This window comes from Dendropsophus ebraccatus, chromosome 3 (genome assembly GCF_027789765.1).
Source record: "Dendropsophus ebraccatus isolate aDenEbr1 chromosome 3, aDenEbr1.pat, whole genome shotgun sequence".
In the NCBI taxonomy this organism is placed as follows: Eukaryota; Metazoa; Chordata; class Amphibia; order Anura; family Hylidae; genus Dendropsophus; species Dendropsophus ebraccatus.
In genome coordinates this window covers 45698676-45951042 of record NC_091456.1, presented here as the reverse complement: position 1 = coordinate 45951042, position 252367 = coordinate 45698676, and the positions used below count along the sequence as shown (strand labels likewise).

Here is a 252367-nt window from a genome sequence, read left to right as displayed (position 1 = left end):
GATCAGCGTTTAGGCGAATAAATCATTAGGAAATTCGTAAGAGAAATCGTTATTGAGACTGTTTTTAAGATCGCTTAAGCCCATCTTTTACATAGGGTAAATCGATTAAAGAGGACCTGTCACCCCCCAATGCCAGGGTGAAAGGCTCCCGACCCCCCGTTAGAGACCCCTATACTTACCTAATCGTGCCGGGTCCCGCTTCCTGAGCCAGTCGATGACTGAGATTTCAGCGCCTGAAGCCCGGCGCGCGCGCTTACAGGAGAGTCCGATGCCCATAGAGAGTGACGGAGCATCAGACTCCACATTCATTCTCTATGAGCATCTGACTCTCCTGTGAGCGCGCGCGCCGGGCTTCAGGCGCTGAAATCTCAGTCATCGACCGGCTCAGGAAGCAGGACCTGGCGCGATGAGGTATATGTAGGGGGCTCTAACGGGGGTCCGGAGCCTGTCACCCCAGCACGGGGGGTGACAGGTTTCCCTTAAAGACTGTTTACACTAAGCGATCTGCGAATTTTCACGAACGACGATTTAAGAACAAAGAAGATCAAAATGAGCGATTTCTCGCTCGTCGTTTGATCGTTTGCTGTGTTTACACGGTATGATTATCGCTCAAATGCGATCGTTTATGCAAAAATTTGAACGATAATCGTTCCGTGTAAACGCAGCATTACACGGGACAATTATCGTGCGAAAAATTGAGGGCACCATGTCACTGATAAAAGCCACAGGGAGATGGAAGAAGAGCTTGCGGTGTCCTCTCCAGGCACTGCCTGGTATTGCATTGCTTCCAGGTTCAGTGCACTTTAAAAAAAAAAAAAAAAAGCCACATCACCCCATGAAGGGATAACTACACATTAACAATGGCAAGTCCTTGGCCTGACTCTAATGTGATTGCTCCACTGCATTGGCAGAAATCCCGTAGACCACTGTTGCAATCACCTGGCACTCGTTCATTGGTTGCACGTGTTACGCTCCTGCCTTGAGAGAGGTGCTCAAGTGATGTCACATGGCGGTCGTACATTGTGCTACAGCCGGCTGTAGTGTCGCTAAGCTCCTGCCCCGCCGCGCTCCCTCCCCTTACAAATTACCTGACCTGGACCGCGGCACGTTGGTGAGTATTGTAACCCCAGGGGGTAGTGTGTGTAGGGATGGGGGTCAGGTGGCATAGTGTGTGTGGGGATGTCGTAGGGGGGATGGGGGTAAGGTGGGGTAGTGTGTGTGTGGGGATGTAGTAATGTGGATGGGGGTCAGGTGGGGTTGTGTGTGTGTGTAGGGATGGGGGTTAGGTGGCATAGGGATGTCGTAGGGGGAATGGGGGTCAGGTGGGGTTGTGTGTGTGTTTAGGGATGGGGGTCAGGTGGCATAGGGATGTCTTAGGGGGGATGGGGGTCAGGTGGGGTTGTGTGTGTGTGTAGGGATGGGGGTCAGGTGGCATAGGTATGTCGTAGGGGGGATGGGGGTCAGGTGGGGTAGTGTGTGTGTTTGTGTGTGGATGTAGTAGGGGGGATGGGGGTCAGGTTGGGTAGTGTGTGTGGGGATGTGGTGGGGGGGATCGTTGTCAGGTGGTGTAGTGTGTGTGTGTGGGGATGTAGTAATGTGGATGGGGGTCAGGTGGGGTTGTGTGTGTGGGGGGGGGGATGGGGGTCAGGTGGGGTTGTGTGTGTGGGGGGGGATGGGGGTCAGGTGGGGTAGTGTGTTTGGGGGGATGGGGGTGTGGTAGTGTTCTGCACGTAGGTAAGTATTGTAGCTGGGGGGGGGGGGAGTTGCGGAGGCACATGGCCAGGATGTTTTAGGAACCTAGCAATGCCTGTGCTCTTTATGAGCCATGGCCCCATGTGTGAATAGACACATAGAAACCATTGGGATATAAATTTGTCTGTAATTGCAAATTTTACAGACGTGTGAATGAGGCTTAAGTGTGTGGGATTCCATCTGCTCGATTCTTTTTGGGCCAGATTCACACGTCCGTGATATATGGTCCTCCCCACTCCCACAGAGCTATCCTGAACACTGAAATGTATAGGGCCGGACCATAACTGTTGGCAAAACGATTGTTTGGCCGACATATATTGAAGGTGGATAGAGCAGGAGGCAGAAGTATAAGTCCTTCCCTTATATTTTCCATTCCTTTGCAATCTACTGCTGGCTTTGGCGCGAACACTGCAGTAGCAATTTTCTATTAAAAAAACAACTGCTGTGTGCAATGCCAGCCTAAAGACTGCTCTTACATATAGCAGTTAAAGGGGTTGTACAGTGTAGCAGTGTAAATAGCTATTTTATCATGATGTTTTTTCTCTGGAGTACATCATGGCTATGGCATAGCAGTGATCAGTGTATGCAATCTAAAGATTGCATGTAAAAGTCTTAAAAGGAGTTTAAAAAAAGTAAAAAAAAATTCCCAAAGCCCTCCCCCAATAAAAATTTAAATCGTGTGTTATTTTGTGAATAATTGTTTATCGCTGCACTACCCCTTTAAGGTCAAAAATGCTTTTTATAATTGATGGACAGTGTCATCTGGCTGGAGCTTTACAGCCATTGTGCCCCTCTCTTTCTGCCTATGTTGCCACCATAGTTCCTGCCCCCTCTGTGATGTCATTGGAATGGGCTGGGTTCTTCTGTGGCACAGACACGGATAGGGATATGGCAAAGTCACTGCCCGACCACGCCTGTGCCACAGAAGATGAATCCAGGCTTCCACTGCCCGTTCCAAGGACACCATGAAGGGGACGGGGACTGTTGTGGCATCATAGGCAGAAAGATGGGGGCACAACAACTGTGAGGCCCCGCCCAGATGACACTGTCAACCAATGGTAATAAGCATTTTTGATGAGAAGGACAACAAAGACTTTTAAGTGCTGAGAACTGCACATATCAATAGGGGGGTGACAATATCACTTTAATTGTAAACCCCACCTGACCTGGAGGCAAGACTCATGTTGTCTTTTAAAGAAAATAGCCATGTTTTTTTAATGCTGGATAACCCCTTTAATGCTGGTTGCGGAAAAACTACAATGTTGTTGTCAATACATGATTGTACAGCCATTTATGGTAAAGCACCTTGCAGGTGGCCTCACACATGCTTTTTGTGTGCCATTTTTCAGGCCTCCGAAAAAACTGCCAATGCATTTTTTTCTATGCATGTCATTTTTTTCTGCCATTTTTTTCTGGCGTTTTTGATTTAAGTGTAAATGATCTTTTTTGTAGTTTTGGTGTTTTTGTGTGCTGAACTATTTTTCCTGTGCCATCACATGACCTAGTAGCTGGACCACCAAAGGAGCAAAAAATGCCAGAAAAAAAACACACACACACAGCAATGCTGTGTTCTAGAAGACTGCCAGGAAGCCTAAAAATCGTCAGAGAGGAGAGAGAAACGCCAATTATGTGAGGCAGATCCTAAACTTCCACTGACTTCCAGCTAACATCTGGCCGTGATGTTTTTAATGCCATTTTTCCAAGATTTTAAGGCATTGTGAAGCCAGCCTGCAGCAAGTTCTTCTGTGCCTCATGCCTCACTTTATGAGACACCATTTGGCCACGCATAATTTTATATGAATAAAGAATGGCCTTGCATTGCAGTTGCATGACCTTGATGGATTTTTGGTTGCATATCACGAGATGCACGCAACTTTGCTAACTTTAACCTCCATGCAAGTCGTGTGTGACTGCAATTTGGCTATTTTGGTCATTAGGCTAGATGCCATGTTGCCATAGCCTTATGGTGCGTTTACACAGACAGATTTCTCTGACAGATTTTTTAAGCCAAAACCAGGAACAGACTATAAAGAGGGAACAGGTCATAAAGGAAATAATGAGATTTCTCTTCTTTTCTAATCCATTCCTGGCTTTGGCTTCAAAAATCTGTCAGATAAATCTGTGTAAATGCACCATAATACTCTAAAGTTAGGTTCACACTTCTTTTTTTTTTTTAAAGTCCGTTTAACGTATCTGTTTAATGGAAAGAACGGATGCAAAAACTGATAAATTTGTATTCCATTAGAAAAAAAAAAAATCGCAATCCTTTTTTTAAAATTATTTTTAGTACACAGAAAAACGTGGTTGACCACATTTTTGGGTATGTTAAAAGTAACCACGGATCCATTACCACGGTATGCTAAAAGTAAAAACTGATCCATTAAGCGAATAGCAAAAACGCAGTGTGAACACAGCCTAACTACTAACAATAAAATCTGCATGTATACCAGTACACCGGTTTCCTCCCAAACTGCAAAACATACAGAAAGGTGAATTTATAATTTAGATTTTGAGCCCCAATGGGGACAGGACCTGATGTGAGCAATGATGACAAGCTATGTAAAGTGTTGTGGAATAGTTTGGTGCTACATATAGGAATTATTACTATTACCAGCAGTCTGGTGTATATAATCTGCTTTACATCCAGTATACCAGCTTTACGGCCTATGAGTGCCTATGAGAATGTCTTCAGAACATTGACAAAGCTGGCAAGATCTACAAAGCATAGCTGCACAGTTAGCATTTCTTTCTTTCCTTTCCCTAGATATTTATGGACTGTGCGAAAAGACACTGGGGGGAGAGGCAGTAAAACTAGTGCAAAGGAAAAGTAAGACATCCAATCCTGAAGCTGCACGCCCTTTAATGTTGTTCAGTGACAAAAGGTCTGGCTCTGTCCCACCCCCTCTTCTTTGCACACAGCTGTTGCATTTCCATTGAATTTCATCAATGAAGGAAGAGGCTGAGGGGGAATAAAGACTCCACAGCTACTAGGAAGTGTGACATGTGTGAAGGTTTCTCTTTTCACTGTTTAAAAGTTTGCACCACTGTAGCGACACAGCCGCATGGCACGGCAGAATTTGTAGATCCTCAAAAAAATGGGAGGGTGATAGTTAAAGGGGTTATCTAGCGCTACAAAAACATGGCCACTCTTCCCACTCTCTTGTCTCCAGTTCAGGTGTGGTTTGCAGTTAAGCTCCATTTACTTCAATGGAACTCTGTTTGAAACCCCACCCAATCTGGAGACGAGAGGGGGAAAAGTGGCCATCTTTTTATAGCATTGGAGAACCCCTTTAAACTTTCATTTTGCAAAACTTGTGACATGTCATAGAGACATCTAAAGTTTTGATCAGTCCGGGTCTGAGTGTTAAGACTAGGGATGGTCCGAACCTGTTTTGGTTCGGGTTCGTATGAACCCGAACTCTCTGCAATGATTCCCGCTACCTGGCAGCTCCGTGGAGAGGGTGGATACAGCGGGAGGACCGCCTGGAAAACGGGGATATAGCCATAGGCTGTATCCCAGTTTTTCAGGCAGTCCTCCCTGCTGTATCCACCTGCTGCACGGAGCGGCCAGACAGCGAAAAAATTTGGGCTAAAAGGCCCCATTCTTAAAGCCATAATGGCCCTATATACAGTGCCTACTGCACAGATATACTCTGCTGGTACCTTATCTTGCGCATTTGAAATATCAAATGGGACTAGACAGGGTTGCCCCCTGTCCCCTCTAATTTTTACTATGGCAACTGAGCCATTAGCTCAGAAAATTAGAACGCATCAAGGTATCTCCGGTATAAATATAAAAGATGTAGAACATCGTATAGGCCTTTTCGCGGATGACATCATTTTGGCAATATCCGACCCTGAAACTTCTTTAGCTCACACGGTACAAGTTTTAACAGCATTCGGAGAAGCTAGTTATTATAAAGTAAATTCTAACAAGTCTTTAAGTACTCGCTTTATTTGGGCAGGACAGATGGCACGAGTAGCTAGTAAAGTTCTTTGCTTACCTGTTAAGCAAGGGGGTCTGTGTAGCCCAAACATAATTATGTACTACTCAGCTACGATAATGGACCAACTAAAACAGTGGTGGCATAAGGACAGCGAGAAAATATGGGTCAATATGGAAAAAGCATCTATACCCAATAACAATCTCCTTGGCATTGCTGTGGCAACACCGCTTAGCTCCAATATCAGTTAAACTGTTATTACCTACGATAGCTGCGGCATTAAAAGTATTTAATAAAGTGAGGTCATACAATACTTAGTACCTACACGCTTAGGTGTCATCCCCCTCGCAACACTGCATGGTCTTATCTTGGACTCAGATTATAGTGATTGGATATCCAAAGGCATAACTACAGTTCAGGATTTGTATTATGATAATCAACTGAAATCCTTCTCGGAGTTAGTGGCCATATATAATATCCACAATAAGGATTTCTATAAATACTTACAAATGCGGCATTGTCTCGCTAAGCTTAAATTACAGAAGGTTGGGGACACCACTAAATTTGAAACTTTCTTGAGGAGCAGAAATAGTGGCGTAAGAGGTATAGCTTTAGCATATAGCTTAATAGCTTCGCAACAGGTAGAAATGGGATTTATGTTCAAGTGGGAAAGGGATTTAGGACGTATATTCTCACAAGAACAATGGTATACTGTCTTCGGACTAGCAACTAGAGTGTCTCATTGTATAGGTCATTTGGAATCCTCAAGAAAATTAATGTACAGGTGGTATATGACACCGTACAGAATGGCTAAAATGTTTCCCGATGCTTCAACAGTGTGTTGGAGATGTGGTGCCTTGGTTGGGAATCTATTGCATATTTGATGGGAATGCCCGCCATTAGTATCACTTTGGTCAGGTATCAGGGCATACTTGGAAGCACTGCTTGGATACCCATTATTATTTTGGGGCCCAAGCTTAGCGTTGTTGTCACATGATACTGATGGAATTCCAAAAGAGGATATTGCCGTAGTTTTGCATGTTCTTATGGCAACCAGGAATTGCATAGCTAAAAAATGGAAATCCATAGAGGTTCCAACAGTAACGGAGGTCACCGCTGCAGTGCGATATAATTTCAATATGGAGTTCACGATTGCCATTAGAACTAGTAAGGTTTTACGATTTAATAAATGTTGGGATAAAAGGAAAGATTTTTACAAATAGGGTTGCTCTGTATTTGTATCATGGCTAGATTAGGTGGTGTCCAAGATATGAATCTTATAACTTTATTGGTTAGATAACTAGCTGTGTTACAGTATTAAAATGTTATGAGCCTACATTTCTCTGTACTTGCAGATCCGGATAGATCCGGAACTTGTGAATATGGCCTAAATCCAAATACCGCTACCAGATAGTGGGGAGTACTAAGAATGGCCTGTACATATTACACATGCAATATCCAGTAAGCATAATGTAAAGCCGTACAGTTCAAACACAAGCTCAATAAACTGTAAATGTCTCAACGTGTCTCTCTCTACTGTATAGGAAACAAAAATAATGGAAAGAGAGTACAATCTAGATACGTGACCAACGTCAGATCAAAAACAGTGCCATGATAAGGAGATATATAACAGTCAGGTCAGTTAGAGCCGCTTACTGCAACCCTGGGCCGAGATTTCAAAGGAGGGCTCTTGATTAATAATTCTTAATAGGGTTCTCTAAGATGGGATACAAAACCTTTATAGCATGGACAAAAATTAATAAAAGCCTTGCGTCAGTGGAGCTAGTGTATGTGTGGCCTCTCAGCCACTTCTAATATGATTCATCACTCAGCCTATTACTTTGTGAGATCTACAGAAGTGGCTATTAATGAGATCCTTCCCTTAGGGATTTATTATTTGCTATATGCCCATTTGTTGTGCTGCTGAGAGACATAAGGGAAGTCTGGATGTTAATGGAAATCTGTTGTCATCGGCTGATCATGGTCCTTATAAGGGTCCATTTACACAGAAGGATTATCTGCTAAAGATTTGGAGCCAAAGCCAGGATTGAACTTGAAAAGAGGAGAAATCTCAGGCTTTCCTTTATGACCTGATCTCTGTTTATAGTCTGTTTCTGGCTTTGGCTTCAAATCTTTGGCAGATAATCTGTCAGATAATCTCTCTGTGTAATGGACCCTCTCACAGAGCGATGGTCAGATCTGCCGATTCAACAGATTATCGCTCCATGTAATAGGGCCCTTTCAGTGGGGTGGGGAGCCCAAGCTTGGTGAACAGCCTAGGGCCTATTCCTCCCCTGGCCCCAGTGGGTTATCCCTAGTATATACAGTAGGTGCCCCTATAGGTATTCCTCTTCCACTACATATAAGCACCCCAGTACGTACTTTCCCTAAATATATTTACCCCAGTTGGTAGTTTTCCTTGTATACACTTTCCCCAATATAAAGACACCCTTCAGACAGTTTCCCCCTCTGCCCTATCGCCAAGATAAAAAAAATTTAAAACATACTCCAGCTTCTGGCTCCCCTGCAGTTACTGCCGTTTTCATTTTTCTTTTTCTGGGATGCAGAACTTGCATTTTGAAATCTGCTGCGTTGTGGTAAGACTAAAACTGGCCTGATGGCTACCTTGGTTTTGGCCCCTACAACCCATGGCAACAATTATGGAATCACAATTATGGAAGTCAGGGCTCGTTTTAGACTAAATGTGACCCTGGGCAAAATTACAAGTGGGGCCCCAAATGTTGAAATATTGTAGCGACAACTTAAGGGCCCCATAAAATTTATACTTATGCAAGAAATGTTGCTAGTGTCGTAAAAAATTGACACACAAAAAAACTATAAATATATGTATATATGTAAAATATTGTCATATAAAGGACCAAATATTACCTCCACACAAGGCTAAATGACTAAAAAAAAAAAACACTACAGACCGATACAGAACAATATTACCACCAACCAGGTCATCCAGTCACTGACTAACGGAGATGGGACAGCACCACAGCCTGTGATTGGCTGAGTTGGCTGCCAGTCTGAAGACAAGTGTGACAACCCGTGTGGCCAATCACTGGCTGGAGGTGGCTGGAGACATCGGAGATCGGAAGGACACAGGAGGAGCGTGGAAAGGTGAGCATACCCTTTTTTTGTTTTCTATGTGAGATAAATTGTGCGGCTGCCATCTTAATGAATAAAGTGCAAAAAGCAACAAAGTAAGACATTAATTACAATCATTTCTTTTATTTGAGGTATTGTTCATGAAGTCAGAGAGGGGGGATTTATTATTGCTGCGGCCGGGGGTACGCCAGGGAGAAGGTGCAGACTCGCTCGTTCTCCCTGGCTTACACCTGTCGATGGGGGGCAAGGTGGGGAGGAGGCCTGGCTTCCATGCTCTCAGGTGTAAATCATGGTGGACATCTACAAATGCTCAGGAGCAGGTGTAGATTTCTGCGCTGGCCGTAAGGCTGGATTCACTAAGAGGTGTGCGCCTCTTAGTGAATCTGGCGGGGCAATTGGGGTCAGGGCCTAATTTAAGACCGGCATACGAGTATAAATCCCCCCCAGAATGTTCAGCTATTAAGTAACAGATATGACATACAACTATGTTGGTTTGTGTATGTGTTGTAAAGTTAAAAAACTGAGAGATCATCCTTCAAGTGTAGGGATTGCATAATTATTGCTAGAAGCTGTATCAAAGTATTATGGAGATTTTTATGTGTCTGACACAATGGATTGACGCCATGAGGCATCTGTCTGGCCCTGCTCAAGGTCACCCAAGGCCAGGATACACACAGGCTAATTAAAGTGAACCTTTCACTAAGATCCTATGCCCTGATCGGCATGCAGTCATCTGATGCTTGAAGATGGAATTGCCATGGATACATCCTACAGTAGCGAGTTCCACGCAGAAGCTCTATTCTAACGAATATGGTTTGTGCATCAAAGTTTACCGGCGTGGGACATATCCCCAGCAACCCATTTCTTCCTGTGGCAGCTGCACAGTGATCAGGATCATAGTGAAAAGTACCTTTTAACATTGCTGTACTTATGCCATCCCTATGGATCTTGGCAGAAGAAGGAAAATAGTCACCATGGAAAAGCTTTCTCTCTCTCTCTCTCTCTACGGAATTGAATTCTATTGTGGACAAAAATACAGACAGACCAAGGGCAGCAGTAACAATAGCACTATACTGTGGATATCTATTTTATTTGTTATTTTATGCAACATTACTGCAGTTGTTGTTCTTTTAATTATTTAATCATTGTTGAGAAGAAGCAAGTGAGTCACATGTTTCTTTGTTTACATAATCAGAACCTACGGTAAACAGATCACTGATCTCAGGGAGACCAGCTAAAGAAGACACTGTTGGCTGCCAGTTAAAGCTATCAATACAGTAAAATCCTAGGTGCATTACTCCCTGGGAAATACAAATATGCACAAATATGCCAAAACGAGTCTGTGGAGCCTCATTTAAGAGTCTCAAAACACAGGAATAGCCAGATATCCATCCCAGAAGGGTCCAGAAAGGGGTGGCTCCTGTAAGTAAACCACCAAAACCACCATATTAAGTAGCCCAATAAGTCAGTTTAATGACAGGGAAAAACCAAGGCCAGGTATCCATCCACAGACAGCTGTTTTGGGGTGTTGCCCCTCATCAGTGTGGAGCAGGATTCTGGCTAGTAGAGCCACATGGGAAATAGATCACTGATCTCAGGGAGACCAGCTAAAGAAAAAACTGTCGGCTGCTGGTTAAAGGGCTCAATACAGTGAAATCCTAGGTGCATTGTTCCCTGGGAAATAAGAATATGCAAAAACAAGTCCATGGAGCCTCATTTAAGAGTCTCAAAACACAGGACTAGTAAGAACCTAAATTATCTGTGGAAAGAGCCTCAAAGTCCACATTGCTACATTCACACATTCCGTTCTTTTGTCCGTAATTGCTCATCCGCAAATTTAGGGCCCATTGATTTCAGTTGGGCTGTTCACAGATCTGTACTCCGTAAAAGTTGCTTCTGCAAAAAATACTGACAAGTTTTAGTACGGACCAAAATTGGCACAGAGTGTCCAATAGAAGTTTGTAATTTTTCAAATCCATACTTTTTATGGAAGAAACGTTCGGTAAGGCTGGGTTCACACTACGTCTTTGCAATCTGTTTTTTGCAAAAAACGGATGCGTGTGTGCATCAATTTTGATTCGTTTTTATTCATTGAATTCCAATCTTGAAAAAAAAAAAACTGATCCGTTTTTTTTAACGGACACAAAAATGAGGTCGACTACGTTTTTGTGTACGTTAACAAAAATATCCATTTTGATCCATTTTTCTTATAATGGAATCCAGTGGAAAAACGGATGCACACACATGCATCCGTTTATTCCATCTGTTTTTCATCCGCTTTTTGCAAAAAACGGATTTCAAAAACGTAGTGTGAACCCAGCCTAACATTCGCAAATCCATAAAAAATATGGATGAGTAATTATTGTAAACCATTCCCACTTATTTAACTGCCACCTTCCCCATCTTTGCTGATCCGCAACAAAATATTGATTACGAGTGCAATGCAGATGCGGACAAAGATATTGGACATCATATTTTGTCCTGAAAAACTAGCCCAAGGTTGGGTTTACACTGTGTTATATCACTGTTTTTGTGGTCAACCACCTTTTTTTTTTTTATGTCAATGAAAATAGATTCTTGAAGTATGTTATACAGCAGAACCCATTTTTGCATCCGTTTTTTCTCCTTTTATTGCATATGTTGAATGGACGGCAAAAATCCAGTGTGAAGCTAGCCTTAAAATATGATAAAATAGCCAATAAACTCCAGTAAGTAATATTCAATTATACAAGCTGGTTGGATGACATAAAGAATATTGGTGGTTCTTTTATATATGTGTCTCATCCTAATATAATTTGTACCACATGTAAGAAAAGTCAGTCAGTCAGTTGTGTTGTGCTGAGGATAACAGCAATGAGCTCTTTAAAGGTCAGTGAGCAACGATAAAGGATGCACATGCCTATTTTTACTGGGCAGGGCAGATGTTTTTCAGGCTGTCTCCATTATAAAAATTCCAACCAATTACCAACTAGGTGGATAGTTGGAAATCTCCAAAGCATACCGCACTTCAATGCTGGCGACTTTGAGTATAAAAATACTAATTAAATGTTTGTCTAAGGAGTCATGCACACAGAATAGCCTTGAGCACTGGCCCAGGCCCTCTGAGCCACTATAGGGTTGTATTACAGACTCAGTTATTCTGTGCTCTTGATCATATAGTGTCCCTGTGAGGCATCGTATTCCCCACCTCTGCAGGAAATGGAGTGTCACGCATGTTTTTCTTGCAGATTTTTAAGTCTGTGAAGGGAAAAGACCTCCATGTAAAATTAAAACTAAGGTAAAATATGGGCTCATAGCAGGCTAGGGCAACTTTATTATGGATCACTACAACCAAGCCTCTACTCTCCACATCACACCTCACCACCTGCGCACTTGACCCAGTCCCATCCCACCTTATCCCCAACCACTCCTCAGCACTTGTCCCAGCACTAACCCATCTCTTCAATCTATCACTAACTTCTGGGGTCTTTCCATCTCCATACAAACATGCAACCATCACACCCATTCTTAAAAAGCCATCCCTTGACCCTACCTACTTATCCACCTACCGCCCCATCTCACTTCTCCCCTTTGCCTCAAAACTCATGGAACAACATGTCTACCATGAACTATCCTCCCACTTTTCATCCAACTCGCTTTTTGACTCCTTGCAATCTGGCTTCCGCCCCCACCACTCCGCAGAAACTGCCCTCACCAAAGTGGCTACTGACCTGCTGACTGCCAAAACCTCACGCCAATACTCTGTGCGCCTTCTCCTTCACCTATCTTCTGCCTTTGACACAGTTGACCATTCTCTCCTCCTACAAATTCTCTCATCCCTTGTTGTCACTAGCCTAGCCCTCTCCTGGATCTCCTCTTACCACTCCAACCGCACTTTTAGTGTCTCCCATTATCACACCACCTCCTCTCTGCATCCCCTTACTGTTGGTGTTCCCCAAGGCTCTGTACTCGGGCCCCTTCTCTTCTCCATCTACACTTCTGGCCTGGGATATATCATAGAATCCCATGGCTTCAGGTACCATCTCTACGCCGATGACACTCAGATCTACCTCTCTGGTCTGGATGTCACCTCTTTGCTATTTAGGATTCCAGAGTGTCAGCCATATCTGCCTTCTTCTCTTCCCGCTTTCTAAAACTTAACATGGACAAAACCGAACTTATCATCTTTCCCCCATCTCCTTCCACCCCACCTTCTAATCTGTCAATCACTATCAATGGCTGCACTCTGTCCACAGTCCGCTGCCTTGGGGTCACTTTTGACTCTGCCCTGTCCTTTAAACCACATATTCAGGCCCTGACCACTTCCTGCCGCCTTCACCTCAAAAACATTTCCAGAATCCGATCTTTTCTCACCCCTGACTCCACAAAACTGCTGGTACATGCTCTCATTATTTCCCGCTTGCACTACTGTAACATCCTCCTCTCTGACCTTCCATCTAACTCCAGTCTATCCTTAACTCTGCTGCCCGACTAATCAACCTTTCCCCTCGCTTTGCCTCTGCCTCTCCCCTCTGCCAATCCCTTCACTGGCTCCCCATTGCCCAAAATATTCACTTTAAGTTGTTGACCATGACGTACAAGGCCATTCACAACCTGTCCCCGCCGTACATTTCTGACTTGATATCCCGCTACCGTCCCTCACGCGACCTTCGATACTCCAGTGACCTCCTTCTGCACTCTCTCCTTGTTCGTACCTTGCACAACCGCCTCCAAGACTTTGCCCAAGCCTCCCCCATACTCTGGAACTCACTACCCAACACATCCGTCTCTCACCCACCACCAAGTCCTTCAAAAGTAACCTGAAAACCCAACTCTTCAAACTAGGCTACAACCTATAATTCTGCATCACACTTGACTTGCTGCACTTTACCTCTTGTCTCTCTCCCCGTACCTTATAGATTGTAAGCTCTCGTAGGCAGGGTCGTCTTCCCCCATGTACCAGCCTGTCTTTTGCCTTCATGTAATGTGTTGATCTTGTATTGTTCCAGCTTGTTACCTCTATCTATTGTATAGCGCTCTAGAATTAAGGGCGCTTTATAAATAAATAATAGTAAACCAAGCCATGTGGAGGTCATAGAAAAATGCAGCGGTAAATCTTTCTACATAACATAATTTATTGTCAGTCGCATAATCCTATCGTGATTGTATAGTCCATGGTCATGGCCTCTGCACATGCGTTTATGCAAGACATGGAAAGATATTCTGCATTTAGAAATGGAGGCAAAATTGAATCTATAACACTAAATGGCAGAATTTGTAATTTTCTCTAAATATAAAACCTCTTTATAAAGATGGCCAACACCTCTAAAAGGATAATGAAAAAGATTGATGATCCAACGAAGTTTCTTGCTTTTAGGCCACTATAAAATAACAGAAGACATAAAAAAGATACAATGGGCATAAGCAGGATGCGAAAGCCGTGGTGGGGGAAGGCTCGCCGCTGTCTGGATCTATTGTAGCAGATGGTGATGGGGTGAAGAAAAGAGACATTCTGAAAATGAACACTTAAACAGACTATAATTTAGTTTACTCTCTATTTATCTCCCATCATTACATGTTCTCCCCATTTGTGTGGGTTTCTTCTGGAAATCTTAGTTTCCTCTAACATTCCAAAAAAAAAACAACATACTGTTTAAGATAGAGGACTAAGAGACTGATGTACGTTATAAGACTATATGTACAGTGGAATATGTTGGAGAAAACTATTTACTAGGGAAGCTTGAAAAGCACAGCTGCCTCCCAGTGTTCACATGCTGCTGATGCCAGTAGACATATACATGGATATCTGGCGTCAGATGCAGATTTCCCCATACAGTAAATGAGTAGTTAAAGTATGTGTGTGAAATAGAGAGCACATGCCTACAGGATGTCCTATAATCTACATGGATTTAAAAAATTATCTCATTCATTGGTCATGGGAATTGCTTCTGGAGCAGAACGTTTCTGCACTGATAGTATAGACCCATTCCATAGAGGATAAATGGGTGTATAACAGCCATGGAGATTTGTTGACTTTTGGAATAAAATGGTGTAGACTGTTATGGTTCAGAGTAACAAAATTATGACTGCAGCTGCTGAATATTTCTGGAACAGATACTTTACTGCAAGTAGAGGAATATGATAAGGAAAGGGAGAACAAAGCAAGCACAGGCTGGGCCTAGCTGTCGTAAATAAATGTGGCACACCACAAAAACAATAATCTAGTTCACGATAAAAAAAAATACGATTTTGGAAGCAAATTTACAGTTACCGGAGGTGTTGCAATTTCCTGACCCAAAAATACATAATATTTCCTAATATATAGCCTATCAAAAATGTACAAAGCTGCAAGAGTAATGCTTTTTGAGAAAACCACTCACAATTGTATTAAAAAATGGCTTGCTAGAAGGGTTGTCCTTCAAAAAAAAAAAAAACAAAGATAGTGACTTTAAAAAGGTCTCAAATGCCATCAAGTTGGCATTGAGAGATGACCCTAGAGTTGAATCAAAAGGCATATATTTCACCTGTGAGGGGACACAAAATGAGAGCTTTTTGTAAATTACCGACTGCTCATGGAAGTCAGTGGTAGCTGGAGTATCCTGTGATCAGAGTGCCTGGGTATCAGAAGATTTCTGTGAGCTTCTTTGTGTTAATTGTTTTCTTTCTTTTGTCTTCCCTTTCCGGCCTCTCACTAGAGACCGTCGTTCATAATTACTACAATACAGTTAAGCCTGGAGCTGCAGCCGTCCTTCTGTTCCCCATACAACCATTGTGGTGCCAAACCTACTGTTGCTCACCCAATTACTCAGATAGTGACACCTTGTGGCCTTTGAGCCATCCGGCGTAGACTCTCAGCAATTAATGCTCTATTGCTACTCTTTACTATACTCATTCATACCATCTCAAAATGCTGGGCATTACATTGTGGGCTACTTTTTTTTAATTTGTTTGTTAAATGAAAACCCCAGTAAAAGGCAAAATGGAAAACTGTTCTATGGTCAGATGAATCTTTACATTTCTATGGATGAAATGTCCTGCAGAGATAGGGGAGGGACAATTTATCTTGTTACCATATCAATACACAATTCTAAGGCCTACATATCTCTGATGCTATGCCTTGCATAGTTCAACAAGACAATGCTAAACCACATGAATCACAACAGCATGGCTAAACAGAAGAAGATGATCCAGGACTGTTGAGCAGCTAGAATCCTACATGAAACAAATAAAATAACATTCTTCTCTGAAAACTCCAGCAATTGGTCTCCTGACTTTCCAGATGTTTACAGAGTGTAGTTATAGGAAGAGGGAATGCTACACAATTGCAGACATGGCTCTGTCCCAACTTTTTTTTTAGATGCGTTGCTGCCATCAAGCTCTACATGAATTAACTTTTTTTTTTTTTATGACACAGCAAAATGTCTTGCTTTCAACTTCAGATATGTGTTCAGTTGCAAATAAAATGTAGGACAACAAGATTTGCAAATTACTGCATTGGCTGATGATTAGAGAAGAGTGAATCGATCCGAACCCGAACTTTCGGCATCTGATTAGCGGTGGCTGCTGAAGTTGGATAAAGCCCTAAGGCTATGTGGAAAACAGGCATATAGTCATTGGCTGTATCCATGTTTTCCAGACAACCTTAGAGCTTTATCCAACTTCAGCAGCCCCAGCTAATCAAATACCGAACGTTCGGGTTCGGATCGACTCGAACCCGAACCCGGTTCGCTCATCTCTACTGATGATCTGATATGTATGTTGCTAACCTGACAGCCCCCCCCCCCCCCCCCCAGTGTTTTCTTAAGGGTGAAAGAAGATGAGTTCGCTATTAAAATAAACATGCATGATTTTATGATGGCTTTTTTTTTTTTTTGTGGAATGTATCCCATGTCAACATTTATTTTGTAAAATCGGAACAAAGGGTAACAAATTGCCACTAGTGCGCATTTAGCTTAACACTTGGCTTTTTTTGCAGATGTTTTTCTTACTGTTAAAAGTGTTATTCAGATTTAGAAAACGGAACCAATCTTTAGGATAAGTCATCAATATTACATGAGGTTATATTCGGTATAACCCATGGGACCCCCTCCATTAGCTGTTTCAAGAGGACGTGTTGCCCATGCGAGAACTGCAGCCTCTTCAGTGTTTACTATGCTGAAGCTTACTGCTGCTTGTCCTTGAATAACTTAACTATTAACCCCTAGGCTTCTAATAGGCCTTGGATGCTGCCGAGGATCAGCGATTGCTACAGGATTCCTTCAGCAGCCTGCAGCAATCAAGTGCAGAATCATGGATCAATGCAGTACATATAGGCTCAGATTTATTAAAGGGTGTAAAATATACACTGGTGTAAACTGCCCACAGCAACCAATCACAGCTCAGCTTTCATTTGACCAGAGCTGAAAGCTGAGCTGTGATTGGCTATACCAGTCTATATTTTACACCCTTTGATAAATATCCTCCATATACTGCATTGATCCCTAAAAGCAGTCAGGGGGACTACTAAAAAATGAAATACAATGTTTGTTTTTAATATATAAATAAATCCATCCCATAGTAAGTATAAATCCCCTCCCCCTTTACCTATTTTAAGTGTGTAGTGTGAAAGGTGAAAAGGTTGAGCAGTCAGAATTGAGCAATTGTAAGCACATAGCCTATCATTAAGGGGTTAAATGGTGGCAGTGCAGGGTAATGCACATTGGCATTTCCACCAAGAAAGCTACCAGGGCATATATCAAATGTATCCATAGGATCCTAGTTGTCAGAAAACTGGTTTGCTCTGTTATTCCATATGACATATGTCTTTCTGGTAGCCTATGGATGAGGTAGGCCACTGTAGGCCTATACAGACATCCATTGGAGGTATACAGGGTTAGCTAACACTTCAGATAATACGCTTGCCAATTATTAAATATAAATTTCAGTACAAGAACCTGCAGATAGGTGGCGCTGTAGCATTAAAAGTTTTTTTATTTGCATAAATAGAGGTTTTCACAGATGAATGGGTGTTCAGCAGTTTCTTCACAACAAACCTCATTATTCATCCAATCTCACCCAGTGTAATATCTAGTTATGGGGTTTCTTGAAAGACCAGGTCTATTATGATAGACCTGTATTAGTGTTAGTTATGAAGGACAGCACTTGTTGGTATGATATAGCAATTAAAGCTGCCTCACTGCGCTGGAAAGCATGGTTTTACAAATAGAGGGCATTGTTGAAAAACAAAGGGGACAAGTGTTTGTTGACGATTTGGAGCAGCAGAACACCCCCCAAAGCCCCCTGAGTTAAAGAAGTTTGATTTCGCGAACACTGTACTTTGGAAAATCCTTGAAACATATACCTCTTACACATGCCGCAAATGCAGTGTGATAGACCCTTACAGGTTGTAAATTAATATATTTTACAGGTACGTTCACAAATGCTATATCACAGCAGATTTCACTCTGCGATTTTCACACATATTCAATGCAATACTGTTTACCTTTAAAGTCTATGGTACTCCATTCTGACAGCAGATTTTTTTCCACAGCAAGAATGGAGTGCCATAGCATTGTAAAACGCAAAACACTGTGCTGCTGGTATATTAAAATTCAATAAAGCAGCCATTCTTACCTGTCCATGCTCCCCCGATGCCCTCTGGTCAGTCACTATGGGGGGTGGGGGGCCGCAGACACTGCAGCAAGGCACCGGGGGAGCGTGGACAGGTAAGAATGGCTGCTTTATTGTTTTTTACTATGCAAGCAGCTCAGTATGTTAGGTTTTACAATGCTATGGCCAGGGCCGGACTGGGACTTAAAATCAGCCCTGGCAATCAAACCCCAGCAGCCCACATACCATATCATGGTATATCAATTCTGCTTCATTTAGCCATGTCCCCCACTACTCCCTTAAAGGGAAACAATCAACCGATCAGTTCCCTGGAGCATTGTATAAAGCACCTGGAGCGGCCGCGACAAGTACCGACCACGGCCGCAGCAGGTGCTTTATAACGGAGAAAATGACTTTTATTCCCCGGCTTGTGACTAGATACAAGCGGGGAAGTAGTCATGGTGGTCGGCTCCCCGCTTGTATCTAGTCACTGCGCTCTGCCTGTCAGCGCGCTCGGCGGGATGATTGACAGGCAGAGAGGCCAGTAACGGACCTCTCTGCCTGTCAATCATCCCCTCTGAGCGCGCTGACAGGCAGAGCGCAGTGACTAGATACGAGCGGGGAGCCGACCACCATGACTACTTCCCCGCTTGTATCTAGTCACGAGCCGGGGAATAAAAGTCATATCAGCTCAAACGGGCTTATTAGTTCCCTTTAAACATGTGAAACCCACCATCAGCACCTAACAATAATGCTATAACATAATCTGCTGCGGATTTGATGCAGCATATTTATGCATTCATTTCAACTGATTAAATCAGAAGCATCAAATCTGCATTGGATTAGGTATGAACGTGCCCTTAAAGGGAACCTGTGGGGTCTATACCAGGTACACAGCTGTAGATCCCAGCGTACAGGTCAGGGACCTGACCTTTAGTCCAGTGTAAACCTCTATAATCATTCTTTCCATTACCAGCTGAAGTGTCACAGAGGTGGAGCAACAGCAGCACCTTCTGCCCCACCCCTTCCTGCTCTGACTGATGGACGTATAGGGTGCTGCTGCTGCGGCTGCTGTTGTGAAACTTTAGTTGGTAATGAAAAGGACAATTTTACACTGGATTAAAGGTCCTGTCAGTGATATCTCCCTCACACCTGTCTGCTGAGATCTACAGCCCTAGACCTGGTACGGACCTCACAGATTCCCTTTAAAGGAGAAAAACATGGCCACTTTCTTCCAGAAACAGTGCCATACCTCAGTTTGAGTGAGGTATTGCAGCTCAGTTCCATTGAAGTGAATGGAGCCAAGTTGTAATACCTCACATAACCTGAAGACAGGGGTGGTGCTGTTTTTGGACAAAAGTTACTATATTTTTTTTAATCCTTTTATCCTGACTATGTCTCCATATAATGGCGGTATAAGTAGTAAGGTTTTAATTATTAAAATGTGTCTGCTGGTTGTGATCTCATGTGTAATCAAAGCTACATAATAAGCTGGTAGATAGATATTTCCTACTGGATATCTATCTATCTCCTATTTCCTATCTATCTATCTATCTATCTATCTCCTATCTATCTATCTATCTATCTATCTATCTATCTATCTATCTATCTCCTATCTATCTCCTATCTATCTATCTATCTATCTATCTATCTCCCTCCCTATCTATCCATCTCCCTCCCTATCTCCTATCTATCTATCTATCTATCTATCTATCTATCTATCTATCGCCCATCTATCTATCTATCTATCTATCTATCTATCTATCTATCGCCTATCTATCTATCTATCTATCTATCTCCTATCTATCTATCTATCTATCTAGAACTTTCTGTGCATGATACTCTCATAGTTAATAACACCAGTGAGCAAATATTATCACATTACTGTACACGTTACTGCCATACTGTCACTAAGCAAACCCACCAATATTTCCTATACTACCAGTATATAAGTAACAAATAATATCACCACACCATAAGCACGGCCATTATCACCACATAGTGACTAATACCACTACACTGTGACTGAATACAATCCACTATATAAAACACTAATATTACCAATAATACCAGAATACACAGGACGAGTAATACCATCACACCATGCCCACTACCCTCAGCATACGGTGACTGGATAATACCACTATACCATCACACCATGCCCACTACTCTCAGCATACGGTGACTGGATAATACCACTATACCATCACACCATGCCCACTACCGCCTCAGCATACGGGGACTGGATACCACTATCCACCAAATAACAGCCGCTATATAAAGACCAATATTCTCCCAAAGCAGTGACCAGAGAACACAGGTGTCACACTCCGGCCCTCCAGCTGTTACAAAACTACAGATCCCATCATGACTGGACAGCTAAAGCATGATGGGAATTGTAGTTTTGCAACACCTGGAGGGCCTGAATTTGACACCCTGATACAGATGTAGATCCCAGCTGTGTAAAGGTTCTGCAGACCTTATAGGTGATTATAGTGCAGTTACATCCTGTCACTCACAGTAGGCGTCTTCTCTGCATGAAGAGACGTCCACTTTTCCTTTTCTTCTCCATCTGGCTCCGGCCATCATGAAGGCTTCTCTGGCCATGACTCCTCTCCACGGGATCTGCCAGACAGACATTTTAGGCTTCATGCTCCAGCAACATCTTCCTCTATACATCCTCATCTATACATCCCTCCATATATAATAGCCTCCCCTCCCCCACTGCACATCTCTCCATATAGAATAGCCCCCCTGCTGTACATCCCCCCATATAGAATAGCCCCCCCGTGTATCCCCCAATATAGAATAGCCCCCCTGCATCCCCCAATATAGATTAGCCCCCCTGAACATCCCCCCATATAGAATAGCCCCCTGAGCATCCCCCCATATAGAATAGCCCCCCTGTGCATCCTCCCATATAGAATAGCCCCCCCTGCATCCCCCCATATAGAATAGCCCCCCGTGCATCCCCCATATAGAATAGCCCCCCGTGCATCCCCCATATAGAATAGCCCCCCCCGTGCATCCCCCAATATAGAGTAGCCCCCCTGTGCATCCCCCAATATAGAATAGCCTCCCCTGTGCATCCCCCCAATATAGAATATCCTCCCCCGCATCCCCCCCAATATAGAATAGCCTCCCCTGTGCATCCCCAATATAGAATAGCCCCCCCCGTGCATCCCCCCAATATAGAATAGCCCCCCCCCTGCATCCCCCCAATATAGAATAGCCTCCCCTGTGCATCCTCCCATATAGAATACCCCCCCCCCCGTGCATCCCCCCAATATAGAATAGCCTCCCCTGTGCATCCTCCCATATAGAATAGCCCCCCCCCGTGCATCCCCCCAATATAGAATAGCCTCCCCTGTGCATCCTCCCATATAGAATAGCCTCCCCCCGTGCATCCCCCCAATATAGAATAGCCTCCCCTGTGCATCCTCCCATATAGAATAGCCCCCCCCCCGTGCATCCCCCCAATATAGAATAGCCTCCCCCTGTGCCTCCCCCCAATATAGAATAGTCCCCCCTGTGCCTCCCCCCAATATAGAATAGCCCCCCCCCCGTGCATCCCCCCCAATATAGAATAGCCCCCCCGTGTATCCCCCAATATAGAAAAGCCCACCCTGTGCATCCCCCCCAATATAGAATAGCCTCCCTCTGTGCCTCCCCCAATATAGAAAAGCCCACCCTGTGCATCCCCCCAATATAGAATAGCCTCCCTCTGTGCCTCCCCCAATATAGAATAGCCCCCCCCTGTGCCTCTCCCCCAATATAGAAAAGCCCACCCTGTGCATCCCCCCCAATATAGAATAGCCTCCCTCTGTGCCTCCCCCAATATAGAAAAGCCCACCCTGTGCATCCCCCCAATATAGAATAGCCTCCCTCTGTGCCTCCCCCAATATAGAATAGCCTCCCCCTGTGCCTCCCCCCAATATAGAATAGCCTCCCCCTGTGCCTCCCCCCAATATAGAATAGCCTCCCCCTGTGCCTCCCCCCCCAATATAGAATAGCCCCCCCTGTGCATCCCCCCCAATATTGAATAGCCCCCCCCTGTGCATCCCCCCCAATATTGAATAGCCCCCCCCTGTGCCTCCCCCCAATATAGAATACCCCCCCCCCCACCATGGCCACATGTTAAGGGGTTAAAAAAAAAAAAACACACATTCTCACCTGTCACCTCGCTCCCGGCAGCTTCTTCCTTCCGGTCCCGGATCTTTAGTCTGCAGCCTCTTCTCCCTGCTGCAGCGCGTCGGCGGCGTCTCTTCTCACAGGTCCTCAGCGGCGCGTCAGGGAAGTGACGTCAGCCGCTGGGGTCCTGTTAGAGGTGCCTGCAGACATGCCTGCGCGCGGCACGTCTGCGGCCCTGGGCCGGCCCTGACACCTTCCAGCTAGGAAGACTGGCCGGCCACAGGAGTGACTGGCAGGGCCGGGGGCCAATGGCTCCCTGGCTCTGTCAGTCAGAGGCAGAGTGCGGCCGCTGCAAGCTGTGAGCGTTCATCTTGAACGCTCACAGTTAAAGGGCCAGGGCGCCGGCTCTCTGCAGAGGCTGAATGAATAGCGCAGCGGCTGGCTGCGCTATTCTTGCAGCCACTGCTGAGGGCCGGCGCACATGGGGGCCAGGACCGGCGGCCCCCGGACTGGTAATCCTGGCAGCCCAGCGGGCATGTGCCCGCTTTGCCAGATTACCAATCCGGGCCTGGCTATGGCACTCCATTCTCTCAGTGGAATAAAAATCCACTGTGAGAATGGCGTGCCATAGACTTTAATGATAATTAGCATTGCAGCGAAATTCACTGTGAGAAATTTGCAGTGCGAAATCCACTGCGATACGTTATGTGTGAATGTACCCTACTAGTCTATTTTTTGGTAAAAAAAGGTTATTGCTTTTTTTTTGTACATTATTATGGTGGCTGCCATCTTGCTTGAGCTTTTTTAAAAGGGTACTCCAGACAAACTTTGAAAATAAAAAGGAAAGAAAGGAGGACAGGGGGTGGTAAGAACCTAATAATTAAATTATATTTGATTACCCACTGGTCTCCTGTATCCCCTGGTCCTGTGATGGCATGGCCTACTCAGCCAAGTAGTGACTAAGGGTACTATCACACGGAACGAGAATAGGCCCGATTTGGCCGATTATCGCTCCATGTAATAAATACAACGATCAGCCGATGACAACGATCCCTGTCCCGGCCTGTGATTGGCTGAGCGGCCTGTCAGCTGACAGGCCACGCTGAATTTAGAGCGCGCAGGACTCGGGGAGAAGAAGACCGCAGCAGCAGCCCTGGAACGTGGATAGGTAATGTATATACACTCACCGGCCACTTTATTAGGTACACCATGCTAGTAACGGGTGGTCTTCTGCTGCTGTAGCCCATCTGCCTCAAAGTTCGACATACTGTTCGTTCAGAGATGCTCTTCTGCCTACCTTGGTTGTAACACTTGGCTATTTGAGTCACTGTTGCCTTTCTATCAGCTCGAACCAGTCTGCCCATTCTCCTCTGACCTCTGGCATCAACAAGGCATTTCCGCCCACAGAACTGCCGCTCACTGGATGTTTTTTCTTTTTCGGACCATTCTCTGTAAACCCTAGAGATTGTTGTGCGTGAAAATCCCAGTAGATCAGCAGTTTCTGAAATACTCAGACCAGCCCTTCTGGCACCAACAACCATGCCACGTTCAAAGGCACTCAAATCACCTTTCTTCCCCATACTGATGCTCGGTTTGAACTGCAGGAGATTGTCTTGACCATGTCTACATGCCTAAATGCACTGAGTTGCCGCCATGTGATTGGCTGATTAGAAATTAAGTGGTAACGTGCAGTTGGACAGGTGTACCTAATAAAGTGGCCGGTGAGTGTAGTTAAGCAAGGGCTGCAAGGACATCGGTAACGATGTCCCTGCAGCCCTTGTTTAACGATTATTGGTCTGTGTAATAGGTCCAGTAAACGAGCTACGATCTAGCAGATCGCTGCTCGTTTACAGGTATTATTGGGCCCCCATCGGCCCGTGTAATACCACCCTATGGCTGGACACCTATGTAGTCCTGTGAGGTCATGGCGACACAGGAAGCGGGAGAAACCAGAGACCAGCAGGTGAGTGTCTCTCCCTTTTTTATGTTTGCCAGGACTACCCCTTTAATAGCATTATGAGATATGCTTTACAGCAAGTCTGATGGACCATATGCACAATAGACGGGATCTGGCCCACTCAGCCAATCAGTCACTGAGGCGAACAACTCTGTAGTCAATGACTGATGGAATGGGTAGGTGCTGTGGGGTCGTGCCAACACAGGAAGCAGGCAGGAGATACAGTAGACCAGTAGATGAGTGAGAGTGCTGCAGCTGCAGAGGCACGGGTGAGTATAACTTGAGTGTTATGTTTCCACCACCCCCTGCCCTTCTTGTTTTTTTAAGTTTGCCCAGAGTATCCCTTTAACAGCATTATAAGATTGAAAGCAAACCCCATGGACCATATGCACAATAGACAGGACCTGTCCTAGTCAGATGAATGAGAATGGTGTCTGGATGGGGTCAGTGACCTTTTAGACTATTTACAGCTCTGAGCAACAGCTTTTATTTTACTCTATATACTGATTTTGCCTTTCCTGTCGGTGTTAATAAGAAGGGGTGCTGATTAAAAATGATCTGTATAGAACAGGAAGTCTCAGCTTAGTTTAAGGCCCAGTGGTGAGAATGCAGACTGCACAATTTCAGGATTAAAATATAAAAAAAAAAAATTCTACAAAAAAAAAAAAAAAAAAACATAAAAACTTCAAAGCATAAAGTATGAGTGAGGGGGGTCCCTCCTCCAAAACGTCACTTGGTGGAGGGGACAGACGCCTACTCTGTTAAAAGCCCTATCAGTCATCATGATATATTGAACATATCATATAATAAAAGAAAAGAGATGACAGAAAAACGTGAGTCAAGCTCTGATTTTTGCATGATCTAATAGACTGTTATTGTGCTCCAGACTGAGTTGATTGAGGGCAAATGAGAGTAGTCTGGATATCTACTGGGAACCATATTACTAAACTACATTAAAAAATTAAATTTAGTTTTGTGTAACAAGATACTTTATTATACTATAAAATATATTACAGAAAAAAAATATATATTACTGATAAAATTGTTACATCTTGCTGACTTACAATGTTTTCTCTATTTCATCTTGCTGGTCTTTACAGACCTGCTAAACTAGGTAGAGATAAACCTTCCAGAAATAGTCCCTATAACTTTTAATGTGAGCGTTCCTATAGACTAAGCAGAAAGAACTTGTGTGCTAAAGAAGCTTTTATGGTTTTTGGTTTGATGCCGAGTGCATTAAACCTGATCTGAAATAACTTGTTGACAAATTGTACATTTCAAAGCTCACCTCTGAAATAGTCTTTGTCTGTTTATTTGAGCCTTTTTCAGTGCTACTTTGGATCTGCTTCCCCAGCAACCAGTACTCCTTTAGGATGACACTGCTGGCACAGTGGTTCCTTGCTTCCATATCCATAGCAATCCGGCCCCACACATTGACAGCAGCCATTGTGAAACCAGCGGTATCTGGAGGCTCCCGTAAATTCACAGGCTTCATGACAGCGTTTCATAGACATGCAGGGTTTGAAATACATCACAGTGCAGATGCTGGATGTATTGACTGTAGATGGAGCAGGTACAGCTGAAGTGGAGAAAAGAGAATTAATTTAGTATATTATATAAATGACACATACAAAATAGTGCCAAGAATATGCAATGATAACATGGATGCTAGGTTGTGTCTATTACAAGTGAAGTCAAGTTCTGTTTATATGTACCAGCAATATGAAAAGGTATTTGTCAGATGTCACACTATTTCATATCTGCGAAACTAAGGGGGAGATATATCAAGACCAGCGTATCCGTACTTAAGCCCTGTCTCGTGCTGGCTGAGGCGCACACTGACAATGTTCACGCAGCCCTGGCCACGTGATTATCGAGCTGTGTAATAGGCTTGGTAAGCAAACGCCAATTCAACAGATTGGTGCTCGCTTACAGCATGGGTCAGGCCTTCTAATATGGCCTTTATACAAGTACTCTCAGACTCCTTCCTGACACTCTGCACCATATCACAATATACTAGCAATTGCATAGGTAATTGACCACCAAAGAGAAAGTGTATATCATAAGAACTGTAAACGGCACACTACTTGAAAACTATTTTTATTAATTAACTCCATAAGGGCTGTACTGGTATGACAAGCCTACAGACTGACAACTGTTGTATAATTTATATCGTCACTACATAATATCTAAGATGTAATATTGAAATAGTGAAAACACACACACACATATATATGTATAGGGTAAAGGCAAAAGTATGACCAATGTTTGTAGTTAGTCATGTCCGTGCAGTCCTTGCCTTTAGTTTAAAATAATAAAGTATTCACTTTATTTATCATGTTCCCCCGTGTCCTCGGGCCTACCTTGGTCTATGCAGCTGCAGCTCTGCCTTCTATTCTGGTCTCTGCACTTACAGGCCACTCAGCCAATCACTGTCCGAGACAAGCTGTAGAGACCGGAAAGGAAGGCAGCGACCAAGCAAGGCCTGAGGACAGCAGGTAACGTGGTAAGGTAAGTTCATTCTTAATTATTTTACACTAAAGGCAAGGGCTGCACAGACATCGTTAATGATGTCCGTGCAGCCCTTGCTGCCCAATAGTCGGCCCGTGTAATTGCTCAGTAAATGAGTGTCCATCTAGCAGATTGGCGCTCGTTTACAGTTTATGATCAGGCTGTGTAATAGGACCCTAAGGGACGACACTGGACCCTAGACCGCCACCAACATTTGTGTCTGCAGAGCTATTGTCGTTAAACATCATTTAAACTGCACAGACAAACCATAAGAAGAGATAAATACATTTTTTACACTACATTATACTGTATGTATCCAAATCAGGTACATATGCAGAAAAAAAAGATATGGCCCCCAAATAGCTGCATTACAGAAGGGGTTACAGGGTTACAGAAGTTGTGTGAGACGCCAGTACACAGCCTGTTCTATTTTTGATGCTCAATCAGGATTGAATTACTTTTATTTATTTATATGCATTCCTGGCTTTGGCAAAGAAGATGCAACAAAGACTGCACGGTAGGAGGCCATGGGCCATTTTGAAGTAGAAAATGGGATTTCATGGTTTAACAAAAGAGGCCAAACACATCTGTATTTTGTACTACTGAGTTCTACTGACCTCGATAATAGAAAAGGGTGCCTCCCTATTTATATTCCAATACTCACAACCGAGTGGGACTTAGGGCCCTATTCCACCAGGCGATTATCGTTCAGATTATCGATAAATCGTTCGAATCTAAATGATAATCGTTCGGTTGAAATGCAGTTAACGATTAACGACCGAACAAGAAATCGTTGATCGCTTTATAAGACCTGGACCTATTTTTATCGTTGCTCGTTCGCAAAACGTTCGCAAATCATTCGAATTGAATAAGACGTCGTTCGGTTGTTCGCAGTAGATACGAACGCAATAGCGAAGGAATAGCAAAGGGAAAACTATCGCAATTACGATCATAAGTAACGATTATCGTTCCATGGAAATGAGTGAACGTTTTCAGGTCTTTCTCAATAGCGGTCGTTTGAGATTGTTAATCGCTAACGATTATGCAAACGATAATCGTCCGGTGGAATAGGGGCCCTTAAGGGGCTAAGTATTAGGGTGGTTTGGTGATCTCCCCATCGGGAGACACCCCTTGGCAACAGGTTTACTTCCCTGGAGGGATCTGGCTATTCCCACGTTTTGAGACTCGCAACTGAGGCTCCATGAACCATGTTTTTGCATATTTAAATTTATAGGGGCAATGTATCAATGGAAACTCCCTGAGCTCAGTGATTGTTGTGTTTCGTTTTTCAAAAAAACAAGTGTGTTAACAAATCCTCTATCTATTCCAATGGTGATGTTGTTAAAGGATAAGATCCCATTCATTCTACACACCGCACATATATTTCTATCCTGCAGCACTCTTTTTGTAAAGAGCAGTCTCTTAATAATAAAATGAGATGTTGAATCCTGAAATGTTGGCACTGGCCTCCAATGCTATTTTCTGCATTATTAAACAGTAGTTCTCAGCAGTTGTTATGAAGAAAAGTGCAATCTTGGCAGTCAGTTCATTCTAGTTGCATTTTAGCAGACTACAGTCCATTTATAAAACATCTAAAATTGCCAGTTCTGGTCTAATGTCTATGCAGGAGTTCACAGGATTTTTATTGGCCTTTGGCACCACTCAGGAGCAGTACCCACGTGGTCATGATAGGTTAGGGTGTGTTCATACTGAGGAATTCTTGCGGATAATATCCTCAGAATTCCGCTGTCTGTCCGCGCGCCTTTCCGCCGGCTCCATAGACACCATTCTATGGGCCAGCGTATTCCGCATTCCGCTGAAAGAAGTGACAAGGTGTAGAATTTAGTGCACGCCGCCAGTTTCTGCAGAACACCACCTAATGAATATACACAACAGCCCCCCCTCAGTGCACCCCGCCAGCTCCTGCAGAACACCTCCTTATGAATATACACAACAGCCCCCCCCCTCAGTGCACCCCGCCAGCTCCTGCAGAACACCTCCTTATGAATATACACAACAGCCCCCCCTCAGTGCACCCCGCCAGCTCCTGCAGAACACCTCCTTATGAATGTACACAACAGCCCCCCCTCAGTGCACCCCGCCAGCTCCTGCAGAACACCACCTAATGAATATACACAACAGCCCCCCCTCAGTGCACCCCACCAGCTCCTGCAGAATACCTCCTTATGAATATACACAACAGCCCCCCCTCAGTGCACCCCGCCAGCTCCTGCAGAACACTTCCTTATGAATATACACAACAGCCCCCCCCCTCAGTGCACCCTGCCAGTTTCTGCAGAACACCTCCTTATGAATATACACAACAGCCCCCCCTCAGTGCACCCCGCCAGCTCCTGCAGAACACCTCCTTATGAATATACACAACAGCCCCCCCCTCAGTGCACCCCGCCAGCTCCTGCAGAACACCTCCTTATGAATATACACAACAGCCCCCCCTTAGTGCACCCCGCCAGCTCCTGCAGAACACCTCCTTATGAATATACACAACAGCCCCCCTCAGTGCACCCCGCCAGCTCCTGCAGAACACCTCCTTATGAATATACACAACAGCCCCCCCCCCTCGGTGCACCCCGCCAGCTCCTGCAGAACACCTCCTTATGAATATACATAACAGCCCCCCCTCAGTGCACCCCACCAGCTCCTGCAGAACACCTCCTTATGAATATACACAACAGCTCCCCCTCTCAGTGCACCCCGCCAGCTCCTGCAGAACACCTCCTTATGAATATACACAACAGCTCCCCCTCTCAGTGCACCCTGCCAGCTCCTGCAGAACACCTCCTTATGAATATACACAACAGCCCCCCCTCAGTGCACCCCACCAGCTCCTGCAGAACACCTCCTTATGAATATACACAACAGCCCCCCCTCAGTGCACCCTGCCAGCTCCTGCAGAACACCTCCTTATGAATATACACAACAGCCCCCCCTCAGTGCACCCTGCCAGCTCCTGCAGAACACCTCCTTATGAATATACACAACAGCCCCCCCCTCAGTGCACCCTGCCAGCTCCTGCAGAACACCTCCTTATGAATATACACAACAGCCCCCCCCTCAGTGCACCCTGCCAGCTCCTGCAGAACACCTCCTTATGAATATACACAACAGCCCCCCCTCAGTGCACCCCGCCAGCTCCTGCAGAACACTTCCTTATGAATATACACAACAGCTCCCCCCCTCAGTGCACCCTGCCATCTCCTGCAGAACACCTCCTTATGAGTATACACAACAGCCCCCCCTCAGTGCACCCTGCCAGCTCCTGCAGAACACCTCCTTATGAGTATACACAACAGCCCCCCCTCAGTGCACCCTGCCAGCTCCTGCAGAACACCTCCTTATGAATATACACAACAGCCCCCCCCCCCCTCAGTGCACCCTGCCAGCTCCTGCAGAACACCTCCTTATAAATATACTTTTCACCACTTTAAGATCTACTATTGGCATCATTTAACAAAAACCCAACTGTCCCGTGTGGGTCTGGCCTAAAGGGATATAAAATGGCCACGGGTTCAGTTTCAATGGAAGAACGCTCTTTAGAATTTTATTGTCTGCCACATGCAGTACCTGTGTGTGCACCCAGCAGGATGTGGTCCAGATTAGATTGCTGACTGAGCTCTTTAGTAATAGGCAGTGTGTGAACGGTCCAGTCCATTGCTGCATCTCCTTGCAGTTCACTCAAGGATTGGAAGAGAGAAGGTAGTGGGACTGGCAGCACCTCCAGGGAACTTCTCCGGGCTGCATGCTTATGACTTCCTTTATTTTCACTACACAGACCTGAAGTATGGAAAGAGAGTGAGTTGATGTACTCTGGAATCAAGAGTATCCTGTGTATGTAGAATGTGCCACTCACACAGTATAAGTCTTACATAACTGTGATGGTGTCATGCAGGCCGCTTACCCACACAGCTGCAGCACTGGTCCCAGAGCCTCCCAAGACACAGCATGCATTCCTGGCAGCAGGGACAATCGTCTTCTTTTATGTTGCACTGACACAGCTCCTGAAGAGGTACAGTTAGGATATACACTATTCACAAAAAGTTAGGGTTATTTGGCTTGCAGGTGAAATTTATGGAAAATGGTAAAAGTTCACGCTACAGTGATATTATATGAAAAGTAGGGCAGTTAAAGGGAATGTGTCACCTAAATTTTCTTTTACTAAGTAGAAGTAGATACTAAAACTTGCTCTTATATTCCAATCTGTTCCTAATTTCTCACTGTAATTTTTTATTTAGCTTTTTGTACATTGTTATGGGGGGTGCCATCTTGCCTGAGCTGTTTTAACAGCATTTAGTGATATGCTTTACAGCCGGCTCTGTCCCCTTGAGATGAATATAAAAGATTTCTGAGTGTGCCCTGTGACCTTTGAAGAGGTTATTTCACATAAAGTTGCTATTGTCTTCTCTATCTACTGGTGCCACATGTCGCTGCAATGCTGTACAGATCACTTTACAGCTACCTTCACCTATGACTGCAGACACAACAGGAAGTCACAGCTTAGTTTTAGCCCCAGTGGCGACAATGAAAACTGAAAGATTTCAGGAGTATTTTATAATATGGATAGAAAAATGGGGGGGGGGGGGGAAATCACCAAAAATTCTTAAAAATATGTTTAAAGTGTCACTGTCTGTTAATTTTTTATTTTTTTTTTGCAGAAATCAGGCAATTCTAAGAAACTTTGTAATGGGTTTATTAGCCGAAAATATGTATTTTTATCATGAAAAAGCAGTTTGAAACTCTCCCCCCTGTCTTCATGGTTATGGAGAGGGGAGGAGTGGAGGGAGATGAGGCACCAAAACAGGACAACAAAGAGTTAATTTACAGCTACATCACCGGACTATCTCCTCTGAAGTCAGCACTGACCTCTGAATACCTTCTTTTACACAGGTCCCACTGTGTAATCATTTGTTCTCTGCTCTCTGCTGGCGACTAATCTCCCTTCTCCCTCCTGCCCTCTTCATAGGTTACATAGGGCTCGACTGATGTAAAAGATTAGAGATTTCCTGATAATGAGCAGTGAATGAGAGAGAAGGGGGGACCTGGGGAATGCAGATAATGGCATATTTGCCTAATAAACCCAATTACAAAGTTTCCTAAAATCGCCTGGACTATTGATTTCTGCAAAAAAAAAAAAAAAAAAACTAAGAAGAAAAAAAACACAGTGAAACTTTAACATAAAAGCATAATTTGAACAATAAGTCATTTTCTGATCACACATTCCCTTTAAGTAGAAGCATGCAGTTGTGATTTCCTCAGCTCAAACTATTTACTGAAACAAAAGCCAACACCAGTGGTGGGTATATATACCCCAACAAGTAATGTCAATGTCTCAGTAACTTGTTATGTGTCCTTGAGCATCAACTACAGTTTGACAACGATATTTCATGCTGTTCACAAGTTGACATTAAGGTCATGGCGTCAAACTCTTCTTGGAAGGTGGCCCTGAGGTCATTGAGGTGGTGGGGTACAGAGGTACAAGCCATTACATGACGCCTCAGCTGATCCTATAGGTTTTCTATAGGAGTCAGGTCTAGAGAAATATTGTAGGCCACTCCATTTGAGGTCCCCCAGTCTCCAGCAGCCGTTCTCTTATGATGGGACCTCGATGAGCTGGAGCATTGTCATCCATGAAGATGATATTAGGCCTGTGTTGTTCATACAGAGGCAGAATGACAATATTAATGATGTTCTTCAAGGAGTATGGGCTTGTCACTGTACACTTCACAAAGTGCAGGGCAGTTCTGTATTGACTAGACACACCTGCCCACATTGTAACATAGCGATTGGCAACCTTCGGCCCTCCAGTTGTTACAAAACTACAATTCCCATCATGCCTGGACAACCAAAGCTAAAGCTTTGGCTGTCCAGGCATGATGGGAATTGTAGTTTTGCAACAGCTGGAAGACCGAAGGATCCCCACCCCTGCTGTAACACCACCCCCATCAAAGGCAAATGTGGCTGATGCATAGCGCTCTCCTTCTACACTGGACAAGGGACCACTGGGCCTCAGTGCTGTTCACTGATGAAAGACCATTCACACAATGGGCCCCAACAATGTTGGAGACGTCAAGAAGAGTGCTACGCACATGACAAGTTATAGAAACACTGACAGTTTTAGTTGGGGTATGGTATAGTTTACTCCAGTATTAAATGCAAAATCCCACCAGAAGATCACTGCCCCAGTATCTTACCTGCAAGAGACATTTGCTGACATCACTTGCACACAGCGCTTTGTTGCAACCAGCTACAGGACATACTAGCGTACAGTACGTTGTGGCCAACATGAGCCCAGCCACATGCCATGTTTTTATCTGTCCAAAATAAAACACATCATATGTGACACTGGCTTTACTCTGACAAAGCATGCCTGTACCTTTATAGTCAGGATACCCATACTTTTTATACATATAATGCAAACTTTCTACATCCTGATGTTAATGGGATCCACAGCACTGATTATTAAAAGGGAACTAAAAGCAGGTTAGATTAATCTGACCTGCTGCTCGCCCTAGTGTACATAGGGCACTGAGGATGAAGATATGTCTCTTACCTTCATCCTCAGCGCCATTCCCGTGCACTTTGTACTGTAATCTTGTGTCTGGTAAGTTGTTGTTTTTTTTTTAAGCACTGGGGGCGGGGCTACCTCCCCCTAAGCACCGATCCTCCCCCGGCTAGCCCGCCCCTTCTAATGAATCAGTGGAGCTGGAGAGCCAGATCAGTGCTGAGGGAGCAGTAGCCCCATCCTTAGTGCTCCAAACTTAAGGGGCTTATTACACAGGACGATTATCGTTCAACAAAATTGTTACATTGTTCAGATTTGAATGATAATCGTTATGTGTATTAGCAGGCAGCGACCAACGAGAAATCGTTAATCATTTGATAGAATCTGGACCTATTTTTATCATGAATTGTTCATGTTAGAACATTGTTTGATGTAACAATTTTGATGTAGCCAGGAAAGGACGAGCGCAAGAACGACCGTAAGTAACGATCATCGTCCTGTGTCCTAGGGTGAACGATATAGATCATTCATCATAGCGGTCATTTGAGATCGTTTATCGTTAATCTCAGAGAAATCTTCCTGGGTAATACCACCCTATCAGACACAGGATTACACTACAAACTGCAAAGGAACGGTGCAGAGGATGAAGGTAAGAGACATACCTTCATCCTCAGCCCGCCGTGCACAGTAGGGAGCTATCAGCAGGCTAGAATCATTTAAACTGCTGTTAGTTCCCCTTTAACAAACAGCTTGATGCAATGAAAAGTATACAAATGGAAATTTGATGCACAAGTTATGTTATTTGGTCTTATATTGTGAATATGCAATTAATACAAATCAATGTATTTGAAGTACTGTAGATATAGGCTATTAAAACTAAAAGCTTAAATGTCAATTCAACTGGTGCAAGAAAGTGCCTGATTTGTAATTTACGTCTATTTAAAAATCTCAAGTCTTTCATTACTTATCAGCTGCTGTATGTACTGCAGGAAGAAGTGTATTCTTTCTAGTCTGACACAGTGCTCTCTGCTGCCACCTCTGTCCATGTCGGGAACTGTCCAGAGCAGTAGCAAATCCACATAGAAAGCCTCTCCTGCTCTGGAAAGTTCCTGACATGGACAGAGGTGGCAGCAAAAAGCACTATGGCATAGTGGAAAGAATACTCCATTTCCTGTAGGACATAAAGCAGATGATAAGTACTGGAAGACTGGAGATTTTTAAATAGAATTTAATTACAAATCTCTGGCACTTCCTCACACCAGTTCATTTGGAAAAAAAATAAATAATATTTTGCTGGAGTATCTCTTTAATAGTAGTTTGATGCATACAACATACAATTGAAAGGTGATAGTGATGACAATTTAAGTTGTCAGCAGTGGGCATACTTCTATTTGGTGTCTTCTTTGGTCAAGGTATTTTTTATTCTTTGTAGATTAGGGGCACATGTGTATTTTGTTATCTTGTGTGTCCTACAACATAACTATTTTGCATTACATTTGTCATAGCTACTTAGAAATCTAAGTAGTAATAAAACATTGGGTGTAGAAAAGACACTGGTGGTAGTGGGGGGGAACAAATAATTGATCTTTTGAGAAGAAAGCTCAGATGTAATAAGCCTATGTAAAAGAACAGCTGTCATAAGACATTAGTAAAATACAACTAAAATAGGTAACCACATTGTGACCTGACCATATTGTAACTTATTTCATCCCTGTAACTTACCTTCAAATCCATATTCCTCCACAATCCACGGTTTCCTCTTTGCTTCTTCTTTTGTGGAGTGCAGTATGAAAGGACTGTGTGTGGCAGAGGAGACTGGTGTGTAAGAAAAGGGGGAAGTCTGAGGAGTTTAAGGGAAAGAGAGGGGGCCTGAGAGTAAAGAAGAGTAGGGAGGGTGGTAAGGAGGAGAGGGGAGGTTGTTACGGAGAGCCCAAGTTTCTAAGGGAGTAAAAACATGTGGAAAAGATTATAATTTGGATTGGAGCCAAAGTAAAATGTAGCACTGAAGGTAGAGAGGAAACAGCTAGGGGGAGGGTAAATCAATGGGGGAAGAGTGAAGCACTCAGGGAGGGATGGGGCAGGGAAAATGTGGCATTTTTTATGTTCATGATCAGAGAGCTTCTCATCATTCACATACGATATCCATAGACACAAAGTCTGCCTTGCCTTTCATCTAGACCTGTGTAACATAGGGTTACTTGCAGGCTGGACCTCTGTGGTGGAAAATCTACGGTATCCAAGTGCAGACGGATAACTTGTGGCCACAGTGTAGGTCATTACTGGGATGACTAGGCTATCAGCAAACAGATGAGCTCAGGGTAGAACATCTGCAGGAGGCTCGCAAACACGTCATCTAGGTCAACTATCGTCACATCTTACTCATGTACTTTGGAAGACTCGCTTATAAAGCAGCTTTACCTAAACCCACATTTACCACAGTGTTTGTGAACAAGTATACTGTGCTGGCTATATCGCTATAGCCATGATATATCCCTGTAAAAATAACACTTACTAAGACTCCAATAATTTTTATTAATTAAATGATGGAGATGATGAAAATAAAGAAGATTAAATTTAAAAAACTGTATTTCTATGTGAAATAAACGGTTATACATCCGGCCACTAGGTGTCTCCCTTCTTTATAGACTGGCATCGACTGCCAGTCACTAAGCTATGTTTGTCCCTGACATTGGTCATGTTAAGACAATTTAAAAGAAGTGCAGGTGGGGCAGGGTGAGCAGCTGACTTTTACTCAGAGCACGCCACAGTATAAGTGCACATTGCGGCCAGCTTGAGATTAGCGATTGGCATTAGCCATGTACCTGCAGTGGCTGAGCTGTTCTGCAAAGTGAGAGTGGAAGTAGTAGCATGGAATCTAAGGGAAAGCATCATGCTAAATGGAACCATTCCACAGAACAGCAAGAGACTGGGCAGCACAACAAAGGTGCTTAGAAGGTTAAAATAGAAAATACATTATTTAAAATCACGGACATGATCTCAGGGAGGAGTGATCAACAAAGAGGTTTCCCGTCAGCCATGACTAATTAGCAGGCTGAGGACTGCCCTGATGCCTACATAGGTATGAGTTACATATAGCATGGGACATTTAAGGAACACTGATAGTAATTACTATTTGGATTACAGTGCAGGGGGCTATATTGCACTGTATTTTTAGCGCATGTTTCTAACGACTGGTTCCCTATAAATCAGCAAATAAATGATTTTTTGCTTCTTTATCGGCTGATTGCTTGTTCTTGCTCATTAGGGTACAAACACACACAGCAGATATGATACTGTGCTCAGTTATTTAGATCTAATCTGCTGCGTATCTGCTGCGTATCGCAGCAGTAAATACGCAGCGTATAAGCCGTGTGTGTTTGTACCCTTATTAATAAGTGGTCTGTGTAAAAGCACCCTAAGGGTCTTCTTACATACACAGATGTCTGACAGATTTTTTAAGCCAAAGCCAGGAACAGACTATAAACAGAGAACAGGTCATAAAGGAAAAATTGAGATTTCTCCTCTTTGAGAAATCCTATACAGTATTAATGCCTCTATACTGTAATAATGCCCCCATGTGCCCTCAAACTGTAATCATGTTGCAATAGTGAATGGGGGTGGTTGCCCAATTACCAGTACTAGTAATGTCTGTTTCTGGAACTCCAGTGCCCTGTGGGCTGTAGATGGCAGCCTCAGTGGTTACATGTGGCTTGTGTGAAGGGGGTTTCCATAGGGAATACATTACCAGCTGAATATAGTGAGAACCAACCTTTATTTTCATTTGTATCCATCAATACTGTTTAATGTAACCCTCAGGGCACCTGTTCAGATCGGTGCCATGGAGTAGTCCTATTTTTACAGTACTATTTTTGCCAAATTTATGGTTGTTCCATTATGTAAAGTGACGTACAATGTAGCATGACCACATCAAATGTGATTGACATATTTTTTATATATACTGTATAAACCAGTCTCAGCCAAGAAATCCTGCAATTTATTACTTGTTTGCTTGCACATGATCTGAACACAATGATAACAAACAACAACAAGACTTATGATCAGGTAACTTGAAGGCCTCTGAGGTGGAAAAACAGTATGTACATGCTTCTTAATAACCCAATAATACTTGCAACCTGGAGATTGAAAATAAATCTTTCCGTGACTGTAGATTATAGCCTGCTCCTTACACCTGTACCCAGCACTAAATCACTAGCAGATATATCAGGTGCTATTCCTTCGGGAATTCTGAATCATACTGATACTATTAACTATTAGCATGCCGTCTCCAGCTGCAGAACAGGATGGAGTTACTGGGAGCCTGACTGTTCTCACAATGGCTGAACATTAATAAACGTACAGTGAAAAAAGCAGCATTTACCATAAAGAAATATAGTTATACGGTGTATGCCGACATTCATTATTGATTGTCCCCAATGTCAGAATACACAGAGCTCCTCTTGGTTATAAGCTTGCAGTCTTATGAGATTGTGGATTATTATCTGATGTTTCTGATACATGGGACGAATGGATTATGATGGTGATAAACCGCCACATGCTCTGATCACTGCATTCAAATATTACAGCCTTGCATCTATATTAAACACATACATAAAACTCTGTTCAATCCTAGCAGATAAATACTTATTTAAATAAGTCTTTGCATTTGTATGAGCCAGTACTATAATATATCTCTCATTATAACAAATATTGCTTACTGCATGAGCAACAGGCTAGTTACATCTTGCATAGTGTGTGTATACAGTATATATGCATACACACACACACTAGACTTAAAAGGACAACTCCGTCCAAAATCTATTTTTTTAATTTGTTATTTCATAAGCAGTTAGAAAAATTCCTAATAGCACTATATGTGCCTTTCCCATAATTAGTGTATATTTCCCTTAATTTAGATCAGACAGGCTTCAATTTCTCTTAAAAAAACGTTACATCACGACTCGATTTACCTAAAGTGTCCAGCAGGGGGTGCAGTATAGAAGTCTATGTAGTGGAATCAGTGCATTCTCCTTCCCTCCCCTCCGGTGCTTTGCAATATCCCTCTCTCCCATCCTGTGCTGCCCAGTGCTGTGCGATCCCCTCTCTCCCGTTCCGTGCTGCCCGATGCTTTTTGATCTCTCCCCTCCCTCCCCCATGCTGTGCAATCTCCCTCCCGTCCTGCGCTGCCCAGTGCCGTGCAGCAGGCTGAATAGCAAATAAGGAGCGCTCACCCCGCTGCATGGCAGCATGGGACGGGAGGGAGGGGAAAGATCACAAGGCACCGGGCAGCACGGGCCAGGAGGGAGATCGCAAAGCATCGGGAGTAAGGGAAGGAGAATGCACTGATTCCACTACATAGACTTCAACATATACTGCACCCCCTGCTGGACACTTCTGGTACATACACCCGAGTCGTGTCGTCCCTTTTTTTTTCTTTTGAGAAATTAAAGCCTGTCTGATCTACTAAATTGAGGGAAATAGCACTATATGTGCATTTCCCATAATTTGTGTATATTGGGAATCTGTCTAACTTTCCTTATGTATTAACATATTAAAACACACATTTTGCCTGGAGTTCTCCTTTAACCTTCCTCTATATTTTACACTCCAGTTATCTAGTACAAATCACGGGACAATACACCATGCACACACCTATAAAACTTATACACTGCTAAGAAATCTATATAGAAGCACACAGGCCAACAAAAGCCATCGGATTCCCTGAGAATCTCTGATGTATTAATACTATTTGTGCTCCATTGGATAATCTATAGGTTTTTACACATTATTAACATACAATATTTCTTTACACTCCTTTGTGCATACATATGGCTGGAAAGAGACACGTCCATCAAATTCAACCAAGGCATGGAAGACAAAGATGAAAGAATTAGTAACACATATATATTTTAAAATTATACTTTAACAGCATTTTTCTATGTACCAATCTTACATAGTTACATGTAATGTCTTCACATCCCTTCTAATAATTTAATGTTTCAAACTCAAACTGCCTATGGAACTAGTCTCATCAATATTTCTATGTACAGAACACCTCAAGTCCTATACTAACTGACCTATCCCCAATACAGTATAAGGCCATGTTCACACGACATAAGTTCTGTACTAATCATGGCAGTTATTGCAACGGCCATGATTGGTACGGAAATTACATTGTGCTGTAGGCCAAGGGAATCCCGGCCGGAGTGTATACACTCCGGCCGGGATCCCTAGCGGTGCCGTAGAAAACTGACAGGTCAGTTTTCTGCGACCACTATTCATTGAACCCTGCGGCGCTAAAGATCATCCGGCCAGTACTGCAGTAGCGGCTGGGATGATCTTCTCTGAGGTTGGCCGGTCTCATACTAAAGGCCCTATTCCACCAACAGATCTGACGACAGATTATCTGCCAAAGACTTGAAGCCAAACCCAGGAGTGGATTTGAAAAGAGGAGAAATCCAGTCTTTCCTTTATGACCTGTTCTCTGTTTATAGTCTGTTCCTGGGTTTGGCTTCAAATCTTTGGCAGATAATCTGTCGTCAGATCTGTTGGTGGAATAGGGCCTTAAGTGTGCACTTAGCCTTAAAGCTGAATGGAGTGGCAGTGTTCTTACTGGTCATACTATGGACCCAAGTATCACATTATACTGATCTCTAACATATAAAATAAAAGAAAGCAGGAATAAAAGACAGGTCAGAAATCACAATGCAATCTCATGTACATTCACCAGCAGGAAAGATCTGTGTGAAGTGTGGAGCCATCGGACTGCATTCTATTGACAGGACTTGTGAATTCCTGATGGCCATTGTATTGAACCCTGAGCTTTTAAGGCTGCAGCTCCTGGGAAACTTAGTAAACAGTTATACACAGTCTATTTTTTGTATTAGATCCTTAAGGTATCGCATATTGTTAGAGACAAAGGTGAACAGGAGGCACTTTACAAGGGGTCCAAAAGTTTGTTTTCATCTTTCACTAAGTATAAAGAATACTTAACAATTTAATATTGAGTAGAGGTGATCTCAGTTTACAAATCCTCCTCAAGCTTGCTTATTGGTCTATTTCTGTACTCCCCACTGACTACAGACAGGCCCATGTGTAGCCAGCTCTTTGCTGAGATCACGGGACCAGATGCCCCCATTTTCACGAATGGTGGTGGTCCCAGCATTCTCTTAACAGGAAGAAAAAACTGTTTCTGGGAAAACAATTGCAACCACAAGTTGAGCTTTGACAGGATTTTATACAAATGCTCCAATATAAATGGATCCAGTACTGGTGGAAAGGTACTGCTATGTTGGTTAGTCTTCTGGATGGAAAAGCCATTCTATTCAGCGTAAAATCCTGCCATATAGCACTTATCTCTGTTTATACAACAACTATTATATGGATACAGATAAGGCTTGGGTTCGTCATGCACATCCACAAAACCGTTAATGTTAATGTATACAAATGACACATAATTCTGGACAAAAACAGCACAATGACGACACTTAACATCTGCATCACAAATAGTACATCCTAACTATTATTTTCTTTTTCGTCCTCTCAGATTTGATCATCTTTTGTCATGAAATATCTATGGTCATGGTGACATTCTGTAAAGACTGAGGTAATATGGTTGGATCTGAGGTGCACACATAGTCCACTTATTATTCCATTACTGCCTTTATATTATTAGATGGTGTCAATACTGTATGACGATTTACCCCATTTGTGCAGCGTGTTCTTTTTTTCTCTAGACATATCTTGGAATGTAGCACATTGTAAGTAGAAGCTAATAATTCTGTTGTCTCAGGCATTACCGTAAACTCAGTCTAGGCCAGACGCTTTGAAGTAAAGACTCCTCTTTTAGTATCTAGAGACCTTTGAAACTGAGCCAACTACCCAGAATGCCGATCTTTTGTAGCAATTTCCATATTTCAATGGAGAACAACATGGCTGCAATGCTTAATTTTGGGTCTGCCTTGTATATTATCAGTACAGCCCAGCGTACAGAAACTAGTCACAGATCGCTATGGATTAGGTCTAAGGCAGGTTAAACTAAACAATGTGAATGTGACATCAGTTTCTATGTGTTTAAGCCCTTTATAAGTCTTGATAATGCTCTTGGTCAAGCAATACTTATAATCTAGTCTGGTCTGTGATTCTTACACAGTAGTGGCTTTTACTTTTTCTAGCAGTTGTATATTTTTTGGTGTTACTTTAAGACAAAGGGCAATTTCTCCGTAATGCTGAGGACGGACATATTCTCCTCTCTCCTAAACAAAATGAATCCATCCATTTTCAGATTCCTGAGTTCGAGAAGACCCAGTTTCAGGTCGGACAATGCTGTAATTTCTGCCTTTGTTGTTGTCCCAGAACTCTTCGTCCCCTACTTGATAGCGAATGGCAAACTCTAGAGATGAAGCCTGCGGTTGGTCCGTTTGTGGAAGAGGAAGACGAAAGGTGAAAAGATCTGTGCCTGGGTGCCCAGTACCACCATGACACAGACGAGCAGCGTACAGAGCATGCGTATCCTGGTGGGAAAGCCACTTGTCAAGAGAATAGCGCACGGTCACTCTCTTTTCATAAGCCAGATCGAGAACCCTCACAGAACCCCACAAAAAGCAGCTCTCACAGCGCATGCTCTGTAGGCACACGCGCCGATCCCATGTCTCCTGATCCCACGCACTCCGCTCCCAAGTCTGTTTCTCCGATGTTCCACGCTCTACTACCCAGGATGGGGATAAGGCATGGCGAGCCTCACACCAACTCTGAAAAACAGCAACATCTCCGTTACACATTGAAATCATATAGCAAAACTTATCAAAATCACATAAAAAGGCATTCTATACCAGAATGTAAAAAAAAAAACAGCTGGTAATATGTACATGTATACAAGCGTAGCAAAAAATGGTCATTTATTGAAGGCCTGAAGGTGCTTGTCTACACTGAACTCGCATAATGTCATTTGGGTAAGAGATAAAGAAGATATCTGTTCTACTTATTGAGGGACACACTGTTGGTTAACTAACATCCATTGTAACAGTCCATTGTTTCTAAGCTGGTATTTATAAAGCAAAACATACGGTAAATAATTAAACCATATGGATTGGGTTAATGCGTGATCACATCAGCAACTATCCGGAGGGCTAAAAAGTTGTTTGCATGGAAATTTTCCATGCTCAGTAATAAAAAAAAGTGCATGCTGCTAAGCCCACGTCACTGGTGTACTATTCTTGGGCTTGTCTGAGAGCCATCTCACTTTGATGTGAAATAACTACAGCTAGTAACAGAACACATACTGTGTGCTTATGGGAAGAGGCTTGTATGTACGGTAACTAAGAAGAGTCTTTTCCTGTCCTTCAATGTATATAAAAAATGTTTTAGTTACTTGAACCATAGATGAAAAAAAAAACATTCTAAAAAATAGCATTTGTTATAACAAGCCAATGAGGAATAAAAGTCAGGTTAATAAAAGTTTTCCAGCTGGAACCATCAAGCTCCATGGCATGGCAGTAAACAACACCAGCCAATCCAGATATGACTGTATGGCACCAACACACAATGGCATGTTACAATATGTTGTCCTCTGGAAACACAGCTCTGCGACATGGTGTTTGATGGTGCATCCACCTTTTTTGTAAGAACCACTCAAAATCCTACAGAAAAAAAAACCTCTTTATATCCCATTTAAAAGGTACAGATTGCTACTAGAGATGAGCGAACCTCGAGCATGCTCGAGTCCATCCGAACCCGAACGTTTGGCATTTGATTAGCTGGGGCTGCTGAACTTGGATAAAGCTCTAAGGTTGTCTGGAAAACATGGATACAGCCAATGACTATATCCATGATTTCCGCATAGCCTTAGGGCTTTATCCAACTTCAGCAGCCACCGCTAATCAAATGCCGAATGATCGGGTTTGGGTGGACTCGAGCATGCTCCAGGTTGGCTCATCTCTAATTGCTACAGGTGCCATACTGTATCCCTGTACAAATTTGAAGGCTGTACAGAGCCATAATACAGTGTGGTCCAAAAGTAGGTGGACAGCATGTGTAATAGGGTTATGAAGGGGGAGATTTATCAACCATGGTGTATAGTGGCTCAGTTGCCCCTAGCAACCAATGAATCCACTAATAATTCCTCACAGATTTTTTGGAAATTGAAAGGTGGAATCTGATTGGTTGCTAGGGGCAACTGAGCCACTATACATCATGTATGATTAATCTACCCCTTCATAACCCTATTACACATACTGTCCACCTACTTTTGGACCACCAGTATATCAAGTGTACTGTATACATTTCTAAATGTGATATATTTAAGTAAATACACTATATGGACAAAATTACTTGGGCACCTACAAATAATCACCTACAAGAGCTCTTAGGATGTCTCACTCTAAGGTTACAAACCCACTTGCCGGATCTGCAGCGAGTCTCCTTGCTGCGTTTTTGCAGCGAGACTCGCTGCAGATCCTGGCCCTATACTTTCAATAGCAGAGAAACTCGCAGCAGGGATGTACATCCCTGCTGCGATTTTGTCTGCAGTCCGCCCCATTAACCCCCCGGCCGCCGGACATTATACATTACCGGGCCCCCGTTCCTGCTTGCTTCGGGGCTCCCGATGTCTTCACGGCCCGCCCGGCCAATCAGTGCGCTGCGGCGGGGCAGCGCACTGATTGGCCAGGCGGAACGTGCCGGGAGCCGCTGAAGCAAGCAGGAGCCGGGATCAGGTAATGTATATCCTGCAGCCCCGATCGCCCCCAGCCCCCGGCCGCACGATCGCCCCCAGCCCCGCAGCCCCCGGCTGCACGATCGCCCCCAGCCCCCGGCCGCACGATCGCCCGCAGCCCCCGACCTCACGATCGCCACCAGCCCCGCAGCCCCCGACCGCACGATTGCCCCCAGCCCCCGGCCGCACGATCGCCCGCAGCCCCGCAGCCCCCGACCACACGATCGCCCCCAGCCGCACGATCGCCCCCAGCATCGCAGCCCCCGGCCGCACGATTGCCCCCAGCGGGCGATCGTGCAGCCGGGGGCTGCGGGCGATCATGCGGCCGGGGGCTGCGGGCGATCGTGCGGCCGGGGGCTGCGATGCTGGGGGCGATCGTGAGGTCAGGGGCTGCGGGGCTGGTGGCGATCGTGCGGCTGGGGGCTGCGGGCGATCATGCGGCCGGGGGCTGGGGGGCTGGTGGCGATCGTGCGGCCGGGGGCTGCGGGGCTGGGGGCGATCGTGCGGCCGGGGGCTGCGGGGCTGGGGGCGATCATGCGGCCGGGGGCTGGGGGCGATCGGGGCTGCAGGATATACATTACCTGATTCCGGCTCCTGCTTGCTTCGGCGGCTCCCGGCACGTTCCGCCCGGCCAATCAGTGCGCTGCCCCGCCGCAGCACACTGATTGGCCAGGCGGGCCGTGAAGACACCGGGAGCCCCGAAGCAAGCAGGAACGGGGACCCGGTAATGTATAATGTCCGGCGGCCGGGGGGTTAATGGGGCGGGCTGCAGACAAAATCATCCCTGCTGCGAGTTTCTCTGCTATTGAAAGTATAGGGCCAGGATCTGCAGCGAGTCTCGCTGCAAAAACGCAGCAAGGAGACTCGCTGCAGATCCGGCAAGTGGGTTTGTAACCTAAGGCAACATACGTCCATGATATATGGCCCGCAAGCTGACTGTATACCACACACTGAACTCTTGACCTCTTATGGAACTCTCAACATGATGATTAAGATGCCGGGAGCTCCGAAACAGCTAAAGCTCTTGTGTTCCTATATTGACATAGCCATGTTAATTCAGCAGCATATAACTTAAGCAGTATCTGAGCTCTTGGTATAATAATAAGTCATGAGGCTGAGATTTCCATAAGAAGTAAAGAGTTCAGTCTGTGGTATACAGTCAGCTTACGAATCGTATAGCACGGACATGGGCAAGCCGCCTAAATCTATTGCCATTATTATGGCATTGGTTCCCCCTTTGCATGTATGACAGCTTCTATACTTCTGGAATAACTTTCTTCAAGAGTTTGAGACGTTTCTGTGGAAATTTTTTGCCCTTTAATATAGAATAGTGATGGGGAATCTAGTTCATTTTGGGAATTAGTTCCCTATGATCTAGTTCATTTAAAAGAGTAGTTCAGAAGATCAGCTCATATAGTTCATTATATATCTGCTCTGGGCTACTGATAAGACGTCACTAGAAGCAGATGCTCTCTATTACACTCAGGACCTTCTGTGACAACTGCTTGGATGTTATTATTTTGGTAAAATCATAACATTTCATTAGTTATTATTTTTGTGAATGTGAGCACTTACAGTATATAACAAGCTTATAGTGTCAGACTGAACTCTGCAAATTCATTTTATGCACATTTATGTCATATACTTTTAAAACATTATTGCATTTTTGCAATAAATCGGCTTAGAGTCAATGGAGTAATATAAAATATCATACCCATCATACCCATATTCCTATCCATTATACCCACATTCATACCCCTCATAACCACATGGTATTTTTATTTTTGCCATGTTTTAGCACAGTAATAGTTTTTCTGAATAATTCCCTGCTCTGGCTATGACATTTTTTTAAGCTGCAAAATGCCAGAAAAGAAACATTGCTAAAAGATTGTAATAAGATCAAGACACCTGGTGGAGTAAAGAGAAGTGCAGTTAATGCTCCATTATGGCTGCAGCTTACAGCTCTGGATCACAAGGAGCCTCATAGGTGATGGATTGTGTGACCTATGTAGACATGAGCGAATCACAGATCTGCTTATCAAGCCGCTCCCTGCCACTCCTTCCAGGATGCTGGGGAAAAAAACTGGATCCAATCCTGGGAAACTTCTCCCAGTTTCCCAGGATTGGATCCAGCTTTTCCCCGACACCTGGGGTGGAGAGGCAGGGAACGGAGCAGCGCTTACATTGGCTGTGTATAGGCAGTGTAGTTTCATGGTTTCTATTTTCTTTATTTCATTAGTATATTCTTGGATGTGCTGTGTTGTATTACTTTCATTTTCCAGCATAGGGAACAGAGAAGTAAATGGCAGTGGGACAGGGATAGAGCTGGAGCTGCTGTGCTGGACTCTGTCGCCTCCCGGCTGTATTTTATTTTGAACTAATATTTGCCAGGAAAGTGAACTAAATCATTTAGGTCACTTTAAAGATTAGTTTATTTTGAACTTTCACAAACTACCCATCACTAATCCAGAAGAGCATGTGTGAGGTCTGTCACTGATGTTGGATGAGGGCTGGGCTCACAGTCTTTCTGGATTCAGGGCTTTGTGTCGGCTACTCAAGCATTTCCACACAAAATTCATCCAACCATGCCTCAACCCCTGAAAAACAACTTTATAGTTGGCAGAATAAAGTGGGGCAGGTAATGTTCTCCTGGCAGTCATTAAGCTCAGAATCACCTATCAGACTGCCAGTGTGATTCATCACTCCACAGAACACAGTGGAAGCGTTCTTTATACCCTCTATCTGACGTCTGAGTGTGCTTAATTGCTTTTTTTAACTATGGAAACTCATACAATCAAGCTTCCAGCCATGCACAGTTTTTGTGCTAATTTTAAAGGGGTTTTCCAAACTTTTTCCCAGAAACAGCAGCACTGTTATTCTCAGTTTGGGTGTGGGTTTTACAGCGGAGTTCAATTGTAAATTGTAATATCACACACAACCTGAGGACAGGGGTGGTGCTGTTTCTGCAATAAAGTACCTGTGTTTTCTTCTCTTAGTCTTCATTCACAAGTCCCGTGTTCCGCATGGAACACGGACATGAAATGCCTGTAACGGAGTCCTTCTCCCACCCGGGCAGCATCTGTGATAAGATGCTCGGAGCAGGGGAACTGTATGAATATGTCATTACAGCGCGGCGCATACTCATACAGTTCCCCCATTCCCAGCATCTTTTCACAGATGCTGCCTGGTGGGGGAGGACTCCGTTACAGGCCTTCCATGTCATGGAAAGCGTAACGAGTGAATGCAGCCTAATCCTGAAGAACCTCTTTAATATCACATCAGGTTTGGAACTCTGCAGTTACAGAGGCAGCACAGTGTTGCTGACTTTTATGCACCTCAGCACTTGACATGTCAATTCTTCCGCGTGGGGAGAGGAGGCGTGAGCCCTCCCATAGACAGCCTGTATGACACAGAAAACTGGCCCTTACAGTTGATAGTGAATAATTTAAGAGGGAAGAAAATTAATGAATTGTTGCATTGGTGCCCCATTACATTACCATGCTGGAATACAGCGAGCTCTTTAAAACAACCCATTCTTTCACAAATGTTTGTTGAGGCAGACTGCATTGATAGGTACTGGATTTTAAACACCTGTGGCAATGGGGCTCAATGAAACACATAATTTAGTGGTAGATCCAATACTTTTTTCCCTCCAGAGTATTCCCATCTCAACTAACATGGCTAAACTTTTAGGACTTGTAAAGTTAAGGGGGTACTCCGAGCAAAGTTTAAAAAAAACAGGTAGGTAATAGGAAGATGAGAACATAATAATGAAGTAATACTTACCTGTCCCGGTGCCCCTGCAGCCGCAGCACCACCATCTCACTGTTACCCGCCGGTCTCCTGAGTCGCCCGGGTTCCTGTATCGTCACACCACCACAAGAGCTACCAGTCAGTGACTGCAGAGGTATCCAGCCTCTGACTGAGCAGGCATTTCTGAGTGGGGCTGTGACATCACAGGACCGGGAGATACATGACACCAGCAAGTATCAGTGAGCGGTGCAGCTGCACTGTGGAGTCACCGGGACAGGTAAGCATCACTTCATTAACATGCTCCCACTACCTCTGCCCTCCCTAGTTTTTTACCTTTGCCAGGAGTTCTCGATTAATTTAGCAAAATTGTCTCCTTAGCAGCGGGTTACATGAAAATTCCACTGCAAGTATGTAAACTCATGCAAACTGACCATGCCGAGAATGGCAGCAGATCTTGCTGTGATTCCGGTACGTGTGAACTCACCCTTAAAGGGGTTGTCTGGGGAGCAGAAGATGGCTAAAGCCTTCTGCTCCCCCCCCCCCCAAGCCCGAAATATGGAGAGGCAGATCTAAGTCCTGATCATTGGAGACACTGTGCAGCTACTGGACATTGCATACAGGCGTGGTTTTGCCCACATGGAATGATTTGGAATTCGACCCGCCCTTCCACATCTCAGAAGGGATACTTCTGAGATGTGGAATGAGAGATGGTAACGGACAAGGGGCAGAAGGCTTTAGCCATCTTCTGCTCCTCGGACCAGGGCTGTGGAGTCAGAGTCGTAGAGTCGGAGCTAGTTTTGGCTGGAGTCGGAAAAAAAATTACCGACTCCAGCTTTAAAAAAATCTTTAAAAGAGGTAGAATTGAATTTTGATATGAATTTTACAATTTTTGCTCATTAATATATATTATAAGCAACATTCTAATAGGACACTGGCCCTATTACATAAGGGGGGGTCATAGAAAAGTTGTCGGTCACTCTTTGGCAGTTTGTTTCTGAGCTGGAAGAGTCCATTGTGTGGGGGAGATCTGTGCTGTTCTCTTGGATGCTGGATTACTGTATATGAGCAGCAGTGTAATATGAAGATATCCTGTGTAATATAGAGGAGGAGGAGAAGACATAAGTAGTCTAGCAGTAACCTCTGTCCTCTGTGTGGTGTTTTCTCTCTGGGAGAAGATTGTGTGTTTTTCTTCAGTGTTCTATGGCTGCAGCTGTGTGTGTGTGTGTGTGTGTGTGTGCGTGCTATGGCTGCAGTAGGCTGTGTGTGTGCTATGACTGCAGCAGGCTGCGTGAGTATGCTATAGCTGCAGCAGGCTGTGTGTATGTGTGCTACGGCCGCAGCAAGCCGAGTGTGTGTGTGTTGTGTGTGCTATGGCCGCAGCAAGCTGTGTGTGTGCTATGGCTGCAGCAGGCTGTGTGTGTGCTATAGCTGCAGCAGGCTGTGCGTGTGTGTGTGTGTGTGCTATGGCTGCAGCAGGCTGTGTGTGTGCTATGGCTGCAGCAGGCTGTATGTGTGCTGTGAGGGTAGTTCTATGTTTTTATACTTTTATATTGAGAAATTATATTTTCCTTTAAACGGACGAGCAATGCTTATGCAATTTAAGATGGTGCCTGTAACTTGCCAAGTATGCCTGAGAGCTGATACAATAGTAACAAGATGTGAGGCATAACAAAGGAGCTACTGTGATCACGAAGAGAACATTTCAGAATACAGCAAGGGACAACATAGTCGGATACAAGATAGATATGCTTACTATCTGCTTTAAACACGCCCTTTCTTTGTACTGTGTGTAAACTATTACTTTCTCTATAATAAACCTCAGTGCCGTGTGATGATCCCAAGGGCAAACACTGCAGGGACTGAGATTGAAGCTGAATTTTGCGTCAGAGTCTTTCTTAGTGTGCGCGCACCTGCCTGAATGATTTGGAGCAAGTGACTGACCACTATTAAAGTGACCCCTGTCCTTGGCGGGAGTCACGACCCCGTCAGTGCTATGGCTGCAGCAGGCTGTGCGTGTGTGTGTGCTATGGCTGCAGCAGGCTGTGTGTGTGTGCTATGGCTGCAGCAGGCTGTGTGTGTGTGCTATGGCTGCAGCAGGCTGTGTGGGGTGTGTGTGTGTGTGTGTTATTGCGTGCCCCCACAGTGACCTTCTATATCACTGTGTGACCCCTCTCTATATCACTATGTGTGACCCCCCCGTATATCACTATGGCTGACCTTTATATTACAGGTATCTGGCATTGTTAGCAGTGTTTCTTTAAGTATGGTAAACATTTAGTTAGAAACATAGAAGACTGTCAGCAGGAAAAGACTACCATCTAGTTTAGTTGTGAGAAGTTCAGGACATGGAGGCTGGAGACTGGCTGCATCCACTGCACACACAGGAGAAGCTGCTTTATATACAGTATTCCTTTATTCACTCAGAAGTTGCCCCAGGATCATGTAGGACATTAGTGAGAAGCTGCTGAGCCAGTGTGATAAATAACTCCCCTGGTATATGACCGGCCATTTATGAAGGAGTCGGGAGTCGGAGTCGGTCGTGCTAAAATTCAGGAGTTGGAGTTGGAGCTGCGGCTTAATGACTCCACAGCCCTGCCTCGGACAACCCTTTTTTATATACTATTGTGCAGAACTATGCAAAAAGAAATAAAGAGAACAACATACAAAATTGTACAAAACCGTTATTAAAAAAAAATTTAAAAAGGGAGAAAAAAATGTGTCCAATACTAAAAAGGGCTTGGTTATGTTTACGTCCAATAGAAAGGCCAAGGGGCATACTGCTTGATTTATAGGTAAAACTGGGGCATGTTTATACTCTAAGTATAAGCCCACTACCAGTATGTCAAGCTTCTGGCTATTACACCATTATGGCTAATAGAGGAACCACTAAAAACATATACTAGAAATAAGGGAATATAGAAGAGGACGACTGCAGTGGAGACCAGGTGATCGGGAAACTGGCAGCAGCTGGGCAACAGACCTGATAGGTACATAGCCTTTATATCTTCAATGCAGCTACAGCAACACAGTAGAAAACACCCAATGCCCAGGCAACCCCTATAATATGAATGGATCCACACTGCAGTTCTAGGCACAGCTAGATAGCCCGGGGTCTTCTGTTCAGGGGAAAATCAATTAAAAGGGTACTCCAGTGAAAATCTTTTTCTTTCAAATCAACTGGTTTTAGAAATTTATATAGATTTGTAATTTACTTCTATTTAAAAATCTCAAGACTTATCATACTTATCAGCTGCTGTATGTCCTGCAGGAAATGTTTTCTTTCCAGTCTGACACAGTGCTCTCTTCTGTTACCTTTGTCTGAGACAGGAACTGTCTAGAGCAGTATCAAATCCCCATAGAAAACCTCTCCTGCTCTGTACAGTTCCTGGCTCAAAGGTGGGAGAAGAGAGCACTGTGTCAGACTGGAAAGAAAAGATTTCCTGCAGAACATACAGCAGCAGATAAGTATGGAGAGACTGGGGATTTTTAAAGAGGATGTACCACCAGGTACATCCTCTTTAACCTGAAGGGCCAGCCTACCTCCAGTGCTTGAGCACCCGCCGATTCCGGTGCATAGAACAGCGCCGTGCACAGGAACAAGGCCTCGGTCCGGAAAACAGACCGCGGCACCGGCTTCCCCGTGTCGGCGCCATTCGATCCGTGGCTTCAGGCTAAAGAGGATGTACCGGGTGGTACATCCTCTTTAAATAGAAGTGAAACAAATATAACTTTCTGAAACTAGTTGATTTGAAAGAGAAAGATTTTTGCTGGATAACCCCTTTAAGGGTGGTCACAGTGCCACACTAGTGCTGCGTACGGGCATGCTGGGAGTTGTGGTTTTTACAACATCTGGAGAGCCACAGATTAAAGACCACGGATCTAGGCGTAAAATTCCTTATCAGCATGAAAATGTTATAAAATTGAAGAAGATGGCACCAACGATAGAGAAAGATCTCTGCAGGTGTGTGCTTTCCAACCATGCATTGTATTACTGTTCTTAACAGTGCTGACAATATAGGCATAGACTATAGGCTAGAATACAAAGCTACCTACCACATCGTGCCGGGCAGTGCAGGAGCCCCCCAGCTGCTCCAATAGCTCTTTCTGCAGCCGATGGGTGACATGCTGAGGGATACGGGGCATGTCTTCACGTCTGAAGTGGCGGACAGACTCCAGCTCCAATCCTAGTGCATCAGCAAAGCGCACCCTCTTCCTGGTCTCTGGGCTTCGGTGTCGCTCCACCCGGGAGACGCGCAGGGCAGGTGCGGAGCGTGATCTCCACCTCCGAGGAGCAGCCTGAGATTTCACTGTGCAGGAGAGGCCAGGAGGAGACACCTCCTCGTCTGCCTCATCATGCTCCTCTAGGCTGGGCCTGGCCGTGCGGTAATAGGCTCGCTCATACAATCCTGCAATATAACTCAGGTTCCTGGGGATGTCCCCTGAGGGGGGCCGAGAGGGGCGAGACATACTTCTGTGCTAACAGGCACCCTGCCTAGCTATCCTGTCTGTGCCATGTAAGAATCTAGGTGCACTACTGTACTTACACAGCTCTGCTATCCCCACCTAGTACTCACACAGCTCTGCTATACCCACCTAGTACTCACACAGCTCTGCTATCCCCACCTAGTCCTCACACAGCTCTGCTATACCCACCTAGTACTCACACAGCCCTGCTATACCCACCTAGTACTCACACAGCTCTGCTATACCCACCTAGTACTCACACAGCTCTGCTATCCCCACCTAGTACTCACACAGCTCTGCTATACCCACCTAGTACTCACACAGCTCTGCTATACCCACCTAGTACTCACACAGCCCTGCTATACCCACCTAGTACTCACACAGCTCTGCTATCCCCACCTAGTACTCACACAGCTCTGCTATACCCACCTAGTACTCACACAGCTCTGCTATACCCACCTAGTACTCACACAGCCCTGCTATACCCACCTAGTACTCACACAGCTCTACTATAACACTACCCCAATGACCACCATGTAGTCAGACTGCAATACCTGTACCCTGACGTCCCCCCTCAGCTCTGCTGTATATCCCCTGACGTCCCCCCTCAGCTCTGCTGTGTATCCCCTGACGTCCCCCCTCAGCTGTGCTGTATACCCCCTGACGTCCACCCTCCTGGTTCCCCCCTCAGCTCTGCTGTATATCCCCTGACGTCCACCCTCCTGGTTCCCCCCTCAGCTCTGCTGTATATCCCCTGATGTTCCCCTCAGCTCTGCTGTATACCCCCTGACGTCCACCCTCCTGGTCCCCCCTCAGCTCTGCTGTATACCCCCTGACGTCCACCCTCCTGGTCCCCCCTCAGCTCTGCTGTATATCCCCTGACGTCCACCCTCCTGGTCCCCCCTCAGCTCTGCTGTATATCCCCTGATGTCCCCCTCAGCTCTGCTGTATACCCCCTGACGTCCACCCTCCTGGTTCCCCCTCAGCTCTGCTGTATACCCCCTGACGTCCACCCTCCTGGTCCCCCCTCAGCTCTGCTGTATATCCCCTGATGTCCCCCTCAGCTCTGCTGTATACCCCCTGACGTCCACCCTCCTGGTCCCCCCTCAGCTCTGCTGTATATCCCCTGATGTCCCCCTCAGCTCTGCTGTATACCCCCTGACGTCCACCCTCCTGGTTCCCCCTCAGCTCTGCTGTGTATCCCCTGACGTCCACCCTCCTGGTCACCCCGTGTCCTCTGCACCAGCAGCGCTCTCTTCCATCCTCAGCATCCTGCAGACGCCTGGACCACTACCGTAATACTCCGTGTAGAGGCGCCGCAGACGCTCTGCACAGTCCGTGCCTCCCCCTCTTCCCGTCCGCTCAGCAGATTGGAGGGAAGCTGCAGGGTGGAGCCGGCGCAAGGTGATCTGTGCGGGAGCAGACGCGAGGGAATGAGGAAGAGTGGCGGCATGCCGGCCCCGGGAGCCTGTGCTATCAGCACATGTGAGGAGAACTGCTGCGCTGACCGAGACGTAAACGCGGCACTTAGGAGGCGCCGTGCAGTCCGGCTGGAGAACACTTGCGGCGCCGCATGGCCGGGGCTTAGTGCGGTATGGCGCTCGGCTGCTCCATTAGCGAACACCCGGGGCCCGGCTGCAGCAGAGGGATTCATGGTGACACGAAGCGGCTGCACATGGACACCGCTCCGCTCCAGACACCTGTGAGGAGGCGGCTGACCGTACAGAATGGGTAAGGGGCATGGCGCCCTTCTAATCTGTGTATTACGGTATGGCGGCATTTTCTTCTCCCGTGGGCCAGTCTGCTCTGACCAATCAGGAGGCTTCTGGTCAGGATGTGCTCACGTCATCGGGCGTCGCCATGACAGAACCGGAAGTGGATTAGGCTGGAGCCGAAAAGGGGAGAGGAACGGAGCTCGGTGGTGGAGAGCAGCATGAGAGTGGCGGCAGGAGGCTACGGGGGGTCCCCCAGCAGCACATGACTGGTGAGAGGCACAGTGACTGGGCTGCAGGGGGTGGGGGGACTGTGCACCTGACACCACCTCTCCAGTACTCACACATCTGCTGCTCCTCAGCATCAGCAGCCTGGAGAGGGGCAGTGTGTGTCTCCAGCACAGTCCCCCACCCAGGAGGTGCACCCCTATCCTCACAGGGGATCTAACAGCCTATCCTTAGAGCAGGGCTGCATCACTCAGGCTCCTGTGTGGTATAACCAGCAGCCACACTCAGTACTCTTCAGTACTCAGTGACAATGTATACATGGCCTATCCTTAAAGTGTCCCTGTCCTTATAACTTTCACAATCTGAATCCACAGTAGATGTGATATAAAGCAAGTTTGCAATTTTTATTCATTATTTGTTATCATGCTGTAAAATAGAGCTGTACTTACCAGACATCCAGGTCCAGTCTCCTGAAGGCAGATTTTTAGTCTTGTGCTGGTAGAAAAAAAAAATTTGTCTCTAAAAAAAGACACATGAAGTCCCGACCAGTACAGAGAGTCACGGCTCAGTGTAACCATCAATCACATGGCTGCTTTCTCTGTGAGTGCAGATGACTTGGGAAACACGGGACTTTCTGTGTTTAGACTCTTTCAAAAAAAAAATCAGAAAACAGGAAGTGCTGTGTTTCCTGTGATAACTACTAAAAATAATGAATGTAAATTGCAAACTTTATTTTACATCTACTGTTGATTTAGGTTCTAAAAGTTATACCGAGAGGTACACTTAAAGGGTGCCTTCACACATAACTGCTTCGCAGCGGATTTCACACTGCGGGTTTGCAGCAAAATCCACTGCAGATCCTCGTAGTGTAAAGGTCTATGAGGTTACATATCTGCTGCGCATATGTAACCCAGACCCTTTAACCCCCTTAGCCCCGGCCTGAAGCATACATCACCTGCTCCAGGCTCCTGCTTGCTTCAGGGCCTCCCAGCATCTCCCGGCCCACCGCAGCGCACTGATTGGCTGACCGCCGGAAGGCTCCGAAGCAAACAGGTGCCTGAAGCAGGTGATGTATGCTCCAGGGCTGACCCCGGCACGGAGCATACATTACCTGCTTGGCACCGCGGCTGTGTGAAGCTCCCGTTGCTCCTCATCAGCCAATCAGTGCTGCCGTGCACTGATTGGCTGATGAGGAGCAAGGGGAGCCTCACACAGCTGCAGCGCCGAGCAGGTAGTGTATGCTCTGGGCCAGGGCAGCGGGCAGCTGGGGGTTAAAGGGGCCGGGTCCCCATATCTGCAGCGGAATGAGAATTCCGCTGCGGGTATGGGACCCCATAGAACTTTACTATACCAGGATGCGCAGCGGATTTTGCTGCAAATCGCAGCGTGAAATCCACAGCGGATCCGGTACGTGTGAAGCTACTCTTAAAAAATAAAAAGCACCAGCTGGATTTGCTGTGATCCCGTGCTACTGTCATTCTAGTGGTGCCCAGTCTTGCTTTAATAAATTTTATTTATATAGTGCCAACAGATTCCGCAGCACTTTACAATTCTGGGGGTACATACATAGACAAAAAATAGACATTACAGAGATACACATATAATTATCCATACATGAGGAGTGAGGTCCCTGCTCGCATGTATCAGCTTACAGACTATCAGGAGGGGGTGCGAGACAAAATGGCAGAGGGGCAAAGTGCTTCATTGTTCTTATGGTCCGGCCATCATTATAAATAGGGCAGTGCAGGTAAGGGGGGGTGAACCTGCCACCAGCCAATGCCTGCATGCACAAGTCTAAGTGCTTAAATGCTTGGTGTGTGTGTGTGTATGTGGTGGAGGTGTGTGCGTGGTGGAGGTGTGTGTGTGTGTGGGGGGGGGGGGGGGGGGGTTGGGTTGGGTTTGAGAGTAGCAGTGAAAATTAGGGAACCTGGTAAGCCTGCTTAAACAGATGAGTTTTGAGGGCACGTTTGAAGCTTTGGGTATTGGAGGTGAGCCTGACAGTCTGGGTAATGTATTCCATAGAATTGGTGCAGCTCGGGTGAAGTCCTGGAGACGGAAGTGAGAGGTGCGGATCAAGGTGGATGTTACTCGTAAGTCGTTAGAGGAGCGTAAGGCACGGGTAGGACAGTAGACAGAGATGAGGGAGGAGATGTATGGAGGTGCAGCACTGTGGAGAGCCTTGTGGGTGAGCAGGAGGACTTTGTATTGTATCCTGTGTTTAATCCCTATTAAATGTAATGCCAATGTGATGACTGGCACAGGGGGGAGGCATCGGTATAGCTGCTGGACATGGAGATGAGCCTGGCCGCTGTATTGAGAATGGACTGGAGAGAGGAGAGTTTAGAGGAAGGAAGGCCGATTAGTAAGGAATTGCAGTAGTCAAGACGGGCACTTCCTGCTCTCCTCTTGACACAAGTGTTTATTCAGCCAGTCACTGGATGAGATGACCGTGGACGCTGATTTGCTGAGTGAACGCTTGTGTCGAGAGGAGAGTAGAAAGTTCTGCACAGAGACTGGGTGCCATAAGAATGGCGATGCCAGGGGGGTCGCAGCTGGTGAGTATTTTATTTTTGTTAGCCCTGTCTGAACACACTTTCATATTTCCAAAGGTAACTGGACAACCCCCAGTAAACGTGGCCACTTTCTTTCAGAGACCGCACCATTCTCCAGTTTGCGTGAGGTTTTGCAGCTCCGTTCCTTTGAATTGAATGGAGCTTATTTGAAAACCATGTCTGAAGTGGAGACGAGTTGTGCTGTCTCTTGAAGAAAGTGGCCATGTTTTTCTAATGCTGGATAACCCCTTGAATGTAAAGAATTGAGGTCTTGCAGAGGTCTGATCAGTGCAGACTGACCAGTCATAAGTTATTTCTCACTGCACCTTCTTGTAGCCAGGATGATCCCTTACAATCCACACTGCAGTGCTGCTACTAGGGTTGTAGTATGATCTCTCGTATGATGTGAAAGTCCAGTGCTTTCCCCTGGCTGCATATCAAAGTCTCCCTAGTAAATCATTACAGTGAGAAACTTCTTTCATTTCCCTTTTCATCCTTGCGATCTATACTACAATAAAACTTGTTTGCTATGTTGCGGGTAACTTCTTTATTTCTTTTGTCTTACTGGATGTGAATGTGTTCTGTCTTTTAGAAAGCCTGGATGGCGCAGTCTGACCCAAGAACCCGCCCCCTGGTGGAAGACTTTGTAAGGTATAAATTGTGCCAGCGAAGTTTAGTCCCAGAACCAAACCAACCTGCATCCTGTCCTCTGCATTCAGCCATGCGGGCCGCTGGGGACGAATTTGAGGAACGTTTCCGGCAGGCTTTCAGTGAAATCTCCTCACAGATACATGTGACCCCTGGCACAGCATATACACATTTTGCAGAGGTGGCTAGTGGCCTGTTCCAAGGTGGCGTGAATTGGGGTCGAGTGGTAGCATTTTTTGTATTTGGTGCTGCGCTTTGTGCGGAGAGCGTCAACAAGGAGATGGCCCCTCTTCTGCCACGGATCCAAGACTGGATGGTGACCTACATTGAGACCAACTTGAGGGATTGGATGCAGAGCAATGGCGGATGGGTGAGGCTTGCTCTTATATTATGAGAGTTTATTATTGTATAGGCCTATAGTATATGTCACTATACAGCTTTTCTTCACATATACTATACAACTTGTACTAGTATTAATGGCTATCTTTGTTTTTATCTCTATTAGAATGGGTTCCTGACTCTCTATGGAGATGGAGCTATAGAAGAAGCACGAAGGCAACGTGAAGGAAACTGGGCTTCATTGAAAACTGTACTGACTGGAGCAGTGGCTCTTGGAGCCCTTATGACAGTGGGAGCTCTGTTTGCCAGCAAGTGACATCCAAAGCAACAGACATTAAATGTCCATTGCAAACAGTCTGCTTATCCATGCGCAACCAGCTGTGTGTCTGGAGCTGAATGGCATTGTACATGAGGTTGTGTTTCTCTGTATATGTACATTAGGGTTGTGAGAGAATGTTTACTGCTGTGCATATAGGCTGAGTATGGTTCCTTGAGTCTGCAGCCATCTGTTTTTCAGTGCATGTGAAGTCAATTTGTTTTGTGTGGAAGCCATGCTTGTATGTGTCTGTGGTGCTTGTGACGCTTTGTGTATGGAAGAGCACCCTGTATTGCGCTGTATGCATTTGTGTCTGTGAGCAGTGCAGGTATTTATTGCTTTTTTCTTGCTGCTGGTCATATACTTTAATGGAACTTGTGGGAGTTTCTTCCTCTGCAGCAAATTTTCTGCCATTATTTGGGGTATTAATGTGAGTGTTTCAACTCTGCCCTTAGCACTATATCAAAAACTGGAAAAAAAATGTTTCATTGATTTCCAAACACTTACACATGTTAGAAAATTGGTGTCACGCAGGTTTTTTTTTTTTTTTTTTCAGTTGTGATTATCCATTATTTTAATCTGAGTTCATGCTCCTGTATGCAGATGTAAGCGGTCACTCCTTAAAATGATCCCTCTCTCTCACTTCTAAATATTTGGTTATATTATCATCAGCACCTGTACAGAAAGACAGCTGAGAGGCGGAACCTCCCACCTAGGTCATTTTCACATGAGGGAACAGTGGCTTCCCTCTCTGCAGAACACTATTACAAAGAGAATTGGAGCTAATGTTATCCATGCATTAAAGATTCCTTAGCCACAACTGTTTGCTCATTGCTTGGTTACTGAATTGCTTTCTCCTTTATGGTCTGTAAGAATATAGACCTCCATGTAAAAGTGAGGGCTGTTTCTCAGCTCCACTGCTCAGGTGTCTCCAGCAGGTCATTATTGGTAGATGGCAATAGCATGTAGTAGTTCCTTATGGGCTGGTAATAAAAAAAGTGACTTGTGCAATGCCACGCTTTAAATGTCACTGTCTATTAAAATTTTTTTTTTTTTTTTGCAGAAATCAATAGTACAGGCGATTTTTAAGGAACTGTAATTGGGTTTATTAGCCGAAAATGCATTATTATCATGAAAAAGCAGTTTGAAGCTCTCCCCCCTGTCTTCATGGTTCTCTTATGGAAAAGGGAGCAGTTGAGGGAGATGAGGCACCAAAACAGGACAACAAAGGGTTAACTTACTGCTACATCACTGGGCTATCTCCTCTGAAGTCAGCACTGACCTCTCTGACTTCTGAATACCGGCTTTCACACAGGTCCCGCTGTGTAATCCTTTGTTATCTGCTGGCAACTAATCTCCCTCCTCCCTTCCCTCTATAGCACAGACCGGGTCCGACTGTTGTAAAAGAGTCGAGATTTCCTGATAATGAGCAGTGAATTAGAGAGAGGAGGGGGGGGGAGAATCTGGGGAAAGTCTTTTTGAATGCAGATAATTGCATATTTGCCTAATAAACCCAATTGCAAAGTTTCTTAAAATTGTCTGGATTATTAACTTTTGCAAAAAAAATTTTTACACACACACACACAACAGTGACATTTTAAAGCGACTCTACCCACAATCTGACCCCCCCCCCAAACCACTTGTACCTTCAGATAGCTGCTTTTAATCCAAGATCTGTCCTGCGGTCCGTTCGGCAGGTGATGCAGTTATTGTGCTAAAAATAATTTAAACTGGCAGCCCCGTGTCCTACGGGAGTGGCCTAGATTGTGTATGCATTAGGCTGGTACAACCTCTCTGTCCCTCCTCCCCACCCTCCTCATCATTAGGAATGCTCCATGCAGATTGCCTCCTATTTGTCAGCTGTGTCAGCCCAGCACATGGGCTGGATCGTTAAGACACCTGTGCAAATGTTCAGCATGGAGAAAATGTTCCAGTGGCATTCCTAAAGAAGAAGAGGGTGGGGGGAGGTGCAAAGTTAGGGCACAGATACTTGGGACACGGGGCTGCCAGTTTAAAAGTTGTTTTTTAGCATAATAACTGCATCACCTGCCAAACAGACCGCAGGACAGATCTTGGATTAAAAGCAACTATCCGAAGGTACAAGCGGTTTGGGGGAGTCAGATTGTGGGTACAGAGTCGCTTTAAAGCCTAAACCTAAAAACATGTCTTGCAGGGGCTAATTGAACATTTGCAGATATGTTAGTCTACTGCACTGGTATAGCTATATATAGCTGTGGTGATTTCATGCATAAAAAGAGACTATGATTTTGCAATAATCACAGTAGTTAAAGGGATTGTCTGGGAAAAAAAAGACAGATAAAGCCTTCTACTTGCCATTGCTGAAATATTTTCATCCACCACCACCACCACCATTCTGAGATATGTAGCGGCGGGTCTGATCTGATCATCACAATGTCCCATAGCTTTACTATGTAACACTGCAGCTATTCGACATTGCATGGGCACAAAACTATGTAGGGGACTTAGAAGTATATTATGCTTTTGAGGTGTGGACTGTCTCAAGGCGAGTGCCAGGGAGAAGGTTTCAGAAGTTGTCTTCTTCCAGACAGCCCCCTTTAACCACAAATACTGGACCATCTGCATGTACTTTAAGGTATGTAAGCAGGGTTCTAAACCTCTGGGCATCTTCCATTACAGATGAGAAGTTATGTACAAGGGCTCAGGCTGGTTGAAAAGGGTATTATCTAAACATTCATGACATTTTAACAGGATATTATCGATGTGGGTTCCACATCTGGGACGCTCAGCAGGGTGACCTGCTGCTGGAAGCTGGAGGTGGTCAGATCTTAAAACAGCTGAGCATGCTGTGTTACACATTTTATATAATTCTCATTGACTTTCAAAGGAGCCACATAATTGGTGTAAGACTGCAAGAAAGCTGGCATGGGGGGGGGGGGGGGGGGGGGGGCTCGATCTTGGAATAGACATTTAGTCTGGGACTACACAACAAATTCTGATCACATGACCATGAATCGCTTTGTACTGCCTGTGAAGGGACCCCTTCACTCATATAAGTGAATAGGGTCATGCTGTGACTAATAGGTGACCACAGCCATGCAGTCACAGAAAATGCATCCAGTAGTGATTCCTTGTTGCACCACTCCTTTTCCATAAATATTGAATGTGAATGAATATGAATATACATATATACACTCAGGAAAAAAGGTTGGGTTGAACGGCACTGTGCTGACTTAAAAGCAATGGCCAAGGCTTGAAAAAGACTCAGTTTTGAGTCGAAACGTCGCTGTATGTATACAGGTGAATAAACCTGCACCTATTCACTTTATTGGAGTGCCGTCTACCTACTTTGTTTTACATATATACACTCAGGTGGGCAGTCACCCATTTCTGCAGTTTCTTCCTGTATCAACATGAGTAAACACCTGCTGAGACTGATTGATGCTGCAGTCAGTGGTTTACTGTAAAGTTAGTTCCTGTATAAATAAATAGAGACTAGAAGCTTTGATCAGCTGTAACCATGGTGAGTATGACTTTTGTTTAGTTTTTTTTTTTTTTTAAATGAATACTAGTCGTGGACAGCCCATTTTTATTTTAATTTTTTCAAAAGTGCCAGGGAGGATGAAAAAACAACATGCACTTACCTCCCCGGCTCCAGCACTGGTGCCTGCATACCGCCTCTCTGGTCCCTGGCTGCTTCCTGATTTGAGAGGGGACCTGGGACATGATGTTCCAGGCCGGCTCAGCCAATCAGCGGCAGAAGCGGGACCCCTGCCTGGACTTCTTCTTTAAAGGAGTATTCCTAAGCCCTACAGTTCCCAATTCCCCCGCTCTGATCAAGCGCTGCTGCGCAGTGCTGTCTGTTCAGGGCTGGGTCACGGTCTCCCCCCGTATGATATATTACTATATACACTGCCAATTAAAGCGTTATTGATTTTTCAAAGATAACAAAAGCACTACCAATATGGTAGCATTGCAAAAAAACAAAACAAAATATAATATTGGTTCTAATTCCTTAGTCTTCACAGTTAGCATTCTCCTTTTCTCTAGTAACTGTTCTATTTCTGCCTGCTGTTTCAGTTTTATAGCATAGCCCGAGCTCTCCATCTAGCCAGTCTTCACCTTCTATTTTGTAGCTGCACCCCACCTCCAGTCTAAACTCTCCTCCAACATCTTAGCCGTTTAGGTGCAGCCCCTGCCGGCCATAGAGCCTGTAACCAACAGAGAAGTCAGCCCCCCTTCTCTACACCAGTCCTTTAGCCACTTCTTTACCTCCATTATCGTAGTACAGGCAGTATTTCAGAAAAAATACTACCTTGGAGGGCCTTGCCTTTATGTATTCTTAAAAGGGTATTCCAACATTTAAAAAAAAATGAGATTAGTCGTTCTCTGCTGCTTCCATTACCCTATTGAAGTGACTAGAGAGAACCTCTTGAACATGGTTCTCTCTATTCTCTGCATGGATGTGGAGGTTCCAGTGCTTGGGTCCCAACAAGAAAGAACTGATCAGTGTTGACCGTGCTCGGTTCTTTCCTTTTTGAGACTAGAGTGATGAAGACCACCCAGTCCTGGGGTTTATCGGCATATCAGGCACCAGAATTGTTATCAATAGTTGTAGAATGGGCAGATTTCCAGCGCAGTGGCGGCTATAAGTGGATGACCTTAGAATATTTTTAGAAGACATCAGATCCTTTTTTTAAAAAATTTGAATAGTAGGAAGCTTAGACATGGTTATAGATGATGATTACTCTAACAGAAGAAGAATTGGTTTTGAAATATTCATACAATAAAATATTAATGGTAGTTCTAAACAGAAGCTTTTCATTGCATAGGGCTTAGATTACTTTTGAGTTCTATTATTGTGCAAGAACTAGATGTGAATAGGAAGAAATAGCTGCTACGTGTTAGATTATCTCAGTGTAATAACCCCTGAAATCACAGCACTAACATTATATAGCTGTTTATATGTAATCCGCAAAAAGGAGTGGCAGTTCCGGAGCTTAATGATTAGTCCAGGAAGATGTCTTAAAGGAGTTGTGCCGGAGTACTAAATCTACACCTGCTGGAAGCAGGTGTAAATCATGATAAATTAGGTGCAGGAGGAGGCCATATTAAAATATTAGGGAGGAATTTTGCCTAAGAAACTTTGCTTGTGTGTATATGATGGGCAGCTGCCCACCAGAGTCCTATAAGTCTATATTACATGGTAAAAGAATGGCTGGAAAACAAGTTACTAAGTATCAAAATCACATGTCAATATTTAGATGAGGGGAAACAAGAAAGGACAACATGGAAAACTATAGGTAGAAAGGGGGGCGGGGGGTGATTTAGTTGCCTCTCATTAAGTTGAAAGCTTGGTGTGTGGGGTTTGATATACCCCCAAAAAAGTTTGTGTTTATGCCGTTCACCCTATGGTGAAACTGACATGTTATCTATGTTCCTCAAGTCAGTACGATTACAACAATATGTAACTTGCATAACTTTTATATTATTTGATGGCTTTTAAAAAATTCAAACCTTTAAAAAAACCAATGTGTTTTAAAATTGCTTTATTACCATGCTTATAACGCTTTTATTGTTCGGTCTATGGGGCTGCGTGAAATGTCGTTTTTTGTGCGACGATCTGTTATTTCTGTCTATACCTTGTTTGCGTATATGCAACTTTTTGATTACTTTTTATTAATTTTTTCTGGATTAGATGTTAAAGAGGACCTGTCACCCCCCCCCCCCCCCCCCCCCCCCCCCGTGACGGGGTGACAGGCTCCCGACCCCCCATTAGAGCGCCCTATACTTACCTAATCACGCCGGGTCTTGGTGACCCGACCGCATCAGGAAGCGGGACTCGGCGTGATTAGGTAAGTATAGGGCGCTCTAACGGGGGTCGGGAGCCTGTCAACCCGGCACGGGGGGTGACAGGTATCCTTTAACAAAAATGTGTAATTTTGCAGTTTGGCGGGATTGAGCTTACACCGTTTACCATACGAGATCAGGAATGTGATAATTTAATATTTCGGGCGATTATGCACATGGCAATACCAAATATATTTATTTATTTATTTTTTTATTTATATTTATAAAATGGAAAAAGGAGGATGACAAACTTTTATTAGGGGAGGGGCTCTTTTTTTTTATTAATAAAAACACTTAATTTTTTTTTTTCACATTAATTAGAGGCCCCCTGAAGGACTTCTATATACACAGCACTGATCTCCCATTGAGAACTATGCAGTGTATATAATAGACCACCGATCCATCAGATCATTGCTCTATTATACTGGTCTACAGCAGACCAGATGCACTGATTGCCGAACCAGGATCAGCGTCATTCCGATGCTGAGCCCCAGCCAGCTCAGTACAACGGATTTCCCATACGTGATCGCATCGCGGGGGGATCCCCCCCACTAGACACCAAGGAGAGGGGCACAGCTACTATTTAAATGCAGCTGTCAGCTTTGACAGCAGCATTTAAATAAGCTCCAGTGAGTGGGACACAGCTGAAGTCGCTGACTGGATGAGCGGGCAGTTTCTGTGAGGATGTGATGATTCAGGAGAATGGAGGCTGACAGAGCTGATAAATCTGGGCCTATGGCTGACCCCTCTATATCATTATGGCTGACCTCTATATCAGGCATCTGGCATTGTTAGTTTTTCTTTGTGTATCATGAATATTCAGTTAGAAACATAGAAGATTGTCAGCAAAAAAAAGAAAAAATTGTTCCATCTAGTGTTGAGTTGTTCAGGACATGGTGGCTGGAGACTGGCTGCATCCACTGCGCACACAGACAGAGGAGAATCTGCTTTATATCTTTGCCTTATTCACTAAGAAGTCGCCCCAGATCATGTAGGACATTAGGAAGAAGTTGCTGAGCCAGTTGTCTTTTACATCAGTGTGATAAATAACTCCCGTGGTGTCTGCCATTTATGAAGGCCAAAAGTATTTTTTAATATGTTATTACTCATGGAAAGTTAGACAAATTTCTAATGTACATTAATTATGGAAAATGCACATATACTGTTTTTTTCTTTAATTTAGTAGATCATTGAGTGTTAGAATTCTGTCCAAAACCGTGACATCACGAATCACTTGTAATTCTTATGAAGTGTGCAGTAGGGGGCGAACTATATATAGAAGTCAATGAGTACCATTGACTTCTATATATAGTGCGCCCCCTGCTGGACACTCTATGGATTCAATTGATGTGTATGTAAAAATGTACGTATAGTACGTTTTTGATTGAATACATCTATGGAATACTTTGGAGAGCAAGTGTCCTTGCTCCCCAAAGTATTCCATAAATGTATTCAATGAATACATTTGGAGGGCACTGAGCAGGGAGAGAGAGAGGTGCCTATGCATCTAATTACCTCACCCCTCCCTACCTGCTCGGTGCTGGGCGGGTTCACACTACAGAATTCTCGCGGACAATGTCCGCGGAATTCCGTCAGCTGTCCGCCCGCACGGGCACGCGCTTTTCCGCCGGCTCCATAGACACCATTCTATGGGCCGGCGTATTCCGCGATCCGCTAAAAGAAGTGACATGACACTTCTTTCAGCGTATAGCGGAATACGCCGGCCCATAGAATGGTGTCTATGGGGCCGGCGGAAAGGCGCCCAGATGTGCGGGCGGACAGCTGACGGAATTCCGCGGACATTGTCCGCGAGAATTCCGTAGTGTGAACCCGCCCTACTACTCCTCCCATCATCTGCTCATAGTATGAGCAGATGATGGGAGGAGTAGTGCCAGGGCCATCACTAAACAGTACACCCACCCCCTCCCCGCCGCCATATATGCACTGTACTACTACTCCAATCATCTGCTCATAGTATGAGCAAATGATGGGGGAGTAGTACCTGTGCTATCCCCATGACATATCTGCCGCTGGCCGCGCCGCTCCTCACACAAGGGCTTCATCATGCCCCCTCTGCTCCCCCTTCTCTTCCCAGCTTCAAACGATCCCGCCGCTGACTCCCCGCCCGGCTGCCGCTTTCTGCTCACACGCATGCCGGCCGGGAAGCATCAGGAGCGCCGTGCTCCCTGCTGGGTGTGGGAGGGCTGACGCGGCCGGCATGCATGTGAGCAGAGGGCGGCGGCCGGGTGGGGAGTCAGCGGTGGGATAGTTTGAAGCTGGGAGGAGGGGGGGCATGATGAAGACCTTGTGTGAGGAGCGGCCGGCGGCAGATATGTCATGGGGATAGCACAGGTACTACTTCCCCATCATCTGCTTATACTATGAGCAGATGATGGGAGTAGTATTACAGTGCATATATGGCGGAGGGAAGGAGGGTGGTCGGACTGTTTAGTGATGGCCCTGGTACTATACTATGAGCAGATGATGGGAGGAGTAATAATGTGTATATGTGTCCAGCACCGAGCAGATTAGATGTATAGGCACCTCTTTCTCTCCCTGCTCGGTGCCCTCCAAATGTATTCATTGAATACATTTATGGAATACTTTGAGGAGCAAGGACACTTTTTCCCCAAAGTATTCCATAAATGTAGTCAATCAAAAATGTACTGTACATTACATTTTTACATACACATCGATTGAATCCATAGAGTGTCCAACAGGGGGCGCACTATATATAGAAGTCAATGGTACTCATTGACTTCTAAATATAGTGCGCCCCCTGCTGGACACTCCATAGGAATTACAAGTGATTTGTGACGTCATGGTTTTGGACAGAATTCTAACACTCCATGTAAATTAAGGGAAATAGCAGTATATGAGCATTTCCCATAATTAATGTACATTAGAAATTTGTCTAACTTTCCATAAGTAATAACATATTAAAAAATACTTTTGGCCGGAGTTGTCCTTTAAGATTAATAGGTAGTTATTTTAATCAAGTTTGAATAATGCAAACCCTTCTTTTGTTCGATTGGTGACAACTTTTCAACAAAAATTTTTTTGTTGTTAATCCCTGACCAATTCGTTGAACCTTTTTATTAGAACAATTCCTCTTTCTGCGTTATCATTGACCACCTGAACAGTATTCACATGGCTTCTTGGAGAATTAATGCAGTATTTTGTCACGTCGTGGATTCTAAACAATTCAAAAAACGTCTTTGTTTTATTAGTAACGAACTGGCTCAGGTATTTTTCTTCAAAAACTCGTTTTTTACGTCTAATCGGGCTATCTCCTTTCGTCTTTGCTGGTTTGATTCTAAATTATTAATCATATTTTCCTTAACAGACTGAGTAACACGTTCGTCAAAAAAGACAATGCTATGTTTCTTTCTGACAGATACCAAAGGTGTTTCTTAGAAACTGTGAGAGCACTTTTTTGACATCTACACTTGGGTAAGTGCTTAGAAGCTGTGGCATTTTCTAACTATTGTTTGGAGCCCATCGACTTACATTTGCCTCGTGCCAAATGCAAACATATGAGACTGACAAAATGTGTGTTTCATTCCATGCAATTCTCGTTTAGGAGTATTCAACTGTTTAGTGAAGAGGACAATTTTAATTGCATATATTGCCTTTGCCATCCACTTTGTTTGATGCAGAACCCCTGGGATCCTAAAACTAAAGTCTTTTTCAGACCTACCTCCTAAGTACAGGATTGATAGTTGTAAAAACTCTTTCTAGTTTACCCCTTGATGACTTCCATCTTTTAGTACATTTTAGATGTAGTTAAAGGGGAACTCCAGGTAGAGGTAAAAAAATGAACCTTCTGCAAAAGCAAATTGCAGTACTTACCTGTCTATCCCAGTTTTGAAACTACCAAAAATCCATTTGTTTGTTTTTTTTTTGTTCTGTATTGTGTGGCTGTACTTCCTGGTTGAGCAGTTGTACACAGTACTACAGGTTCCAGAATGCAATGCTTTCCCACAGCTATTCATCCCAGTCCTCCACCCTGCACATTCCCCGCCCAAACCAGTTTCTTTGTGTTACTGAATTATTTGCAGTACTTTATAATTTCATTGTAGTGTCCCCCCCCACACATAGCACTGTATCTTCTACCAGTAACACGGATGTTGGAATAAAGTAGAAAACTTTTTTAATTCAACTTTAAAAAATGTTTCCTTTTCATCTCCACGCACATATTATGATCAAGCATCTTTTATCTTTGAGGTTGAGCTCCACAATAAGTAGTTTATCCAATATTATATTACATGGGATATACTGTTTATGCCTCGTTTTTTCTCCAGGTGGGATTGGCAGTGTCGGCTCTGATCCTCTGTGCTGTTTACCATCATTTAATTGTGTTACTGCATCATTTTTGTGAAAACGCTGCAGTACTGCAATGAACATCCAATGTGTGAACACAGCCATAATTTCACTGCAAACTTCTGCACAATCAGTAAAGTTGCAGCACCTGCTTCTGGCTGGTCAGAGATGGTGAATCACTTAGGGGATTAGAGGATCCAGCCAAGCCTCCTGTGCCATCACGCCCTGCCTCCTGTCTGCATCATAAGCCTGTGCTCAGCAAACACACACAATGTGAGACAGAGGCATGGAATATTTTGTCTCCTAAGGTGGGAGAGCAGTGGGAGCAGGAGACAATGTGGATTGGCACAGAGGCTGTTTTTCTTCACTTCCTGGATTTCAATTAGCTACCAGTGTGGGAGAACCGTATAGATATTACATTATATAGACACATATATATATAACTTTATGTACTTTTAATAGAAAACAAGTTTTTCTTATGTGGAGTTCCCCTTTAATCATTTTCACTTCTTCTAGAAAGCCTTAAAGGAGAAGTCCGGCTAAAAGTATTTTTAATGTTATTGCTTTAGTAAAGTTAGACAAATTCCTAATGTATATTAATTATGGGAAATGCACATATACTCCTATTTCCCTTAATTTAGTAGATCAGGCAGTCCAGCAGGGAGCGCAGTAAATGTAGAAGTCTATGGAACTGTATTGTCAATGGAAGTGTATGTAATTTACTTCTAGGGGTGGCTACAGGACACTATTATACACTATTACTATACACTTTACTATAAGCAGAAGATGGGGGAGTAGTACCAGGGCCGATCCCCATCACCAACAATCCCCCCCCCCCCCCGTGCTGCCCTCCCCTATTAACAGATGATTGGGACGATCCTCATCACCACTGCCCCATCCCCGACGCTGCACAGCCGTTCACATCCCCTGACGATTGAAGAGCTCACTGAGGGGGTGACATCAGGGACAGAGTCGGCAGGACGCGGAGCAGCAGTGAGCCTGTCAGTCGCTGGGACGGCAGGGGATGTGAGCGGCAACGGCAATGGGGGGACTGGGGGTCGGTGGTGATGGGGATCAGCCCCATCACCTGCTAACAGATCAGGGCGGCACAGGGGGGGTGGTTGCTGGTGATAAGGATCGGCCCTGGTTTCACTCCATCATCTGCTCATACTATGAGCACATGATGGGAGGAGTAGTACAGTGTGCATGGGGGGGGGGGGGCGAGTTGTTGGTGATGGGGATCGGCCCTGGTACTACTCCCCAATCATCCAATCATCTGTGCATAATATGAGCACGTGATGGGAGGAGTAGTACAGTGTGTATGTGTCCTACAGCACAGAGCAGGGAGGGAGGTAGTAAGATGCACAGGCACCTCTCCCCCTCCCTGCTCGATGCCGTTCATTTGGGGAGCAGTTTGGATGGTATCATTGTAGAATTATGATAGTTAATGTCTGTTGAAAATAGTTTTTTGGTATGCACTGAACCTAGAAGTACTGCAATACCAGGTGCAACACCAATGCCTGAAAAGGACAGGGCAGGCTCTTTTTTCCATTTCCGCTCTAAAAATCTATTTAAACCCTTCGTGCAGCAGGTAGTTTGGGCCTTAATTTTTCAAAATCTGACCTGTCCCACTTTATGGGCACACAGCAGGCCTTAGTAGGGAAGGAGTGTCATATTGCATCTTTAGGCCATGTTCGCACAATACATGAACATCGGCCGGTTTGATCCAGCCATGTTGTTTTAAAATAATGGCCGTTGTCTGGTGGTCTGTTATAACGTCAACAGTGATCATAGGTTTGAGGACTGGACAGAAAGATGCCCACTCTCTGCTCCAATCCTTCAACTACCTCCAGTAGCTGCGAGCCTTGCCAATGCCACTATAGCATTCTGCTGTAAATAGCTAATGGCATCAGAAAAAGGCCCATTCGTGACTTCCATAAAAAGCTGATGCAGCGGTCACTAAGGGGTTAATATATGATTCACCCAGACAGCATTTTTGGTAGGATGTGCATTTTATGCACCGCCATCTTACTAAACAAAGACAAGGAGATGTTATGCTATTAACAAAGATTTCCCTCTATGTGTGTTAGCAAAGGTATAAAAATTAAGGTTTGTCAAAATTATTACCTCTACTTGATCGTGAGCCTGACATTTTAGGAGGATATTGTGCACCTGTATCCAGGAAGGAGGGTGTTCTGAAGTTCCAAATTGGACAGTGTTTGAAAAACATGGCCACGTTCTTCCAGCTCCATTCACTTCAATAGAACTGATTTGCAAAACCCCATAACGTATAGGAATAATTTCTTATAAACAGTCCTGCAATGGGAGGGTTGGAACAATGATCTGTCGCAAGAACATAAAGAAGCGGTGAGAGACACCACTCTCATTCTGTTGTAGATAGGAAAGGCGATGGCTGACGATAGGTATCCATGGCAGCCAGGGGCCTTCTAAAGGACCCCAGGTATGCTGTGTATATACCTCTATATAGATAGCCTGTCAGTATAAGGGCTTATTCCAACGTGCCATAAGAGTCAAAAACTTTCCTTACTTCCAGCATCATATTGATACATGATGCAGAGCATAGCAAGAGTCCGTGTCCCTGTCCGTATGTTCGATTTTTTACAGAAGGTGGGAATAAGCCCTTGTGCTTACACACAATTTAGAATGCTGGCACAATCCATTGAATTACATAAGCAGTACATTCTATTGGTGACTAAAAGATCGCTGGTGAAAGTGCACTAGGACCCATTTGTTTAAATGGCCCCATTCACCTCTATACGTGTTATAGGGCTGTGATCCAAGCTGCAAAAAAAAAACAAACATCCATCTATGAATAGGTCTGTGCATAGTTCTCTGGTGTATATTGTAATAGGTGTGGCTGGGTTTAGGCCCTGCCCTAATCAGCAAACAATGCCCACTTATTTAGACTTGCTGTGTGAGCCAGTCCATTTACACAAAAATGTGTGACTTTCACACCAGACTACAGACGTGGGGGCTGATAAATTCCCCAATTATGGGCCTGATTGCCCCAGGCTGTGAGAACTGCACAGAAAATGAAAATTATTTTTGGATTGATATCGATATCCAGCAGCCAAAAAAGATTTATTATAAAGGTGATGCTCCTGATCATACTGATCACACCGCAGGGTCCTGACGCAGCTTAGCTTCTGTTCGTGTAAGCAATGAAACGCAACAGATCTCTAATGGTGGTTTTACACGGAGCGATAATTCGCACAATTAACGATTTTGAATGAACAATGTTTTTTTTATAACGATCAGCGTTTAGACGGAACGATGCATCGTACGGAAAAATCGTTATGCGATCGCTTAAGCCTATCTCACACACAGGTGAAATCGTTGAAAGACTGTTTACACGGAACGAAGAATGTTTACACGTACGATTATCGTTCGAATTCGATCGTTATCGTGCACATTCGAATGATAAATCGTTCCGTGTAAAACCACCATAAGTCCTTTGTGTACTTGTGCACCAGTCCCATCACTAATCTAAAACCTGACCAGTCAGCTTAAGGCCCTATTACACTAAATGATTATCAGCCGAATTGTCTTGTGTAATAGAAGGCAACGATCAGGCCTTCTAATATGAAAATATTTGGGTGGATAAGATAGCATCACATTGTTAATACTAACCCCCCTGATGGCCTCCCTCCTGGGGGCACGGTCTGCAGCACAGCCATGCCCACCCCTGTTACCTGCACCACCTAACAGCAGCACTATAAGAGAAGTTTCCCCTCCAGCAGTATCTGGGCGTGGCCCCTCTCCTGACTGACAGGCGGTTACACCATTCCCGTGATACCGGATGGGCGGGACTTCCCCCTGGCGCGCAACAAAACAAAAAAAACCCCAACCCCTAGCCAATGGCTGCCCTCGCCTCTGTGATTGACAGCACAGTCCACCATTCGCACGTGTAGCTCATTTATAAGGGCTGCCTTTACGGCCAAGTGCTCAATCTCTCTTTAAGATGGCGGCGGTGTCCTCGGCAGCGGCACTGCGTGGTGCTGACTATGAGAACGGGCTCCGTGGCGGCGCCGGGTCGGCTGGAAGCGGTCAGGATGACGAGCCCATGGGTCGCGGAGGGCTGGATCTCGACCTGGAGCTACTGGGACCGGGCAGGAGAATCCGACGGATAGGGGGAAGAATATCGACAGGGAGGAGATCCGGCGGCCGGGGGAGCACGGAGAGCGGGGGTGCCGGCGCCCTGGAGGAGCTAGAGGAAGAGGAGCTGGAGGAAGAAGAGCCGGGGGAGCTCGGGGGGGACCCGGCCATTGAGGACCCGGTGAGAGCTGAGGGGCTGCCCACATCCGGGCCTGTGAGGGGGAGGGGCGGCACAGGTAATGGAGGCATGGCGGCCACCGAGCTCCATTATATAACGTGCTGTGACGTCACGGGGGATTGGTGTGGAGGCTGATGGGATGACGTCATTACTATAGGATTAGTCTGGTTATGGTATTATGATGTCATAGGCCATGCTATGGGTGGGCCCCGTGTATATGGGCTATCTGGGCCTCTGACTATTCTCCCTTTGTGTCTCACTCAGGAGCTGGAGGCCATCAAAGCGCGGGTTAGAGAAATGGAGGAGGAGGCCGTCAAGTTAAAGGAGCTGCAGAATGAGGTGGAGAAACAGATGAACATGAGCCCGCCGCCAGGCAATGGTAACCCCGACCACCATCACCCGGTTACTGGGCAGAATGGGGTTATAATGGCCGGCAGTCTCCTATAATATAGGAGGAATATTCAATGCTCTGGGTATTGGGGGACAGGAGCTTGGGGTGCAGGAATGATTGGCTGCTCAGCGGGAGGGTAACAGGGTGGCCCTCAGACCCAGGAGTCTGCCGCCCCCCCAGCATCTCTTGTCTTACGATCGATTGTGCTGATATGGTTCCCTGCAGCAGTGTATAGAGCTACTGTGCAGCCCGTGGCGTGTACCTGCGGCTGCTGTACCAGTAGCTTTGCCGAGGAGAAAAGATGTTTAATCCAGCCGCAAGAGGGGCGGAAACTAGTCACCTGGGCGGGGAGCTGCAGCAATCATCTCCGCACTGCATGCTGACCGGGAGAGAGCACTGACTAGTCCAGGGCTGTTCTAGTTGACTAATTGCCGCCCCTCTCCCTGCCTCACACGGCTTGATTAAAGGGGTACTCCAGCTGGGGGGGCGGCGGCTATTTTGTGATCTGGTCGGTGAGGAGGTGGCTGAGAGAAAAGACGTCCACTCAGCTCCCTGGATCCAGCGGCGGGTCCCGTATCGCGGCACTCCGCTTCCTGGTGTCTGACGGGGGCTCGAGACGTGACATCAGGTCCGCTCAGCCAGTCAGTGACACAGGTGGGATCAGTTTCAAGCCCGCTCAGATCCCACCTGTGTCACTGACTGGCTGAGCGGACTTGAGACATCACGTCTCGAGCCCACGTCAAACACCAGGAAGCGGCCGGGGACCGGAGCGCCGCAATACGGGACCCGCCAATGGATCCGGGGAGGTGAGTGGACGTCTTTTCTATCAGCCACCTCCTCACCGGCCAGATCACAAAATAGCCCCTCCCCCCACCTCAGCTGGAGTTACCTTTTAAGCATCTGTCTTCTCGGCAAAGCTACTGGTACAGCGGCTGCAGGTACACGCCACGAGCTGCACAGTAGCTCTAGACACTGCTACAGGAAACCATATTGACACAGTCATGCTGATTGGTCTCTCTAAGGTTTAACATCTGAGCATCCTCAGATGTTTGGGGAACGATTAAACCAGCGGGGGGTTTGGGGAACAATTTAACCACAGTTTGTTCAATAGCCCTTGTGCCTGCGCAGCTCCCAAACCCCGCCAGGTGTCGCTTTCTCCCGGCTTCAGGTGTACGTCACAACCCAGCTGAAATATCACTAAAGGGTGGGATTTAGCCCAGTCAGCCAATCAGTGAGTGCAGCTGTGTATCATCCCAGTTACTGACTGGCTGAGCGGGGCATTCATCAGCCGGGTCGTAATGTAGCAGCAGGGCAGATATGCAGACTAAACAACAATGTGAACAGGATCCTATACTTCACCTGGGTCTCCATGTGTGCAGACTGCCGGGGGGAATCCAGGAGCGGTTTGTGATGCTGCATGGCCACCAGGATGGGTAAAATTACTTTTTTTTTTTTTTTTTTTTTTTTTTTTTTTTACAATTCAGCTTTCTTCCAAAATGCAATCATAAAATGACTAGTTACAGCTGTTATCGGAAAAAAAAAATTATATGCTTTATATGTTCACACCCCACCTGACATGAATATTTTTCTCTGTGCTGGACTTCTCCTTAGAGGGGTTATCTCGTCAGGTAAAATACATACTTAATCACTTCCCCCTCTTGGAGACTAGCAATTTATTCCATATTTATCTTTTCAGTCTTCCCTCAGTTCTGAGCTGCTGCTCTCTGCTTAAGACACAAATCTCTGCGAGCTGTTTTCTCAATCTCCCCCTCCCTTATGAGACGGCTCATGTAAACATGGAAAGTTGTTTCTGCACTCTGTAATGCTGAGTGTAATCTGAGGTCAGGTTGCTGGTGACCTCGGTGATTATCCTTCCCGGCATTACAAAGTGCAGAGACAGATGGCCTGGGACTTGTTTACATGAGCCCCCGCGGAAGGGAGGGTCGGGGAGGGAAAACAGCTCACGCAGGGTTCAGTTAGTTTTCTCTCCAGCAGAAAGAAGCAGCTCAAAACTGGGGGAAGGGGACTGAAAAGGTAATAAGTGCGGAAGGAATTGTTAGTCTGCAGGAAGAGGACATATTTACCTGATCGGATATCCCCTCCTAAGGGAACCTGTCACCAAAACAATACAATCTAATCTATCAGTATGTTCTAGATTAGGAGGATTGATATATATCTTTGTGGGAAAAGATTAGGTGTAACTTGTTGCAATCCCTGCTCGTTTTGTGTTAAGGATCCCAGTGTACAGTGTCTTTCAATGACGGGATCACTCACTGGACTCCTTAACATGGGAAGATCAGAGATTTTAATCAGTTATTTACACATTATACTGAATCTTTTCCTATAAAGATGGATATCGATCTGCTCAGCAATTCCTGCTCTATAACATGATGCCGATGGCTTAAGGAGCACTTTAATGGTGATGAGTTCCCTTTAAGTTTAGCTACACCTGCCTTAATCTTTTGTTCTTTTATGACTTCTTTACTTTAAACTACCTTTTCAAGACTTCTTTACTTTAAACTACCTGACTGTGTGGCCCACAGTTGAGTTTACAGGAGGGATTAGCACATATAGAAAGCAGTGCATAATTCTCATGTCCTATAGTCAACAAGTTAGAGGGCCATGGTGATCAGTTTGTCATGGGCTCGGCTAATGGCAACCTGGCAAATGGCAGAATTTACAGGGCGAGTTGTAGCCAGGCGTATCCCCTGCGGAGGCAATCACAGGAAGTGGCGGTAATCCAGATGAATATGTATCCATGCAGTAAAAGGATACATTGACTGTACCAAAACGAGAGCTGTTTGTAAGGGAATTGAGGAGGGTTGCTTTAAGACCAGTCCTTAAAGGGGCATCCCCCTCGTCTACAGGATTTTAATGGTGATGCCCATTTGCCACTCTGGAGATTCCATATACCCTCACTACCATAAGAAGCTGAGGTCCCGATAGTCACCCTGTTAGAATGGAGCAGCAGACAGGCATGCATGCTACAGGACTGTAACAGCACTAGAGGACCTAGAAAAATAAGAGTGGTGGCTCTCGGATTGTGAGGGAACAAGTTTACTTTAATCTTGCATGTAAAATGATATCCCACCTTTAGGCCACATAAAACCCTTTAGGGTATTGTAGTTCCAGCAATTTCCTATAAAGGTTATAATTGCTGTGGAGGTCACAAGTAACAAGCAGTTGTGTTGGACTCCCATCAGTAGGATACAAACATTGAGGTACTTTTCGGTATGATGTAAGCAGAAAGGCCGGCAGTGACAATGTGCACAGTCCTCACTATGGTGTTTCAGTTTCTAATGTGGCTTTATAAGTAACTGGCAAAAGAACTGAGATGTTCATGTAGTGTATTTTTAAAGGGGTAATCCAGGATTAGAAAAAATGTTGCTTTCTTCTACTTCAGCTGGTCCAGTCATCATGTCCATAGAAGAGAAGATGGAAGCTGACGCTCGATCAATATACGTAGGGAATGTAAGTGCTTTACCTTTGAGAACGCTAACAGTACTTAACCTTCTGCTTTAGAGCTCACACTGGCGGCTTGTGGCTTTTTTCCGTACTAACCAGTGTTCACATGTCTTTTGACATTTTAGCGAATGCTCTGAATTCTACCTGTCTGAAGCCATTGTGATACATGACAGTATATTCTGTTCTCTCAGTATTTCTCAGTATATTTTATTTTGGTCATTTCCCCACATCTGCAGGTTGATTATGGGGCGACAGCTGAGGAACTTGAAGCACACTTCCATGGTTGTGGCTCTGTAAACAGGGTGACCATTCTGTGTGACAAATTCACTGGTCACCCTAAAGGGTGAGTGTTCTGGGCTTTGTGTCATACTATGTGTGTTAGGGTGTCTGTATATGGGTACCAGTATTTCACACTCATATACTTGCAGCTAAGGTCCTAATCACATTACACTAGGCCATCAGCAGTGGACTGGCATACCTCTGGTATAGAATTGATGTATACCTCTGGTATAGAATAGACCTATACCTCTAGTATAGAATATCCTACTGCATAGGCGTTCAGTGGGATACATCACCTGTACAGACACCTCCATAGCAACACTGCCATGTGCAAACTGTCTACTTAGTGCTGTAATACTGGAGTATGGGTGCTGTGCTGCATTCCATAAAAAAACAATACACAGAAAACATACAGGTGTACTCCCAAACGTGACTACCATGCTATAATGTCCCTCTCACAACGTGGATTAGATTTGTTGCTGCTGGTTGGGAGTGACTCCTGTATGACACTTAACTCTTCTGTTTCTGCAGGTTTGCCTACATTGAATTCTCAGATAAAGAATCTGTCCGGACATCCATGGCATTAGATGAGTCTTTGTTCAGAGGGCGACAGATAAAAGTAAGTGAGCTGCATGGCTTCGTACAATGAGATTCATTTGTCTTTGTTTCTTAGAGGTCTCTTGGGAGATCATGTGATGCAGTAGGCTTTCCTCAGGACAAATAGATCCCTTTTAACCCCTTAATTCACAGCCAATTTTCCTCCTTGCCTTCTAAATACCATAACCATTTAATTTTTCATCTACAGTCATATGAGGGTTTTTGTTTTGCAGAACCAGTTGTACTTGGTAATGACACTTGAAATTGAGGAGAAGGGGGTTCATTTTTACAGAGCCAGATACTGAAATGTTTTTTTTTTTTTTTATTCTTTTTCATATACTGTACATTGTTATGGGGGCAGCAATGTCTCTTGAGGAGTTTTTAACAGCATATAGTGAGTTTCTTTACAGCAAGAATCATGTTCATAGATGACAATACACTGTCCCCTTGAGACAAGTGTGAAACGGTCATAGATGACAATACACTGTCCCCTTGAGACAAGTGTGAAACATTACTGAACGTATTGTGACCTTTTGTTGAGGTCATTCCACACGGAACTGCTAACGTTTTGATGCTATCTATTTACTGGTGTCACATGTTGCTGTAATTCTGTGAAGATCACTTTACAGCAGCCACCTACTCCACAGATAGAGCAGGAAGCTTATTTTAATCCCTGCAAGATTTTAGGATTATTTTGTTATATAGATATTAAAATTGAAGAAAAATCACCAAAAATTCTTAAAGCAAATGTACCATCAGGTACAACACTTTAAAGCATGGGTCTCCAAACTCCGGCCCTCCAGCTGCTGCAAAACCACAATTCCTGTCATGCCTGGACAGCTAAAGTTTTGGATTTGGCTGTCCAGGCATGATGGGAAATGTAGTATTTCAACAGCTGGAGGGCCGCAGTTTGGAGACCCATTCTTTAAAGTGACACTGTCACCCCCTTTGTGCATTCTGACATCTCTACACAGGTGTAAAGGGTAAATGTAGTGTTTTTCATACCTTATTTTATATTATACATCATGGTGCTTGTTCAAGTAAAAAGTCAAATTTTATCAACTGCAGATTGTGCTAAGTGGGCGGGGCCTTGCGGCATTAGCTCCACTTAGCCCCGACCAACGGCCCGTTGTGGGCGGGGCTAAGTGGTGCTAATGCTGCGAGGCCCCGCCCACTTAATACAATCTGCAGTTGATAAAAGATCACTTTTTACTTGAACAAGCACCATGACGTATGACATAAAATAAGGTATGAAAACCGCTAAATTTACCCTTTACACCTGTGTAGAGATGTCAGAATGCACAAAGGGGGTGACAGTGTCACTTTAAGTTTTTTACATAAATAAACCGGCGCAGGAATGCAGATCTCGCAGTTCGTTCTTTGAACGGTTCCCGTGCACGGCGCTGGTGTATTCCTGGGCCACTGTCACGCGGCTCCATATGGATACATGGTTTAAATGTTCTGTTTCTACAGGTGGTTCCCAAGAGGACTAACAGACCTGGCATAAGTACAACAGACAGAGGCTATCCACGGGCAAGATACAGAGCTAGAGCATCTTCCTATAGTTCCCGCTCCAGGTTCTACAGCGGCTACACAGCAAGACCCAGAGGACGCGTGTACAGGTCTGGGGAAGGGTAGAAGTGATGGTGCCTCTACTGTCAGTTGGTTGTGGGGTGTATCTTTATTCTGATGTTTCTTGCTTACACTAGGCTTATCTCTTTCAGGGGACGGGCTCGAGTGACGTCATGGTATTCTCCTTACTAAAAATATATCTTTAGGAAGACCTGAAAGGCAAAAACACAAAAAAAAATGAAAAAAAGAAGACTGGAATGAATTTTAAGAGAATAACATGAGGTCCCCTGTGGGCCATTCTTTTCTTATTTGCTCCCTTGCCCCATGTATAGGCTTCAAACACTGTCTGGAGATGGGTTTGGTAGGCCAGGTTCCTGAAGCTTAATGTATCTTGGGGAATATATGGGATTAGTCCTTCTCAGTGTGTTGAGTGTGTGACTTGTCCCTGGGTTACACGGAGGTCTGATTGTTCCATGTTGGGGGAGGTAAAGGGGTTATACCAAATGTACACTCTGAATGGTTCCCAGTGTAATGTTAGATATGGGGAGGGAGGGTGATGTCTGCTAAACATCCTGCTGTTTTCTTTTTCTTTTTTTTTGCGTGTTTTTATCTTTGCAGGTTTCTTTCTATGGGAGAAGCTTGTTTCCCGGAGAGACTCAGCTGCCCTCTCACAACAGCCTTTTCTTTTAGTTTTATTCTAGCTCAGATTCCTGCAAACTGTTGAAGAAACAAGCTGGGCATCTTTTGTGTTTTAGAATGATTGGTTTTGCTTTGTTTTTTTGTTTTTGTTTTTTTTTTCCTTTTTGAGATTTTTTTTTATATATATAGTGGCAGGCAGGGAAAAGGAGAGAAAAATAAAAAAAGATGGTAAAATGGACATTGTGTTGTCTAATCTGTGAAAGCGGAATAAATATTTAAATATGCACCTTGTATGGTACAGGTTAAAGGGGAATTCTGGGAAAAATAACTTTACTCCTATCCACAGGATAGGAAAAAAAGTAGGAAATTGTGGGGGGGATGACCCCTAAACCCCTCCCCTTGCATTCTCCGGGTCGGTACTTAACACGAAGCTCTATTCATGGCTATGGAGCGATTAACATAGGAATGAATAGAGCCGCAAGTTGCATTTTGACTCTGGGCTCTATTCGTAACAGAACCAGCGGGGTCCAATATGGAGATCGCTGGGGGATTCAGGGGTCAGACCCTCCGCAATCTCCTACTTTCCCCTATCCTGTGTATAGAAAAGTAAATTTTTCCCCAGAATACCCAGAGTTTAACCATGTTTAGTGCCACAACTGTACAGTGCTGACAGTAACTAGCATGGGCCAAGAAGCTGAGCCCATGCAATCGGTGGCAGGAGCTGTCCGTCAATCACAGCCTGGCTCCTGCCGTGACTGGTGCTGGGGCCAGTCTCGGCAGTTTCTTATAGATGCAGCAGTCCTTCTGCAGTTATAAGGATTCTAGATGGGGGGGGTCCATCTATCCTCCAAAACAGAATAAAAATTGAAAAATTTGCCTGTGCCGTGAGAAGACTTGTACCACTAAAAACTACAGCACATCCTGGAAAAAAAGCACGTAAACTACTCGGTTGGCAAAATAAATAGAACTCGTGGTGATGCAAACCTTTTTTTTTTTTTGTATTATATTTTGCAACGGTCATAAAAGAAAAAGCTATATAAATTGGGTATTGTTGTATTCCTTCTGACCTGTACAATAAAGGTATCTTGCCAAAGAATAAAGATAAAAAAATTGAATTACTCTTCTCACCGCACCATAAAATAACTTATCAAAATTCCATATGTACTTCCAAATAGTACCAATAAGAGTACAATAACACTGAAGAAGACAGGTGGAAATTCTGAGAGGAATCCCTGATCTGTACTCCGTTCGAAATCCCCCGTCTCACTTTCTTAAAGTGACTCTGTACCCATAATCTGACTCCCCCAAACCACTTGTACCTTGAGATAGCTGCTTTTAATCAAAGATCTGTCCTTGGGTCCGTTCAGCAGGTGATGCAGTTATTGTGCTATAAAACAACTTTTAAACTTGCAGCCTTGTGCCTTATGGCCGTGGCTTAGCTTGTGTATGCATTAGGCTGGCACAACCTCTCTGTCCCTCCTCCCCGCCCCCTTCATCATTAGGAATCATCCTGGCAGTTTGTGTGGTAAAATAAGCCCACTAACACACCTCTGTCACCTGAAAATAAAATTTACTTGCAGAGTATTGTGATGCAAAAACATAGGAATGTTTAGTGTTATCCCAAGATTACAATTTAACATATTAAAGGGGTCGCTTTTACAGGGCTTCTCCAAATTTTCTTTAAAATCAACTGGTGGCACGAAGTGTCAGAGATGTGTAATTTACTTCTATAAAAAAAAAAAAAAACAGTTTTTCAGTATATCAGCTGCTGTATGTCCTGGAGGAAGTGGTATAAGTCATGGATTTGCTACTGCTCTGGACAGTTCTTGACATGGACAGTGGTGGCAGCAGAGAGCATTGTCCCACTAGAGAGCATACATCACTTCCTTCAGGACATACAACAGCTGTACTGGAAGACTGGAGATTTTTTTTTTCTTTAGTAGAAGTAAATCACAAATTTGGCACCAGTGGATTTGAAAGGTGTTTTTTTTTTTTTGTTTTTGCTGCAGTACTACTTTAGAGGTTAGCCACTGTATAGTAAAATTGTTCTCTGTACTCATTGCACTTACTGACAGTAGCTTCCTGTGTACTTCATAGAGCTAAAATCAGACTCTCTTTCTCCAGGCTGTCCTGCTCTGTGGTAATCCTTTCCATAAGATGGCTGACATGGAGGAGTGTGTGACCATGCCCCTATTCCCCAGTCTCCACCATAGCCATATACAGGCTCTGAGGTGGACACTGGGGGGAGGGGCATGGTCACATGCTTCCCCATATCGGCCATCTTATGGACAGACTTACCACACAGCAGGACAGCACAGCCGGGATGAGAGGCGTCAGATTTTAGCTTAAAGGGGTTACCCAGTGCTACAAAAACATGGCCACTTTTCACCCTACTCTTGTCTCGAGTTCAGGTACGGTTTGCAATTAAGCGCCATTTACTTTAATGGAACTGAGTTTCAAAACCCCACCCAAGCTAAAGAAAAGAGAGGGGGAAAAGTGGCCATGTTTTTGTAGCGCTGGATAACCCCTTTAAAGGGGTTGGCCAACAATAAAATTAAAGAAAAGAAAGCTATGTGAGTTCTACTGCTTGATCTAACGAGGTAAACCTAAAGAATTCCTATACCCCAAGGAATGAAATATACAAAAATGCAAAAAGAAAGTTATAGGTCCTCTAGTTAGATATAGGGTTAAAGGACAACTCCCGCGGGACCCCCAAAAAAAAAAAAACACAGACACCATACTCACCATCTCTCCGGTGACGATCGCCACTCGATTCGCCTGTCGTCCGCCTCTCCGTCGCCGCCTTCCGCCATCCAGCGATGTCTCCAACTTCTGGGTCCAGGGGATGGAAAAGGCTGCCAGTGCGCTTGCGCACCGGCAGCCTTTTCATTGGCTGGAGCGCATCACATGGCTTCCAGCAAGCTCAGCCAATCAGGGCTGAGCAAGCTGGAAGCCATGTGATGCGCTCCAGCCAATGAAAAGGCTGCTGGTGCGCATGTGCACCAGCAGCCTTTTCATCCCCATTCACTTTGCATGAAGACGCCGAGGAGGAAGAAGACCCGGACCGCCCCTCGGCTCTGACGTCGTCACCAGATGCCGCCCCGGAGAAGAGGACAAGAGGACCGTGACGATCGTAATAGGTAATGTATACATTCCTTAACTTCCGGGGTGGGGGGTCGGGGGTCCGAAAGTGGGGGAAGGGGGCCAGGCCGGGTATTTAACCACATTACAAAGTTATATAACTTTGTAATGTGTGTTAAATGAGCAAAAAAAATTTTTTGTGGGAGTTGTCCTTTAATGTAGCATAATTTTAAAGGACAACTCTGGCCAAAATGTATTTTTAATATGTTATTACTTATGGAAAGTTAGACAAATTCCTAATGTACATTAATTATAAGAAATGCACATATACTGCTATTTCCCTTAATTTAGTAGATCATGGAATTTTCAAAAACCGTGACGTCACGAATCTGTGCCATCCCAATCACCAAACAGCCCCCCCGCCGCCACATATACACTGTACTAGTCCTCCCATCATCTGCTGAAAGTATGAGCAGATGATGGGGGAGTAGTACCAGACATATCCCCATCACATGCACATACCTGCCGCCGCTGATGCACTCATATGCCCTGCCGGGGACTGACTGTAGAGCTCACCGCCGCTCCTGCCGACTCTCCCTGATGTCAGGCCCCGACAGCTCAGGTGACATCAGGGAACGAGTTGGCAGGAGGTTGTGGCGGCGGTGAGCTCTGCAGTCAGTCCCCAGCAGGGCATGTGAGTGCATCAGCGGCGGTAATGTAGGCGGCAGGGATGTGCATGTGATGGGGATAGCCGTGCTACTACTCCCCATCATATGCTCATACTTTGAACAGATGATGGGAGGAGTAGTACAGTGTATATGTGTGCATACATAGACATGTGTTACATAGACATCTATTGAATCAATAGTGTCCAGCAGGGGGCGCACTATATATAGAAGTCAATGGTACTCATAGACATCACGGTTTTTGAGAGATTTTGAAGAATTTGAGAATTTGATTTACTAAATTAAGGGAAATAGCAGTATATGTGCATTTCCCATAATTAATATACATTAGGAATTTGTCTAACTTTCCATAAGTAATAACATATTAAAAAATACTTTTGGCCGAATTTAAACAGTATAGTAAAGAGATGTAGAACTTATACTTAAAGGGGTTATCCAGCGTTACAAAAACATGGCCACTGTCTTCCAGAGACAGCACCTCTCTTGTCTCCAGCTTGGGCGGGGTTTTGCTGCTCAGTTCCATTGAAGTGAAAGGAGCTTAATTGCAAACCGCACCTGAGCTGCAGACAAGAGTCGTGTTGTCTCTGAAAGAAAGTGGCCATGTTTGTGTAGCACTGGATAACCCCTTTAAGTAAAGTGCATTGGATCTAATGTATATCACAGGTAAAAACAATTGGGACCATAAAATGACACCTAGGTGTCACAAGAGTCAAATTGCATAAAAAAAAAAAACACAAATTGGATTGTACAGGTTATGATAGATAAGGTTAATAACGAACCAAAAAATAGTTATGTTAGAATATAAAAAAATAGCAATAAAAGTAAAGTCTTTGTATGAAGTCTTAATGTAAAGGTAGCACTACATAGATCAGCGATCTTGTGCTGATCGTATCCGACTTGTATCAGTCTTGTTACAATGTTAGTATTAGTTAATTGATGTAGCAATCTTGATACAGTGCTGGTCTAGGGCACCATAAATGATAATCGTTAATAAGAAATGATGGTGTGAATACACCGCTTACCGTGGCCACTTTGTAGTGATCTTAGGCAGTTCATCTGGTGTTGGTTCTACACGCTGTTGTGGTTCTCAAATCAGTCATTTAGTAATCCGGTGTTTATAGGACAAGTGCTGGCAAGTAGATCCTAAATGTATTGTTCCAGCCGGATGCGTTTCGTAACCTTCTTGGTTCCTTTCCCAACAACAAAAAGGTTTAGGACTAAACTCTTGCTTTTTTTACTCTCTTTTGGTCCGTGATTTACCTTATCTATCATAACATGCACAACCGAGTTTGTGGGTTTTTTTATGCAACTGTTTATGCTCTTGTGACAGCTAGTTGTCATTTTATAGTCTAATTTGTTTCTGTATTGCCCCCAAAAGTTATACAAATCACCAATATACACTTATTACAGGAAATGCTTATAAAGAGCTTTTTTCCCCTGCACTTACTACTGCATTAAGGCTTCACTTCCTGGATAACATGGTGATGTCACGACCCGACTCCCAGAGCTGTGCGGGCTGTAGCTGCTGGAGAGGATGATGGCAGGGGGACACTGAGGGACACAGGGCACTGGAGGGACACTGAGCATCCCTCTGCCATCATCCTCTCCAGCAGCCATAGCCACACTAACCCTATATCTAACCAGAGGACCTATAACTTTCTTTTCAACAATTAAAATTATAATTGTGTACAGTATTAGTAACTACTCATAGTACTTACTCCCTGTGTATGAGCCGCTATCAGTAAGTACTATGAGTAGTTACTAATGCTGTACGCTGAACAATCTTAATTGTTGGCCAGTCCCTTTAAGCAGTTGGTGGTCTGACTGTGTATATAAATGGGAATAAAATTTTTTCCTAATGGGTCCTAGTGTTAAAAACTAAATTAAATCATGAGTGCCTCTAAGGGCAAACTAATCTAATTAATTTGATTATTTGCCTGACCCTATGATCCCATATGGGGTATTGCTATAAAATTGAAGAAATTTTATGAATTTTAGCGACAATACCAAAGCTTTGGCTGTCCAGGCATGATGGGAATTGTAGTTCTGCAACAGACTGAGACTTAGGTGATTTTGAGCATGTTTGTAAATCACTTCATGTACCAAGAATTATTCCTTCCATCAAAATAGCTGTTTTACACTGTTGACCACTAGGTGTCACCCTTCCCTGCAATGTTTTGTTCATTGTACACAGGGGTACTCAGTCTCTGGCAGCAGAGAGACCGAAATGGAACATAGGAAGTGGGGTTGGGGCTCAGATAGCACTATTTGCAAGAGAGAGCCTAGGCTAAGTGCATGGACCCTGAGCCAGTGTTCTTCAGAGGGCCCAAATTGTTGCTGAAAGGTAAATTAAGGCTTCCTTCATCTCTGACTACCCATTAAGTCCTGGACTGCTATCCCTTGTGTAAATACTTTTGTTCCTACTATTTACACAAGCTGCCTCCTGAATGCAGTCTACCGTTTCCTCCTTTTTAGCTTAGCAGCAGCAGTTCATATGAAGGAACAGGTCATTTTTTTTAATTAAAGAAACAAGGGGAACAGAGCAAAAATCCCAATGAGAAGGGTATAATTGAAAAATTATACGCACACACACACATATATATATATATATATATATATATATATATATACACACAGTCAACAGTATATTGAGCAACAAAAGAAAAATCATGTATACTTGTAAAGAAGTCCATAGAAAGTAAGCCATACAACAGGAAGGATGGAGAGGAGACCAATTGCATTTGGTGGCCTGCTTTCTGTGAAGCTCAGCTCTGTACTCTTTCGGTGAATGTAGAGTAGTTAGAGATGAGCGAACCAGGTTCGGGTTCGAGTCGATCCGAACCCGAACGTTCGGCATTTGATTAGCTGGGGCTGCTGAATTTGGATAAAGCTCTAAAGTTGTCTGGAAAACATGGATACAGCCAATGACTATATCCATGATTTCCACATAGCCTTAGGGCTTTATCCAACTTCAGCAGCCACCGCTAATCAAATGCCAAAAGTTCGGGTTCGGATCGACTCGAGCATGCTCCAGGTTCGCTCATCTCTAAGAGTAGTACCTTGAGCTATTCAGAGATTTTCACTTCCTCTATATAACCCTATGAGCGGCTATAAGGAGAAAATGCAGGAGGCTTTTTTGTGGTGTTTGATGGTGCCCCGGAGCATCAATAATAATATAGACACTGATCTTGTAATCTAGAGCCAGTGGTTATTTGGACTAATTCAATCACCAATCTCCAGAAGTGTCCGATGGCTGTACATTCGCACCAAACATGCGTCATGGTACTCCTAACCTGCCCACATCTCCAGCAAACCTGTTGCACAGATGGGAAATTTGTATGCAATAAAGCGGAGACTATACCATCTAGATATAATTGGTCTCCTGAGCTTTACACGAGAGAGATGATTTATGGCATAGACCAAACGATTTGTCCCAGTTACTGGCTGAAATCTCCTTGTTGAGTTCCCTTTCCTAGGCTCTTTTAAAAGGAGGTTTATTGGTTTATTGGCTTTGGTTGTGTCTATAAGCATATTATAAATTACCTAAAACGCATGTACGGGGTGATCCTATGATAGAGTCTCAAATGGGGTAAGTAATCGATGAAGATTTTTATTAACAGTTTTAGATGATTCTCTCATACCCTTTCCCTAGGCAAGTACTATGTTTCAGATAGTACCCCTAGTTAGATGTCAGGGAATATCAGGGTTTATTAGGTTAAAGGGGAACTCCAGGTAGAGGTTAAAAATATAAACCTGCTGCAGATGCATATAGCATTGCTTACCTGTCTTGAAACTACCAAAAATCCATTTGCTTTGGGGGGTTTTGTTCTGTATTGTGTTTCTGTACTTTCTAGTTGAGCAGTACTACAGGTTCCAAAATGCAATGCTTTACCTCAGCTGTTCATCACAGTCCCCCACCCTGCCCATTCCCGTCCTATAGGCTGTGTTTACACATAGCAGTTTTATTGTGTTGCTGAATTAATTGCATTACTTTATTATTTCATTGTGGTTCTACCCACACAGCACACTGTATTCTCTACCTGTAACACCACACAGCACGCTGTATTCTCTACCTGTAACACCACACAGCACACTGTATTCTCTACCTGTAACATCACACAGCACGCTGTACTCTCTACCTGTAACACCACACAGCACACTGTATTCTCTACCTGTAACACCACACAGCACGCTGTACTCTCTACCTGTAACACCACACAGCACACTGTATTCTCTACCTGTAACACCACACAGCACACTATATTCTCTACCTGTAACACCACACAGCACACTGTATTCTCTACCTGTAACACCACACAGCACGCTGTATTCTCTACCTGTAACACCACACTGTATACTCTACCTGTAACACCACACAGCACACTGTATTCTCTACCTGTAACACCACACAGCACACTGTATTCTCTACCTGTAACACCACACAGCGCTGTATTCTCTACCTGTAACACCACACAGCACACTGTATTCTCTACCTGTAACACCACACAGCACACTATATTCTCTATCTGTAACACCACACAGCACACTGTATTCTCTCCCTGTAACACCACACAGCACGCTGTATTCTCTACCTGTAACACCACACAGCACGCTGTATTCTCTACCTGTAACACCACACTGTATACTCTACCTGTAACACCACACAGCACGCTGTATTCTCTACCTGTAACACCACACTGTATACTCTACCTGTAACACCACACAGCACGCTGTATTCTCTACCTGTAACACCACACTGTATACTCTACCTGTAACACCACACAGCACCCTGTATTCTCTACCTGTAACACCACACAGCACACTGTATTCTCTACCTGTAACACCACACAGCACGCTGGATTCTCTACCTGTAACACCACACAGTGCTGTATTCGTTACCTGTAACACCACACAGCACACTGTATTCTCTACCTGTAACACCACACAGCGCTGTATTCTCTACCTGTAACACCACACAGCACGCTGTATTCTCTACCTGTAACACCACACAGCACACTGTATTCTCTACCTGTAACACCACACAGCATGCTGTATTCTCTACCTGTAACACCACACAGCACACTGTATTCTCTCCCTGTAACACCACACAGCACACTGTATTTTCTACCTGTAACACCACACAGCACGCTGTATTCTCTACCTGTAACACCACACAGCACACTGTATTCTCTACCTGTAACACCACACAGCATGCTGTATTCTCTACCTGTAACACCACACAGCACGCTGTATTCTCTACCTGTAACACCACACAGCACACTGTATTCTCTCCCTGTAACACCACACAGCACACTGTATTTTCTACCTGTAACACCACACAGCACGCTGTATTCTCTACCTGTAACACCACACAGCACACTGTATTTTCTACCTGTAACACCACACAGCACGCTGTATTCTCTACCTGTAACACCACACAGCACACTGTATTTTCTACCTGTAACACCACACAGCACGCTGTATTCTCTACCTGTAACACCACACAGCACACTGTATTCTCTACCTGTAACACCACACAGCATGCTGTATTCTCTACCTGTAACACCACACAGCATGCTGTATTCTCTACCTGTAACACCACACAGCACACTGTATTCTCTACCTGTAACGCCACACAGCACACTGTATTCTCTACCCGTAACACCACACAGCACACTATATTCTCTACCTGTAACACAGATATTGAAATAAAGTAAAAAACTTTTTCAATTTAATTTTTTTTTTCTCCACGCACGTATTATAATCAGGCATCTATTGTATTTGACCTTTAGCCCCACAATAAGGACTTTATCCGATATTAAAATGGGATATACTGTTTGTGCCTTGCTTTTTGCCCAGGTGGGATTTGCAGTTCAGGCTTTGTGCCGTTTAGCATCATTTATTGTGTTACTGCATAATTTTTGGGAAGGCGCAGCAGTACTGCAATGAAACATAGCCCTAATTTCACTTTTGCACAATCAGTGAAGCTGCAGCAGCTGCTTCTGTCATTCATTCTTTGCCTGCTCAGGTGTAGGCTAGAGTTGCTGGTCAAAGATGGCGAATCACTCAGGTGATTGAGGGGTCCAGCCAAGCCTCCTGTGACATCACTCCCTGCCCCCTGTCTGCATCATCAGCCTGTGCTCAGCAAACACACACAATGTGAGACAGAGGCATGTAATCTTTGTCTCCTAAGGGGGGAGAACAATGGGAGCAGGAGACAATGTGGATTGGCACAGAGGCAGTTTTCTTCACTTCCTGGATGTCAATCAACTACCAGTGTGGAAGAACCGCACAGATATGGTAATACATTATACATAAATATCTATATAACTTTTAATATTCTTTTAATAAAAAAAAAGTTTTCCTTATCTGGAGCTCCCCTTTAAGATCTTTTTCAGGACATGTGCTCCACATAGGAATAAGGGTGCATAAATTGACAGTTTTTACAGTTATGTGCCTAGTAATATCAGTAATATCCCACCTCTGCCACTGACTGGCTGAGCGAACTTGAAACGTCACGTCTCAAGCCCACGTCAGTGATCAGGAAGAGGCCGGGCAGCGCGGACCGGATCAGCACAATCCGGGACACGGCTCTGGAACCGGGGAGGTAGGGGGACGTCATTGCCCTCATCCACCTCCCCGGCCATAGGCAAAAAAGCCCCCCAGCCCGGAGTACCCCTTTAAATATCGGTGCTAAGGCAAACATACAGGACCGCCACTCTAGCGCAGAAGGCTCCTGAAGAGAGCCTGGAGTTTTTTATTCGTCCCTTCCATTACTAGATTGGCACTGAGGACCACCCACATGCCTAGTTAAGGTTCATTTACTAGGTTTATTTGGGAAAGTTTTTTGGGGCAGATGTGGAAAGCTGATTACAATGACTTATTTGTGGAATTTTACAGTGTGGTTATGTCCATTCTGGCCATGATTAGTTCCCTTCAAAAAATATTTTTAATGTCAATTACTTTGGCCCACAGAATGGGGGAATTACAGGCTCTGTCATTTATACAGCCTTATCTTTTTGTTACGGATGATGCTGGGACTTAATCTGGCCTTTTTCCTAAAGGTTGTCACAGACTTCCATAGATTTCACGACATTTAATCCATTCAAGAGAATGATGGTTGACCTCAGGGAGATCAACTAAAACACTGCGGAGACACCATCACGTGTTTCTCAACATCAGTAAATCTAGGAACATTGCCCCCTGGGAAATCAAATATGCAAAAGTACTGCGGAGACACCATCACGTGTTTCTCAACGTCAGTGAGCTAGCCAGACCTTCCTCCGGGAAGGAACAACCAATCCAAAGGCGTTCTCCAATCAAGGAAACCACCTCAGCAAGGTATCCATCCACAGACAGCTGTTTCAGGGTATTTGCCCCTCATCAGTGTGGAGTAGGAATCTGGCTAGTGGGAGCAAAGCCTAGTAAGTGAATTCAAGAGAATGATGGTTGACCTCAGGGAGATCAACCAAACTACAGCGGAGACACAATCTTGTGTTTCTCAATGTTGATGAATCTAGGAACATTGCCCCCTGGGAAATCAAATATGCAAAAGTACTGCGGAGACACCATCACGTGTTTCTCAATGTAAGTGAGCTAGCCAGACCTTCCTCTGGGAAGGAACAACCAAGCCAAAGGCGTTCTCCAGTCAAGGAAACCACCTCAGCAAGGTATCCATCCACAGACAGCTGTTTTAGGGTATTTGCCCCTCATCAGTGTGGAGTAGGAGTCTGGCTAGTGGGAGCAAAGCCTAGTAAGTGCATTCAAGAGAATAAGGGTTGACCTCGGGGAGATCAACCAAAACACATTGTCACATTGCGACATTTAATCCATGACAGCATAGTGTGTTACTAATGGTAATCTATGAGAATGTAGGCCCAGCTCTCTTTAGGTAATTTACCAGGTCCTCCCATGTGGTTCTGGGCTGATTCTGGGCTTGTTTTCAACAAGATGCTTGCCTATTGTCCTGTAGCCCATGCCAGCCTTGTGCAGGTATAGAATTTTGTCCCTGGTGTCCTTAGACAGGTCTTACATCTTGGCCATGGTGGAGAGGTTGAAATGTGATTGATTGTGTGGCCTGGTGTTTTTTTTTTTCATATGAGTTTAAACAGGTGCAATTAATACTGGTAATGACAGGTCTATGGGAGCCAGGATTTTTGCTGGTTTGTAGGTAATGAAATACTTATTTCATGCAATAAAATAATTAATAATAAGAAAAAAAAATTGCCTGTTTTTTTTGCCTTATCCAGGTGAAAATGTTGATCATTTTTGTGCATGGGGGGTCCTTGCACAAAAATTTTAGCTTTTTTTTTTTTTCAAGTTTGTGCTCTTAGTTGAAGTTTACCTACAATTCAAAACTTGCAAAATGAGCAGTGTATCAATTACTTATTTTCCCTATTGTATGTTTATCCCAGGCATGTTTAAATTCAGTTAGGGTCCTATTACATGGAATGATATTTAACGATTAACGATCGCAAACGAGATTGTTTATCGTTAACCTGAAATCGTTCACCATATTACACAGAACGATAATAATTAGATACGATCGTTACTACGATCGTTACTATGATCGTTTATTCCTTCTTTTTTTTTTCCAAACAAATTTTTTATTGTGATCAAGAAAAAATAAAGAACATCTTCCAGAAAAATAATAATTAAAATTAGGACACGCAGGTCCTAGCACCAAGTACATAGTTAATACGATGTCCTTTGCATTGATCGAGATCACTTGTTTTATATAGTTTTGTGCAGATGTAAACTCAGCAAAGAGAATAGGGCAAACATCAAAAATAAAAAATAACAGAGATCATAAATATCGGGTGGGCAGAAGGGGAGTAGGAGTCTGTATGTCAGAAATTATATTAACCCCTTAAGGACAGAGCCTGAAATGGCCTTAATGACAGAGACAAATTTTATGAATATGACCTGTGTCACTTTAGTCATTAATAACTTCGGGATGCTTTTACCTATCCGGCTGATTCCGAGATTGTTTTCTCGTGACATATTGTACTTTACATTTCTGGTAAATTGGAGTCGATACTCATAACAAATCTTTATGAAAAAATCCCAAATAATGTGAAAAAATGTGAAAAAATGCATTTTTCCAGCTTTGAAACTTTTTTGCGTATACAGAAAGTGGTTATACCACATAAATTATATATTAAATAGCATTAGCAACATGTCTACTTTATGTTGGCGGCATTTATTAAACTATCTTTCATTTTTTTTAGACAATAGGGAGCTTAAAACATTAGCAGCAAATTTCCAAATTTTCAGTAAAATTTCAAAATCAGATATTTTTAGGGACCTGTTCAGGTTTAAAGTGTATTTGAGGGGCCTGTATGTTAGAAAGCCCCACAAAGCACCCCATTTCAGAAACTGCACCCCCCAAACTCTGCAAAAGCATATCCAGAAAGTGTTTTAACCCTTTAGGAGAGTCACAGAAATAAAAGCTAAGTGTGTAAGGAATTTGAAAATTTTAATTTTCTGTGCAGAGATTTTATTGTAATCCAATATTTTTCATAATTATAAACCTATTACCAGAGAAATGCACCCCAATAATTATTGTCCCGTTTCTGCAGTTTATAGAAATACCCCATATGTGACCCTATTGCGCTATTTGACGCAAGCACAAGCCTCAGATATAAGGGAGCGCCTAGTGATTTTCAACGCCTCCGTTATATTTGGTCATTTTTGACTGTACCACGTCAGGTTGGCAGAGGCTCTGGGGTGCCAAAACCTAAAAAACACCCCTAAAGGGACACCATTTAGAAAACTACACCCCTCAAGGAATGTAACAAGGGGTGCGGTGAGCATCTGGACCCCATAGGTGCTTCACAGATTTTCCGAACAATATGGCGTGAAAAAAGAAAAATTTATTTTTTACACTAAAACGTTGTTCTAGCCTTCAATTTTTCATTTTCTTAAAGGGATAAGAGGCAAAAAAAGACACAAAATGTGTAGCGCAGTTTCTCCCGAGTACGGAAATACCCCACATGTGGCGATAAAGTGCCAAGGGGGCGCAGGACGAGCCTCCAAAGGGAAGGAGCGCCAATTGGCTTTTGGAAGCTGAATTTCACTGAAAAGGATTTCAAGCGCCATGTCGCATTTACAGAGCCCTCGTGCTGCCAAGACACTGGAAACCCCCCACAAGTGACCCCATTCTGGAAACTGCACCCCTCAAGGAATCTAACAAGGGGTGCAGTGAGCATATGGACCCCACTGGTGACGGGCACAAATGTGGAACAATGTGACGTAAAAGTAAAAAATTTCATTTTTTCACTTTCATGGCACAAATGTGCCCTTCATCAAGGGGTCCATATCCTCACTGTACCCCTTGTTAGATTCCTTGAGGGGTGCAGTTTCCAGAATGGGGTCACTTGTGGGGGGTTTCCAGTGTTTTGGCAGCACGAGGGCTCTGTAAATGCGACATGGCTTTCATCATCCATTCTAGCCAAATCCAACCTCCAAAATCCAAATGGCACTCCTTCCCTTGGGAGGCTTGCCCTGCGCCCACATGGCGCTTTATGTCCACATGTGGGGTATTTACGGATTTGGGGGAAATTGCTCTACACATTTTGTTTCTTTTTCCTCTTTTAACCCCTTGTGAAAATGATAAATTTAAGGCTAAACCAACATTATAGTGTAAAAAATGTAATATTTCATTTTCACGCCACATTGTTCCACATTTGTGCCCGTCACCAGTGGGGTCCATATGCTCACTACACCCCTTGATACATTACCTGAGGGGTGCAGTTTCCATAATGGGGTCACTTGTGGGGGGTTTCAACTGTCTTGGCAACACAGGGGCCTTTTGAATGCAACATGGCCCCTCGAAATCCATTCCATCCAAATCCAGCCTTCAAAAACCAAATGGCGCTCCGTCCCTTCGGAGGCTTACCCTGCACACGAATGGCGCTTTATGTACACATGTGGGGTATTTCCGTACTCAGGGGAAATTGCGCTACACATTAAATGTTTTTTTTTATCTTTTAACCCCTTGTGAAAATGAAAAAATCATGACAAGATTAATGATTTAGAGTAAAAATTTTACAAAAATTACACTAAATGTTGGTCTAGCCTTGAGTTTTTTCCATTTCCACAAGGGGTTAAAAAAGAAAATGAACACAAAACGTGTAGGGTAGTTTCCCCTGAGTACGAAAATACCCCACATGTGGGCATAATGTGCCATATGGGCACAGGGCAAGTCACCAAAGGGACAGAGCGCCATTTAGAGGCTGGAATGGAGGATGGAGGCCATGTCGCAATTACAAAGCTCCTGTGCTGCCATGACAGTAGAAACCCCCGACAAGTGACTCCATTCTGGGAACTACACCCCATAAGGAATCTAACAAGGGGTGCAGTGAGGATATGGACCCCACTGGTGATGGGCACTTACGTAGAACATGTGCCGAGAAAATAAAAAATACAATTTTTTTCATTTTCACGTCCCAAATATGGCCGTCACCAGGGGGCCATATCCCCGCTGCCCCCCTTGTTAGATTCCTTATCGGGTGTAGTTTCCAGAATGGGGTCACTTGTGGGGGGTTTCTACTGTCCTGGCCGCACAGAGGCTTTGTAATTGCATCATGGCATCCTCTAATGGGAATGGCGGCCATACCTACTTAGCTGGGGAAAAGGGACAATTCTAATTTATTTGGGGGTATTAGGGCAATTATTAGTTTATAAGGTTGGAAATGACAGGTGTCCATCAAATTCAACCTGTGTTGATCCAGAGGAAGGCAAAAAACCCTCGTGAGGCAGACGACAGTAGCCTCATCACAGGGGAAAATTCCTTCCCGACTCCATAATGGCGATCAGAATAATCCCTGGATCAACGTGACCCCTGAAATAGGAATAAGGGACAGAATTTAGATAATGTAGAACCCCAATGACGTGTGGTGCGCCTTGGAGCGATCCAGTATGCAGAGGCCGGGGTGATCAGGACAGGTGTCACACTGGAAAATGGTGTCCTTCCTGATCCCCCTGTTACGCCACACTCTGCACTTCTTCTGGGGTCTCCCTTTCTCCAGTGTGGGGGACGTCACCTGGAAAATGTTGTCCTGGTGCGATACGGGGTCCTTCATATCCAGAAGCGCTGGGTCCGCTCCATGGCTGCTAAATATTAGGGCACTATTACGGCTTCTGATATGTTCGGATCGTGCCGCAAGCTACAGGGCAGCGAGGGACCAGAAGAGGGGGTGCTGGTATAAAAGTTATCCCCGTACAGGTGGTGGTGACCTTTATCCAGCAGTGGGAAGATCAGTTCCCGGACGATCTTCCCACTTGTTCCGAGGATGGGGGGGGAGGGGGCATCTGGGGCTGGATTCGGGTGTCCCTTCCTACATACACTCTAAGGGTACGTGCACACTGCGGAATCGCGACAGATAATCCTTCGTGCATTCCGCAGCTGGCACCCGCCGGCAGACTGATGCGGGCGCGCGTCTCCGTCCGTGTCATAGACTCCATTCTATGCACGGGCGGATTCCGCTCTCCGTCCAACGTGTTCATTCTTTGGACGGACGATGGAATCCGCCCATGCATCACATGGAGTCTATGACACGGGTGGAGACATGCGCCCGCATCAGTCCGCTGGCGGGTGCCAGCTGCGGAATGCACAAAGAGTTATCCTTTGCCATTCCGCAGTGTGCACGTACCCTGGATCTGTAAGTGTACCCTGAGGTACTCTCACACAGTTTGTAGAATTTCACACCATACCGTCATCTCTTATTGGCACGGTACTGGCGGAAAAGATGTGTCTGGGGGGCAGCGTACGCTACGCTACCCCCAGACACGTCACTGGATGATGAGGATGATGAGGATGAATGGAGGAAAGAAGGATCCCCCCATTCATCCTCACTGGCTGTTTCGGTGTCGGAGGCAATAACGTATGCGTCCGACACCGAAAACACCCTAGGGGCCATCTTTATACGGGGATTGGTATATGGGGTATGTAGTGGTGTAGTGTCAAACTTTATTCAATGTAGTGTGGTGTAATGTAGTGTTTTGTTACGTGTTTTTTTACAGTAAGTATAAAAAAAAAAACCTACGCCAACAAAGGAGTTGCTGATAAATGCCGCACTTATGTGCGGCACTTATCAGCAGACCGTGGCAGTAGAATATAGAAAAAAAACACCCTACGCCAAAAAGGAGGAGTTGCTGATTAGCAGCGCACTTTCGTGCGATGCTGATCAACACTCAGCGGCGATAGGGTGCGGAAAATAGAAAAAAAAAAATTTGAAAAAAAAAACAACTTTTTCTACATTCTGAACATCCCTGTAGCTGCTGATAAGTGTATTACACATATCAGCTGCTAGAGGGCAGCAGAGCGCAAAATATGGAAAAAGCCGACGCTGGAGCCGAAAATAGCCGAGAGAAGCCGAACGTGACTTCACGGAGGAAGCCGAAGACCCGAACGAAGACGAGGACGCCGCGAACCCGGAAGACGCCGATCAGGAGCCCGGGACAGGTGAGTAATGTACAAATACCTGCTACCGGCTACCTAGCTGAGGGGTCCAGGGCAGGTATTTACTATATTGTGGGACTCTGATCGCCGTGCCACCGGCCCGATCGCCGTGAACGTCCATTTTTACAGTAATGGTGGTCGGTGCCGTCCTCGGACAGCACCGACCGCCATTTTTTTCCGGGTCATCGGGTCACCGATGACCCGGAAAGGTTCCGATCGCCGCTATTGGCTGATCTGAATTGATCAGCCTATAGCGGCGATCGTAAGCACGGGGGGTGTTAACCACCCCCCGTGCCGTGAAGCTAAGATGGCCTGCTATGATTTATAGCAGGCCATCTTCCCCGACCGCTGTGTGTGAACACACAGCGATCGGGGAAACATCGGGCGTACCTATACGCCCGTTTGCGTTAAAGCCCACCCTGCGGGGGGGCGTATGGGTACGCCCGATGTCGTTAAGGGGTTAAAGTAAGTGTAAAAGATGCAATAGTGGGCGATGACTGTGATGATGTGGAAGCATTGTGGATAGAACTACAGAAGGAGGTAAAGAGTGAAAACATTATTCTTGGAGTAATCTATAGACCCCCCAACATTACTGAGGAGGTAGATGGCCAGTTGAATAGACAAATAGAGCGGGCTGCCCGGGAGGGGACAGTAGTGGTAATGGGGGACCTCAACTACCCAGATATAGATTGGGGTCACGGTTCAGCTAAAACCACAAAGGGGAATTTCTTAACCTCCTGCAGGATAATTTTCTGGGCCAGTTTGTGGAGGAGCCAACTAGAAGTGATGGCTGCCGGCAGGGCCGCCATCAGGAATTTCAGGGCCCCATACAACCAAAGTGTCTGGGCCCCCCACATTAATAAAAAAAAAATTGTGTGTTCGACCCAGGCCTTGCTGGGAGGTATAATTTGGTTCAGATCAATTCTAGAGAACTGGCTCATTTACACCATTTTCCCCAGTGGCTTAAAATGTAACCTCTGTTATACAGTTATAAAATTGTAGAAACTAAATGTGAACAAGGTGCAATTTAAATGTCACCATACAGACACTTACTTGTATAGCTGCCTCTTGTGCTCTGTATGCAGTGCATTATATTCACCCTTGCAACGTACAATTTATAGCGTGTCTACAAGCCCAGCGGGGCTCATTATGATGGAGACTACAACTTATACAAGTATTCCTGCATGGGGTAGGGGTTCCCCTGTATTCAGAATGCTGTTGAGTACTAGGCAATGCCCCGTTTGGGGTTATTGAATTTCGAGGGTCTGGGGGGCTGTTTTGTATATGTTCACCAATATCCCCTCCCCCCCCCCCCCCCGGGTATGCTCACTAACATAGAATATGTTGATAAGGCTAATATAATGAGGCTGTTCCATGTTAGTGAGCATATACAAATCACCCCCCCCCCCCGGCAGACTAGTTTAGCTCACCCAAGCCAGTGATAGCGAATACATGGCGGTGAGAACGCTTTCTAGGAGATCCTGTTTGTGCAGCAGAGGTGTCTTTAACCTGGTCTGCATAAACCCTAGAAATTCAATAACCCCAGACGAGGCATTGCCTAGCACTCAACAGCATTCTGAATACAGGGGAACCCCTACCCCATGCAGGAATACTTGTATAAGTTTTAGTCTCCATCATAATGAGCCCCGCTGGGCTTGTAGACATTTAAATTTACGCCCAAGTGCGGCATTTATCAGCAGCTTCTTTTTTGGCGTAGGTATATTTTTTCTTACTGTCAAAAAAAACGTAAAAAAACACTACATTACACCACACTACACAAAATAAAGTTTTACACTACACCAGAACACATTTACATACCCCATATACCAATCCCCGTATAAAGTTTGCCCCCAGGGTGTTTTCGGCGTCAGAGGCATACACTGAAACAGCCAGTGAGGATGAATGGGGGGATCCTTCGTTCCTCCATTCATCCTCATCCTCCTCATCATCCAGTGACGTGTCTGGGGGGTAGTATAGCGTACGCTGCCCCCCAGACACGTCTTTTCCGCCAGTACCGTCCCAATAAGAGATGACGGTATGGCGTGAAATTCTACACACTCTGAGAGTACCTCAGGGTACACTTTTAGGGTACAGATTTAGGGTACGTGCACACTGCGGAATGGCGAAGGATAACCTTTTGTGCATTCCGCAGCTGGCACCCACCGGCAGACCGATGCAGGCGTGTGTCTCCACCCATGTCATAGACTGCATTCTATGCATGGGCGGATTCCATCGTCCATCCAAAGAATGAACACATTGGTCGGAGAGCGGAATCCGCCCGTGCATAGAATGAAGTCCATGACACGGACGGAGACGCACGCCTGCATCAGTCTGCCGGTGGGTGCCAGCTGCGGAATGCGTGATGGGATATCGGTCGCGATTCCGCAGTGTGCACGTACCCTTAGAGTCAATGTAGGAAGGGACACCCGAATCCTGCATTCCCCCCCCCCCACATCCTCGGAGTTAGTGGGAAGATCGTTTGGGAACTGATCTTCCCACAGCTGGATAAAGGTTACCACCTGTACGGGGATAACTTTTATACCAGCACCCCCCTCTTCTGGTCCCTCGCTGCCCGAGCTACTGTAGCTTGCGGTACAATTAGAGCCCTAATATTTAGCAGCCATGGAGCGGACCCAGCGCTTCTGGATATGAAGGACCCCGTATCGCACCAGGAAAACATTTTCCAGGTGACGTCCCCCACACTGGAAAAGAGGAGACCCCAGAAGAAGTGCAGAGTGTGGCGTAACAGGGGGATCAGGAAGGACGCCATTTTCCAGTGTGACACCTGTCCTGATCCCCCTGGCCTCTGCATACTGGATCGCTTCAAGGCGCACCACACGTCATTGGAGTTCTACATTATCTAAATTCTGTCCCTTATTCCTATTTCAGGGGTCACGTTAATCCAGGGATTATTCTGATCGCCATTATGGAGTCGGGAAGGAATTTTTTCCCAGTGATGAGGCTACTGTTGTCTACCTCACAAGGGTTTTTTGCCTTCCTCTGGATCGACACAGGTTGAATTTGATGGACACCTGTCATTTTCAACCTTATAAACTAATAATTGGCCTAATACCCCCAAATAAATTAGAATTGTCCCTTTTCCCCAGCTAAATAGGTATGGGCGCCATTCCCATTAGAGGATGCCATGAAGCAATTACAAAGCCGCTGTGCGGCCAGGACAGTAGAAACCCCCCACAAGTGACCCCATTCTGGAAACTACACCCCATAAGGAATCTAACAAGGGGGGCAACAGGGATATGGCCCCCTGGTGACGGCCACATTTGGGACGTGAAAATGAAAAAAATGGTATTTTTTATTTTCCTGGCACATGTTCGACAAATTTGCCCATCACTAGTGGGGTCCATATGCTCACTGCACCCCTTGTTAGATTCCTTATGGGGTGTAGTTTCCATAATGGGGTCACTTGTGGGGGGTTTCTACTGTTCTGGCAGCACAGGAGCTTTGTAATTGAGACATGGCCTCCATCCTCCATTCCAGCCTCTAAATGGCGCTCTGTCCCTTTGGTGACTTGCCCTGTGCCCATATGGCACATTATGCCCACATGTGGGGTATTTTCATACTCAGGGGAAATTACTCTAAACGTTTTGTGTTCATTTTCTTTTTTAACCTCTTGTGGAAATGGGAAAAATCAAGGCTAGACCAACATTTAGTGTAAAAAATGTTAAATTTTTACACTAAATCATTGATCTTGTCTTAATTTTTTCATTTTCACAAGGGGTTAAAAGATGAAGAAAAACACAAAATGTGTAGAGCAATTTCCCCTGAGTACGGAAATACCCCACATGTGGACATAAAGCGCCATGTGGGTGCAGGGTAAGCCTCCAAAGGGAAGGAGCACCATTTGGTTTTTGGAGGCTGGATTTGGAATGGAATGGATTTCGAGGGCCATGTTGCATTTAAAAGGCCCCTGTGTTGCCAAGACCGTTGAAACCCCCCACAAGTGACCCCATGGAAACTACACCCCTTAGGGAATGTAACAAGGGGTGTAGTGAGCATATGGACCCCACTGGTGAAGGGCACAAATGTGGAACAATGTGGCGTGAAAATTAAATATTACATTTTTTACACTATAATGTTGGTTTAGCCTTAAATTTTTCATTTTCACAAGGGGTTAAAAGAGAAAAAAACACACAAAATGTGTAGAGCAATTTCCCCCGAGTCCGTAAATACCCCACATGTGGACATAAAGCGCCATGTGGGCGCAGGACAAGCCTCCGAAGGGAAGGAGCGCCATTTGGATTTTGGAGGCTGGATTCGGCTAGAATGGATGATGAACGCCATGTCGCATTTACAGAGCCCTCGTGCTGCCAAAACACTGGAAACCCCCCACAAGTGACCCCATTCTGGAAACTACACCCCTCAAGGAATCTAACAAGGGGTGCAGTGAGGGATATGGACCCCTTGATGACAGGCACATTTGTGCCGTGAAAGTGAAAAAATAAAAAATTTCCCTTTCACGTCACATTGTTCCACATTTGTGCCCGTCACCAGTGGGGTTCATATGCTCACTGCACCCCTTGTTAGATTCCTTAAGGGGTGTAGTTTCCAGAATGGGGTCACTTGTGGGGGGTTTTAAGTGTCTTGGCAGCACGAGGGCTCTGTAAATGCGACATGGCTCTTGAAATCCATTCCAGTAAAATCCAGCTTGCAAAGGCCAATTGGCGCTCCTTTCCTTTAGAGGCTCGTCCTGCGCCCGCTTGGCACTTTATGTCCACATGTGGGGTATTTCTGTACTCGGGAGAAACTGCGCTACACGCTTTGTGTTTTTGTTGTTTTTTTTTTCCATTATGAAAATGAAAAATTGAAGGCTAGAACAACGTTATAGTGTAAAAAATACATTTTTCTTTTTTCACGCCACATTGTTCTGAAAATCTGTGAAGCACCTGTGGGGTCCAGATGCTCACCACACCCCTTGTTACATTCCTTGAGGGGTCTAGTTTTCTAAATGGTGTCCCTTTAGGGGTGCTTTTTAGGTTTTGGCACCCCAGAGCCTCTGCCAACCTGAACTGGTACAGTCAGAAATGACCAAATATAACGGAGCCATTGAAATTCACTAGGCGCTCCTTTGTATCTGAGGCTTGTGGTTGTGTCAAACAGCACAATAGGGCCACATATGGGGTATTTCTATAAACTGCAGAAACGGGGCAATCAATATTGGGCTGAATTTCTCTGGTAATAAGTTTATAAATATGAAAAATATTGGATTACAATAAAATCTCTGCACAGAAAATTAAAATTTTCAAATTTCTTACACACTTAGCTTTTATTTCTGTGACTCCCCTAAAGGGTTAAAACACTTTCTGGATATGCTATTGCAGAGTTTGGGGGGTGCAGTTTCTGAAATGGGGTGCTTTGTGGGGCTTTCTAACATACAGGCCCCTCAAATACACTTTAAACCTGAACAGGTCCCTAAAAATATCTGATTTTGAAATTTTACTGAAAATTTGGAAATTTGCTGCTAATGTTTTAAGCTTTCTATTGTCTAAAAAAAATGAAAGATCGTTTAATAAATGCCGCCAACATAAATTAGACATGTTGCTAATGCTATTTAATATATAATTTATGTGGTATAACCACATTCTGTATAAGCAAAAAAGTTTCAAAGTTGGAAAAATGCATTTTATCACAATTTTTCACGTTATTTGTTTTTTTTTCATAAATATTCGTTATAAATATCGACTCCAATTTACCAGAAATGTAAAGTACAATATGTCACGACAAAACAATCTCAGAATCAGCCGGATAGGTAAAAGCATCCCGAAGTTATTAATGACTAAAGTGACACAGGTCATTTTCATAAAATTTGTCTCTGTCATTAAGGCCATTTCAGGCTCTGTCCTTAAGGGGTTAAAGTCTATCGGTTTGGAAAGTTTAATGTGTAACTGGATTGAAAACTGGCTTAATAATAGTACCCAGAGAGTGGTGGTCAATGATTCCTACTCCGAATGATCCCCGGTAATAAGTGGTGTACCCCAAGGGTCAGTACTGGGCCCTCTTCTGTTTAACTTGTTTATTAATGATATTGAGAATGGAATTAACAGCAATGTTTCTATCTTTGCAGATGACACCAAGCTTTGTAGTACAGTACAGTCTATGGAGGATGTGCAGATGTTACAGGATGACTTAGACACACTGAGTGTTTGGGCGTCCACTTGGCAAATGAGGTTCAATGTGGATAAATGTAGTTAAAAGTTATGCACCTGGGTACTAATAACCCGCATGCATCATATGTCCTGGGGGGAGTTACTCTGAGAGAGTCGCTGATAGAGAAGGATCTGGGTGTACTTGTAGATAATAGACTACAGAACAGCACACAATGTCAGGCAGCTGCTTCTAAGGCCAGCAGGATATTGTCATGCATTAAAACAGGCATGGACTCACGGGACAGGGATATAATATTACCGCTTTATAAAGCTTTGGTGCGGCCTCATCTGGAGTATGCTGTCCAGTTTGGGAACCCGATTCATAAAAAGGATGTTCTAGAGCTGGAGAGGGTACAAAGACGGGCAACTAAACTAATAAGGGGAATGGAGCATCTTAGTTATGAGGAGAGATTAAAAGAATTAAATATGTTTAGTCTGGAGAAGAGACGTTTAAGGGAAGATATGATTAATTTATTTAAATATATAAATGGCCCCTACAGGAAATATGGGGAAAAGATCTTCCAGGTAAAACCCCCTCAAAGGACAAGAGGGCACTGCCTCCGCCTGGAGAAAAAAAGGTTCAATCTCCGGAGGCGACAAGTCTTCTTTACAATGAGAACTGTGATCTGTGGAACAGTCTACCACAGGATCTGGTCACAGCAACAACAGTAGAGGGCTTCAAAACAGGGCTAGACAAGTTCTTAGACCAAAATAATATAAATGCATATGTATAGAACCTATCACCCCTCCCCCTTCCCTGTATCCATCCCCTCCTTGGTTAAACTTGATGGACATGTGTCTTTTTTCAACCGTATTAAGTATGAAACTATGTAACATTCTCCCCCCTCGTTTATTCCTTCTGATCCCAGCAAAACAATGGTCAATGTGCAATTACACTAAACAATTAGTAAAAAAATGAGGAACTTGAGCGAACGAATGTGGAATTACAGCGAACGATTAGCGAAAGATAAACGATAATTTTAGGTTCAGATCTAAATCAACGATCAATGACATACGAACGATTTTTCGATCATTGCCTGCAATTACACAGAACGACTATCGTTTAAATTCAAACGATATAACGATTTTTTGCACGATAATTGTCCTGTGTAATAGGGCCCTTACCTACCACATCTACTGGCAGTTTGTTCCATGCATCTACTACACTCAATAAAGTAATATTTTTTCATGTTGCTCCTGATCCTTTTCCCGAACTAATCTCAGATTGTGTCTCCTTGTTCTTGTGTTCAGTTTCTTATTAAAAACAATTCTCTCCCGAACCTTTTTTTAGGCTTTTAACATACGTAAAGGTTTTAATCATGTCCCCCCTTCCTTGTTTCCTCCAGACTGTATAGATTTAGATCCTTAAGTCTTGTCTGATGCTTCAGACAAGCCAGATGCAAGAGGGTTCAGAGGCGGTGAATAGGAGGACATAGGTTGATCTTACCTGGGCTTTTACATTGCTGGGGAGCACCCCTTGTGCTTTTAAGCTTCATTAACAAAAAGGCGCTGGAGCTTATTTATACTCAAGTTTTCCTGCTGACAAGTATGCCGTCAGGAACTTACCTGACCGAGCTCCAGCGGCGTCCTCTCCGGCTGGAGCGCAGTTCCAGCCCTCCGTCCGGGCCGCGTGACGTCACGGAGATCCGACGGCGTCCCTAGTTACCGAGGGAGCCAGTGACGGCGTCTTTGCCACTCACTCTGCAGCACTACAGCTGCCTGGAGTCCACACCAATTACATTGCTCCTGTATATTAAGAGCCAGTGGTCATTCACTGATCGCTGGCTATTAGGTTTATACCCTGGTCCCAGCTCCCCTGTGTCTATTCCTGCGAACCCCTTCCTAACTCCCTTTGCTTGCTCGCCTTGTTATCTGGCCTCCTGCCTGACCTTTGACTATCCGATTGCCTACTGACTTTGTACTGCACTGCCGTTTGGTTCTGAATTGGCTTTTTTACTATTCCATATTGCGTTCGTCTGTCTGTCTCGTTTTATGTTCCACATATTTCAACATAGGGAACGTCTCCGTGGTTGTCAGCGGCTTCCTAGGGCCTCACATATGTCTACTTGCTGCCACCATGGTTTTACTTGCTTTTCTTTTCAACCTGCTGACATTGTTTAGTTTTGTGATTTTGCAGACCATTGTTGCACCAATGGACAGTATGCATCCCAAAAACATGGCACATTATGCAGCCAGAATGTGAGGGTATGCTTCAGATTTCTGCATTGAATTTCATGTTGTATTTGTTGAACATGCTCATTAGTTGGGACTGTCATTATCAATAGACCGCCTCCTTTTCCTGATAGATGACGGCACATTCCCATAGTGGGAACATAGCCTTAAAGTGGTTTAAAGTTCACATAAACAGAACTGTGATAAAAACCTTGTAAATATGTTGCAACAAATGTGTCTGTTCTATGTCAGTTTTCATCAAACAGAAGGACCCAATGTAAGTTAATGGGAGTTAAAAAAAAAATCACAAAAGTCATGTGTTGTGTGGTTGTCTGGCGCCCTAGGGAGTCCTGGAAAATATGAATTCAGCCACAGACTGTATCCATGTTTTTCTGGCAGCCCTAGGACAGCATCCAACTTATGCAGCAGCAGGGAATCAAAGGCAGAGTGTTTGGGTTCGGCTAACCCGAACATCTTGACAGGTTCGCTCACGCTAGTGTTGTGTATGCTGTGAAAATGGAAAACAGGAAGCAAGTATAAACAGCCCAAAGCTCAGTTTACGACAGAATGTTGTGGCTCTTGTTTAAAACAGAAGTCACAGCACTTCCCTGGATCCGTCTCATGACCAACACCAGTAGTGCCCAGAAGCTTTATAATGGGGTCTGGCAAGTTCCATAGTGGTGTCCTGTAAAAGAAGTGTTGGGTGCAAAAATTTAATCTTCTAATGGCACATCTAATGCATGAGTGGCATATCTAATGCATGAGTGGCACATCCAATGCTAAACGCCTTAGTTGTCACTGATCTAGACATATAGTAAATATAATACTAATCCTAGTTTTCACTGGGGAAATCTTCTAGCATTTACTATTATGCCAAAGCTGGAATTTCCCTTTAGTCATGAATGTAGTTGAAGTAAGTCTTGAGTGCATTGAGTTGCATTGAGTTAAGCTTCTCAGTTATGGAGGGATGTCTACTGACACGCTTGCTGACTTAATGGTACAACCATGAACCTTCACCGTTTACTTCAGCTTATACTAGAGATGAGCCCAACTAGAGCATGCTCGAGTCTGATCTTTCGGCATTTCATTACCAGTGGCTGGAGAAGTTGGATGCAGCCCTAGAAAGTCGCTTATAGCAGCAAGAGCTTCTGTTCTCTGATACAAATCCCTATACCTTCAGTCTTCAGTAGACCTAGAATTACAAGATATTTGGATGCATAGTAGATTGCTGGAAACCATGTAGTTAGCTTTTAGCTATGGATTTTACACCTGTCAAAAGAAAGGAGGCAGTTATGTCATTCTGCCCTAAGGTCTTAGTTCCTGTTTGCATGTCAGTCACATTGATAAATGTCTTTTCACAGTGGTATATGACTTGGCACTACTAGACCCAAGAATAATGTTCTAATAGCAGCAATGTAGACACTTCCTACACGTAGACGTGGTGCAAACTGTCTTAATACAACTTGCCAGCCATGTACAATGAGAGAAAAAAAGAAGTCGGGGCACTCACCAATACATGTGCAATCTTCCTTTATTCCATGAATAGGTTCGGAATAGACAAGACTGGGGGAGGGAGCACGGTCTCGGTGTCCTCATCGACGCACATTCTGCGCTAATTAGCACAAAACCTGCATCGCTGAGACCATGCTCCCTCCCCCAGTCTTCTCTATTCCGAACATCATGTAATAAAGGAAGATTGCACGTTTATTGTTGAGTACCCAGACTTTTTTTCCCTCTCATTGTACACATTGATAAATGGGCTGCATTGTTACAGCTGTTAGCAGTATAGGTCTTCTGCATTGTACCTGGTGTTTGTTCTACATCAGACAGCAGTAATCTATAGCCAAACACAATTAAATGTACTTATGTATGGAGAAAGGTTAGCGGCACTATAGGACTACACGTGAATGTTGCCAAAAATATATATAAAGTCAGTCGGAAAATGGCTGGACCGGGTGGTGCTCACTGAAAACAGTAATAGCAAATCCAGTAACGAAGAAAAAATAGCCAGTTGCACTCACCCAAGAAGTCTTCTGTTGTTTATTTCACTTTAAAAGCAAGGACATAGTGCGGACATTTTGTGAGCAGGCGCTCAGTGTAAGGAGTGGTGACAGTCTGTTTCACGCTCAACGGCGCTTCTACGTAGGTCCGTAGAAGCGCCGTTGAGCGTGAAACAGACTGTCACCACTCCTTACACTGAGCGCCTGCTCACAAAATGTCCGCACTATGTCCTTGCTTTTAAAGTGAAATAAACAACAGAAGACTTCTTGGGTGAGTGCAACTGGCTATTTTTTCTTCGTTACTGGATCTACAATTAAATGTACTTGTGAGAGTCACATGACATACTTTAATAAGCCTGATATGAGGTGAAGTTGTGAATGTAACACCTGTACCCAACTATGTTCATCTACAGTTTACTAGAACTGTGGATTGGCCTGTTTGTTGGTAGTTTTCAGCGTGACGGATTTCTGAGGGTGGTGCTTACTCCTGATGTTGTGTACCATCATATGGTGGTTAAAATCATGAGAATGTCTCACCTGAGTAGAAAGTTTAGTCTGCTGTATTCTGAGTAAAACACTACAAGCAGTCTCTTATTACAAAATAAATATTTAAAACAGGGGAAAAACAATCCACAACGTCAATGGAAGCTAAAGCGGTACACAGTGTGTTGCTTTAGCTTAGTACCCATAATGCTTTGTAACAATCCAAATGTCTAAAGCTCAACTGGCCATCTTCTGTAGCAGGTCGGTGAAGCTGTGTGCACAGGTGCATAGTACAGACACACTCACTGCCATTGCTTTGAGTGCAATAGGAGATGGGTACAGGGCAGCAGCCTCCTTTGTTGCTAGAACGACCTCCTTCAGTGCTTGGCACAGGGCGCCTCCTTCACCTGCAAGCTTAACTTGAAGTTGGTTGCAACTGAGCAGTCTCCCTAGCGTGTCTCCAATGAAAACCAGCTTGTGCGCTGCTATCACCAGCTGCTTTCCATGTCCTACAAAGACACGTGGGGGCTGAGAACTTGCGCTTCCGAGAAACGTATTCACACAAGATTGTAGAGTCTGTAGATGTCCATGGCTTTGAGATGCATAAAAACGAAGCAAATGCCTGTCGTCTTCACAAGGTTCTGGGCAGGTGTCAACCTTAGAAAGAAGAGAGAAAAAAAAATCAGTGCTTCTGGAGGTAAGAATCCTAGACCTGTGGAGATGACTGTGTGTATTCACCTCTGTAGTGGTGACAGAAACAGACAGAAACAACGAACTGAAAAAGAGAGCTGGTGCTAAAGCCTTCAGGATATCTTATAGCTGCACATATGGCACCGGCAGATGTGTAAAATACTAGCAAATCTTACCCCTATGCAGTAAAGTAGCTAAATGGTTAGCAGTGACGTCTCTCTCTTTTTTTTTTTACTTTCCCAATGCAGTGGCAGACCTTAAATGGATTGTTCACCAAAAATGTTTTTCTTTCAAATCAACTGGTGCCAGAAATTTGTAATTTACTTCTATTAAAAAGTCTTTCAGTACTTATCAGCTGCTGTATGTCCTGCAGGAAGTGGTGTATTCTCTCCAGTCTGGAGAGCAGGAGAGGTTTTCTATGGGGATATACACTACTGTTCAAACGTTTGGGATCACATTGAAATGTCCTTATTTTTTAAGGAAAAGCACTACTTTTCAATGAAGATAACTTTAAACTAGTCCTAACTTTAAGCAAATCCACTCTATACATTGCTAATGTGATAAATGACTATTCTAGCTGCTAGCTAATGGTACAATGTGTTTGCTCATTGGCTCAAAAGGCTAATTGATGATTAGAAAACCCTTGTGCAATCATGTTCACACATCTGAAAACAGTCTAGCTCGTTACAGAAGCTACAAAACTGACCTTCCTTTGAGCAGATTGAGTTTCTGGAGCATCACATTTGTGGGGTCAATTAAACGCTCAAAATGGCCAGAAAAAGAGAACTTTCATCTGAAACTCGACAGTCTATTCTTGTTCTTAGAAATGAAGGCTATTCCATGCGAGAAATTGCTAAGAAATTCAAGATTTCCTACAACGGTGTGTACTACTCCCTTCAGAGGACAGCACAAACAGGCTCTAACCAGAGTAGAAAAAGAAGTGGGAGGCCGTTATGCACAACTAAGCAAGAAGATAAGCACATTAGAGTCTCTAGTTTGAGAAACAGACGCCTCACAGGTCCCCAACTGCATCTTCATTAAATAGTACCCGCAAAACACCAGTGTCAACATCTACAGTGAAGAGGCGGCTGCGGGATTTTGGGCTTCAGGGCAGAGTGGCAAAGAAAAAGCCATATCTGAGACTGACCAATAAAAGAAAAAGATTAAGATGGGCAAAAGAACACAGACATTGGACAGAGGAAGACTGGAAAAAAGTGTTGTGGACGGATGAATCCAAGTTTGAGGTGTTTGGATCACAAAGAAGGTTTGTGAGACGCAGAACAAATGAAAAGATGCTGGAAGAATGCCGGACGCCATCTGTTAAGCATGGTGGAGGTAATGTGATGGTCTGGGGTTGCTTTGGTGCTGGTAAGGTGGGAGATTTGTACAGGGTAAAAGGGATTCTGAATAAGGAAGGCTATCACTCTGCACCGCCATGCCATACCCAGTGGACAGCGCTTGATTGGAGCCAATTTCATCCTACAACAGGACAATGACCCTAAATACACCTCCAAATTGTGCAAGAACTATTTACAGCAGAAGCAGGCAGCTGGTATTCTATCGGTAATGGAGTGGCCAGCGCAGTCACCAGATCTGAACCCCATTGAGCTGTTGTGGGAGCAGCTTGACCGTATGGTACGCCAGAAGTGCCCATCCAACCAATCCAACTTGTGGGAGCTGCTTCTAGAAGCGTGGGGTGCAATTTCTCCAGCTTACCTCAACAGATTAATAGCTAGAATGCCAAAGGTGTGCAATGCTGTAATTGCTGCAAAAGGAGGATTCTTTGACGAAAGCAAAGTGTGATGTAAGAACAATGTTATTTCCAATACAAATCATTATTTCTAACCTTGTCAATGTCTTGACTCTATTTTCTATTCATTTCACAACGTATGGTGGGGAAGAAGTGTGACTTTTCATGGAAAACACAAAATTGTTTGGGTGACCCCAAACTTTTGAACGGTAGTGTAATTCTGCTTTGGACAGTTCCTGACATTGACAGAGGTGGCAGCAGAGAACATTATGTCAGACTAGAAAGAATACACCACTTCCTGCAGGACATACAGGAGCTTGATATCAAGAAGGCTTGATATTTTTTAGTTAAAGTATCACTGTCATTAAATTTGTTTTGCAGAAATCAATAGTCCAGGTGATTTTAAGAAACTTTGTAATTGGGTTTATAAGCCGAAAAATTAATTTTTATCACGAAAAAGCAGTTTGAAGCTCTCCCCCTGTCTTCATTGTTCTCCTATGGAGAGAGGGAATGAGACGCCAAAACAGGACAACAAAAAGTTAATTTAAAGCCAAAAAAAAAAACAGAAGGTGCAGCAGCAATCCACAGGTGCAAGGGCTTACCGTATATACTCCTCCCAGCGTACACACGGTAAACACCTGCTCTGTAGATATTAAAAAATGAGCAGCGTGCAACCTGCAGTGTGAATAGAGTCATAGATGTGAGGCCAATTTTTACTTTTTTTTCTGTTGAATGTAGGGGGTGTGGCTACCTCCTGTTGGCCTGCACTCCACCCATGTCCCAAGGCTGCTATAAAAGAGATCATTTGGCTCCTATCTGCCCAGTTGTAGGCTTATTCAGCCCAGGAGAGGCCATTGCTAGTGTGAAAATGCTAGAGTAGGGACCATGTCTCGAGGACGCCTTAACATTGGCGACATGGTACACTCTGCTTGATCAAATAGTTTGCTTAGATCCTCATTTTTTAATATCTACAGAGCAGGTGTTTACTGTGTGTACGCTGGGAGGAGTATATACGGTAAGCCCTTGCACCTGTGGGTTGCTGCTGCACCTTCTGTTTTTTTGTCTGTACTTAAGCCACAAGCAGCGTGCAACCTGCAGTGTGAATAGAGTCATAGATGTGCGGCCAATTTTTCCTTTTTTTTCTGTTTAATTTAATTTAAAGCTACATCACTGGGCTCTCTCCTCTGATGTCACCACTGAGCTATCTGACCTCTGAATAGCTCCCGCCCTGTGTAATCCTTAGTTCTCTGCTCTCTGCTGCCAACATTTCTCCTCCATCTCTCCTCCCCCTCCCCTCTCCATAGCTCAGACAGGATACGTCTGATTGAGATTTCCTGATTTTGAGCAGTGGATAACAGAAAGGAGAGGAGGGGGGACCTGGGAAAAGTCTTTTAAATGCAGATAATGGCATATTTGTCTAATAAACCCAATTACAAAGTTTCTTAAAATGGCCTGGACTATTGATTTCTGCAAAAAAAAAAAAAAAAATTAACCACAGTGACACTTTAACCCTTTGAGGACCAGGCCCAAAATGACCCAGTGGACCGTGCAAATTTTGATCTTTGCGCTTTCGTTTTTCCCTCCTCCCCTTCTAAGAGCTCCAGCACTTTCAGTTTTCTATCTACAGGGCCATGTAAGTGCTTGTTTTTTACAGGAATAGTTGTACTTTGTAATGGCGTCTTTCATTTTACCATAACATGTATGACAGAATCCCAAATATATTATTTATGTAGATATAAATTGGTGAAATCGTAAAAAAGAATGCAATACAGGGCTCCAGACTAAAAAATTTACCTGGGAGCCATTGGCTCCTAACCTGAAAAATTTAGGCGCCAAATAGAATATTTGGTCGCCAACATTTTAAACCATGTAAAATTAATGTTATGTTAAATGGGACGTACTGTGTGCAGAGGTCACGGCAGCATCCTCCTCCTTTAGATCCTTTCTTTTCTTAGTTTGAAAATGTTCAACATGGAAACTTGCAACTTGACAACCATATACAGTCTGACAACCATATACAGTCTGACAACCATATACAGTCTGACAACCATATACAGTCTGACAACCATATACAGTCTGACTCAGTACTTCAGCCTCACTTGGCTAGCCTTTTAATGAGGCTTACTCTTCTGAACTTGAACTTAAAGGGAACCTGTCGACCCCCGTGCCGGGGTGACAGGCTCCCAACCCCCTGTTAGAGCCCCCTATGCTCACCTCATCGCGCCGGGTCCCGCTTCTGAAGATGGTCGGGTCACGGAGATCTCAGCCGCTGCAGCCCGGCGTGCGCTGAGAGATGAGTCCAACGCTCATAGAGAATGATGGGAGAGTCTAGCGCTCCGTCATTCTCTATGAGCGTTGGACTCATCTCTCAGTGTGCGCATCGGGCTGCAGCGGCTGAGATCTCCGTGACCCGACCATCTCCAGAAGCGGGACCCAGCGCGATGAGGTGAGTATAGGGGGTTCTAACGGGGGGTTGGGAGCCTGTCACCCCGTCACCGGGGGAGACAGGTTCCCTTTAAAAGCTTGCAACAGTCTATACATACTGAGCTAGACTTATGACTGCAGCCATAGTGACCCCCCACAAGATGTGTATATAGACAGATATATCTCTCACCTAGTGACTAATGCAAGTGACCCCCTACAATACAGACACCTGAGGGGCCCTGATAATAATAATTGTGCATATATCTATCTCCCAGTGTCTGCAGCCAGTTTGCCCTACACTTATAGATGGCCCCCTCCCCTTATAGATGGCCCCCTCCCCTTATAGATGACCCCCTCTACCCCCATTATAGATGCCCCCTCCTCCCCCCCATTATAGATGACCCCCTCTTATAGATGACCCCCTCTACCCCCATTATAGATGCCCCCTCCTCCCCCCCATTATAGATGCCCCCTCTTCTCCCCCCCTTATAGATACCCCCTCCCCTTATAGATGCTCCCCTCTCCCCCCCTTGAAGATGGCCCCTCTTCTCCCCCCCTTATAGATGCCCCCCTCTCCCCCCATTATAGATGCCCCCTCTTCTCTTCCCCCCTTATAGATGCCCCCCTCTCCCCCCATTATAGATGCCCCCTCTTCTCTTCCCCCCTTATAGATGCCCCCCTCTCCCCCCATTATAGATGCCCCCCTGTTCTCTTTCCCCCTTATAGATGCCCCCTGTTCTTTGACCCCTTATAGATGCCCCCCCTTCTCTTTCCCCCCTGATAGATGCCCCCCTCTCCCCCATTATAGATGCCCCCCTGTTTTCTTTCCCCCCTTATAGATGCCCCCCTCTCCCCCCATTATAGATGCCCCCCTGTTATCTTGCCCCCATTATAGATGCCCCCCCTTCTCTTCCACCATTACAGATGCCCCCCCCCCTTTCCTCTATGCTAAGCAATATTTAAAAAAAACAAACACACAAACTCACCTGACAACCCGCTCCCCCGGCGATCCTCTTCTTCTTCGGACGCTGTCCCCGGCTGATGCGCGGCTGCCGGGGGTGTCCCGTCCTATCCCCGGCAGCACGGCGCGTCAGTGTACGCCGGGGCTGTGACTTCTGACACAGGAAGCGTCTCTGACGCGCGCTTCCTGTGCCGGAAGTCAGGGCCCCAGGCAGCTCACTGATGCGCCGCGCTGCCGGGGATAGGATGGGACACCCCCGGCAGCCGCGCATCAGCCGGGGACCCGGACTTAAAAGAGACAGCACGCCGGGGCCAGTCGCAAATGGCGCCCAGATTAATAAATCTGGGCGCCATTTGCAAAATATCAGTCGCATTGGCGACCATTTTGGTCGCCATCTGGAGCCCTGCAATATGGTAACGTTTGGGGGGTTCCTGTGTCTACGTAATGCACTATATGGTAAAAGCGACATGATACTATTATTCTATAGATCAGTCCGAACACAACCATATGCAGGTTACACAGATTCTCTAATGTTATATATTTTTTTTTAAATGAAATCCTTTTTTTTGGCAATTAATTATAAATAAAATAGCCCTATTGTGACGCTTATAACAGTTTTATTTTGTCACCTATGAGGGTGTATGGGGTGTCATTTTTTCCGCCATGATCTCTAGTTTTTATTAATACCATATTTGTGAAGATTGGACGTTTTGATCACTTTTTATTAAATTTTTTTATATATCATGTAACATTAAATCGGTAATCCGTGCATTTTTTCCCCTCTTTTCGTGTACGCCGTTCACCGTTCGCAATTACGCTTGTTATATTTTAATAGATTGGACAATTACGCACGCTACGCTATATTATATGTTTATTTATTTATTTTTATATGTTTTATTTATATGGGAAAGGGGGGTGATTTAGACTTTTATTGGGGGAGGGGTTTTGGGGTAGTGTGTTAGTGAATTTAACTTTTTTTTTCTTACACATTTGAAGTCCCTTTGGGGGACTTTTACATACACTAGTGTGATTACACACACTGATCATTGCTATGCCATAGGCATAGCATTGATCAGTGTTATCGGCGATCTGCTCATTGAGCCTGCCTGTGCAGGCTCAGTGCAGCAGATCGCCGATCGGACCGCACGGAGGCAGGTGGGAGACCTCCGGCGGTCCGTTTTAACGATCGGGACCCCCGCAGTCACACTGCGGGGGTCCCGATCGGTAAGTGACAGGGCGATCGCTGCGTTTAAGGAGTTAATGACACGCGGCAGCGTGATCGCTGCAGCGTGTCATTACTGGTGAGGTCCCGGCTGCTTCGGAGCACGCTTCATAGCCGGAGAAACACCCAGGACGTATAGTTACGCCCTAGGTCGTCTGGGGACAGACTTAGATGGCGTAACTATACGCCCTGGGTCGTCTAAGGGTTAAGTAAATTACGAATATTTACAGCACTTTCTGGCACCAGTTGACTTAAAAAACAAAAAATAGTGAACAACTACTTTAAGGCTTGGTACACACACAGTATTTTTGGTCAGTGTTAAAAGTCTAAAAAAGAAAACAAAAATGGAACAAACACTGAGAAAAACTATAACGCTGGATTCAAACTTTAAAATACTTTATAGTGAACTTGTTGCAACAAGCTGACCTGATCAGAGTGAAATCCAATCTGTGGCCAGAATCCATGTATATGACCATGATAATCCCCCAATTGTGTCAGCGTGCTTCATGACACGTTAAACTCAGCAGAGGCCAGTGATGTCATTCTCCAGGGCTCTGACTACTTCAGACTACAACTACCTCTATTTTTCACAGAACTAGAATACCAGCTCTAAATCCAACTACTGAGCCCCACATTGTGTTTACTTAGAATGCTTATGAATGAAAATACAGCTTGAAGAGTATCACTAAAAATAAATCCATATTTTATCTGAAAGAAAAATGATGTCATCGGGAGTGCCTGGCAGAAAGCATCCCTGGGTGTCGCAACGGTTGTGTTACATAGAACATATTCCAAGGAATTTCTGCTTTATTTATCCATCTGCAGAAAAGGAAGGCAGCTGCCTCAATTCACAAGTGTCTTATTCCTTAGAGCTTAAGCCATTCACAGCCAAGAATAGGATTGGAAGCGTTGTCATCCTTGGCTCCAACCCTACAGCTCGTGCATGGCTCTGCAATCTAGTTGTGTGCATGAGCCCTTAGACTATGTTCATGCAGTTTTTTGGATTGTATTTTGAGGTGTGAAAAGGACAAGATCTGGGGGAGGAAGGGGGGGTGGCTTCTAGTAAAGGAAAGAGAGAACAGTCATCTATCCCAAAGCTTTTTGATACAGAAAACTACTGACAGAACCCAATGAAATGCTGAAGTAAGAAGTCTCGGGAGGTTTCTCTTTTTTGATGCATCTGCTTAGAGAATGTTAATTCTTTATCAGCGATGAGCTAGGAGACACTTGTAATGCAGCATAAGGCTGTCCCCCCTGCTTGGAGTGATACACGTCACCAATCCAGCGTCTGAATGAACAATGGTGGGATAGACTTCTCTGCACGTGAGCTGGCAGAGTCTGGTCTAACTTGTGGGTTTTATTGCCTTTGTTATAAACAAGACTTATTGAGATCGATGCCCTACATCGCCAACGTAAGTTAAGTCTTCAGAGCAAACTACACGGAAATCATTCCAGAAGCCTTCAGGGTAAAAATTCATGGCTAAACAGCAATTTTGTTCTGCCATGCCTGAATACACTGCAAAAATAAGAACAGATGCTAAAAGATGATGAATAGAAAGATTAATAAAATGTACCTTTGTAAATTAAACTTAGAAGATTGTTGGCAGAAAAAAACCCGCCTGGTCATTCTAGTCTGCCCTGTTGGTATTTCCTTTCTTATTATCTTAGGATAGATATATGCTTATCCAATGCAGGTTTACATTCACTTACTGTCGATTCATTAACCACACCGGCTGGACATTTGTTCCACGTATCTACTACTCTTTCAGTAAAGTAATATTTCCCCAAGTAACCTCAGATTGTAACCCCTTGTTTCTTTTCAGTTTCCTATTGAAAACACTTCCCTCCTAAACTTTTTTTAGGCTTTTAACACATTTGAATGTTTCGATTATGTCCCCTCTCTCCCCTATATCCTCCAGACTATACAGATTCATATCCTTAAGTCTTTCCTGAGGTTTTATGTTTTACACCCTCCACCATTTTTGTAGCCAGTCTTTGGATCCGTTCTATTTTATCAATATCCTTTTTTTAGGTGAGGTCTCCATAACTGGACACAGTATATAGCAGATGTGGTCTCACCAGAGCTCTATACAGCGGGATCATAATCTTCCTCTTCATACTGGTTATACCTCTGGCTATACACCCCAGCATACGATTTGCTTTCTCCATCACCTGGTTACACTGGTGACTCAATTTAGGACTGTCAGAAATCACTACCCCTAAATCTTTCTCTTCTGAAGTCTTTGCCAATACAAAACTGCCGATATGATCATTGGACAGAGGATTTGTTTTCCACAAGTGCAATATTGTTTGTTCTCCCATCCCTGAATATACTGCAAAAATAAGAACAGATGCTAAAAGATTATGGAATAGAAAGATTACTAAAAGATTACCAGAAAAGTAAATCGGTAATTTAGACCAAGGTTAAATTAAAATCCTTCCTCAGTGGCTCACAAAAAGCCACTGAAGAAGAAGCAAAAGGCTCCGAAACTGATCCAGCCGAATAGTTTCATTAAAACATTTCAGTGTTAAATCATCTCATAATACAGATGCCCTAACCAGCGCTACGCTCTTGCTGTAGAACCTACTCCAAAACGAGGACTCCAAAAAATGAGGACACACTAGCGGTATAAACATTTGGAGTGAGAACACACTAAACACCGGAGAGAGATGACTGCTACATAGACTGTCCCTGGGACATCGCGGACACCAAGGTGGAGAGAGGTGCCTTTGGCACCACATTTCCTGTTAAACACTCCTTGCTGTCTCTCCCATGGACATATGAGCAGTTGCCATAGTGTGGCACATAGCATTGTCAGTGAGCTCTGTTACACTCCCCTGGACAGTACATGCAATTGCATAACTTGTCTCATACAAACGGGACCGCTGGGTCTAGACTCCTCAGTATTCCTGTCCTAGACAATTCTACTGATTTTTAGACCTGATTGATTGCATTGTATTTTTTTATCTATCTATTTATTTTGACTCTTTATCTACCCATGCTATTGCTACCCATTATATGTACACCATTTGGGCCCTATAGTTTATACATTTTTATCTTATCTATATTTTATGATTACAGATTAAACATATCAATAGTTTAGTTACGCCTTGAGGACTGGTCCCTTTATCCTATTGTTTCCCTCTTTTGTGCTTTGGGTGGTGCACACCAGTACACCTTGGCTACCTTATCAGAGATTGGTGAGCTGTACCCCGGTTTGTTTTGTAATATATTAACCTCTACCAAACACATATAAGCAACTTTGGTTACCTTTCTCTCTTGCAAAGGTTTCTGTTCCACAGTTTTCGGTTGGTCTTTGGACTTAGACGTGGTTTGTGCATTTGTACCCTAGTAGAAAAGAAAACATAAAGACATGCTGGTAAAACCAGTTTATAAAGGTATTTGACATAATCCGTAAGGTGGAGAAATTTTTACTCACCTGTAAGTGAACATAGTGATTGTCTCTGCACTGAATCCTCTCGTATTCACTGTGGGCATCCTCCCCAGTATCACTAGGAGTTCGATGAAGGATAGGTGGTGGTGGCAGAGGTCGATCCTGAATGCTTCCCTTGCGATGTGATGCAGGGGAGGCAGTGGGTATGGCAGGAAGTGGCCGTCGTGAAAGGCTTTCACTAGAGGAAAGTCGTGGTCGTGGAAAAAGAAGGGTTGCATTTGAGTTTACCAGTGCCACAATGTACCCACTCTGCTCCGGAATTAAATGAGTCAATGACATTAACTCAGTCCCACCCTCCTGTAGTGCCCGCAATGCATGTTCCAGTTGCTCTAAATGTCCAGAGAGTTCTCGATGTAGTGATGGGTCTGAGGCTTGACAAGAGTGGAGAAGAACAACCTGTGCCAAGCCAACAAAGTCTTTAAGGACTTCAACAGCCTGAACCATTCCTTGATTTTCGAGGCATCCACGTCTTGCACCTTCCTGAGGGCTCTCTCTTAAAAGTATCATTGTCCTTTGTAGTTCCTGATGCTGCATTCGCAAAGCGTCCACTGTACAAAGCCCATCAGCGCGAGGATCTCTAGTCAAAAGCGATGGTAGACTGGACTCTCTACTTCCACCAGAATCAACCGACCGAGCACTGCCGGTGCTGGAAACTGAAAGGCGATGGGTCTGAGGTGGGTCAATGGGTTCTGGTAAGTGACCACAACTAAGAATATCTTCAGGGGCTTCATATAGATTCTGAAGGCCAGATACCCGTTTTAGATTAGACGGCATGGAATAAATGCCCTCATCTTCCTCATCATCTAGTGCCACATTCTGAAATGTTGGTGGCACATCATAAATATCTTCTGGAATCTCCTCTGGTTGGGGCACAGCTTGATCCTTTACTTCTTTTAATCGCAGCACAGGACTATCATACATACAGGACACAGATTGTGTATCTTTCAACAATGATGATGGCATATCGTAAACCTGCAGGACATAAGAACAAAATAGCATATGGTAGCAAAGGTTAATTCTGCAGGTGAACAGTGTGAGTAATGACTGATTATTAAAGGGGTCGTGCGACCACACAACGCAACACTGTGATTACTGGCACAACCGGTAGTTGCAGTGTAGCCTCAGCCTTATGGAATTAGTTGTAGTGGTAATACACCCAGATTATAGAGCACATATATTCTGATGTAGCTATATGGTTACTGGAAGACCTTAGGGTTGGTTCACACGTACAGGATCTGCAGCAGATTTGAAGTTGCAGGTTCAAAGCAAATCTGCAACTTCAAATCTGCTGCAGATCCTGTCCATGTGAACCCATGTAAAAACGAAATATTCAAAAGCATTGCATACTGTTGCACAGACCATGTTTCAAAGATTATAGAGCTTGACCGTACAGTTTAATGTTGGCCAAACTCTCAGATTTCCTTGGGACTAGCCAACCTTTTAATCTGTTTGGTGGATATTCCTGGGCAAGAGAAGAATTGGACGGTTGGATTTCAAAATACCCAATCCTCCACCAGAGCCGTCAGGTTACTACCCTCTCCCAATTTAGAACACATGCATACTTGGAAAACCCTGCATGTGTTTGCATTGTAGAGTCAGCAAAGATAGCTGATAGCCAAGCAAGTGTTTGGTCAGCAGCAATCTAATGTGTACAGGCAGCCAAAGATCCTTTTCCTAGCTCTAATTTATTTTTTTATATCTTTAAAAGTCTAAAAATCTCACTCACCTCTTGTGGGCAATGTTGAGGCACCTCAACCTGCCGTGGAGAGTTGTAGATGTCATCTTCCAATGTGGGTGGTGAAATACAAAGACGTGCAATTGGCGGTACTTGATATACCTAAGAAAAAAAAAAAAATCAGTCTCCGTATAACCTGATCCACCATGTAACCTATCCAATGAGTTCTTTGCTTTTATCTCACCTCAGTGCATGATGGATTATCTTGTTCATCTTTATAAGTTTTTAGTGTGTCTTCGGGGTCTTGTGGTTTGGAGACCACATTAGCTCCAAGAAGGCGAGGTGCTTGGTACTCATTTTCCTGGGATTCAGTCTCTGGAAGAAGCCGTAATCTGTTTCCGGGAGCAATTCCTTGCTTCCCCCTAAGTGAGCAACGCCACCATCCACTAAGTGTGGGAGGGTCTTGTTCTAGAACCAACATCACGTCACCTCGGCGAAAGCTAAGCTCTTCAGGACTCTCAGCAGCATTGTCATATAGGGCCTGCGCCAGCTGTGCCTAAGGGGAAACAGCAGTATGTTAAGATTAGGACACAAGAATCAGAAGATCAACTCTAAACCCGTCTGATTTTAGGGCTGGTTCGCACACAGTAAAACTGGCGGTATTCCGCCTTGGCCCGCCTCCGTGTCATACTGGCAGACTATGGGAGGCTCTTGTGCCTCCTCTCTCCGTGCGGAAGAATGGACATGTCCATTTTTTTGACTGGACAGGCGCGGATAAAGGAGGCGCACCAGCCTCCCATAGACTGCCAGTATGACACGGAGGCTGGCGGGATTCTGCAGCAGAGAATTACACCGCGGAATTCGGACAGTTTTACTCTGTGTGAACTCAGCCTTAGTCTGCTCTGTATGCAGTGCACACATATTGAGGAACAGCAAATGTTACAGAACTACTAAATTGTTGTGTACCTCTTCCAGTCACACCAAGGCTAGAACCCCCTTAACAGGTGAGAAATCAATAAAACATATATCCATAAAACACTAGAAGGCTTTAATGCATTTAGTCTGAATAGGGTTTAAGAAAGCATTTAGGTCTAAACTACCATAGTTGCATTGGTAATCTCTTAAATATCACAAAAAGCAGTGTTCATAAATAAGCCATAGCCAAAACCATCACTAAATAATGTAGATTGGGAGTAAGATCGTAGACTGAATTAAATTTAAAAATTTTTAAAAAAGAAACCCACGTAACACACATCAACACATCTTATATAGTGAACAAGTCCAAAAACTAATCCAGCTGCAAACAAGAATGTAACCCTCAAGCGTCTGCTTATTAGCCCCGAAGAAATCTGATGGGAGACGCTGCATTTCAATCAGACCTTGAAATACTACTCACAGTTTATACAACAGATCCAGACACACCCAACAGCTAGGTCGTGTGCACAAACTAGTCCTATGAAATGTACACAATTCTGACATTCAAGGTGAACAGCAGCAGCCAACAGAGACATCAACTCTACAATGCCCAGCATTAGCCAAACTAGAACCCCATCAGCTACCCCCGAGAGGCACAGCCGAGCGCTCACTGATCCCTCTAGATACACAAAGCCCTCGCTCGTTCTTGCTTTTAAAGATTAACACTGTCCATAAGTGATAAGATCCCCTGCTCACCCTGCCATGTCTTTCGACCATTATGCAGAAGGTTCCTGTCTCTTTAAGAGAACAGAACATGTGGCGGTGACATCATCCTCGATACAGAATAAAGAGAAAGGAAGCACTGTGTCCAAGTCAATGCCCAGTATAAACCGGATCAGACGCTTCTCCTAGACAGGCATCTCTCCTACAATCTGTAAATCACATAGACACGCCATTCTGTTTGATTCTCCTCATACGTAGTCACTGTTTGGAGTTTGCGGCTTGTTCTGCCCTTTATAGAGCCAGCTAGTCATGTCCGAACAACGACAGCTCCTGCAACATAACACCCAATCCCGCTGACAGTCTTATGGAAAATGTGCAGGAACAAGCTCTGCTCTCTCATTTCTAACCCCAACCCCCTTCCCAATCCTCCAGTTGCTCCCAGTAGAGGACAGCTGGCTGCCTTTACAATGGGAATGTATAGCTCTGTGGCTATTGGGAGGATCCTTCTCTCGGGATGTCTTGGCCTTTGAGTATCGTGGATAATCTTGGACGGCGCACTCTAACATTACACCATCAACTAGATAGCAGAGAAAAACCACAATTACTAGGGGAACGCAACCTCTTCCCAGAATAATCTAGGGGAAAGCTCTTAGAGGGAAGAGCGGATCACTCCAAGGGTGAAAACTGCTGAAGTCGCCGAGACACAGAAGAGCCTTGTGCCATATTAGTAACAGTTCTGTTCAGCTTTGTCTGTGACGGGTGACAAACATGGCTGCAGTGACTGCTCCTACAGAGGTGTCATCCTGCTTTATTCACTGCTGCCAGATATGCACAGGTACAGCAGCACCGTAGGCAAGGAAAATCCTTACATTACAGTAGTGGTATATATCATATTTTATACAAAAGACAGACCTAAATACTGCGTGTGACCTTTGCATATCAGCCGAGCTCCGTCCTCCCCATACACAGGAAAATTTATGTGTTCCCTATAGGGAGAGATAAGTTGTAGCTGCACTGCTCTGGCACCAGCTTATCCCACCAAGAGCAAAAGGGTAGGTGGAGAGTTAAGGCCCTATTCCATGGGCTGTCAGCGCTCTTTTGCTCCTCGTTCCCCCCTTGCTGCCACTGCTATTACAAGCGACAGCAGAGAGTGGGTTAGTGCGGATAGTAGGCAGCAGGTTTGGCAGCTTTAGTATAAGGGCTGAATTAAACAGTGTAATTTCAGAGCCTACTATATAGCTTTATACACCCCTTTGTTTTAAGCTGTCGGCCTGACATCCCCTATTACATGGGGGAAAGACAATGGGGGAGATTTATGAAAGGGTGTAAATATACACTGGTGTAAACTGCCCACAGCAACCAATCACAGCTCCTCTTATATTTTACCAAAGCTTAAAGCTGAGCTGTGATTGGTTGCTGTAGGCAGTTTACACCAGGTGTATATTTACACCCTTTCATAAATCTCCCCCAAAGATTTTCAATCAGGACAGAACTAACCGATCAGCCAACGACTAAGCATTTGCTTGTTGGTTGACCACCGGGGCCCATATGGTATGGGGACCCATATAATAGGGTCTTTAGGTGTATGAGCAACTGGTCTATTAAAGGATTTTTCTCAGAAAGATAAAAAACAACAGAGCCACATCTGTATGTGAGCCAAGTCTGTATGTGAGCCACGTCTGTATGTGAGCCTCGTCTGTATGTGAGCCAAGTCTGTATGTGAGCCACGTCTGTATGTGAGCCTCGTCTGTATGTGAGCCACGTCTGTATGTGAGCCTCGTCTGTATGTGAGCCTCGTCTGTATGTGAGCCTCGTCTGTATGTGAGCCTCGTCTGTATGTGAGCCTCGTCTGTATGTGAGCCACGTCTGTATGTGAACTCTGCCGGGTATTGTCGCCCACTTGAATAAATATGAGCTGTAATATCCGACTGCCCACAGACACACAGATGTGCTGCTGTTTCTGGGGGGTAAAAAAAAAAACCCCTCCATCTAGCCAACCCTTTAGGTGCCATCTACTGTATATGTCAGATGATGAAATACAGGAAACCATAAGCATGGCTGAACAGTGGATCTGTGAGCTCACCAGACCAAGTACAATGCGGTTACATGGCTAGATGTAGTGTGACAAGAGCCTGATGATGTCAGAAAAGCTGCTGCTGCTGCCCCCGCGCCCTCGGCCTCCTGCACACCCTGTTGTTAATCTCATTTTCTACAAACCCTACAGAATCTCAACAGTACGGACTTCGAACTTTTCCTACCTTTTTGTTATGGACTAAAATAGCAAATAGAAAAGCTGTCCTTATCCTTACACCACCGTACAAGCTGAGGATAGAGGTCTGCTATCACTGCACAGCTAAGCCAGACCTACCCCCTCCCCAACACATCATCGTCTGCCCAGTCTGTAATTTACATAATAGCTATTATTCTTCCCATCAACCTCTATGGTTCTTTCCTGTAATGCACAGAGTGAGTCACGCTAGCAATGTGTGTCCATTAGAACTAGAGGTAATTCCTTTACCATTAGTGAGATGGCTATTACCAGATCTATCAGAATTAGGCTTCTGTTTTACATCTAACAATGGCACAGTACTGTCACCAGTATAAAGCAGTGACCCCCAACCTGAACTACAAAAGCTCCCACATTACCCTGATGACTAAAGGATGTGAGGCATGCTGGAAGCTGGTATAAGGGTAAATGGGAACCTGTCATCTGGCCTATTTTCCATACGATGTGCAGGCACCAGGCCGATAAATGCTACATGCAACGTTTTATGATTCGGTGAATCTATGCCAGATGGTTTATAGACCCAGCACTGTGCCCCATTTCAGTCTATTGGGCGATGGATGGGAAGCTGGATGCAAAAAATCCCTCGTGGCATCCAGCTTTCCCATCACCAATGTGCCGGATCGCCAGACATATGTGAACTCGGCCTTAGGGTACAAACACACACACCGTATACGCAGCAGATACGCAGCAGATACGCAGCAGATTTGATGGTACAGATTTGATGCTGTGTTCAGTTATTTAGATCTAATCTGCTGCGTATCGCAGCAGTAAATACGCTGCGTATACGGTGTGTGTGTTTGTACCCATACACTGAAAATACAACTCCATCTGCAGGCGTTATGTTTTGCAGCAGGAGCTGCTGAGCATAGTGATGTCTTTTAGAGGGGAAAGAGTCAGTAGAACTTGTATTTTTTTTTTATATTTAAACTTAACATTCTGGGTTTAGGAGTCCAGTGGGCGGGCCTTAGAGTGGACTCCTAATCCAGAATGGGCAGATATTTACATGAATAAAATTTACATGAACACCAATTAATCTTTTCCCACAAATCTATACATTAAGGCTATGTTCACACTACGTATATGTCCGGCCGTAGTTCGTACGCGGCCGGACATGTGCGGCTGAAACTACGGCCGTGAGAAAAATAGACATGCGGCCGGATTGCGAACAAGCGGGTGAACCGTGAACATACGCCCATAGTAGAGTTATGCTTCCCTAGCTGGTTTCAAAGCGATCTGAAGCAAGTCATTTACTTGTAAATCTTCACCCAGCACAATAAACCACACAGAACCTTTTGGATCTAAAAATCAAGTTAAATTTGGCTGAAATAAGTACTCCGTACGGCACCGCATGGAAATCCACGGCCGTGAGTTGGAACAGTTACGGCCGGAAAAAATGGTCTTGTTCATTTTTCACGGCGCTGTATACGATCCGGCCGTAGGCTCATACGTAGTGTGCACTGTGCGGGCGTATATCGTATACTTCCAAGCGTACACATCAACCTCAAAACTACATGCATATATTTGCGATTCGCACTACGCCGGACATATACGTAGTGTGAACATAGCCTAAGGGTGCGTTCACAGGATCCGCAGCAGATTTGATGGTGCAGATATCAGTGTAACTAAATAACTGAAGAACACAGCATGAAATCTGCTGTGGATCCTGTACGTGTGATGCAACCCTAAAGGGGTATTCCACTCATAACTTTTCATATGTTGCTGTCCATTGTGACACTAACAATTTAACCCATACTTATTATTATGTATCCAGTCTCCTTCCCCTAGTTCTTAGCTGCTGCTTTCTGCTGAAGACACAAAAATGTGTGTGAGCTTTTCTCTGTCTCTCTCTCCTTCCCCCTCCCTTCTGAGACAGATGATGTAAACAAGTCCCTGACTGGCTTTATCTGAAACATTGTAGCTTCTTTGTAATACTGGTAGGCCTAATCACAGTGAGTTCATTAGCAACTTGACCTCAGAGTAACCCTCCCAGCATTACAGAGAAGCAACAATGTTGCAGATAAAGCCAGTCAGGGACTTGTTTACATCATCTGTCTAAGAAGGGAGGGGGGAGGAGGGGGAGACAAAGAGAAAAGCTCAAACATAGATTTTTGTGTCTTCAGCAGAAAGCAGCAGCTCAGAACTAGGGGAAGGAGACTGAATAGATAATAAGTATGGAAGGAATCCTCATGTAATCTGGAATAGTCACACTATATAACCTCCCTCAGCATGCTGTGTAATCCAGAAGAGGCAGATTATAAACTCCCTCAGCACACCATGTAATCCTGTATACTCACACTATATAACATGTCTCAGCACACCATATAATCCAGAATATTCACACTATTTAACCTTCCACAGCACACCATGTAATCTTGTATACTCACACTATATAACCCTTTACAGCACACCATGTAATCCTGTATACTCACACTATATAACCCTTTACAGCACACCATGTAATCCTGTATACTCACACTATATAACCCTTTACAGCACACCATGTAATCCTGAATACTCGCACTATATAAACCTTTACAGCACACTATATAATCCCGAATAGTGACACTATATAACATTACACAGCACACTATATAATTCAGAATAGTCAGAGTATCCCTCTCCACACTGTGTGATCTGGAATAGTCAGACTACTAATCCCATCAGGATACAGATGATCAGGCTTTATGAATTAAACAAGGGAAATCAAATGAGAGTAAATAGCATTAATAACCAGGAAAGAAAAGGAAAGGTGTGTGAGTGAGTGTGTGAGAGAATGAGTGTGTCAGTGTGTGTGTGTTTGTGAGAGAGTGAGTGTGTGTGTGAGTGTGTATGTCAGTGTGTGTGAGTGTAAATGAGTGAGTGTGTGTGAATGTGTGTGTGAATAAATGTGTGAGCGAGTGTGTGTGTGAGAGAGAGTGTGTGTGTGAGAGAGAGTGTGTGTGTGAGTGTGTGTGTGTGTGTGTGTGTGTGTGGCGCCGGTCGTGCCGCCTACACCCAGTGATGTCACCCTCTGGGACCTTGTGCTCACACCCTGCACACAGCAGCCACCACCATGGGGATATACCCTCTGTAGCCATATACCCTCTGTAGCCCTATACCCTCTGTAGCCCTATACCCTCTGTAGCCACATACCCTCTGTAGCCCTATACCCTCTGTAGCCATATACCCTCTGTAGCCCTATACCCTCTGTAGCCCTATACCCTCTGTAGCCATATACCCTCTGTAGCCCTATACCCTCTGTAGCCCTATACCCTCTGTAGCCCTATACCCTCTGTAGCCATATACCCTCTGTAGCCCTATACCCTCTGTAGCCATATACCCTCTGTAGCCATATACCCTATGTAGCCATATACCCTCTGTAGCCATATACCCTCTGTAGCCATATACCCTCTGTAGCCACATACCCTCTGTAGCCACATACCCTCTGTAGCCATATACCCTCTGTAGCCCTATACCCTCTGTAGCCCTATACCCTCTGTAGCCACATACCCTGTGTAGCCATATACCCTCTGTAGCCATATACCCTCTGTAGCCATATACCCTCTGTAGCCCTATACCCTCTGTAGCCATATACCCTCTGTAGCCATATACCCTCTGTAGCCCTATACCCTCTGTAGCCATATACCCTCTGTAGCCACATACCCTCTGTAGCCACATACCCTCTGTAGCCATATACCCTCTGTAGCCCTATACCCTCTGTAGCCATATACCCTCTGTAGCCATATACCCTCTGTAGCCATATACCCTCTGTAGCCATATACCCTCTGTAGCCACATACCCTCTGTAGCCCTATACCCTCTGTAGCCATATACCCTCTGTAGCCATATACCCTCTGTAGCCCTATACCCTCTGTAGCCATATACCCTCTGTAGCCATATACCCTCTGTAGCCCTATACCCTCTGTAGCCATATACCCTCTGTAGCCATATACCCTCTGTAGCCATAGCCTAGTAGTACAGGCTGGTCACTTACTGGCATCGCGTCCTCTGTGCCAGGCACTCACATGCCAATGGAGCTTCCCTCAGCAAACATGGGGATCCTCACGCAGCCTGGCACCTGTAACAAAGCAAAGCAGACCTAGTGACAGAGAAGAGGGCACAGCCTGGGGGGACGCGGCCATGACTGGCACCCACTATAGTCCCAGCAAGTCCCTGCGGGCCACCTGAGGTGTGCTCGGGAGCCCGGGAGGACAGTCAGGGGGCAGCCGAGTCCGGGCACTCACCTCAGGACGAGTTCACCCGAGTCCCGGGTCTTGTCCTACAGCGCAGCGCCTGAGAGCAGGGGGAGGGAGGACCAGCACAAAGGTGGGGGAAGACGACATGGGAGGCAGGAGCGGGGACCTGGAGGAGGAGGAGACATGGCTGAAATACGAGAGGAGCCCTACCCGGCCAATGGGACGAGCACTACAGCGGGGGCGGGGGATGGGGAGCCGCGGCTTAACCCCTCACTCACCATCAGGTGGCGGGCCCCCCGCCGGGAGTCCCCCAGCAGATGTGCCGGGGATGTGAGCAGTGGTGTGCCGGCAGCAGGGGGGAGCACTGGGCTATTCATCCAGGGGCCACACCTAGAGAGGAGGCAGATGGCCGGGACATGGCTGCTGGGAGCTGAGGAGAACAGTGGGCTCTTGTGTGAGGGGCCAGCAGCAGCCTCTGCCCACACTGCTCACACTGGGCTCCTCTGTTCTGCCATCCCCCACCCATCCCCCTCACAGACCCCCTCATATACTGTACAATATACACATCTGTATACAGCTACATGCAGCTCACAAATCCTAAGGCTTCGTTCACATTGGGCATTTTCTGCTCACACTCTGCATATTGCTAGGAGGAATCTGTATACATAGGTGACAGGGCTAGTCGACAGGTCTCTATAAACATTTAATGCTATGGGATATAAAAGTTGTGTTAGTTTGCGGCCCTGCTGTGGATTTTCACGCCCCGTGTGCTGCGGCTTTCTTAGAACAGTGTCTTACCTGTCACCTTCCCCCAAACCTGAGACAATCCGCACCAGGCCATGTGCATTTCCTCCGTAGTCTCACGCAGAATCCACATCTAATCCACATCCTGATGATTTATTCTTTATACAGGGCAGAGTTTTCCAACATGGACCTGAAAGCATTGTCTGAACACGTCCAGGTAGCCTGGAGGCAGATTAACTGCTGAATGGGGCAAATCCACATCCAGATCCGCAGCAAAATCCGCAATATACAAAGTATACAAAAGTACAAAACACAAGTATGCCTGAGATGTATGCTATGGGTCCGTTACTTGTAGTTTCTAGTTTTTCTTACTCCTATTTTACTGTACAGCACACATTAGGCCAGGTCCAGACTGCTTTCTTAGTCTCCGTTTAACAAATATATTAAAAAAGGGGAAAAAAACATATATAATATTGGATGGTGAAAACGGATGCTGCGGTATGCCATGCCGCAGTGTCTGTTTCCCATTGGCTTACATTATAAAAAAAACAACAGTAAAATGGTTGTTTTTGTATAATGTGCACAAAATCTTGTTTTTTTAAACAATAGGCAATTAGAGGAAGAGAGCATTACAAAAAATTGCTAATAGGATTGTTAATAGGATCGTAATTTAAACTGATCCACGGAACGACAAGTGTTTACACTGACAGACACGCGAATGAGTAACTATGATGTTTAGGTCAGCTCAAAAGATGCGATCAACGACATATGAATGACTTTTGATTCACCGTTTGATTGTTGCTGTATTTACACCAGAAGATTATCACTGGAATTTGAATGATTTAAAGGGGAACCATTAGCAGATTAGACTAATCTAACCTGCTGATAAATCCCTATTGCGCATTGGGTGCTGAGGATGAAGGTACATCTCTTACCGTCATCCTCTGTGCTTCTCCCGTGCTGTTTAAGGGTGCATTCACACGTACAGGATCTGCAGCAGATTTGATGGCGCAGATTTAAAGTTGCAGATTCAGTGCAAAGTAAGGGTACTATTTCACGGGCCGAGGAGGGCCCGGTCAACGATGTAAACGAGCGCCGATCTACTAGATCGCTGCTCGTTTACTGGGCCTATTTCACGGACCGATGATCGTTGAGTGAGGGCTGCAGGGACATCGTTACCTGTCAGGTCTTCTGCTCCGCTCCGTCTTCCACCCCGGGTCCCTCGCGCTCTAGCTCCAGATTGGCCTGTCAGCTGACAGGCCACTCAGACAATCACAGTCTAGCTGACAGGCCATTCTGAAGCTAGAGCGCGAGGGACCCGGGGAAGAAGACGGAGCGGAGCAGAAGACCTGACAGGTAATGTATGCTGCAAGGGCTGCTTCTCAAATCGTCGGCCGCGCACTGCTATTCAACCGTAGCGATGCGCGGTGGGGGAACGATGATTTTAGGTCTTGCCGTAAATGAACGATCAGCCAATGACACGATCGTTTTCTCTATTTCACCGAGCGATAATCGGGCCGAATGGGGCTGATTCGGCCGATTATCGTTACTGTGGAATAGGGCCCTTACTCTGGGCCATCAAATCTGCTGCGGATCTGCTGCAGATTCAAATCTGCTCCATCAAATCTGCTGCAGATCCTGTACGTGTGAACGCACCCTTAGGCTGGGTTCACACACAGTATATTTCAGGCAGTATTTGGTCCTCATGTCAGGTCCTCATAGCAACCAAAACCAGGAGTGGATTGAAAGCACAGAAAGGCTCTGTTCACATAATGTAGTAATTGAGTGGATGGCCGTCATTTAATGGCAATTATTTGCTGTTATCTTAAAACAATGGCTGCTGTATTGAAATAATGGCAGTTATTTACCATTAAATGGCGGCCATCCACTCAATTTTAACATTGTGTGAACAAATCCTTTCTGTGTTTTTAATCCACTCCTGGTTTTGGTTGACATGAGGGCCAAATACTGCCTGAAATATACTGTGTGTGAACCCAGCCTTAATGTAGTCCTGAGAGTGCCAGTCCAGGGGTAGATCGTCGTTCTGGGGGTGGGGTAGTTCTTCAAACAGCCTTACCAGACATGCCTTCATCCTCGGCACCTCCTGTGCAATTGGGGGCTAGAAGCAAGTTAGATGCGTTGTACCTGTCACTCAGGACCAGCACTTCAATCAGTATAAATACAGACATGGAGAGAAAGGAGCTGCTGCACCTCAAACCTATAGCTGACACTAATGCCTCTCGGCTACATTTAAAAGCCAACGCCAGGATGTTGGTATATAATTTGATCAAACCTTATTGTCCCATGTACCACGTTCAGGTCCCCTGGATCACATGAGTCCCTACACTAACTGAACATATCAATCAGTCCATATCAGTCCATATCAATCAGTATAAAACCACTTATAGGTTGTTTTCACAGAAAAAAGTAGTAGAAATTAAAGAATTACACCTTTCGTCTCAATCTTAATTAGAGATGAGCGTGACTCGAGCATTTTCAAGTCGCATGGCTTGGCAGAAGTTGGATGCCATAGCCTGTATCCATGTTTTGCAGGACTCCATAGGGCTGCATCCAACTTCTTCAGCCACCAGTAACCAAATGCTGCACGCTCTGGTTCAGACGGACAAGAGCATGCTGAAGATTTGCTCAACATGGAAGGCCCAGGAAGATTATCGAGCGGAAAATCGTTATATCATTCAAATTTAAATTATATTCGTTCCGTGTGTATTCGGGCAACCAGTGGCGTAGCAACCGTGGTTGCGACCTGGCCCGCCATGGAGGGGGCCCCGTGGCCCCTCTCCCTGCCTCCTCTGTGCCCGCCGCTCCGCTCAGGGGATGAAAGGAGGGAGCCAGCGTCAGCCGGGGGCCGTCCAACACCGCAGATGAGAAGGGAGCTGCGACGGGGGAGCGAGGTTAAAGGTGAGCTGTTGTTTTTTTCCCCCCCCCCTTTGTTTTTATCTGCTTGACAAGGGGGACAAGATAAGAGGACAACACGGGGGCCATTTACAAGGGTGGGCAACATGGGGTGGGGACAGGGGCGGATTAACTTTACCATAGGCCGCGGACTGTTCACCAAGCCTGGGCCCCCCCCACCCCACTGTAACTATGGCAGCACTAGCCTGGCGTTCATAGTACAGGATAGATAATGTCATGATGTCCTAATTTGTGCAAAATTGCCATAAAAAAACAGTGATTTTTTGCAAATGATGGCGGAAGTGTAGCCAGGAGACAGTACACCACTAAAAGTTTAAGTCTTTGGGTGGTCATGGGCCCCCCAGGAGCTCAGGGCCCCGGGCTGCCGCCCGAAACGCCCCTATTATAATCCACTACTGGGTGGGGAGTATGTATAAGAAGACATCACAGTGGGGGCATATACATGGGGGGGGGCAACATGAGGGGAATGTATAAGAAGACAACACAGTGGGGGCATATACATGGGGGGCAACATGGGGGGAATGTATAAGAAGACAACACAGTGGGGGCATATACATGGGGGGCAACATGGGGGGGAATGTATAAGAAGACAACACAGTGGGGGCATATACATGGGGGGCAACATGGGGGGGAATGTATAAGAAGACAACACAGTGGGGGCATATACATGGGGGGGCAACATAGGAAGGGAATGTATAAGGAGACAACACAGTGGGGGCATATACATGGGGGGCAACATAGGGGGGGAATGTATAAGGAGACAACACAGTGGGGGCATATACATGGGGGGCAACATAAGGGAGGCATCTATATGGGGGAAAAGATAAGGGGGGCAACACAGAGGGGACTATCTAAAAAGGGGACTACACTGGGGGCATCTACTATAGGGGGACTACAATGAGAGGGGCTCTCAAGGAGATGCACATGGGGCCATCTATATGGAAGACTGAACAAGGGGCCATCTCTAAACAGAGGGGGGGCATATACTATAAGGAGGTCACATAGAGTCAGCCTACCCACTAAATGAGGGTGTAAAAGGGGCCAATACAGATGTGCAGTTAGTATAGAGATGAGGATGGTGTCAGAGTGAGGAGTCTAATATGTCTGTCTGGCAGATTCTGTGGATTCGTGGCTCGGAGAAGTTCTCATAGTGGCCCAGGGCAGATGGAGAAGAAGATGAAAAGGGAAGAACTCCGATCATAGAAGACGTCCCCTGTGAGTCACCTGATGTAACAGCACTGTAATGTATATGGTGTATACAACCTGTGTAGAGCTGGGTCTACCTCTACTGGATGAGGTGATAGTGTTCTGTGTACAGTGGATGTTATTCAGTACCAGCGGTGGTATTAGTCAGTATGTGGTGGTATTAGTCAGTTTGTGGTGGTATTAGTCAGTATGTGGTAGTGTTAGTAGCAGCGGTGGTGTTAGTATGTGGTGGTAATATTTGCTACTTGTAATCCAGTACAGTGTTTTATTGGATTTGGTCAGTAACAATATGGTGGTGATGGTAGTAGTTGTGGTGTGGTGGTAATATTTTCCCCTTGGTAATATTGGTCTCAGTATACAGGATTTGGTCAGTAACAGTATGGCGGTAATATGTATGGTGATAATATTTCCTTCCTATATAATGGTATTATTGGTAATATCGGTCTTGATCTATCTATCTATCTATCTATCTATCTATCTATCTATCTATCTATCTATCTATCTATCTATCTATCTATTGCATAGCTTGGTCAAGGAAGGGGGGGGGGCCCATGTTGAACTCTTGCACCAGGGCCCAAGGGACATTAGCTACGCCCCTGCAGGCAACAATCGGAAAATCATTAGTGTGTCCTTGATCGCATCTTTTAAGCTGATCCTAAAACCATTGTTATTCGTTCGCTAAATGTACACATCGCTCCTTCTTTTGCTGGGATCAGAAGGAGTAAACGATCGTAGTAATGATTGTAACTAATGACTGTGTGTTATGCTGCGTTTACATGGAACGATTATGGTTTGAATTTTCGCAATAACGATCGCATTTGAGCTATAATCGGCTCGTGTAAACACAGCAAACGATCAAGTGACGAGCGAGAAATCTTTAATTGTGATCTTTCAACATGCTCTCAAATCGTCGTTGGTCGTTCTCTGAACCTTAAAATGATCACAATAACGATTTTTTCCTAACAACTTATCTCTTTGTTAAAATGCTGATCATTATAAAAACCAAATCGTTGCTTCAAAATCGGTAAACAATCGATTGGGTTAATTATCGCTCCGTGTAAATGTACCATTATAGTGAGCAATTTCAAATATCGTTAATCGCTAAAAATCGATTTGTCTAATAGGACCCTTACAGCTGTTCCAAAACTACTACTCCCAGCATGCTGGCTATCTATTAGTTAGGCTAGAAACCCTCCATGGTATAGGTGGCTGCACACAGGGATTCTGAACACTATTCACTTCTTTTCAATCACATCTTACAATAGTGGCAGCATGTAACTATGCCCCCACAGTTGTATCTGATCTATGATAGCCATAGAAACCACTGCCGAAACTGATCTATTGTATGTCGCAACATAGTTGTGTGATTGAACAATGGGAGCACATGAGAACAATTGTACAATCTTGTGTTGGTGAATTACATTTCTAATGTGTGACCTTTGTAAATAACTGAGAAATGGCAATATGTAAATTCTTACTAAACTACTGTAGCAACAGATATTCATCAACTGCGTCTAGATGATGTCCTTTCCTATAGAAGTGCTGCTAAGTTATCCACCCCCAACATAGCCGCCCACCCCCCATCATAACCCCCCATAATGAGAAGTGGTGGGCGCATGCTGATTGAAGCTGTCAGCGCAGCATGATGTAACTCATCCATGCCTCTGGTTCTCCCACAGTGCTTCATCAAAGCCGGCCTGTGCCTTCAGATAGGCTCATTTACCCCATGGGGGCAGCTTACAATGCAAATGCCTCACGGTGAGAGCAGGCCTCACATCACATACGTCTAGCTCACCTACTGAGCGTACAGCCCTTTGTTGCTACTTGTGTTAGGTGTGATGGACTGAGCCTGAATTGTAATAATGCTTCTAAGAACCTTTTAGGTTTAATCTACTTAAGAAGTTGGGTTACCTTTTTTTTTATAGTGATTTTGCGAGGTTGTTTTCTCATTGATACAATACACATCTCCATTCATGCCAGTGTACTACCCTACAGCTTGGCTGTGATGGTCCCTTTACACGAAGCGATAATTTGCGCAATCGAACGCTTAACGATTTCGAAGTAACAATGTGTTTTTTATAACGATCAGTGTTTAGATGGAACGATAAATCATTTGAGAAATTCGTTATTACAATCGTTTTAAGATCGCTTAAGCCCATCTCACACATAGGGTGAATCGTTGAAAGACTGTTTAGACAAAGCGATCTACGAATTTTCTGCGAACGACCAACGGCAATTTTAGAACATGTTGAACGATCACGATGAACGATTTATCGCTTGTCGCTTGATCGTATGCAGTGTTTACACGAGCCGATTATCGCTTAAATGCGATCGTTGTCGCGAAAATTTGAACGATAATCGGGACCATGTAAAGGGACCATAAGAATATACCAGAAGTTACCCCAATACTACCATGTTACAGGTATGCATGGAAATATAGAAAATGCTTTTTTTCTCAGGTATGTTTTGCCATGATATGCAGTAGAGACGTCCAAACCCGAGCGTTCAGTATACCTGTGGCTGCAGAAGTTGGATGCAGCCCTAGGGAGTACTGGAAAACATGGATACAGCAGGTTGAAATGCAAAATTTCAATGGATTTCGATAGACATTAGATTGTTGGTGAGTCCCTTTGAAATCAATGGACTTATTGGGGGCAAATTTATGGATGTATGGAGGTCATGGTGTATTGTGGTTACAGTTCTAGAGAATCACGGTCACTGTAAAATGATGGGCCCCTCTGGCTAATACATCCTAATTGTTAATAATAGGACTCTATACCACCTGTTATCTTCCAGTAAAGCCCTTGAGCCGAACAAGATTGGGGACCATCTGCTGCTCATGTTCACTTAAAGACCACCCATTAGTCTCCACTCTCCACCCATGAAGTCCATTCTGTGCGACTGTCTCCGTTGCCTATCAGCTGTTTCTACCTTCTTCTAGATAAAAACCTAATACTAATCCTAAACCTAATCTGTCCAAGACTAGACTTCTTAAGGGAGGAGATTTATCAAACATGGTGTAAAGTGAAACTGGCTCAGTTGTCCCTAGCAACCAATCAGATTCCATCTTTCATTCCTCTTAGACACTTTGGAAAATGAAAGGTGGAATCTGATTGGTTGCTAGGGGCAACTGAGACCGTTTCACTTTACACCATGTTTGATAAATCGTAGGAAAAAGTTAGGTTATGTTTAGACAGGGTGAGTTTTTAGTGAAAGATAAAAGTCAACAACAGTTCTAGTAAATAGGTTTTAAAAATCAAAGAAAATAAATAATGGTGGGGTTTGGGTCATTCTGTGGATCTTGTTTAAGATGTTTTCCTTTGCAGAGGATGAAATCCATAGACTGTGCTGAAATTCTCTGCGGTGTCCAAATAAACCTTCATACTCAAACCCACAGTCGCTCTTCTATGCCTTCTATATCTTTAGCCACAAAGTTCTCCACCTCACCTGCCTAGATGGGTGCGAATGAGGTATATTACACAATAGCACGAACCCAAGTGAACAAGAGGTATGTAACTGAATTCCTTCTATGTTTCTATGCCCTTAGTGTCTGTGGTATTAGTATACATAGAAAACATTTGTCTTCCGGATGTTTTTTTTTTTTTTTACATGTGACTAGTGCAACGAGTAATACACGTTACCTGGACTTTGCAGGGTGTGTACTAGTCAGGATTAGAGTGAACGATGTCCCAGGTATAGTCCTCCCACTCTTTCTTTAGGTTGTCATTCCTGTTATTCCTGGTTCTCCTATGTACAATTCTGTAAAATATGGTCATACTTCATAAACGAATATTAATAGTAACCCCATGTCTGCTAACAGTGTCGGACTGGGGTATCTGGGGCCCACCAGAGGCAATGGTGCTGGGAGCCCACCAATGAAAGAACAGTGAGAAACAACATGTCAGTCAGTGTTTGTACAGGTTTTAAAGCTGGGGGCCCACCGGAGGATTCTCCGGTTCTCTGGTGGGCCAGTCCGGCACTGTCTGCTGATTTGAGCCATCTCAAAGTAGTCGAATAGAAGTGATCAGACAAATAAACATGTAATCGTACAATTCTTTATGCCTCATTTATGCAGTATGTAACTATTTGTTGCTTATTCATCAGCGGTTTGTGCTACAAGTAGCTCTTCTGCGGGATCGGACCAGACAGGCCTCTAACAGATAAACATGTAATCTAACAATTCAGCATGCCCTATTTATTCAGTAAGCAGCTATTTGTTCTCTGCTTTCTGAATCTGCCAAATTACAGTCTTTACTCTTCAGAGGACAATAGAAAATCTGCCAGAAAATGTACAGGTTTCTGTGCTGTTTCCTGCTCTAATATGAGGCATAAATGTGCTGCTATGCGGAATTACCTTGACATTTTCACCTATTTCTTTTTCCTCATATGTAAATGTCAGTTGTCACTGTAAATCTGGTATTCTATTCATGCACCAGGAAATTGTTTATGATCCACATTCGTCTCATCACATATGGAATATTCTTCTCCCAATATATACATAGATGTATGTCAATGCTCTATTGAAAATAAAGGAATACATAATGCCGTATGAAATCAATGGCGTCTCTGTGTAAAGCATAGACCAACCTAGAGGGAAGGCTGCTATTTCTAGTGGTTCTTTATAGATGTGGGTCTCAAGTGGGCAACCTCTGTCTATTACATTCATATGGCATTTACACAGACAAGCCCTTTAACCACTCATTCAGATGAAAAAGACAGAATATGCATTGTCAGCTTTGTCTCGGTATTGGCAACTAAAAGTTACATTTCCATCTCAATCTCAATGCATCACAGATAGGTTTTCTGGGAGAAACCAAAAATTGTACAGTTTTAAATCTAGTACTTGTTTTCCCCAGGTCCCCAAACATAGCCTATGCAGGTATAGGCTCTGTTCACACAACGTATATTTTCGTAAAACCACTGCCGTTGTACAACGGCCGTCATTATTCTGAAAGCATGCGTTACCTTGCTGCCTATGGGATCCCAGCCGGAGCATATACTACCGCCAGGATCCCTAGCGGTGCCGCAAACAACTGACATGTCAGTTTTCTGTGGCTGCTATTCATTGAATAGCAACTGCAGAAAACCATGTCAGTGCACACTATGGAGCAACCGGCTCCGGCCGCTTGCTCCATAGTGTGCTGTGGGGAGTTCTGATGCGGGCGCGCACGGATGCGCCCGCATTAGAACTCTGCAGCTGCAAAGATCATCCGGCTGCAAGATGATCTTTTCAGAGACCGGCCGTTCCGGTATAGGGCCATCCAGAACAACCACCGACAGGTGATGTTGACAGAGGTCAATTGTGAGGGGGGAAAAATTCAACCCCTTTGTTCTAAGAGAGATAAGTTGCAGCAAGAGGCCACTTTCTGTAGCTGTTTCCTCCCCTTTCCATAGAGAACACAAGAATGCTCGGCCGTTCCAAATGTTCCTGTGTATGGGGAGGGCAGGCAGGAGATATAACTGACAGCCAGATGGCCATCAGTTATTTGAAGGTGTATGAGAGCCTTAATAAGTATGGTAAAACCTAAAAGACTGTACACTGCATAGTACACTGTACTATTTTTTAAAACATTGGCTGTTCATACTGCAATTAAATGCATTGAAGTCAATAGAAAAACGGCCGTTGTTTTCACACAATGCATTGAACAACGGACGTTGTTTGGCACTCAAAACAACGACCATTCAATACATTGTGTGAAAACAATGTCCGTTCTTTTAAAAAATAGTACATTGCGTGACCATTGCCTTATGGCTGTAACGAAGGCACTGTGACATCTTAAAAACTTGGCACTTTTTTAGTAGTTTAGGAGGTATGCTTCTGTCACTATGAAGTCATCAGCTAAGATAGAATCATATGCACTAATTTATGTAACATTGTTATCTGGTCTCTTGTCCTTAGGGATCCTTGGGTGATGCTATCTGTGTAATTCAGACCTCTGGGCAAAGTGACAGATAGAAGCGACAGACGCCTTGTGCCTCCAGCAGGATTCACTGGAACTGTTTCTTCCTTTTATTAAAGCTGTGAGTCACGGCTGCCTTTTCACCTATGTGGAGGATAGTGTGTTGTAATAGTGTAGACTGGGTGGAAATAATAATAGTCAGAAAACATAATGATAAAATAATGATAATAATATACAAGTCAAATAAAAGTATTGCTACATAGAAAAGCTACACAAGATATGAATGTCTGGACGTAAATGCCGAACACAGGAATAGTGGCTGTGGGATAAAGCAGCTCAGCACCTTCACCTCTTGCCTTCTTTAGTATTGTTTAGAATGTGTTCACATGTTTAGGCTTTGCCTACGGCACGGATGTACAGCGACATGCCAACACCTCAGCAATAGGATTAGCCCCACTCTCATTCTGTGATGATAATCATTGGCTTCCTGAGTAAAATCTGCAAGAAGAAACATGTTAATTCTTCTCTTGGATGAATTTTTCCAGGACAAAAATATGCACTGCACTGTCCCCCCCCCCCCCCAGAGAATGTGAATAAAATATTAAAATATGTTATTCCTAAGGCTGCTGCCAGACTGCTCTGTTGGTGGCTTAGTTCCCCAAAAACAAAAGGATTGGGCAGTTAAAATTTAAAATTGACATACCCGATCCTTTTCTCTCTCAACTTCAGCTGTCAGGATAGAGTCAGTAGGTGCATTACACGTTAGCCTACCTGTACAGTTTTTTAACAGTTAAAGTTTATGAAAGTGGATTATTTCAAGCAAAATAATTGCTCACTTAAAGGGGTTGTGCCACAAATCGACATTATCGCCTATCCTCGGGATAACTTACTCAACTGGGGATGGGGCTGTATTACACTGTTTGGGCCCCCAGATATCTTCAAAACAGGGACCCACTCTCTGAACAGAGCAGCAGTCATAGCAAACCAATAACCAAATAAAAAGTGAATCTGCTTCACACCACGGTGAATATGTTAAAGAGGTACCTTCTTTTCTTAAAAACCAACTGGTTTCAAGAATTTATATAGATTTCTAATTTACTGCTATATAAAACTCTCCAGTCTTCCAGTACTTATCAGCTGCTTCCTGCAGGAAGTGGTGTATTCTTTCCAGTTTGACACAGTGCTCTTTTCTGCCACCTCTGTCCATGTCAGGAACTGCCCAGAGCGGTAGCAAATCCCCATAGAAAACCTCTCATGCTGTTGACAGCTCATGACACAGACAGAAGTGGCAGCATAGAGCACTGTGTCAGTCTGGAAAGAATACACCACTTCCTGCAGGACATACAGCAACCTATAAGCACTGGAAGACTAGAGGTTTTAAAATATAAGTGAATTACAAATTTATATATGTTTCTCCACCAATTGATTTAAAACATTTTTTTCCCGATGGAGTACCCCTTTAAGATACAGTAATGCCTTTGATTACAAGCATAATTCGTTCCAGGACCGTGCTTGTAATCCAAATCACTCTTAAACCAAAGCAAATTTTCCCATAAGAAATAATTGAAAATGTACACAATGGGTTTCACACCCCAAAAATAATGATTTTTTTTTTATTCTGAATAACATGTAAAACAAGTGAAACAAACATTTAGAAGCGCTGAATAAGTCATATTATAAATTACTGTACAGTACAGCAGTCAGCATGTGGTGTATAATGTATAGTAAGTGCATAAACCTGAAAAAAAACAGCAGCAGTTTGTAGATACAGGATGGAACTGCAGATCCCCATAATGCAGTAGCATAGTACAAAAGGCTAGAATAGAGAAGCAGGGCTGCTGTCAGAGGTCTGTGTGGTCACATGACACCAATGGGAAAGGGGTGTGTGTTCAGCATGGACCAATCAGGAAGTGAGAATCACAGCTACGCAGGAGGACAGTGACAGAAACTTTTCTATACAGCAGTGTGAATGGCTGAGTGGGAGTGCAGGCACATTATAGCAGCAGTGTGTATAGCTGAGTGTAAGTGCAGACACATTATAGCAGCAGTGTGTATAAATGAGTGTAAGTGTAGGCACATTATAGCAGCAGTGTGTATAGCTGAGTGTAAGTGCAGGTACATTATAGCAGCAGTGTGTATAGCTGAGTGTAAGTGCAGGCTCATTATAGCAGCAGTGTGTATAGCTGAGTGTAAGTGCAGGCACATTATAGCAGCAGTGTGTACAGCTGAGTGTGAATGCAGGCACATTATAGCAGGAATGGAGAGGCTGCGGGGAGCATGAATCTGCTATGATTTGGAAGGTGAGGGAGGCTTCTAGGGTCAGAGTACAGGGCTGTAGCCCCTGCTATGCAGACCATGCCCCTCCTCCACTCCCCCTCACACCCAGTACAGGGAGCTCTTAAACCAAAGCAATGCCCTTAAACCAAGTCACAATTTTGAAAAACTGTGATCTCTTCTTCCAAAACACTCTTAATCCAAGTTACTCTTAAACCAAGGTACGACTGTATAACCATAACTGCATGGGAGTTTGTTTATGTATAAAAGATTGATTTAATTAATCAATAGCTTATTATAATTGGTCACGGATCTTAGACGCCCCTCCACCATATATTAGATATATAGATCAGATGCTCCTCCACCAAGTATTATACATTTCATATGGTAGGTGGGGGTTATGTTAAATAGTTTACGCTACAACTAGAAGCTTCAGTCTCTGCTGATAGTACTTTTGTGACCGTCATTATCTACTATACATGGAATAAAAACAACATCTTCTTAAGCATTGTTTTCATGTTGTATTTGCCTCTTTTAGATCTTATTTTCCCCACCCTCATAGGCACCATACATTCCTATTTAATGTCTTCCACATATATAGTATAGAGTGTAAAGAAATCCCAATGTTTCACACGACAAAAAAACCTTGCTGCTGCTGCTTGTGTCAGTCTCTTTGCTTCTTTTTCCTCCCTGAATCTCTTTTCCCTCCCCCTCTTCCTGTAACACAAATCTGGATCATTTGCAACTTCACTTCAGACACGGGTTGTCCTCGTCATCCATAGACACATCAGGAGATACTCAGGAAGAGGCTTTACTTTCCCCGGTCTCCAGCATTTCTGCTGCAGTTTATTGAGTTCCTCCATCTTTACATTTACTTACCCCTCTGGTCTCAGTATCATATACTACAACCTAATAGCCCTGCCTGCTTCTTCCAAACAATACGTGTTCTGTTACTTACTCCTTATGTTTACTATCCTAAGTTTGTCTGCACAACTCTCCTCATTAATACGTTTTCTTTTCATCTAACATATTGTACTAACTAAACCCTAAAGCTTTATATATAAGAACGCTCACATTTACTTACTCTATATTTTCTTTTCTCCATCCCTTTCACCTTTCTGTACTTTTTGCTGTGGCCCCTGCCTGGGGATGAGTGGACGAGATGATGTCGAGAGCTCCAGCGGCTTCTCTCTGGATAAAGAATTTCTTAACTCCCTGAAAGGACGGATCCTCTTAGCAGAGCTGGTAAGCATGTAACTGATTCTGCCGTAAAGTGCTATCTATCTATCTATCTATCTATCTATCTATCTATCTATCTATCTATCTCCTATCTATCTGTCTATCTATCTATCTATCTATCTATCTATCTATCTATCTATCTATCTATCTTTCTATCTATCTATCTATCTATCTATCTATCTATCTATCTCCTATCTATCTATCTATCTATCTATCTATCTATCTATCTCCTATCTATCTATCTATCTATCTATCTATCTCCTATCTATCTATCTATCTATCTATCTATCTATCTCCTATCTATCTATCTATCTATCTATCTATCTATCTATCTATCTATCTATTTATCTCCTATCTATCTATCTATCTATCTATCTATCTCCTATCTATCTATCTATCTATCTATCTATCTATTTATTTATCTCCTATCTATCTATCTATCTATCTATCTATCTCTATATCTATCTCCTATCTATCTATCTATCTATTTATCTATCTCCTATCTATCTATCTATCTATCTATCTATCTATCTATCTATCTCCTATCTATCTATCTATCTATCTATCTATCTATCACGTCATCTTCAGGAGGCCGGCCAGACTGCTCCAGCCCTCCAGCGCGTCATTAGATGCTCAGCCGCCATTGGTTGAGCATAACAGAGCCAGCTAACAGGGGGCCAGCATGAGGGAGGGCTGGAGCGGTCCTGAAGATGACGTGATCGTCCCAAGATGGCGGCCGGGGTCGACAGTGATTCCGTATAGTGCATCACACTTTCGGGTCCGCAGTCGGGGGGGGGGGGGGGGGGGGGGGGGGGGATGTGTGTTATTTAGTGAAATAATGCTTTAGGCCGCACTACCCCTGTAGATAACGAAGTTATTTGATTTTTAATTAAAAAATTTAGGTTCAAATATATTATACAAAATATTAATATTTATGCCTTAGTATAGAAATGTTACATTTCAATGCAGAGCATATTACTGCCTTGGCTAGGGCCTCACTGAATACTTACCAGTAAACATTACTGCATGATCTCCCAGAGCAGTGGCTGCTAATGATAATGAAAAAAAAAGGAAGAAAAATGGAGCTTGGGATATGGGTTTGTGTTCACCTTAAAGGAAATGTGTCGTGTTGAAGATGCTGTCCATTCTGCAGACAGAACATTATAGAGCAGGAGGAGCTGAGTAGATTGATATATAATATTCTGGGAAAAGTTCCAGGATAATTTGTCATTTATTAATGGAAATCTCTAATTCTGAGCTAAGTAGTCAAGTGGGCGTCCCTACTTAGTGATTGACAGCTCGCTATATCCAGTTATACACAGATAGTAAAAAAACAGAATACATGAATGGTTAGCTCAGAAAGAGCAGATAAATTACATGTTATAATGGAACATTTCTCAGTAAACTACATAACATGCTCCTCCACTCCTCCGGCTCTAGAACATTAAAGCCCCACTCCAAGGCTGTGTTTCCACCTATGTGACTGAAATGCATTCTGTGCGCCCTGGAAACGACTCCCCTAGTTTTCCCCCCAATAGCCATTCGATGTTGCTGGGAATATCGGCAACATTGCAGGGCTATTGGGGGGAAAAGTGGGGTTTACAGAGCGCTCAGTATGCATTTCGAACACATATGTGGAAGCGTATGTGCACAAAATCAATTAGAATTTTTATATATATATATATATATATATATATATATATATGATATGCCATTCCTTTCAAAGTCTACTGGACTAAAGAAGGAAGTTAAGTGTAGTCCATCAGCCTTTAGAGATATTAAATGGAGTGCAGGGCATATACTTGAACTCCTCCACATTACAGTTATGCAGCGAAGAGAAATTGGAAGCTAGGGACCCCTGTTCCAGTGCAGGAGCCCCAACAAATATGTACCTTTCTGGAGAATGGAGGTCCTCTAACTCCAGTGTTGCCATATGCAGGACTTAGGGCCCTATTACACTGAGCGATAATCGACCAAATCGGCCGATTAATTCTCCATGGAATAGAGTCAACCATCAGCCTATTAAACATTCATCGTCTGATCATTTCTGTTCGTCCAGCCATTGCTAATAATGTCCATGCAGCCCTTCCTAAACGATTATCGGGCCTAAATGATTATCAGGCCCAGTAAACAAGCTCCAAACTAATTGATGCTCATTTACAATATTGATCACGCCTTCATTGTCCCTTGTAATAGGACCCTTAGGTATAGAATGAACAGAGAGGTGGTCATGGAAATACAGAATTTCTGTGTCCTTAACACCTGTAGACATGAATAGAGAGATCCTCAGACGCGTCTATTCATGCTCTTCCTGTATATGGATGCTGGTGGCACCTCACCTGGTAGAATGGGGGATAATGGTCTCCTGTTCTCAATTTGTAAGAAACTCTGAAGTGATTAAGACACCACCCCCCACCCGCACACACACACACATACTCTCAGGCACAAACACACACCTTTAGAAGATTTCCAGTATATTTTGTACATATAACTTGAAGTAGACCTGTCTCCACTACTCACCTGTTTGTTTTACTAAATACTTGTATAACAATACTGGAACATCTTTTGTTCCATATCTGTCTTGTTTTGTTCCTCTGGTACTCTTACTAGAAATCCATGACTAAATGCCCTATTACACCAAGCGATTATTGGCTGTATTTGGCCGTTTATCGGCCAGTACACTTGTCTTTCGACATGTTGAAACTATACCGATGGTCCGCTGGCCGACACTGAAATAGGAGTGGTGGCAGCAGACCACCGCTATCTAATATGGGCTCCCCGGATGATCATTACCCCTTCTGCAGTTCCCCACAGCTCCCCGCTCTTATCCGCTCGCTGTCCGTGCATGTAATTGCGCCATCAGCAAGCGGGGAATGAGGAGCAAGTGAGCACTGATCTGACAGGTCGGCGCTCGCGTGCTCCTCCAGATTGGTCCGTGTAACAGGGCCTTAAATAACCAACTGCTACAAGTTGGGGGCGTGTCCCTACGTTGTCGCTTAGCTGGTAACACCCAGTTGGCTATATACTCATTTCTAGTGAGTATAACAGGTGAATGGCACAACAACAAGCTAAAAGAAAAGAAAAAGACCATAAAGTATTAAATTCCCTAACACAGTGCTATTCCCACAACTGCTTTGTTTAGCAACCATTGCCCGTGAAGAATAGCTGGATAACATCCTGTTATTTAGGGTTAATTAACATGCTGCAGTTTTCTTTGAAAGGGATCCTGTCGTTTCCTCGTCCATTTACATGTAAATGATGAATAGGAAGCAAAAGGTGAGTCTATGTAGTAAAGGTACATCTTCTTGTCTACAATGTTTTGGTGCCATGGAGGTCTGACTCAAGGAATATTCATTTATAGTAACAAATACCAATTAATAAAAGTCCAGTTTGGGAATAGTAAGAAGAGTGGCGCACTGTTTGACCACTGCCCATAATTTACCGCTTACCTCTAATATCATCTAGGACCTGACCTCATCTCCTTCTCTCCGCAGGTCCTCTGCTTTGTGATATTTATCTGTTTTGCAGCCTCCATATCTTCCTATTTGGCAGCCCCTCTGATTGAGCTTATCATCACCCTCATCTTCCTCATCATTTTCTCAAGTCACTACCATCTTCGCCTCGCTGCTCTTAACTGGCCGTGCACGGTGTGTAGAACATTACGAGACGTATTAAGCTTTGGATTTACGTTACCACACCCCAGAGTGTAGATGTAATTATAAAATGTATCTGCAATTGCTAAGCGCCCACTATGTTTATCCGGCTTAATGTTCTGTAGCATGTAATGAGACGGACAGGTAGACTGGTTGTAGGGAGTAGTGTGGATTTCATTAGCAAAATCAGCAGTTAAGTTGTTTCCTCTATTTGTGATGAATACTGTGGGAATCAGGCCTAATAGCCTTCAAACTCTCTCCTCCTGTCCCATTAGATACTGATATAATGCACCCTGTTCTATAAATAATAGACAATATTGAATTGCATGTAAGAGAATACAGTAAATGCCTCCATTAGTACTGATAGTACGTTCTGTTGCATTTAGGATTTCCTGCGCTGTGTTTCTGCTGCAGTCATTTTTTTGGTAGTGTCCATAGTAGCTGCTGCACGGAGCTCAGGGGATGGAGGTGCCATTACAGCGGCGGTAAGTATTTTCTGACCCACCTCAGATACTTTGCTTGTGACACAATACTAATGGGATGGCCTATGAGATACTGGTTTAGTTGTTGAAACGTAGACCCACCCCTTAAGTGCATGAAAAAATTATCTTACGATTTGTCTTCATTCACAAATAGGACATGGTCTTTACCTGTGATTCAGATTGACAGGAGACTCATATATATTTCATATTGACAAGAAGCCTATATATATATAGTCTTTTGGCACTCCATAAACTTTAACAAGGGTCTCAGTTTCTCCCCTGTATTTTCTGCCCCTTGTCTTCGGTCTTCCAGTAGTCACTACCTTCTCCAGTATGACCCTGACCTGACCATAGAACATATGACCCTGGTTCTACACTAATTCACATAACCGCATGTAATATGTATACCGCTTTTCTGTCACTTATTTGATACAAGCACAGTTAAAGCAACTCTGTACCCACAATATGCCCCCAACCGCTTGTACCGCCAGATAGCTGCTTTTAATCCAAGATCTGTGCTGGGGTCTGTTTGGGAGGTGATGCAGTTATTGTCCTAAAAAGCAGTGCTGTGTCAAGTTGGCGTGGCCTAGAGTGTCTGTTCCCTAGGCTTGCACCGCCCCTCCGTCCTTCCTCACCACCCTCCCACATCAAGTCACATGGTCACTGTTCAGACAAGTGATGATTAGGAGAAATCCTGCCCAGGGGCATTCCTAATGATGAAGAGGCAGGAGAAGAAGGACATAGGGGAGGTGCAATCCTAGGACACAGACACTCTAGGCCACACCAATTTGACACAGCGCTGCAAGTTTAAAAGTTGTTTTTTAGGACAATAACTGCATCACCTGCCGAACGGACCCCAGGACAGATCTTGGATTAAAAGCAGCTATCCGAAGGTACAAGATTGGGTACAGAGTCGCTTTAAGTTGTTCAGGTTACATGCCACATAATAATTTCTTTGCCCCCTATGATGGGTTGTATTTGGTGATATATAAGCAATATGTGTGGTTAACTGTGGTTACTTACCACTTGCGCTGTATCTTCATGTTTGTAATTTAGCTCTTCCTTAGAAGAACCAATACTCATGATCATGAACTTAAATACAAAAATCTTAAAACAAATATAAAAAGCTCATAGCCCATTCTTGGAATGTCCAGACACGCCACAGCTGCCGCAGGCATTTCAAAGAATGACCCCTCCTTCCTCATGTATCCTTTGAAACATCCCCAACTATAAGATGGTGTTCACACTTATGCAGCCACATTATATTAGTTTTATTATTTTTTTTGCTATCCCCACACCCCTAATGGTTGTTTTTCAATGGAATTGTAAAGATATGGGATCACATTGATGGAAATAAATCTGAATTTTTTTCTTAGACTACATCTTGGACAATTTTTCTTAAATTACATGAAAAAATGGCATTTTAACAGGAATATATATAGACTTTTTATATCCACTTTAAATCCACAGTTTTATCCATATTCGAACCACCTGTTAATGTGAACAACATTGGTTACAATATAATCTGTTGGAGTTAGGGTATATTAGACAGCAAGTGAACAGTCAGTTGTGTTGGGAGCAGGTAAAATAGGCAAAATAATAACGTAAGTAACCAAATTGTAATGGCTGCATCAAAGCATGTCCAAAAAAGCAGTTCATGTGGGGTGTTCCCAGTATATGGCTGGGTTCACACTACGTATATTTCAGTCAGTATTGTGGTCCTCATATTGCAACAAAAACCAGGAGTGGATTGAAAACCCAGAAAGGATCTGTCCACACAATGGTGAAATTGAGTGGATGGCCGCCATATAACAGTAAATAACGGCCATTATTTCAATATAACAGCCGTTGTTTTAAAATAACAGCAAATATTTGCCATTAAATGGCGGCCATCCACTCAATTTCAACATTGTGTGAACAGATCCTTTCTATGTTTTTAATCCACTCCTGGTTTTGGTTGCAATATGAGGACCACAATACTGACTGAAATATATGTAGTGTAAACCCAGCCTTAGGCAGTTAGTACCTACCAAAAGTGGTACATCATTCTAGTGACAAATCCACTTTCATAAGAATTAAGGTGCGTGTATTACCTAGTTTTGTTCACTGATAAAAGTCAAATTCTGAAACAACTTTTTATAATGTTTCTATTTTCTTATTGTAATTTTTAAAAATGTTTTGTAGATTATGGAGGCAGCCATATTGCCTAAGCTGCTCTTAATAGGTAGTATTACGCTTTACAGTAAGCCTCATTAACAGAGGCAACATTAGACAGGAGCTGTCCAATTGACATGAATGGGAAAGGTGTCTGGGCATTCTCTGTGACCTTTGCATAGGACAGTACGCAGAAGGTAGAGTCTGAGTTGCTATTGTCTTGTCCATCTACTGGTGCAGGATGTCACAGCTTAGTTTTAGGCTTAGTGGTGATAATGAAAACTGCAAGATTTCAAGATTACTTTAAAATGTGGATAGTACAATGGAAAATTAGAAAAAAAAACATCTAATTTCTTAAATTCTTAGAAAATATGTTTAAAGGGGAATCATTAGCAGGTTAGATGGACCTGTTGATAGCTCCCTAGTGAGCACGGGGCACTGAAGATGAAGGTAAGTCTTTTACCTTCATCCTCAGCACCATTTCCGTGCTGTTTGTTCATAGATCCTCAGTCGGGTAAGGGCGTTAGGAACATTGTAGTCCCGCCCCCAAGCACTGATCTATCCTGCCCTGCCTGTTCCGCCCCTTCTAAGGATTATCAATGAAGTGGGCCAGATCAGTGCTCAGGGGGAGTAACCCCGCCCCCAGTGCTTCTAATGCTCTTACCGGACCAAGGATTTCAAAACAAACTGCACGGGAATGGTGCAGAGGATGAAGGTAAGAGACATACCTTCATCTTTAGTGCCTCATGCCCACCAAGGAAGCCTATTTTTATGTTAAAGGGGAACTATCAGCAGCTTAAACGACTCTAACCTGCTGATAGTTCCCCTTAAACATAAAAATTGTATTTAAACAAAAGTAATTTTTAGATAACACATTCCCTATAAACTCTGCATTCATAAAAAAACATAAAAGGCCAGGTGAACGCCCAGCTATTTTCACATTAGACGCCGTGAAGGCATTTGATAACGTGCGCTGGGACTGGCTGGACTCGGTGCTTGACGGGTTTGGCATCACTGGGGCATTTCACACCTTTTTGGGTGGCCTGTACTCAAACCTCACCGCACACATTTCCACCAGAGGCCTCCTGTCATCTCCCATTAAGCTGGAAAAGGGGACGAGGCAGGGTTGCCCCCTTTCTCCTCTCCTTTTCGATCTCGCCATCGAGCCTCTCGCTAGATACCTCACTCAGTCGATGGTCTTTGAGGGGATACATGTCGGTGCCCAGGAGGTCAAGCTTACCATGTTTGCTGATGACCTTTTACTTTTCTTGAGCAAACCGGATGCACCCCTCCAGGGGATCCTGGACTTTCTGAGGTACTTTGGCAGCTTCTCAGGCTATAAAATTAATGTAACGAAAAGCGAGATTCTCCCTATAGGCACGACCAGGCCGGATTGGCTAGACCAGGCCCGGCGGCAAGGCATTGCTATTGCCTCCTGCTCTGTGAAGTATTTGGGACTACATATAGGTAAAACGACGGACACATTATACACTATGAACTATGCCCCTCTTTTTATGAAAATAATTTCTGAGCTGAAAAACTGGGAGACCTTGTCCTTATCCCTCTCAGGATGCTGGATCAGTTTCTCCCGTCTATTGTACCCCCTCCAGACGCTCCCCCTTCTACTTAAGCACAAAGATATATCTGCCTTAAACAAATCATTTACAAGGTTTATCTGGAGGGGAAGGCGTCCTAGAATTTCAGAAGGAGGACTCAACCTCCCGAATATACGGGGATACAACCTAGCCTGCCTTTTTCGTAATGTGTTAGACTGGATGCATGGCTCCTCCTTTTTTTCCAATGCCCTCTTAGAGCAGTCCTTTGCATTGCCATGGGACGTTAAGGCTCTTCTTCACACATCTTATGCCAAATTACCCCTAGCCGTCAAGCACTCTGCCCTTCTGAGGGACACTATTGTGTCATGGAAGGAGGTGCGCAAAGCCTTCGGTCTCCCTTTTCTCTTGTCTAAACGTATGCCCCTGGCACGTCACCCAGAGTTTCCTCAGGGACAGTCGCTTCCATGGTTGCGACGGGAGTTGTGCCAGGGACCTAGAGTGGCGGGGGATCTCATGGACCAAGAGCACCGTAGGTGGCTGACTATGGCTGAACTTAGCACCAAATACAGCTTCCCCCCTAAATGGTCTCTGTTTGCAGGGCAAGTCTACAACTTCTGCAAAAAGAGACTATCAGATCTCTCCAAAGAAGCCAGTTGTCATTCTCTTGATGACATTATTGGCACGGAACCGCGTAAAGCATCCATATCTTCCTTATACAACGCGATTAGGAATGAAACGCAGGCTAAGAGACCTGACAAAACTTCACTTTTTAAAACCTGGGCAAGGTGGACTCAGGACCCTGACATTGCAGACACTATTCTGGCGGGATGGGCTACTGTTCGGAAATGCATCATCAATGAGAGGTGGAGAGAATCTTATTTCAAGCTTGCCCACTGCGCCCTTTATGGATTTAACATTTTACCTTCCCCCTCCTTCCCAGACAGAATCACTGCCTGTCCCAAGTGTCAACTTCCCCTGACCAACTTATGGCATAGTATATGGAATTGCTCATCCACAGCACATTTCTGGCAACAGGTAGCCGATTACATTCACACTCACTGGAAGGTCAGGCTCCCCCACACCCCGCAGGCACTCCTGTTCCATCAGCCCCGTCCCCCTGATGACAGTGAGGTAATATGTTACACCCCCCAGTTGGTTCATGTGGTGCTTGTGGTAGCTCTCCGTTGTCTCCTTTTTAACTGGTTATCATCCTCCCCCCCTGACATACCCATGGTGATCGAACAGCTGAAGATTTATTTAAGCGTTGACAGAATTGACACGGAAAGACACAAAGAAAAATCAACAAAGAAATTTTTTCAGAAATGGAAAACTTTCATTGTTACTCATTTCGATCACTCCGCTATTGTGGACATAGTCAAGCCGTTTAGATGCACGGAGTGGTACTGCAAAGCAGACCTAGCTGGATCTCTAGGCCTCTTACGACTTCCGAATTCGTGATATGTTATGCTTTGATTTGGATCAGACTTCATTTGTACATTTTATATGATCCTGTACTGACCTAGATATGGGAAGTGTATTTATTTTATTCAGTGTCCAGCAATATGTTTGCTCTATTTTGTTTTTATGTTCTCTTTCTAAATTTTGTTTGGAAAACCGAATAAATACTTGAAAAAAAAACAAAAAAAAACATAGAATATTGTCGGCAGAAAAAGACCACTTGGTCCATCTAGTCTGCCCTTTTAGTATTTCCCTTCTTATTATCTTAGGATAGATATATGTGTATCCCAGGCAGGTTTACATTCTGTTATTGTAGATTTACCAGCCACATCTGCTGGAAGTTTGTTCCAAGTATCTACTACTCTTTCAGTAAAGTACGATTTTCTCACGTTGCCTCTGATCTTTCCCCCAACTAACCTTTCACTGTGTCTCTTGTTTTTGAGTTCAGTGTTTTACTAAAACACTTCCCTCCAGAAAAAAACACTTCCCTCCATTAATTTACAATAAAATACTGTATACTGTATGCCGAATTTAGTCATATACAGAAATATTATAGCAATTATCATTTACCTTACTTTTTATTGATATATCTATAACACCAATCATATTGGTTTGGTCCTTTTCCAGCTCTTTGGATTCCTATTGGTTGGAGTGTTCTCGTTCGATGCTTATAATATTTACAAGACAGAAATCACAGACCGGTCAGCTGAGACAGGTGACGGTGAGCAAACTCTGTCAACTTGTGTGAAATCCTTTAATAAATGTTGTCTTGCCTTTGCACATACATACTAACATTAAAGACCATAAAGCTACAGACATTGTAATGTCAAGGTAAATTAGAAATTATACATTTTGGGGGAGATTTATCAATGTTGCTCCTCTGACGTACACCAGGGAGAAGGTGCAGATTCTTGCCTACTCCCCGGTGTACACCAGCCACAAGGCGGCACAGAAGGGAGGAGGATTTATCAGGTGTAAATCATGATACAAATCTACACCTGCTTCTGCCCGGTTTTACTAAGAGGTATGTGCCTTTTAGAAAATCCGGCCGGGGAAAAGGGGGCGAGGCTTTATTTAACCCCTTAAGGTCAAAGCCAATTTTCGTTTTTGCGCTTTTGCTTTTTCCATTTTATGTTTAAAAGTCCATAGCGCTTGCATTTTTTCACCTAGAGACTTATATGAGTGCTTATTTTTTGCGAAACCAATTGTACTTTGCAATTACAGGCATATTTTTTCCATAAAATATGTTGTGAAACCGGAAAAAAATCATTTGCGCTGTCAAATTGAAAAAAAAACGAATTTGTTTTGATTTCGGGGAGTTTTGCATTTACGCCGTTCGCCCTATGGTAAAACTGACTTGTTATGCATGTTCCTCAAGTCGTTACGATTACAACGATATATAACATGTATAACTTATATTGTATCTGATGGCCTGTAAAAAATTCAAACCATTGTTAACAAATATATGTCACTTAAAATCGCTCCATTCCCAGGCTTATAGCGCTTTTATCCTTTGGTCTATGGGGCTGTGTGAGGCGTCAGTTTTTGCGACATGATGCGTTCTTTCTACCGGTACCTTGATTGCGCATATACGACTTTTTGATCGCTTTTTATTACATTTTTTCTGGATTTGATGCGACCAAAAATGCGCAATTTTGCACTTTGCGATTTTTTTGCGCTGACGCCGTTTACCGTGCGAGATCAGGAATGTGATTAATTAATAGTTCGGCCGATTACGCGCGCGGCGATACTAAATATGTTTATTAATTTATTTATTTATTAATTTATATTTATAAAATGAGAAAAGGGGGGTGATTTGGACTTTTATTAGGGGAGGGGATTTTTTATTAATAAAAACACTTTTTTACTTTTTTTTTACATACACTAGAAGCCCCCCTGGGGGGCTTGTATATACATAGCACTGATCTCTCATAGAGATCAATGCTGTGTATATACACAGCAAAGATCCATTAGATCGGTCATAGATTGCTATGGCCTGCTGCAGGCCACAGCAATCTATTGCCGAGCCGGGATCAGCGTCATTCCGACGCTGAGGCCCGGCACGGGCAGAAGAACGGATCTCCCCCCCGCGATGCGATCGCATCGCGGGGGGGAGATCCGTGCCACTAGACACCAGGGATGCACGGAGGAAAGCACTTCAATGCAGCTGTCAGGTTTGACAGCTGCATTGAAGGGCTTAATTAGGGTCCCGTTGCCGCGCCGGCTAATAGAGGCACTGCCCGGCTGCAGATTGCAGCCAGGATCGGTGCCGTACAGAGCGGGGTCCCGGCGGGACCCCGCTCTGAACACCCCCTGCGGCACCATGACGTATCAGATATCAATAGAAATCAATAAAATCAACAGAAATCAATAGTCCAGGCGATTTTAAGAAACTTTGCAATTGGGTTTATTGGGCAAATATGCCATTATCTGCATTTAAAAAGACTTTCCCAGGTCCCCCCTCCCCCCTCTGTCTCATTCACTGCTCCTTATCAGGAAATCTCAACTCTTTTACATCAGTCGAGCCCTGTGTAATCTATGGAGACAGGAGGGGGGACCAGGGAGCAGAGAACAAAGGATTACACAGTAGGACCTGTGTGAAAGCCAATATTTAGAGGTCATAGAGGTCAGTGCTGACACTGTTGTCTTGTTTTGGTGCCTCATATCCCTCAACCCCTCCCCTCTCTATAAGAGAACCATGAAGACAGGGGGGAGAGCTTCAAACTGCTTTTTCATGATAAAAATGCATTTTTCAGCTAATAAACCCAATTACAAAGTTTCTTAAAATCACCTGTACTATTGATTTCTGCAAAATCTCCCCCTGTATCTGTTAATTAATGGAAATCTGACTCAAATTCTCACAGTGCTGCTCTAAATCCACATCTCATGACTTTATATCTTAGGTGCTGCTGATGCATAGTGACCACCCAAGGACTGGGAAGTGACAACGGAAATATAAAAGAGCCATCGCTATATTATAAGGTTAATATCCTCACTAGATTCTACTCAAAACTCATTCCTCCTTTAACGTGATCTGAATTCTGTTTTTATCAACAATCCTGTCCTGAGCCAACCCATGAAAGCCCATATAAGAGATATACAATGTGAAGATCGTATTACATCTGTGTGTTATTAAATGTGTGTTTACTCTACATAGATGACTTGTGAGGAGTCATGTGAGTATATGTAACTGCCAATTGTTGTTCTGCCAATGTGCAGAATGATTTGATCTTTAACATGGACCTAAGTAAAACCTTTTTTTATGAATAAAATGACTAATGATCATGTGTTTGTACTAACGGCAGATGGGCCTAAACATCATGTTGCAACATGGTAAAGGGGACAGCAAACCTTAAAGCGAATGTGTAATTAAAAAATGTGTTATTGTTTAAATCACGTTTTATGTTAAACAATAACTAAAGGCCACACCTAGAAATGCTCATTTGGCCAATAATCATCCCATGTAAAAGTGGCAGTGATCAGCCGATTAACGGGAAAACACTGATTGGATCTTTTGACCGCCAGTAAAATCTATCGTTATTGGCCGCACATATCTCTGTGTAAACAAGAGATTAGAGCACACAAATGATAAAGCAATCGTTCGTCTGATGTGCGATTCAATGTGCATAGTACAGGCACTGCAAGCAAGAGCTGATCTAGCTGATTGGTGATTGTTTGCGCCCTTGCATGGCCCCATATTGGCCTGGCTAAATGGACCCTAACAAGTGTGATTGACAATCTGATGGTTGAATAAAGCTCCAAAGAGTCACCAAGTGGTTTATATGGGACGCTGTCCAACTGCCACTGGAGGTAGCCATGAATAATGAGCGAGATTATTAATCTTTCAATAGGTTTATGCCGCCTTAAATAAGGGCAGCATAAACTAGTGACAGAAATGCTGAACAGATCTGTGTATTATCTACATCATTCTGTTCAGCTGTTCTCCTAATATGCAGGAGAATAGGATTCTTGTCTTACCCCTCCCCCCGCCTTCCAGCTGCTGATTGACAGTTGACTGCTTATACACACGGATAGGTAACTGCTAATCAGCAGCTGGAGGGAGGAGTTTTCTGTTTCTCATGAATATTGAGGATTACTGAGCTTATGCACATAATAGAGATGACTACTTATTGTCCATGTTATTCAGGAGGATATCTCTGCATCAGCTGCACAGAACAGTGTAAGTGATACATCATTCTGTTAAGTTAAGTTAACAGAATTCTGTTAATTCTGTTAAGTTTATGGTACCATTATATAGGCCAGCATAAACCTACTGGCAGACTCTTTAAGCAAAATGCAGAAAATATTCTGTCACAAATTGCACAAACACATTGAATACACAGTATTCACCAATTTATTTTACTCAAGCAGGTTTAAAGGAAACATATGAGCATATTCATAAAAAATAATATATATGAGAGGTATTGCCTCTGCTCCGCAATTGGTTTAAAATTTTTATTAAAATTTCATATTAGCGGGAAAGCAGAATAAGGACCAGCAGGGTATCTATGGAGGCAGGATGAAACAGGAGGGGAATAGAGGGCGGGGAAGAAAAATAAAAGAGGGGGGGGGGGAGAATAGGCCAAGTAGTAGGCTGATCATTGAGTATTAGGCACAAAACAAGTCTGAGAGAAGAGCTGTGCATTCTTTGTATTTAGGGGGACCATGTCAGGTGGAGTCTATACAGAGATTCATAAAGGGAAGTGGTAAGATCTTCTATGTTCATCAAATCATTCATTTTAGAAATCCACAAGGACAATGCCAAGGAACTTAACACCAGAGAGCACCCTGTCAGACTGGAAAGACTACACCACTTCCAGCAGCCCATAAGTACTGGAAGGCTTGAGATTTTTAAATAGAATTTTTTTTCCTCCGGAGTACCCCTTTAAATCTGCCTACATGTTCTCTGCAACTTCAGAGAGAAGGATGCAAGATAAAGGATAGCTTATTTTTAATAATATAGCTTTTGTATATGTTAAGAACAGTAATAGGTATAACACACCATATAAATAATATAAAGCATAGTGCAGCCAGATATTGGTGTACTGTCACCAAATAAAATATAGACACAAATGAAGATACAAGCAAGCAGTTGTGAGATGAACAAAGGGAGCTTAGGGCCATATGGGTTCTCCTGTTGATTGTAAACTTTCACGTTCTCTGAAGATGAAGCCACTGTATACAAAGCCCAATACAGACGGGAAGGTAGAAAGAAGGCAAATCTAAACATTCATTGAGGGTTGCATTTTGCAGACACTCTTTATTTTAACTTTGTTTACATAGTATGTACAGTAGTGTAATAAAATATCTGGAGCTTCGGGGAGCAGATCTACTCTTCATCGTGGAGTTTTTGCTGTGGAAACAATACAAACAGAGATGATATCAGACGATGAGGAAACTGTTACATAGATCAAGTAAAAAACTGTAATGCTAATCCAAGTGACTCTATGACTGGGAATTCTTGTCCTAAAAGAGCACTTCATGGCTTATCAATAGGACGGCCATCAGGTGGATATGTTTTATTTTAGCAATACGTAATAGATCTTCTATAACTTACAATAAACCTGATTGATGCCTGCATATGGTTACCCATGAAGAAGTAAAGAACACATCATTCATAGTAAAAGGAAACAATAGTAGAAGCAGAATCATGAATGTCCATACCAACACATAATCATATTTGTTGTATTGAGTCTTAGCCATGCACATTAACCCCTTCCCGCATCAGGGCGTAACTGTACGTCCTGATGCAGGAGGGGGGCCACGCGGCTAATTATACTTTTAAATGCAGCTGTCAAAGCTGCATTCAAAAGTATTACTGGCCCCTTTTCCAGGTGTCTAGTGTGGGGGCCAAGGCTATGGCCTTTTAAACACGAGGAGGAAAAAACGAAAGCGCAAAAACGAAAATTTGCCAGGTCCTGAAGGGGTTAACCTACCACTATTGTAGGGAGATTTATTCCAGTATTATTACACTATACCAAAGCTATTTTAATTGACAAAACTGACCTTGCCACCCACATCTCTGCTTTTGGCTCTCAACTTGTTGACTTGAGACTCTGCAATGTCTGCTCGTTCCTCAGCTTCATCAAGTTCATGCTGGACTTTACGGAATTTGGCTAAATTTGTGTTGGCTTGTTCCTCCTATAGGTAAAATCCATATTATATATGTTTTAAAAATAGGTAAAATAACAAAGAGGATATGAACTATTTGGGTAACCTATTAGACTTACAGCTTCTTCTGCTTGTCTCTTATAAGCTTTCACTTTGAGTTGCAGCTTATCGACAAGGTCCTGCAGACGAGCCATGTTCTTTTTGTCCTCTTCAGTCTACATAGATAAAGGATAGATATACAGTAGCCATAGAAGCGACGATATACCAAAGTGTACCTATCATTTCAACAAACCTCATGTCAGAAGTTTGTTGCATGATAGATACACTTTAAAATGATTTAATAAACTTTTCATCTTTCATTTATACCTGATATGTGAGTTCTTTAATGCGTCTCTCATATTTCCTCACACCCTTTACAGCCTCAGAATTGCGTTTCTGCTCTGCCTCCAGCTCATTGTCCAGTTCCCGGACTCGAGCCTCCAGCTTCTGCAGCTGCTTCTTACCACCTTTCATGGCAATCTGCTCAGCCTCATCCAGACGCTGCTGGAGATCCTTAATAGTTTGCTCCATGTTCTTCTTCATTCTCTCCAAGTGAGCACTGGTGTCCTGCTCCTTCTTTAATTCCTCTGCCATCATGGCAGCCTGCCATCAGAAACATATGTAAAAAAAATAACACTATTCATGTATCATTATTGCATACAGGTGGCCTAGAACTGAATACATAGCACTTTCCCTTTCCATGATACATACATCAGTAATTGCTTTCTTGGCCTTTTCTTCTGCATTGCGGCACTCCTGGACTGACTCTTCAACTTCTGACTGCAGTTGGGCAATGTCAGACTCTAATTTCTTCTTCTGGTTGATCAGGCTTGTGTTCTGTGGGACACAGCAAGATACAATTTGACCAGAAACTGAAAAGATTGCTAGGCAAAGATCTCAAGATAGTTGTAATGGTGGTTTGTTTCGGGAATTATAAAAATTATAAAATATAATTCTTAACATCTATGAAGATAAAGATGACTATATGGAGAATGAGAAAATAAATTTCCCATCTGACCTGAGAATGAAGCAGTTGGACTCTCTCACTGGTCTCTATTAACTCTTGCTCTGCAAGTTTTCGTCCTCTCTCTGTCTGCTCCACCAGAGACCGCAGTTCCTCAAGTTCAGCTTGGAGAAGCATGTTTCTCCTTTCTACAATTGCAATGTTCTCTTTAAAGTCTTCATTGGCTCTCAGTACATCATCGAGTTGAATTTGCGTGTCCTATGAATAGTAACAATAAGCAGTTAAAAGTATGTTTTATATATATAATTTCATGATTTAAAGAAGCTTTACTATCTCTCAACAAGAGACTTTAAAAGAGTAAATCCACTGGTTTGAAAATGGAAATATATTCACATAACATGGCTACTCACTTTAAGAGTGCCTTGTGCCACCTTCAAGTGTTTGTGGGCCTCAGCTGCAGAACGATTGGCCTGACTAAGCTGAATCTCCATTTCATTAAGGTCTCCTTCCATCTTCTTTTTAATCCTGAGGGCCTCGTTGCGACTTCTAGTCTCGGCTTCTAGCGAGGTTTGAAGTGAGTCTACCAAGCGTTGGTGGTTTCTCTTGATTTGTTCCATTTCTTCATCTTTTTCGGCCAACTTCCTCTCAAACTCAGACTTTATCTGGTTGAACTCAAGTTGGGCACGTAAAATCTTTCCTTCTTCATGCTCCAAAGAGGCCTGAAATATAAAGTCAGACTTTATTGGCCTCTAATCATATAAAAAACAAGACCATTTCTCTATTTATGAAAGAACGTAATCCTTGCTCAAATGCGCTTTTTTTTTTGTTTGTTTTTTTACCTCAGCTTCTTCCAAAGCAGATTGGAGGTCCATCTTATCCTGCTCAAGTTGTTTTCTAACTTTTTCCAGTTCATGTATGCTCTTTCCACCCTCTCCAAGTTGCTCTGTAAGGTCTGAGATTTCCTCTAAGAAGCAAATGTTCACATATTAAATCCATATTTATAGTAAATTCATGCCATTTATGTGTCTCTGTATTTTTTTCCATCCCCAATCACTCTATTGCTGTTATAAATAATTGTCATTAAAATGTAATGAAATTGACAATGCCAAAACTTAAAGGAGAAGTCCGGTGAAAATAAGATAAAAAAACCCTTTTCTTTACATATATGTATGTGGTACACTTCTGAATATATCTTCTTTCATATATATGAGGGGATAGGTTAAGATAAGAGATGATCGAACATCAGGATTTTGTAAGTTCAATCGAACTCGAACCTTGTCAAACTTTCCGCATTTGATTCCCAATGCCTTTCCAGTTCCGTGGGGAAGGAGGAGACAGCCCGAGTACCGCCTGGAATTCCGGGATACAGCCTATTACTTAATTATCTATTACTAGAGATGAGCGAACCTCGAGCATGCTCGAGTCGATCCGAACCCGAACTTTCGGCATTTGATTAGCGGTGGCTGCAGAACTTGGATAAAGCCCTAAGGCTATGTGGAAAACATAGATATAGTCATTGGCTGTATCCATGTTTTCCAGACAACCTTAGAGCTTCCAGACAACCTTCAGCAGCCCCAGCTAATCAAATACCGAACGTTCGGGTTCGGATCGACTCGAACCCGAACCCGGTTCGCTCATCTCTACCTATTACCTAGGCTGTATCCCAGAATTCCAGGAGGTACTCGGGCTGTCTCCACCTTCCCCAAGGAACGGGAAGGCATCGGGAATCAAATTCGGAAGGTTCGACAAGGTTCGAGTTTGACCGAACTTACAAAATCCCGATGTTCGATCATCTCTAGTTAATATGCTCATATTTAAAGCTTGCTTATAAGATTGTCAGGGTGCTAATCACTTTTTAAAACATACCTTGGAGGTTTTTGTTTTCTCTCTTCAAAGTCTCAAGATGCTCCAAGGACTCCTCATAGGCATTCTTTAGCTTGAACAGCTCAGTGCTAAGTGAACGAGCTTCCTTTTGAGAAGACTCTAACTCAGTTTGAGACTCCTCAAATTTCTGTTTCCACTCTGCTAGGATCTAAACAACAAACAGAGAGTTATTGATGTACCACAACTCAGTCTCCATGTTTCTATCGCCATAGTAGCTTATACTCACCTTATCAAAATTCCTTTGTTTTTTGTCCAGTGCAGCAGATGCAGCATTTGATCTCTCCAGATCTACCATCAGGTCCTCAATTTCATTCTGCAAGCGGTGTTTTGTTTTCTCAAGAGATGAACATTTCGCATTGACTGCCTCTACAGCCTCTTCTGCATCTTGAAGCCTTTGTGCCAATTTTTTCCTATCAGAAAAGGTGTAATGAAGTTCACAGATATACAGAGTTTGAGTGATAGCCGATGCTTAATAAATGAGCAAACATCACACATGCAAGTTGAAACAGGTATCATGCATTCACCCACCTTGGTCGCCCAAAATGAAGAAGAGCCTTCTAACAAACAAGCTTTATGCTCGTCTTATACAGAAGCATGAAACATAATCCAAGCAAAAAGCTTCTCTGTTGAAAGGAATCTTAAAGCTGAGAAGCATTCAGGCACTTGCCTATGTTAGAGAAGCAGTGGATTACTGTGGTAATATTGGGGGCCAAGCAAAATTTTACAAAACACAACAGATAAACCAAAGCAAAAAAAGCATGTAATGATACAGAGAATATGGATAAGGTTAGGTCCAGTTAATTCTTTATGAACTGTATAATGAACTATAATTTGCTTATATTCTAAGTTATCTCACTCACTTGGCCTCCTCTAGTTCTTCAGTCCTTTGAATGGCATCCGTCTCATATTTGGTTCTCCACTGGGCTACTTCTGAATTGGCCTTAGACAAAACTCGTTGAAGCTCTGCCTTGGCTTCCTGCTCTTCTTCATACTGCTCTCGGAGCAGATCACAATCATGGCGGGCAGACTGAAGAGCATGGGCTAGAGCATTTTTGGCCTTTTAGAGAAATTTTAAGAAATTTTACAAAATGTCAATGTTTTTGATATTTCTGCTACAGTTTCTACGCAAGCAAAGTCAATTGTAAGACACAGTTTTACAAAATCTCTTTGATTACCTTAGACTCTTCCTCCAATTGTCTTTTAAGGTCCTCCAACTGTTGCGTGTAAGTTTGTTTTCCTCGTGTCAGCTGAGATACTAACGCTTCTTTCTCATCTAGCCTGCGCGACAACTCCCCATTTTCTGTTTGCAGCTTTGACTTTTGTGAGACAAAGTCGTTCAGCGATCTTTGAGCTTCTTCATACTTAGTCCGATGCTCATTCATTTGGTCTTCTAAAGTGCGACACATCTTCTCTAAGTTGGCCTGTGCACAGATAACACCAGTGAAGTAGAATAAAGAGAAACATATTTATAGGTATCAGAAACACAAGTAAGTAAAGCATTTATAACACACATCATACATTATGACTGATGACATACATAACTAATATAAAAGTAGATGGTTTAACAAATGGTCTTTGTAATATTCTTAATGTACTCTAATATAATTTAGTCATCCATTTTCACCTGATGTTAAAGTTCTCAGTAATATTATGGTATTAGACTCCCCAACACCCAGTTTCAAGCTCTACTTTTTGGCACAGAATGATACACAACTGAAAACATAAATATAATATACATTAGTGGCTTACTTAAATTTTTATGCAATCTTAGTAAGGAGCTCCAAACAGAAGACCATATATTGATTATTTTTATTCTCCTTCTCTCACCTTGGCTTTTACCACCTGTTCCATGTTGGATGCTACATCATCAAGCTCCAGTTTGAGTTCACTTTTTTCCTTCTCTAGTTTTTGTTTGACCCTCTGAAGGTTGTCGATCTGCTCACTGAGTTCAGCCACAGAGTCCGCATGCTTCTTTCTCAGGGTAGCAGCGGTGGCCTCTGATTGCAGAGTGGACTCTTCTAGATCTCTCCTGAGTTTCAGGAACTCTGCCTCCCGTTTCTTGTTGAGTTCAAGTTGCACTGAGGTGGCTCCTCCGGCCTCTTCCAGGCGCTCACTGATTTCCTCCAACTCTCTGGACAAGTCAGAGCGAAGTTTTTCTACCTTAGCCCTTGCTGTTCTTTCTGCTTCCAATTCTTCCTCCAGCTCTTCAATGCGTGCCTTAAGAGAGGTGGAAATATAAGCATCAGTGTTTAGCAAGTTTTTTTTTTTAAATGTAATGCTGAAGCTAGATAACCATGATTTATATTATTTAAAGTAATATTAGGTCTTTTGATGGGATAAATGTGGATCCTGGTATATCCCTTGTGTACCTGGTGTTCTTTCAGCTTCTTCTGTAGTTGTATGCCTTGTAACTGCTCATCCTCAATTTTGCTGTTTTGCTGACTGATCTCAAATTCTTTCCTGTAACAGAAAGATAATAATAGAATTTATTCCATACAAGTAATGTCGGAAACAGCCAGAAGACTATTTCCATGCTTATAGCGAAACTCTCTAAAAAAATAATATAAAATGCATTCTATCATGCTCACTTTTTCAGCTTCTCTTCTAGCTGTTGCTTGTCATTCTCAAGATCCATAACATTCTCTTGTGTCAGTTTCAGATCACCTTCAAGTTTACGCTTGGCTCTTTCTAAATCCATTCTTATTTTCTTCTCCTGCTCCAATGATCCCTCAAGCTATGCAGAATATCCATTTACCATTAGTGACCACATTCAACTATGGACCTCATACATAGAATGAACCAATTTGCGCCACTTACATCATCAACCTGCTGCTCAAGCTTGGCTTTTGATTTAGTGAGCACATTAACTTTATCTTCTTCTGCTTGAAGGTCATCAAGGGTTTGCTGGTGAGCCTCTTGTAGAGCCTTTTTCTCTTTGGTAAGTTTGGCAATAATTTCATCTAAACCTGCCATTTCTTCAGTTAGGTTTTTGACCTATAAGAAACGCATATGTGTATCAAATAAAAAGTAAAATAAAAAATTACCATGACTTCTTAACACATAAAAGTTAAAAATGATCACCTTATTTTCTGTGGCATGTTTCTCTTTTTCCACTTTGGCTAAAGTGAGCTCTAAGTCATCAATATCCTTCTTCAGCTCAGAGCACTCGTCCTCTAACTTCCTCTTCTTAGCAGTCAGTTCTGCATTCATCTCCTCCTCATCTTCCAGCCTTTCCGTCTGCTCTTTGAGTTTGGCTTCCAGCTGGATCTTGTTCTTGATAAGCTGGTCACATCTCTCCTCAGCATCATTTAAGTTATCTTGTTCCTATAATTTAAGGCAGAGTCTCGAATGAGGTAATTTATCTTGTATCCCAGAGTCAAAAAGATCATATTTTTATATTACATACGTACAGATTGAACTTGTAGCTGCAGATCATTTTTCTCTTGCAGTAAAGATACCATTTTTTCCTCTAGCTCCTTGCGTCTAGCGTCAGATTTCTCCAAGGCTTCTTTCAACCTCTGGAACTCTTCTTTCATGTTTGCCATTTCCTTTTCTGTCTCTGCACTCTTTAGCAGAGGCTTAATTTTAAAGTACAGCTTCATCCAGGGCCAATTCTTGACTCCCATGAAAGCGCGGATGTTCCATTGAATTACCAGAAGAGCATCTCTGAGAAGATACGACGCAAAGTAAAGTCAATAACGTTATAATACAACCACTTCACATGTCCTACTAGAACAGGGAAAACCCATTGGTCCCATTTTTATTGATTTGATTCAATTTACCTGCGCTCCAAAATCTTCTTAAACTCCCTTCTCATCAATAATCCTCGAGATTGTGCTTGAATTCGCGTAATAATTTTAGAGAGTCGTTCATCTCTCATCTCCTCCAGCAGACCCAGGAGACCAGCCTTGAAGAACACCTTTAAGGGAATTTCATATATAGTATAGTATATATATATAGTTGATATTTGAATGAAAAAAACAAACAAACTATAATCTTTTCTATCCTTTGAGATGAAGAAAAACTCAATATTATTATGATATTACTTTTGTATGTCCAAATTTGTACTGAGTGTGATCAATCTCCAGTGATCCGAGGAGTTTTTCTGCTCCTTTTCTGCTATCAATGAATTGTCCTTCAGGTATGGCTGCAGGATTCAAGATTCGGTAACTATGAAAAGTAAAATAGTTTGGTAAAGGGATTTAATTACATTTCATAGATACAGTGGAAAAGCTGACACAAATGCCTACCGCTGTCTGAAGTCACCATAAAGGATGCGGTTGGGAAATCCTTTCCTACAAATTCTAATACCTTCCAGCACACCATTACAACGGAGCTGGTGCATTACCAAGGGATTGTCCATCTCACCTGCCAAATAAAATACTTCTTAAGACGCAGAATTATTTAATGGTACGTCATAATATTTAAATTTAAAGAGGAATTCTAACTTTTAACATTTGACAGGTGCTAAGTTTTTAAGGGGCAAATAAAGAAAAAAAGTTCACTTGGCACTACTCCCATATGCAAGTGTATAATCCATAAATTACTGCTATGGCTCACCCTTACGGTCAAGCTGTTCCAATGTGTGACCTGGCGTGGTGCTCTGCAATCCGCAATACAGAATCCAATATGTAGCAAGTAGAAGATGATATTGCGGCACTCACTTGGAATTCATAAAAGGTCTTTATTTTTCATTGGACAGCATACAAAGTAACCACATGTGTTCAGTATAGGTTACATGGCAGATGCAAGTACAATCACTCAGAGCCTGAGTGATTGTACTTGCATCTGCCATGTAACCTATACTGAACACATGTGGTTACTTTGTATGCTGTCCAATGAAAAATAAAGACCTTTTATGAATTCCAAGTGAGTGCCGCAATATCATCTTCTACTTGCTAAGTTTTTAAGGGTTTAAGTACTAGGATCCCCACTGATCACAAGACTGCAGAAACCTGGCCACCTGTCACCCTTCATGAACATGCCCATGGTAAGAGTTGTGTGTAGCAGTGGCCAATGTGAAGTGCAATATTGATATATCATTGGCTAGTATTGTCAATATGGTACTGTGGACCTAGAAATCATAATTCATGTAAGATTACCTGGAGCCTTCCGTTCATTTGGGATGATACAGCGCACAAAGTGTGGGTGAGTGGTCTTCAGGTTGGTCATTAGTTTGTTAAGATTCTCCTGTTGAAATATATTAGAGGTTCACAAAGCATACTTTTCCTACAAAAGAAATATGCAGCATGCATAGACTGTATGGTAAATCAAACATTTGAGATATACAACCCATGCCGTATGGGTATGGCGCCAACTCCTGTCACAAGACAACCCATGCCCATACCCGTACGGCACAGCGCAATAAAGCAAGCTCAGGAGCTGAGCTTGCTTTATAGCGAGTGCTATGAGCAGCTGAGCCCTCACTGATAATGACAGGCTGCTGCCATGTGAAGTATAACATACTAAAAAGTAAAAGGACCTTTACTGAAATAATGCCGACATTATGGCCACCTTTTGGTTCAAAATATTTTTTTCCCCCTCTAAATCCTGGGTGCGTCTTATCATAAAGCCAAAAATACAGGAAATCTGTGACTCAAATAGTTATTAATGTGTTAATTTGTGCTTAATAGACAATTATTGCAGATATGATTCTCACCCTGTGCAAAGCAGACACTGTCTGGAAAGAAGAACCCTTCTTTTTTCCTCCTTTTCCTTTACCACCAGCATCTGTAACATGACGGAGATATTATTGGTCTTCACTTATTAATAACAAAACGTACAGAGATATTTCACAATAGAGATCTTACCTGAGTCACTACCAGCATAATTAGAAAAAAGATTTGCCAGCAGCTTGAGAGATGACTTCTGGTACAGCCCCACCACAGTCTCATTCAGTGGGTCCTTGTTCTTCTCCAGCCAGCCAAGAATGTTGTAGTCCACAGTACCAGCATAGTGGACCAGAGCAAAGTGAGCCTCAGGCTTTCCTTTGATGTTCCTTGGTTTCTGGAAGTTGTTGGACTTGCCCAGGTGGTTATCGTACAGTTTTGCTTTAAAGGTCATGTCAGAGGCTTTGGGAAACATGCACTCCTCTTCAAGGATGGACATGATACCCATAGGCTGTAGAAAGAAAACATCTATAAGAACATGGTTCAAGATAAGAAAACCTTGCAGTCAGTGTTTGTTCATATGGAGACAGACTTTTCATAAATATTACCAATCAAAGCACGTCTAGCTGGCTGCATCTGTTTTTATAACTTTTAGCTGACCACTTAATTATTTAAAGGATTTATATATATGTTTTTTACTACTGGATATTATCTGTTTGCATGACTGTGCCTGCCTGATGAAGTGCTGAAAAGCATGAAACAGACATTGCTGCAGAGTGTGCACGCCAAGTCGGTTCCATGTTAATGCATGCAACTTTTTAACCGAAGTTATTAAAGACTGAAGTTTTAGAAACGAATGCGATGAGCACCATATTTTCTCTTTTTGGGACATTGTTACATACATATTGAGCACCCTGCAGTTGCAATTTGGTGATATAAAGTGTATACCCCCACTCCCCCCCCAAGCCCAGTAGTGCCAGACATTATACTGCTTGTATGTGTATCTCTCGTTGTCACAGCTATGTATGCATTGTTTGCACAAGGGAAAGCTGGTTTTGGCATTAATGTTCATGACTCCATGCTTGGTATATTCTCACCTTCTCTATGAGATCAATACAGGCCTGCAGGTCCATGCCAAAATCTATAAACTCCCATTCGATCCCCTCCTTTTTGTACTCCTCCTGCTCCAGCACGAACATGTGGTGGTTGAAGAACTGCTGTAACTTCTCATTAGTGAAGTTAATACAGAGCTGCTCAAAGCTGTTAAACTACAGAGAAACACATGGAAAGTCAATTAAAGTCAATTGGAGACACAGTTATTTTTCTGAACTGGAACAAGTAAATAGTATAGATAAGGGCTTTCATCTTTCATAGATCAAAAATATCACACTGCCTGAATACACACTGACACAAACAAAAATCTAAGTCTCAAATCCCCTTTAATTAACCTAGACAGACCCCTGTTTCTAACACTTAAAGGGGAACTCTGGCACTGTTTTCTTTTGTGCTTCTCTAGCACAAAAGGACAAAGTTATATAACCTATAATGTTATCTAATCTGCCCGCATCAATCTTGCCCTCCCCCCCCAACAGAAGTCCAGTGTGTCGACTGTGAAACAGGAAGTAAAGAAGATTCCAACAGAAGTACCAATTCTGTCCAGACAGCAAAATGGGCACAATCAGGGCGCAGTCAGACATAGGGGACATGGTAAGAGAAGCCTGCAGTGGCAGTGGGTTTTTTCTTTTAGAGGGGGTGCCGGAGTTCTCCTTAAAAGAGTGTATAGTTCCCCAGGACTTTTGCATAACAAATGTGATGACAATATTCAAAAAGGTACCCCATGATGCACAGGCCAGGAAGTTTACCTTGAACATTGTTTGAGGGTTTTCTAAGTGATGCTATATTAGAGTAAATTAAATAAATGTATAATTCCATATGACTAACGAGGGATCAACTTTTATGTGGCAGTAAATTTAGGACTGGTCAGGGGCAGCCGGCTGGATGTCATATAGCTTGATTTTCCCAAAGTAGTTGATATTGTACCCCATCTTAAAAGAGTCCTGTTCAAACAACAGTAAACTAAGGGCCCTATTCCACCGGACAATTATCGTTCAGATTATCGTTAAATCATTCGAATCTAAACGATAATCGTTCGGCAGTTAACAATTAACGACCAAACAAGAAATCGTTGATCGCTTTATAAAACCGGGACCTATCTTTATCGTTGCTTGTTCGCAAAACGTTCGCAAATCGTTCGCATTGAATAAGACATCGTTCAGTCGTTCGCAATAGATACGAACGCAGTAGCGAATAAATAGCGAAGAAAAAACGATCGCAATTACGATCATAAGTAACAATTATCGTTCCATGGAAATGAGTGGACGTTTTTTAGGTCTTTCACAATAGCGGTCGTTTGAGATCGTTAATCGTTAACGATTAATGCAAACGATAATCGTCTGGTAGAATAGGGCCCTAAGTGATTTACCTGGATTCCAAGTCTAGTGCTGTTACTATTAAGACATTTTATATTAAGGGCTTTGACTTGGGGATAGTTTGGTAATATAATCTATAAATGTCTACTGCAACCTAATACCAGTGCGAACAAAGAATCTCCTTATGTTAATGCGTTTACTAGTTTGTTGAATTATCTTATGTCTTATGTTACTTACATCAAAGATCTCAAATCCTGCGATGTCCAGCACACCGATGAAGTATTGTCTGGGCTGCTTGGTCTCCAGGGTGGTGTTAATTCTCACAACCATCCACAAGAACATCTTCTCGTACACTGACTTGGCCAGAGCACCGATGGAGTAATATACCTTAGTAAAGAAAAATGCTCTAGAATTAAAGAGGTGGGCAATAAACAAGAAAGAGTGCTAATTTCTTAATAAATAAGAATTCCAAACCTGTTGGACATTCTGTCCCTTGGTGACATACTCATTGCCCACCTTGACACGAGGGTGACACAAACCCTTAAGGATGTCAGCAGAGTTCAGGCCCATTAGGTAAGCAGCTTTGTCAGCCTCTAAAATATAAGAAAAATGTAACAAGGCGCTAAAATGTGTCATTTATTATCAACAACGCAGGACCCGAATATGGATTTGGCTAAGAAGCATCTATGTACATATCATACCCTCAGTCCCGTCAGGCTCGGCCTGCTCTTCCCTTTGCTTCTGCTTGAATTTCATGTTTCCAGAATGCATAATGGCTCCAGTGAGCTTGTAAACCCCAGCTTTTTCCTCGGCTGTAAAGCCCAGAACATCAAAGGCATTCTGTGACCGGGAAAGTAGAACAGACGGCAAAAATATCACATAGAATTTCACCAGATCGATCAGAAGAGAAATTACAATTTAGATCAAATGCTCTTATTTCTGTTAAAGGGGAAGTCCGGAGATTTCTAAAAACCGTCAGCTTGCAGGGGGAGGGGGGAAATTGATTACATGTAGGAACTTACCTGTGCCCGCGGTAAGTGGCTGGAGCAGCCGCAGGACCCCCTCTGGAAGTCATTTTTCCTCCGAGTTGTGATGATGTCATGTGATGATGCCTGTCTTGGCTAATGGACTGGCTGCTCAGCCAATGAGTGACTGGAGTGGGTCAGGCCCCTGTCACTGACTGGCTGATCGGTCAGTCCATCAGCTGGGTCATGACGTGGACACCCCGGAGATCCCGGAGCCCAGTAGGGGCCCCGCAGCAGCTCATGCTGCTCGCCACGGGCAGACGGAGAGGTAAGTTGTTACTTGTAATCAATTTCCCCCTCCCCCTGCAGGCTTACGGCTTTTAGAAATCACCAGACTTCTCCTTTAAAGGTGCACAGAATTTTTTCAAAGTCCTTTTACTCTAACTGTGGCCGGGCCGCACGAACAATCCCTTAATTTTTTTGTGCGGCCACTTAAATTTATTACTATAGGCTTTACATCTCCTGTTTTTTAGAGATGTGCAGCCTAAATGATAATTTTTGGGGCTGATCAGGCGTCTTGGCTGATCACTGAACCTTTTACATACGCCAATTATCGGCCGAATGAGCATTCATAACAACGCTTATTGCCGATAATCAGCCTGAATAAAAGTGCCCTTAGCATCAGTCAAAGAGATTTCCTTACATCTGTTGCCATAAGTTCATCAGCATCATCTATGGAAGCGACTGTGACTTCTCCTTGGGAGATGTAGGCATAGTCATATGGGTTGTTAGTGACCAGAAGCATGTCTGCAATTAAGAACCACAAATGTTTCAGTAAAAAGTATTAATAGTATGAATACTTTATTCGATATTATTAGTATTAGTATTCATTCTCTTATAATAATAGAGATTAAGGTTGTCTTATACAATGTAAGCAAGAAAAAACCCACCGAGAAGTTCTGGCTTCTTATTGGACAAGATCTGGTAGAAGATGTGATAATTTCTTTCAGCTTTAAGCTGGAAGGTGACACGGGATTTCTCTAGGAGATCTAGGAAGAAGAGAGAGTGTGACTTTCTACGGATCATAATGGCATGCCTCCCAACTTTTTGTGACATGAAGGAGCGATACCTATGGTTCATTGTTGGAAAGATCTTTTTTTTTTCAGGTATATTTATACATTTGAATAGTTTTTAATTAAAATATTAGCATGAAAGTAACTGAAAAACAGAACATTTTATAATCCAAATCCAAACGTGAGTTTTGAAACAGAAAGCTTATGGGGCAATACAATACATGTATTAATCTCATCTAGTTCTCTTGTCTGCAGTACCGGCCGGATGATCTTTAGCGCCAATGAGTTCTGATGCGGGCGCATCAGTGTGCGCCTGCATCAGAACTCTCCACTGCACACTATAGAGCGTGCGGCAGGAGCCGCTCGCTCCATAGTGTGCACTGACAGGGTTTTCTGCGGCCACTAGTCAATGAATAGCAACCGCAGAAAACGTTACGTATATTTTCATAATAATAATGGCCTTTGTTGCACAACAACGGCCGTAGTTTTACTAAAATATACGTAGTGTGAACATAATCTTATACAGCATTATAGAAAGGCGTTTGAGAAATGTGTATCTGTACTGTCTATGCTATTCAATTGAATGTGTATGGTAGAAAAGCTGGGAATCACTGGCATAGACAAAAGTTCTTATTACTCCTTATATGCCTCAGATAGTTAACAGAGGGAATAAACTCACAGGTTTCAATGTCAGCGGAAGCCAACTTTCCAGAGGCCCCAAAGTGGATTCGGATGAATTTACCCTGAATTGTGCGAAGACAGAAAAATAGACACAAACAAAATAAGTGAACATCACTGACTAGGATAGCAGCCAATAGACCTCAGTAAAGAAAGAGAATCAAAAGCCAAGACATGTAAGTATATAAGAGGTAAAAGGTTTATAATAGTCTGCAGAGCACAGGGATAGTCAAACAGAAACAGGGAATTAGGATAGCATGAAAAATGTATTGTAAGATTCTTACAAATCGTGAGGAGTTGTCATTTCTTAATGTCTTGGCATTGCCAAAAGCCTCCAGTGCGGGGTTGGCCTGGATAATTTGATCCTCCAGAGTTCCCTAAATGAAATATGATAGGTTATTGGTGAGGCACATACACCTACTGTGATCATTGGTTACATTTTTGCCGCACGACTGTGTCAGGGAAGTCCCACGAAGATTTAAACTCTTTCAGCTCTCCTGGCATCATATTAAGGCTATGTTCACACAACGTATATTTTAAATTAATCACGGCAAATCGCAACAACGGCTGTGATTAATTCAAAATATGCATTGCGCTGAAAGGAATGGAATCCTGTCCGGAGTGCATACACTGACATGTCAGTTTTTCTTGCGGCCACTATTTATTGAATAGCGGCCGCACAGACCTGTCAGTTCACACAATGTAGTGTGCGGCTCCGGCTGCACTCTCCATTTTGTGCAATGGTGAATTAGGATACGGACACACACAGATGCGCCCACATCCCAATTCAATAGAAATGAAGTTAATCCGGCTGGTACTGCAGTACCGGCTGGGATAAACTACACTAACTCTGGCCGTTCTGTGACACGGCCGGGTCACAGAACGGCAGGTGTCTCGCGTTGTGTGAACGTGGCCTAATACATGATGGTGGGAGGTCTGTTAATCCACTACACAGCTTAACGCTCTGTAGGGTCAATAGATAACCCCTTAGTAATTTGAAATTTTTTTTTTATAGTTAATGTTCATACACACAATAATTTTAAGTATGTGATGTGGGGTTTTTTTCAGCAGCATTTTGGCACTTATTCTAGGCTGTAATTTGGGCTGTAAATGGCTCACAAATACCTCCAAAATTAAAATAGCAATTTTTTGGCTATGGCAAAAGCTATAGTAATATGAATAAAATATGTCTAAAAAAGGTTGCATAAATAGTTTAAAAAGGCTCAAAAGCATAAAAACTGCTAAAAATAGGGCAGTAATTTCAGCAGGTTTTTTGTTTTTAACTTTTTTATATTTATCATCCAAATAGCTAAGGAATATTACTACTATGACTGTTACTGCTAATATATTCTTTTTTTTTTACTGTTTTACCTCTTTTTAATCTTTGCACTTTTAATGATTTAATTTACCACATGACAGTATTGTCCATTACCTTGTTGGCACCGGGTATATCCTTTTTTCCTCCAATGGCAGCAATACTGGCAAAGTACTGAATGACACGTTTCGTGTTTACAGTTTTTCCTGCACCGGATTCTCCACTAAGAAAGACGAAAAGAGAAGTCAGCAAAGCAGTGATTAAACTTAGAACAATATGATCTAGACAATGAAAGGCGAAACTCACGTGATAAGAATAGACTGATTCTCACGATCTGTGAAGGAACGAAAGAAAATCTATTGAATGTCTCCAAAGCTTATAGATGATGTGCATATTGAGTTGAATTTCTTGAAGGTGATAGTAAGAATACAAACAATACGGAAACAGTAGGCTTGTATATGATGTAGGCATACAAAGATAACAAAGATGAAGGTGTCAGACCTGTGAGCATGTACTGATAGGCATTGTCAGAGATGGAGAAGATGTGAGGTGGGGCTTCACTCCTCTTCTTCCCACGATAAGCAGCTACAACCTCTGCATTGTACACAGGAAGCCACTTGTAGGGGTTCACAGTCACACAGAACAGTCCTGAGTATGTCTGGGATGAGAGGGAAAATTATGGGTTAAACAAGAAATGATGAATAGGGCTAGGTTCACACCAGCGTTTTACCCTCTGCCACAACTCGGTTTTTCCATTTTGTTTAAAAAAAAAAAAAAGAAAAATGGAATCAAGCAGATCCGTCAAATTCCCCAATGCAATGTGTTTTTATTGTGCTCCGTTTGCATCAGTTGTGCTCCATCTGCATCAGTTGTGCTCCGTTTGCATCAGTTGTGCTCCGTTTGCATCAGTTGTGCTCCGTTTGCATCAGTTGTGCTCCGACAGTGTTAAATTTTTTTTGGACAGACATAAAATTTGTTCATGTTCAAATTGAACATTGAAGGAAAGTGGGAATCTGTTTGTTTGTTTTTTTACATTATAGTCAACGATAACGGATCCAACCAGAGGTTATTTCTGTTGATGTCCGTTTGCAAGTTATCCATCATCATCAGTTTTTTCCACTGAGCATGTGCAGAAGAAGTGAGAAACCAGAAAGGAATATAAACTGATGCAAACAGATGCCGACTGAAGCAAATAGATGGACAAAAGTCCATAAAAATGTAAACGGACCATTAAAATAAACTGATAATTTTGAAATCAGTCTGCTCATCAGTTTGTGCTTATCCGTTCATTTAATATGGATGGATCCATTCATGAATGAGACAAACGCGGGTGTGAACCTAGCATAAACCTATAAATGGTGGTAGCAGTAATTCAAGAAAGCACTCCAACAGAATCAGAAACATGCTGTAGTCTCTCACATAGATCATCCAGGCTGCATAACGCTCTTTGAGGTTGTACAGCACGGCTGGTTCGTGCAGGAAGGTCAACATCGCCATGTCCTCAATTTTATCGAACTTGGGAGGGTTTTGTTGGTGAACATCACCTTCCTTTACAGTGACCGTCTAGTATAAGAAATAAGATGAAATAAAAAAAATTAACATTGTAAGACACAATTGATATTGACTGTGCTATGTTACAGGTTGCCATTTCTTATACGTCCCACCTAACATTACACCATACCTTTCCACCTGCAGTTTCAGCTGTCACTTTCCCTCCTTCACGGCTGACGATTTTGGCTTTTACATACTCTTCTTGGGGATCCGGGACAAAAACTTCAGTCTTAATATCAAAAATGCGGGTCTGGGCCTCTAGACGTTCCTTGTCAGACTTTCGGAGGTAAGGGGCAGCAGGACCAAAATCTGCCATGGCTGCGTCTCCCATTGTGAAGTCTGTAAGAGTGAAAAAGAAAGAGAGGTGGATACAGACATTGTAAAAATCACAAGATCTAAAGTTAATTGATAAAGTGATAAACTTAACAATTTAACCTGTGATATGTAATAACATGGGGGCCAGATGTAGTAATTTGTGCACCACAATTCTAACATGTTCCTTTTTTAAAAACTTGCCAAAAGGGTTTGTGTCATTGCTCTGTGCAATGTACTTAAAGCGACTCTGTACCCACAATCTGACCCCCCAAACAGCTTGTACCTCCGGATAGCTGTTTTTAATCCAAGATCTGTCCTGGGTTCCGTTCGGCAGGTGATGCAGTTATTGTCCTAAAAAACAACTTTTAAACTTGCAGCCCTGTGTCAAATTGGCGTGGCCTAGAGTGTCTGTGCCCTAGGATTGCAACGCCCCTCCGTCCCTTCTCATCACTAGGAACGCCCCCAGGCAGGATTTTTCCTATTCATCACCTGTCTTAACACTGCACAGGTGCCTAAACGATCCAGCTCATATGCAGTGTTCACACAGGTGATGAATAGTAGAAATTGTTCAAGGGGCATTCCTGATGATGCAGAGGGTGGAAACAGAGGGGTGTCACAATCCTAGGACATGGGTACTCTAGGCTACGCTGATTTGACACAGGGCTGTAAGTTTAAAAGTTGTTTTTTGGGACAATAACTGCATCACTTGCCAAATGGACCCCAGAAAGGTTTTGGAATAAAAGCAGCTATCACAGGGAACAAGCGGTTTGGGGAGGGGGGGCAGATTGTGGGTACAGAGTCACTTTAAGTAGTTCATCTAGTAATTCTATCATTAAAGGGTTTTTCTTATTTTAAAATACTTTGGATAGGGGAAGTATGAGATTGTGGGGAGTTCGACCTCCGTGCCCCCCAGGGATCTCTCTATTGGCAACCCAGCAACTTTGTTATGAATCGAGCCATGGGTTGGCGTGTGACATGCGGCTCCATTCATTCTGAATGGATCCACTGGAAAGAGCTGAGTGCTGTAGGCCGAGGGCACCGATAGAGAGATCCCGGTGGGCATGGAGGTTGGACTCCCCCCCCCCCTCCCCGCAATCCCACACATGTCCCCTGTCCTGTGGAAAGGTGACAAGTATTTTTAAAATCAGAAAACTCCCTTTAAATTACAATGACTGTGTGACATACTTAAGTAGTTCAGTTAGTGATCATATCATTAAAGGGGTTTTCTAATTTAAAAATACTTTGAATAGGGGACAAGTATGAGATCGCCGGGGGGTTTGACCTCCGTGCTTCCCATTCATTCTCTTTGGAGTCGCTGGAAAGATCTGAGTGCTGTAGGCTGAGGACATGATAGATCCCCAGGGGGCATGGAGATTGGACCCTCCGCAATCTCATACTTATTCTCTATCCTGCAGTACTTATAAATTGGAAAAACCCCTTTAATTAACAATGTCCAGCAATCTGCTAAGAATAGAAAGAGCAGAAATTTGAATCAATAAATTACAAGTTATACCAAATCTTTCCCACAAAGATATACTGTATATCAATCTGCTCAGCTTCTCCAGCTCTGTAACATGATACTGATAGATTAGATAACATAATATGATGTACTTTAGAGGTCTCTAACCAGTGTCTCTTCACTGTTCCTGAACTATAACTCCTAGTATGGCCTTGTAGGCTTTGGTTGGAGGGCATACTGGTAACTGTATCACAACAGCTAGACACAGGTTGGAAACCACTTATGTAGATGATCAGTTACAATTGTTCATGCTGTATATCCATATATACTGGTTTCATGATTATTGTCAATGACCACATTTTGATAATTTGCTGAATATGTCAAGAAAGACTAAACAAGACAGAAGTACTGGACATAGTTAATGGTGACTTTTTCTTACCTTGTTTTTAATAACGGGATCAGAGAGAAGACACGTTCTGCAAAACAAAGATATATGAAAGATATAAAGGATGAATTGTCGAATCTAGGACAGAGTCGTATGGAGGAGGGAGAGATAAGGGTCCAATGATAAAGTGATAGAGAGAGTAGGCACACAGATATTTATAGATGAGAAGTCAATGAATAGAGTGTCAGATAGATAAGTACGCTGCAAAAGATGAACAAAATACATTTATATCCTGCTATCCTCTAACATTACATAACATTACAGGAGCAGTGTAGAATGAAGAGCTGGGTAAAGAATTACATATACATTAGGAGCTATCACTCATATCTGATAAATCAATAATAATAATAATAATAATAAATGCCCACTCTTATCCCTGCACTCCCCCATATACTGTAAGTAATCTTAATAACTACCACCTATATTGGCATCCCTATTTTTTTCTACAATTATTCAAAATAGGTTTTTTTGAACAAGGACAATTGAGTGATAGCAATACATAGTCAGTTCTGGATATAACATGTTATGCTATTGTAAAGAAATGAGAGAGTTGTGTTTTACTCAGGATCCATGATTAATTATTGCAGACATTCAGAGACCCCTATTAGCCTTAAAGTGGTCTTCCGCAGGAATAAAAATACTTTCTAATCCCCAGTTGCGTTGTTCTTTCTAGTCTGATATAATGCTCCCTGCTGCAGCTTTTGTTCATGTCAGAAACTGTCCAGAGCAGGAATAAATCCCCAGAGCAAACCCCTCCAGCTCTGGACAGTTCCTGACATGGACAGAGGTGGCAGCAGGGAGCACTACTTAAGACTGCATTACTGCGGGACATACAGCAGCTGATAAGTACCAGTTTTTTTTTTTATAAATTTGTATAACTTACTGACACCAGATGATATGACATATTTTTTTTTCTCCACAATAACACTTTAAGGTGTACTATGGGTAAAAGAAAACCTCAACTGACAGACTTTGCTGCATACCGGCACATCGTAAACTAAGCATATTAAGTGAATGTCAATGTTTGTTAAGAATTCCCTCCATTACAACAACATGCCTAAAAGGGCATATAAGTGAGAATATTACATAGAAATAAAATATCAGTTATTATGTAATTACTATTCCAATGCTAACAATGGTTATTATTCTTACCCACAAGGCCAAAACTAATAGGTCAGATGTTGTGCTGTGTGTATGGCTGTTCTCTCTGTTCATCTTGCTTAATTCTAAGCCAAACTTACATAGGCATAATGAAGTGTATTGTGCATGGACTTGGATGTGGGAGGAATATTATAGGAATGGCAATGAATTGTAAGAATTTGGTGTCTCACCAGTATCCCATGTCACTATACTCAACCCATTTCACCATTACATGATATATCATCTGTTCTGGTGTCTAATATATCATTCCAATCTTGGCGATTACTTACTAGGACCCTATCTAACTACTACAACAGACAAAATGTTCTGCTATATACAAAGTTGCTCAATTCAAAGTCATGATAGGTCTATAGAAGAGCTGTGCACCTGCAGTGTGTGTGCCCAATGGACTTACCCCAGACCTGAGTGCTCACTCTGCCTTGGTGACAATAGCACATGTGCCCTCTATTGTTCTCTTATACTCTCATCTTCCTACCTTATTAGGAACATGTCATCTAAGTCTATTGTGGGACGACTCCCCCCCCCCCTTCCTTAAATCTATTGTCCAACCCAGCTCCATTCACCTATTGACCATTGTTTCTGCATTTAGGGTGTGGGTGTGTGCCTAAGTGTGTGCGTCTGTGTAACACAACCCCTGAATGACACAGAGCAGATTGTGCGGAGCTGACAGTGACACAAAAAAAGAAGGTTTGCCATGTAAGGACAGACTGGTACCTCTTAAAATTTCACACCCTTACCCCTCCTCTCCACTCCTTGACCCCACTGCCCTTTGCAAGAGCTGGATTTAGGATCCACTTGTGTGCATTCCTGAGGCCAGGACAATGGACAGAGTGAGAGTGAGAAGCTATTTCAGGAGATGAAGCGGCCTTGAGCTGTCTACATGGAGAACCCGCTCCTCACTGCAATATTCTGTCTTCGCAACCTTTTGTTCCAGAAAGTTATTTAAAGATGCAGCAGCAGAACACAATACTCATTGTGTAACTATTGTGTTCCAGGGCCATAAGGGCTGTAAATTCTACCTAGTCTTCTACAGATAGATTGCCTCTCTGCTGTTTTGTTTTACATTTTTTTAATTTGAGTTTGGAAAATGTTTTTTTTAATTAATATTTATTTTATTAATATTACTGGTCATTTCCTATAAGAGACACAAAGAACACAATATAGGTAAATGCTGACACTATTTGTTAGATTTTTCATGGACTCCAGCATCCTATGAAATCTCTATGCATCTAAGATTTGGGTGAACTAGACAATTCCCCTACTTAAGGTATACTGATAGGTATATTTTATTACCCATTGCAAATACAGTGTCAACAAAGGGGCTATGCTGCCTTATTAAAGAGGTTGGCCACTTTATAGTAAAACTGCTCAGTGTACAATGTTAGGCTATGTTCACACATTGTAAGACACCGGCCGCTCCTTGACTCGGCCATGATTGATCATTGCTGTATTAAGTATACTGCAGTGATCTCTATGGGAGATCACTGCAGTAATATTGAGAGTCCCTCAGGGGGACTAAAGGGTAATGTATACTGTAAAAAGAAAAGTGTTTTTATTAATAAAAAAAATCCCCTCCCCTAATAAAAGTTTGAATCACCCCCCTTTTCCAATTTTATAAATAAAAATAAATAGACAAACATATTTGGTATCGCCGCATGCGAAATCGCCCGATCTATTAAATTATTACATTCTGGATCTCGCAGGGTAAACAGTGTAAGCGCAAAACCCCGCCAAAGTGCTAAATTGCGCATTTTTGTCACATGAAATCAAGAAAAATTGTAAGTAATTGTAAGTGATCAAAAAGTTGAATTTATGCAAGTAAGGTACCAATAGAAAGAACAGATCATGGCGCAAAAACTGACACCTCACTTAGCTCCATAGACCAAAGGGTAAAAGCGTTATAAGCATGGTAATAGAGCGATTTTAAATTTAATTTTTTTAAAAGCAGTCAGATAAAAGAAAAGTGATATTAATTACATATAATTGTATTCGTACTGACTTGAGTAACATATATAACATATCAGTTTTACTATCAAACAAATGGCATACACACGAAACCCCAAAAAAGAAAACAAATTCCTTTTTTTTTTTTTTCAATTTCACTGCACAAATAATTTTTTTCTGATTTTTAAGGAAAAGTTAAGTTTGCCATTGCAAAGTACAATTAGTGAGACTAAAAATAAGGGCTCATGTGGGTCATGTGGTGAAAAAATGCACGTGTTATGGCCTTTTAAACACGAGGAGGAAAAAAATTAAACCGCAAAAACGAAAATTAGCCCGGTCCTGAAGGGGTTTAAAGCTGACAGGTTCCCTTTAAAAGTAAAAACAAAAGTAATTACAAGTATTTACTCAAAACCAAAACACAGAAACATAGAAGTCTGTCCCTATATTATCTTAATTAAAGGGGTACTCCAGCTGGGGGGGGGGGCTATTTTTGGATCTGGCCTGGGAGGAGGTGGCTGAGAGAAAAAACGCCCACTCACCTCCCCGGATCCAGCGGCGGGTCCCGTATCGCGACGCTCTGGTCCCCGATTCCCGGTTGCTTCCGAGTGTCTGACGCAGGCTCGAGACGTGACTTGAAAAAAAATGTATGAACTGTCCAAGGATTTGCAAATGTAGAATTGTCTTAGTTGCCCCTAGCAACCATTTTTTTCGTTTTTTAAAGATCCAGGAAAGAGTCGGGAAAAAAAAGTGAAATCTGATTGGTTGCTAGGGGCAACTAAGACAATTCTACTTTACAGCGGTTTGATCAATCTCCCTGTTGTTTCTTTTGTTAAATCTTCACTGTATGACGGCCGTCTTTCATAACAACGGGGATCATTTCAAAATAACGGACGTTGTTTGCGCACTGACACCCGTTGTTATGAAAGACAGCCGTCATTTGTACATAGCGTGAACCTAAGTCTGTAGCTGAGAACTGCTGTATTATCAATGTGTGCATAGGCAGGGCAATGTAGTTTGGTCTAGACTTCCTCATGTATATATATTTGATCACAATTTTTCACTTGTGTTTCTTGTTTGTCAGCAAACTGGTAAATGTATTAGCTGTAAAGTCAACACTATGGTGGAATTCAGATGATTCATTGTATCAATACAATCTAGTCAGTATACTCAGTACTATGCGTCATGTACATGGTTAGCGCAGTAGAAATGCACGCCTTCCAGCCTTGAAAACAGGTAGCGTTGTTTGCTGTAGAGAGCAACACAAAAGCACCAATCTGCTGTAAACTCACCCATTGCAGATCACTGAGATATTGAAATATCTTGTTTTTCAGTAATATACAGTACACTGAGTGTTTGTGCCCTTGAGGCTGAAAAAAGGGCAACCATTGTTCGCCATGCTAGCTGTACAAAGCTCTGCATTTTGCTCCGTAGAAAACAAAGACCCCCATTTTTGACCATCAGAGAAATCTATGTGATTATGTCATTCACATTTAGACAAAATGGTCTCTATGTATAAGTAGGGCTTATTGTATTTGTGAATATAATAATAATAATGTAAATGTATAGAAATTCATTCCTCTACCCACACGGCTATTGTTAGGGCCATCAAACCAGAGGCAGATGTGTGCGAGGCAGACTAATGAACAAGCTAGGATACTGCTGGAAACCCTCTATCACCAAACAATGTCTCTATTTTTTCATAGAGAATGCTAGGACCCGTGACAATGCTGTAAGGTTGGGTTCACACCATGTTTTTTTTTTTTTACTCTTTATGTAATTTCAATAGAAAAACTGCTAATACAACAACAATAAATTTCCGAGGCTTTTTTCCATCAACCAGTGCAAAACAAGGCCAAGCAAGAGAATTCCAAATATATACACACACTTAGGGGGAGATTTATCAAACATGGTGTAAAGTGAAACAGGCTCAGTTGCCCCTAGCAACCAATCAGATTCCACCTTTCATTCCTCACAGACTCTTTGGAAAATTAAAAGTGGAATCTGATTGGTTGCCAGGGGCAACTGAGCCAATTTCACTTTACACCATGTTTGATAAATCTCCCACTTAGTGTACTACCCTTTCTCCATTATTTTGGCTAACACCTTCCACTCCTCCAAGCCATCAGCCTATTTTTCCTTACCTAGCACTACCTGTCCTAGACCATAAAGAAACTCCTAGAGAGACTATAGAGAAATACTGTATATAGCAAATTATTTTATCCTTCACCACCCCACTCCCTCTTACTTAAAGGGGTACTCCGGGCTGGGGGCTTTTTTATCTATGGCCGGGAGGAGGTGGATGGGGGCAATGATGTCCTCTTACCTCCCTGGTTCCAGCATTGTGACCCGGATCACGCCGTTCCCGGTCCGCGCTACCTGGCCTGGCTGCAGGGGCTTGAGACGTGATGTTTCAAGTCCGCTCAGCCAATCAGTGGCAGAGGCGGGATTCAAGAGTGGACTTGAAACGTCACGTCTCACTCCCGCGTCAGAGACCAGTGGGCGGGCGGGCAGTGCGGACCAGGAGTGGTGTAATCCGGAACACGGCGCTGGAACCGAGGAGGTAAGGGGACGTCATTGCCCTCATCCACCTCCACCGCGGCCATAGACAAAAAAAGCCCCCTAGCCTGGAGTACCCCTTTGAAAACTACTTATATAAAACATATAAACAATCTAGGCACTGGGCAGAAAAACTTGGCTAGGGGAGCCCAAAAAAAAAGGACAAGCAACAGAAGTGTGTGTGGGGGGGGGGGGGGGAGGTAGTAGTCCCGCCCCCAGTGCACCAAACCACCTAATTAGCATATGGATTAAACTACACAACCACAAACTACAGTATATGGACATGGCACAGAGGATCAAGGTAAGAAAACATGTCAGTGCCTGTGTGCTATAAGAACATATCAGGAGGTTAGATATGCTGATAGTTTCCCTTTTAAGTTATACAATCTGTACTTTTCATTAAAAAGATGCTAAAAAGGGATATTATGCCATACAGCAGAATCTTTTTCCTATTGACTTACAGCTCCTTACAGTATTTTTTTTTTTTTTTTAAATCAACTGGTGTCAGGAAGTTAAACAGATTTATGTATGACTTCTATTTTAAAATCCTAATTCTTCCAGTACTTACCAGCTGCTGTATGTCCTACAGGAAATTGTGTATTCTTCCCAGTCTGGCACAGTGCTCTCTGCTGTCCATAACCGGAACTGTTCAGAGCAGTAAAGGATTTGCTACTGCTCTGGACAGTTTCTGTCACGGATAGAGGTGGCATCAGAAAACATTGTGAAAAGAATACACCACTTCCTGCAGGGCATACAGCAGCTGATAACTACTAGAAGGCTTATATTTTTTAATAGAAGTAATTTACATATCAGTATAACTTTCGGACACCAGTTGACCTTCCATTCAGTATTGTGGAGATTTCAGGAAATACAAAAAAAAGGGGTGCAATGAACTAGGGCCCAGCGGTGGTACTCTAAGCAAGAACACTGCTTGGAGCTATGCTTTCACAGGCTTGATGGCAGGGACCCTATTCACATAACATGGACTACCTGTGTTTCCCCAAAAGTAAGACAGTGTCTTATATTAATTTTTGCTCCCAAAGATGAGCTGGGTCTTATTTTCAGGGGATGTCTTATTTTTCCATGTCACATGCACAGCAGAGACTGAGAACAGATTATGGCGACTTCCGGCCACCAGGGGGAGCTCACTATAGCACACTCATACAGCACAGCAGGGACAGCATACAGTATGGCAGCAGTTGACGGGATAATGGCAGACTGTGTGCAGCTCTACATCTGGCGGTAGGGGACAACAAGCATCGTGGCAGGCGATGGGCCTCTTAATGCCTTGCCTGCACATTTAAAAGTGACGGCTGTGGACGTCCTGCAGGCAGCTGCTCTGTAATGGACGGTGAAGGTAGGGGACAACAGTGGCTGGCTAAAAAGAATAACAGCTGCATGCCCTGCTGTTCTGTTCGGGGGGCATGCTTCCAAACAAAAGCTTTGCTAGGTCTTACTTTCGGGGGAGGCCTTATATTTAGCAATTCAGCAAAATCTCTACTAGGCCTTATTTTTATAGGATGTCTTATTTTCAGAGAAACCGGGTATTAAAGCCGTGGCACCTCCTGAAAGAAAAGAGCAGAAACTAAAGAAAAGGTATCTCACTTTCCCACCACAGTAAGGATTGCCGAGCTAGCAGAGCTAGGTGAATACGACATGTTTGGAGCCAGGACTATCAGATATGGCATTATGCCAACACGGAACTCCACAAGGTCATTATCACCTTCAGTCCTATCTGCTTGGAAACTGAGTTTGCACTTCTAAGCCAGTGGATTTCCTTTTCTCAATACAATAAAGTGGCTGATATTACATAAAGGACATTACGTCCATAGGAACACAACACTCCTCTGTAACATATGTTAGCCCTGTCTGCAACTGCTACTAATCTCTCTTCCAATCCATAGGTTGTTAGAGATAAAAGCAGTACAAATAGCTAGAGGGGTGCGTCACGAGGGTAACACTTTGCAGAAACTTATCACCTTAAGCGAATTATCGACACAGAATAAAGTCACCCTTCTACGCTTCTAAAACCTGTTTACATACAGTATGAGACTTACATACAACGTGTGGTGAGGCAGGATACAACAGGATCAGGGGGGTCAGCTAGCTTTATTAGGCCACATGTCACAGTTTTTCCATCTCGGGTGTGAGGATGTAGCAGATTATAGAGTAATTAGGCATTTCCCTAGGTCTTAATCTTAATGCAGTTTTCACAAATGACCATGTGCCGATAATACTGTGCCATGAGATTTTAACAGAAGGATATATTACTTACAATATCATGTCTAGTGCCTTGACATGGCTGAGTTACTAAACTAATGTTACTTGCTGTACGTTCACTTATACCTGCACATACATCACTAGATGCCACTCATCCTTGATCGCTCACGCTGCTCTGCTACATTGTTGTCATTAGCTTATCATTGTATTTATTCCACGGAGTGATAATCGGTTATCGCTCCATGGAATAGGCCGCTAAGGGTCCATTTACACAGAAAGATTATCTGACAGATTATCTACCAAAGATGTGAAGCCAAAGCCAGGAACAGACTACAAACAGGGAACAGGTCATAAAGGAAAGCCTGAGATTTCTTTTCTTTTCAAATCCATTCCTGGTTTTGGCTTCAAATCTTTGCCAGATAATCTGTCAGATAATCTTTTTGTGTAAATGGACCCTAGGTTCACAACTTAGGAACAGCTACTGCCTTATGATCTTACTTATTATAAAGCACAGGTGCTTGGTAGATATGATTCAAGATTTTCAGCCGATTGACCTTTCCATGATGCCATATTCTGCTTGCTAGTTCTGGTCTCACTTATGGGTACATTTTCATTTCAGTAATAATTGCATCCTTAGGCTATGTTCACACAATGTACTATTTAAAAAACAAACAAAAAACAGACGCTGTTTTAACTGAAAACAGCGTCTGTTCTTTTCAGCCGGAGCGGCATTGCATTGAAATCAATACGATGCTGCCCGTTCCAAGCTCACACTGCACCGCCAACGGCCGTTGTTCAGTGCAGCCATGCCAAAAAATGAGCTTGTCATTCCATAACGGCGGCTGTTTCATAAACAGCAGCCGTTATTAATCCTCCATACACGCAGGGATGCAATCTGTTCATCTGTGCTGTGTATGGATATCAATGCCTAATTGATTTCCAGACACAGCCCGAATGGGCTGCATCGAAATACCGGCACAGGAACAAACACTGGACAGTGTTCCGCCAGTATAACAACAGCTACTGCTAAGCAGCGGTCATTGTTATACAGTGTGTGAACATAGCCTTAAAGTCCCTATACACTCTATACTTATGCCGGCCAAACCCGCTGCTCGCAGCGAAGATGTTGGTGGAGATTGGAGTCGGCTTGATGAAATTTCACTGCCTGATCCATTTGTTCTGTGCAGGTCTTCTTTTTTTAGCCATGGTGCAATTTTGGAGTATTAAATGGAGTATTACATACAGTGTCGGACTGGGGTACCTTGGCCCACCAGGGAAATTGATTCTTGGGGCCCACCCAATATATAAAGACATAATCAGCGCCAAACCTTTCACGTTACTACAGCGACTTTGCATTGAGCTGTGTATGTGACCAGCAATGCTAGTGCAGTGCCAGTCACTTATACAGTTGTTACTGATTTATGCAGTTGTGGTAAAACTGCACCATTTATGTAGAAACTTTAATGAAATTCCAACAATATTGCTGTAAAAACACATAAAAAATGTCATGTGTGAACACAGCCTCAGAAGATGAAGGAAAAAATGACCATCTAGTCTGCTCCTCTATTACAATCTCCAGCAGAGGAGACCCATGACGGTTTATTCTAGCCTCACCATAAGGTGTTGGGCTAGAATAAGACTTTAAAGGACCATCTTGAAAGGCATATCAGTGGTCAGCGTGTAAACCTGGCTTTAAAATGTAATCTGCCATTTTATACATCTACTAGTAGAAGAGAGAGAACACCATGCGGCGCACATAGCTTATTACTGCAGAACAAATGTGTGTAAGTGGCTAAACTTGCTGCTCACCTTGGGCGGTCATGCTACAAGCCCAATACCGCCAGTCACTTTAGCGGTGGTTTGTACACCTTGATGCCCTTGCAGCCCTTTCAACGGAACCAGGAGACTTGGTACAATAATTCAGCAGCGAAGACAGCAGCAAAGTAGTACAAAATCTTGTGACTTTATTCACTCCCTCTTGTGCAATGTTTTGCCTTACTCAGAGCTAAAACGAAACATCGCGCTAGAGGGTGTGAATAAAATCACAAGAATTTTTACTACTTTAGTGCTGCCTCTGCTGCTGCTCCGGAGGGGGTGCAGTCTGGTGAGGGGGTATTATCCTACCTATCACTGATACTGATACTGCTCCGGAGGGGGTGCAGTCTGGTGAGGGGGTATTATCCTACCTATCACTGATACTGCTGCTCTGGAGGGGGTGCAGTCTGGTGAGGGGGTATTATCCTACCTATCACTAATACTGCTGCTGCTGTGGAGGGGGTGCAGTCTGGTGAGGGGGGCATTATCCGACTTGTGTCTGCTGCTTATATCTTTATTTTTGAGTCAATACAATAGTTGAGAAGAAGTTCCAGTTGTGCAGGAGATCCGTGAGGCTTGGGCGCTGATCAGCTGAGTCAGGATTCTCACATCACAGATTATAGGAGTTGTAGTAGACGTAGGAGTAAGACAAATCAATGGATAATGTGTTTCTAAGGGAATCCTCAATAGATCTGATGATCTCATTTGATGAAACCCGTCATCCATTGATTAAAGTCTTACTGTTATATCAACTACAACACCTATCATCTTTGATGTGAGAATCCTCAGCTGATCAGAGCCCAAGCCTCACGGATCTCCTGCACAACTGGACCTCCAAAGTGTGAACTTCTCATCACATACATACAGTATACATATATACACAAATAGACATACTGCAGACATACACACTGTATACATATATACACAAATAGACATACTGCAGACATACATACTGTATACATATATACACAAATAGACATACTGCAGCCATACACACTGTATACATATATACACAAATAGACATACTGCAGACATACACACGGTATACATATATACACAAATAGACATACTGCAGACATACATACTGTATACATATATACACAAATAGACATACTGCAGACATACACACTGTATACATATATACACAAATAGACATACTGCAGACATACACAAACATGCAGACACAACACACCTTACATATATACATCTAATCATACTAACACACACAGACTCACCAACATGGATACACAGATACAAAAGCATGCAGATTACACATATAAACCATCTATAGAACTACATTACATAATATACACTATATACATGATAGAAAACACACACACACACACACACACACATATATCACTCACATGCATAAACACATGACACATGTACAGACACACACTGATGACAAAGATAGACAAGTATATACACACACACTCACATGTTCAGCAGGGCAGGAAGCTTCAGTCTTCTTGTCTCCATCTTCTCTTCTCCCAGCCAGGCACAGCAGCCTGCAGCCTCTCCCCATCTCCTGTGCACCGACTGCACACAGCAACAGGAGAGTCACGTGATTGCAGAGGGGAGGGGGGACAGAGGGCCCTGCTGCTGCTGCTGCTCTCGGCATCTTGTGACAGGCAGGAAGAGGGCAGCGCTGAGGATGGGAGCAGATGTAAGGAGCCAGGTGAGCAGGGGGAGGGGAGGGCCCATGATTGCAGAAAGAACGGGCCCTGATACGGTGGTTAACTCACCCAGCAGTGTGGGAGCTCCCGATACCAGGCAGCTTCCAAAGGGGAGGCCCCTCTCTGGCTTAGGGGAAGGGCCCTGCAAGGGGGAGGAGGGGGTGGGGCCCACCGGGGGATCCCCCGGCTCCCCGGTGGCCCAGTCCGACCCTGATTACATATATCCTAAGCAAGTATGTAAATCAGCCTATCACTGCTGTTTCTACGTCCCCTTCTACTTATGCATATTCATCTGTGTAAGTGTGAGATCTGGTACAAGGAGAGAGATGTGGCTATATATGCATAAGCAGGCAGGCAGGACAGTGCACCAAACAGGCTAATTTATATATTTCCTTAGGATCTAAATACTCTAAAATGGCGCCACCGAAAAAAATGCTGGAGTCAGCAGCTCTGCCACAACAGGTACATAACAGCAGGTTTGTACTGTACGAACCTGCTGATAATTTACCTTAAAATATGGTCATACACCACTAGGCAAAACATATATTTTCATTAAAATACGTCCGTTGTTGCAGGTTTGCAACAATGGCCCTATATTTAATGACAGCAGCCGATCGCTTTTATTACTATGGAATCCGGGCCGTAGTGTATACATACATGGGATTCAATGCAGCTGCACAAAAAACTAACATGTCAATTTTGTGCGGCTGCTATTCATTGAATAGCATCCGCACAAAATTGACTGTGCAGACAATGTAAAGTGCAGCTCCAGACGTACTTAACATTGTCTCCTATGGTTAATTGGAGTGCAGGCACGTCCGAATGTGACTGCAGTACCAACCGGGGTGAACTTAACAGACAGCGGTCGTTCTGTGACATGGCCATGTCACAGAACGGCCACTGTCTTACAACGTGTGCATGAGGCCTTAAAGAGGACCTGTCACCCCCCGTGACAGGCTCCCGACCTCCAGCTAGATCCCCTTATACTGACCTCATCTGGCTGAGTCCCGCTCCCAGAACTGGTCCCGGGACGAAGATACCCCGGTCAGAAGCTGCCGCGTGTGCTGTGGAGATGGGTCCGGCGTCCATAGAGAATGAATGGAGCCGTGCGCCATTCATTCTCCATGGACGCTGGACCTATCTCCACGGTGCGCGCGCCAGCTTCTGGCCAGGATATCTCAGAAGACATATTAGATGATCAGCTGGTCCAGCTAATTTCACCACGATTGGAGGAGTTTTATCTAAATGTATGAACACAAACAACCAAAAAAACTGAAAAAAGGGCTACACCTCCAATGAGCTAGTATGTATATGCTTTTCTATACAATGAAAGGCACAAACAGGGGCGTAGCTAGGATTCATGGGGCCCCCTGCACACTAATATATATATATATATATATATATATACACACACACTTGGTGATGTGGCCAAAAAAAAATATTCTCTTGTGACCAGAGGCAGAATCCTATGGTTATATACATAGGTGCAGGTGCAGACTACCTTTTGCTTAACCCTTTATTTACTGCAGTGTGTAAGTGACCCAAGCGTTCTCTTACATGCTGCAACACAAAAAGGGTTAATACAGAAGACAATTAGCTCTCTCCTTCTACTCCTGCACTGATAACCCCTGACCTCTGCAGGAGCTCAGAGAACAGAGGTCATAGGTTATCAGAGTAGTCAAGCAAAGAGCCAATTGTCTTCTGTATTAACCCTTTTTTTGTTTCGCAGCATGTTAGAGAACACTGGGTCACTTACACACTGCAGTAAATAAGGGGTTAAGCAAAAGGACACAGGAGGCTCTTATCTTCCCTGGGCCCCCTCCCTCCACGGGCCCCATAGCAACCGCCTTCCCTGCCTCTATGGTAGCTACGCCACTGGGCACAAAAACTTTTTTAAACCCACTTAAAAAACACATACCAACACTGGTCGTGGAATGGCACAGTCAGTGTGAACTGATCCACACTACATGATCAGCAAAGATAGTAGAAAATACTAAAAATTATGGGGGAGATTCATCAAACTTGTGTAAAGTTAAACTGTCTCAGTTCCCCCTAGCAGCCAATAAGATTCCACCCTTCATTCCTCACAGACTCTTTGGAAAATGAAAGGTGGAATCTGATTGGTTGCTAGGAGCAACTGAGCCAGTTCTACTTTAGCCATCCCGGAATCATAAAATCATATGGTTTAATATCCACCTTGCTCCAAAGTTTTTAGACTAGAGGCATGTAAAAAATAGTATGGCCTCTTCTATATACTATTGGCTGTATACTAACTGCTTCATGTACGATGTGTTCCCATGTATTTCCCAGGCAATTCTCTCTGGTTTCTAAATAAACTGAACATCTGAAAGTCATATTTATACTATGGTGACAGCCCGATGTGTCAATGATCCAGTTTAACATCAGCCATGTCATCTCATCTCCATTTTTCTTTTTAGAAATACATATCAGTGGATGACCTCTATATACAAAAGGGCGGAGGGCACTAAAGCTAGGACCCTATATGTGACAACAGACTCGTAAGAATGGAAGTGGCAACAGTTTTCTATTGTCATGCGAATATTGTTCCGTCTTGTTCTTTAAATATTCACACTATAAAACAACTAAGCCCTGTCATAAATCATTGGCTGCATACACTGGCATTGTCTCCGCTCACTAAGGACATTTCTCCTGACCCCGGGGTCCTACAAATAACTACTAATTCTAATGTATGGAGTTTTATCAGCCGGTTTCTTTAGGCTGTATGCTCAAAACATTTTAAAGTATATCCCAAAATACAGAGTATTATAAGGAGACAGCGAGAAGAATCCATTGTGAGGCACATGTCATCGGTGGACATTTCACACATGCTGGATTAGCACTCCCTTGGCATTTAATATCTGAGATCTTTGACGTGCCAGGGGGCTAAGTTTCCCCTCACTATCTGCCGGAGCCGGTAATCAGTATCCCAGGGGAGGAATAAAGTGGAATGAACGTGCTTAAGTTTTCAGACTTCTACAAACCCCACAAGGGCACAGGTATGGGGACAGAACAATGGTGTCACGTAGGTGAGTATGTTAGGTGACCCATGGAAAAGTGAGGCAAAGGTAACAGAAAGATGTCTAATGTTGTTTACTAGTTTAGGTTTTAGCCTTTGTTACGTAACAGAGTATATACAGTATACCCTCTGCTACACACAATATAAAGGAAGGATATACAAAAACATTAATAACTATGACTATACTATATACATTAACTGAAGCAGTCTAAGGGGGTTGAAGCCTTTGTATGTTCATATATAGATATAACTACATATTTAGGGGGCCCAAGCCCACAACAATCTACTGAATAGTATGTTTAAGGCTATGTTTACACAACGTTAGATTTCAGTAAAGAACTGACGCTGATTGCAATGGAATCAGCGGCCATTCTTGAAGTCAAGGCAATGCCGCCCGTTGTGTTCACACAGCGTTATGTTAATGCCCATTCTTTGGAACAGGCGTTAAAATAATGTACCTGCCTATTATTTCCGGACGCTGTTCAGGGAACAGCGTCTGGAAATAATAGTTGTTCACACAATGTAATGTGCGGCAGTAGCCGCACATTACATTGAAGTTAATGGCAAACTGATTTGCGGGCACACCCGACTGTGCTTGCCAGTCAGGGTTAAAAAATAAATGTTGCAGCAGCGGATACAGAGATAGCGTCCTTAATGCAGCCTGGCGGACGGCAGTTTTACAACGTCCATTGCTATGCAACAGACACAGTTAAACATAGTGGAAAATTTGAATTATTATTTTTTAAAGAAGATAAGTAGAACCATAAAGTAAGCTGAGAGTCCAGATTCCACCATACCATGACCTAGTCTATAGGGTGAGCACCTTATCAGAATCAGACTTGGTGGTACTAATGTATAATGCCAGCGTGCCCTATGACTTTTGTTTGTTTAATGCTGGCAGCATATGTGGTGTGGTATTAGCAGGTGGAAATAAATTGTTTGGTTAAGCCTTCGAGACACATGGTGCCTTTGAGCTATGACAGCTCCTTACACATAGGCAGCAGCAGTGTAATAAGATCATACGTGTGCCCCCCTTCACATTACTGTAATTGAATAATCTGATTGTTATTCTTCCAGCTGGAAACCAGCCTCCCTCAGTCACTCTCCATTGCCAACCAAGATCTAACTCTTATAGGCACCTAGGACATGGCAGAGGTAGGTGAACATGTTTGTTGTGATGCTGCATTGTTGGGGTTTTGTACATAGGTGCAGTTTATGGCTATGTTCACACAACGTCAAAAAAAGGGAAAAGGCAGACGCTTTTTCTATTTAAAAAGACGTCCGTTATTGCAACCATTTAATACTTGTCGTGATTTAATTGACTTCAAAGCAGTGCATTGAAGTCAATGGAATAATGGACGTTCTCTGCGTGGAAGGCAAAATAATGATCATGACAATTATTTTCGGACGTCTATTGCAAACAGCGGACGTTATATTTTAGTTGTTCACACAGTTTTTCTTTTTTCACCATCCTTTCACTGTTTTTACTAACAAAATTTTTTTTACATTTCTTCTTGCAGTTGATGTTATTCTGGATTAGGCGGGGGTTTGCCTTTGTGTAAAATTGTAGTGCATGCATGACATATTAAGCACATACCTGTGTTAGGCTATGTTCAAACAACATTTAATTGAACAGTCCATTGAATTTCATAGTAAAAACAAATAAAGGACGGTGAAAAAAGAAAAACTGTGTGTGAACAACAAAAAATAAAAGACGTTTGCAAAAGATGTCTGAAAATAATTGATATGATCGTTATTTTGCTGTCTGCACAGATGACGTCCGTCATTTTATACACTGTGTGCATTGGATGTCCATTGACTTCAATGCACTGCAGTTAAATCACGGCTATAATGGATGTTTTTTTAATAGAAAAAGCGGACGCCTTTTGCCTTTTTCTGACGTGTGAATATAGCCTTATTTAGATTTGTATATCAAATATTATGTAATTGTTTTAGTAAAGTAAAAAAAAAAGAGCTAGCACTCACCGACTGCTGCAACATAGTCCATTTATTCGGAAATCACTTCAGTGTGTTTGAGGGAAGGGAGATGAGCACAGGAGCGTCTAGGCGACAGGCTGTTTCACATGCAATCAGCACGTTTCATCAGGCCCAAGGACCTTGGGCCTGATGAAACGTGCTGATTGCATGTGAAACAGCCTGTTGCCTGGACGCTCCTGCGGTTGCAGCAGTCGGTGAGTGCCAGGTCTTTTTACTTTTTCATTTATTAATTCGATTTCTGTACTTAGCTTTATGCACCTCCAAGCTGCCTTTTCTTTGCCCGATTGCCCTCACAATGACTGTCCTAGCTCATGAGTAGTCGGAGTTGTCACGCATAAACTCTGGTGCTAGCTCTTTTTCTTTTTTGGACTTGTTCTAGTAAAGTATTACTGATAGTGGAAAATAGATATATGTTCAAACCTCACAGTAGAAATCTGTTCTAATTTATGGGATTGGTAAAAATCCATATACCTGCTGCATAATCAACCTCATGCAGATTTCCGCCACTCACATTTTCTGCAGTGGATCTGCCATCCCTTACAGGGGTTTTAGGGTTTTACCTACATAGGCTTTATTACCACAATGTCTTTTATTGGCCGTTAAGTCCAAATAATGTCTGTTATTTCAGTGTTTGTTATAGTAAAAATGACGGCCTTCACTATGAAATAACAGCCGTTATTTGGACTCCAAAAAAAGACGTTGTTGGAACAAAGCCTTAGGGTACGTTTACACTTACCGGATCCGCAGCGTATTTTCTGCTGCGGATCCGCAGCATATCCACAGCAGATCCGCAGCAGATTTCATTTAAATAACTGAACACAGCATCAAATCTGCACATGATCTGGTAAGTGTGAACGTACCCTAAGGCGGGATTTTTGACTTTTAATATGGTGGCAATTTACTGCCATCTGTTTATGGTGATACTTTTATAATGTTAATGATTGGTGTCAGATCATGGTATTTCCATTGCCATGTATAAATAGGAGACTTTTTTATGTATTAACATACAAATTAATGGCCCCCTGTTGTCAAAATGCAGTCACTTTTAATGGGGTTATCCCAGGATGGGTGTGGGTTTGAATGCTGGGTCATCTACAGAGCACAAGAACAGGGTTGCCACTAAAACAAGTGACTGTTGACAATTCGCCCTGTTGAGCCGTTCAATTTCTATGGCAGCAGTCTCAGGCTATGTTCACATACATGAATATAAAAGCAAACGTAGGCTTATTAGGCTATGTTCACACAATGTACATTTTATGAAAAGGATAGCCGATGGTTTTAATTAAAACAACGGCCATTCCTTTCATAATGAAAAGGGTTGCAGGGAAGTCAATGCAAACAACGGCTGTTGTTTACACAATGTATTGAACAACGGTCGTTGTGCGTTGATTTTAATGCAATTTTCAAGGCAACAACGGCCATTGTTTTTGCCAAACAATAATAGTTGTCCATATGTTGTGTGAACATAGCCTTATATTGAAAATATGGCCGTATATTTACCTTATGGGCATATTTTGGCATTATTTTACTGTGTGTTAACACAGCCTCATAGTGAGTAAATGGAGTGGCATCGTGAATGCTAAACCACCAGTCCGTTCCCAAGGAGGGTTAAGGAGCCCCTGTTTTTGTGATCCCTATGTACGTCCCCAGCAGTCAGACTCCTGTGTTTAGTGGTAACTTGTAATCTTGAGATAATACCTTTTACACAGTCTGAACATCATCATTTGTAGGAACGTTGTTCGTTCATGGTCATGCAAGAGGTCCTGCGTTCAGCCAATGAACCAGCAAACTCCGCTTGTAAACAGGGAATATGTTGCTGACAATGATGGAAGTGAACAGCTGTCTGAGCAATTGTAAGTTATGAATGATTATTTGTGCAGCCGCTCACATCCCTACTAATGCCCAGTCTAAAAACTCCTTTTAACAAGCCCCAGCCGACTTGCCAATTGACTTGGGTTGATCAGCGCTCATAACAGGCAATTATGTGCTCATGTAAGAGGACCCTTAGGCTAAGTTTACACCATGTTTGGGTCAATATTCTTCACATATTCTTGGAAAATCTCCTGACATTTACATCTGAAGTGCCTATAGACTATCATTAGTCAGAGTTATGCCAAGAGTGTCTCTTCAAACAAAGAAATTGTTCGATGGAGGGAGAAGTAAATCTATTTTATCTCATCAAATCAATTTATAGCATTGCAGATAAACATAGTATACATACAGTGCATGTGATCGGTGTACCCCGTCTGCTTACTAGTGGGCAAGTGGACTTTATATGATCCCGCCAGCAAACTTGTTTGTATGCACAAAGGAAAAGCTCCATCCTACCAAACAATTCCAGCTCCAGGAAGAATGGTAATTACAAAATCTCTACATATCTTTGGATTAAAAGGGTTATCCAGCGTTACAAAAACATGGCCACTTTTGCCCCACTCTTGTCTCCAGTTCAGGTGCGGTTGCAATTAAGCTCCACTTACTTTAATGGAACTGAGTTTTGCTACGTTTACACGGAACGATTATCGTGCAAATTTGCACGATAACGGTCGAATTTGAACGATAATCGTACGTGTAAATGCAGCGAACGAAAAAATTCGCAGATCGTTCCATGTGAACAGTCGTTCACCGATTTAACCAATGTGTGAGATAGGCTTAAGCGATCGCAAAACGAATTTCCGTACGATATATCGTACCGTCTAAACGCTGATCTATATGAAAAAAAAACAAACGTTACTCCGACATCGTTAATCGTACTATCGGGTGAATTATTGTTCTGTGTAAACGTAGCATTTGAAACCTCCTTCAATTTGGAGACAAGAGAGAAGCACAAGAATCAAAAAAACAACCTTATAAGCTGTGTGTGAAGTGAATAGAACCTTTAGGGTCTGTCCACACGTACAGACTCGCAGCGTAAATCTCGCTGCGAGTGTGTCAGGTCCTGGCAGTTCACTGTCACTACATACTCGCAGCTATCTGAATGACCGCTGCGTGTATGTAATTCTGCCGGCCCCTTAATCCCTTCTGTTGCCGCCCGGCTCCCGCTCTGTATACATTACCTGTCCTCACTGCACGGGGTCCTGGTGTACTGCTCTTCCGCCCGGCCAATCAGTGTGTTGCCCAGCCGCAGCAACTGATTGGCCGGGCAGGAAAGCAGGACGCCGGGACCCGTGCAGCAAGGAGAGGTAATGTATTCAGACACAGCGGGTGGCGGCAGAAGGGTTTAAGGGGGCGGCAGAATTACATACTCGAGTGCGAGTATGTAGTGACAGGGAACTGCCAGGACCTGACAGACTGGCAGCGAGATGTACGCTGCGAGTCTGTACATGTGAACTGACCCTTAGGGTGCATTCACACATACCGTATGGCTGCGTATTTATCGCTGCGAGTTTCTCGCACATAAATCCACTGATTGCTATAAAGTCAATGTATGTGTATTCTCGCTGCGTGTTTGGTGCGATTTTTACATGTGAGTTTTGATTTTCACAGGAGAGTTTAACACCACAAAAAAACGCAGCTACTTTTGTGCGAGTTTCATGCGAGTTTTGTGCGATAAATACGCAGCGATACGGTTTGTGTGAAGGCACCCTAAGAGTGTTTTTTTACTGAGTTTTTTCACCGTTCTTTCTGCGTTTTTACTATTAAATTCAATGGGCTTTTCAATCAAGACACACCCAAAGTCCAATTAGTAACCCCAAACTATAATAATGTACCAACAGCCGTCATTGCACTAAGGGGAGGCCAGACAGCTAAATGGTGTGCGTTAATTTAGACTCAAAATAACGGACGTTATTTTAAACGAAGCTGAAAAACTGTTTTGTGAATATAGCCTAAAGGTAAGGCCCCGTTCACACAGAGCAAGAGAGGCAGAATTCCGCAGCGGAATTGTCCTCTCCGGAATTTCATTAGCCTCCGTGTCATAATGACAGTCTATGGGAGGCGAGCACTGCATCTCTCAGCGCTGAAAAATGAACATGTTCATTCTTCAGCGCTGAGAGACGCTGAGCAATGCGGCGCGTACGCGTTCCATAGACTGTCATTATGACACGGAGGCTAACGGCATTCCGCGGTGGACAATTCTGCAGCGGAATTCTGTCCCTCTTGCTCTGTGTGAACAGGGCCTGATATTCACTTCACACAGAGTTTTTCAGGTTGTTTTTTTGATCAGTAAACAGCTGAAAGGACTGCGGGACAAAAAAGGTCCTAACAGCTGTCAAAAAACAAGCAAAAAATACAAGCAAAAAAAAAAATGGACCAAATGACGGCATTCAAAAAAAAAAAACGGCTGTAAAACGGCCCAAAAAAAGACATATTGGGGGAGATTTATCAAACAATGGTGTAAAGTGAAACTGGATCAGTTGCCCCTAGCAACCAATCAGATTCCACCTTTCATTCCTCACAGACTCTTTAGTAAATGAAAGGTGGAATCTGATTGGTTGCTAGGGGCAACTGAGCCAGTTTCACTTTACACCATGTTTGATAAATCTCCCCCTTTGTGTTTCAACAAGGCTTAATATACTCCAATCTTATACCTGCTATTGGTCATAGCTTGGACTAATACCTGTTATAGGATGAAGGTGTATTAACGCTTTCCTGATTGTTTTGTAGCACACTACTTGTGTTCTGGAACAATGATTGTGTAATGTCCCCTATGTCCATTGTGCAATTTATAGCATTAATCTTCGTATAATTTGAATAGTAAACTGTAAAGTGGACTGTCAGATTATGATTATGACTATTATTCATGAACATATATTGGGAATCAATTGCTGTCACCCCCTTACTCACCCCCTTATCAATGTGTAGGATTTCAGGGATAAAAGAGGGTAAAGCAGATAAGAACACTCTTCTTTTTATACCCACTAAAAGTTAAAACACAAAAATGTTGTGAAAACTTTGGGTGGAGGTAGTTTTATGAATTTAGTTTTCGATGAAGCTGTCGGGAATTACTCTGGCCATTTCATAGGCTGAGCATGGATTGCTGTATTAGGCCTAAGCAGTGCAAAATATTGTCTACCATAGACGACAAGAGGAGAAAAGGACAATTCAGCATCCCCATCTGCTGGTGGTGTGTTTTATTGGTTTTCTGTATGATTCTATGTATGTTTGGTAAGTGAGGTTCAATGAATACCATTGTTACTGCTGTTGTAAAGGATACATTGTACTTGCAGACTAGGCACATAAAGCATCCAATAGTAATGACATTTATGATCTCTACTTTACACCTCGGGTCATATAGGACATATATCATGCTTTCATCTTGTAGTGATAATTCTTCATTATTGGCAAGGATAAAGATCCAAAGCCTTACTTCCTCATGGATCTCCAGCTGTTGGAAAACTGCAACTGTTATAAAGGGATAATGGAAAGTGGAGTTTTACAACAGCTGGTGGGCCAAAGCTTGGAGAACACTGATCTAAGCAGTAGTCGGACATACTGTATATTTTGGTGGGCATCCAATAGTTTCACCAATATTCTCTCACTTGTACAATTCTCGTTTCCCTATATTAAAGGGGTTATGCAGCGCTACAAAAACATGGCCACTTTCCCCCTACTGTTGTCTCCAGATTGGGTGGGGTTTTGAAACTCAGTTCCATAGAAGTAAATGGAGCTTAATTGCTAACCACACCTTAATTGGAGACAACAGTAGGGGGAAAAGTGGCCATGTTTTTGTAGCGCTGGATAACCCCTTTAATTTGTAGATAGTAAGCCCTTGGCCCTCCCTATGTTCTAGTTTGTCTTTTACTTTAGTCATGTCATCTGTTCTTGAGTTAACATTACAATGTGTATGTTAACCCCTTACAGTATGTACATCGCTCTGGAATTAAAGTGTCCCTGTTGTTATAACTTTCAAAATCTAAATCAACAGTAGATGTGATATAAAGCAAGTTTGCAATTTACATTCATTATTTTTTTTTTAGTTATCATGGAAAACACGGCACTTCCTGTTTTCTGACTCTTTTTTTTCTCAAAAAACAGGAAACAGACAGAAAACAGGAAGTCCTGTGTATCCCAGGCCATCTGAGCGCTCAGAGAGAGAAGGCAGTCATGTGACTGATGGACACATTGAGCTGTGACTCTTTGTACTGTCCAAAATACCTGGTTTAGGCTATGTTCACACTACGTAAAAGTACGGCCGTTGTTGCCATCGGCAACAACGACCGTACTTTTTGCAGGGTGGAACAATGCCTTATTTTCAATGGGATCCCGGCTGCAGCTTATACACATCTAATACGCTCCGCCAGGGATCCCGTGCGGGCCGCAAATAACTGACATGTCAGTTTTCTGCGGCCGCAATTGAATGAATTGCGGCCGTAGGAAACCCTGTCAGTTCACACAATGAAGCGATCGTCTCCGGCCGCTTGCTTTATTGTGTGCTATGGGAAGCTCTGATGCGGGGACGCGCTGATGCGCCCGCATCAGAACCCTGCGGCCGGAAAAATCATCCGGCCGGTACTTGATCCGGGCAGAGACCGGCCATTCCGTGACCCACCCGGCGTCACGGAACGGCCGGTCTCTTACGTTGTGTGAACATAGCCTTACTCTGTTTTTTTTTAACCAGCACAAGTCAGAAAATCTGCCTTTAGGAAACTGGACCTGGATTTCTGGTAAGTTCAGTTTTTTTTTTACAGCATGATAACAAAAAAAAAATAATAATAATGAATGTATATTGCAAACATGCTTTATTTCACATCTACTGTTGATTTAGATTTTGAAAGTTATAACAACAGTGACACTTCAAGGATAATAATTCATGTGTAAAATAAAAAAAAATTCTTGATTTGTTGGATTATGCAGCCCTGACAGAAATAGCATAGTGTGACTGCCTGGGCAGTTCTCCGTTTTGATAGTTTTATGATTCACTTTTACATATGTGCAGATTTTTGTGTGAAGTAGGGAAACTGCACACTAAATTCCTACCAAAAAAGTATATACGAAAAACAAAGAAGAGTCAGCATTGGGCACCTCCACTCCGCACATGGTGAAGGAACAGGTTCCTCCTCCACAGCGACAGAACCATGAACATCAGCCTAGTCAGAGGGTCTCAGATTAATTCCAGCTATGTTTAGTTTAGTCCACATAAAACGCAATGTTTTGGCAGGAGAAACCACCTTTTTTAAGCACACAGACATACTGTATATGCACAGTTATGGCAATGGCAAGAAAAACATTTTGGGCACTCAACACTCCATTGCAATATAGTCGGGTTTATTCAATAAACTTTCATTAGTTCAGGCAGGGGAGGTGAGAGAGCAGGCACATACTCGTGAGGTGAGGACATGCCTACTCTCTTACCTTAAATAAACTGGACTATATTGCAACTGAGTGGTGAGTGCCCAAACTGTTCTTCTTGCCATTTGTTTCTTGCTATATCAGAGCACCATTCGCATTGTTTGCCCACTGGAGCCCCATCATCCATTTTAATGACCAGGTGCCTGAGATTTACTGTTGTGCTACCCCTCCCTATCTACTTATTACATATCCACAGTTATGATTACTTTCTGGTCCACTCAAATATGGTTTGAGATCCTTTTAATTCCAACATATGTGGAATATATCAGATTATATAAAGAATATTATTAGTTTTATTAACTAGAACAAATATCTTTGACAATCTCTGGAGCCTGGCATATAGGGGGACATTTATAAGACTGGTGTACTTGTACGCGAGTCTTAAAGTCCTGCCCCCTTTTTCCTGGACGGATGCAAAGCTGGCTGCCGTGTCTCTGTTGCAGGGATTGCGCAAAAATATACACCTACTTCAGAGCAGGTATAGATTCTTGCATGGTTTATGCCTGTTACTAGACGTAAACCTTTATAAATTAGGCGTGGCAGTTACGGCTGGAATACACCAAGAAGAAGGCATGAATCTGCGTCTTTTCCATGTCGTATGACACCATCGCATGTTTAGTACATCTTTCCTACCACTTTCCTACCTTTGTGAACATAGTCAAGTGGGTTTTGCTTTGCAGTTTTACTGATACAGCAAGTTTTGGTAAATTGTTTTTTGACATTCAGCTATATAAATAATTTTTGTCAGCTAGATTCAGAATATCTTGCTTTGAAAAGAATCTGCTGAATCTAAGCATTGCGTGACATGTGGTTATTCTGATTTGTTTATTATAGGCCAGTGTGGCAAATGCAGCTGGAGGATGACAAGTACCAAGGTACATGCAGGACCACACAACCTTCTGCCTTAGCATTTTATAATAAGCACCGCTGAAGGAAGAACTGATTTTACTTCTTGACTTAAACTTCTTTACATCTTGACTTAAAGGGCATAGATCACTTAAATTTTCTTTTACTGATTACAGTCAGATACTAAAACATGTTTTTTTTTTGTTTGTTTTTTAATTCTAATCTGTTTTATTCTAATTTTTTTCTTCTTATTGTACATTATTATGGAGGGGGGAGGGCATCTTGCCTGGGCTGTTTTTAACAGCATTTAGTCATATGCTTTACAGCAAGCACCATGGACATAGACAGGAACTGAGTTTTCTCTGTGACCTTTTCAAGAGGTTCATTGCACAGGTTGCTGCTATTGTCTCTTCTGTCTACTAATGTAACGTGTTGCTGCAATGCTGTACAGATCACTTTACAGCAGCCTCCTGTTATCACCACAGACATAACATGAAGTCTTAACTTCATTTTAGCCCCAGTGGTGAGAATTAAAACTGCAAGGATTTTTTTTTATAATATAGGTAGAAAAATGGAAAATTAGAAAGAAATCACCCAAAGTCATTTTCTGATGATACATTCCCTTTAAGCACTGAAGGCCAAATCCTTACCAATGTAGCAGCCCCTATGCATACCCATATTGGAACGTTATCCTTGTCCAGTGACCACATATGCAGCACAATGTCCCCACAAGTGGTAACAACAACATGTAGGTGAGTCCGTAGATATGCTTTAAAGAGAACTGGCAACAGAATAGATAGCGTTATCCTAAAATGTGAGTGTTATTGGTGTTTCTTTCTTTCTTTCTTTCTGTAGCTAGAACAAATTCATAGGGAAGGAGGCCTATACGTTACATATAAGTGTTTTATAGCTTATGTAAGTGTTTTATAGCTTATGTTAGGCTATCTGGCCTCGATTTTATTTAGTATTGTGTTTTACTTATATTATCACTTTTATGTTGCCTAGACTGCAAGTCATTGGGGCAGTGTCCAGCAGCTTCTCAGCTTTAACTAATAGATTTCTCTCTCTTTGGGTATAGGGGAACCTATCAATAAAGTCCAGCAGGGCAGACAGAAGCCACCAGGACTTCCCCCCCCCATGGTGACATGGTTCAGGCAGCATGATAATGATGACCTAGTGGGTACATTCTACTAAATAACCACCTTCTACAGAACTAGGGTGCTCGAAAGTAGAAGTTAGATACAGTATATGTTGTTAGAATTATTAAATGAATGATGTTTTGAGGCTGTAGACACATTCTGCTTCCCTGCTTGTAAGTACAGTGAATGTCTTTTGGAATTACTATTTTGTATTCAAAGGATTCATAAAAGCGGAGCGCTATGTGTAAAATATTTATAACAAGCCTTCCAAGGACATCGAGAGACTTCTGTTATCCAGTCTTGTATTTTTGCAACAGCTGAAGAGACACGGGTCGCTGATGTAGAAACTTCATTACATAATGCAAAGTTTGGAGGGAACACCACTGTGCATGGCTAAATACACAGACTTTTTGTTATATCCTTTTCCCTGCTTTCTCTGTGTATATGACCTTCTGAAGGAGACGACGGATGATTGTGCTGTTCATCCAGCACGCGCATTATATCAGGGCTTGAATAGTATTGTACATACAAAGGAAGAGACAATATGCATCTTGAATTATTTATTCTACAGTTAGGAATATATTATAAAATACAGGGTCTTGGACACTGTATCGTGCACATGGAAATCATTTTGCTGGGGTTACTCTTCATTTAGTGGCTTCTAGAAAGAATGGAAACAGAAACTATGTTAAATGATGGTCCTACATGTCACACATCACCCGAATCTTCCCCAGAGTAATAACAATGTACAGTTCATAGCCTTTGGTTATCTCTGCTATTTGTGTGCCGTTTCTGTCAGTAGCAATTAACACGCGTACTAACCTTACTACTAACATCTCGGCTCTTTGTCCTCAGCTTGTTGACTTGAGATTCTGCAATGTCTGCCCTTTCCTCGGCTTCATCAAGCTCATGTTGGACCTTGCGAAATTTGGACAAGTTTGTGTTTGCTTGTTCCTCCTGAACATAATGAAAAAATATTGGTTGTACAGGAATTTTATTGAAACCATTTTGTCACAATTAGCTGACAACATCTTATACTGTACACCTATTAGCCACAATATTAAAACCACTTATCTGATATTGTGTAGGTCCCCTAATGCTGGCAAAACAGTTGTGGCTCTTTCCTGGCATGGAGACCGCTAAAGGCCTGAAATCTGGAGTATCTGCCAAGATGTTAGCAGAGGATACTTTAATATGGGGTCTCCAAGGATCAGACAGGTTTTTCCAGCATATCTAACAGATGTTTGATCAGACTGAGATCGGGGGAGTTTGAAAACCAAGTAAACACCTTGAACTTTTTGTCATTTCTCTCATTGCCAAGCAATTTTTTCAGTGTGGCCGGGGGAGGGGGCATTATCCTGCTGAAAGAGACCTTTGCCATAAACGGGGTACTTGGTCTTCAATAAGTAGTACATGTCAAACTAAGGGCCGTATTAGATGGCCCAGATATTTAGGAGCAAGCGAGTGCCAACCTGCCATGTCAGCGCTCGCTTGCTCCTCACTCCCTGCTTGCTGTCTGTGATATTACATGCACTGACAGCAAGCGGGGAGGAGTGTGGGGGGGAAGGGCCATGGGGAGCTGAGGGAGCTGCAGGAGGCCAGCAGACTGTCGCTATTGTTATCAGGATTTTGGTTCATGAAGAAAGGCAATGATCAGCCAACATTGTGCATGTCGGCTGATTGTTGCCTTTCTGCATGACCTATTACACAACTCGATTATTGGCCAAAATAGCTGGTAATTGGCCAAATACAGCCAATAATCGCTTCATGTAACAGTACCCTAACAGCCCCATGAACGCTAAGACCCAAAGTTCCTCATCATATCATTGTCTCGATTATCATTGCTCCACACAGTTTTCTTTCTCATAGTGCATCCTGGTGCTGTCTTTTTCCCACATGAATGATACAAACACACCTGGCATTCTCTACGTTGTCAGAAAAGATGGAAATCAGGCCAGGCCATGTTGTTTCATTGCTCCATGTATTGCTCATGATCTCAACTGTAGTTGTATTTGATAGTGGTCAGGGGTCAGTAGGGGCACTTTGACCAGTCTTTGGCTATACAGCTTCATGCCCCTTATGCAGAAAGCACCAAGCTTTTCTGACATGGCTGGCATCATGTCCGGCATTACTTTTTTCAGCAATCTGTGCTACAGTACCTTTCCTGTGGCATTAGACCAGACAGCTTTTATACCTAGTACACATCAGTAAATCCTCGCAGACTCGCAGTCTATTGTAGGTTCACTGGATGTTCTTTCCTGAAACACTTTGGTAGCTAGTAACCACTATATGTGGCAATACTGCACAGGACCTGCCATTTTGGAGATCTTGTGACCCAGTTGTCCAAGCATCACAATTTGGCTCTTGTCATAATCACTCAGTCCCATGCACATGCTCATTTTTTAAAGCCTAATCTATCCCACAAGCAATTCTCTCCCTCATGATTCAATGAACAAACACCCAGCACTCACCAGTCTGAGCAATGCAGGTGGGTTTATTTCAAACACCGAGAGTTGTGGCAGGGAAGGGGAAAGGTAGTGTGCAGGTGCATTTGGGAATGCACCTGCACACTCCCTTTCCTGCCACAACTCTAAGTGTTTGAAATAAACCCACCTGCATTGCTCAGATCAGTGAGTGCTGTTCATTTAATCATTCGTTACTTATGTTTCTCTCTATGCACCTCGGCCCTTGGGTGACTACACTGTTTACTTAGGACAGAACATGTTCTCTTCTCCGTTAGATTGAGTGTGTTATACCAGGTAGTGCCGGTTGAATTATCTCCATGATTGTTACTAATTCTCTCCCTCATACAGTACCTTACCTGTCAGTGGTTTTAACGGTATAGCTGACCTGTTTAGAATACTTAAAGGAGAAGTCTGGCAATTTTTTTTTTATTAAAGTATTGTATTGCCCCCCCAAAAAATATACAAATCCCCAATATACACTTATTACGGGAAATGCTTATAAAGTGTTTTTTTCCCTGCACTTACTACTGCATCAAGGCTTCACTTCCTGGATAACTCCCAGAGCTGTGTGGGCTGTGGCTGCTGGAGAGGATGATGGCAGAGGGATGCTCAGTGTCCCTCCAGTGCCCTCAGTGTCCCCCTGCCATCATCCTCTCCAGCAGCCACAGCCCTGGGAGTCGGGTTGTGACGTCACCATGTTATCCAGGAAGTGAAGCCTTGATGCAGTAGTAAGTGCAGGGAAGAAAGCACTTTATAAGCATTTCCCGTAATAAGTCTTTATTGGGGATTTGTATAACTTTTGGGGGGCAATACTATTTTCTACGGACTTCTCCTTTAATGATTATGTTTATGATTTCCAATTTTTTATTGACTCCCAGCTTTTGGAATTCAGCCCTTGCTGGACTAGCAAAGATAAAGGGGGGTGTTAAATAAGACACAAGCAAAATCCTGACAGGTACTTACAGCTTCTTCTGCTTGTCTCTTATAAGCTTTCACTTTGAGTTGCAGCTTATCAACAAGGTCCTGCAGACGAGCCATGTTCTTCCTGTCCTCTTCAGTCTGTAGATGAAAAGGTTTTTTAGACACCATATATGTCAATGGGAATAGAATCAGACAAAGATCAGTAGGTACTTAAAGATATGGTACTTAAAGAAAATTAACAATTTGTGGTAAATCTAATTTTTTTTAGGTGTTTCTTACATGATCACCTATAAGAATCCTGAAATTGCCAGATATAAAAATCTGTTTTTCTTTTATAACCGCTTTTACTCTCTCTTATGTCATAACCCTTGAATTATGTCTGCTTTACCTTTACTGCATACCTGGTATGTGAGTTCCTTAATGCGCCTCTCATATTTTCTCATTCCCTTTACAGATTCTGCATTGCGTTTCTGCTCTGCCTCCAGCTCATTGTCCAGTTCCCGGACTCGAGCCTCCAGCTTCTGCAGCTGCTTCTTACCACCCTTCATGGCAATCTGCTCAGCCTCATCCAGACGCTGCTGGAGATCCTTAATAGTTTGCTCCATGTTCTTCTTCATTCTCTCCAAGTGAGCACTGGTGTCCTGCTCCTTCTTTAATTCCTCTGCCATCATGGCAGCCTGTCATGAGGAGATAATATAAAAGGTATTTTTTTTTACCAAGTTCATATCTTCTTTCAGGTCATCTATTTTTCTCTTTTAGGGAGCGTTCACACGTACAGGAGCTGCAGCAGATTTGAAGTTGCAGATTCAAAGCAAATTAAATCAGGGTCCTGAAATTTGCTGTGAATCTGCTGCAGATCCTATACGTGTGAACGCACCCTTAGGCTAGGTTCACACTACGTAAGTTTCCGGCCGTAGCGCGCTCCGTGAATAAGTGGCCGGAGATTTACGTAGTTTGCGTACAATAGAAAGTATACGATCTACGGCTGCACAGTTCACACTATGTACGAACTTACGCCCGGATTGTATGCGGCGTCGTAAAAAATGAACCAGACCATTGTTTCGGGACGGAAATGCTGTAACATGCGGTCCCGTACGGTGTGGTGATTTCTTCTTTTTTCCACTTTGTTTTGCCGATCCAAAAGGTTCTGTGGGGTGTCCGGGGCTAGCCGAAGATATCCAAGTAAAATACCGCTGTCAGATCGCTACGTACGCCGCTCGGGAAGCGTACGTAGCTTACGGGCGTAAGTTCGCGGACCGTACGTAGCCGGCCGCAACTTGCGTAAATCCCGGCCGGAGTTTTACACGTATATGTCCGGCCACGAAAAATATGCGGCCGGACATATACGTAGTGTGAACATAGCCTTAAGATGTTTATTTTATACGTTCAATTTACTTCACTTCTATATTTCCAACTACATTTATAAACAGAAAACATATTTTTATTTTGCCACATACATCTGTGATTGCTTTCTTGGCTTTTTCCTCCGCATTGCGACATTCCTGAACTGCTTCTTCCACCTCTGACTGCAATTGGGATAGATCCGACTCCATCTTCTTCTTCTGGTTGATTAGGCTTGTGTTCTATATGAACAATTTAATATATAGTTAGACGTTTGAAGGTCACCTTGAAGAAAAGTAACTCACTGACCATTCATTTTCTAAATGTTGGTAGAGCAAAGGGTGAGACGACTATTGTTAGGAAGACAAAAGGCAATGGAACAATCCATTTATAGAAGTCATTAGGGAACTATATTTGGAACTGAATGAAGTGCTGTAGGAGATCCTATTCCAGGAACTGAAATCAAGAGAAGATGAACCTGATTAAGTATATGGAGTTTTATGTTCATCTTCTGACCTGTGAGTGTAGAAGTTGGACTCTCTCACTGGTTTCTATCAACTCCTGCTCTGCAAGCTTGCGTCCTCTCTCCGTCTGTTCCAGCAGGGATCGCAGCTCCTCCAGCTCAGCTTGGAGCAGCATGTTTCTCCTCTCCACAAGTGCAATGTTTTCCTTTAAGTCTTCGCTTGCTCTTAAGGCATCATCTAATTGGATTTGAGTATCCTGTGCGATTACAAAGAATTTAGTAGTTCACGAGCAACAAACTTTCAATAACGGCTTCTAATTATTGAGTTCTCTTTATAAATCATATAGTATTTTTTTATGTGACGTAATGGTAATAAAAATTCACAAAATACATCAACTTAGGTAAAGCAAAAACTGACTAGTGTAAAATAGTACAACATTTTAGGGCAAGCAGTAAATCAAATATGTCAATGGCCACCACACCTTCAATAAGCCTTGCAAGTTTTTGACTTGTTTCTGTGCTTCAACTGCAACACGATTGGCTTGGCTAAGATGAACCTCCATCTCATTCAGATCACCTTCCATTTTCTTCTTTATTCTCAGAGCCTCATTACGGCTTCTGGTTTCAGCTTCCAATGATGTCTGCAGTGAATCAACTACTCTTTGGTGATTTCTCTTTGCCTGCTCCATCTCTTCATCTTTTTCAGCCAACTTGCGCTCAAAATCAGCCTTTACTTGATGCAGTTCCAACTGAATACGCAGAATCTTTCCCTCTTCGTGCTCTAGGGAAGCCTATAGGAGATTTACATAGAAGACAGAAAATCATTTAAATCATGACCCCATCAATTAGGGCCTTATTGCCTGAAATGTTTTTTTTTATCAATGCATTTGAACATCTATAACTATATATTGTATAATATTATAAAATATTTTTTTCAGGTGGTTTGGGAGGAGGGGTAATGAAAAATGTAGGTAGAGGGAAGGGAGGGAAGGGGGTTTGTAGTTTACATTGTCAGGCCATGTTCACATGGCGTGAGACACCGGCCGTTCCGTGACCCAGCTAATTGTTTAGCACCGCACTACCCCTTTAATGTTTGCTCACCTCTGCTTCTTCTAGCGCCGACTGTATTTCTATTTTCTCTTGTTCCAGTTGTTTCCGCACCTTCTCCAACTCATGAATGCTCTTCCCACTCTCACCTAGCTGTTCTGTGAGGTCTGAGATTTCCTCTGAGGTTCAGAAATGTAAAAATAATTCTTATTTCTCCACATTTCAGCCTTTATCTCAACCATATAAAAGTTTCTCTTTCTTGTATTTTAATCGTATATGATATAGGCTCATTTTTCTCTTACCTTGTAGATTCTTATTCTCCCGTTTAAAGGTCTCCAAATGCTCTAGAGATTCCTCATAGGCATTCTTTAACTTAAATAATTCTGTACTAAGGCAGCGAGCTTCTTTCTGTGAGGACTCTAATTCTGTCTGAGATTCTTCAAATTTCTGTTTCCATTCAGCCAGGATCTGCATACAAAAATAAATGGGTATTATAGGTATGGACAGAAATCCCCTTTCCTTTAGCCAGCATCTATCCCTTTACAGGATAGGCCCTAATCCATAGCCAATTTACTTTATCAAAGTTTCTCTGCTTCTTGTCCAGTGCAGCAGCTGCAGCATTTGACCTCTCAAGGTCTACCATAAGATCCTCAATTTCATTCTGTAGACGATGCTTGGTCTTCTCCAAGGACGAACATTTAGCGTTTACAGCTTCTACGGCCTCCTCTGACTCCTGCAGTCGTTGTGCCAGCTTCTTCCTGTAGAAAATCAGGCAATTTGTAAAATTGTTGTGTTGGGCCTCGTTCACACTATGTATTTTTTGATTAAACAACAGCCGTTGTTGCAGGTTTGCAACAACAGGCATTGTTTAAACTCAGCTGCCGATTAACTACTATGGAATCCCAGCCGGAGTGTATACACATCTGGACGCACAGAAAACTACCCTGTCTATTTTGTACGGCCGCTATTCATTGAATAGCAGACGCACAAAATAGACTGTGCAGAGAATGTAAAGTGTGGCTCCGGAAGTACTTTCCCTTTTCTGCTATGGCTAATTGAAGTGCAGGCACACCCAAATGTGTCCGCATTCCAATTAAAAGGAAGTGATACTGTAGTACCGGCCGGGTTGTTCATCTCAGACAGTGTCACAGAACAGTGATTTGTCATTTGTGAACATGGTCTTGGACAGACATGGACTCAAATAAGATTTTTGTTTTTTATATCCTACTTGGCCTCCTCTAGTTCCTCTGTCCTTTGAATAGCATCTGTTTCATATTTAGTTCTCCACTGGGCAACCTCTGAGTTGGCTTTCGAAAGATTTCTTTGTAGCTCTCCCTTGGCCTCCTGCTCCTCTTCATACTGTTCTCGCAGGAGGTCACAATCATGGCGAGCCGACTGTAGAGCATGGGCTAGCGCATTTTTAGCCTAATGGGAGTGAGGATCAAATATTATTATCAAACTAAAAATTGCATGACTGGTTCAAGCTTCATGACTTCTTGTGGCTATTTGTGTAGCATTTACTATAGTCCAAATAGAACTACATGAATTTGTATTGCAGTATACACACCTTGGATTCTTCTTCTAGTTGCCTCTTAAGATCTTCCAGCTGCTGGGTGTAGATCAGTTTACCACGTGTTAACTGTGCAACCAGAGACTCCTTTTCATCCAGCCGACGAGATAGCTCTCCTATAGAAGTAATGGTCAGTTGGTTTTAGTTTAGTAATATAATGTATTATCTTATATATGGTATATGAACTTTGAAAAAATAATGGCCCAGATGTACTATGTCTGCGCTGGAATTGTGTCCAAAAAGTGGTGCACGGGACTTTTCTTCACATTTATTATGCATTTTAGACACTTAAGAGAAACGTTTACGCCAGGGGTAACAAAGGGGTTGTATTCTAAGTAAAAAAAAAAGGTGCAACATTGTATGCCAAAAATGTGCCAAAATCTGTCTCAAAATGATAATGCACGTTAAAAACTAAACTGATAGTTGATCTAAACTTCAGAGACAGGTTCAGAAGTGATGGAGGTACCTGCAGCGAGGCAGCGAGGGGAGAATCCCACAGGCAAGGCAGCAGGACACCAGGGGAATGTAAGGAGACAAGTAAGATGTTTATTATTTTCTTTAACCTCACATCAGCCGTGCATCACTATTACGCATAGCGATGTGCAGCCAACAGCCTATAATTTTATAACATGTTGAAAGACAACGATCAGCAGCGCGGTTGAATTTGCTAAACTATAATTAGGTAATTGTATGAAGCGATAATTCGCCCAATCAATCATTTAACAATTTTGAAGCAACAATTTGTTTTTTATAACGATCAGCGCTTAGACGAATAAATCGTTAGAAAAATCGTTAGAAAAATTGCTAGAAAAATCGTTGTTGCGATCGTTTAAGCCCATCTCACACATGGGGTGAATCTTTGAAAGACTGTTTACACAAAGCGATCTGCAAATTATTAGCGAACGACCAACAACGATTTGAGAACATGTTGAAAGGTCACAATGAACGATTTCTCACTCAACGCTTGATTGTTCGCTGTGTTTACACGAGCCGATTATTGCTCAAATGTGATCGTTATTGCTAAAATTCAAACGATAATCGTTCCGTGTAAATGCACCATAAGTGTCTCCTTGATGGAACTGTCCAATATTACAAAAACATGGCTGCTTTTTTCCAGAAAACAGCACCAGTCCTCCCAAAGGTTGTTTTTGGTGCTGCACCCATGGGCAGTTATGTTTTTCTAATGCTGTACAACCCCTTTTAACTTTTGCACATATATGTTTAGACAGTCACTTGACAGTCACTTAAAACATGGTTCAAGGATAATTTTATTTGCTTCATTAGATAACACATTCAATAAAAAAAATTGTTTGTACAGGTGGTTAACAGGGACCTTCTAATAATTTATACTGCCACTTTAAAGGCCGTATTACAAGGCCCAATGTTCCGGGGGAAGCGAGGGCCAACCTGTCAGCTCAGCACTCCCTTTCCCTGGCTGCCTGTGCTATTACATACACAGACAGTGAGTGGGGAGCAGCAGGAGGGGCCACCTGAATGATCCTTAGATCGTTCAGGCTGTCCACTGAAGCCTGCGCTGGTCTGCTGCCACCTCTCCTGTTACATGGAGCGATGCGCTGCAGACCGTGGCTGACAAAATTGTAATCTTTCAGTGTGACCATGATCAGAAGACATTGTGAATGTTGGTTGATCGTTCCCTGTCAATATGCGCTATTAAAGGAAACCAATCAGCCCTGATATGGTTCCCTAAACCGCTATATACAGCTCCTGCAGCAACCTACGTGCCGCGGTTGCTGCAGGAGCTGTATGCAGTGGTTCAGGGAACCATATCAGCCTACTGCAGTAGTCCACTACTGCAGTAATTTTGAGGGAAGTACAGATGATGTCCAATTTACAGTAGCTATTTGGTTCACATAGATTTATCAGCATAAAATAAAGGAATTTGCTCTAGTGCAAATGAGGCACATGCTAAAGAAGTAGTGTCAGTAAATAAATAACTAACCAGTCTCTGTCTGCAGTTTAGCACGCTGGGTGGAAAGATCATTCACACTTCTCTGTGTCTCCTCAGATTTTGTACGATACTCATTTACTTGATCTTCTAATGTACGACACAACTTCTCTAGGTTAGCCTGCAGATAAATAGGGGAATTTTCAGATGTGCAATAGAAGCATGTAAACAATAAATAGGTAACAACTAAAATGAAACATAACTGTTGGACAGAATTGATTCCAGGCTATAGTTTGTGTAGCCCTATAGAGGGCAGAATGAATAATATTAGATACTTAGGTATAAGTATTTTCAAGCCACCTTTTTGTCATATATCTTGTGCTGCTTTATGTGCAGTATATGCACTAAGCTTGTCAAGCCTATAAGGAATCACATTATTAGAGCAAAATCTAATCCTGTATCATACATTCATACTAATCCATTTATAGTATCATAAATAGGTATTTCTTTATTTGCCAAGAAAAATGATAAGGAAGAACATTTCTAGCATTCTTCAGTCCTCCTCTCACCTTGCCTTTGACAACCTGTTCCATGTTGGATGCTACATCATCTAGCTCCAGTTTGAGTTCGCTCTTCTCCTTTTCCAGTTTTTGTTTGACCCTCTGAAGGTTGTCAATCTGCTCACTGAGTTCAGCCACAGAGTCCGCATGCTTCTTTCTCAGGGTAGCAGCGGTGGCCTCTGATTGCAGAGTGGACTCTTCTAGATCTCTCCTGAGTTTCAGGAACTCTGCCTCCCGTTTCTTGTTGAGTTCAAGTTGTACTGAGGTGGCTCCTCCAGCCTCTTCCAGGCGCTCACTGATTTCCTCCAACTCTCTGGACAAGTCAGAGCGAAGTTTTTCCACCTTAGCCCTTGCTGTTCTTTCTGCTTCGAGTTCCTCCTCCAGCTCTTCAATACGTGCCTAGAAAAGTGGTTTGAAACCAGTTTGGTACTACTTTATTATCTCTTGGAGTATGTATCATTTAAGTCACCTTAATACCTGAAGTTCCTTCATCTTTTTCTGGAGCTGAGCACCAATGTTCTGTTCATCTTCAATTCTTGTATTGAGTTGACTCATTTCAAAGTCTTTCCTATTACCAGTAGAAGCAAATATTTTAGTCAATGCTCAAAAGACCAAAATGGTTACATCTATTTCTATCCTAAATATATTTTAAACAATACATTATCGCTCACTTTTTCAACTTTTCTTCCAGCTGCTGTTTGTCATTCTCAAGATCCATTACACTTTCTTGTGACAATTTCAAATCTCCTTCAAGTTTCCTCTTTACTCTTTCCAGGTCTATTCGAACTTTCTTTTCCTGCTCTAAAGACCCTTCCAGCTGTACAGATTAGAAAATGATTAGTCAAATAATTTGGAAATAATAAAGAAGAAAAGTTGTCAGCCTAAAGGCCCCTTTACACGGCCAGGATATCACAAATATGAGTGTTCCTAGGAGCATTCTGGTAATTTGCCCATGTAAAAGGGCCAGTGATCAGCCAACAAGCAAGCCTGTTTGTCAGCTGTTTGCATCTTTTAAATGATCATGGCCATGTGTAAACAGTTGATATGTGGCCGATAATGATTAATTTAAAGTGAACCTGTCAGTTGAACAACATAGGTATAGATTAGCCCTTGGCTAGATAGGTCTATGGAGAGATGGCCCCACTAGCCATTGACTTATTCACACACATTTTCCTGCTGACGGGTCCACTTTAAATGACCACACAATTGATCCGGCATTTAATCCATAATTGATTCAACCAACGAATGAGATTGGAGCTTGTTGTCTGCCTCCTGTTGACCTATGAAAAAGAGCCCTAAATGTTACTTACATCATCAACCTGTTGCTCAAGTTTTGCCTTGGCTTTAGTCAATACATTGACTTTGTCTTCTTCAGCTTGGAGGTCATCCAATGTTTGTTGATGAGCCTCTTGGAGGGATTTTTTCTCCTTGGTCAACTTGGCAATGATCTCATCTAACCCAGCCATCTCTTCGGTTAGATTCTTAACCTGTCAAATAAACAGTTACATAATATTACAAGAGTGTTCTAAAAGTTTATTGAATGGCTCAGGTATTAGATACCAACATCTTACCTTGTTCTCTGTGGCATGCTTCTCCTTTTCTACCTTGGCTAGTGTTAGCTCCAGGTCATCAATATCCTTCTTGAGCTCAGAACACTCATCTTCTAGTTTCCTCTTTTTGGCAGTCAGTTCGGCATTCATCTCCTCTTCATCTTCCAGCCTTTCGGTCTGCTCTTTAAGTTTAGCCTCCAGGTGGATCTTGTTCTTGATAAGTTGTTCACATCTCTCCTCAGCATCTGCCAAGTTATCTTGCTCCTGCATTTAAAAGGTTGCATACATATTACATATAATGTTAGATGATTACAGTCAGGTGGTTTAACATTCATATGTCCTCTGCCCTTCTTCAGAATCATCACAATTGTATCTATCTCCTATACTTTGTCTCCAAAAGGTATACACAGTGTTATGCTTAGTGGAGGCACTAGGGGATCCATGCATGACACAGGGATTCAAAAACATCAGAGACTGTATCATGCTTCAATCCACCAGACTCTGCATTAACCAGAATACATTGACACAGATTTATTAACATTAAGGCTATGTTCACACTCTGTATGACACCGGCTGTTCCGTGACCTGGGCGGGTCAACAGAACGGCCGGTGTCAGAAAAGATCATCCTGGCCGATACTGTAGTACGGGACGGATGATCTTTACCGCTGCTGCATTTGGATGTGGGAGCATTCATGCGCGCTTACATCTGAATTCCCTGCTGCTCTTATTAGGATGTGCGGCCGGAGCCACACACTGCATTGTCAGTGTCAGTTGCAATTGCAATATCAGTTTGTTTTGGCGCCGCTATGGATCCCGGCCAGAGTGTATACTATGTGTATACACTCCAGCCGTGATTACCTCAGCCTTCAGCACAACGTAAGTTTCGTAGAAATCACGATCGTTGTTGCAACGGAACTTACTTAGTGTGAACATAGCCTAAGGGTATAAACACACACACTGTATACGCAGCAGATACGCATCAAATACGCAGCAGATCTGCAGCAGATTTGATGGTGCAGATTTGATGCTGTGTTCAGTTACTTGGATCTAATCTGCTGCGTATTTGTTGCGTATTTGTTGCGTATTTGCTGCGTATCACAGCAGTAAATATGCTGCGTATACGGTGTGTGTGTTTATACCCTAAACCTGTTTTTTTTTTTTTATTGTTTTTTTGTGGGGTTTTGTGGTGGTTCTGTGGTTTTGAACTTTATCACAAATTTTTTATGTCAGTGTCACCTATGCATTTTTAATTTTCCTGAAAAATTCATTTTGAATTTAACTTTAATTTTTAAAGTGGTCGGTTTTAAGGACTGTTATGAGCAAATAGCTTAAAATGTATTTATTAGTTGACTTATATTTTTTTAACATGCCATTTTTTGCTTATTAGCTTTTGAGACCATATTTCAGCTTGCCCGTTGCTGGTCTGCCCATTTCATGCAGATTAAACTATAAGTTGCCATCTTTGGTCTTTGTGGCCTGGGAATCCCATGGCCACTTAATCCACCCATATTTTCTAGCAGCCCACGCTCTGGCACCACTTTCAGAGCTGTAGTAGCGGTTCTTGTGATCATTGCCGTCCCAGTGGTGGGACTCTTAATGACCTAACATTTATCAATTAATCCTGTGGATAGATGATAAATGTCTTTTTTAAGACAACTCCTTTAAATTGTCTGTCTAAAAAATATTTTTGTTCATACATTGCATCCTAGCATATCACCCGACTGATGCACTTCCATCCTCTTATAGATCAGGACTGACACTCACTGCTTGAACTTGAAGCTGCAGGTCATTCTTCTCTTGTAGTAAAGAGACCATCTTTTCCTCTAGTTCCTTACGTCGAGCCTCAGACTTTTCCAAGGCTTCTTTTAGCTTTTGGAACTCCTCTTTCATTGTCTGCATCTCCTTCTCTGTCTCTGCGCTCTTGAGAAGAGGCTTTATCTTGAAATAAAGTTTCATCCATGGCCAATTTTTGACACCCATGAATGCTCTGATGTTCCACTGAATAACTAAAAGGGCATCTCTGGAAAAAAATAGGGCATGATTTTAGAAGAAGGTGTGAGACATATAAAAGTTCAGCTTTCAGATGAGTACAGACAAGCTGCATTTTCCTTTGGGACAACAGAGATATCTAGGGAATATCTAGGTCAGGGGTGTCAAACTCAGGCCCTCCAGCTATTTCAGAACTACAATTCCCATCATGCCTGGACAGCAAAATGCCTGTCCAGGCATGATGGGAATTGTAGTTCTATAACAGTTGGAGGGTCTGAGTTTGACACGTGTGATCTAGGTGAACCACATGCAGGGAAAATGTAGTAATCCTTTTACTTCATCATTGGTTAAATATGGCTTCCATGGTTTTAACCCTGTTAACTTATATGGCTAAAGTGTTGGTAAAACCTACTTAATTAGTTAAAGTCCCAATAGGCTTTAGTAAAAAGCTTGTTAAATCCATACATTTTGGCAGTACCAGCATAGGAATATTACCTGCGCTCCACAATCTTCTTAAATTCTATTCTGGAGAGCACACCTCTGGACTGGGCTTGTATTCGGGTAATGATTCTGGAAAGTCGCTCATCTCGCATTTCTTCCAATTGCCCTAGCAAACCTGCTTTAAAGAAGACCTGCAAAAGTAATTGTTTTGTAAGGTAACTCATGACATTTATGTGAATACAAACTTGGTAAAGGCAACTGGTTTACCTTGGTATGCCCAAACTTATACTGCGAATGGTCAATTTCTAGTGAGGCAAGAAGTTTCTCTGCACCTTTCCTACTATCTATGAACTGTCCTTCTGGGATAGCTGCAGGGTTCAGGATTCGGTATCTGGGTAACAGAAAATCATGTGAAGCAAGTGTGATCAGAAATCGCATTCTAAAATAATGTGTTACATAAGCAGTCTTTTTATAAACCTACCTTTGCCTAAAGTCCCCATACAGGATACGGTTAGGGAACCCTTTTCTGCAGATTCGGATACCCTCCAGTACGCCATTACAGCGAAGCTGGTGCATCACTAACCGGTTATCCATTACACCTAAGTGAACATATAAATTTGTTTAGATCTAGAGTTTAGAGTATGACAAGGAATTTTATATTTTCTTCCATCTACATCAGCTAGATATGGCCATTAACCCCTTAATCACCACACCAATTTTTGTTTTGCCTTTTATTTTTTTTCTCCTTGGTTTCTAAAAGCCATAACTCTTTTACATTACCATCAATGGACCTGTATGAGGGCTTATTTTTTTGGGGGACTGACTGTAATCTTTAACAACATTTTTCATTAATCATAACAATCAATGTAACGTTAAACTTAAAAAAGGTTTCGTTTTTTTTTATTTGCGGTGTTCATTGCATTATGATTAATAATGTTACATTTTAATAGTTCAGACACATCTGCATATGGAGATTTTTTTTCTAGTTTGTCTTTTTATTATTTAACCCCTTAATGACTAAATGGCCGCTAGGGTGGTACAGAGAGGAATCACGACATGATGTGATCGTGGGAGGTTGTTCAGTTATATTTACTGGCCCGGGCCTCAGCAACACTCTGTTGCTGGTCTCGGCTCAGTGATCAATTATTAGGATCTTCAGCAGTCCCTAAATCAAACATTAATTACATAGATTAATGCAGTGTGAGGGTAGTGTGTTTTTTTTTTTAACTTTCTTAGTCCCCGACTTAGAGACTTAGGCTGATGTCACACCGAGCAGTTTTTTGGGGAAAACTGCCACTGCAGTTTTTGGGCCAAAGAAAGAAGTGGATCCAGCAGGAAGCAGAAGTATAAGTCCTTTCTGACGGTTGTAAAATGTGTAAAACATAAATCTATAAGACAATTACCTGGGGCTTTGGTCTCATTTGGAATAATACAACGAACAAAATGAGGATGAGTAGAGCGAAGATTGGTCATCAGCTTGTTTAGATTCTCCTGGGGAGGATGGAAATAATATGTAAGTTTAACAGTCGAATTTATAATAATAGGAAGATACAGATATTGGAACAGAGTTAGGGCCAGTTCATTGCGGAATTCCGCCTGCCTTAGTGTGTTACAGTGTTTCTATGGGATGGCTTGCGCGCCTCTGTTTCCGTCACTCTCCACTCAAAGAATTAACAGGGGGTAATTTTTTATTCTCCCTGTGTCACATGTATAAGCAATCATTTGAATGTCTAGATAGATCAATGCAGTACATATGTATTGAATTGATCTATTCAGTCGGCTTTATTACAGCCTATGACAATCTTTACTAGATTTGTCACAGCAGCCACAGAGAACTAAAGAGGGCCTTGGTCTGTCATGACAACTGATCAGTACCTCGTCATTGCATCACAGAGGATGCCAATAGGACCCCTGAATCACCAATGACACACTATATAGATACAGTGAAAGACTGCAATCAGTGCACTGCCAAATGCAGGGTCCATGACAGTTCCTCTTTGTCTGTAGTATCTATAACAAAAAATCCAAGTTGACCAGCACAGTGATGTATAAAAATATCTTTTTTGTTTTAGAGCCATAAACATAAAAAACCTATCATATAGACTGACATATTTCAGATCTTAATAGTCCTTCCTTAGGCTACGTTCACACGTAGCAAAACTAGCGGAAATGCCGTTAGCCTCCCTCTTATAATGGGAGTCTATGGGAGGCGCGTGCTGCTGCTCTCCCCGCGCTAAATGAACATGTTCATTCTTCAGCGCGGAGAGACGCTGTGAGAACAGCAGCGCGCGCCTCCCATAGACTCCCATCATGAGAGGGAGGCTAACGGCATTCCGCGGCAAACAATTCTGCCGCGGAATTCCGCTAGTTTTGCTACGTGTGAACAGGGCCTTACAGTCTCAGACAATGAGGAATGTTAAAGGGGTTATCCAGCGCTACAAAAATATGGCCACTTTTTCCCCTCTCTTGTCTCCAGATTGGATGGGGTTTCAAACTAAGTTCCACTGAAGTATATGGACCTTAATTGCAAACCACACCTGAACTGGAGACAAGAGAGGGGGAAAAGTGGCCATGTTTTTGTAGCACTGGATAACCCCTTTAAGGTCTAAAATATGTCAGCAGAACATTGCCTCCTCCATCTTGCCTTCTTCCCTATGTAAGTTATGCACACAGATCAGATGGTCCAGCTCATGTGAAAGAAAACGCGATTCATCAGACCAGGCCACTTACTTCCACTGCTCCATGGCCCAGTTCTGATGGTCATATGCCTATTGTTGGTGCTTTCAGTGGTAGAAAGGGGTCGACATGGGCAGTGTGACTGGTAACTTAATTCCATACACAGATGCCATGTACTGTGTGCCCTGACACTTACTTTTTTTTTAAATACATGTAACTAATATTTTCAGCAGTTTATGTTCCGTTAGCTCTTCTGTGGGATTTGACCAGACAGGCTACTTTTTACTCCCCACATGCATCACTGATGTTAGGATGCCCCTGACTGTGTCATTGGTTCACGTATTGTCCTTCTTTGGACCACTGGTAGGTATTAACCACTGCCCAGAAGGAATACTCCACAAGACCTGCTATTTGCGATTTACCATGACCCAGTCATCTAGCCATCACTATTTGGTCTTTCGCAAAGTTGCTCATTTCCTTGCATTTGCCTATTTTCCTGCTTCCAGCACATCAACTGTTCACTTGCTGCTTAAAATATTCCACCCATTGACAAGTACTATTGTTAAAAAACAATGTTATTCACTTCACTTCCTCAAAGATTTAACCCTTTGAGGACCAGGCCCAAAATGACCCAGTGGACCGCGCAAATTTTGATCTTAGTGCTTTCGTTTTTCCCTCCTCCCCTTCTAAGAGCTCTAGCACTCTCAGTTTTCTATCTACAAGCGATGTAAGTGCTTGTTTTTTACAGGAATAGTTGTACTGTGTAATGGCGTCATTCATTTTACCATAACATGTATGATGGAATCCCAAATATATTATTTATGAAGATATAAATAGGTGAAATCGTAAGAAAGAATGCAATATGGTAACGTTTGGGGGGTTCCTGTGTCTACGTAATGCACTATATGGTAACAGCGACATGACACTATTATTCTATAGGTCAGTCCGAACATAACCATATGCAGGTTACACAGATTCTCTAATGTTATATATGTATTTTTTTTTTATGAAATCCTTTTTTTTGGCAATTAAATATTAATAAAATGGGCCTATTGTGACGCTTATAACGGTTTTATTTTTTCACCTATGGGCCTGTACGGGGTGTCATTTTTTCCGCCATGATCTCTAGTTTTTATTAATACCATATTTGTGAAGATCGGACGTTTTGATCACTTTTTATTGATTTTTTTTAATATATAATGTAACATAAAATCGGTAATCTGCGCACTTTTTCCCCTCTTTTCGTGTACGCCGTTTATCGGTCGCAATGACGCTTGTTATATTTTAATAGATCGGACAATTACGCACGCTACGGTATATTATATGTTTATCTATTTATTCATTTTTATATGTTTTATTTATATAATGGGAAAGGGGGGTGATTTAGACTTTTATTGGGGGAGGGGTTTTGGGGTAGTGTGTTAGTGTTTTGAACTTTTTTTTTTTTTACACATTTGAAGTCCCTTTGGGGGACTTCTACATATATTACTTTGATTTCTACACTGATGAATGCTATGCCATAGGCAAAGCATTGATCAGTGTTATCGGCGATCTGCTCATTGAGCCTGCCTGTGCAGGCTTAGTGTAGCAGATCGCCGATCGGACCGCACGGAGGCAGGTAAGAGACCTCCGGCAGTCCGTTTCAACGATCGGGACCCCCGCAGTCACACTGCGGGGGTCCCGATCGGTAAGTGACAGGGGACTCCCCCTGTCACTTACACTTAAACGCCGCGGTCGTGCTGCGATTGCGGCATTTAAGGGGTTAAGGACACGCGGCAGCGCGATCGCTGCAGCGTGTCATTACCGGTGAGGTCCCGGCTGCTGATTGCAGCCGGCCCCCACCTGCTATGAAGCGCGCTCCGCTCCGGAGCGCGCTTCATAGCGGGAAAAACACCCAGGACGTAAGGTTACGTCATGGGTCGTCTGGGGACAGACTTCCATGACGTAACCCTACGTCCAGGGTCGTCTAGGGGTTAAAGAGGTTATCCAGCTTTAGGAAAACATGGCCACTTTCTTCCAGAGACAACATGACTCTTGTCTCCAGTTCAGTTGTGGTTTGCAATTAAGCTCCATTCACTTCAATGGAAGTGAGTTGCAAAACCCCACCCAATCTGGAGACAAGAGTGGTACTGATCGGTATACATTTTTTAATTTTTTAGTCAAGCTCTTTTTTCAACTCTTCAGGAAAATATACATAAGAATATAAGATAAGATAAGATAAATAATATAAGAGAACATCTCTGTACATGCAGAGCGTCCAGGTAATAATGACATTCTTCTTGGTGCTATAAAGTTCAGAGAGCAGCCTTGAATATTTATTCATGTGTTGCCTACATATTAACAGATAGGTGTCATGGATTATATATGTTATTCTATACATCACATATCATTTACTGTGTTTCTCAAAAAATAAAATTGGGTCGTATATTATTTTTATTTCTCAGAAAAAAAAGGCTAGGGCTATTTTCGGGATAGGTCTTATGCCCCTACACTGTAACCCCAGTCTATATGGTTGTTAGCTGCCATACTGTATGTCCCACTGTTGTTAGGCTCCTATACTGTAGGTTCCCGTGTAGTTATCCTTCCATACTGTATTACCCCCACCCCCCCATCTTTAGTTCTTTCCCCATACTATATACATCCCCCTCTGCTGTAAGCCCCCCCCCCTCTTGCTGTATACCTCCCTTCCCCCTCTGTAGTTCTTCCCCTATACTTCATGCATCCCCGCTCTGCTGTAAGGCTCCCTCATGCTGTATACATTCCCCTCTGCAGTAAGGCCCCCATATTGTACACCTCCCTCCCCCCTCTGTAGTTGCTCCCCCATACTGTATACATTCACACTCTGCAGGTTGTCCCCACAATTTATACCTCCCCCTCTATAGTTGGCCCTCGTACACCTCATCTCCCTATATCAATGTCCCCTACTGTGCATCTTTTCACCACTCCTGCAGCTTGTGTTAAGCAGGTGGGGGCGCAGCATAACAAGTTGCACTGATTAGCTGATGCTAAGCCACCCAGTGTCAGAGATCTGGTCAGCTGACTTTAAATAGGGTTTATTTTTGCAGTAAGGCTGATATTTCAAGTCTACTCCAAAAAGCCTGCAAAATGAAGCTAGGTCTTATTTTCGGGGTAGACTAATTTTTGGAGACACATGGTAAAAAGCATACAATATATAAAAAAATTAAATCAATCAATCACATACCCGATGCAGAGCTGACACTGTCTGGAATGAAGAACCCTTCTTCTTACTGCCTTTGCCCTTTGTGGCTTGATCTAGTGAGGACATTTAAACAAAACCAGTTTCAAAAATTATGATTAACAATTACACACTAGGGCTATGTTCACACTACGTAAAACTACGGCCGTAGTTCAAGCCGCAGAACTACGACCGTAGTTTTGCGGTGTGTGATATAGCTTTATGTTAAATGCCATCCCGGCCTGAGTGTACACACATCGTATACGCTCCAGCCGGGAGCCCATGCGGCGCCGGAACAAAACTGACATGTCAGTTTTCTGCGGCCGGGATACAGTGATTTCCGGCCACAGAAAGACCTGTCAGTTCACACAGTGGGCTATGGGAAGCTCTGATGCGGGCGCGCGCTGATGTGCCTGCATCAGAGCTCCGCGGCCGGAAAGATCACCCGGCCGGTACTTAAGTACCGGCCGAGATGATCCAGCCAGAGACCTGCTGTTCCGTGACCTGGCCGGGGATGCGTAGTGTGAACATAGCCTTGATCTGTTTGAAACGATTAAAGTAGCATACAGTACAGATTATTCCTTTTTTTACATACAGCATTAAAGGGGTTGTCTTAGAACACAGCAAATACATATGAATGGGGAGGAGCTGCAGTGCAAGACATAGCTCATTGGCAAGTGTGGCATTGTCTCTAGAAATAAAGACGCAGCGTCCGGACACAAGGCAGATGACAACCAATGACAGCCCTTCACAGAAATGAAAGCGGAGCTGTGGCTGTTGGTTGCTATCTGTCTGATACAAAAATGTGTCAGATTTTTGCCCACAATCTAAACAATTGTATAAGTAGGCTGTATATTCTATTTGGGCAACTAGAATTGTGTTAGTACCATAGCATAACTTTGCATTTCTGTACCTGACTCAGCACTAGCGTAGTTGGCAAAAAGAAGTGCCAGCAGCTTGAGAGATGACTTCTGGTAGAGCCCCACCACAGTCTCATTCAGTGGGTCCTTGTTCTTCTCCAGCCAGCCAAGAATATTATAGTCCACAGTACCAGCATAGTGGACCAGAGCAAAGTGAGCCTCAGGCTTTCCTTTGATGTTCCTTGGTTTCTGGAAGTTGTTGGACTTGCCCAGGTGGTTATCATACAGTTTCGCTTTAAAGGTCATGTCAGAGGCTTTGGGAAACATGCACTCCTCTTCAAGGATGGACATGATACCCATAGGCTTTAAAGAAGTAGCACAGAAGACTCATTCAGTAAGACAAAAAAATTAGAATGTAACCATTTTTGTTTATATTTCTGGATGGCGTCAATGGGGCTCACAATATAAGGCTATGTTCACAACGGATGTGTTGTATAAATCATGTCTGTTGTTGCAATTTACAATTTCTATTGGAATGAGTGGAATCCTGGCCGGAGCATATACACGGCACTTTCCGCCGAAAAACCCCTGTACGCCCATTGATACATGTCCCCCATAGTGTCAGTTTTCTGTGGCCGCTATTCATTGAATAACGGCAGTAGAGAACCCGCACGCTCCATTGTGTGCAGTGGGTGCGCTCGCATCTGAATTCAGCAGAAATGAAGATCATCACTGAAGTACTGGCCGGGAAGATCTTCAGTAACACTGGCCGTTCTGTGATCCGGCTGGGTCACAGAACGGCCGATGTTATATGGCCTAAGGCTGCATTCAAACCTCCAATTTTGCGGACCTTACGGACGGTATGCATTTACACCTCTGCAATTTTGCGGCTCTTACAGACGGTGAAGGCGTGTCATGGATAACTTGCCCTGCCCGGCATGATGTATCAACATTATGCCAGCAGCGGGGAAACTGAATCTCTGTGGCACTGTAATGACAGAGCCGCACGGCTCAGTCACTACAGTGCCACAGAGATTCAAATATTTCCCCCGCTGCCAGCATGATATTGATACATCATGCCGGGCAGGGCAAGTTATCCATGACACGCCTTCACCGTCTGTAAGAGCCGCAAAATTGCAGAGGTGTAAATGCAGCCTAACCTCTCTGTTTCTCATTTTGAACGCACGTTACGTTTTTATAGTAAGATTTATCTTTAAGTATAATTCAGTACAGTGGTACCTCGGTTCTTAAACTGCTTGGAACGCAAACAGTATTTTTAAGGAGGAGTTTGCTTTGGTTCTCAAATTCTTGCTCTCTTCTCTAACATTTTTCAGGCACCCAGTCTTAAAGTACAGTAATACCGCGGTATTTAAACAAAAAATTACCTGGAATTAACGTTCAAAATTGCTCGGTATCTAAACGTTTTTGCAAATGTGGATGGTGGGTTGCACGTGGTGAGTTTAGCACTGGAGAGGCTTTACATATAGTACAGTCCTGTATAAGACTGCTGGAGTGCATATACAGTACAGTAGTAGTACAGTCAGTGCACCACCATCTCCCATCCTGTACTGTATAAGACTGCTGGAGTGCATATACAGTACAGTAGTAGTACAGTAAGTGCACCACCATCTCCCATCCTTTACCGTGCTGGGGGTGGGGGACTCTATATTGTAAAGGATGAGGAATGAGGAGTTAGTGACTACTGCAATATAATTGCTGGTTTTGTTGAAGGTTTCTTGTGTATAATGTCCTGTACAGAATAGTGCTGTTCTGTCCTGTCCTGTAGTGATTTAACCAGGCACTTTTCAATGTAATAAATTAGTATTGTAGGTACTTATTGGTCGGTGCTGGAACCAAGTAAACACATTTACATTATTTCCTTTGGGAAAACACTGCTCGGTTCTCAAACTACCTTTCTGAACCAACTGAATTCAAAAACCGAGGTACCACTGTAACAAGAAAGTAAAGATAAAAGATATGACCTCTAGTCAACAGAGACAAACTTACAAATGGCACACACTGTAGGACACATGGTATAGAGTTAATATAGCATTAATTTTCATGACTCCATGCTTAGGATAGTTTACCTTCTCTATGAGATCAATACAGGCCTGCAGGTCCATGCCAAAGTCTATAAACTCCCATTCGATCCCCTCCTTTTTGTACTCCTCCTGCTCCAGCACGAACATGTGGTGGTTAAAGAACTGCTGTAACTTCTCATTGGTGAAGTTAATGCAGAGCTGCTCAAAGCTGTTAAACTACAGAGAAACACATGGAAAATAAGATGGAGAGTTAAAAAAAATGGAAATCAATAGCATTGACTTACTGAATTAATTTATACTGAAAACTTTTCAACGATTTCTAAGGCCTCTGGCATGATGGATAAACCTATATCAGTGACTTAATAATACTGCATAATAAAAGAGCCAATGTAGAGAGGAATGCACAGTACATACGTAAAAAGTGAAAATGCCGGTATCAGGCTTGGTAAAACAGAGATGTTGTGCGTTTCTCGTTCCAAGTATTAAGAAAATATTAAAAAAACTACATACAGTACTTTGCAAAAGTTTTGTCGATTCACACAACAGCACACTAGGTATGTATGATTTGGAATCTGACAGCACGGATATATGCATATCTCAACATCATTGACTAATCTCAACATCATTGACTCTGGGCAAGCCTACATCCACAGAAGACATGAGGTTATTTCTCCAAGTTGACTGGAGGAACCTCCCTGTTGAGTTTCTTCAAAAACTGGGCAAGTGTAGCTAGCAGAACTGAAGATGTTGTGGAGGCAAAGGGCAAAGTGTCACGCCAAACACTGATGTGATTTACTCTTCAGGTGAGTAGAAACACAGGTAGTTGGCACTGCAAAAATTCCTCTTTACCCACTTCAAAAACTCACTAAATGGCACTGTGCAAGTAATGCATCGCTCCAGCAGTAAAACAATCCATGCATATAAAAAATAGAGAAAAAAAAAGCAGCAACCAGTAATCTTTTTTTTCATTCGAATTCCTCCACACAATAAAGAGACAGATACCAGCAACCACTGTGAAGCAACAACCTTTTCATGCCATCATCAGTGCTTCATCAGACCTCCCCCCTACTGCATACAGTACATCCCCCTTTATATCCCACCCATAACATGAAATACCCATAAAGGGGAAATACAGTGATAATAAAAACAATTCAAAAACATCAAACAATATGCGGTTTACAAGAACATACCCAGTTCAATTCTATCAATCAACCCTAATGCACCTTGACCGTTTGTTTTTATGATCCATCTAGCTTCTGTTTTTAAAGCAGCACTATCAGCAGGTTTGGGCCAGTGAACCTCCTGATATGAGCCAGCCGCTCTTTACCTCAGGATTCCCGGTCTGTAATTTATATTCCTGTGGGGTCCGGTATACGGTAGATTTCTGCTAATTGCTGATATGCCAATTAGCGGGTTCGGAGTATTTGGGGCGTTCCCCATACTCTCGGAGCACCCGCTCAGCCCGCCTAGCCTGCTTCCTCCTGGCACGCCAATATGCATATTCATATATGCATAGCTAAGCTGCTTGTTACGGAACATGTGCAGGAAGAAGCCCGTAACAAGCAGCCTAACTATAAATATGCATAGTGGGTGGGTCGGGAGGAGGCAGGCTAGGCGGGCTGAGCGGGTAATCCGGGAGCATGAGTAACACCCCAAATGCTCCGAACCCACTAATTGGCATATAAGCCAGTAGCAGAAAACTACCGTATACCAGACCCCCCAGGAATATGAATTACAGACCGGGAATCCTGAGGTAAATAGCGGCTGGCTCATATCAGCAGGTTCACTGGCCCGAACCTGTGCTCTGTGTAATAGATTGTGTCTTTTGGTCCTGTCCTAAAATCATTGGCCGATGACCATGTATCGTTATTACATGGCTGATGGCTGACCGCTGTGTAAAGAAAATAATAAGGAAAATAAAATAAAGACAGCCTCAGCCAGTGATTGGTTAAGTGGCCTGTCACTTCAGAGACCGGCTCTGAAGTTCCACCAGCAGCTGCGGACATTGCGTAGAAGCCAGGAAGATACTGGGGAGTGGGCAGAAGCACCAGGGATGTATATACTTTGTTATTTTACACAAAAAGCAAGGGCTGCACAGACATCATTATCTATGTCTGTGCAGCCCTTGCTGCATGATAGTCGAGCAGTGTAAAAGGCTCAGTAAGCAGGGCTCGTGACCCCGTCTGGCCTACAAAGAACCGCCCACATGAACATATTAATGCATAAACTATTACAATTATTAGACCTCCCTGACTTATAATAAATCACAGCAGACCAGTTTATTCTGCAAATCAGGGTCAACTGAAACCTGATGGAACAAACCCTGATACCAGTGTGGGCAAAGAATCTCCTAAAGATTAGAGATGAGCGAACCTGGAGCATGCTCGAGTCGATCCGAACCCGAACTTTCGGCATTTGATTAGCGGTGGCTGCTGAAGTTGGATAAAGCCCTAAGGCTATGTGGAAATCATGGATATAGTCATTGGCTGTATCCATGTTTTCCAGACAACCTTAGAGCTTTATCCAAGTTCAGCAGCCCCAGCTAATCAAATGCCGAAAGTTCGTGTTTGGATCGACTCGAACCCGAACCCGGTTCGCTCATCTCTACTAAAGATATTGCATTGTAGTTTATAAAATTTTCTTTATTTCTAAAAATGTCTTATGTTCTCCAATTACGTACATCAAAGATCTCGAATCCTGCGATGTCCAGCACACCAATGAAGTATTGTCTGGGCTGCTTGGTCTCCAGGGTGGTGTTAATTCTCACAACCATCCACAAGAACATCTTCTCGTACACTGACTTGGCCAGAGCACCGATGGCGTAATATACCTACAAGAAACTCCAGGTGAGTTTGTTATAATATTATAATACAAACGTTAATTACACTGTACAGGTATACGTATGCTGTAAAATTATGAATACGAGTAAATATATACAATTAGGAATTATAACTGACCTGTTGGACATTCTGTCCCTTGGTGACATACTCATTCCCCACTTTGACCCTAGGGTGACACAAGCCCTTCAGGATGTCAGCAGAGTTTAGGCCCATTAGATAGGCGGCCTTATCAGCCTCTGGAAATACACGGTTTATATAATATGAAGTGATTTACTATCCATAAGCCAATATGATACACAGAAACTGTACAAGTAATCTATCACTGATGCAGATTTCTTGTTGGGACCACGGAGAACACAGGCTGAATTGTGTCCTGGGTAGCCCTATACATGGGGTCTGAAGTGCATTTTGTCTGGCTCTTGAATGCAATTTTTTGGCTGGAATTGTTAAAATGAAGCATTATGACTGGTCCTGGACCAGAAACCTGCATCGGTGATGCTCTTAGGAGAATATAGGACCAATTGAATTAGGTTGGCAGGGGGGATCTGTTGGTAACAATGATGGAAGTCTCCATAGCTGGTAAGGTTATATGGGCCTTGTTTTGTGCTGAATGGGTCTGGCTCTATACCAAAACCCTGTTGTAATCTGTTAACAATGACAGACCTGCAATATCAAAGGCTAGGTTCACACAGTTTTTTTGCAATCCGTTTTTTTCATCGTTTTTTTGCAAAAAATGGATGAAAAACAGATGAAAAAAAAGGATGCATTTGTGTGCATCCGTTTTGATCCGTTTTTCCATTGACTTCCATTGTAACAAAAAACGGATCCGTTTTTTTTTAGCGGACACAAAAATAGTGTCAGCTATGTTTTTGTTTCCATTAAAAAACTGATATGTTTTGATCCATTTTTTTAACAATGGAAGTCAATGGAAAAACGGATCAAAACGGATGCACACAAATGCATCCGTTTTTTTGCAAAAAACAGATTGCAAAAACACAGTGTGAACCTAGCCTTATATGTCTTGCTGTTTGTATTATATGTATTGCTAAATGAATTTTAGGATTACAGCATAATAAAGGTGGTGGATTATAATGACAGATATAATTCATCCTCAATCCTCCATGTTATATTGTGAAGAAGGATGTGATCACAAATCCCACAAATTCCAATGGTGTCATGTTCTTTCAATATATTTACCTTCCGTTCCGTCAGGCTCGGCCTGCTCTTCTCTTTGCTTCTGCTTGAATTTCATGTTGCCAAAATGCATGATGGCTCCAGTGAGCTTGTAAATGGAGTTTTTCTCATCTTGAGAGAACCCCAGCACATCAAAGGCTTTCTATATGAAGGTGAAGCAGGACAAGGTCTAATAATTCTCTTTGTAGGGTATTTTTTTTTATACTTTATATAAATAAATCAGACATTCTGGGTTATCAGGTGCCAGATTAAACAGAATTACACTTTTTGCATGAACACATGTTATGTACTTAAAACTGGAAACCCACCAAGTTTTAATACCTAAACAAAGTGAACTTGCATAGTATAACTACACAAATGCTTTGCGAGAGGATCCACATTTTAGAATGCAGAAGAATATATTGTATACAAGGAAACTATATAAAATAAATATAAGCACCTTTTACAGTCTTAGGCCATATTGAAAGTAGCCATTAGGCATTACTAGGTCAGAATAATTGCTGCAGACACAGAATTGTATAATATTTTTTAGTCAATACCATTTCTAAGGTTTGTTAATTTTTATTTTTAGATTCAGAGGAAAATTGGTTTCACGATGGACATAACCTCTACATTTAATTTTGGTAGCTACCCCCAGTAGGTGGCACTGTAGAGCTGTAGTGTTAGAATTGCAGCCCTCCAGCAGTTGCAAAACTACAAATTCATACATGCTGGGATAATAATATCCAGGCATGATGGGAATTGTAGTTTTGCAACAGCTGAGGGGCCGCAGGTTTGACACCCGTGCTGTAGAGCAAGTTCTTTTCCTTCTGGAAATGAGCTGCTCAGCACATATACAAATATTAATATATAAAACCTGATATGGTTCCATGGTGTCTGCAAGCATTTTTCAATCTGAATGACAGCACAAATCTTTTCTGGATAATATTATAAATTATTTTGCATGTCTGTAGTATATAGCGGCAACTGAATTATGGCTGAAAGTCGCCTGTCCATAATTCTCAACATAATGAAAGAACAGATAATATTTCAGCAAAATGTTGTCACTTTTTTACAAGTATTGCAGCAAGTCAGTACCAGTGAGCGGGGAGGTTAGACAGGGTGTGACTGCACAGCTATTTCTGCAACCAGCAGTGGTACAGGTCCTAACAGTCTCACCATGATCAGGCAAAGCTATATGGATGCACCCACTGGATCACACATACATGAGCATTGGGTATTCCTAGACTATTTCTTTTTTTGTGTGCAATAAAAGTAGTAATGACAGACTGCAAAAAGTAGAATAGCACATCAAAGACTATAGAGGCACAAGTATTTGTACTCTCTCCAGGTGGGTTCACACTGAGGAATTCTTGCGGATAAATTCTGTGGAATTCCGTCGCCTGTACGCGCTCACGGCCGTGCGCCTTTCCGCTGGCTCCATAGACACCATTCTATGGTCACGTCAATTCTTTCGGAGGAATGCGGAATCAGCCGGCCCATAGAATGGTGTCTATGGAGCCGGCGGAAAGGCGCACGACCGTGAGCGCGTACAGGCGACGGAATTCCACAGAATTTATCCGCAAGAATTCCTCAGTGTGAACCCGCCCTTACTGTCAAATTCTCACTCATGGTTATTCTATATAAGGCTATGTTCACACAACGTATCTTTTTGTAAAAGTACTTTTTACGAAAAGATACGTTGCTTAGTCTTCTATGGGATCCCAGTCGGAGCGTATACACATAGTATACGCTCCAACCGGGATCTCTCGCGGCGCCGCAAACAACTAACATGTCAGTTTTCTGCAGCTGCTATTTAGTGATCGGTGCACACTATGGAGCGAGCGGCTGCAAGCTTCATAGTGTGTAATGGGGAGTTCTGATGCAGGGGCGTACGGATGCGCCCGCATCAGAACTCTGCGGCGCCAAAGATCATCCGGCTGGTACTTCAGAAACCAGACGTTTGGTGACATTGACGGGTCACGGAACGGTCGGTCTCTTACTGCATGTGAACATAGCCAAAGTAAGTAACTGATTCTAGCTGTATATCATTTAAACACCAATTTCAATGTTTTTACTTTCCTTTACAGTCTTTACTGTAAAGGCTGTATACTATACAGTCGTTTGGTCTAGGCCACAAAAGCGGCTTCATTATTGTATCCTGTACATTCACAACTCATACAGCTGTCAGATATCTCTCCTAATTGCTGATATACACCTGCACAGTCAACTCACCTGAGAGTGCACTTGTTTTAAAAAGAAGTGGGGATAGGCTGTCAACCACAGAACAAAAGGATTGGGCAGTTGAAATGAAACAGGCTGATCCTTATCCCCCCCCCCCCCCCCCCCCATCTGTTCTCAAGGGAGAATGGGAAGCCTCCATTCAGAGAAGTGGGCCTTGGTCCTCCCCATCTATCGTCTTATGGATAAGCTATCTCCATGAGAAATATACATATATATGCATATATATGGAAGATAAGCTTATGCCGAAGGGAATGATCCAAGGCTTATTTACAATGGATCAGTAACATCACTACAGGTGGTAAAGAAAACAAGGAAACCCATAAAGGGAGGTGACTTACACAGAACCTATACTACTGTTACACAAGGCCTATTGGATTTTTAATTTTAACACTTCTTCTATATAAGGGTATGTGCATACTATGGAATCCAGGCAGATCACCCGCCGCAGATTCCACAGCTCTACCCCGCATGCAGCTGCGCGCATCTCCGCCTGTGCCATAGACTGTATTCTATGGTCAAGTAGAGTTTGCCGTCCGCCTGAAGAATTCATTCAACGGCTTTTCCCACCTCTTTCTGTTTTCAAACACATGATCCTCAGTTGGGACAGGTGGTACCTAACCTAGAGCTGTAAATCCAGGAGCTGTAATGCTAATCTGGCCCTGGCCATAGCTAGGATTTGTAAAACCGATCTGTATAATTAAAAATTATTTCTTTTTAACCTTAGTTGTTGGATGGGATGGTACTACTAAGATACTAAAAAGAAAAAAAAACTCTCTGGATTGACGGGGAGCCTGGTTACATGTTTCACATAGTATGAAACCATGTATATGAAATGAATATTACTTACATCGGTGGCTAATAACTCTTCTGCATCATCAATAGAAGCAACAGTGGTTTCTCCTTGAGAGATGTATGCATAGTCATATGGGTTATTGGTGACTAGTAACATATCTGTAAACAAAGGTAATAAGTTATTACTTATACTATGTATCATCTGCTTTTTATTCCTTTATATTTTCTAGAGTGGAAATTTATTTTCTGTTGTTGGGAGTTAGTTGTGTAAAAAATGCAGTCCGTTCGCCCCACCACATACAGCTTTACATTATGAGAAGAGCTTTTCGTTGTCTCAATGGCTTCTGTCTCCAGAGCTAGACCCATCATGCACAGTGCTGGACGATAGTCATAGTAAAGTTAAAGGGGTTATCCAGCAAAAATCTTTTTTTTTTTTTTCAGATCAACTGGTGTCAGAAAGCTATATAGATTTGTAATTTACTTCTATTAAAAAGTAAATTTGTGTTGTGTTGTGTATTTTCAGTCTGACACAGTGCTCTCTGCTGCCATCTCTGGCCGACACAGGAACTGTCCAGAGCAGGAGAGGTTTTCTATGGGGATTCATAGAAAATCAAGACAGAGTTCCTGGCAGGAACTCTGTCTCTGTTTTCTATGAATCCCCATCAAAAACCTCTACTGTTCTGGACAGTTCCTGTGTCAGCCAGAGATGGCAGCAGAGAGCACTGTGTCAGACTGAAAATACACAACATTTCCTGCATGACATACAGCAGCTAATAAGTATGGGAAGACTTGAAAATTTTTAATAGAAGTAAATTGCAAATCTATATAACTTTCTGACACCAGTTGATATGAAAGAAAAAGATTTTCGTTCGACAACCCCTTTAAATTAACAATGCTGGCGGTTCCTATGTGTAGAACATGACACATAACTCCTATACTGCATACAAAAAAACATAATAGTAAATTGTAAACCCAGTAATGATAATACTTATGATCCCAATAAACTTACGATCCCCAAGGGTTAGCTTGCAAATTAGTCATATATTTTTATATTGCAGAACTATTGAAGAATACAAAATGTGGAGACATTCTCCTCACCTAGAAGCTCTGGCTTTTTATTGGACAAGATCTGGTAAAAGATGTGGTAGTCCCTCTCCGCCTTCAGCTGGAAGATACAGCGGGATTTCTCCAGGAGATCTAGTGAGAAAATGATGCATGGAGCAGGTAACCGAAGAGCAAACCAGTTGAATACATATACAATGCTGACAGGATAACATAATTCACATGTTGCAGATTTGTTGTGAATTCCTGCATTTGAATGGGTCTTAGAAGAATCAATGTACTTGCTCCTAATAAAACCCTATTCACATTAAGGCTATGTTCACACACTGTAATACAACGGCTGTTGTTTATCAAAGGCTGTTGTATCACAGAAGCATTTTTACATGTTCCTGCAGCCGATACCACCATATCGGCCACAGGAGTGTTACTGAATGGTTATTTGAATTGCGGGCACCATTGGGTGTACCTGCAATTCAATTAACCATTGACCACAGTGTAAAGTAAAGCCGGGAGCTGTACTTTACATTGTGTGCACAGACTGTTTTCTGCAGCTGCTGTTCACTGAACTGCCAATTTACTGAAATGTCAATTATTTTCTGTAGCCGCTGTAAACAACGGCCGTGTGTATACACAGCGGCCATTGTCCCATTGAAATCAATGGGATTATATTAATTTTATTAACAGTGGTCCTTCCAAGAACGTTCGTTGTTAAGGAAATCAATACATTATGTGAACATAGCCTAAAGGAAATTATTTTCACAATAATTTCTGCAACAAATCTTACGTGTGAAATTTTCCTTATACAGCTAGGCAAGAAAACGTCCAGATTTAGATAATCAGCCTGGCCACAAACATAAATAGAAAGCAAAAAAAATAATAAAAAAAAACCCTAAAGGATATAGTTTTATGGAATCAGAGAATACTTCACTATTTAATAAGTTGCAGCAAGTATATGTGTGCTAATAAATGTATACTGCAATATTTCCTTATATAATACATAGTCTATCAAGTTAATTGGAGATGGGATGGGAAATATTGTTATTCTCACAGGTCTCTATGTCAGCAGATGCCAGTTTCCCAGTTGCTCCAAAATGGATCCGGATGAATTTACCCTGGGGAAGAGAAAAGGGTAAAAAGTGATGGAAGGTGAAGATGGGAACAAACAGGTGGTATTGCATTACCTTGTATGTTCCTCAAAGAACAAGATGTAACTTACAAATCTTGAAGAATTGTCATTTCTTAATGTCTTGGCATTGCCAAAGGCTTCTAGGGCAGGGTTAGCCTGGATAATTTGATCCTCCAGAGTTCCCTATGGATTGGAAAGGAAAAAAGCAGGAAAGATGACATAACATATAATCCCCAAAACACCCACTCAAATACAGCACACAAAATTTGCGGTGATGACTTTTGGGTTGGTGATGTCTATGATTTTGGACCACCACTGGTTTTCTATAGAAAGCTAACCAAAACAAATTCTAACCATAGAGCTAGTCATATAAATGGCTGCATGTCTGGAATACTTTGTCAGGTAATTTATGGGTAATTTAATGTTTTGGTCTGAAATGTTCTTGCGCCAAAGAAGAATATCCATTTCTGATGTGGGAGCATGGTGTGCGCTCTAAACGTCACTACGCTTCCCAACTTAGGATTCATGGCTTCGTCAAGGCTTCTTTTCTGTGTGGCTGTTTGCTGAAGCCCCCCCCCCCCCCACACACACACACACTGCCTGCACTGGCGGTCCAGGACAGTGATTGGCTGAGTGGCCTGCCAGCTCAGATAGGCCGCTAACGGGACTCGGAAAGAAGCAGACCACAGGAGGAGCCCTGGAGCGTGGATGGGTAATGTCTATTGTTTAAGACTGCACCGATGTCCATGCAGCCCTTGCTATACGATTATTGAGCCCTGTAATATGCCCAGTAAACGAGCGCCAATCTACCAAATTGGTGCTCATTTACAGTATTTATCGGGCCAGTGTAATTGGACTCTAAGTGAGAACAGAGGTGTTGCACATTGGGGGGGGGGTCACACCCAAGAAGTAAACAGTTCCTTAGCTTTATTATAGGATCTCTGGGGAAGTACTGAAATTGAATAAAGAATAGAGGAACTGAATCTAGCATCTGACAAATTCAAACTTTTCTTTGATCAGAGGTGTGCTCCAAGGATTGAGCCAGGGTTAATACTTCACTACTATAACAAAATATAGAAGGGATAAGGGGTCATAAGTAGAGATGAGCGAACCGGCCGAGGTTCGGGTTCGTATGAACCTGAACTATCGGTTTCTGATTCCCGCTGTCTGTCTGCTCCGTGGAGAGGGTGGATACAGCCTGAGGCCTATGGCTATGGCTGTATCCCAGTTTTCCAGGCGGTCCTCAAGGTTGCATCCACCCTTTCCACGGAGCGGGCAGACAGCGGGAATCAGAAGCCAATAGTTCAGGTTCATACGAACCCAAACCTTAAAATCCTAGTTTTTGATCCTACCTTGCCTGTGGGGCCAGTATCCTTTTTGCGGTCCCCAATGGCGGCAATGACAGCAAAGTACTGGATGACACGTTTGGTGTTTACAGTCTTCCCTGCACCAGATTCTCCACTACAATTTGGGAATTATGTGATATTCAGAAATTACTATATAATAGCCTTAGACTTATAAAAACAAATACTTCTCGATTAAAGTTACATACGTGATAAGAATAGACTGATTCTCCCGATCTAGAAAAAAAAAAAGAACAATGTTCAGTAGTTACAGCAAGTAGGGAAAGGACAGTATATACAATAGCTACATTTTGTTAAAGGGGTTGTCCAGCGAAAAGCTTTTTCTTTTAAATCAATTAGTGTTAGAAAGTTATATAGATCTGTAATTTACTTCTGTTAAAGAATCTCAAGTCTTCCCATACTTATTAGCTGCTGTATGTCCTGCAGGAAATGTTTTATTTTCAGTCTGACACAGTGCTCTCTGCTGACATCTCTGTCCGAGACAGGAACTGTCCAGAGCAGGAGAGGTTTTCAATAAGGATTCATAGAAAACCGAGTTCCTGTTTCGGCCAGAGATGTTAGCAGAGAGCACTGTGTCAGACTGAAAATAAACCAACATTTCCTGCATGACATACAGCAGCTAATAAGTATGGGTAGACTTAAGATTTTTAGAAATAGATAACAAATCTATATAACTTTCTGACATCAGTTGATTTGAAAGAAAAAGATTTTCGCTGTACAACCTCTTTAATGGAAACTTTTACACTGATGACAGCATATTATAGCAACAAGCATGCTGTTTCCAGTGGTCTTTTGCTTGTGCTGAGTGCTACAGCCGTTTATAAGAACTTAGGGTTCTTTTACAGGGCTACACTAATCGTGCAGCCAGGCCGCATGAGCAATCGTAGTACCACTAAAATGCCTTAGCGTCAGCACATCAAGGGTTTACACAGAGAGATGTGCTGCTGATATTGATGATTTTACCGGCCACACAAATCAGCTGATGAACCTGTCCGCTGATCACTGATGCTTGGGCCGATTATCAGTGAATGAATGTTACAAAAGTTCACTAAAGATGATCGGCCTGTGTAAAAAGGCCTTTCCAGTTTGAAGCCTCTTTATGGGATGGCCCGCGTGCCTCTGCTCCCTCTGCTCTCCACTTAAAGAATTGACATGTCAATTCTTTGAGCGAAGAGTGATGGAAACGAAGGCAGGCAAGCCATCCCATAGAGACACTGTGTGACACTTAGGCAGGCGGGATTACTCAGTGTGTATTGCTCAGTGTGAATTTACCCTAAGCGAGTGCTAATTTGCTAGATTAGCACTCACTTGCCGAGCCTATTACACGGCTTGATTATCATGCAAGGGCTGTATATATGCAGCACTCGTGTAGCAATAGATGTGGTGCCAGGCGGTATATACCAGCGACCACCCGGTATAGGTAATATAAATCAGAAGAATATCGCAGCACTCTTGAGATAGAATTCAACACAGCGTGTTTATTTCGGTTTATTGCGGTTTGGGGAAATAAACACGCTGTGTTGAATTCTATCTCATGAGTGCTGCGATATTCTTCTGATTCATATATATATATATATATATATATATATATATATATATATATAGTTGGCAATGTCAGTGCAGCCCTTGCTTTGGTATAAAAATAATAAACAGATGTAGTTACCTGTCCAGGCTCCCCCGCTGTCCTCCAGGCTTATTCCTGTGTTCCACGTTCATCACAGCCGTGGGTGAAAAAACAAAAATAGCATCCACTTACCTCCCTGCTCCAGCGCTGGCGCCCGCATAGAACATATGATCCCTATCTCTTCTGTGGGCCAGGCAAGCTGTAACTCGTCTTCTGTAACTGACTCACACCTATCAGTGATCATCTGGCCAAAGTGGTGGGAGGACACCAGGCAGTTGTCTCTAAGGTGCAGTGTATTGAAAGATGTAGTTTAGTTTTGTAAAAGTTTGAATCTGGGGCTAGGAGCAGTATAGACAATCAGGAACGGTGTCAAACGATCAGTGGAGGTGGGGTTGGTGAGTGCACCTATATTTTTTTTGTGCATTTTATTTTTTATGGGATTTCACATTGTAAGTGATAAATGTCTGTCTCACTGCACAACTATGGGGAAGAGGAGTTTGAGCATACACCTTGCTGCTCCATTTGGGCCCTGTTACATGGGACGATTATTGCGCAAATTATTGTTTTATCGTTAGAATTTAAACAATAACCGTTTTGTGTAAATGCAGGCAATGATCAAACAACCAACAAGAAATCGTTCATTGTTCATTTGGTGCTGACACCAAACAAATTATTCATCGTTCACTGTAATTCTGTAATTCACTAATCGTTCATTGTGTTTCCACATTGTATCTTCATATGCTGGGATCAGATGGAGTAAACGATGGTAACTAACGGCTATTGTTCTGTAATTGTAATTGTTCTGTGTAATATGGTGAAAGATTTCAGGTTCACAAAAAAAAACAATCTAGTTTGCGACTGTTTACCGGTTTAATTGTTAAAGATCGCTTTGTCCATTAGTACCCTTAGATGCCTATGGGGCTGACAGAGATAGATGAGCACTTTAGTAGATTGTGTCTGTCAGCCTCACAAACAATGGCCCAGATTTATTAATGTATCTATTGTCAACAGCAACCAATCACAGCTTTAACTGAGTTTTTGTTTCAGGAAGACTGATATATCTGGGCCACAGGGGTGGCAGGGTGCATGCTCAATCACTATTCCCTTCAAACTTCTCATCGAGGAACAGAGGACACAGTACTAGGGGTCAGTGCAGTGGGACCACAGTGTTTCCCCAAAAACAACAATTTGTCAGAAATAACAGAGTTGTCACCCCCAACTGCCTACCAAGCTGGTGTCATCTAAGCATTCAGAAAATGCATTTGTAGCTTATGTTTGTGCTTTTATTTTCATAAAAAAAAAAAAACTTTATTTCAGCCAGGGCCTATAGTTCTTGCTACACCTCACTGGGCTGTATGCACAGTGTGTTGCTGATTATGCAAAATGGTGGACGTAGTGAGGCGTAGTAAAGCTAGGACCCAGGGAAAAATAGGCCAGGCCTTCTTAAGGCTATGTTCACACAACGTAAGTTCCGCGGCAATCGCGGCCGTTGTTACAACGGCCGTGATTTCTGCGGTACTTGCATTGTGCTGCAGGCTGCACATGGTATACACTCTGTCCGGGATCCCTAGCGGCGCCGCAAGACACTGACATGTCAGTTTTCTGCGGCCGTTATTCAATAAATAGCTCAGCTGAGCTGTTAGATGATCTTAGAAGATCTTACAGATGAGACATTCTCAGTAGGCCCCCTGTATTTTTTGAAGAAAACCCTGTCAGTGCACAATGCAGTGGAGAGTTCTGATGCGGATGTTAAAAATCATCCGTCCGGTACTGCAGTACCGGCTGGGGTGACCTTTTCTGAGACCGGCTGGGTCAGGGAACGGCCGGTCTCATACAGTGTCTGAACACAGTCTAATACTATTCACATCCAAAAATAAAAATATAGACAACAAAGCTATGTTCTGACGGTAGGAGGTCAGCGGGTGACAGATTTGCTTTGAATGTGAGACCATGGACATATATAGCACTGAATACTTAGGAACTTCTAACCTTGACATGTGAGCAATGTGTTATCTAATCTAAGTAATCTGGGACCAAGATTAAAGTACACATTGATTTGTTATGATGGTTTCATTGTAATAGTAGTTGCGTTGACAGTAATCATCACCTCCATTCAGAAAAAATTAACTCCAAAAATCTACTGAGAACCTCTCATCTGTAAGATCTTCTAAGATCATCTCACAGCTCAGCTAAGACATGCCTGACCAGATAATAATAATACAGCCGGTTTCAAAATGGCATAATATAGACACAAAATTTTGCGTACTCTTCACGTCCGCAAATCCTAGCCTGACAAATTACCAGAACTGAAAGCATCATAGGGATCTATAATGCTTTTAGATCAGATCATAGGACTTACGGTTGGGCAGGGACACAAAAATGCATCCATATAATACGCTGTAGATTGTTTGACTAAGAAAGAATACTGACCACCTCTAATATATTTAAAGGGGTATTCCGCTCACACATGACCTTTCATAAATCATTCCATACTTGTTATTATCTACTCAGTCTCCTTCCCCCAGTTTTGAGTCGCTGCTTTTTGCTGAAGACACAAAAATCTGAGTGTGAGATTTTCACTCTGTCTCCCCCTCCTCTCCCTTCCAAGACAAAAACAAGTCCCTATCTGCAACTTTGTAATGCTGTGCGGATTTCACAGTGAGTTTATCAGCTACCTGACCTCAGATTAACACTCCCAGCGTTACAACAGCTGTTTCAGAAGGGAGGGGGAGGAGGGAGAGATGGGAAGAAAAGCTCACTCATAGTCTTTTGTGCTTCAGCAGAAAGCAGGATCAAAAATGGGGGAAGTATGGAATAAATTGTTAGTCTCACCATGGGCAGCAACATATAAAAAGTTATGTTTGAGTGGAATACCCCTTTAATTGTATAAATAATGATATATATTTGTTAAAGAGTGCTATCTACTTGTAAATACTATATACAGTCTAAGTATCAGATATATGAAAATTAGGGACTCTGACCTGTGAGCATGTACTGATAGGCATTGTCAGAGATGGAGAAGATGTGAGGTGGGGCTTCACTCCTCTTCTTCCCACGATAAGCAGCTACAACCTCTGCATTGTACACAGGAAGCCACTTGTAGGGGTTCACAGTCACACAGAACAGTCCTGAGTATGTCTGGGAGGAGGCAGAATTACATCATTGTACATCATGTGAGTCAAAAAGAGAATTATTAGTATGCACAGCTACTGGTCCACAAACGGGTGCCCATATAAAAAAAACATAATCAATCTAACCTAGAGAAAAAAGATTATACAGTGGTGCCTTGGATTACAAGCATAATTCGTTCCGGGACCGTGCTTGTAATCCAAATCACTCTTAAACCAAAGCAAATTTTCCCATAAGAAATAATTGAAATGTAGACAATTGGTTCCATACCCAAAAAATAATGATTTTTTATTCTGAATAACACGTAAAACAGATGAAACAAACATTTAGAAACAGCAGAATGTGTGATATTATAAGTTACTGTACAGTAATGGAGAGGATGGGAAACACAAGGGCTGACAGAGACTGCAGGGAGTATGAAGGAATGAACAGGGCAGATGTGGGCACATAATGCAGCACTCTCTGTTACAGCTATAAAGAGATTACCTCCACACTCCTGTCCCCTGATGTAAGCCCCAGCCTGAAGGGCATCTGCTATGATTTAGAAGGTGAAGGAGACTTCCTGGGTCAGAGTACAGGGCTGTAGACCACGCTATTGCAGACCATGCCCCTCCCCCACTCCCCCTCCCACCCAGTACAGGAGCTCTTAAACCTAGCAATGCTTTTAAACCAAGTTACAATTTTGAAAAAAAATTAAGCTCTTCTTGCAAAACGCTCTCAATCGAAGATACTCTTAAACCAAGGTACCACTTTATAGGAAACTGACTGGCACACCAGTAATAATATATTATAAATATATACTTTATTAAATATACAAGAATTATTCAAATGTATCCAATAACACAAAGCAGACCCTAACCCATAAAACCATTTAAAACCCCCATACAGGAGTTGAAAAAAAGTAACAACAACTCCCAGACCGTCCTGAAACCTAGCGATGGTCTAACCCCAACAGTATAACAAAAAGAAATGAGATATAATATACAACCTCCTGAACCAAGAAAACAATGTGATAACCAAAATGGTGTGCCAAAAATGTGCAAACCTAATATATACAACAAATAATGCAAATGGTGTCTAAATACAAAAGACAAAGAAATTGTATGTGATTAGGCGGAAATGTCACCATATCAAATGGACAGGGAAACCCAGGACGGTGTGTAAGGAACCCCACTCGTTCCATCCACCTAGGTTAGCCCTGTGGAAGCCCAGTAGGTGGACAGAACGTATGGGGTTCCTTATACCCCGCCCTGCGTCTCCCTGTCCATTTGATATGGTGATATTTCTGCCTCCTCACATATCATTTCTTTATCTTTTGTATTTAGACACCATTTGCATTATTTGTTGTATATATTAGGTTTGCACATATTTGGCACACCATTTTGGTTATCACATTGGTTTCTTTGTTCAGGAGGTTGTATATCTCATTTCTTTTCTACTTATTAGGGTGTAATTCTGGGAGGTCAGCGGCTGTGCAGGGGCAGCTGTGCGGCGGGTGTGTTAATGTCGGCTGAAGGGGGGCTTGGTGAGGGGGATCTCCCTGGTACTACTCCTCCCATCATCTGCTCATACTATGAGCAGATGATGGGAGTAGTAGTGGTGTCTATTTGTCTCAATGCACCAAGCAGGGAGGGAGGAAGAAGGTAGGTAGATGTACCGGCACCTCTCTCCCTCCCTGCTCGTTGCCCTCCATTTGGGGAGCAAGTGTCCTTGCTCCACAAATTATTCCATAGTCATAGTCATAAACATCAATAAAGGGTAGTTTTTACATTACATTACATCTTCCATAGACTTTAATACAGTCCATAGGATTCTACATATATTACGCCCCCTGCTGGACACTCCATAGGAATTACACCTAATTCGTGACATCATGGATTTTGAGAGAATTTGAATACTCCATGATCTACTAAAGTAAGGTAAATAGCCCTATATGTGCATTTCCCATAAGTAATGTACATTAGGAATTTGTCTAACTTTCCATAAGAAATAACATATTAAAAAATACTTTTGGCCGAACTTCTCCTTTAATAAAGTATATATATATTTTTGATATTAAATAATTACTGGTGTGCCAGTCAGTTTCCTATATATCCTTTTTTTCTCTTGGTTAGATTGATAATTGTACATCACAACATCACATGCATCACTTCCACTGATGAGAACGGGCCAAATTGTAATACCACACATGTCAATCCTTCGGGGCGGACAGCGGAATCTGCCAGAGCATATAATAGAGCCTCTCACACACTGGTTATACACAGTCCAGGCTCTCAGTCTCTCACACACTGGTTATACACAGTCCAGGCTCTCAGTCTCTCACACACTGGTTATACACAGTCCAGGCTCTCAGTCTCTCACACACTGGTTATACACAGTCAAGGCTCTCAGTCTCTCACACACTGGTAATACACAGTCCAGGCTCTCAGTCTCTCACACACTGGTTATACACAGTCCAGGCTCTCAGTCTCTCACACACTGGTTACAGACAGTCCAGGCTCTCAGTCTCTCACACACTGGTTACAAACAGTCCAGGCTCTCAGTCTCTCACACACTGGTTATACACAGTCCAGGCTCTCAGTCTCTCACACACTGGTTACACACAGTCCAGGCTCTCAGTCTCTCACACACTGGTTATACACAGTCCAGGCTCTCAGTCTCTCACACACTGGTTATACACAGTCCAGGCTCTCAGTCTCTCACACACTGGTTATACACAGTCCAGGCTCTCAGGCTCTCACACACTGGTTATAGACAGTCAAGGCTCTCAGTCTCTCACACACTGGTTATACACAGTCCAGGCTCTCAGTCTCTCACACACTGGTTACACACAGTCCAGGCTCTCAGTCTCTCACACACTGGTTATACACAGTCCAGGCTCTCAGTCTCTCACACACTGGTTATACACAGTCCAGGCTCTCAGTCTCTCACACACTGGTTATACACAGTCCAGGCTCTCAGTCTCTCACACACTGGTTATACACAGTCCAGGCTCTCAGTCTCTCACACACTGGTTATACACAGTCCAGGCTCTCAGTCTCTCACACACTGGTTATACACAGTCCAGGCTCTCTGGTTATCATACAAGATGCTGGGAAGCTATGTTACCCCAAAGTGGCAGTGCTATCAGATCCCACCTGCTGCTGTGCAGCCTCTCTCTCCTCCTCAGGCTCTGTTTATTCTGGCAGCAATAGGGTTAACATTCGACCTGTGGGTAGCGTCGGGGGCGGGGCTTATTTTCTCAGGGACGGAGCCTATCGGGACCAACCCGGTACATTAATTTACCGGCAAAACCAACTGATGCCAACTCCCCCTGCGTTGTGGATAAGGCCCCCTCTGTGCAGGTGTGCATGGCAGCTGCGGCCCTAAGCAGCTACTGAGGGACTAGTCCTGGAGGCAAATTCGCCTCTGTCAGTGGGCCCCCAGCCTTGGTGGGCCTGGGAGCGGCAGCCCCCCCTGCCCCCCTCTAATTTCGCTTCTCATTAAATCATATTGATATAGGATGAATTTTAACACTGATATTTATTAACAGATATGACAATTGTATTAGCAGATGGTGTGAGAAGGAAAGTGGAATAAAGCCGAATACACTATATGTGGTACTGGTAAGTCAGGTGGAATAGCCTTTCAGTGATAGGACTGATACTCACATAGATCATCCAGGCTGCATAACGCTCTTTGAGGTTGTACAGCACGGCTGGCTCATTTAGGAAGGTCAGCATCGCCATGTCTTCAATTTTATCGAACTTGGGAGGGTTTTGTTGCATAATCTGGCTGTCTTTAACAGAGACTGTCTGAAATACAAGCATATTCATAAATACAGAAATATACGACTACAAAACCACTCCAGTCTAGTGGACCTCCCCTTTATCTGACAGAACCTCTTACCTTCCCATGTTCAGTTTCTGCTGTTATCTTATCCCCATCCCGGCTGGTCACTTTGGCTTTCACATATTCTTCTTTATCATCAGGAACAAAAATATCTTTCTTCAAATCGAAGGGACGGGTTTGGGCCTCCAGACGCTCCTTGTCAGACTTTCGCAGAAATGAAGCAGCAGCCCCAAATTCTGCCATTTCAGCGTCACCCATGTGTGTACTATTGGAGATGGAAATACGTGTCTAAGCAATGAAGATAAGGGATCCTGGTGGAGCAGCAATGCGATGGCAATGTGAATAATGTCTTATAGTACTCACCTCGGAGCAGGCAGACAGTAGCAGGCAGATTTTTGAGAAAACTGTGATTCCACCTCTGTGTTACCAAACGCACATGTCATATTTATATATATGCACACACCTGTCCATATTCCTGCCCCCCAATCCAGATTTGGCATCTATTGTCTAAGGGTCACACCCCTCCACACATAGCTAAAGAACAATTGAGGGTCTCACGTCATTCTTTTGGAATTATGGTGGGGAGCCGTGGCGGACATATGAGACAGAGGAGTACTGCAAGTGTGACATGCCATCCAGCGTCTTTCTCATCTCAGGGGGACACAAAGACTTATTTAACCCATTCCTTACTGCAGTTTTACTAAGCAAAAATTAACCTGTATCTGGTTAAAAGCACATTATGTGATTGCTCAGTAAATTTGATGGCTCTCAATGGTGCTAGTAGATCCATTACAGTATCTATAGGGCATACACTATTGAGGCATATGGTAATATGTTACCTGTACTTGCTGCACCAATATGGTCTTAGGGTAGCTTCACACGTACCGTATAGCTGCGTTTTTAACACCACACTTACATCTTCTATAGTCTTATAACATCCAAAAGCATTAAATAAACTTTTTGTGTTATTTACTGCTAGCATTGGCCTCATGTTTCATATATAATGGAAATAAATCAAGAACTGTACACCTGAGAGATTATGCAAACTAGATATATAGATAGATAGATAGATAGATAGATAGATAGGAGATAGATGATAGATAGATAAATAGATAGATAACAGATAGATAGATAGATAGATAGATAGATAGATAGGAGATAGATAGATAGATAGATAGATAGATAGATAGATAACAGATAGATAGATAGATAGATAACAGATAGATAGATAGATAGATAGATAGATAGATAGATAGATAGATAGGAGATAGATAGTAGATAGATAGATAGCTATAAGAAAGATAGATAATAGATACATAGATAGGAGATAGATGATAGATAGATAATTGATATATATTAGATAGATGATAGATAGATAGATAGATAGTAGATAGATAGATAGATAGTAGATAGATAGACATATAGATAGATAATAAGTAGATAGGAGATACAGACTGCTACTGTCACCATTCCACCAATTAAAGCTTTATTCACTGTTTCTGTAACTAAGAAAATCAGAGAAAGCAGTGCCTATCAATGACCACTTCTCCATTCGGTCCTTACCCGGATGTGACTAAGAACCATGGATCTCATTCTGCCAAAAGTAGGGGGCCACAAAGTTTGTGGCCCATTCTGTTAATATGCCCTAGATTTGCAAGATGGTGTTGCTTTCATTAATTGCAATTAAATCCTGAATGTGTGAACATGGCATTAGGATGTCAAACCCCCTATCCTTACACTCCAACGTTCTGTATCTGAGTCAATGAAAATATTGCTCATGACATAAAATTACCAGCAGTATGTCAGAAGCGTTGAATGACAGCTGTCATCATGTGGCAGATTGTGGTAGCACATCAGACAATGTCGGCGAAGAAGTTAATTGACGGGGCGAGGGTCTCTATAAATATCGCTGTATCAGTGTCCTTTATCATCATATCACATCTTTATAAGGCAGTGTGGGGCTGCAGAGGTCACCTCTACTTTATTATCCAACAATTGTTGTCAGCTGCCTTGCTTCTTCAGACAAGAGATATAGAAGGAGGAGGGGGTGTCGTCTGGACCTTGGCCAGCTACGCTTATCTATCATTAATCTCTGCTGGTGAAGAGTTCTCTTCTGCTTCTCACTCATTCTGACCACTATACAAACACGCAACCAAAATGCTCCAAAATGTTCTTATTTGATGGTAATAATGTACTATTTCATTAATAGGATCACATGTTTTATATACATTACAAGAAGGAAAAAAACTGCAAAAAATGGACTCTGATTTAGGGTTGGATTTCTGCGTTGTATTTAACTAGATGTCATGGACATAGATTAGCCCCATGGGGATTATCCAAAACTGGCACCTTCCCAAGAAATACGCCATGAATAAGTAATATGTCACTTATTCCCGCATGCTCGAGCTCCTTAAAAAATGTTTCCCTGCAATTTACCATGTGAACTATGGCACCCATTCCCTTTTAAAACAATGGGGTGTCCATTGCAGGTTTTTACAGTACATATGTTGGCATGTAATACACACTTAAATATATTACTGAAAACGATATGTAATCCTGGCCTTAAAGCGATGTGCCACTAGGTAAATCGCTATGGGCTTTTAACATGAACAGGCCAGAGCAGGGATGCCAGTGCTGCGGTCCTTTTTTTGAGCCGCCGCCTGGTTTCTGCTCATATCGCGGGTCCATTCCTGAGCACCGTCCGGGCATTAAGCGCTGTATAGCTGATTACAGAAAAAGAGGAACAAAAAATAACAAGCCTTCCAGTACTTAGCAGCTGCTTTATGTCCTGCAGGAAATAATGTATTCTTTCCAGTCTAAACACAATACTCTGCTGCCACATCTGTCTGTGACAAGAACTGTCCAAAACAGTAGAGATTTTCCTTATGGGGATTTACTACTTCTCTGGACAGTTACAGTCACTGGAGAGAATACACCACTTCCTGCAGGACATACAGCAGCTGATAAATACTAGAATGCTTGGTTTTTTTTTTTAAAAAAATATAAGTCATTTACAAATCTGTATTACTTTCTGACTCCATTTGATTAAAAAAAAGATTACAAATTTTTCTTTTCCCCAGAGTACTTTAACTAAAGGTAAAAACTATTGTAGATGGTAATGTGTATGTGACCCTTATTGCCTTAGGGCTAAGTCAGTGCTTAGTCTGCATCTGCCATAGAAAGTCTACATGAACGGTAGGATTGAAGCTACTATGCATCTTATCCATTTTATTAGGTTCAATCACCTGTATAGGAAACATAAACACAACAAAGCTGACAGCAGCTGGCACCACTACTGGTATGGCATGCAGATCAGACTTTGGGTCTAAGAGCTTACTTTACTGTAATCGCTGTGATTACGGCCTCTCCTATCCTAGCACAGTATAAAAGGCAAATAGCTGCTCTCTAGAGAGAGAGAGAATGAATAATGGTTATCTCATCTTATTCCGACAAAGTAAGGAATTGTCAGAAAGCCTGAAGAAGCCCGGATACGAATATCATTAGGCTGTACAGCTAAAAAGCAATGAAGAAGGCATACTCTCCAAACTTTTGTTGTTTGGAACAAGAGTGCTTATGGGGTTGTCACATTCCGAGATTAGTAACAAAGGACAAGTGATGAAGACTATAGGAATGAGTTTCTATATGTGGATCCCGGCTCTTTGTGTTGTCACAGACACGTTATACCTTTTGTAGAAAAAGCATAGCTAGAAATAACATCTGTGACCACATACTTGACAGAAGGCTGCATACATATAGCTGAATACAGACATATCATAGAATACAGCAAGTAAGGGGAAAGGAGAACAAAAAGAAAATGTAATGATGTAAAGTAAAAAAGGTGTAAAGAAGACAAGGGCAAAGAAAACGTCTCATCCAATGTATCAGAAGGAAGACTAGAGAGAATAAAGGATAGAAATAGGAGATATAAATAAAAAAAAAGCAAGAATTTGTGTCATTGGCAGCTGCTGTTTTCCAGGACAATGTATAATCCCTGGCTCAGCTTGGGAGATACGGAGGTTTAGCCGAAGCATCTCTGCTATTCTACAGCCTGGCTGCTGGGTAAGGAGCAGATGCACATAGCAGCACAAGCAGACTGCAAATTCAATGAAATGCCAATCGCATGTAGTACAGGTAACAAAATAAGTTACAATGTCTTATAGTAATGGACTGATATTTAATTCTGTACATTTTATATGTATGCACTTTGATATTGCTGTTTGCTAACTTAATGGGAAACTAACAGCGAGTTAGAAGACTGTAATCTGCTGTTATGTTTCCATAGTGCACAGGACGCTAAGAATGAAGGTAATTTACTTTCATGGTCAGTTTTTCATTAATATTAAATTAGGAGGTTTAGTGGACTGGGAGCGGTTCTACCACTCTCAATGCACCTATCCGCTCTACCTGCCCACCCCTCCTTCATCCAGCACTCTGCAATGATTAGCAACCAGAGTGGTGTCACCGCAGAACACTGTCTGATTATTCATCAGGAGGCAGCCAGCGGGTCGGGTGGATCGGTGCACTGAGGGCAGTAGTCCTTGCCCCATTGCACTAAACCCATCTAATTGATATATTACAGAATATTGAATGAAAATCCTTCAGTCCTTCTTCCAGTTGCAGCTACCCTCTACTCCATTCTCTTACATACCACTTTTGGGTCCTATTAGGGCCCTATTCCACCGGACGATTATCATTCAGATTATCGTTAAATCGTTCGAATCTAAACGATAATCGTTCGGTTGAAATGCAGTTAACGATTAACGACCGAACGAGAAATCGTTGATCGCTTTATAAGACCTGGACCTATTTTTATCGTTGCTCGTTCGCAAATCGTTTGCATTGAATAAGACATCGTTCGGTCGTTCGCAATAGATGCGAACGTAATAGCGAATAAATAGCAAAGAAAAAACTATCGCAATTACGATCATAAGTAACGATTATCATTCCATGGATAAGAGTGAACATTTTCAGGTCTTTCGCAATAGCGGTCGTTTGAGATTGTTAATCGTTAACGATTATGCAAACGATAATCGTCCGATGGAATAGGGCCCTTACACAGAGTAGATTTGTGCATATCTCGTCCCGTGTAATAAAGACAACAATCAACCGATCATCTGCTGATTGTTGTCTTTTAGCAAATTTGAAAATCATTGCCCGTCAGCATCATGTAATAGCGATGCGCTGGCGACGACAAATGAAAGTACAGTATATAGAAAATAATCTTTGGTAATACTTACCTCTCCAGGCTCCCCCACTGTCCTCCTGGCTTGTTTCTGTGTTTCCCACTCATCACAGCCACAGCTGACACTGACAAATCTGTCTCTAAAGTGACAGGCTGTTTAAACCACCACTGGTCGAGATGGGACAGCCATGTGAATACAAAAAAAAATTTTCAGCAGCACAAGAAAAAAGGAGATTGTGGGTGCAAGTCTCACCAAACCGGACCCGGGTTCGTATGAAATATCCAAGAAGATGTAAGAGACCGCACTTCCAAAAAGAATATCCACTTTATTCACACCAATGCAACGTTTCGGCCCTATGTGTGTAGCCTTTCACTGCTGTGTGTAGCCTGATCACTGCTTGAGAAAGGCTACACACAGAGCCGAAACGTTGCATTGGTGTGAATAAAGTGGATATTCTTTTTGGAAGTGCGGTCTCCTACATCTTCTTGGACAGCCATGTGGCTACTGATTGGCTGAGCAGCCTGTCATTGCAGAGACTGTTTTGGCAGTGTCAGTGGTGGCTATGGTGAGCGGGGAACAAGCAGGAGGACACCACGGAGCGTGGAGAGATAAGTCTAACTTGATTATTTTCTATATACTCTGGAATACCTGCAAGGGCAGCCCCTACTGCACGATCATCGAGCCATCGGTGCTTCCTTACATTGCGCCTTGTAATACTTATTCCCAGCATCAAGATCTGTTTTACAACAGTGAGCAGCAGAACAGTCCGCAGCAGAAGGAAACCTCGAATGTAGAAGTAGGCAGGACTATTTCCCTGGTAATATATTAAAGGGGTTGTCCGGCGATAAAAAATTATTCACAGAATAACACACATTACAAAGTTATACAACTTTGTAATGTATGTTATGTCTGTGAATGGCCCCCTTCCCCGTGTCCCACCACCCCCACCCGTGTACCCGGAAGTGTGGTGCGCTATACATTACCTGTCACGTGCCGACCACGGTCTCCGATCGTCAGCAGTGACGTCTTCTTCGGGAGGCCAGCGGATCTTCCCGAGTGCCGGCCGCCCTCTGCAGCGTCATCCGAAGCTCAGCCGCGATTGGCTGAGCATAACTGTGCTCAGCCAATCGCGGCTGAGCAGCTGATGACGTGGCCGCGTCATCAGCCGCTCATGCCGCGATTGGCTGAGCACAGTTATGCTCAGCCAATCGCGGCTGAGCTTCGGATGACGCTGCAGAGGGTGGCCGGCACTCGGGAAGATCCGCCAAGCTCCCGAAGAAGACGTCACTGCTGACGATCGGAGACCGTGGACGACACGATATGCAGTGAGTATAATGCACCACACTTCCGGGTCTAGCGTGGGGTGGGGGGAAACACGGGGAAGGGGGCCATTCACAGACATAACATACATTACAAAGTTGTATAACTTTGTAATGTGTGTTATTCTGTGAATAATTTTTTATCGCCGGACAACCCCTTTAACCTTCCTGTCCATAAGATTCTGGAGGGGGGTTCTTCTCACCTCTGTTGTAGCTCCTCAGCAGCTCCCCTCCCCTACACTTTTCTCACTGGGTAGAGTCTAGAACAGTAATGGCGAACCTATGACCATCACCATACTCGCTGACATGCTGCTTCATAAAGAGAAGTATGCGGCCGCACGCCGAGAAGGACTCTGGCAAATCCACGGCGCCGCAATCACAGCCGCAATCTCTGGCAATGCTCCCTAGCCTGGCTTGCCCCACATAACCCGCTTCATGTACCTCTGGACCCATGCTCCACATCATCCTGCACTCTTTGCTGATTGGATGCGTGCACCGTTGCTGCGCTCCTACGCAAGTAGAGCATTCCCTCCTAAAGAACAGACCAGACCAGATTGTTTTGCAAGTCAGTGAGTGTGGGTGGGGGAGAGGTTTCGGGATGAAGGGATGGGGGGCAGAGGGACTGGTGTGTGTGTGCTGGTGATGGGATGGGGACAGGGGGACTGAGAGTGTATGCTGGTGAAGCAATGGGGAATGGGGGGGTATGCTGGTGAAGGGATGGGGACAGGGGTGGGTGTGCTGTTGTAGGGAAGGGGGCAGGGGAATGGGGGGTGTGCTGGTGAATGGCAGGAGGACTGGTGTGTATGTGCTAGTTAAGGTGTGGTGTCCCACCACAGGTGTTTCTTGAAATACACCTGTCGCAAAGCCCTTTACTCAATGGCAGGTGGTGATGAAGGTATTTATTGGTTTCATCACTGGATGTCAGTGTTTTGTATGTGAGCACAACTGTAGTGAACAAAGGGTTACTGCTCCTTCTATATCATAGATTTTATTGTTCAATAGAGATATTCTTTCTATCTAACCTATCACTTTCATTCTCTTCTTACACGCATTCTTCTCCACCTCTCACAGGGCTCTGAACACACCCCTGTAGGAAGTAGTTACTTGGTGGGAGAAAGTGTAGTGCAGTCTTACACAGATTCTCGCATGAGGAAGATGCACAGAGTAGGCATCCCTGCTATAGTTAAGCCAGGACCCCTGTCCAGGACAGTCCAGCTGTGTTAGAGAGTCAGAGACCCACGTGTATGAAGCAACCAGAGACTCTCAGTTTCCTTAGCCTACCTATAGTCACTATGCAGTACTAGACACTACAGGAGGAGGAGAGGTCAGGGATCATCCGAGCCCACACCGAGAACAACTCTACACAGTGCAGGGCAGTATCCTAGGACAGAGGAACTTACCTGGATAGAGCAAAGCTACCGTAACGAAGGTCTACGTACTCTATCTCGCAGCGGCAAGGTAACCACGACTGGGGCTTGTGTAACCCTAGTAGGATGAGTACCTCCACACTGTAGGGCAAAAGGTGGTCAGACAACATTGTCTAAACACAGGCACAAGTATTTCTCTCTCTGAAGTATCTTTCAAGTATTCTTCTCAAGTTC

The 252367-nt window shown here is 43.2% G+C and overlaps 5 protein-coding genes and 1 long non-coding RNA gene across 11 annotated transcripts; 3 read left to right on the top strand and 3 right to left on the bottom strand.

Annotated features, from left to right (window-relative positions):
- Nucleotides 1-40046: 40046 nt before the first annotated feature.
- Nucleotides 40047-52948, bottom strand: PPP1R3E (protein phosphatase 1 regulatory subunit 3E). Its single transcript, XM_069964213.1, has 3 exons — nucleotides 52551-52948; nucleotides 52011-52520; nucleotides 40047-42243 (listed from the first exon to the last, which is right to left on the bottom strand). Exons 2-3 carry the CDS (start codon nucleotides 52422-52424, stop codon nucleotides 41749-41751), a joined length of 909 nt encoding a protein of 302 aa, XP_069820314.1. The 5' UTR covers nucleotides 52425-52520; nucleotides 52551-52948; the 3' UTR covers nucleotides 40047-41748.
- Nucleotides 52949-53849: 901 nt separating this feature from the next.
- Nucleotides 53850-79843, top strand: LOC138785570 (polyadenylate-binding protein 2). 4 transcript variants are annotated; one of them, XM_069961645.1, is made up of 8 exons: nucleotides 54253-54405; nucleotides 57506-57931; nucleotides 72927-73041; nucleotides 76457-76524; nucleotides 76755-76861; nucleotides 77329-77416; nucleotides 78868-79016; nucleotides 79119-79843. In XM_069961645.1, exons 2-8 carry the CDS (start codon nucleotides 57515-57517, stop codon nucleotides 79156-79158), a joined length of 984 nt encoding a protein of 327 aa, XP_069817746.1. In that variant the 5' UTR covers nucleotides 54253-54405; nucleotides 57506-57514; the 3' UTR covers nucleotides 79159-79843. The 4 variants fall into 4 exon arrangements, with proteins under 4 accessions (XP_069817745.1, XP_069817746.1, XP_069817744.1 ...); XM_069961642.1 differs by lacking the exons at nucleotides 54253-54405; nucleotides 57506-57931 and adding an exon at nucleotides 72320-72665; XM_069961644.1 differs by lacking the exons at nucleotides 54253-54405; nucleotides 72927-73041; nucleotides 76457-76524; ... (2 more) ...; nucleotides 78868-79016; nucleotides 79119-79843 and adding exons at nucleotides 53850-54152; nucleotides 58067-59036.
- A 27919-nt stretch (nucleotides 79844-107762) lies between these two features.
- On the bottom strand, nucleotides 107763-128339 carry EFS (embryonal Fyn-associated substrate). 2 transcript variants are annotated; one of them, XM_069961640.1, is made up of 8 exons: nucleotides 128211-128339; nucleotides 127981-128098; nucleotides 127731-127814; nucleotides 120078-120389; nucleotides 119885-119995; nucleotides 118144-119130; nucleotides 117975-118052; nucleotides 107763-108313 (listed from the first exon to the last, which is right to left on the bottom strand). In XM_069961640.1, the coding sequence occupies exons 3-8, from the start codon at nucleotides 127734-127736 to the stop codon at nucleotides 107894-107896; spliced, it is 1914 nt and encodes a 637-aa protein (XP_069817741.1). In that variant the 5' UTR covers nucleotides 127737-127814; nucleotides 127981-128098; nucleotides 128211-128339; the 3' UTR covers nucleotides 107763-107893. The 2 variants fall into 2 exon arrangements, with proteins under 2 accessions (XP_069817741.1, XP_069817742.1); XM_069961641.1 differs by lacking the exon at nucleotides 128211-128339 and having other exon boundaries at nucleotides 127981-128118.
- Nucleotides 128340-135968: 7629 nt separating this feature from the next.
- LOC138785569 (uncharacterized) lies at nucleotides 135969-139809 on the top strand. The gene is made up of 3 exons (XR_011362119.1): nucleotides 135969-136014; nucleotides 136143-136324; nucleotides 138716-139809. It is a non-coding gene; the product is annotated as an uncharacterized lncRNA (long non-coding RNA).
- Nucleotides 139810-140093: 284 nt separating this feature from the next.
- On the top strand, nucleotides 140094-154804 carry CMTM5 (CKLF like MARVEL transmembrane domain containing 5). Of its 2 annotated transcripts, none has more exons than XM_069964212.1 (5): nucleotides 140094-142235; nucleotides 145724-145876; nucleotides 146269-146367; nucleotides 152160-152247; nucleotides 154436-154804. In XM_069964212.1, exons 1-5 carry the CDS (start codon nucleotides 142140-142142, stop codon nucleotides 154450-154452), a joined length of 453 nt encoding a protein of 150 aa, XP_069820313.1. In that variant the 5' UTR covers nucleotides 140094-142139; the 3' UTR covers nucleotides 154453-154804. The 2 variants fall into 2 exon arrangements, with proteins under 2 accessions (XP_069820313.1, XP_069820312.1); XM_069964211.1 differs by having other exon boundaries at nucleotides 140097-142235; nucleotides 152160-152253.
- A 1154-nt stretch (nucleotides 154805-155958) lies between these two features.
- LOC138786489 (uncharacterized) lies at nucleotides 155959-245125 on the bottom strand. The gene is made up of 76 exons (XM_069963473.1): nucleotides 244628-245125; nucleotides 244322-244529; nucleotides 244084-244227; nucleotides 240286-240442; nucleotides 235869-235896; nucleotides 235669-235777; nucleotides 234407-234499; nucleotides 234239-234302; nucleotides 233227-233325; nucleotides 232184-232287; nucleotides 229117-229255; nucleotides 228037-228155; nucleotides 227760-227909; nucleotides 225125-225295; nucleotides 223091-223400; nucleotides 222184-222254; nucleotides 217709-217796; nucleotides 216787-216904; nucleotides 216573-216696; nucleotides 216360-216496; nucleotides 215640-215895; nucleotides 213896-214138; nucleotides 213635-213811; nucleotides 212996-213141; nucleotides 212802-212892; nucleotides 212334-212723; nucleotides 211819-211945; nucleotides 209856-209974; nucleotides 209517-209713; nucleotides 208863-209046; nucleotides 208591-208756; nucleotides 208343-208467; nucleotides 207724-208032; nucleotides 207295-207498; nucleotides 206895-207020; nucleotides 205839-206114; nucleotides 205480-205575; nucleotides 202874-203008; nucleotides 200711-200792; nucleotides 174281-174489; nucleotides 174019-174162; nucleotides 173101-173257; nucleotides 172906-172933; nucleotides 172717-172822; nucleotides 171569-171661; nucleotides 171286-171349; nucleotides 170484-170582; nucleotides 170237-170340; nucleotides 169270-169408; nucleotides 169043-169161; nucleotides 168806-168955; nucleotides 167237-167407; nucleotides 166341-166650; nucleotides 166190-166260; nucleotides 165633-165720; nucleotides 164781-164898; nucleotides 164577-164700; nucleotides 164313-164449; nucleotides 163941-164196; nucleotides 163612-163854; nucleotides 163348-163524; nucleotides 163119-163264; nucleotides 162900-162990; nucleotides 162358-162747; nucleotides 161706-161951; nucleotides 161391-161587; nucleotides 160757-160940; nucleotides 160513-160678; nucleotides 159486-159610; nucleotides 159057-159365; nucleotides 158701-158904; nucleotides 158394-158519; nucleotides 158010-158285; nucleotides 157763-157858; nucleotides 157539-157673; nucleotides 155959-156885 (listed from the first exon to the last, which is right to left on the bottom strand). Exons 1-76 carry the CDS (start codon nucleotides 244762-244764, stop codon nucleotides 156862-156864), a joined length of 11841 nt encoding a protein of 3946 aa, XP_069819574.1. The 5' UTR covers nucleotides 244765-245125; the 3' UTR covers nucleotides 155959-156861.
- Nucleotides 245126-252367: the final 7242 nt, after the last annotated feature.

Coding starts and splice junctions, on each gene's coding strand:
- PPP1R3E (XM_069964213.1), bottom strand. CDS start 52,424: ATGTCTCGCCCCTCTCGGCCCCCCTCAGGGGACATCCCCAGGAACCTG. Junction 42,244..52,010: donor GCACTGCCCGGCACGATGTG/GTAGGTAGCTTT, acceptor GCTGTTTTTCAG/AGTTGGTGTGAGGCTCGCCA.
- LOC138785570 (XM_069961645.1), top strand. CDS start 57,515: ATGGCGCAGTCTGACCCAAGAACCCGCCCCCTGGTGGAAGACTTTGTA. Junction 57,932..72,926: donor TGCAGAGCAATGGCGGATGG/GTGAGGCTTGCT, acceptor TGTCTCACTCAG/GAGCTGGAGGCCATCAAAGC. Junction 77,417..78,867: donor TCAGAGGGCGACAGATAAAA/GTAAGTGAGCTG, acceptor CTGTTTCTACAG/GTGGTTCCCAAGAGGACTAA.
- EFS (XM_069961640.1), bottom strand. Junction 119,996..120,077: donor ATAATCCATCATGCACTGAG/GTGAGATAAAAG, acceptor TTTTTTTCTTAG/GTATATCAAGTACCGCCAAT. Junction 108,314..117,974: donor AACCTTTGCAAGAGAGAAAG/GTAACCAAAGTT, acceptor CTTCTTTCTAAG/GTTGACACCTGCCCAGAACC.
- CMTM5 (XM_069964211.1), top strand. CDS start 142,140: ATGAGTGGACGAGATGATGTCGAGAGCTCCAGCGGCTTCTCTCTGGAT. Junction 142,236..145,723: donor GGATCCTCTTAGCAGAGCTG/GTAAGCATGTAA, acceptor TTCTCTCCGCAG/GTCCTCTGCTTTGTGATATT. Junction 146,368..152,159: donor GAGGTGCCATTACAGCGGCG/GTAAGTATTTTC, acceptor GTCCTTTTCCAG/CTCTTTGGATTCCTATTGGT.
- LOC138786489 (XM_069963473.1), bottom strand. CDS start 244,764: ATGCCAAATCTGGATTGGGGGGCAGGAATATGGACAGGTGTGTGCATA. Junction 162,748..162,899: donor AGAAGCTGAAAGAACACCAG/GTACACAAGGGA, acceptor ACCTCTCTTAAG/GCACGCATTGAAGAGCTGGA. Junction 157,674..157,762: donor AGAGACAAGCAGAAGAAGCT/GTAAGTCTAATA, acceptor TTTTACCTATAG/GAGGAACAAGCCAACACAAA.